The sequence below is a fragment of the Catharus ustulatus genome, chromosome 1, assembly GCF_009819885.2.
Source record: "Catharus ustulatus isolate bCatUst1 chromosome 1, bCatUst1.pri.v2, whole genome shotgun sequence".
In the NCBI taxonomy this organism is placed as follows: Eukaryota; Metazoa; Chordata; class Aves; order Passeriformes; family Turdidae; genus Catharus; species Catharus ustulatus.
In genome coordinates this window covers 73,219,920-73,501,191 of record NC_046221.1, presented here as the reverse complement: position 1 = coordinate 73,501,191, position 281,272 = coordinate 73,219,920, and the positions used below count along the sequence as shown (strand labels likewise).

At 44.2% G+C, this 281,272-nt stretch overlaps 17 protein-coding genes across 28 annotated transcripts in view; 14 read left to right on the top strand and 3 right to left on the bottom strand.

Moving 5' to 3' along the window:
- VPS4B (vacuolar protein sorting 4 homolog B) overlaps window positions 1-8,623 on the bottom strand; it is a 19,726-nt gene extending 11,103 nt beyond the window's left edge. The window contains exons 1-6 of one of the 2 annotated variants that reach the window (XM_033066495.1): window positions 8,498-8,623; window positions 5,674-5,785; window positions 4,142-4,292; window positions 2,800-2,867; window positions 1,052-1,171; window positions 672-828 (exon numbers count right to left, since the gene is read on the bottom strand). In XM_033066495.1, the coding sequence (XP_032922386.1) occupies window positions 672-828; window positions 1,052-1,171; window positions 2,800-2,867; window positions 4,142-4,292; window positions 5,674-5,785; window positions 8,498-8,524 (635 nt within the window). In that variant the 5' untranslated portion in view covers window positions 8,525-8,623. Of the gene's footprint in view, window positions 1-671; window positions 829-1,051; window positions 1,172-2,799; window positions 2,868-4,141; window positions 5,445-5,673; window positions 5,786-8,497 lie in introns of those variants that run through there. The other variant, XM_033066504.1, reaches the window with a different exon arrangement.
- An 88-nt stretch (window positions 8,624-8,711) lies between these two features.
- On the top strand, window positions 8,712-34,820 carry SERPINB5 (serpin family B member 5). Of its 2 annotated transcripts, none has more exons than XM_033065453.1 (7): window positions 8,712-8,938; window positions 25,210-25,384; window positions 28,042-28,179; window positions 29,175-29,292; window positions 30,465-30,607; window positions 31,976-32,143; window positions 33,378-34,820. In XM_033065453.1, the coding sequence occupies exons 1-7, from the start codon at window positions 8,931-8,933 to the stop codon at window positions 33,768-33,770; spliced, it is 1,143 nt and encodes a 380-aa protein (XP_032921344.1). In that variant the 5' UTR covers window positions 8,712-8,930; the 3' UTR covers window positions 33,771-34,820. The 2 variants fall into 2 exon arrangements, with proteins under 2 accessions (XP_032921344.1, XP_032921345.1); XM_033065454.1 differs by lacking the exon at window positions 8,712-8,938 and adding an exon at window positions 19,644-19,924.
- A 9,017-nt stretch (window positions 34,821-43,837) lies between these two features.
- LOC116998732 (serpin B12-like) lies at window positions 43,838-48,529 on the top strand. The gene is made up of 7 exons (XM_033064773.2): window positions 43,838-44,020; window positions 45,401-45,514; window positions 45,853-45,984; window positions 46,840-46,957; window positions 47,504-47,646; window positions 47,830-48,000; window positions 48,125-48,529. The coding sequence occupies exons 1-7, from the start codon at window positions 43,850-43,852 to the stop codon at window positions 48,527-48,529; spliced, it is 1,254 nt and encodes a 417-aa protein (XP_032920664.1). The 5' UTR covers window positions 43,838-43,849.
- A 15,274-nt stretch (window positions 48,530-63,803) lies between these two features.
- LOC116995008 (leukocyte elastase inhibitor A-like) lies at window positions 63,804-67,503 on the top strand. The gene is given in 7 exon segments (XM_033057207.1): window positions 63,804-63,863; window positions 63,865-63,972; window positions 65,126-65,254; window positions 65,462-65,579; window positions 65,899-66,041; window positions 66,783-66,950; window positions 67,099-67,503. Coding segments are annotated over 7 exon segments (1,131 nt in total).
- Window positions 67,504-74,094: 6,591 nt separating this feature from the next.
- On the top strand, window positions 74,095-79,635 carry LOC116995049 (ovalbumin-like). Its single transcript, XM_033057360.2, has 7 exons — window positions 74,095-74,262; window positions 74,814-74,861; window positions 76,133-76,261; window positions 77,027-77,144; window positions 77,925-78,067; window positions 78,351-78,506; window positions 79,234-79,635. Exons 1-7 carry the CDS (start codon window positions 74,095-74,097, stop codon window positions 79,633-79,635), a joined length of 1,164 nt encoding a protein of 387 aa, XP_032913251.1.
- An 8,884-nt stretch (window positions 79,636-88,519) lies between these two features.
- Window positions 88,520-94,843, top strand: LOC116995040 (ovalbumin-related protein Y-like). 2 transcript variants are annotated; one of them, XM_033057331.1, is made up of 8 exons: window positions 88,520-88,619; window positions 89,814-89,880; window positions 90,517-90,567; window positions 91,173-91,301; window positions 92,048-92,165; window positions 92,402-92,544; window positions 92,864-93,019; window positions 93,795-94,843. In XM_033057331.1, the coding sequence occupies exons 2-8, from the start codon at window positions 89,815-89,817 to the stop codon at window positions 94,194-94,196; spliced, it is 1,065 nt and encodes a 354-aa protein (XP_032913222.1). In that variant the 5' UTR covers window positions 88,520-88,619; window position 89,814; the 3' UTR covers window positions 94,197-94,843. The 2 variants fall into 2 exon arrangements, with proteins under 2 accessions (XP_032913222.1, XP_032913211.1); XM_033057320.1 differs by having other exon boundaries at window positions 89,696-89,880.
- Window positions 94,844-108,284: 13,441 nt separating this feature from the next.
- Window positions 108,285-113,129, top strand: LOC116995046 (ovalbumin-like). Its single transcript, XM_033057345.2, has 7 exons — window positions 108,285-108,452; window positions 109,092-109,142; window positions 109,658-109,786; window positions 110,446-110,563; window positions 111,233-111,375; window positions 111,545-111,700; window positions 112,734-113,129. Exons 1-7 carry the CDS (start codon window positions 108,285-108,287, stop codon window positions 113,127-113,129), a joined length of 1,161 nt encoding a protein of 386 aa, XP_032913236.1.
- A 9,967-nt stretch (window positions 113,130-123,096) lies between these two features.
- LOC117007453 (serpin B10-like) lies at window positions 123,097-130,388 on the top strand. The gene is made up of 8 exons (XM_033080661.2): window positions 123,097-123,357; window positions 124,451-124,628; window positions 125,607-125,720; window positions 127,271-127,405; window positions 127,781-127,898; window positions 128,264-128,406; window positions 128,990-129,145; window positions 129,981-130,388. The coding sequence occupies exons 2-8, from the start codon at window positions 124,461-124,463 to the stop codon at window positions 130,383-130,385; spliced, it is 1,239 nt and encodes a 412-aa protein (XP_032936552.1). The 5' UTR covers window positions 123,097-123,357; window positions 124,451-124,460; the 3' UTR covers window positions 130,386-130,388.
- Window positions 130,389-133,240: 2,852 nt separating this feature from the next.
- On the top strand, window positions 133,241-140,974 carry LOC117007461 (heterochromatin-associated protein MENT-like). Its single transcript, XM_033080673.1, has 8 exons — window positions 133,241-133,301; window positions 134,598-134,774; window positions 135,114-135,200; window positions 135,598-135,735; window positions 136,269-136,386; window positions 137,090-137,232; window positions 138,327-138,494; window positions 139,518-140,974. The coding sequence occupies exons 2-8, from the start codon at window positions 134,607-134,609 to the stop codon at window positions 139,929-139,931; spliced, it is 1,236 nt and encodes a 411-aa protein (XP_032936564.1). The 5' UTR covers window positions 133,241-133,301; window positions 134,598-134,606; the 3' UTR covers window positions 139,932-140,974.
- A 5,241-nt stretch (window positions 140,975-146,215) lies between these two features.
- Window positions 146,216-158,726, top strand: LOC116992149 (heterochromatin-associated protein MENT-like). The gene is made up of 8 exons (XM_033051436.1): window positions 146,216-146,264; window positions 147,653-147,875; window positions 148,916-148,987; window positions 150,419-150,556; window positions 153,700-153,817; window positions 154,563-154,705; window positions 156,739-156,906; window positions 157,755-158,726. The coding sequence occupies exons 2-8, from the start codon at window positions 147,708-147,710 to the stop codon at window positions 158,154-158,156; spliced, it is 1,209 nt and encodes a 402-aa protein (XP_032907327.1). The 5' UTR covers window positions 146,216-146,264; window positions 147,653-147,707; the 3' UTR covers window positions 158,157-158,726.
- A 307-nt stretch (window positions 158,727-159,033) lies between these two features.
- On the top strand, window positions 159,034-168,907 carry LOC116992165 (serpin B6-like). Of its 2 annotated transcripts, none has more exons than XM_033051481.2 (8): window positions 159,034-159,211; window positions 161,360-161,454; window positions 161,846-162,023; window positions 162,901-163,038; window positions 163,653-163,770; window positions 164,007-164,149; window positions 165,744-165,911; window positions 167,619-168,907. In XM_033051481.2, the coding sequence occupies exons 3-8, from the start codon at window positions 161,856-161,858 to the stop codon at window positions 168,021-168,023; spliced, it is 1,140 nt and encodes a 379-aa protein (XP_032907372.1). In that variant the 5' UTR covers window positions 159,034-159,211; window positions 161,360-161,454; window positions 161,846-161,855; the 3' UTR covers window positions 168,024-168,907. The 2 variants fall into 2 exon arrangements, with proteins under 2 accessions (XP_032907372.1, XP_032907363.1); XM_033051472.2 differs by having other exon boundaries at window positions 161,360-161,468.
- A 994-nt stretch (window positions 168,908-169,901) lies between these two features.
- LOC116992195 (serpin B6-like) lies at window positions 169,902-182,583 on the top strand. The gene is given in 8 exon segments (XM_033051553.2): window positions 169,902-169,983; window positions 170,379-170,556; window positions 172,660-172,797; window positions 173,420-173,537; window positions 173,785-173,894; window positions 173,896-173,928; window positions 175,892-176,059; window positions 176,734-182,583. Coding segments are annotated over 7 exon segments (1,140 nt in total). The 5' UTR covers window positions 169,902-169,983; window positions 170,379-170,388; the 3' UTR covers window positions 177,139-182,583.
- LOC116992155 (leukocyte elastase inhibitor-like) lies at window positions 169,904-260,247 on the top strand. 3 transcript variants are annotated; one of them, XM_033051460.2, is made up of 8 exons: window positions 253,001-253,147; window positions 253,808-253,917; window positions 254,298-254,475; window positions 255,510-255,647; window positions 256,267-256,384; window positions 256,624-256,766; window positions 258,263-258,430; window positions 259,106-260,246. In XM_033051460.2, exons 3-8 carry the CDS (start codon window positions 254,308-254,310, stop codon window positions 259,511-259,513), a joined length of 1,143 nt encoding a protein of 380 aa, XP_032907351.1. In that variant the 5' UTR covers window positions 253,001-253,147; window positions 253,808-253,917; window positions 254,298-254,307; the 3' UTR covers window positions 259,514-260,246. The 3 variants fall into 3 exon arrangements, with proteins under 3 accessions (XP_042634914.1, XP_032907342.1, XP_032907351.1); XM_042778980.1 differs by lacking the exons at window positions 253,001-253,147; window positions 253,808-253,917 and adding an exon at window positions 169,904-169,983 and having other exon boundaries at window positions 259,106-260,247; XM_033051451.2 differs by lacking the exons at window positions 253,001-253,147; window positions 253,808-253,917 and adding an exon at window positions 213,831-213,911 and having other exon boundaries at window positions 259,106-260,247.
- On the bottom strand, window positions 184,312-187,299 carry LOC116994967 (outer dense fiber protein 3-like). The gene is given in 9 exon segments (XM_033057070.1): window positions 184,312-184,578; window positions 184,685-184,822; window positions 185,204-185,325; window positions 185,676-185,777; window positions 185,991-186,191; window positions 186,316-186,378; window positions 186,381-186,486; window positions 187,141-187,174; window positions 187,283-187,299. Coding segments are annotated over 9 exon segments (879 nt in total). The 3' UTR covers window positions 184,312-184,482.
- Window positions 205,476-219,905, top strand: LOC116992182 (serpin B6-like). Its single transcript, XM_033051525.2, has 8 exons — window positions 205,476-205,628; window positions 206,289-206,398; window positions 206,757-206,935; window positions 207,972-208,109; window positions 216,247-216,364; window positions 216,604-216,746; window positions 218,262-218,429; window positions 219,106-219,905. The coding sequence occupies exons 3-8, from the start codon at window positions 206,768-206,770 to the stop codon at window positions 219,508-219,510; spliced, it is 1,140 nt and encodes a 379-aa protein (XP_032907416.1). The 5' UTR covers window positions 205,476-205,628; window positions 206,289-206,398; window positions 206,757-206,767; the 3' UTR covers window positions 219,511-219,905.
- Window positions 234,050-236,211, bottom strand: LOC116994918 (outer dense fiber protein 3-like). Its single transcript, XM_033056936.1, is given in 8 exon segments — window positions 234,050-234,307; window positions 234,414-234,551; window positions 234,933-235,054; window positions 235,403-235,504; window positions 235,718-235,901; window positions 235,903-235,919; window positions 236,044-236,106; window positions 236,109-236,211. Coding segments are annotated over 8 exon segments (825 nt in total). The 3' UTR covers window positions 234,050-234,211.
- Window positions 260,248-260,564: 317 nt separating the features above from the next.
- LOC116992187 (leukocyte elastase inhibitor-like) lies at window positions 260,565-277,164 on the top strand. 6 transcript variants are annotated; one of them, XM_033051538.2, is made up of 8 exons: window positions 260,565-260,712; window positions 261,373-261,482; window positions 261,865-262,042; window positions 263,079-263,216; window positions 263,837-263,954; window positions 264,194-264,336; window positions 265,823-265,990; window positions 266,667-267,130. In XM_033051538.2, exons 3-8 carry the CDS (start codon window positions 261,875-261,877, stop codon window positions 267,069-267,071), a joined length of 1,140 nt encoding a protein of 379 aa, XP_032907429.1. In that variant the 5' UTR covers window positions 260,565-260,712; window positions 261,373-261,482; window positions 261,865-261,874; the 3' UTR covers window positions 267,072-267,130. The 6 variants fall into 6 exon arrangements, with proteins under 6 accessions (XP_032907429.1, XP_032907287.1, XP_032907313.1 ...); XM_033051396.1 differs by lacking the exons at window positions 260,565-260,712; window positions 261,373-261,482; window positions 261,865-262,042; ... (2 more) ...; window positions 264,194-264,336; window positions 266,667-267,130 and adding exons at window positions 270,103-270,278; window positions 272,227-272,364; window positions 273,145-273,262; ... (1 more) ...; window positions 274,774-274,941; window positions 275,659-277,164 and having other exon boundaries at window positions 265,903-265,990; XM_033051422.2 differs by lacking the exons at window positions 260,565-260,712; window positions 261,373-261,482; window positions 261,865-262,042; ... (3 more) ...; window positions 265,823-265,990; window positions 266,667-267,130 and adding exons at window positions 268,615-268,791; window positions 270,103-270,278; window positions 272,227-272,364; ... (2 more) ...; window positions 274,774-274,941; window positions 275,659-277,164.
- Window positions 277,165-281,272: the final 4,108 nt, after the last annotated feature.

The window sequence follows — 281,272 nt, the reverse complement described above, 5'->3', positions numbered from 1 at the left end:
ACTTCAAGCTACTAAATCATAGTTGAGACAAGTATGCTTATCATTATATGAAAATCCTTTCCCTATAAACCCAGAGCTTTTTATTCATTCAGGAAATCTTTTTTGGAAGAATAGATGGACAAATTCCTGGACTTCTAGACTGTAGCCAACATGTCATTCCTGGTCTTCTGGCTTCCTGGTCTTCTTCATACATCACACATTAAGAAATGAAGAGTTAGCATATGGACCCACAAAACTTCCTTTCATGGCTGCTTCTCTCCTTCAACTTATCTTTGCAAGTCTCTTATTTCTTTCAGATTTTGTTCGAAATTAGGATGAACAAAAAGCCCACCTCCATATTGACAAAGAAATGCCACACAGTGGCCAGGACAGATGAATGGGGAGATGCCAAGAAGCAAAGTAACTCAGCACTTCAGACTGATACAGTGTACAATCACAGCTGAATTCAGAAGGGAAATGAGCTCTGTGGTGCTCCCAAATCCTTCTGAGCACTGAAGTGATTTGCTCAAAATGCAGCGCATAATGGTATCTTACATGGCAGTGCAGCATGAAGCACAGCAACACCTGTAGTTTGTTTTTAAAAAGACAAGACCATTCCCTCAAATTCTTTACAGCAACTTATCTCACTTTCTTGACAATGTTTTCCTGGACCTCTGGCAACTCCAACTTACTTTTCACTTTCACCTAACCATTTTGAGACAAGGTCAGATGAAGATACTGAGAAGAAGGTAGAGTTGTTTGCTTCCGTTGCCACAGCTTTTGCTAAATAAGACTTTCCTGTTCCTGGTGGTCCAAATAGGAGAATGCCTCTCCAGGGTGTTCTCTTGCCTGCAATAGAGAAACCAGCAGTTTTCAAAATACTGTTTTCTCATTATACTCTTCCAGGGTGCACAGAGGTTTTCCACATCTACCCATGAAACTTCTGGTAGATAGATCAAAACCTCTTTGTTAAGATATCAGCTTGAGTCTGTGATACATCAGCACAACATACTTCACAGGCCCCAGCGCCAGTTCTGACTGGCCAATGGTAAATAAATGCTGGAATCCTGACCTGTAAACAGGTGTGGAAATTTAATGGGAAGGATGACTGCTTCTTTAAGTGCCTCTTTGGCACCTTCAAGGCCAGCAACATCACTCCATTTGACATTTGGTCGCTCCATAACAATTGCTCCTGTATGAAAAGATTGTCTAAGTTAGTGATGTACATATCTTTTCACAATTACAATAAATTCCATTTGGCAAAAAAGAAATTCTATGCCCATGTCTATACTGAATAAAAACAAGGAATTTCTAAGATGATAGAAACAATTAATTCAATCAGTCAAATGGATGTTATTTTTACAGAAATCTGCCACACTTTTTTACCACAATAAACCATGGATAACCAGAATTTTTGTGAGTTAGTGGAAGTCCTGGCACTATCTCATCACTAAACTACCACTGTACTTCCCAAAACAATTGAAATTTCATTTTAAACAATGTAGCTACACTAGCCCAGAATTTTTTAATGAAGTAACTTGTTAGTATCTCCAGACATGCAGCAAACAAACTGACCACCTAATGGAAAACAGGTTTGAGAACTAGGGCTGAAACCATCAGAAAGGTTATATGGGTCCTGCTTAGTTGCAGACGTAATTTTTTTAGTCAAGGTACATTCAAAGTTTTGCACCAGGTCTCATCTTCCTCAATAAATGAGTTCAGCCAACTGAGCTGCAATTTAGTCTTCTCTTCAAACTGGTTAGTCTGATGCACTAAACATTTTGTCTCAACTACTTCTAGATGGGAAAACATGGAACTCAGGTAGGAATAGATTATTAGATCTATAATATTAGATCTTGTAATCCTAGCCACTACTTCTACTATCTGAGGTCAGATACATATGGAAAGAAACAAAGTTTGTACAGTGAGAGACAGGATAGGAATTCAGTGTTCATAAATTTTTCTGTCTCTTTAAAACAAACAGGAAATTGCCCTTGTAACTGTTCATAGGATTAAATAATGTGCAGACAAATAGAAAGAGCACAGCACAGTTTCCAGGGGTGATACAGCTCCTGAAATTACACAGGTACAAGATCTGGTAAATGCATTTGATTTTTGTTACAGTCAAAAACAGGAGAACAATGAGGTTTCTTCAGATCCATAAGCACCCTCTGGAAGGGAAGTTCTGAACAGTTCTTCATTATTAAAGGGAAATAAATATCAAAAAAGACTCCCTTTTACTGCACACCAAACTGCTGGTAGCTGCTATGTGTTGCTTCACTGTCTGTGTTCTGTATTTGAGTTCAAAAACCCAAAGTATGCTACTGAACTGGGACAGGACCATCGCTGCATGTAAGAAAATGCTGCCTTTTATTATAAGTGGGCAAGAATTCATTTTTCTTACTCTTACACATGAATACCAGTCTTAGTGTAAGCAGAACTGTTTTCACAACAAGTATTTGTATCATCATTTCCTTAGCCTCTAGGCAACATGCTAGGGCACTTAACAGTTAAAAACACTAAATCAGTTTACTCAATAGCTACCTGGGACTTTGCAACTTCTGTAAGAAATGCTAGCTTGATAGATGATGAAATTTTAATAAGGGTGCAGGAGACACACATTTCAATACAGTCACCGTATAAGTTCATGGCACACAGGTCCTTTTACTTCCACAAAGACTGCGCTTTTGGACATGAAGATTACATACTAGCTGAGCCACTTGAGACATTAAGTTAGTCCATAAAATTGAGATGGCAAAAATATAGGAACTTGCTTGACTGAAATGATCCCTATTTAAAGAAAAGGATGCTTCAAATTACCTTGAAGTTGATTCTGTAGCTTCTTTTTTTCAGGGTCCTCTGACTCCCCTTCCCCATCACTGTCATTCCTGATTTGGAAACAAAATGTTGAAATAAAATAAGAGAGACTGTTGCCTTAGGATAAAAATCAAAATGCAAAAAGCAGAAAACCTATGAGGTTGAGGAATGAAAGAAACATTGAGATGCTTTCAGACTTCTACCAGGTTTACATGATCGCAGGAAAGCAGAAGTACACTTTTTATGATTTCTTTCCAAGTCACCCTTCACCATTTCAACTTCCTCTTACAGGTCTGAGCCCTCTTAACATACTTCTACATGCTTTGAGCCAGCTTTTAGGAAACACAGCCCTTATATCCAGCAACACAGAGGTGCTGGAATGGTTTGTGTGTAGACATTGGCACTTCTCCTCCATCTGCACATGCAACAGGACTTGGCCAATTCCATCTAGTACTACAAAATTCTTGTCTTACCAGAGTGAAGGAAACTTGAAGTTTAAGAAGGAAAAGAGACTAGATAGTGAACAGTTGGAGTGAAGGTCACGAAAATACATGTAGCCTTTGTGGTATTAGCATTTCCTTCTATTATAAATAAGCAGAAGACAGTACAGCTCAAAAAATAAGGCTGATGACATGAGCAGACATTGAAAAAGACTGAAAATCAGGTGAAGTTTTAAGAGACAAGTGAGCAACTTTAGCTGTCTAGGACTCATAGAAAGGGCAGTTCCATCAGAAGGTATAATTCTGAATCCTTCCTTTCTCCATCCCCATAAAGGCAGTAGCAAATGCAAAAGAGGCTGGGCTTGTTTGGGTGGCTCTGCTTGTTCAACTCTCTGATATGTAAAGTGAGAAACAAATCTAAGGCAAGGGAAGCAGTGGAGAGACCAGGCAGCAGCAACACATTAGAGGGATTCAGTCCCCCTTACAGAACTTTACCCTACATAGAGCTTTTCGTCTCTTATCAAGTGTGAGACAGATCAAATTCAGTAACCCCAATAATCACCAGTCTGAAATTATTTTCTCGTTACTAAGTATTTAAATGCAGAAAACCTTTAAAGGTTATCAGGCTCCTTGCCATTAAATCCAAGAATCAGTGGATTCAGTTGTTAGTCCGAACCAGTTTTCATTCTTCAGTGAATTTCCTATGCAAATGTTCACATTTTAGTAAACAAGCACAGAAATGCTTGTGATGGTAATTCAAGTTATTTTTATTAGCCTACTGTATTTCAACATTAGAGTCATCTGAAGCATTTCAGAAACACAAGTAAAAATTATCTTTGAATAGTTGACGTTTAGAATAAGCTGAGTTCAGGAAGTATTTTGCTTTACCTTCTCCAAAAACATACCCTTTTCCTTCAGCAGGACCAGATTCTTTAACTGGTTTTGGTGCAGTTTTTTCTTTTTTTTTCAGATATTCTTTCAGCTTTTCTGCTCGGTCCAAGTATTCCGTACATTTTGCTCTAATGCTTTGTTTTGCTTTATCACCCTGTGCTTCATCTAAGAGTTTGAAGAGAAACAATTGTTTGTAAACAGCAAAGCACATATGCATCAATCAAAAAACAAGACTAAAAATCTGTCTTCCTTATCTCTTATCAATATGCCTCTCTCAGGGCTCACCACATAACCAAACATCTCAACTACTTATTTTTTCACTATACCTTGGAAAGAACTGACCAGAAAGATGTCATAATGTACCAGGAAATCAAATATTCACCTGAACATTGCCTTGGCTTAAAATTTGTCTCTAAAGGATTAAGGACAACAGCACTGGAAGTTTTTCTGTCAGCCTTTCAAGCTGCTAGACATTGCTTTAATAACTGCTTTTCTAAAATAGCTAATCAAGAAGTTGCTTGTGCTAGGCAATTTTAATTTAGAATCATAGTTGATTCTTCCACAGCCTGCTAATTTTAAAAGATAAAGAAACATTACATGAAACATCTGAAAGAACTAGGTGTATTTCAACAGCCACGCCATTCTCATAATCACTATTACAGTATTTCAAACCAACAATCAAAATTTAACATGTCAGGTTTACGAGCTAAGTTTCCAAAAATACATCAGTATTGTCAAAAGCCCAAAAAGTGATATTTTGAGAACATCTGCAAGATTTAAATGGATAGGAAGTGATGAACACAGATTATTCTAATAATAAAGGACTACAAAGTAAACTATTTTTTTCAAATCATGAAGATCTGTAAGTGACTTTTGTCAGGCAAGCAACCCTAGCCCACTTACATTAGGGCTGTACCCACATTAAGAAAGCCCACTCCTTGCATACAAACACTGAATATGGCACAAAAAGGTACACAGAAGTGTGAAAAGGCATAAAACAATGAGAATATGGAAATTGAAGAAAAACTGTTATGTACAAGTCCATCTCATACGTTTTCTCGGCCAAAAAAAGCAGCAAGACATTAAGGAGCAAAAAATGTCAGCAGAGAGGTTTTAGAAGGGCAAGCAGCATGAATTAAAGGAGCAAAAAACACTCTGCAGATACAGACTTCATGTGTAACATGGTTTTCAGCACAACAGAAATACAGGGATCCCTGTACTTATTGTCATATTTCCTCGTGCAGTGGCCAGCTTGAAACACTGCTACAAAAGTCCAGAGGAGAGACAGCAAACACCTGCCTCCTGTCTTAAAAAAACCTAAAACAAAACACAAGTAAAAGATAATCTGGTTTCTTACAAGAAGGGAGCAAGCACACAACACAGTAAAGGTAAAAGCTGCAAAATATATCACCTCAGTCAAACTACAATTAGCAAGTATCAACCGTTGATGAGAGCAAAAATTTAAATACTGATATCAACATAAGAGATTACTCTTGTGCAACCTGACGACTAAACTCTGTTTAATCATCCAACACATCACACTTACATTTAACAACATGGAGAAAATACTGCACAGCATGTTGGTACAAGCGGAAGGCTTCCTCATAGTTTCCTGCTTTATCTTCCTGTGCTGCCTTGCTAGCAAGGTCTATTGCTTTCTGTAACACAAACAAATAATTGCTGTACAAGAGCATTTTCCACGATCAGAGACCATTTAAGCTGTTACTGTTCTTAGGTGGCCAGTTGTTCTGCTCTTCGACATTTACCCCCTCACAGTTGGAGGCAATTGATTGTCTTAGGTATTTTGTACAAGACACAATATTTCCACCCTTTTAGGAACAGCAGGATTTACAAACTGCTGAAACTTACTAGCACACAAAAAAGTGAAAGTGGGAAGAACAAACTTCTCTGTACTAAGATGGAACTACTACTATTTTGTCTATGCAGTCTGTCTTACCAATCTCTTATATTTATTATGGAAAGATTTGGAAATCCATTATAAGGTTTGGGGTTTTTTTAATCACAGACCTAGGCACTTTGAACTATGATATAGATGTGCTGTTTAGGGCGTGGTTTAGGGGTGCACTTGACAGTGCTGGGTTAATGATTGGACTCAATCTTTTCCAACCTAAACAATTCTACAATTCCATGACTGATGACATCAGCAAATGCTGTAAACAGCACAGTCAAGACAGGAAGCACTTGATTACAATCACTGAAACTAGCAGCACTGCTCTTCAAACATTATGCTTGGAGACACTTTCAAAGACTAGTTGCTTGGCTTCTCTCAGAGGATTCAGATTCTTGATATCCTAGTGAGAAATTTTATTTATCACTCTGGTCGGAGAGGAGGAAAAAAACCCCAAAACAGAGAAAACATACCCAAATCTCGAGCATCACAGAGTTCTATGAGAAGCTATGAATGGATTTTCACTTTATGTGTTCAGCTAGTTTCAAACAAATCTGAGATCTAAGCCACTGTATTGCACACAGTGTCCTGTGGATTTATTGTATCACAACTATTCAGTTGGCCTTAAGTGCTTATTACTTTTTATTACACTTTCCTCCTTGGAATGCTGATACCACTTCAAGACAATTAAAACTGTCATTCTGACCACTGGTTCATGTAAGCTGAAAATAAGCAGTCAGCCAGAGTTAACCAACACCAACAAAATAGTCTATAGTCTATTTTTTCCCATGTGGTTCCCTTTCCTAAGCATAGCTAGTATGCTCGGGATGGTTATGTAATGTCAGGGAGTAAGGCTGAGAGTTTGAATTGCAGCAAGGAGTTTCCATTAGACATTCCAGTATAGATACTCCTGCCACTATCTACACTCCACTGTGTTTCAGGTAGAACAAAGCTAGTAAGCAACAGCCATGGAAGAAACAGCAAAATACTGCATTCTACTGCTTTGTTTTGCTGTCTTGGAAGCAAAGATCATCTCAACAGATCTACCTGAAATCAAAGGTATTTAAAAACAATGAACCAATTAAACAGACTCTACAGCTTTGTTGTGCTGGAGGACTGTAAGCATCTGTTTCTTTGGAACAGAACCAAAGTCTTTCCTTTTTGGAGAGGCCAGGAGTTGATGAGCAGTTTCCCAGGATGAATGAACAGCTGCCTCCTTGCTGCCCATTTTATGCTGACCCCCTTATGCACCTCTATGCACCACTCAAATCTAGCAACAGAACAAAAATTAACCCCCAAAAAAGTTATTTTCATATTAAAGTTCTTAAGTCCCATCAGTGACTCGCATTGGGATGTGTTATCCCAATAATTCCTGGATCCAGTACAACAAAGACAGTGATAAGTGTGATATTAATTCCAAACACTAAATGGCAAATTCATCTGCTAAACCAGAACTGTGAGAAAACGCGGCATGTCGCAGACCTGCTCCTCTGAAAAAGACAAAAGTCTGCATCAAGTATTGCCTGGCTTTTCTATACTCTCTTTTTGTAAAAAGTCAAAGACTATTACCTGGCTATAAGACTCTTAGCTCTAATATTTCATTACATTAGCTGCATCTTAGCCTGTTACTGTGAAGAACACCACTGCTATCAAACAAAAAATCATTATTAGAACGTTGTATGAACTAGGGCATAGATGACCAGCTCTAACAATCCCTGAGGCACAAACTATGTTTTATGAGGCCATGGGTTTATAGTTTGATGAACATCAACCGAGGAAAGAATGTCAGCTTAAAGAAGTGTCCTTCTTCTCCAGCTTAGTATATAGAGTCTATAACATCTCCTCTAGCTTTGCCAATGCAACAGTACACTGCCAGCGTAAACACCGTATACAAAAATGATCCCGGTTCAAACACCCTAAGACAAAAAAGGTTTGTTCTGAACGCCCTTATTTCACTTCGGGGGTCTGTTCTGCCAGCCAGCCGCTGAACCGATTACACCCCCAGCAGAGGGTTAACACAAGCGGAACAGCAGAGCAGGCAAAGGCTTCCCACAGCCGCCAGCAGCCTTACGGCAGCACCACGCGTCCAGACCACAAGAGGCAACAGCGCTTCCCGGGCGGGCACCAGGCCCCGCTGCCCGCGTCCCGCCGGGCTGGTGCCCCCAGGGACCCCCTCCCCTTCCCGGGACCCCCTCCCCAGGGTCTCACGGTCGGGGGCGATGAGGGCTGACCCCGAGCCCAAGCCGAGTGCCCCCACCCCACTCGGCTGCGGTGTCCGCGGCCCTCACGGCGGTGCTCCCGGCCCGCTAAGCACGGCGCGTTCGCGCTCCCCGTGCCCTGGCCCCGCCTGCAGCCCCGGCCCGGGACACCCCCGGCCCCGCTCCTTCCTGGCACCGCCCCCCGCCCGCCGCCGCTGCCGGGTCCGCCCCGCGCCGGGCAGGGCCGGCGCCGTTCGCTCTACCTGCAGGTTGCCGCCGTTGGCCGCCATGGCGCAGCGGCGAGGGGAGGGAGCGGCAGGAGACTGGAGCGGGGTGCGGGCCCGGTGCCGGTGGCGCAGCGCCCCTGCCCCGCCGCCCGCGGAACGCAAACCGCGGCTCCGCTGCCGCTTCCGCACCGAGCGCCGCTTCCGCCTCCGCTTCCGGGCACGCCCCGAGCGCCCGGCCCGCCCCCGGCCGGGGAGTGCCCGGTCCGCGCTCAGCGGCGGGGTCTGTGCGGCTGGAAGGGCGCTGGGGATTATCCAGTCCAGCCCCTGTGCTAAGGCAGAGTCATCTGGAGCAGGTGACGCAGGAACGCACCTAGGTGGGGTTTGGAATGTCTGCACAGGAGAGTCCACCACCTCCCTGGGCAGCCTGTCCCAGTGCTCTGCCGCTCTCAATGTGAAGAAGTTCCTCTACATGTTCAGGTGTGACTGCTTGTGTTCCAGTTTATGGCCACTGCTTCCCGTCCTGTCGCTGGGCACCACCGGAAAGAGCCTGGCACCATCCTCTTGGCATCTGCCTTGGAGATATTTATATGCATTAAATCAGATCCCCTCTCAGTCCAGGTGTCTCCGGATTAAGCAGGCCCAATCCTGTTTCATCAATCATGACAGAGTCATGGGCAAGTGTCACTCACCCGTGGGTTAGTAATGACGGTCAGGTGACGTGCAATGCTTGCCTAATGGGGAGGAGGGAAGTGATTCAACACACAACCAATTCCAAACCAGTTCTGGAAAGCCAGCTTGCTGTATGGATGTAGGAATGTCTGCTAAATAAGTGCCGTATCTTCCCTTCTGGTACATTAATTCCTTTAGGGCAAAATAAAATATTAACAAACTTAACTGTAATAAACCCCATTCTTCCAAGTACCTCCAAGTTATGACAGTACAGCTTTGACTTAATAATTCCAGTGCGACTTTTTTTATTTTATTTTGTAATAAAAGTCTGCTGAACCTTTTTGATATGCTCTATGGGCTATGTACTCTGGGCACAAGAGAAAAAGACACATCCACAGTTCCCCTGTACCAGGGAAGGTTGTGGTGAATCTCTGCATTAAATCATCTGGTTGACAGTTTATTTTGGTAAGTGTCCTCTCGAGTTGAGGATGCTTTGATTGATTTTTAGACATGGTCAATAACAGCTGTTCTCCTTTGGATTGACTGCAAATACGTAAAGACATGATGTAGGAAAGATTAAGTCAGGTAATCAGGCTTTGGGAAATGAGATGGTAAAGAGAACTGAAAGACACTGCCACTACAGAAAACTGAAATTGGCCAAAGTGAAAGGAGAGATGATTTCTAAAGGAACCTTATAGCTGTGTGGTCATCAGGATTCAAACATAGCATCAATGATGGGAGGGGCTCAAGAAAACTGGGTTAAATATTGTATATCCATTTCTTTCATATTCCATCTTCAAAGGATGAGGTAAAACCATCCCTTTCACTCTTTCATGGTTGATTATGCCATCATGAAGCCTTTGGGCTACTTTTAACCTCCATTTTATTTAAAACAGGCTGCTTCCATGGGGTATCATTTCCTTTTTGGCTTTGCCTTCTTGTTCTGATTAGTGTAACAGAGTATTCTCAGATATGTTCCTCTTCTGTGTCATCTGTACCTATGATTTTTAATTCTTTAATCTTATATTTAGCTTTTAGACCGAGGTCTAAAACATTAAGTACCTCACAAGAGTGCCTCTCCAGTCACACTAAACTGGCTTCTGAAACTCCAGGACAAACAACTGATTTCTGCAAATGTGATTAAAGAAAGTAAATCAGAAAAGACACCTCTGTCATTTACAGATAACAGGCTAAATCTTGCACTCCTTACTTAAGTCTTACTCATATAATATTCCTGCCATAATTTGACTTTGCAGCTAGTTTTGCCTGAGGAAAGACTAGATGAATGCTGAGTAATGACATCAAGATTATTTCTTGAGAAGCTAATGAAGTGTCATGTTAAGGGCATTACTTCAATTTGAGGGACAAGTACAGTCACATTGTCTAATCCATCCCAGTGCTGAAGTTCCTGTGTTACCATGTTGTAAGAATGATTGTGTACAACCAAGTGTAATGAAAATAAAACATATTAAAGATGTCAATATGGGTACCTACTGAGCATTATCACTCACATTGCTATGGCATTACGTGGCACAGGCATTGATGATCTTGTTTCCTAAGGCTGAGTAAGCTGTTGTGGGGAATGCTTCCTGCTGCCATGCCTGGGTTTGGAAGGAAGAGGCCCATACTATGTGTTGCCTGGACACCTTGGGTCCAGAGTAGGTGGGTCCTTCGATAAAACTAGTCATGGCTACAGCACAGCTAGGTGTGTCATATCTATGATTTTCCTCCCCTGTGGGAGCTGAGGGGTAGCTAGGAATGACTAATGTTACCATCAGTTTGAGACTGGCATCAGCTAAATGACATGAGGGCCTTGCAGGTAAGGGAAGTCACTGCCTTAGAGACCTTAACAGTGCAGACAGACAAGGCACAGAAGGCAGGAAAATAGAGCCTCTGTTTTCCTCTATTTTCCTAGCTGATGAAATTATGTTAAGTCTGATCAATCTAACCTAGGTAAAAAAGGCTGCCAGTAGCAAAACTAGCAAGTAAAATTCAGGTTGTCCAAATTCCATTACGGCACCTCAATCCAGTTTGGTGTACACACAACGAGCTTGTGCACTTGGGACAGGACCTGCAATGGACTCGTGGGACAGCTGTGTCCCTTCTCTGCTCCAGGAAACATGCTGGGCTGAAAAGCAGGAGCATTTCAAGCCACTAACTGTCTTTGGGAATCTTTCTGCCTGGTACATAGTACCTGTGGGAGTCCTGCTGCAGTGGTACTCCCAGGTGGATGGCTGCCATACATAACCACTTTCAATAGCACTGGAACCAAAGCAGCCTTATGGAGGAGAGCTGTGTCCTAAGAGCTCTTATTCCTAAAGCACTCGTGCTCTGGGTGCACAGAGAGTATTGTGTAGCTATGGAGCCCAGGAGGGAAAGAATTAAAGCTGAATTCAGGACCAGAAAGTCTGACAACAAAATAAAGCCATGTTTCATTTACGGCATTAGAGGCAAGAATGAGCTTTGGGGCAAGACTTGAAGCACTGGGTTTTGAGGAGTTCGTGGTCCTCAAACTCTACCCCATCTCTGAGGGTCTGAGGTGGATGGTGACAATATTTCCTGCCACAGTACAGTAATGGGTCTGATTGTGCATACCTGCAAAAGAAAACTTAGATTTGTCACTTTTGAGCTAAACCTTTCGTATTTCTTAGTTATGTTAATTTTCACTCTCCTTTTGGTTTCGTTTTTAAATATAGAAATTCAAAATATGTAAATGCTTGAAGACATGGTGATTTCAAATCAGGTGTGCATATGTACAAAATGTATTGTCTTCTATAGTTCTAAAGTTAGCATATTCTAGGGAATGGAATGACTTAGGATGTATATTCCTGTAGTTCATAGTGAGATTAATCTAGCACAACATGAAAACAGCCTAAGAAAATGATTGCACGTATAACTCAGGACACATTTTGAAACTGTTCATTTGACCTTTTGACAGAGCATAGAAATAAAAATACAGCTTATTTTCTTAAGCTATGAAATATGCAGTCCACTGCTACTACTATGTTTTTTGAATGACATTTAGCATAGTGAATTTCAGGACTTTTTTCCCTACTGTTACATGAGTACCAGCAGAAATTGAATAAAGATGAAATCTGAAAGAGTATTTTTTTAACTTTGCATGTGTTATTTTCAAAGGCAATATTTGCCCTCTACAAGCATAAGTCTGCAGATTTCTGAGACTTTTCTCATCCTGAACTCAGCAGACAGGGACACTCATGGGCATTCTGTATAGAGACCAAGGACAAACATTTCACCTAGGACTTTTCTGCGCAGCATTTCATCTGTTAGGTCTTGATAACTCATTGAGATTGAATGGAATAAAATCTCTTTAATTATGACTTTTTGTACAGTTGAGCAGATGGGGCCTCAGGGCTGTATTGGTTGACTCATTTTCATTTAAAATACACAATTTTGCCAGCTGGAAACTTCCAACCCTTTTACACATATATGAGTTCAGGGATTTGGGGCAATGCATTGTTGAATTTGGTGCAGCAGCATTTCTTTTTGAAACGTTTTCATAGTCACAAGACTTAACAGCCTTATATAGCCCTATTCACCTCAGAGTTTTTATGGTTAAAACTTTAAAAAGTGCTCCCCAGCCAATGTTTCTTTGAGTTTAGAAATGTTCAAGTTTGGACTGTGCACTTTAGATTGTTTCATACAGCCTTCATTTAAAATTTTGATGACCTTTAGAATCATTGGAACAACTCCTAAGGATATTGTGGATCCTCTCATCACCTGGGGGTCTGTTTTAATCATTGCCAGATTTTTCAAAAATATATGCTGTAACCCAAAGAGAAATCATGAACCTCATAAAATTGGTAGATCAGGTTCTACAACCTGTGTTATGAAAGAGTTCAAGCCAGCTGGTTATCACAGCATGTGTCTCACTGTCTTAAAAAAGATTCAAATCTGTGAGTTGACCCAGATTTTCTTTCCATGAATCTCCTGTGCAATAGAAAACCTGTAGTGTTTACTGTTGCCAGAGTACCAGAAATCTGAATTGTGTTAGGCAGTGAGAAGCATAAAAGTAGCTCTGCTCCAGTAGGTGCTTTTTAAAGTATTTCCAGACTTCTCTAAACAGATGACAGGGGAATAACTTTTGCCATTCCAATATACAGCAGAATAACTGAGTTTGGCTGTTGCAAAACAGAGATTTATCTGCATGAGTAAGTTTTAAAAGTGATGGTCTGCCTCTGATGCTTCCAGACTTTATAATAATGCTAAATTCAAAGTGGCTTTTTGCCTGTGTGACTGTAGAGAGCAGTGTTTCCATCATAACTGAATGGTTTGTGGTCTGAATGATTAAGGTGTTAAAGGGAAAGAGAGCTAGTCTGAGACTAGACTAGCTGTGAGCTACTGCAGTGTAGTCTGCACTAGATTTCTGGGGTAGAATTTCCCTACTGGATCCCTGTTTATTAATCCCTAAGCCTTTTAATTAGGCTTTGTATGGAAAGGAGCAAAAACTGAATTGAGGGGTTAGAGAGGTCATTTATCTTTCGCTTGATCCGAGCCACTCTTAGCAGAATAATTTTCATTTTAAGCAGGAAGCTCTTGGAACCAAGCTATTATTCTACCATAACCTGTCTGTAATGCTTCCACATGTACAATGCATTCTCCACACCTTTCAACACAATTGTCTCTAGGAAGTCTGTTGCCCTTTTTCATCCAAAACCCACTGAAGTCAGTAGCAACATTTGCAGTTGACTTTGAATGTTGGCCTTACATATACAAATAGGGAAGTGTTTGCATTACCACAAGTAATAACGTCTTACCTTATTACATTTTTGTATTATTAAATTTAATGCCCTACTCCTGTTCTATAAATGTTAATGTTATTGTGCTAGTAGGCTTATTAGCTTGTAATATACATGCAGTATCCTCTGAAGTTTTTCCATAGAGACGAATGGGACCATTAGATCTCAGAAGAACTGAGGAAAACTAGTTTTCAGTGGGCTACCTATTGCCTGTGTAAATGTAAGTGGGAAAGAAAGAAGGAAGAATTCTATTATGAAATCCTAGAATAACTTTCATAAAATATATAACTAAGTCCCACAATTTACAGCATTTTTATACTTTTCCTATCATGGGCTAATATAATATTCTTTTCTACATGTTTTGTGATGCAAGTGTTGCAGTCCTGTGTCAGTAGTCATAGGAGCTGAATCAACTAACTATGGGAATAGCTACCTCACTGTCATGGGCGCTAGGTTTGCATTTTATGTTAGCTGGAGTTTGCCCCTTTATTTGTTAATTTTAAAGCCAAGAGTCAAGATAGGTTTGCAGGTATAACTTCTATAATTTACTGATCACACAGACAATGTGCAGGGTGTGTTTCTCCAAGCCATGTGTAAGAATCCACACGGTGGTTTGGTTGCCTTTTGCATGGAGAAGAATTAACATGTTCACCCCTCACCTTAGCTGCACACAGGGATAAAAAAGACCTTCATCTTACCCTGAAAAGACACAGGAAGAGTAAATTCAACCTGTGCAATCACACCCATTTCTAGTGAAATATTCAGCAAATATTAATGCCAAGCTTTTATTTTCCTTTACTGTGCATAAATTCAGACTGTGAACCTGCACTAAGCAAGCCTGGGAAAACATTGTTTCTTCACCCAGATTAATCACACAGAGTTAACTACTTGGGTTACGGAGGAAAGTGACTCACCTCCAGATGATAATGGATTAAAAAAGGGGGGAAAAGTTCCCTAAGTTGTATTCCCCCTCCCTCTATACTGATAAGGAGGCACTTAAGGGAGTACTACAAAAAAAAGAGCGGGAAGAGAAACTGCGTGTCAGAGAGTCCAGGTCTGCTATGGTAAGCAATGAAGGTCATGTAATCCCTTCCAGAATCTGTTGAATCTTGAATTAAAATTAGTTTAGTGTCTGAGAGAAGGAGTTGCTTGTTAGTTTTATTTCTTTTGGGAAAGATATTTCTGCTAATTAGCCTTACGTCAATGTGATCTCCTCCCTCTTTAGAGTTTCCACATTAATAGCAATCTTATCCACATACGAATTTTATTTTGCTACTTGAAGGCAGATAATTCTAAAATTGCTCCTATGCTCAGTTTGGAATTTACAAATGGATTATTATGCTGCCAATAATTCACTGGTGAGGTCTTCCACAAATCTATAATCAAGCACAAGAAATGGTGGCTATGTAGGGAAAACTTTCCTAATAACAGCACTCCTGTGGTAAAGTGATTTTAACAAAACAATACTGGAGAGTGACACTTCAAACATTTGAAAATAAAATTGAAAAAAATACTAATACTAAATTGAAAAAATACTGAGAAAACATGAAAAATGTGAGTGTGTTTGCATTTTTTCAGGGATAAACATAGGGCAGGTGATTTTGAATCCTAGTTTCAGCCTGGCAAAGGAAGCTGATGCAGTAATAATGGGCACCAGTGACAAAGGAGAAAGACTATTATCTTTGTCCCCATGAGATGGCACCCTGAACAAGCAGTGCACACAGGGATGGATTCAAAGTTGGTTTTTTTTCATGTAAGAAATGGATCACAGGTATTTTAATGAGAAGTTGTTAGTCCAAAGCATTGTCTCTCTGCTTTTGTTTCACAGAAGTTGATCTTTGTACAGTTTCAGAGTAATGCATCAGAGTTTTTAGTCTGGTTTACATATATTAATTTTCCCTTGTATTTCAAATTCCTAGTTATATTGTGAGGATATTCCAAGTAGTCAAGTCAAATCTGTGTCTTTATTAAGTTGATTTACACTAAGCATTATGCCTGGTGCTAACAGGCATACACCTTTAGTGTATGTAGTAAAGTCTTCAACAACCTTATCTCAGCACATAGAATCATTCATTTCCAATTCACCAAATTAAAGACTTTGTTCTCACTGAAATCTGTCAGCTGTTTGGTTGCCTATTTCAATTTTTTCCTCAATGAAACATATATCTCAGTTCAGAAGAACCTCACCAAAAAAAACCCCAAAACAAACAAACCAAAATACCCAACACAAAAGCAAGGGCATTAAAGTATGAGAAACTGATTTCCTGTCTGTTATTAGAAGTAACCACTGGTGAGTAATACTTCTACGTCAGCAGAGATGTCTGAAAAAAACTATTTTGCTACCATACGTGTTGGTTCAGTGTGTTGCTATGTGAGATTATCCTTTCCGTATATTGGTGAAGATGCCTTGGGAGGGAAAGTAAAAATGGGCTGTTTGTTGCTGCTTAGTTTATGTCTCTCTCAATGGAAACATAGAGTAATGCTTTGTTATTGTAAGAGTAATTTTAATTTCAAATTAACTTGTGGTCGATGTGATCTTTTACTAGCATTTTTTATGAAATGAAAAATACTTTGGCTATGGCTTATTCCTGTTATTAAATAGTAATATGGACCCATGCTATGTGAAAACTGTGAAGAGCTCTGCTGTGTATACTTGTTTACAGACACTACAGTCTTTCTTACTCTCTGAATATTTCTAATTGTGTTAAAGCTGTAGGCCACTAAATCAAAACAAAAGTGTACAAATAACCTCTTACTGCTGGTCTCCTTGCAAGATCCAAAGCTTATTGTGAAAGCTGTAACTTGTTTAGAAGATCTTTCATGACTGAAGGCATAGAAAGAGTGCACCAGTTTTGTTCCATTCATTATTCAGTCTCACTTGTAGATGATTTCCTGTGTGGTCTTCTAAATATGCCAGCTTTGATTGCAATCAGACATGCACTAAGAGTTAGTGATTAGGGGAAAGGAAAAATAAGGACTACAGTGGATGCTTTGAGTCTCTGAAATAACTGAAATAGTTCTTCGTGCTGTATTGAGCAGCAAGAGTATTCCTTCTCCACAAATGAGCCTACTTGAAGAGTGGGGAGAAGGCAGCTGGTGATTTTTCCTTTCCAGCAGCATGTAGGAACAGCGTTCTAGGAGGGAGTGGCAGGGAGAGCCAGGGGAGTGAGGACTGAGGGCAGGCTGAGTAACAGGAGAGTCACCTAGTGGGTTGCATCCCTTCATGTGTCTGGCATGCCAGTTCAGAGATGCAGGCACAGAAATGTAACTGCTGAATCCTAGCATCCAGCAACATCTTTGGATTTTTCCTTGAGACCTGGAAGAATGAGAACAGTAGCTCATTTATTACTTTGCCGGTAGACTGTAACTTGTTTGTGTTCAAGTCTTCATATTTTAAAATTCAAAGTGTTCCATGTCACATCTCCATTGTTTCTACCCTATTCTTTTACCTTATTCTTTTTACCTACTTTTTGATAGGAGGTGTCTGATTCACAGGGGTCTTAAAAATAGTCTTTATTTTTTCATAAGGAAAAATCCCATTATTTGTTCTGTTTTTTTTTTTTTTTTTTTTTTTTGTAAATGAAGGACATGGGGATGCTGATACAAGAAGTTGTTATTCAATCAGACTGAGGAGGAGTGTTTGTGGGCACAGGGACAACTGTGTCGCTTCTTATCCTTTGCAAACTTCAACTACCTGAGATTCAGCATCTTCTTACTTTTCAAGTTAGCATCTTCTGCTTTTACACATCTTTCTTGTTGGGCTGTAAGTAACACTCAGTTATATACCAGCAATTCCCATAAATCTGAGTAAGTAGCTAGGAGGAAGTCACAGTTATTTTAACACTGCCTCCAAGAACAAGTGAGCCCAAACTGCCCGTTCTTAGGGGAAGCAAAACTGCCCCGTGAGTCACTCAGTTACCGGAGCCAGTGCACTTCTTCACTTGAAGCATAACAATTGCAGCAGTAATTACCAGTTTCATGGCACCTTGATCAGAATTAATTAATTTCTTAGCACTAACTAGGTCAGACTGAAGGATTCTGTACTCCTACATGGTGCCAGATCTCAACCATTGCAAGGGAGTTACCCAGTGAAGTGTAAGTGATGTTTGCACATATCCATCTTGGCAATGCACAGCCCTTTCCCTTTTCCACTGTCCAGTCCTTTGAGGCACATATGTATATCTGTATTTCCTGCCTATCAGTAAGAAGGAAATGGATCTGGTGAGTTGTGCTGTCTCTGTGAAGGCAGTCTGCTTGTTGTCCACTTCCCTGCAGCTTATCCAAAAGCTCCTGAGCCACTTCACAGTGACCGTACTTGTTAGACCTGGGTCTGAAAAAAGGTTTGCTTTGCAGAGGTGGCAACACTTGGCTTAGATGTAACTGCAGACATCTGAGAAGAGTCTGGCAGCCAAAATTATTGTGTATTTTCATAAACATTTATCTTACAGAAGGCTTAATTAGATACATAACAATGATGTCCCAGATGGCACAGTTTAGCCAGCTGGCCTGTATCTTATTTTAATTGCCTAAACATATCCACACCCTGTCTTTGTTATGAATTCAGTTATGGAAAAGGATATGAATTTTAAATTCGCTGTCTGGCAGTGATGGAAGGTGAACTCCATCTGCATCTGAGAAAAAAAAAAATAATTTGGGTAGTAAGAGCTTAGGAACCTTTTGGAAGGAAACATGGGTAGGACCCGATGGGGATGCTGTGGTGTGGCCTGATTTATGCTCAAAGCAACACAGAAACATGTAGTTCCAGAAGGAGATACCATCTCCCCAATTCCCACTGTCACCAAGGAAGTACCATGCTGGTGAAAATGCATCCTTTGGTGTCCTACCCCTTTCATTTGGGCAGCTGGGAACACCAGCACTTCAAACCTGAAAGCAAATTCAATTATCTTGCTTGTGCTTTTTGTAGTCTAAAAATAAGCAGGGTCACCTGGGGTTACAGAGGTGTGAACCTGTGCCTGTGGTGTGGGGCCATTTGCTCATGGGGGCTGAGGGGCAGCATGGCCTCCCAGGGGTACTTGCTGGTGTTGTCTGCAGTGGGCAACTCGGCTGTGCAGACAGGAGGTTGCGTGGAGCAGGGATACGACACCTCTTTCTTGGTAGGGACTGCATCTGTCTTTCAAATGATAAGAAATAGACCTGGTGGGCTGCACCGGCCTCTCTCCCTGTCCCTTTCTTTTCCCAGCCTGTCATGTTCATCAGTACTAACGTGGGCTGTATTTACATGAACCCCGTGGTGCCCATTCTGGAAGTGAAGGGGTGGGACTTTCTGTCCCCTACCACCTCTGGGGACAGCTGGCAGCAGGGAAGGCTGCTCCCCAGCAGAGGACCCGGCTGCTTATGGGAGGGAGCTTTGCTTTACAGCAACAGGATGTTTTCCTTTGAGCATTAACTCCAGTTTGACCTTGGGCTTTTTAGGCAGCCAAACACACTCATATGCCTCGTAGGCAGAGTTGAGATACTGTCTTTATGCATATACAGATGCAAAGTGCCCAGCCACACACTACTACGTGTTTTGGTTTTCTTCTGGGTCTCTTTTTCACAATTGCAATTTTTCTGCAAATAGTGGTAATCCCGATTGGAGTTTCTTGGAGTGCTGGTTTTGCTGAGAAGGTCTTTTAAATGCTCGTCAACTCCTGCATTCACTCCTTCCTTCGTTCATTCTTGTCTGGTGCCTTTTGTGCTGCGCTAGCTGAAGGCAACACGCAGGGCTGCTCTTTCCTGCCAGAGCTTGTTGTTGTCTTCAGTGGCTGGGCAGGCAAAGACAACTCTGGTGTGAATCATTTTGCTCCTCCAATGTAGGAGTTGCCATGAAGAATGATTAAGGGAGGGGAAAAAAAAAAAGCGAGAGTGAGAGGGAGTGTGTGTGTGCACAAATTGAGGTTGGGAAAGTGGGAGTGGTGTCAACTAGTAGGCAAGAAACAGAGTCTTCTGCTCAGCAAGGTTTCAGCACGGGCAGCTGGTTCTTCGTGCTGTGCTCACTTCATTGATTCGTTTACCAGGATTATAGCCTTGCAAAGTAAGTACAGCTTTTTTCTTTCTCTGATATATTTAATTTATGCCGAGCTAATAGGTAACAAATCTTGGCTGTGAAACATAATTGCACCGAGGGAGTGGAATAAGGAAATTTGTACAAAAAATGTACATGTGGAATTAAAAAAGGTTTTTTGCTTTCCCAAATGACAGTGTTTTGGTTTAATTCCAAAACTGCTGCAATTTCTATGCTAGATTTCATTTCTTTTTTTTCAAAAATTTTTCAGATTCTCTGGAGCAGTGAATAAGATCTGGCAGGTGAGATAGCAATTGTATTAGGAATTATTAAAATATGGTGGTTTATTGCAAATGGCTATTCCCATATCAGAAAAAGCAGGTTGTGTATGATGCCATGAAAACCCTCCATGTGCCAAAGTAGGATTTAGGTTGGTTTGTAAGCCTCTTTTAGAGAGGAATAGTCCTCTCGTTTTCTGCAGAGGTGTGTGTGCTCTGCTCTGTTTGCTCCGAGTTATTAACAGAGTGACTAATCCACACTTGTTTAAAGTGAAGGACAGGAGCTTAGGCCTAGCAATTACAAATTTATTTTCAGTGTGACCATTTTGTTTCAAAGAGTTCATTGGCTATTGAAGTGCAACAAAGCATATTGCAGCGACTTGTTTCCCTTTCTTTCCTGGAGTGACTTTCCCTTTTCCATTGCTGACAGTGCTTTTTCCTCAACCATATGAGATGTTCTGGTCCCACATCAGTCTGATGGCTTGCATTCCTCAATGTCTGTTGGGTGAAATTGTGTCCTTGGTTTTTTTATCCAGGAAGTTTTCCAGGTGGAGAGTTGTCATTTTTGTAGAAGAAGTAAAGGCTCACAGAAATCTTTTATTTCCTTTGTATACTGTATGCTGAGTAAGAGCTGAAGTGGGGTCATGTTAAACTCTTGATCTAGTTTCAATATTAATGCCTCACTTGTGAAATTTGCATACGTGTTGTTTTCTATAATTCATCCTCTTGGAATTGTGTTTGGACTGGAGAGACTACAGCACTGGCAGTCACACCTCCTGAGGTACAAAACCAATATACCCCCCAGGATGGCCAGCATTGTCTATGCTTTATCTGCCACACGTGTTTTCTCCTGGAAAGACTGCTTAACCCAGACAAGAATAAAATAAATACTTGGTTCTGCTTTATCAGACTATCCCTACTATACAACTAACTTGACTTGGCAGACATTGGCACACAGATATTGCTATTCTTATGATTATATTTTTAAATATAAGTTACATTTATATTTTCCCTTAGTGAGCATATAGTAAACAAAGCCTCCCTGCTGTTTTTGGTTTTTTTTTGTTTTTTTTTTGTTTGTTTGTTTTTTTGGGGGTTTTTTTGTTTTTTGGGGTTGTTTTTTGTTTTTTTTTTTTTGTGTTTTTTTTTTTTTGGCGGGGGGGGTTGGTATAGTTGTTGTTGAATCCAGGAGTGACGAAGCAAAAATGGTCTCTTACACCAATAAACAAGTTTAAATCAGGATTTTATGAACTGGTTCCATAGCCTTTCAGGTCCCTTCAGTATCTGAAAATGTTGCTTTCACTCTGTGACAGTCACAGTTTTAAATAAAGTTGGGTGCATTGCAAGCTCCAAGTTCTTAGAAGATGCCCGAGTGCTGCGGGCCTTTCTGAAAATGCTGACACTCTGCTTTCCTGGGAAAGGAGGGACTCAATAAGAATCCATGCAGCAGGCCTTTCTAAAATTTCATTTTCAGTTTTTTGACTCCTCCCTGTTTGAGGGTTCCCTGTGATTACTGACTCAGGAGCTACGTCTGATTTCTGAGACTGTTAATGGCCAGTTAATGGGCTTTCCTCTCACTGGGAGCCTCAACCCTTCTCACTTGTCTGGAACTAGCTTTACTGGACTTGCAAGGCTTGGGGTGCTCAAGGCATTAAAGAGATTTAAGATTTTTAAAATATTTAATACTGTAAATTCTTTTCAGTAATATGAATGCTGTAATATAATATAATTAATAGTCATTAATAAATGGAAAATAAATAAAAAAAACCTGACCAGTTGAAAAATATGGTGGAATAGAGATTATTCTTTGCTATCCAGCCAATAATTCAAGGTCAAGGGTGTGACTGAGCTTTTTTCCCGCAACAAAATGCCTTGCATGATCCTTATTTAAATAGTAGCATTAAAATGAAGAAATTAGAATGAAGAGCTTTGCCACTACCAGAAACAGTCTCACTCTCTTCCAAAGAATCTTTGAGAGGATCAGCAGTTACTGGATGAACAAAGGTACATAAACAGCTCGCTATGAAATACCTGCTGTTTTTTCTCACTGAAGAGAAACACTGAAACTCCATAAAAAATGATCCAACATGAATAGTATCAGAGTTACTCATGAGGTCAGAGGAGCTTTTAAGCCATTGTACAGCTTTTAACTGGCATAAGGAAGAAGAATTTAATTCAATTATGTAAAATTTCATCTTTTATTTTCTTACTCTGAATGTCTTGCAATCCAAGGTAGTGAAACACAGGTAGTGCATGAACATCTCAAAGTCAACATTAAGCCAGAAAGCAACAAGGGGTATTTTTAATTTGTTATGATTTCATATTGATCTTCAGCCTGTAAGAAAGATCCAGAGGCCTGAAGAGAATAATATCATGCCAGCTAATACTAAATATTGTACTCCATTAACAAATTAATTTTTTTCTGGGTGTACTGCATGACTCATGAGATTTTTTGTATTATTTGTCTTTTTGAGGGTGGTAGATGTTTACTGAATGACGCATTCTTGGTTCCCTGGGTAATTTTCCACCAGTTCCTCAGTAAGAAATACCTGTGTAGTTAGTACTTGTCCCAAATCTTCAGTTTTGGGGGGTGGTGTGGGGTGGGGCAGAGAGAGAGACAGATTGAGAAGCAGACACAGTATAAGAGTGTATTGTGTGTTCGTGTGGGAATGGTTGAGTTAATGGAAAAGATAAGGTAGGTAGCCGATGCAGAGGAATTTATTTAAGACATGCTCAGGCACAAAAGAGCACATCTGTGATGAGCAATTGCAGGGAGGCATTTTAAGGAATGATTCTATGTTTGCTTCTTTGCCCCGTTTTTCCAAGTTACTCCCTCATCAGCAGTCTCAGTCCTTCAAACTTGTTCTGTCTTTTGCCACTGTCCTGCCTAAAGCTCTCCTCCCTTAAGGTGTGTGCTGAGCCCATGGCTGCTGGCAAGCTCGGCCTTTCTGGTAATCAGCTGCTTTCATGCCTGAGAAATTGTGTCTACGTAAACAAGGCGAATGGTTGCAGTGCTAGGCTGGCACTTGGTGCTCTCTTTACACCCCTAAGATCCCTGAGATGTTTCCTGAACCTCCTCGTGACATCAGCTCCATGCTTGCTGATGCTGTAAAATGGAATCTCTCATGGAAAATTTCTCTTTACCAGCTGCCAGAGACTGCCAGAGTACTGGTGGAGAGACAAGTCCAGCCAGACCCGTTCTGAATTTGGAGTCTGACAAAACCTCTGGATGTTGCAAAGCATACTCCTCTGTATTTTCTTATGGGGATAAGTTTCTCCAGTGAAATATGTTAAGAGTTTGGACAAATTCTCTTCTTTTTTTCCATTTTTTTTTTCCTTTTTTTTTTTTCTTTTTTCCTTCTCGGTGGGAGGGGATTTGTTAGCAAACAGTTTGTTGCTAATGCCAACAGTCAGAACATTTTGCAAGGGTGCAGGGCTGGTTAGGTGTGCTTTTCAAATGCTGACTTAAAAAACCTTGGTTTAATGCCAGTATATCTTTTTTTTTTAACTTGATTTAATGCAGTGCGTTTCACTCACCTTTAATACTGCATCTTTTAGCCCAAAACAAACTAGTTGTCAAGTAAAACAATAGCCTTACCGAGTAGATCCAAGAACATGTATAAGTTAATTAAAATAAAAATAAAGCCATTTATTTTGTAAAAGGCCTTCTGTAGTCAGACAGGTCTTACAAGTAAATCAAAGTGTTTTCTCTGCAAAGTGTTGTAGGCAAATTATGTGCCCATTCTGTTACTCCCACAAAAAATAGTTATAAAAATTTATAACTATCACAAATTATTTGGAAGTCATTACTACTGTCAAGTACCACAGCTGCTCTAGAGTGTCTCTGTACAATGGTGTCAGATGTTCAGCTACATTTGGGCAGCATAATGCATGCAAAAATTTCCATTTCCTTTCTCTTTCTATCAATAGCTTTGATGGAGCTGTTTAGCACCAGTTTTAACAGTTTCCTTTTTTTTTACGGATACATGGTATTGGGGCCATAGTAAGTGTCAAATTCACTATTCCAAAGAGGTAATCTTCTGTGAGATTGCTGGTCTAAAGCCAGACTTGTGCTATTGACTGGAATTCTGGAGTTCACCCTTCTTGGCTTGAATCTACACAAATGTGCTTATACTAGAGTGCAGCTTTCGATATGTGAAAGCAGCATGGAAGATGGGAATAGTCTCTGGCTTTCCCAGAGCATGGACAGCAGCAACTGTGCCATGCCTTTCCTGACTGCACAGGTCATGTAACAGCCCTGTGACAACTGCAGTTACTGAGAGTGGCTAGGAAAACCTTTGACTTAAAACAGTGTAAGTGATGGGTGGGCACACAGAGGTGTTTTTTAGAATGCCTCCATTATGTTTCTAAAATAATCTCAATGTGTAGAACCAGACACCTTTCTGGAGACTTCTAGCAAGGCCAGGGATAATGGGGAATCAACCCTGAGAGCATGGACATGTACCAAAGCTAAAGGGCTAAAGGATGATTAGCAATGAAGCAAGAGATAGAGAAGTTCTGAGACCATTAAAGACGTGTCTGGGAACCAGGAGAGCCCGGAGCATCGGTGAATTACCTTCTGAGTTGGCACATTTCAAGAGTATCAATTAAAAACAGATTAAATTCATATGTGATCCAATTTGACTCAGTGTGTGCAGGCTATTACTGAACATCTCCTCTCCTCTCCTCTCCTCTCCTCTCCTCTCCTCTCCTCTCCTCTCCTCTCCTCTCCTCTCCTCTCCTCTCCTCTCCTCTCCTCTCCTCTCCTCTCCTCTCCTCTCCTCTCCTCTCCTCTCCTCTCCTCTCCTCTCCTCTCCTCTCCTCTCCTCTCCTCTCCTCTCCTCTCCTCTCCTCTCCTCTCCTCTCCTCTCCTCTCCTCTCCTCTCCTCTCCTCTCCTCTCCTCTCCTCTCCTCTCCTCTCCTCTCCTCTCCTCTCCTCTCCTCTCCCAGCCTCTTTCAGTGCTCTGACCCAGCCCCACCACAGCAGGAATTAGAATTACAATCTGAGTCATCTCTCTTCTCCTTTTTCCATTTCAGGATGACAATGGACGCTCTCCAACTAGCAAACACTGCCTTTGCAGTTGATATGTTCAAAAAGTTATGTGAGAAGGACAAAACAGCCAACATTATTTTTTCCCCACTGTGTACTTCAACGTCTCTGGCTCTGGCATATAAAGCTACGAAAGGTGATACTGCGGACCAGATGAAACAGGTAAGCTGTCAGCAACCTGTTCTGTGGCTGCAAAATTATATGGCTGTTGTAGGTGTCTTTCTTATTAACTCTTGTTAACGTTCTCCTGGATGTCTGGTTCCCTTGTAAGACAGCCTTCAAATCATCCATCCAAATTTCTTGAATGGTTCCACACTCCATTTTGTACAACAAAAGGCTGAAACTGTGTCTTAAAGAAAAACCTTTTTGGGCATGGCTAAGGTGGAAGTGGACATAGCAGAGTCCTTACAGATGCATTAAAGCCTTGTCTCCTTTTAGCGTAGTGTTTGTAGCTATGAGTCACTGTTCAGATCCCTGCATTATCTGGATAACTGTTTTTTCATTATTCAAGAATGCTTAAGCTTTATAGAGTTGAAAATGATTTTGCCATTGCTGTCAGCAGCAAGTATGTGTAGCAGCCCTGTCACTGACTTTTCCCCCTTTCTCCCACAATACTGTGAAGAGGAGGTGGATGCAGTAGAAGGGGCACAATTTTGTCCATGTTTCGTCTTACAAGCAGCTCATGATGTTCAAGGGGTTTCCAGCATCGCAGTCATGATTCAATCAGTTTATGGAGCTAACCCTGTGGTGCAGGGAGTCAGCCCTCCAGCCTTGTCTGCTGCCTCTGTGTAAGCAGAGATTGAGCTGGATCCTTTTTATCCCAGTGAGGGTCTCCATGGTTTCTGCAGTTTCCTAAAGGTGCATGAAATGCAAATTAAGTATGCATTTGTATGCTGATTATCACCTGGCTCTGAAAGACTCTCTACATATTTGAATGTATTTTCCCTCCTTTGGAAATTCCTCCATGTAGTTTCTCATTCACTGAAAGTACCCCCGAGCACAGCCTTCTGTGCCCCTTTTTATGCCACAGATTACAGGGAGTCTTGTGCTGTTAACAGGGCTGCACAGCAATAGGTTCATGAAAATCATAGAATCATAGAATGGTTTCTGTGGGAAAGGACCTTAAATCCCCTTGCCACACACTGGGATATCTTCCACTAGATCAGGTTGCTCCAGACCCTCCCTAGACTGGCCTTGAAGACTTTCAGGGATGGATCTTGTAAGCACTGCACATTTTTCCAAACAGTACTTAAAAAAAAAAAAAAAAATATATATATATATATATATATATATATATATATATATTTAAATGGTACCCTGAAGCTCCCTCACCATTTCAAAATTCAAGTGTTGTCTTTCTAAAGGGAAAGTTAAAAATGTTACCCTGCCTTTATTTTGTTTTCACTTGTGTCTGCAATTTGCTTTGAAGCATTCCATAATAACAAGTTAACCTGCACATCCACAAGTGGAGCTCTGTTACACAAGTGCACTTGTGTTTCATATTTCTCTAGGGGTATTTAAAAAGTGCTGACTACAGATGCTAAGGAGAGCTTGGTATGCTTTTAAGTGTAATATTTCCTATTTTCCATGTCTATTCTAGCTTCTGCCTGCTTCTGAGTTTGTGCTTGGCTTTTAAATACTAGATGCAAAAGGAGCCAGATTGGCATCTGTACTCTGCAACATCAGTCAACAAACTTGTGCCAAAACTTCTCCCAGGTAGAGAAGCTACAGTAGCTTTGTCCTCCAACCTAGTTCCCAGGCATAGAAGCTTCCTGCACTTAGCATGCAAAGAAATAAAACTGTTGGAGGAAAATGAAAAAAAGTTGAGATAGTTGTTTCTAAGGAAATGGACTTGGAGTTTGGCTATGACAGTTGTGCTGCTGCTGTGTTGGGAGTTTATTGCATTTTGCTCCCACTTACCTAGGATAGTGGAGGATGTGGAAGGGTGACTAAGGCAGAGCAGCAATTTTGTCTGTGAAGACATGATGTGTTCTGGCAGAAAGAGCAGTAGTGATGTACAAAAGGAAAAGAAGGTCACAAGTGCTTGCTATGCCTCATAAGGGAATTTGAGGCAGGTGAGGAGGGTTGGAGAGGCTTCCTGTAATGAAACAACCACCATCAAAGATCCTGTAATAAGTAAGCATTAAACGTTTAATTCATTTTTATAGGGTCCTTTTCAAACAAAGGCATCATTACCCCAGTATTTCCTAGAACCGGACTTGTCATTCCCAGGAGCTTGGAGGTGGCCATGTGTGGGTCAGCAGCCCTACCCACTGTTACACTGTCTACAAAACCTAACACAGTTATCTTTATCTGATCAGTTTTTTGCTGAAATGTCATGTGATGTCATGTATTAGTCACAGCAGTCAGAAAACTTGATGATCTGTCAAGCATTTTTAAAGGTGTAGCCCAGTTCTAGAAAGAAGATTATCTGGGACCCTCATGTATCTGTTTTAAAAGCTTCAGGATTTTGGGTGCAAATGTAAGTTTGGCAAAAACATTATGACTCCATCCTATGGTGTTTTTATTGGCTAAGTCACATCACCAGCATGAGCAGCTCTATTGGTTTCTTTGGATTGCTTATAGGAAAGAAATGTATTTAGTGAAAGTTCTGGTAGGATCAGGTTTTTAGATTTATGTGAGCATGTCAAATACATAAATGATTTTTGAGTACAACAGTGAGAGGCACTGACATTAGCTGAAATACAAAAAGCAACAGCTCTGGTCACGAATTAACATTATTTTTTGCTTAGCTGTTAGTAATGTTTAGATAATAATAATAAAAATATGCTCAATGTTTTATCATGTTCATTTAACAGGTTCTCCATTTACAAGACGTCAAAGATGTTTCTTTCGGGTTTCAAACAATAACTTCAGATGTTTCCAAACTCAGCTCTTTCTTTGCACTGAAAATGGTCAAACGGCTCTTTGTAGACAAGTCTCTCAATCCCACCACAGTAAGTAGTGCAGGAAAACCCTGGTGTTATGAATTGCCTGGCCGTCATTTTGATGGACTATGATGTCAGACTGCAATGTTACTTAAAATTAATTCTTGTAATTTTGGCTGTTGGTTGACTGGACACAAATGATAAACAGCATGTTTTCTGCTGGCATAAAGGTTTGTGGGAGGATGGATGAGTCTACTGCTTGACCCCAAGCTGTGCAACTCTTACAACACTTTTAATTCTTTCATTAATATGCTTTAGGTCAGTAGCAAGCTTGGTTTTGAATGCAACGTAACTCCTATGCCACATCAAAGTCTTTGCATTGCAAGTATGAGTGAAAATGAGTATAAAAAATTGGTGGTGCAAGTGTATGTCCAGTTCACACACCCAAGTAATTACTTCATAAGCTTCAGTTTTCTTAATCTGCCTGAGAAGGCAGAAGCTTGACTATTGAAACAACACACGTGAAGACAGTGGTGTTTGGCCTTTTAACTTTTGAACTTCGCAAGAAACTGTGAAGAATGCTGTGTCTGTTGGTTTTTTTCCCCCAAAGTTGTCTTTGACTAGAGTCCCAAGCAAGGATAACATCACCCTAAAAGAGGTGTTTCAGAAAACTCAACATGCTGCAGTGATGCTGTGATCAGATCATCTGCTGTTCAGCCTCTGCTTCAGCAAAGGCCAGGACTCAGAGCAAGAAGTGTCTTCCCTGGTAAGGGGAGATGTTGTGAGCAGACTGTGGCCCCTGTATCAGTCTTGCTTAGGCCTGGACTGAGGGTTGTTTTATCTTGTAAACTGGCAACATGGTCACTCCTGCAATATCAAAGTTAATTAACTGCTGATGTAACACCACTGGTCTGAAGATGATCTTGGGAGTGATGTGTTGGATGCAGGTGTACGTCCTTTTTATCTCCTGCAGACATTTAATAGCTTCCCTCAAATAATAATGAACTCCTCAACTATCCAATGGCACTTAACCAAGCATGACTTTGGTTACTTGTATCTTTCAGGACTTTGTCAACTCCACAAAGAGACCTTTTCCATCTGAACTGGAATTAGTGGAGTTCAAAGAGAAAACTGAGGAAACCCGAGAAAAGATCAACAAATCCCTCTCAGAGCTGACTGACGGTGGGTACAGCTTAACCTTGGGGATACTGTTTGCCTCTTTGGAGAAAGATCTTTATCCTTGTGACAACTCTTTAGAAGTAAATACATTGTGAAAAAAGACTAGGCCTACTATTTGGATTCATGAGGATTAGCAGCACTGACTTCACTGCTGCAGCACTTCCGAAGGTGGAAATGTGAGATTGACCTTGCATTAGCCTTGGGGAAAGCTGCTCACATTTGACTGCAGGATGGTATGGGAGAATGACAGGTCCTGGCTGTGGAGCATCACAACCTGTAAAACCAAAACATCAAACCCTCTAATTCCTTTAAAAGCTTCATTGTAATGGGAAGTACTTGTTGGGCTCTGAGTTTCAGGCTGTTAATTAATACCTCAGCTGCTTTTGCCAGCAAGGATGCCACAAAGCAGATGTGGTTCTCTCATTTGCCATCTTGTGGCAAATCTGGGGTTGGTTGCCACCTGTTGCCCTCGTGTGGTGCAGATATGGAAACACCATGCACGAGTCTGGTCCTTCCCAGGCTGGCACAGGTGCCCAAGGGCAAGCACCTCACCCTGCCTGTGCAGCTCCAAGACAGGACTTGCCTTCCCGGTGCTCTGAATTCAGGGTCATTTATGGCAGTGCTTGAATAGGGCTAAAACAGAGAGAGTGGCTCATGACATTTACACCCTCTTTTGAAGTCTGTAGTGGTATTTGGATACTAACTGTAATCAGAGAAGCATTTTTAGTTATCTTATTCTCGTTATCTCATTATTTTATTCTCATGTATCAGTTTAGAAAAGAATAGATGCTAATTTGAAACTTCTCTTCAAGTCTTGCTCTCCAAATGATAAACTGCTTTTTCACTTAAACCTATTGAATTTTACTGAAAACTCAGTACGTTCTTAAAGGTACTCAACAAAAGCAGGAGATGTACTTTTGATTATGTGTGATATAAACCAACAGAACTTGTCATTTGGAAGATCTGCCTGGATCCCAAACCCCACATCAAAAATTAAGCTGCAATTTTAAATAAGTGCTCCATTTTGAAATTTTCTTTTAGAAAGAAAATCTTTTATCTGTGAGATGCAGGACACAAATGTGTTTAGTTTATTGAAAAGTTACCATATTCACTTAAAGCAATTGATAGATTGCTAATGTACTGTTGCATTAACAACTATCTTAAACCTTTCACAGGAAAAATGGAAAATGTTTTGAATGAGGATAGTATAAGTGACAAGACTCAGATCCTTCTAGTTAATGCAGCTTATTTTGTCACAAACTGGATGAAGAAGTTCCCCGAGGCAGAGATCAAAGAATGTGCTTTTAAAGTCAACAAGGTATGTTCTGGGAAAAAAAAAAGGTACTGTTTCCTCTCATGAAAATGCAAACTTTGAGCTAAGCAAATCCCAAGAAGAGAAAATGAGAAATTTGAAATTTATTACCATGGCATTCTTAGAGCCTATCTAATCTTACACAGTGCAAGGGCCCCAGACTGTCCTGGGAGAATGTTTAGACAACATGAGCTGAGTACAAGTGGTCAGAAGCAGCCGTTTTCTGTAAGGAGACGCAAACTTTCATGGGTAGCTTTTTCCAGGAGATTGGAAGGTACCAGAGGCTGCATCCAAAAGGCAGCAGAGGTGAAGCACATATATTTCTAGAGCTGGTGAAATGTGTACAGTTGTGTCACCTCTTTGAGTACATCCCTTAGCTGCCTGGCCCTGTGTTTTCCTCTTCAGAGATGTCATCCCATCAGTCTCCCTCTTTCCAGTCAGGCTCAGGACTGCCACCCTCTGCATGCCAGTCCTGCTTAGCCATGAGGTCCAACTGGCAGCAGCACCTGTGGCTGGTGCATTCAGGAGTCTGTGACCAGTGATGAATATTGTAATCAGACAACTTACAGCTAAGATACAAAGCTGCACAAAATTTTTGAGATAAAGACATTATATTCCAAATATACACACACACATATCTAGAGATGCATAAGCAAAGTTGGAGTTTCACTGAAAATATTAATAAATTACCTCATTGTCCAAAAGTTCCAGCTAAAAAAGTTTAAAAATCACACTATCAACATTAAAATTTTTAAGCAAAACATCTCAAGATTATTTTCTCCCTAATGTAACATTTTTCTACTAAATTCGAATTTTGAATATTTTCATGTGGCTAGAACCGTTTTAAAGTCTTCCCTGTTAAATAAAGTGTTTTGTTTTGTTCTGTTCTGTTTAATTTCATTCAAAAACAAAGACTTAGAGATTTAGGTAAGCCTGAAATTTCTTCTGATTCTGTTTCAACTCCTGAACCAAAACACCAATTATTGGTATGAACAGCTTGACTTTCACTGTAGAGCTGTGCTCAGTGCTTGACACTTGCTAGCATTACAAAGCCCTGTAGACAGCATAGTTGGTAGCACCCAGTGAAAAGTCATGAAGGGCCAGCAATATTAGATAAATTGCTCTTTTAAGGCACATCCCCCATAACTTTCTATTGTATTAAGTAGAATTCTGTTCCACTTTTCTTTGGAAAGTTGCCTACTGTAAAAAGTCTGAACAGAGTCCCTCACTGCTGCTTTCATTACCTATGAAAGTAACAAATTCTCTGGTGGTAACCCAGCATATCCCTTCCATGCAAGTTTACAAATTTTCCTCTGTCACCATCTTATCTGTGAATTAAAAGGAATGATGGATTATTTCCTCTGTGTTTTGCAGACTGAAACTAAACCAGTTCAGATGATGAATCTGGAAGCTACATTTTGCCTGGGTTATGTGAAAGATTTAAATGTTGCCATCCTTGAGCTCCCATGCCTTAACAAACATATAAGCATGCTCATTCTCCTGCCCAAAGAGATTGAAGATGAGAGCACTGGCTTGGAGAAGGTGAGAGAATAAAAATAGAATTGCTATGATATTTCCCTTGGACACAGCCCGTATTATGCCATAGGTTTACAGAAGTATTTTGTTATTTAGAAGCAATGCATAAGGAAACAAAAAGTAACTTTCCCGTGAATTTACCATCTTATTCTGCTTTTCTGGTCCCCCTCTCATATTTGTGGCATTATTGTTTTCACTGTGTCCAGTATGAGGTTGTAATTGAGGCTTTTTTCTAGAGAGTGCACAGAAGACAGTGTAAAGTGCAGAACGTGCCCTTATTTCTGGTATCCTTATTTTTTTTTCAATTGACACATGTCCATGATTTATTTTACTAAGGTCTTACATTTCTCCAAGTTTTAATTTTGAGCAGAGGTGCCTGCAAATCAGCCATTTTTTATTATGATTACACATAAATTTGAAAATTAATCAGGCATTTCCTAAAGATCAGCAATTTCTTATGTACGTAATTTCTCTATAAAAATTTTATGACATATTTTCACCCCTCTTCAAGGTTTATTAAGGACTAAGTAATTAATAATATTAATTAATAGTAAAGTTATTTAAGGATTAAGAGACTAATGATCAGTCAAGTCTCCTTTGTAATTTGCTGCAACTGGCCACAAATTTTAAAGGCGGGAAGAATTTGTCTTTGCAGCTGTAAGATTACAGCTTTTATATGTTGGAGTAAATTACAGAACACACCTATCGTAAAATGCAAGTGAGGCCTTTCCTGATACCAATTTATTGTGGCTCCACATTCTGCCTCCTCCCTTTCTAGGTTTAAAAAATTGCTTGAACAACTGCATGTTTGATTGAGATCAGGCTCTGTGTTTGGATTTTGTGTCTCAAATACCAGCACTTTCATTATTCTGTAGGGTCAGGAATAAATACATTTGGATCTCTGCCAGTTGGCCAGGGTAACCTGAGTAGGGACTGCCTTCCTCAGGTTCCTTCATATGGCCGTTGAGGTGATTGCTTATCAAAAGCTTGCCAGAGCATGCACATGCAGAGGAGTTGCTCCAGAGGCCTGTCCTATGGATTAAATCATACTTGAATCAACATAACTGAGAGTATGTTAGGCCTGAATGCTATGGTTGTGAATTCAAAAACAAAAATTGCCTTTGGACTTTATTATTTAGGAGGCTTGATTAGGAGTGAGAAGTTCAGGAATGGTCTATTTTTGTTCCTTTCACTTTTCTTGGACTGCTCACTAATCTCCTTTGTTCGTTTATGTTTTCAGCTGGAAAAGGCACTGACCCCTGAGACATTATTACAGTGGACAAATCCCAGCATGATGGCCAACACCAAAGTGAATGTATTTCTTCCAAAGTTTAGTGTGGAAGGTGACTATGACCTGAAGCCACTTCTGGAAAGCCTGGGAATGACAAATATCTTCGATGAAAGTGCATCAGATTTCTCTGAGATGTGTGAGACAAAAGGTGTGGTTGTGTCAAAGATCATCCATAAAGTCTCCTTGGAAGTAAATGAGCAAGGTGGTGACTCCCGAGAGGTACCAGGATATCGGATTCTGCAACACAAAGATGAATTTAAAGCTGACCATCCATTTATCTTTTTGTTTAGACACAACAAAACTCGCAATGTGATTCTTTCAGGCCGATTCTGTTCTCCTTAAGCAGAGCATGTTCATTACAAAAAAGCACAATTACGTTTGTGGTGGTACACACTCCTGTCAAGCTTTTCTTCCTGACTAATCATCTTTGAAAGGAAATCTAAGAGGTTCATATATTGGCTGAGTAATACAATGTACTCTACATATGCAGCAGAACTAGTTTCTCTCCTTTTGTTTCTCCCCCTTTAGCGGAATAATTTCCACTGTGAAGAGCACACCGTATTTTATTGAGAAGTATCCCAGCTTCAGCAACAAGAACATTTTGTTCCTGTGTGACACTTTTTCCCCCAGATGAAGTGAACTGAGAGCCTGATTTAAGATAGCCCAGTAGCTGGAAGGGGCTCTAGGAGGAAGAGCTGCATTCCTGCTCACTAGTGAAACCTCTCTCCCTCGTGACTCACTCTCTGGATTCCTAGTGCCTGAAAGGGGAAATGTGGACATATGGTATGATAGCTCTCCCCCTGTACCTGGTCACACTCTGCTGGTCCAGGGTGCCCTACCAGACCCTGCCAGCACCCAGTGAAGCAGTGCACAAGTTCTGCAGCATAGCTACAACAGTTCAGGTTGGTATCAGAATTTGCATCTGTGAAACAGCAGCTGCACTGAGGCCTATGGACACCAGAGGCAAAAATCATGGGGATAGTGTGTCCCCAGAAGACTCTTCAGCATGAAGTTCCCAGACTGGGGAGATTGAACTCTGCTGTGTGGGCTTTTTTGACTCATTCCCTTCAGACATGGAAGATGGGACAAGTTCACTGCAGCTATGAGGAACCTTGTTGTATATATCCTAAGGAAAAGAGCATTATGCAAATCAAGGATAGGACACAGTTGGATTAATACTGGAAGTGCCACACTTTTCATGCACAGATTATCTGCCATTTCTAGCTCTAGATTTGGCATTAAGGAAACTACAATTACTTAATGTCTAAAGCATAAGAAAGAAATAAGGACTTCAACTTGAGTGAAATTAACATTATAATTACTAGTTTTCAAATTCCATATGAGATTATGGCAATCAGATTTCATTTCTATCTAAAGACTGCCTGCTGCATATGTTCAGTACTTGTTTACCTAATTACTGTTCAGAATAAAGCACTATAAAACCTGTGTCAAATGTACAATACCTCTAGTGTCAGTCTGTGTGTTCATTGGCAGCATCAGTGTTCACGCCCGACTTCCAATAAATTATAAGAATGGAAATAAGCAGATTCACTTAGGCCACAAAATCAAAATAAGGAAAAAAACCCAACAAAGTGCATGTCTGGATTGTCCTTCTGAGTTACATGATGACAGCTCCCAGTAAGGACTATGTTACTAGGTGGTCAGGATACATGCAGAATTCAATTATGTATCCTCAAAAGATGGCAGCGTTTCACTTGAGAAATCCTCTTGATGCCTCAGGTCTGAAAGAAACTGGAAAGAGACCTCTAAATGAGAACATGCAACAACCCCTAATATGCATACTTTCAACATCAGAGCACTGGTTATTGTGAACAGACGGGAGTTCTGTTTTGATTCTTAACAACCCATGAGAAGCCTTTAGTCACAATAATTCAGTAGTTCCTTGAAAGACCTTTAATGGTTTCCAATGCATTTTAATGCCAGAGGGTTAACTGGGGTCTTTGGCCCATATCTTTGAGGGTACTGGGGAGACTAACTTGGATCAAAAATAATGGGAGGCAAGACCCTGCAGATCTCTGGGGGTGCTTACTGATATGCACAGGATATTTTGACACAAGGATAGTGGCCAGAAAAATGAAAAATACACTAATTAATGTGAGGCCATCCTGTCTGAGAAGGACTTGGCTGCAAAGACCTTTACTGGCTCAATTTCAGTGATACCCGAATGAGTGGTAATGATTGATGCACCCCATCATTGTCTCATCTGCTCTGTAAGCTGGAGTCAGATGGAGCCAGGGCTGTTGTCACTGTGGCTTCTGCTGGTTCTCCTGTAGGAGATGGGTCAGGACATTGTGCATGGAGTTGGTGACAAAACAGCTTCAAAGGCAGTCCATGCATAAAGAGGGACTGGTTGCCTCTAGTCTGTGCAGTTTGTGTGTGAGCACTGACTCTTTGTCAGGTGGTTCCAGCTGTCCAGTGGGTCATTTCATGCTTACTGCTACAGTCTGCTAGACTGAGGAAAACCTTTGGCAGATTGTCCCAACCCTTTCTTCCTTCCTGAATGAAATTTCCTAAAGGAGAAAAGCTCAGACATTGCTTTCTCAACTTTTTCAGGTTCTGAAAGCATTCCAGTTCAAGAGCCAGTCTTCATTTAATGGAGGCTGTAGTCTGTTTAAATGCTGATCAGAGCATTTGGCATATCCCCACAAATTTATGACAGCATTTTTCTCCTCATGAGAGCTTGGCCAGGAGGGGTTATCCCATGAAAGCTGAGAGAAACACTGCTTCAGGGTGGAGCCTGTCTTTCTCCACCTCTGACTAATTCCAAGGTGACCTAGCCTGTGCAAGGCAAGCAGATGTTAGAGATACAGAGCTGTCTTGGCCCAGATAAAGCAAACCCACTTATTGGTCATTTATGAAGAGGGTGGCTTGCCCATAAAAACCTCAGGTTCATTTTGCACTTCTGCCTCTTCTCTGCCAGTCCCACTGTGAAGTTTTTCCACCCCGCAGCATGTGAAGGAGAAGTATCCACAAGGTTCCTGCTGCTGTGAGAAACCTTTTACAGTCTGCTATTTTCATTCTTCCCATTGCTGGCCTCTGGGCCTCAGGCAAGAGATTGCATGGGAGGACATGGGAAATTGTGTGTGGGAGTTTGTGTAGGAACTCTTATGTGCTGGAAGGAGTTGGTTACAATGGTGAGAGTGAGCATAGCTGAGGACTTGCTCAGAGTGACAAGGTGCTCCACCTCGCCTTTCAACAGGGCATTGCTATCCAGTGATGGATGATGCCCCTGATGGAAACCAGCAAGCTGTGGCTGGCTTTGGCAGGTAGCTTCAAGCTGCAGGGCTGTGTGCCTGCTCACCTCATCACTTGCTCACTTGCACCGTCACTGCCCGCGCCTTACTCCCAGCATTTGGTTGGGAAGGGACGCATCTTAATGTCTTGTGGCAGCAAAAGCAGTTTGTGGGGAAGTTCTGAAACTTGAAAAATGCAACTTAAAGCAAATTGGAAAAGTGGTACATTTTTCTGAATATACTGTCCCAAGGGCTTAGAAAAGACAGAATTTGCACCTACATTGACATTTCCTGAGGCAAACAAGTTAAGCAGATGTCAGGGAAGCTCTGAGAGAATGTATGACAGATCAAGCAACACAAATCAGTGGAAGAATTATGTCAATATAGGAAGAAGGTAAAAAGCACATAAATTGGAAGAAGGAAAGTCTTTCCTTATATACTTAGATTGTCACTGAAAAGAAGCTTGGACTAGGAAAGCATCAGAATATATATGGTAAGGCAACATTCACAAATAAATACATTTAAAAAATAGAGAAAGAAAGAAAGAAAGAAAGAAAGAAAGAAAGAAAGAAAGAAAGAAAGAAAGAAAGAAAGAAAGAAAGAAAGAAAGAAAGAGAAAGAAAGAAAGAAAGAAAGAAAGAAAGAAAGAAAGAAAGAAAGAAAGAGAAAGAAAGAAAGAAAGAAAGAAAGAAAGAAAGAAAGAAAGAAAGAAAGAAAGAAAGAAAGAAAGAAAGAAAGAAAAGAAAGAAAAGAAAGAAAGAAAGAAAGAAAGAAAGAAAGAAAGAAAGAAAGAAAGAAAGAAAGAAAGAAAGAAAGAAAGAAAGAAAGAAAGAAAGAAGAAAGAAAGAAAGAAAGAAAGAAAGAAAGAAAGAAAGAAAGAAAGAAAGAAAGAAAGAAAGAAAGAAAAAGAACTGAAGAAGACTAAGGAGTACTACAGGAACATGCAAGAAGAAACAACAGAAAAAGAAAGTGATTGGCAGATGGAAGCAAAAAAGCAAGGAAACGATCAGAGGTAATGAGAACAGTGATTTCATCCTTGTATCTTGCATTGCTTATGGATTCCTGTTTTCAGATGGGTACTAGAGCACTGGAGCTCAGCCAGCTGGGCTGAGACCTTGGCAGAGGAGTAGGAAAAAGCAAAGCTGGATGGTTCTGTGCCTAAAGAAGAGGATGATCCAGCTTCAGCACTAGAAGGAAAGCAAGGAAAGGGAAATATGGTGCAGGGGGGCCTTCTTCCTCTTTCCTGCTTACCACATTTGATCCCATAAGTATCCTATGAATCCAAAGCCATTTTTATGCTTTGTAGGAAGAAAGAAGAGAGAAAGAAAAGACATAAAACTTTTGCTGTTGCAAAGCCACATACAACCCCAGTTTAGTTCTGTTCTCTGAGTCCTACTGCCATGACCCAGTGTTGCTGCTGAGTTCAGTGGTACTGATTAGAGATCAAACACTGTGCTAGTGCAGCTCTGTGCTTCCCATCTTTTTACTTCCTTCTCACTTTATGCTGGAGACTTAACCTCAGTGATCAACCAGCATTCTTTTATTTTTAACTCCAGCAACTTAAAAGAATACCCCCTGGCTGGGGATTCCTGTTACAGTTCAAGGAAATATTTCTTCCCTTCTCTAATTAAGCTCCTTCCATGCACATAAAGCCAACTCCTTACCTGAGAGGGAGAGATGGCTGTAGGCAACATAATGCATTTCCCATTCATTTGCTCTATCTCTGCAAGCAAGCTCATCTCCAACCTTGGCATGAACCCTGCACACACCTTTGTCCAGGCCAGACCCCATCAAAACTTGAAAGGGACTATGCACTGCAGCGCAGTCATGGGTCTTCTTAGGGTTAATGATCAGTTTTCCAGCTGAGAGTGACTTGGCATTGCAATCAGGAGATGTTGCCAGCAGATATTGCTTGCCAGACTTGTTGGGCAGCTTGAGAGAAATGCTAATAGCATATTGCTAGATATAGGTTTCCCATTCTTCTATGGGGAAACTTCATGATGATGGCATTTGCATTAAACAGCAAGATGCTGCTATCAGCAATCATTGGTTAGAGACTGAACTTTGCCGCAAGAGAGTGGGAGATTATTCTGAATACAGTATTCACAGGAACGTGCTCCAGAACTCAGCTGTTGTCTTCTTCATTTAACCTCTTCAGGCAAGAAGGTAAAAATTCTATGTTGTTTTGTAGTTTTCTTTTTTTCCCCTAAAGTAACTGTGATTTTTTTTTCCCTGATCCAAAGTAGTCTACAGGCTGATAAAGTAAACATTATTTGTACATATGATGAGAGAGAGAGAGAGATACCTTTACAGGCTGCAGGCAGCAAAACACACTGCTAAAATTCAGGTGGCTCAAGAGCTCACACAAAGGATAGCTGGTTTCAGCAGGACATGAACGAAGATTTTAGGGACACATCTAAAGTTTCTTACCTAAATTTCACAGCCTTCTGAACCTGAAACTTCCCCAAAACCTCTTTGTCCACCCAGTAAAGTCTAATTGCCACAAGACTGATGAGCTCAGTGGCTTTTACAAGAAAATAGATGCTTTTGTGCCTGTACCTCCAGAAGGTCTGAAGGATACGCTCTTTCAGAGCACCTCTACTCACTTTGGTAGAAACAGGCTTCATATAAAGTGATGGTGCTGGTGACCTGGGCAACCTGACCCACAGGATGAGAGATACAGCTTGATTTTCCTTCTTTACTCACATTTCTATGGCACAAGAAAAGGCCTTGAAATGTTCACTAGATGAGAGAGCGGGTATGCAGTTCTTTGACTGGGTTCTAAGTCATTTCCCCTTTACACTGATCCCCACTACCAGGGAAGTTGTTTATGTTCTTAAACAATGATGCTATAAAAGAGAAAGGGTGGAGTGGTATTCAGATTTTGTTTTGTTAGTGGGGGTGTTAGTCTTTGCTATTAAAATATGAGCTCCTGGGTTTGGCAATGCTGTTTAGAAGCTTGCAGAGAAGCCTGTGTCATGGAAATCTGATGTGCACACAGGCACAGCAAACATCTTGCCACCATACAGCTTGTAACACATCCATGTCTGTTTATGCAGAAATAACTGGCCTAGAAAGAAGTATAGAAGAGACCAGAGGGGCTGATGAAAGCTAAAAAAACAGCCAGAGAAAAGCTTTCTGGCATAAAAGTAGCATCCTGAGAGGTTGTTTGTAAAATGAACTTGGCACCATTTCACTTGAAAAGCTGCTTTGTACTGAAATGCATTGGTTTTTAATTTAAGGCATGTGTTGCGCCACTCAAGGATGATCAGAATTACTGTGTTGTAGGAAATTTAATTTTTTAATGTGCTGTTTGTCCCTTTCACTCCAAATCAGCATAGAAACACTTGGAAATGTATCGTTTTATGAAAGGTAATGAAAAATAAGAAAGTAATTCTACCAATTTTCATGTGAGGACATGGCACTATCTGCCATGTTGACTTTTTCTAGGAGAGACTGTGTAATTTCTGCCAATTCTATTTTCCTCTATGTATTAGAAATGAAGGTGTATTAAGGCAACTTAATGGGATGCAGATTGAATAAGTAAAACATGCAGTGGGAATTATCATGTGGCATCAGGCAAAACAGGTTCCTTCTTACTTAACTTGTATGAAATATAGAATTACCTTTGCAGCAAGGCTACAGGTCTCTTACCTTCTCCACCCTATTTACTGCCTCCTCCTGTTGACTGAATAATATAATCTACTACAACCATTAATTATGACAGCTTTCAGCACAGGTTTCTTTATTCTTTGATAGTTTTTGTTTTGATTTCATCTAGCCTTAGCAAAAAACAAACTATAAAGAGAGAACAGATCATGAATATTTACAGAAAAGGAGTGTTTATCATTTCACACAGCCATGGAGGAAGTTTGTAATTTTTACAAGGTCTGTGGCATGCAGTGGTTTCTTCTGAAGGAAACTATTTTCCTGGGTAGCTTCTTGCTCACATAGTGCCAGTAATTTCAGACTATGTTAAAAGCTGCTGAACTATCATGCAAAGGATCTCCTGTCATCAGGGGCTCTGCACTACTAATAGTGCTCAGTGCAGGTGCTTTGGCTAGTGTAGAACAGCAGCTAGGAACTTCCTGGAACATTTCTTTTGATCCTATATCATCCCTCCTTACCACTCCAAGATTATTCAAAAGTGACATTACCATTTGCTTCCACCATGCAGATGTTCTCCAAAAGCTGTGGTCCTTGCAGTAGCTCCAAAAGCCTGAATTATTACACAGATTACACAGAAGGCTATGTGGTGTGGAATCATTCATACACTGGTTCCCACCCCATTTTAGATTAAGAAAGTTCATTAAATCCTTTCATTATGCAGCAAGAAAGTTTCTCTACCTGCCCTCCCTTCCTCTGGATTTCTAGAGCAGCTCTCTAAGTCGTTCCCACTCACAAAACCATGGAGCTGGCTGTAGTGCTTGCACCTGGATGTCTCCCTGGTGACAGCCTGCTGCTTTTGCTAAAGGAGCGGCCACATCAGTGCGCCAGACACTCGCTTTAAAACCTGTTCCCATATCCTGGGCTCTCCCTCCATTCTTGGCACTCAGTCCTTTCCCTGCAGGGTGGGGTGGAGCTGCCATCTTCCTACTGAGTAAGATTATTAGCTCCTTTTTTTCTCCTTGGCTGCTTCTGAAGCTGGGACACACCTACAAAGTGCCTCATGCCCTACATTCACTGTGTCTGATTTCACAGCTCCATTTCAGATCTTTCACGAGATGTGGAAGTATAGCTCTACAAACTTCAGCACTGATGATGCACTGAGTTTTGTTTTCAGAAGGTTGTTGATAGTTTCGTCTAAGAGTGGAAGAAAAGAGAAATTATTTAGAGCAATGGCTTGTGGTAAGATCACTGCATTATTAAAAGGAAAATTAAAACTGTATTGCATAAAAAGACACTAATAGCAGAGCTAGAACAGTTGTGTTCAGAATTAATGAGATAAAACTCATCTTTAATTTGTCTGTGTAAAGAACCCTTTGGATAGTTCTCATCTGTTTGCCCATTTGCATTATGTCTTTATGTGAAGTACTTCTGGACTTCAGGGTAAAACAAAAGTCTCAGTATGAAACATCTATGAATTTTTCTTTCAACATCACAGGTTCTTTCCACAGAGCATCACTCAGAAACAGGATGAAGCATTGATTGTTGCTGTACTTTTCAAGTTAGTCAAATGGCAAGAAGTGACTGCATTTGCAACATGTTGTACCTTCATATATTCAGTAACTTTACTTTTTCATCTCTTCCAAACCTCCGCAGCAGTTTTTGTTTTAGGCTCAGTCTGTTTTCCTGTGGGCTGAGTTAATTCCCATTGTCTGGCACTTGCTGAAGATGGTTTCACAGACAAATCCTGCACCTTGGTTGAGCCATACCAACTCCCAATGCCCTGGTAATTTCTGGCACCTGATTCCCAGCTTTCCAGGCAGAGTCATGCCTGGCTCATAGCTGAGCTGGAGATAGCGTGCATGCTGCATTTCGAGAACAGTGCAGGGCATTTTGAGTTGCTCTTTGCATAAAGAGAACTCTGTGAGGGTCACGCTGTCTGTGAAGGGAGGGAGCTGTGGCTGTGCTAGAGGAACTGGGGCCTCAGTGGGAGGCTGACAGGAGAGTTTTGGCTGGAATGGGTTGTTGCAGGTCCCCTGCAATGACCTGCAAGGCAATGCCTTCCCCAGAGGGCTCAAAACAAGTCTCAAAGGGGCTCCAACAGCACAGGACAAGCTGTACAAGTGCCCTGCTGATAAAAATCCTGAAGTTCAGCTTTGCACCAGCTGCTTCCCACCTTTAACCTCTGGTGACACAGACTGGAGCTCCTCAGGTAACCTCACCTTGCAAGCTGCAGCTTCAGGGCAGACAGGGCTGAGGAAGAGTGCCTGCTGGGCTGTGGCCATCTGTGGGCACTGGGGAGAACCACATGGCTGTGCATTCACTCATTTTTCCAAAAGAGAAGCTTTCAGAAAGCTGGCAGCTTTCTCTGGACCTGAGCCATGCTAGTCCCATTGAAGGCTGAAAGGTAGAGACATGAAGGATTTGTCTCCATACTGTGGCCGTGTATTTTTCCCTAAATAAATAATCCTTCTGGAACACAGACCAGTGCTATTTGTCAAAAATGTTTGTTTGATACTGAAAGTGATGTTGGGTTTGTTTTTTGTTTTTTTTTAATATATGAGGATTCCAGAAAATTTTGTATGACCCCACTGGTATCTACACAACACCTTTACAATTCTCCTAAGATTCAGGAAAGGTGTTTCTAATCACCCATTTTTCTAATTCTAGGAGTTATTTCTAATTCTAGGAGTTTCTAATCACCCGATGGCCTCCTCCTTACAAGGACCATGCTGATCTTGGTCCTAGCTTGTTCTTAGTGGAGTAGATTGAACTAAATGACCCATGGGAGAGGTATCAGACTGTAATGTTTCCAGTACAAAAGTAGAGAGTGACACATATCTTGTTATAGCACTGAGCAGGAACTTACAGACTCGAGGGCTCCTGGGCTATTTCTTTGTTTGGAATTTCTAATTGTGCATCCTTGCCTCTATCTCTGACTGCTGGAACTTATGAGAAGTTAAAAGTGTATTTCAGACTGGTAATGTTTCCATATGTAGTTCACTCTCCATAGCTGTTAATTACCCTTTTCCACATAATTCAAATATTTAATTAATAGTGATTTTATATTTAGAAACCTGTTGTTTGAAACCTCTTCAGCACAGCTCTGGTTACCACAGATGGTTATATGCAGGCTTAGTCTCTGTCACCAAGTCTCTGTCACTAATGTATATTGTTAAGAGGAAAGAGTTGTGCAAGTGTGTGCATCAAACCAGTTTGGAGAAGAAAAATGTTAATCCATATCTGTCTAATTTCAATTCCATTAGTTGAAACAAGAAACAGCATGGGATAAAGCAGAAAAAGGGTCCTTTATGAGGAATGTACATATGTTGTGAGCATGGGTCCCTTTTGCAGACCCTCTGTGGTTTTGCTCCTGCTGTGCACCATAGACTGATCTGTGCAAGGCTGATTGAAACTTCCAGGCTTCAGAAAACGTGTGTTATGTTCAACAATCAGCTGTGGGACTATCTCAGGGCAGACAGATGCTTCACAGTGTGGTCCAGCTAGGCCAGCTGCACTAAACTGCTTAATTCTTTTGTGCTCCCACTCAGCAGCTGCTTCATGATGGACTCCATTTCTAGACCAGTTACTGAGTTTTGCCTTGATCTCTACAAAAAGCTCAACAGAAGTGCAGAGGACACAAATATTGTCTTCTCTCCAATGAGCATCTCCGTTGCTCTGGCCTTGATCCATCTTGGTGCAAGAAACAACACTGCTGCTCAGATTGAAAAAGTGAGTATGGATGAACCTTGGTGAGGTGCTTCCACATTGCTTGCTGTTCACTTAATGGAAATGTTGGGCATCCCAGCACGGCACACATGCAAGTTTCTCACAGGAAACCTGCACAAGGGCAGGCACACGTGGTGCCTTCACAGTTGTGCTTGGAGCACTGTCATCCATGCCATCTGCTGGTGTGACTCTCATCATACCCTCTGCAAGAGCACAGAGCAAGGGCTGACTGAGGGGAGGTGACACAGCACAGTGAGGCACTCTAGCTTTCCCCAAACCTGCTGGCAGAATATCAGGCTTTATTTCAGAATTATGGGCAAGCGTTTCCTCCAGTGGTTGCTATGAGAATCCTGAGAGTGGGAGTCTGGGAGGGCATTGGGGAGAGCTGCAGACACCTGAAGGGGTTGCACCTGGCTGGAAGCTTGGCTCACTCGTCCCATACGATATTCGAGAGTCAAAATGTCAAAGAGACCCTGGTGGGCAAGAGGGAGGTGAAGAAGGCCACCCCTCCAGTCACTGTGACTTTACTTCCTGCAGTGCAAGTTCTGCTTTCTACAACCTTTCTTCTCTTTTCTTTTTTTCTTTCTTCTCCCTACCATGAATGGTAAAAGACCAATAACCCTGAGGCAGAAGTTCTCACCAGGGTGTGGTGGGTTGACCTTTGCTGTGGCTGCCAGGTACTGACCGAGACACTCTCTCAGAATCTGTTCTCTTTGCACAGAGATGACCCCTGCAGCCCCCTGGCTACCATAACCCTGCCACACCATTTCTTTAGACAGGGACTCCTGCTTATTTTAGGAAAGCAATGAGAATTGCTCAATATCAGTATCTTCTATAAAACAAGAGTAAGTCTATGCATGATGCAATGCTGTTATAATAGAAAAGCTGCTGAAAATTTTTCAGTGATTATTCGCACAGTAGAAAAAAGGACTGGTTTCCATTAAGAGAACTGTGGTTTTGATCTATTTCTTAAGCTGATGCTAATGTTAAGAATGACTGCAAGAAGTCAGTTTTGATGTTTTTAAAGAAAATTAGTTTTGTCTCTTGGCTTGGGGAAACTTTTTGTTTTGAAATTTAAGATAACTGTAGTGAATCAAATATAGCAACGAAAACACAAATCAAATATAAACATTTTGAGATAGTGAAGAGTAACATTTTGAGGGATTAAGTGCAAGCTCTTCTTGGTTTGTTACTGTAGAAATTGAGTCTGAACATGAATATATGAGCAAGTTCAAGTCTGTCATTTCAGCTGATGAGTGAAGCTGATAAAACATCTTTCATGAATCTACACCACTTATCCAATACAGCACAGCAAAGCTTTTAAACAAGGAATGTGGTTTTATCCCAGTTAAAATCGACATAATTTTACGTCTTCCCTTGCAGGTGCTCCATGTCAAGAAAGCTGTAGGAAGAATGAGTCTTGGATATGATCACGAGAGTGCAGCCCCAGAAATGGAGCCAGAAGGATGCCTGGAGAGTCAGCCTTCCTTCTCAGAGGTGCGTCCTTGGGTGGGGAGCCCTACCTTGACTGTGTTGTGTTAGTGCTGGTAGAACACTAGGGTTTGCCACTGGAGGGAGTCAAGATCACATGCTCAGAGTCTGCCTAATCCTCTAGGAAATTACTGTTAAAAGTTTTATTTTATTAAGGGCCAGTAAGTCAATAGCAAAGCCTTCACTGATCTCATCTGAAGGAGGATCAGCCTACAAAGCTTATACTAGCTGGATTTAAAAATCAGTACAGCAGGAGTTAGCCTTATAGTGTTATTTAATTAAGATGTAAATTAGCAACCAAAGCTGTACAGAGGAATCATCTTAATTATTGTGTTTACTCCCAGTGTAACAAGGAGGGAGCCCTTAACCATAAAGTGTTCCAGGAGCTGCTCTTACAACTACAAAACCTTGGTGAAAAATATGTTTTAACCTTGGCCAACAACCTCTTTATACAACAAGGATTTGAGCTCCAGCAGGTAAGTCATCTGGTGACTGCTGTGGCCGTTACCTCAAGCTTCCCTGTGACTGTGAGCCTCACTGTTGCCCCTCTTGTGTGTGCTTTGGAGCACATGATGTGCTATATGGAGCTCTTGAGGCTGGTGGGAAAGAAACAGGACTGTCAATTTTCCACGCTTTTATAAAAACAAAAAACAAACCACAAACAAACCACCCTGTGAATATCAAAGGCTACAGAGCAAAAATAAAGCAGGGATCTGTTAATTTTTGGCATATATGTGCACTCAGCCAGAGGAGAACCTACAACCAAAAATGGCCTATTCAAGCTGTCTGTAACTACCTACTTCAGGTCCTGCAAGTGGGACAGCTGGGGCAGCAGCAAGCTTGGAGAGGTTTATCTCCAGGAAGGTAGTACATGTTCATGCACAGGACTGCTCTGCTGAACTTCTTGCTCCTTTCCTACAGAATGACTAAGTGGTCTTGAGACTACTTGGTATGGCTAACTTGTTAGTCACATCTTTGCTTTTCTGTCAATTACTTAGATACTTAAGCATCAAACAACTCATCTTGCATTTTTTCTGTTTCTTTGATTTTTTTTTTAACTGAATTTCAGTTATGCAGTTCTCCATGACCCTTTCTTCTGGTTTTCTTTTCACTTATTTACATTTTTGACCTATGCTTTAGAATAATTATCTCTTCTTCAAAGATCCTTGGAATAAACTTCAGATATTGACAATTCCAGAATGAAATTTTGCCTTATGGACTCAACAGGTCCCTCACAATTTCTAAAATACTATTGAGAGATCGATTTCTTTCAAAAGGCAGTAAGTTCTTAATAGATTTGACCAATTTGTAATCTTTATTTTACTTTACAGCAATTTCTAATGTGTAGCAAGGAACTGTATGGAGCAATGCTGCAAACAGTGGACTTTCATGGTGCTGTCGAAGCTGCCAGAAGAAAAATTAATGCTTGGGTTGAAAGTGAGACACAAGGTAAAACAAAGCAAAATCATAACCATTCTATCACCGCCTTCCTACATGGATGCAACAAAATAAATTTCAGGATAGGAAAAGCAAAGACCTATTCACATTTTTATGTGCTCAATCTTATGCTGTTTAAGGGTAGTTTGTCTTCCCATCTGCTCTTGAAATATTAGAGCAAGTTACCAGCTAAATTATTTATGAGTTAAAGATATGTTTGCTGAAAAATATTTTTATTCCCACCCTTATGCCTGGCCTGATAATTTCAGTAATACCTATAAGTCTTGACAAGACAAACTGCTCCTACAAACAGCCATAAATTCAGATTCAGAACACCATGGGATAATTTGGTGACCCCCCAGTTTCCCCATCCTCCCTGGCTGGTAACAAGACAGAGGAAGCTACCATTTGTATACCTGTATTGTTTTTGTCCTTTGAATAAACTGAGAACTGTTTCTAAGTTTTCCCAAAACTAAATTCACAGACCAATAGTAAAGTCTCAGTCCAGAGTCTTAATGACAGCTAATAAATACTTCTGTGTTTCAAAATTGTCTTTAGGTAAAATCAAGGAACTCTTTGCACCTGGTGTGATTGATGGGCATGCATTGCTGGTGCTTGTGAATGTAATCTACTTCAAAGCATCCTGGGAACACAAGTTTGAGGAATCAAAAACAGTGCAGAGGGATTTTAAACTGAATCAGGTACATCTACATTCTGTAAACCTTTACATTATTCACCTTGGATACTGTGAGCATTGCAGCAAGCACATTGTCCAGGGCTGAGCTGCCTGTGAGTAAGGTGTGGGTGTGTTGGGAACTTAACTTGCCTCCCCTGTTGGGGAGAGCTGTGTTGCCTAACTGACTGGGTAATTTTCTTTTCAATAGAACAGAAAGAAACCTGTGCAGATGATGTATCAGAAAGGCAAATTTAAACTGGGCTACATTGAGGAGGTGGCTGCTCAGATCCTTGAACTCCCTTATGCTCAGAAGTCGCTGAGCATGATCATCCTGCTGCCAAGTGATGTGGCTGATGGATCTGTAGGCGGGCTGGAGCAGGTAAGGCAGTACGTGTCACGGACTTGGGCTGGGAACCAGTTGTCTGAATTAACACTGGGTAAAGATCTCAATTTTTCAAAGCTTCTCACCTATTTTAACCTCCTTTTCTCCCCCTGCCTTATAGATTGAAAGCACAATCACCTCTGAAAATTTAATGCTGTGGGCCTCCTCAGAGAACATGTATGAGACAACAGTGGAGGTCTACCTGCCCCGATTCAAGCTGGAAGGCACCTTTAACCTCAATGAGGTTTTACAAGAGATGGGGATGACTGACATCTTCACTGAGTCCAAAGTTGACCTTTCTGCAATGACATTTGCAAAATCTCTGGTGCTGTCAAACGTTGTCCACAAGGCGTATGTGGAAGTCAATGAGGAAGGCACCGTGGCAGCGGCTGGCACTGGAGCTTCCATTGTCAGGAGGTCTCTGCCTCTCACTGAGGTGTTCATGGCTAATCACCCTTTCTTATTTTTTATTAGACACAATCCTACCAATGCTATCGTTTTCTTTGGCAAACTCTGTTCACCTTAAAATTGGGACCATTTTCTAACACTGTGAGGAACAACTGGATGAAGAGCAGAAATTATATTTTTCTCCCTAATGCTTTCTTAATCCTTTGACAGATAGTTTGTACTTCAAAATCATCACTGCAGCCAATTTTGTTTAGAACCTAAGAACCAGATGCTCTGCCACTAGGCTCCTTGAATTGTAAATGTAGATCTGAATCCAGAATATGAGTAAATTGTACCTTAAGCTCACTGGATATGAATAACATTTTGTTTCCTTGATGTGCACATGTGCTCATGGTAATAATAGGGTTGAGGTGGGAAGGGATCTCTGGAGATCGTCTGATCCACTTCCCCTGCATGAGCTAGGCCAGCTACAGCTGGTTGCCCAAAACCTAGTCCAGATGCTTTCTGGATATCTCCAAAGATGGAGACTCCACCATTTGTCTGGAGAACATCTCCTAAGTCTGTGTTAAGTTCTCAAATAACTCCAAAGGGAATTTTGCATACATGGTGTCTTCAGGAACAGGATACAAAACCATGTATTCCTAAAGATAGTTAATTATTTACATAGTATAGAAGGCTGTCTTTTATACGGGGATAAATAATTTATCTCTAGGTTTCAAAGAATAGAAAGGAAATGGTGTAAAGCATCCTACTGAAGTTACCAATGTCAAACACTGTAGCAATGAACTTCCAAGAAATGTGGTTTCCTTTTCCCATGTTGCTGTGTGGTGAATTTAAAAGTTCTGAGATGTGAATCTGAGAGACAGAGCTCTCTCCATGGTTTGAAAAATCAAGAAAGATTTTTTAAAGTGCAGTATAAATAATGGAAATCACAGTTAAACACTACCTGGGAATGTTTGTGGGAAAAAATCAAACTGCTTTCCAGCTGATAGGGAGACATTGCTGATAATTTGCTGGTTTAACATAAGTGATGTCTTCCTCAGAGGGATGAGGTTTAACAAATTTACATTTGTAATGTGCTTTTTAATTATATATGTAATGGAGAATCAGTGAATAACATGTTCCATGCACAGAATTATATATGGCTTCAGAAAGGAGAAGACACACTAAAACAATGATGTGTCTCTCCTAAATAGAATATAGGCTGGTTTTATACTTGTACATCCAAAAAGCCATCTGAAAGCAAAATTCCTCATCCAAAATTTGTAGGCATATTGTTTTCTCCTTTTGTAAATTTTCTAGCAGTTAGCATTTTCCTTTGCTTGCTCTGAACTCTCTTGATGTGAGTAATTAGATCATGTTGAAATTCAGGAGCAAGGTAGGATGAGGTATAAATTCCTGAAGAACATCTAGTGAATGGATTCAAAGCAGACGTTGTGAAAGCTGTTCTAACAGGGCTTCTGAAAAAGGCCATTACAATGACTCCTTTGTTTTCTGTTTTTTTAAAATTGGAAATAGTACTTAATTTCTGCAGTGGAGAAATTCAGGTGGCTCAGGAGATGAAGGGCCTGTATCCCATATCCTTGCTGGAATTCAAGCCTTCAGCTCTCAAGAGAATGCACCAAGTGCTCTCAGGCACTAGAGGCTGCCCACCTTCCTCTGAAGCCCTTACATGAAGAAGTGCAGCTTAAAGGCACAAGAAGAGAGCTCCAGGACAGATAACCTTACAGTTCAATAACTGCATTATAGATGAGTTCTGGTTTCCAGGGTCTGGTGCCATTCCTGTTGTAGTCCAGTAACAGAGGAAAAAAATTACAGTAATTTCACGACCATAAGGCGCACCGGACTATAAGGCGCACCCCCCGGGAGCCGGCACATTTTGCAACTTTGTAGATCAGATAAGGCGCACCGGTCTATAAGGCGCACCGGGTTTTTTTTTTGCAGCGAGGCTCCGCCCCCAGCTCCTCCCGCGCGCTTGCTGGCCGAGGCCCCGCCTCAACCCAGCAGCCATTGGCTCCCGGGCCTGCCTGTACCCGGCAGGGCCGGGCTATGCCCACCGCCGCTCCGTGCAGCATCCCCAGGGCCCCGCTGTTCCGGGAGTTCCCTGGCGCTCCGGGTGACCCAATGCCGGCAGGCTTGCCCCGTGCCGCCGCTGCCCCGATTCCAGCTGCTTGCCCCCTCCCCGCGTGGCAGCTGCTCCGATTCCGGGGGCTTTCGCCCCGCCCGCGCGGCGGCCGCCGTGATTCCGGGGGCTTTCGCCCCGCCCGCGCGGCGGCCGCCGTGATTCCGGGGGCTTTCGCCCCGCCCGCGCGGCGGCCGCCGTGATTCCGGGGGCTTTCGCCCCGCCCGCGCGGCGGCCGCCGTGATTCCGGGGGCTTTCGCCCCGCCCGCGCGGCGGCCGCCGTGATTCCGGGGGTTTTCGCCCCGCCCGCGCGGCGGCCGCCGTGCTTCTGGGGGCTTTCGCCCCGCCCGCGCAGCAGCCGATCCGATCCCTGCGGCTTTCGCCCCCCCCGCGCAGCAGCCGATCCGATTCCTGCGGCTTTAACACCCCCCGCAAGGGAGCCGTCCCAATGTCGGCGGGACGGCCCTGCGCGGGGGAGGCCCCGATGCCGGTGGGGCGGCCCCGAAGCCGGCCTGTCCGCCCCGCGCGGGGGCGGCCCCGAAGCCGGCGGGTCCGCCCCGCGCGGGGGCGGCCCCGATGCCGGCGGGACGGCCCTGCGCGGGGGAGGCCCCGATGCCGGTGGGGCGGCCCCGAAGCCGGCCTGTCCGCCCCGCGCGGGGGCGGCCCCGAAGCCGGCGGGTCCGCCCCGCGCGGGGGCGGCCCCGATGCCGGCGGGACGGCCCTGCGCGGGGGAGGCCCCGATGCCGGTGGGGAGGCACCGAAGCCGGCGGGTCTGCCCCGCGCGGGGGAGGCCCCGATGCCGGTGGGGAGGCCCCGAAGCCGGCGGGTCCGCTCCGCGCGGGGGCGGCCCCAAAGCCGGCGGGGAGGCCCCGATGCCGGCGGGTCCGCCCCGCGCGGGGGAGGCCCCGAAGCCGGCGGGCTCTCACTTCCGGGGTGGCAAATGTCGCAACTTTGTAGATCAGATGAGGCGCACCGGACTATAAGGCGCACTTCCGGTTTTGGGGGGAGATTTTAGTCAAAAGGGTGCGCCTTATAGTCGTGAAATTACTGTACCTGTATGTGGGTGTCTATCCTAACTAGAATGCTATGGAAGAATTTTTGTCTATATTTTTCTGATAGCATGAATTTTCCTTTACTTTCTTAATGTCTGCCTAGAAAAGAACATAGTGAATGAAGTAGGTCAGCTGTGAGCTTCATCTCAGTACTTCAGAGTGCTGCTGTGCAGCTTTTTCATCTGAATCCTCATGCATGAAATTAGATATTCTTAGTTATGGGATGCGGGTCACAGCTTTTGTGTAAGAACACTGCCACCTACACATCTCCAAGATTATTTTGCAATCCTCCCTCACTTGAGCGCTACAGTTTGGAAACAGAGTCCAGCTTTTCCACACACTTCCTGACAGTTTTAAACATGCTGGAAAAGCACTCCCAAAGGACCTCTCTCACAAATCCTGATGGATGCTGTATTTTCTCATGCAATGCCTCACGAGGCAGGGAGCTTGTGGCACAGCCCTAGCTGCAGCCTGCAACCTCACAGCACCAGCTGCTGCTCTGCTTCCACTCATACGTGACAGCTCCTTTTCCAAGAGAACCCCCTGCAGCCCACTCTGCTGCCTCTCACTTCTCTCCCCTGCAATCTGTCAGCACAGAGTAGTCCCAAATGTGGACCAGCAATGACCAGTCCTGCCTTTTCCACAGCCGTCAGCTTGCTCAGTGAGGAGTCATCTTACTAAATTGTAGTGGGACGACCACTGTGGAGAAAGGCTTTCTCAAACTAGAGTTTCATCAGAGGAAAAGTCCTCTCAGACATATTTTCAGATTACAGTAAATTCACGAATACAAGCCGCACGGAGTATAAGCCGCATATCCGGTGTGTTGGCAACATTGATGTCTTTGTCAATAAATAGGCCGCACCCGGAATATTAGCCGCACTTTAGTTCGCCGCGAACTTTCACAAAGTCGTCATTTAGTAACACAATCGCGGGATCGCCGGGGCTTACTGGCTTACTGACGACCTCGGAAACATTGTTTCCAAGTGAAAAAAGACACACCCTTTATTTACAAGCCGAAAAAGACAGGAACAATAGTGTGGTCATTTTGCGAGCATTCCCAATGGATCCGCGTTGCCTTTAAACAGCCGCTCAGCCACACGGGCAGGCAGCTGAGCTCCGAGCGGAGCCACATCTCTGTGCTGGCACAGGAGCGGCCGCTCTGACCCTCACAGCCCCGCGGGGCGAGCGGCCGTTGTAGCCCTCGCAGCCCCCGGGGGGAGCGGCTGTTGTAGCCCTCTCCCTGCGAGCCGAGTGGCCGTTCTACCCCTCTCCCTGCGGGCTGAGCGGCTCCCCCAGCCCTCTCCCTGTGAGCCCAGCCAGCCCCGTAGCCGCACAAGACTGAAAACACTTTAAAAAGTACAGAGAAATATCACACACTTTTATTGAACTGCCGAGGTAACTCGCCGAGGTAACTCGCCCCGATAACAACCCCCACCCCTCAGTAACGCCGCCATCCACAGGCAGGCAATAAGCTGTTCTCTGATTGGTTCATCGTCGGAACAACGGGAAACCATGGATTTAAAACTGTTTCGGCTCGGGACTGGACTGGTATGATACTAGGTAAGGGCAGATATCACATTTTTGTTCATAGATTAGCCGCACCCAAATATTAGCCGCACTTCCGGGTTTCCACCAAAATTTTTGTCTAATTACTGCGGCTTGTATTCGTGAAATTACTGTATATTCATGCAATCATTGCTTGTTATCTGGTGGGGACTTAGCTGAATTTTTTGCAATGGGTTCAGATGCTCATCTTCTGTGAGAAATGTGACATTCTGCCCAGAGCAGTGCTGAGCATGGAGCCTGTTGGTCTAAAATATAGGCATTGCTCAGCCCACAGCCACCCTCCAGACACCAGGAGGAAACACTGTGAAAAAACTGCTGCTTGTGATGCAGAGCAGCCTCCAGGGCTGAAGGATGAGTGCTTTGGCAGCATGGAGCCATTTCCTTGCTCATGAATGGTGATGAATGTGAAGGATCCTGGAAGACAAGCCTGGGGGCCTTTGGTGTATCTCTCATACCCCAGACAGGAACAACTCCACCTCACTGCCTTATTTGCTTGTTACTGGGTGCAAACCTTCCAGAGGTGCAGGCTGACAAAGGCTGTGGAGTTCAACAAAAGCCTCAGAAGCCCCACCATACATTTCAAGCCATAACCATTGATGCCTCAAGCTCCCCACACTCTTCTGCTGAAACATGTGGGCTAGGCCTAGTGTACAGGAAATCAGATCCACAACTGGAATACAGCAGCAAATATCCAGAACTGACAACCTCAGCTATGCCCCCATACCAGTGTCTAACTTCCTGGGGTGTTGTGGGAAAAAAATCCACATCCAATATGATGTACTTCAGTGAACCACAATGTCTGAAGCTTGGTCAGTGCTCCTAAACCATGTAGCAGCTCTTGCAAAAATCCCAGGATGTTGACTATGTGGCATAGCTTTTAGAAAAAATATGGAGGAGATGAAAGTGACTGCCGAGCTAGCTGGAGCAGGGAAAGAGTTTTCTTTGTGGAAGTTAATGAAGAAGAAACTGAGGCAGTTGCTGCTACAGAGGTGACCAAAAGAATGCTTTTCCTCTGTAATTCCTTATGAATCCAGAGCTGACCGCTTGTTCCTCTTGTTGATCAAACACAATCCAAACAAGAACATTCTCTACTTTGGCCAATGTTCTCCTTGAGGGTAGAGCAGTTTCTGCTTCTTTCTGCACAAAGATATAGTAGAAAGGAGTAAGGCAGAAATAAGATGTTGCTATCAAGTGCCACTGACATTTCCTGATATCTATATTCTAGAACCCCAGAAAAAACACCACATTGCTTCAGCAAGACAACTGGAAAAATTATAATGGGCCTTTCCTGTTTAGAGCTTTTCTCAAACATGTGAACACACTTAATGAAGTTTATTTAATTCTTATTTCATTCTTATTTCACTCTTATCCAGGAAAACTCCCATTTCAGTGGGGTTGTCTAAAGAGTTGGATGATGTGCTGTGTAAATCAGACGTCCAGCAGGATGCCTTCCCTCCTCAGCCACATGACAAGGCTGATGGTGGGGCCACACTCCAGGAGGTGTTACAGGCCACCAGGTCCCAAGCCACAGACAGCTCAGTGCTGAACCCCCTACTTTCCTCCCACGTGTCTCCAGGAACCCCGACTCCAATGCCTAAATGCCACTGTGGGGGAAGGGTCTTGACTGCCTTGAAGGCAGTGAAACCCACAGGTTCATATCCTGAGCAAGTCTCCATACAGATGTTGGGCATGCAGATATGTAGAGATTTGTACCACTCTCTTCTCCTCAGATACTCTTTCCAGGCTCTCCCTTTGGAAGTAGTGAAGTGTGGCAGCAATAAAATTATTCAAAGCATTTAATTGCTATGGCTTTTTGAACTTTGATTTGAAGGTTGCCTTAGGCACTCAATGCTTTTGAACATCTGCCATGTCTTGTCTCTCGCCTGTTGTATTTAATCCATGAACTACAACCACAGCAAAGTGTAATTTACCACCACCAAGACCTTGAATGTCTTTCACCTTAATTTCTCTGACCTGTCATTATGAAAATAATAATGAATGAAAAAGGTAGGTTTTTTAGTATCTCTATGAATCTTTCTAAGAAAATTCTTCTCTAATGCTCTGGTGTTTGACATGTGCCTGAAAAACCATGATCCTTGGAGACCATTAGGTGTTTGGCCTTGGAGGAAGGTTGTTCTAAATCTATAATTTCTCATCCTGCCAGTTCTATGACTCTCTGCCTGATGAGTGGGAAATAATCTTACTGTTCAATACAGAGGTGACTGCTGAGGAAAAAGTATTTCTCAATCCAGAATTCCATAGTGGATGAAAGCCCTTCTAAAGTACCAAATTATTTTCAGAATATATTAATGCAATTGTACCATGCCTGCACTGGGGTGCACAGAGTGTGACTGAAATGGAGCTGTGTTCACAGGGTGGTGTTTTGGGATTTCTGCCTAAAACAGTGTTGATACATTTTGGCTGCTGTTGAACTGTGCTACAAAAGCAATTACGGTCTAATTCTGCCTACACTTTTTTTTTTTTTGCAGTTATATAAAATGTGTTTATAAACTACTAAACATCAGCAAACAGGTATTGGTGGAATTATGATAGATTTACACTCATGCCTGAGAACAAAATTCAGTCCCAGTTCTCTAGCTGAGCAGGAAGAAAAAAGGACCATCTTGAAGTCTCAATTTAGAAATGAACACACAGAGTTTTGTTTCTCCATGTAGAACAAATGCAGACGAGAGAATATATTTATGGGTACATCCCATTTTTAGTTTAAAAATACAGGAGGAAAAATTAACCCCGTTTTAAATATACAGTAAACTTCAGCTCTGCAAGTGAAGGTGTGGGAGGCTTGCCCAAATCTCGAAGGAGAAGGCTTGCTGGCAGGGTCAAAGCTTTGAAGTCACCCCACAGGCATTTGATGGTGTTCCAGATCCTGTTTACCTCCTGTGGCTTACTGGTAATGTTTACTTTGTACAAAAAAAAAAAAAGAGATTTAGGGAAAGGGCCAAATGGCACTTCCCCCCAGCAGTAACAGTGGCTGTGTGTGCTTCTGTACCAGGCAATCTTTGTTCCATTGGCACACAGAGAGTTGCAAGGGAAGTGTTGTGTCATGATTTCTCACACATTCTTAATGTCCCTTCATCAGCATGTTGTAGTTAGATACCTGCCTTCATCTGGAGCAATGTGAGGCTCTTCTGTGTATGAATTTCATTTGGGTGTTCCAGGCCAAATGCCAAAGCTATTGAGCATCTTGTTCTGTCAAGACATTCTTGTTTGCATCCAGTGGTTACTCAAGAACACAATAGCAGGGGCATGAAGTGTTCTGCATGAAGTAGTGGTTCTTGGAAGCATAATGTGTTTAAGTCAAGTTTTCTTGAATGTCTTGTTCTGTGCAGAAAAAGTACCTTGTTTTATGAGGGATGTTGGTAAGTGATGCTGGCTGGACTCAGATTCTCCATTAGATTATACACAAGTGTTTACAACCAGCCAGGATACAAGTATCTGGGATTCACAAGGTCATGTGTCTGGGTTACATGCAGGCCAGAAGAGAAAAGGGCTGTCAAATTTTATCCAGGATAATATGAAAGCAAAAACTTTATCAATGGTAAAAAATCAGTGCAACTGAGGGAAAGCAGAAATGTGAAGAGATATAGAGAACTTATTTTCAGGACAGTTCAGTAATCCTTGGTTACCCCAGGCACGTAGGAATTTGAATTGCAGAATGAAGAAATGATGTATTGTACAAATTCCATGGCAGTATGCAGAAAACATAACAGTAACACATCTGAATTATTCTGTGGCCTGAAGAAGAACCTTTTTCCCTGGGAACAGATTCTCTTTTCACACCTCAATTGGAGCTGAATCAGTTTACATTGGCTGAAAATTTGACCCTGTGTTTTCAAATTATCCACCTGCCTGTTCCTCACAGTGCTTGGCAGAGTACAAAAGGTATTTTCAAATCTCACTTTGTTTTCAAAACTCAGTCTCTAAAAATATGTGCACAATATTGGCAAACAAGCTCAATTTCCGGGCCTATGATACATCTGACTTCATTAGCTGTAAGGATTGGCAAGAATATCCACACTAACATTTATGCAAATAACACACAGGACTACTGAGCCACTGCATAATTTGACTAGCTATACAAATCATACCGCAAGGATTGTCACAAGAATGAGGAAGAACAATTATTTTTAACATCCAGACTGATGAACAAAAGCAATTCCTTTATCCTCAGAATGGTGAAAATTATAAAATGTGCTACAGGGCTGAACAGCCTTGAAGGGTTTTTCAGAGTTCCAAGTCCATAATTTGGTGAAGTAGCTTAGTAGCTAGCAATACCCATAGGTTTGGGTAGTGTGATTAGTGTAGTGTTAAGTTCTGGGTTATGAGTACAGCTACAATAATTACATTTTCTGACCAGGGAGACACTCCCAAATACTAGGTCTTGTAGAAAGGATAAATTGACTAGTAAGAGTTCGAACAACTCAGCCAGTAGCATATATCAATGTTAAAAGATAACTGAATGTAACTGTTTTAATATTTTAGTCAGGACAACTTCGGACAAAGATGAGTTAAAACTTCAGGAACAAGGAAGAAGAGAAATGTAACATAGGTTTGGAAATTCTTTGTCCAGAAGCTTCAAAAACAGGTTCAACAAACAGCTACCAATTGTAATCTAGATCTTTCATCCCACCTTAGGGCAGCAGATGCACCAGGAATCTCAAATCCTTCCAGCCACAGTAATGTCACTTCTAACCAAACTTAACAACAACAGCTCCGTTGCATGAAAATATTTGCTATCTTTGTCACTGGCTAAGCAGTATAGGAAAGCAGCCTATTCTTTTAAAATGCAAAGGAAATTTGCTACTTTCTGCTACATCCCACAGTGATGAATGACAAGAAAAAGTATACATGGAGGCAGAGCCAGGAGAGAAATACTTACGGACATTCTGTATAGCACAGCTTTAAAAAATGCTGCACTTGCTATTAAGGTAAGGAAACCTGGCTTATAAAATGACTTGAATTGCCACAAAGAAATGATATCCAGAAATACTATAAATGATATCACTCAGAAAGCCTGAATCACCTTATAAAACAGGGTCATCATGCAGAAATATTTATCTGGGTAGTAATACCACCTTACACTATGGAAGTCTGTTAAGAAGACACATGCAGACAGCCCTGCCTACAAATGTAATTTCCTGTTAGTCAAAGCTCATGAACAAGTGAGAAAAGGCGTGAGCAGAGAAGGTACAGGCAGAACTGGCTGTATTGCTAAAGCTATTTTTGGATGTTGATAAGTGAATTAAAGATGAAGACTATTTTGCTGTTATTTTGTGTCATGTCTAAATTTCCCTGGGTACTAAATAGGGTTTATTGTAAATGGGGTTTACTGCAATTGTGGAAAAGCTTCTGGTGCAGAAAAAAAGTTCATTTGGAAAAACAACAGTGCTGGGCTCACGTTTTCCCTGGCAAGTTGAATGACCAGCATGAGGTGCCTCAGGTCTCTGCAAAGTTCATACTCATCAATTCCTGCACCTTGTTGCCAGTAAATTCAGTATTGGAGAGTCAGCAGACAGCAGTGCTATTTATAAGCTGACACTTGGTTTTCAATACGTTCTTTACTCACACAACCTGAAGATCACAGAAATGAATATCAGAATCTGCTCATGTGTTGATTTCCAAATGAGTTGAGACCAACAGCAACATCTGAAGTATCTCCAGCTTCCTCAACTTCAAGAGGTATGTTTTGTGTCACACTAAACTTTCTGTGAATCACCATAGATAATTTATCACCCTAATTGCTCTGATATACAGTATAAGACTTGTTATTTGTTGTAGCAGATGTCTGACAAACAGGGGAGGGGGGCCTCTTGGCCAGGGAAAATCAAAGGAGTCCTTGTTTTATTCTTGCTATTCAGCAACTTCACTTATCTAATGGTGCCTTTACTCACAGGCAACCTCAGACAAATCAGGTACTCTGTAATTACCACCTGAGCAGGGTGGTACTAGAGCATGCATTTTGTAAGATGAAAGGGACAAGAAAAGCCTTTGTTGTCAAACTTGAGATCAGCCTCTGGTTCCTCGACAAGGATCTGCTTCCCTGCTATGTCCTGCAGACACTGACAGCAAGGGAAGCATATGGCTGCAAACAGTGAGAAAAAAAGCCAAGGGAGAACTGTAGACATCCAACTTTCTTGCATTCCCTTGAAGCAAAGAATAATCACAAGGAATATGCAGGTGATCTGTTCTGCTGCAGAGTGAGTCATTGCTTCTTGCTGTGAGGTTGTGTTCTGCTGATTGGCATCACCAACTGGATCTCTGTTCCTTGCTTTGGCCTTCCTATGCTTATTTCATCCATGTCATCAGAACTCTTTGTGGTTTAAAAATAATATTGAGAAATCTTCATTCCCTTGGTCCTGGCTCCAATAAACATTAAAAAACGTTGCTAAAAAGTGAAGTAAAATTTTGAGACTTTCAGGCAAAATAACTGCAAATAGATAAACAGTACTGGGCAAAACTTACCCCGAAGGATGTAGTGCTATTTACAGTCTTATCTAAATGTGTGGAATTTCAGGTGTAGAAAGCAGGTCAGTCTGCAATCCATTCCTCCGTGCCTTAAAGCAACTTTACTATGGCAAGCTGACCACCAATTAAAAGGGCTGTCTTTGAAATCTGCATGCTTGACAGAGTAACTATCTGAAACAAAATCTGAGAGTAACTATCTGAAACAAAACCTGTCACTGCTTTTGTACTTGCAGTGCTTTTACATCTTCATCTTCCTTTCCACACAGCAGCATCTCAACAACCACTTTTAGAAAAAGTGCTCCTGCTATTTATCCTTTCCTTTTAGCAAGGTTATCAATGGAAAGAAGTAAAGAGAGTCTCCTGATTCCGAGACTACTGTGACCATCTTCAATCCCCTTCATTTTTCTCTGGCCTGCAATGAACCTCTGCATTATTCAAAGCACAAGAAGGGAGTAATGGATCTGGAAAATGCAGTGCAGGTCCTAGTCCAAATCTCTGTTCAACAGCAGGATGAGCTGTAGCTTTGCCTTTCCCAGCAAGCATTTGCATAGTGAGTCTCCTCAAAACCTACAATCCAGGAGACCCTTCAATCTGCTTGAACAAGAATTCCTGGATTTCCCAGAATTGCCATTGAAAAACGATCTCTGTCTAAGCCACACTCTTACCTACACTAAACTAATCTAGAAGAGAACAAAATAGCAAAGCAGGAGACTAGAAGAACAGCAGAGAATGTTCCTTTCTGGGAATGAATGCCTATCTAGCTCCATTGTTTGTAATTTAACCACTGACAGAAAACTATTCACGTGAAACAAATATTCACCAAATGGAAAAATGGAGCAATAGTTAGTCTTTAGATTAACTCAAAATGAATTAAGAACAGAAGTATCTACAAAACCAGAGAAATAACAAACAATGATGAAGAAACATGGAGAAACCTGTTCACTTAAAACAGTTAAGACAAGAGCTCCAAAATATTAGAAAACAAAAGGGCTAACAGAGTAGTGTTTCACTCTGTGAGCATATTTGGTAACTTGAACTTTGCTTTAACAGATTCCTATACAGAAGAATGCATTTTAAGGTACTCGTGGCTTTTAGCACATACCCCCGTCCCCGAAGGCCATGAATTGTGCTTCAGGATTGCAATTTTCCATTTGCTGTGTTAATATGGATTGAAAATTGCCAGTATTCCTGAAAGACAAATACTTGGTTATGTCTTGCTGCTCAAAACTCACCTCCTTTCTATTCTGGGAGACACTGGATGCTACCCTGACTTACAACAGTTACATCTTGTAGTTCCTACCTGTATACTTCCCCCCTCTTATATTCCACAACATTTTTCCTCCAACTATGCTATGCCTAGTGCCCAAAATAAGAATGCAAGAAACCAGAAGGAAGGGAACACCCAGTTCTGCTCTGCAGTTCACTGTTGGTGACAATGTCAGTGTTGGGGAATCCATTCAGTAGCTCAAGGTGCAGCTGCAGGCTCAGCTCTGGGTGGGAGTCCCAGGCAAGGGGCTGTGAAATGCCCACCCAGTGCAGAAAAAAGAGCCCAGGGAGCTGTGGCCTGGCCAGGGGACCAGACACTCAGAGACACAGCAGAAGCCGAGGACCTTGGACTCTTAGGTTGTGAAGGTATAAAAGCCCAAGGTGTCCTTTCTTTGGGGTCCCTCCTTGGAGGCATCAGCTCAAGCTGGTATTTTGTTATTGCACCATGATTAAATTATTTTAAGGATTGAGATATCTGAGGCTCTGTGACGGTAAGGAAATCTAGTGTGACTGTGGGTGTGGGGGATGCAGCTGTGAAGTGGCTTTGATCCTGGTTTGGTTGGTGCAGATGTAACTGCTGGAGTGGCTCCTGGATGGTCAGACAGGGAAGTTTCCTCAGCACTGAGGAACAGGCTCAGCAGGTAGGTGTTTAGGTGACAGTGTGGAGAGCAGCCAGAAACCAGGAAAGTAAGTCAGATGCTTCTTTGGGAAATTTTCTTGCCCCTGTGTTGAGCAAGTTAAACCAGACTCCATGGCTTTTGTTGCTTCAGGCAAAATTTGTGCAGGTCTGACTCTTGTTCTCAGGGCTTGAACGAAAAACGTGCTTTTAATTTCTATCTCCTCCCAAGAAATAACTATGGGAAAATTCAAAACGAAAGAGAATTAAACCCATGACTACCTTATGACTGATAGGAAACTGACTTCAGAGTTTCCTAAATACCAGAGAAGCCTCGTATCTGTTTGGGTAGATTTGGGTAGATGTGTAAATATATCTTAGTAGTGATAACTAAGTACTTATTACAAAACAGTGTTGTTAGTGCTTGCATACACTCATGTGAATAGTTGCCCACCCACACACCTTATCAACCTGAATGTGAGGAAGGATAATTTCTCAGGAAAATAACATCAGAAATGTACTACTTCTTACAAGTAGCTTGCTCTGTCCCTGCTGCCTATGCTTTGCTGAAGCCATATAAGAACAATGATCAGGTGTCCTCAGAGACATTGACAAAAAGAGGAGTAATGAGAAGTTCTGGGCTAAACTCAGGCTATTTTAGCCCACTAAATCAGTGGGCTGGTTATAGCAGTATAATTATTTCTACTGAAAAAATTGTATGTTGCATTCATTGGTGCCACTTCTGATGTCAAAACACAACAAAATTCTTAGAATTTATTTCTTTACAGGTGAAAACCCCTCTGAAATCTCCTTTTTTTCTAGGAGTTTGGTTTTTTTAATAACTAAGATTTAAAAAAATATATATTATATGCATTTAAAATGGTGGCGTTTTTCTGAACTCTCCTAGGGATATGGAAAAATTCAAGATTCCACAACAGGTCCCCTAATTTTACTAACTGGTTGCAACAGACAGGAATGTGATTCATCATGAATGAAATTTACGCTACCACTGGGAGTGGCAATGGTTTTATATCCCATTGCTCCAGAAGCTCCATCAAGAAGCTTGACTGTCAAGTTGACACCGTCAGTCCCAAGGAGAAGGTAAATATCTCCATGATCTTTAATTCTAAATGACAGAACTAGGATCTAAGGATCAATATGTCCATTAGTAATATACATACCTCCTTTGTATATATATATGGCATGTGAATATTTTGAGGAAGTGACAATATTTCCAAGTTGCTGTGCAAAGTTTTGGATTACATTAAAATGTATGGGCTGTGTAATGAATCTGTGCTTAATTTGTACAATGGAACTTCTAAACTTCTACTTTCCAAGTGTGCTTCTAAAGAAGATTAAAACTATTTGCTACTTCTTCTGTATGACCCAGATTGGTAATTTATAAGAGCATAGTCTTTCTATAATGCACTTTAAAATGTTTATATGGATAATTTAATTATTCTTGTGTAATAGGGGAAATATCCTTACTAGATGTGTGGAGGAAATTATTCAGACTCAGTAAGAATCAAACCAAATGTGACTTAGAATAGTGGAACTTCAGAAATTCTGAACTTATGATCAGATGCTTCTACAACACTTTACTGCACGCAGACATTGGGAAAAGTCTTTCATGAGAAAAGAACTCTGTTCTAGATTTAAGATATTAACAGTTTTGCAGAATGTTCAAGATGATCTGTTTGCAATAATTGTGATTGTAACAGAAGTGTATTTGGGAAAAAGAGTTTAAGCTGCAGGAAAAAGAGTTTTAGTTTCAGATAAAAAAATATGTCTGGAATTTTCTAGTAATGCACAATGTGTTTCTGTTCAAAATCTTACTAAGTGAGCCTGTCTGTAGTTCCATTTTCTGTCAAACATTTGTTAAGCAACCAGCCTTAGAAGGACATAGTATATGAGGCAGAGCTGAGTAATACAAAGTTTTTAGAGAGAAACAAAGACTAAGATATAATCAAGGGTGTAATTAATAAGTGCTATGCCTGGAGGACTCAAGGCAGAAAGATCAGGATATGAACTGAGCTGGAAGTTTGGTTTGGACAAGGTTAAGTCTAAGTGGCAAAGCTATAGCTATTGTGTGAGACGGAGAAGCAGCTCAACTCAGAATATTGTTTCTGCAAATGTGTTTCTTCTGCTATTCAAGGTTTTCAGATTTACTTTGAAATCCCAAATGTAATGAACAGGGAATTTCCAGGCCATCTAAACATAGCAGGTGTAAGGATGAGGAGCCTAAATTATTTTTACCTTTGTTTCAGGTGATTGCAGCGCCACAATGTGCTCTCTCAGTGCAGCCAATGCCAGGTTCTGCCTTGACTTTTTCAAAGAGCTGAACAAAAGAAAAAAAAAATGAAAACATCTTCTTCTCCCCACTAAGTCTGTCAGCTGCCTTTGGAATGGTTGTCCTTGGAGCCAGGGGCAGCACACTCGAGCAGATTGAGAAGGTAGGTCTTTGCTCTGAAAAGGGAACAGTGGCAAGGTATGGGCCAAGAGGTTGATTGTACCATCTGACACAGTTCCTAAACATCCACAGGGCTGATGCACAGCAAGCCCTTTTAAAAATACCTTATGTTTCTAATACCAAACTTCTTCAGACTAAGCATTATTATTGAATTAACTGTTCACTGAATATATCATTGCTAAAGAAAGTGTTTTTCAGGTATCCCTGCACTCTCAGACCTCAGAAGAGTTCCTTACCTTTAATGTGTTTTTTTACCTTCTCTGGACACCCAAAGCCTCCTTTCTCATATAGAAAGATTTCATGCACTCACCATCTCCTGAAACTACTTATTCACTTGCAAGGATTTTATGGTAAAGAACAAAGGGGCCTTTCTGCAGGGTCTGTGTCTGACTGTTTTGGGATAGGCTTGTGAGAATGCTTCAGCTTTGAAGCACCTTCACTCAGCTGCACTCACCCAATCTTTACATTGCAGGTCTTTCATTTCAGAGAAGTTTTGAGCAGTACAAGACAGGAAAACAGATACCCTTCTGAGGAGGTAAGACACAATTGCACCTCTGAGCTGAAACAAGAGGAACCAGTTTGTCAGCCTTTTTCCTTGAAGACAATCACTTAATCAGAATGCACAGCAGGGCTGATCAACCTCTCCATCTAGATTTGCCGACCTGCTCATTACTTTATTAGTTATTTAAGGGGCCTTGTAAGATCATACATTTCAACAGCTGAGCCTTCTCATTATGGGTTTCCAACCAAAACAGCAATGCCAATCTAAAATGTGATAAGTGCTTCAAATACCACCTGCAAAGGTTTGACTACAGAGCATGCCAAAGGCACCTTAGAGTTTGCTTCTCTCAGTCTCTAAGGCATCAGCCTTTTGCTTAGTGTGCTCAGAGACATCACTGTAGGATACGGCATAGTTTGAAGGTGAATTGGTGCAGGCCTAAAAGGGAACTGTTTGGTCATTCTGCACGTGGCACAGGGAGAATAGCAGGTGATGTCCTGGTGCATTTATTCCAGTGCCTGTATTAGTTGGGTGGAGCAGGGCTTCTTATGCAGAGAGAGGCTGCAATTCACCCTCGGGTCCAACTTTGCATAGGAAAGCTCAAGCTACCACGAAACATCTGTTTTCCTGTTTGAAGTGTGAAGAAGACGAAGGAGTCCATTCGCAGTTCCAGGCTCTGTTGGCTGAAGTCAGTGAACCTGGACCAGGCTGTTGTCTCACCATTGCCAACAGGCTCTTTGGAGAAATTACTTATCCATTCTTCCAGGTAAGCAACCGTGGTCTCCCTTGTAACAGCTCCTAGGAGCGGGAGCTCAGAGGACTGTTTTCCATCATAAAGCACAAAGGGACATACGCCTTTTTCACTAATTTCTTTCTTGCTGATCAACTATAAGGAACCATCCTGAAGCCACGAATGTTCTATCTTATAAAAATCATCATGTTGCAATAAACTTCTGCAATTTGTACTTTCCAGCAATACTTGGATTCCACAAAGAAATTCTATCGAGCAGAGCTGGAACCAGTAAATTTTAAATACACTGAAGAAGAAGTCAGAGAGAAAATTAACTTCTGGGTTGAAAATGAGACAAAAGGTAAAGAAAAAAAAATGCAGGTTTTTTGGTTTGCAATTGAACCACTTAGGAATATCATGCTCTACTTTTTTTCCAAAGATAGCAAGATTTTTATGTATTCAACATCTGCACTAACTTTTTCTTTTTGATACAAAATACATGTAGTAAGGAGAACAAAAATACCTTGAGTTCCTTTGGTTCCAAAACTGTACATAAATATTTGTCATTTGTCTGACAGCATTATACTGCTTGTCAATTTAAAAGAAATAACTATTAATAGTCAAAATCAGTTGTTTACTGGAACAAAGTAATAATTCTTCTTAATTCATTATTTTTAAAGGTAAAATCAAAGACCTATTTGCTGCTGGTTTTATTGATCCCTCTACTGTACTTGTCCTGGTCAATGCTATATATTTTAAAGGAAAGTGGGCAGTAGAATTTAAGAAAGAAGACACTAAGGAAGCATATTTCCACCTGAACAAGGTACAGTATGGGCAGGAACTGAAGCAGCTGGGGGATGGAGGTCAGACATCTGTCTCCTGTAATAACAGATGGGGGCTTTTCCCCTCTCTGTTGTCCCAAGACAAAACAGTGGTCTTAAGTGAGAACAATAGAAGGCTGTATTTCTTTCCATTTTCCTAATCAAATATGTAAATGTTTGTACCAATTCACATCAGAAATGGCTCTTGAGCAGCTAAATCCTTGTTGGACCAAATCCACTGAGCACATGCAGTAACTTCGCTGTGGATTTTGCAACTAAGGGTGCTGTTTCAAAAATAGTCTGCTCTTGAGATTGAAACTGAGGATTCTGTTTCTCTGCTGCTATTTATGGACAGAACAGTAAGTGCTTACGGGAAAAAATGTACTAAAGAAAAATTATCTCAGGGGAATGCATACATTATTCATGAAGAATTTAATTTATGGTTACATAAGATGTATCCGTTTCCTCATCTGACACACCAGAAAAAATAAAGACGTAATGAGGAAGTTGTGGGTAAAATAATTTGACACCATTAGAAAGGGAAATGTAGTTTTTATGCTTGTAAAATGGATAACTTCACTGGGACTACAGTTGAGAGGAACATATCAATGCTACAAGTACATTAAACTCATGATCAGTTTAAAAAATGTTTTTGAGTTCAGCTATAACCTCAGTGCTGAAACCAATTAAAACCAGGGTGATAATGTCTGTATTTTCCATTTAATATGTTTCATATGCTCCAGAATGAGAGAAAGAAAGTGCAGATGATGTTTCAAGAAGGATATTTTAACATGACCATCATAGAGGAACTGAAAACAAAAGTCATAGAGCTCCAATACTACAATAATGAACTGAGCATGTTCATTCTTCTTCCTGAAGATGACTGTGAGGACTTTACTGGCCTAGAACAGGTAACACTTATTTTCTCTGTAGTAACAAACATAAAGAGCAATACTTTAGCATTGCTCCAGTGTGGTCAGAAGACAAGTGGGAAAAGCTGAACTTCCTTTCCTTGCATTCATTATGGTGCCAATCATTACTCCCAATACCACCTTACAGCTTGAATGTGCCCTCACCTATGAAAAACTCACAGAATGGACCGGCTTGGCTACAATGCAACCACTGAGAGTGAAGGTGTACCTGCCCCAGTTCAAGATGGAAGAAAGTTATGTTCTCAACAACACTCTCCAGGAGATGGGAGTAATGAATGTTTTTGCCGGGGGAAAAGCTGACTTGTCAGGAATCTCTATGAAAGATGGCTTGGTTGTGTCCAAGGCCATCCAGAAGACAATCGTGGAAGTCAATGAAGAAGGCACGGAAGCAGGTTGTTCCATGGGGCTTCTTGCAATGCCTCTGTGTTGCCCAGTAACTTATGAGTTCAAGGCTGACCATCCATTCCTCTTCTTCATCAGACACAACCAAACCAACACCATTCTCTTCTTTGGAAGATATTCCTCTCCTTAAGTGGAGGTTATATTGGAAATTAGATCTTTCTCCCCTCTAACATCCCAACTGGCAAACAATAAGGATAAAAGACAAAACAAAAGACATTTCTCTAGATTTTATCCTAAAGTCAAGTTTGCTGTAAACAAAAAGACTATCTGAGAAGACCCAAATTGAAGATAAAACTCTTAACCTCAAGAATTTTAGGCATAATTTACTTTTAGGAGGCCTCATGAGATTGACATCTACCTTAAAATACACTATGAGGTATTTGCCAAAAAGCTGTAGTCCTCTAGGAACATCTGCAAAGAAAATTTTACTTTGAGCCTTTCCTAATGCAGTACGGATCCAATAAACCCATGACTTCAGTGCCCCTAAGATAAGTGATACATTCTGTAACATGAAGTAGACAGGAGGACAGAGATCTGCATTAAAATCATAAGTTTAGGTACTTGGTCTCTTTTAGCCTTATCTACCTAAGGTCTGAAGGAAAATACCACTTTATAGGGGAGCAGAAAAACATTCACCTGGGACCTCCTATTAAATATTGCTTTGGGGCAGTGTTTCAAACTGGAGCTTTCAGAGTTTATTCTCAGAGAGCCGAGAAGACAGAAGATCTTCTGGTGTAATTTTGCTTGTTTTCAAGAAGGGCAGACCCATTGCTTATTGCTCTTTTCTGTGAAAAACCCTATGTGTGTGCGAGCAAGTTCTCCAACTTCCTCATAAACTTCCACATAACAAAAACAGGGTTTCAGAATAATGGAACAATTTTCTGACAAGGCCTGCTCTGTGATGGCGGGGAATGAGACATATAATTCCTGCATTAAACTTTGAGTAGGGATCAGCCATTCTCACTTCTAAGACTCAGTTTTTTTGGGCCTCAGGCATGAGTTTCTTGGTCCAGCTATTCTATTAATCATTAACATTAAAAAAAATTAAAAATCTATAGTGATGGTTTTTAGAATGGTAGTCTGTGCTTATTATTTTTTTATTATTATTACTATTTATAATTATAAACCCACTGCAAGCTAAATATTAAATGTTGTACTCTGCAGAATAAAGTGAACAGAGGAATAATCTAATATAGTATGTAAAGATAATGGTAATCCTCTCCAAAAATATAAATGACACTGAAGTCTACCTCCCACTTTTAAATATTTACCATGCTGAGTTTAGGCACTGGACAATTCAACATTAGGGTACATAAACTCTGAACCTGCTCCATCTTTTACATGACCACTATTAGTTGCCTGACTTGGGGACGAGCAGTTCTATGGGAAGCAAATCAAGAGGCAAATTTCTGGTAAAGCTAATTTTCTTGCTTATGATCTAGTTCCCTAAACCACCTCCTGGATGTTGTGGAGTAGGTGGTGGGAAGGAATAGCACGGGGTCACAAGAGGGGAGCAGCCCAGTCTGGCAGTAGGTAAAGTCCAAAATCCACAGACACATGAAGAATATTTGCTTTTATGGGAAAAATATTCCACTCTTGGATGACTCACTTCCGCTTTCCCTGTTACTCATTGATGGGAAGAAGGTAAATACTGTGAGCATACTGGTGCCATTGTAGAACAAGATTCAAAGGGCTCTTACAAATGCTGAGATATGCAGTAAAAATTACAGTAAATTACAGTACTCAACACAAACTGAACTGCTAAATAAAGAAGACCCATTATAGTCTGGAGATACTTCATATGGCTGCAATTGCAGTATGAAATCCAGCCTGAAACAGTAAAATTACCTGTAGAGACACAGTTTTCATACCAATTAGCTGGTAAGAGAACACAAAACACAGGCTGTTAGCTCTTTGATAAATAAAGTATGAAAAAAACAGCTGTACAAGTTTTTCAACAACTGCCATTAGAATTTTGTGCCTATCTGGTTTGTCTCCAATTAAAAATACTTAGGTGAAGAGTAAAATGAAAAATATTAGAATTTATTAGCTTGTACAATCAGGCCTATATATTTTCAGATAAAATGTAAAAGAAAGAGAATTAATGTGATAAAGACAAATGCTTTAACATATTATACCAAAAAGCACAAGTCTCATAACAGGAATTCTGTGTGTGAGCAAAGGAGAAGGTGTGGCTGAAACAAGGATGTCACTTAGTTTACTACAGCAGAAGTAATTTATACAGCATAAATTACAATTAAAAAGCCCTATCTTCTTATGCAATCTTTTTTCCTTATTGCCATTTTAATCTACCTCAAACAATGTGGTGAAAAACACCAGAAGCTGTAAAGTAGCTCCTGCTGCTAGTTGTTGTGGCAGCAGCTCCTACTGTGCAGGGCAGTGCTCCCACAAAATCAGGGATGCTTACTGAAAAATAGAAGGTAAGCCCTCCACTCTGGCAGCAAATGCTTCTCCTGTGGGAAACTGTAGTTTGTAAAAGTTCCATGCCAAGCAATAGAGCTTGCAGAGTAGAGCAAAGCTGGAAACTCCAAACGATGCCTGGAGCAGACATTTCTCTGAAGGGCATTTCACTGCCTCCTCCCCAGGGACAGGCAGGATGCCAAGTGTTGAACTATGCCTGCACACATGTCAGCTTACAAAAGTGTAGACTGGCAAAAAGCACAGCAAAAGATGTCAAATAGTATTTACATGAGGATCCATGGAAAGGTAACACAAATTTGTCCCACAATAGAAAGGTCTGTGTCTCTCCATAGGCTGATTACTGAGTAACTCTTTACATATTCACATTTACACTGAACTCCATTCTCTCTGATGGTTGCAGTTCTCCTCAGTTTCTTCTGAAACTATGCCTTCCTTTAAACAGTTTCTTAGTACGTATGTATAACCTAATTTTTAGTATATCTTCAAAAGCTTTGCAATGGATAGGCAAGAAGGGCAAATGAAGATTTTTGGATTGTCACTGAAAAAGCCAAAGAGGGCAGCTTTGAGTCACCACTCTCCCCACTTACAAAGAAGACTAATGTTTATTTCCCTCAAAATATAACTGGTAGAAGGTTTTCTAGTAGGAAGTCCTGGTTCCTTATGAACCTAATAAGAAAGGTACTCAGGCACAGTAAAGTGCACAATCTGTGTAATGCAGATGGACAGGCCATCCAAAGCACAAGCAAACATTACTCTCAAATACTGCATAGTAATTCCTGAGCAACCACAAGAAATTAAATGTGAAAATAAGAACAGAGAAATGTTGGAAAGAGCTGCTTTCCCAGCTCCTTGATCTCCTTGTTTATGCCAGCATCAGGGAAGAGGGAAACACCATGTGCTGGTGAAGGCACAAAGGGCAGCAGAATCTTTGATCACCTCTTTTCTGGGACAAACATGGATATGAAACATACTTTAATTTGTTTGTCTTGCTTTGTTCGCAGTACCTAGACTTGTACCGTTTGAATTCCAGAAGGGGGGTCTGTTTTCCCCAGGTCCCTAACGAGGCAAAGTTACAAAAGAGCAGGTGTCTGTTGGTCACTGCCCGTGCTGATCAAAATTTGCAGCTACTCCCAGTCTGATTCTGCAACCACTTTTTTTTTTTTTTATGTATTAAAACACCCCAAAATTGACCCAAGGGTTTGCAACTACCGACTAGTCTTTGGAGAAGTTGAACTGCCCCATCTGTGATTACTGTCAGAACCAAACTTTCTTCCATGATCTTCTCTACTTTGGATGTTTTAAACCATCTTGCCTATCTTGGCAAAGTAGTTTTTCATGTTAGGGTAGCTTACATAATATGGAAACTGAGTTCATAGTTTCAGATGTTCAATCACTGTACCCATGCATAGAAACTGTTGTGGTGAGTGTGTTGCATATGTAGACATACGAAATGTAGAATGTACAAAGAGGCAAATAGAGTGCAAGCGAGGAGAACCCAGAAATGCATGCCCTTTTCCAGAAGACTTGGTGTAACAAAATGTTTTTTGAGAAAATCTTGGACATTATGCAAAGAAATGGCCTTTTTAGCAGGGTTGGTTCTGTCCTTCCTGGACAGCTTCCACAGGGGTCTACACAAACAAATTGAATCATAACCTACAAAGGACTGTGGCTGCCTAGGAAAACTCTTCGTGGAAGCCCCAAAGAAGTGCTTGAGCAATTTCTGAGCAGTAGCTGGAACTCTAATGTGAATATGTGAAAATAGGAGAGTAAGAAAAGTCATATACATGATAGCTCTTTGCACACAAAACCTGTGTCCTCAGGCAGTAATGGTTTGATAAGCATGGATAAAGTAAAAGCTACAACATTCCAGCTCACAGAATAGGGAGCATAGAACAAGGTGAGAGGAAAGCTCCTTCTTATCTTCAGATTTTCTCATCCTCATTGCTATAATATCCTCATTCTGAATTGGGAATCTAAAAGCCACTCAAATTGTCAGGCTCTGCTCAGACATCCCTGCATTTCAGTAAGGCAAACAACACTGTTAAAGGTAAAGTAGCTCCCCTTCCTTTTCACAGAGGGTGCACTTACTGCTGTATGCTCTGTGACTTAATAGGTACAAATTTGGATTTCTATTATCCACCACTATGGCCTTTGCAGATGCCAGATTTGTTTCTTTACTGCTCATCAAGTGTATTATTTAATAGAGTAATAGCTTTTCACAATTGAATTATATTTTTATATTGTGCATTATGGTTGTCTAACAGACCATGAATGTTCCTGAAGACAGATTCTGTAGTTTATTCACCTGCCATAGTTACAAGGTATGGAAGATCTATGGGAATGGCCTGTACAAGAACCATGGGCCTTGTTGCCATGACCTGCACAGAATGAAAATTAAAAGCTGAGTCTTAGTCATTCTTTAAACACCACTGGCTGGTTTAAATAATTTCTGAATACCTGAATATTCTGGGTCAGCCCAGGAAATATGGAATTCCTGACCGTTCAAGTCTCTTCCAGACCCATCTTCAGGCCTCTCAGTCATCTCAACATTGTTGCTCTAAATGTTTTCATCAAAATGAGGTTTTAGGAAAATGTGTTTTCTCCTCAGAGCCCTTTTCCCCTCCTCCTGCATACCTGTGCTGCAGACTCTTGTAGTTTGGCCTCAGGTAAAATCTAGCCTCACCTAGGCAAAGAAATGGTTGTGGCTGTGCTTTCAACAAGTACAAGCCATACACCACACCAGTCTCTGCACTCCAGGAATATATCTCTGCATTTTGTCAAACCAAAACGCCTTTCAGTCTTGAAAACAGAAAGTTTTGAGTTTGTTCTAACATGGAAAAAATCCCTTTCAATAGAATGACCATCCTGTGGCTGGCTTTGCTTGGAATGACATTATTTTGGCAAGGTCAGATGGCCACCGCTCTTGAGGAACTTCCCTCTGTTCCACTGCACAGATGCTGCAGTGGGTTGCTGCATATCTACCAGACCTTCAGCAGCTAGCCCAGCATCCACCTTTCCCTTCATGGCTGGTGGGATCACTGTGTTAGAGTGCTTTCAGCACTGACAGTGCCTCAACACCAAGGGAGAAGAGAAGGCTACAGCAAAAGCTTAAATAATTTATTTCTAAATCAGGTTTTACTTCAATAAATAAAGGTTGACTTGCTGCAGATAGAATACCAGCTTAACATTGGTCTGCTCAATGTTTCAAGGTGCAATGAATCAAGAGGTTGTGACGAAAGGCACTGACTGAAAAGATGATTCCTTGAAGGCAACAGTGGGAGTGTCTCAAGTTGTACAATATATATCACCAACAGCTCAGGGAGCTGTTTAGCTTCAGCTGGCAAGCTGGATTATTACATGCTTCTCTGAAGTTTGTGGGGTAAGTATTTATCCAAGACAATGTAATTTCTAATTTGTATCCTTTAAGATGGGAAAAAAATATTTATGTTTTAGAACCTTAAGGTAAGTATAAGACAGGTATGTAAAAAGACAGCATATACAGTCATTTTGCCTTGCCTTCTCAATATATCTTATACTGTTTGACTGTCAAATAGATGTGCAAAATATGTGGCTTGTGCATCACAGCATTGAGTAGAAATAGTTCTTTTTAATTTAAAACCTGTTGTCACATTAAAACTATCCTTTTATAATTTTAATAATTGGGAAAAAAGGCATTTCTCTTTTCTCAATCTCACTGCCTGACAAAACCCTTATATATTTATATATATATATGTATAAGCTGTCCTAGAGAAAAAAACCTATTATTGCTATAAATGACAGAAAAGCAACCTCCAAATTTGTGGCTGGTTGTACTAAGCAACAGTAAGAAGTACACAAAGAGTGTAATGAGTTGATGATTTGATTTAAAGATTGAAAGCAGCCACAGAAGAAATGAAATACAAAGTTTGCATTGCCTCAAACACCATTCAGAGCCCTTTGGATGGCCATAGGAAAACTCATTCATTCAGTGTTACATTTATCATATCCAAGGGTGGATGAAACTTTCTATTCCCTAAAAGGCAAGTACAAGGTGCTGTCTTGCTGATAGTATCTTGTTGAAAGAAAACAAACACACGCTCGTATGTAAATGGATGAGGAGTTACAACATTTCTAATGATCACAGAATTGGTAGGCTTCACATCATTCATTGGTTCAGCATCACAAAACAAGCAATGAACTGGCAGTTTCTGGACTATTGGCAGCACTTTTTAAAACAAGCACTACATATTGTGACCATAAATTCATATTTCTGTTTGCTTTAGGTAACGCTAATTTCACAATGGGCTCCATCAGTGCAGCAAATGCAGAATTTTGTTTTGATGTGTTCAAAGAGGTGAAAATTCACCATCCCAATGACAACATCTTTTACTGCCCCCTGAGCATGATTGCAGCCTTGGCCATGGTCTATCTGGGAGCAAGAAATAACACTGAGTATCAAATGGAGAAGGTAAGTTACATAAATGAGTACAAACTCTCTTTGATCCCATTCAAAAAGGCAGCAGATTATCCATTTATATCTTCCAAACCTGCCTAGCAAAAGAATGGCTTTCCAAATTCTGGAGCCACTTTTCACTTACTGCTTTTTCCCATGAAAGGCAAGAACAGCCTTTGGTTTTCATTAAGAAAGAACAGTTTTGGAGGATGGTTAGGGCAGGTCTCTTGCTTCAGCTTATATTATCTCAGAGACCTGATTCCTTCCAGATGGAAAGGATAACTTGAAACACACAAAAGATGAAAAGTTCAGAAAACCTGAGTCATAGTTGTAGATACAATGTAAGGCTGTAGCTGATTTATGGATAATGCCATTAACTGGAAAAGAAGGAGTCTAAGATGAAGATATAATCACAAATTTTCAGTGTTGTGCCTGGTTCAAAGCTCACATGAAATTTCTCAGTTCATCTATGTGCTAATCAGACTTAGTGAAAACCTACAGTTTTATCAGAAACATCAATGACTGTCAGTGGACTTCACATAACTAATTTCTACTTTCAATTACAGGTTCTTCACTTTGACAAAATTGCAGGACTTGGAAGTATCCAGACCAAGGTACAGAAAGCTAAGGTATATTGATTTCTCTTTCACATCATTTTGCTGAGAACAGACTGTTCTGATTGTGCTTTTGGTAGTTTCAACACCTTGTCAAACCTTTGCTAATTCTCTTAATGTGAGAGATGCAAGTTTAAAAAAATACAAAAAAACCCAAAGCCCAAAGAACAACAGCGCAAAACAAATGCCAAGCAAACAACCACCAACAAAAACAAACAAACAAACAAAAAACCCACACCCCAAAACACCACAGAAGTCAGGCTGCACATATTGCAAGTGACAGGACAGGATAGGGTGCTTTGGGCACCAGGATACACTTTGGTGTAAATGAGCTCCACACCTGCAAGTACTGCTGGGGTACAGCCCTTGAAACGGTCTCAATACCTGAAGCCAGGGTACAGTAGGCAGACTTAGGACTGAGACTCCAAAGTAGGACAGGAAGATGCTTCAGTAGAAAAGAGCCCAGAATCGTCAAAGGATGGAAAGTAATCACACTGTTACAAAGCTACAGGGACTTTTCCAGCCTCCAATTCCCACTGCTACTCCAAGAGAACCATGAGGAGTCCAAGTACCTTTATGCCACCTGTATGCTTCTGTTCATGTTATTCTGCTGCCTCTGTAAAGATAACAAAAGCCATGGAGCCTGGTCTGTCCCCATTCACTTGAGATCCAAAACACATGTTGAGACTTAAAAAAAGATGAGACTTTTTTTTTTAAATAAGAGTAGTATCTAAAGTTAGAACATTCAGGGACTCATTAAGCATTTAGAAAGGAGTTGTTCAACAAATTTATTCTCAAAAAACAAAGTCCCGCCTGCTTTTTTTATCAGTGTTCAGTTTTCCTACATGCTTTTAGCCTGTGTCACCATTCTTGGGACTTGAGATGGGTGATCCATTTTTTTGCTGTATTACAACACACCTTCTGACTCCCTTGCCATCTAACTCTCTTCTTCCATCTGCAGCTTCTGCAAAAAAATGCCATGAAAATGCAAGCAGCACCTTGGAATTAGAGGCTTTGTATCTGTGACAAATCACCAATTTCAACAATTAACCGCTAGAATGAGTGGCATTATAGGCTGTGAATGAATTACACATCATTAGCTGCTCATACTGAACATCCCTCCCATGGAACTCTTAGACTGTATTACGTGTTCATTTGCAGATGTTCCAACACTGTGTATTTTCCCACATTATTTGTACCTTATAAGTAATCCTCTTTCCCATAAAACAACCTAACAGCTATAATTTTTTGTCTTCTCATCATCAACTCAGTGTGGCAAGTCTGTGAATATCCACCTACTGTTTAAAGAAATTCTCTCTGATATCACTGCACCAGAAGCCAATTATTCACTGCGCATTGCCAACAGACTCTATGCTGAAAAGACAAGTCAGATCCTACCGGTAAGCGATCTCCTGCTAAGCCCTGTAAAATTCTGTAATCCAGGAGGACTGGCCAGAGTAGGAGACCAGTTAATGCAATAGTCCCTACTGGTGTGGGTTTACGTGGCTTTTCCCTTTGCCATGGCAACAGTCTAAATGAAAAGTAAATTGAGGCAAAAATATGGCCCTATTAAAAAAATGAATGGAGTAATAAACAAAATTATCAGTAATGTAACTTCTCACTCCCCACTTGTTCCCCCAAAGCATTTCATTTTTATTGGTTGTTTGGGTTTTTTTTCAGAAAATAATTCAACTTTGGCATATTTCTTCACTTGAAAACTCACCTCAAAAACAAATTTTGAAAGTGTAAAAATCTTTCACATTTTCAAAATAAAAGATACAAATATTCTAAATCCAGGGAACTTCTTATCTTTAAAAATAAGGAAAAATGCTTTAAAAAATTGAAGTGGACTTAAAGATGATAAAACAGTGTAAAATAAACCTGAAAACAGGGGGTTTGGATCAGACTTTCTTCCAGAAATTCTTAAAGATTTTTAATACGTGCTTTTAACTGGTCATATAGTAAAGATGTCAGATCTGAAATTGTCATAAAACAGAATAATTTTTCTGGTCCAGTTTTAGCAATTTTTTTCAGGAAGTAAGTAATAAGAACACCTTAACCATGACATCACTATAAAAATCTTTTTAGCCATATTTTATTTCACTTTCGTGTTGTTTAAAAAAATTTTCTAGTTCGCTGGCTACAATTAATTGGTGTCTTTTAAGATCTACTTAAAATGTGTGAAGAAACTGTACAGATCTGGTCTAGAAACAGTCAACTTCAAAACAGCATCAAATCAAGCCAGACAGCGCATTAATTCCTGGGTGAAAAATCAGACAAATGGTAAGTCAGACAAGATTATGAAACATTCTTCTCTCTGACAACTGTATTCTAGAAATTTCTGAAAAGACTAAACATTAGAGGAGAAATTTCCTCCTCCTGTCCTCATTAGTGGGTATTTTCTGTGGAAAGGGATGACTCTATTGCACCTGTGTGGCAGTGACAGAGTGTTTTAAATACATCTGGCAAAGGCAGAGGTGCCATGACATGCACACTTAATATGCACATTTTATATGCACACTTTTTCTATCTGGAGAGATTAACTCATGCAAGGTTAGTCCCAGTTTCTCTAGAATATTGGCGTATTTTTACAAGGATGTGCTGGATAGGTAAGAAGTGGTCATTCAGGGAAGAAAGTAATTCACACTAAGCTGATGGTGGGAAATTAATGATTCAGAATCTTGTGTGTATTTATTGTGTTGAGGTGGGAGGAAAAACCTAGAGTGAATTGTGAGAAACAAACATATTGAGAAAGAGAAAATCTGTGTTGGTTCTTCCCTCTCCCCTTCTTTTCCATATAAATATTTCTTTTTTTCCAAGGACTGGTTAGAAATGTTCCTGGGAATCTGTAACACTCTTGAACCTACCTGTCTTCTTGCAGAAACACCTGGCCAGATGCCAGTCTTTCAGTGTATTAATAAATCATCCTTGTGAACCTTAATTCCATGTGCAGAAGTTTGGAGAAGGAAAAATCAAGTGAAAGAGCAGTATATTGATTGACTTGTAAAATGCAAGACTACTGCTGTGTAACTTACTGCTCTATGCCCTACTCCTTTCTTAAAGGACAGATCCGGGATTTCCTTGAACCAAGCTCTGTTAATCCTCAGACTGTGCTGGTCCTTGTGAACGCCATTTACTTCAAAGGCATATGGAAGACTGCATTTAAAGAGGAGCACACTCAGGAAGCACCCTTCAATGTGACAGAGGTGAGAGGCACAGACACAGTTTCTGGCCAGATGTGTATTTGTTTTATTTACAGTTCTGTTGTCATTGGCTGGGTGATTTAGCTGGGTGCCTCACTGTCAGATTTATGACAGCTGTGTTTAACAGGGCAAACCAGCAGATGAGATAAAAATGGAGACACAGCTCTTCTCCAAAGGCAGCATGATTGCAGATTGAGTCCTGTCTTTTCAAAGGCCTTGCACATATGTCTAACCAAAGAAAAAAATTGCTTCTGCATCACATCATCTCACATTTTTGTTTTTGCAGCAAGAGAGCAGACCCGTGCAAATGATGTATCAGAACAACACCTTCAAAGTGGGAAGAGTGGCTGAAGACAAAATTAAGATCCTAGAGCTTCCATATGCCAGTGGAGAGCTAAGTCTGTTGGTGCTGCTGCCTGATGACATCTCTGGCCTGGCACAGGTATGACCCTGGCAGGGCAAGCAGAAGAGTTATGACTTCAGTGGGGCTTGGCTGCTGTCAGACCTTTGGCTGTCCATTGACATTCCTGCTGCCTACCCCACAGACATGCTAGGCTGGCATGGAAGCACCAAATCTGCCCAGGTGCTCAAGCAGAGCCTCTCAGGAGAGTCCTGAGCTCAGTTTTATAAAATGTAAGTAAAGCAGTGTTTTTGCAGCCTGCAGAACATGTGTATATGGACAGTGTTACAAAATTACCCGTCTATACTCAAGAAAGGAAAAAAAATCAATGTAGTCCAAAATATATGAACAATTACTCCTATTTCAGTAATATTTTAAAATTATAAAGTACAGTTATTCCAGATGTAGAAGAGTTTGCATTTGTTAGGTGCTACCAACTGTAGGTAAATTTTCATGGCCTTGTTTTTTCAATCCTTCACAAGCTGACTCATTGGCTAGGCTGTGAAACTGTTGGGTAGCACCTCATGATACACAAAGTTACTTGGACTAAGGGGGATGGGTCAAGTTGGTAAAGAACTGAATAAAAGGAGAATGATTCCGGCAGTACTGCAGAGGCAATTAATAAAATACCAGAAGGATGCCAATAGCATGACCTTTAGGAACCATTCTGGTTGGGGGTTTTACTTTTATGATAGCCATGACAGAAATGAACGGTAGGAAGAAGTTAGATTTTCATCCCAGGCATTTCATTCTGTGCCTCTCTTTGCAGCTTGAGAGCAAAATCAGCTTTGAAAAACTTGCAGAGTGGACCAGTTTCAAGGTGATGGAGAGGAAGAGGGTGAAAGTGTACCTCCCACGCATGAAGATTGAGGAGAAATATAACCTCACATCTGTCTTGACATCCCTGGGTATGACCGACCTGTTCAGCCCCTCGGCCAATCTCTCTGGCATCTCTTCAGCAGAGAGCCTGAGGCTATCTGAGGCCATCCATGAGGCATACATGGAAGTCAATGAAGAGGGCACTGAAGAGTCTGGGTCAGCAGAAGACACAGAAGACATCCAACATTCCTCTGAGTTTGAAGAGTTCAGGGCTGACCACCCATTCCTTTTCTTGATTAAACACAATCCAAGCAACCTGATCCTCTTCTTTGGTAGATATTGTTCTCCCTAAGGAGAAAAAGGGTTGGAAATATTGCTTGCCTACCCCTAAGAAACAGACCCCCTTTACTCTAGTATTGTAGTAAAAACTCATTTCTTCAATATTTTCTGAAAGTGGAAAGGCTACTGTAAGTCATTCCCTTTCCTGAAGCTTCCAGAGCAAAGGCACCTGCAGGTGAGGAAACAGCAGCAAGTGTGTTTACTCATTCCCTTCTCAGACTGGTTTCAGTGCTGATTGAGCCAAGCAAAGACTAAGCCCACAGAAAATAGAGGCACTCACAGGCCAGGAAGGGGTCAAACGATTTTCACTCGAAGAAGTAGTTGCAGACAGGGCTCCAAGTCTTTGGTATTCCTTTATATGGAAAGCCATGGGCTATGCTCATCCCATTCCCTGCAACTATCCTGCTAACAAACCCATGCAGTTCCCGAAATACTGACTTTGAGATCCCCAGTCTGGAGAAGATATTACGGGCAACATTCTATGCAGGGTGTGTACGATGTGGTGCCCATGTAAATTTTCTTATTTTTTCACTTGGTGCACATATCCACCATGACCAGAGCAGTCCTCTCACCTTAAGTACCTCATTTAATACTGAAGTTCCTTCATAGGTTCTCCAAAGTCATGGAGAGTTTCCCTTCTGCTTCAGAATGTTCAAGGAGATCTAACTTTGTCTAAGTGAAGTTATATCTTGTCACAGAGTATAGATTCAAAGCCTGAAACATTGATATCTGGATGATCCAGGACCCAGAACTGCCAAGCAAAAGAGTTGCCTGTATTCTTGTTTAAAATATTGGAAGTCACTTCAAATTTGAGAACATTTTGATTTTTGTGAAAAATCCTGTGATATAAAAGAATTTGATTTCTCCATGGGAGTTTTGTGAAAAAACAGAGCTTTTAAAATAATTCCTCTTTTGATCTTGCTTAGTAACTAAATTTCAGTTTGTTCCTAGAAAGCTCTCAGTTGTTCAAAACCAAGAACATTATTATTCCATTATAGTAGCTGGGTTTCTTTGTTCCTATGGTAGTTCAAGACTACATCTCTTGTCTTCAAGAAATACATGAGAATCCCAATTTTCTCTGTCTTTTTTTTTCCTGTGTGTCCACTAGCATCTCCAAATATGGATCTACTGGCACAATATTGTGACCTGTTTTCATTATAATCATATATTACTGATTTTGATTCACATAATTGATTTTTTCTTTATTAACACAATAAAAGAAAGTCACAAATGCTCGTCATGAAATTATGTGAATTTTCTTAATTTTCTAGATTACTAACCCTTAACATATTATTACACTGGCAACTGTTGTGAGCAAAATGGGATTTAGTACAAAATCCTCCAGTTTTTAGAATGAATGAAGTATGTAGATATAAAGTTTTCTACCCATTTATGAAATAAATGAATGCACACCTCTACAGTTTGATTCCTCTCTGTAGTACTGATTACCAAGAAATAGCCCAGTGAAATATTAACTTGTTCTTTTGTATTTTTAAATACATTTCCAATGGGTATTAACAATGCACTATTAGTCAGATAAATATATCAAAGAAAAACTATTTCAGCAACTCTGCCATTTGAGATGATGAAATCATCTGAATAATCATATAACTTAAATGGCATAAGAAAGAATAAGTAGATGGACAACTCTTAGGCAAAGCACCTCCCCACTGAGAGTTTTGAGAGGAGGTACAGTAGTTTCACGAATACAAGCCGCACGGAGTATAAGCCGCACTTCCGGTGCCTCGACAATGTTGCTGTCTTTGTCAATAGATAAGCCGCACCCCGAATATTAGCCGCACTTTCGTTCGTAGCGAGAATCCGTGCGCAGCTTTCACAAATTGGCCATTAGTAACAGGATCGCGGCATAGCGGGGTTTACTGGCTCGGGGCGGGGCCAGGAAGGCTTGGCCTGCTCATGGTTGCCGACGGGGCCGGCCGGGTGGTGCTGCAGCCGCCGCCGCACTCACTGGCCCCCCTCTCCCGTCAGCACCGCCTCGCTGCCGCTTTGGCTCGTCCTGCCGGTAGGCCAGCTGCCGCCGCCGCTGTGAGGCACGCCGCCCGCCCCGCGCCATGTTTGCTCGCCCAGGCGGCAGGGCTGCCGCCGCTGCCGGGCTCTGCCGGCGGGGCGGCCGCCGCCAAGCTCGCCGGCCGCCCCCTCCCGTCTGCACCGCCGCCGCGTTTGCTCGCCCTGGCCGGCACTGCAGGCCCCCGCACCGCCGGGCTCCCCCACGCTGCTGGCCCCAATTCTGCTGGGCTTCCCCCGCTGCCAGGCAGCCCCACCCGGCCGGCCTTCCTGCTTCTGCCATGCTCCCCTGCACTGCTAGCCCCAGTTCTCCCGGGCTCCCCCGCCCTGCTGGCCCGGGCTCTGCCGCCCCCCCTGCCCCCGCCCTGCTGGCTCAGGCTCTGCCACCCACCCCCACACTGCAGGCCCTGCCTCTGCCAGGCTTTCCCACCTCAGCCGGGGCCGGCCGGGCTCCAGCTTGGCTTGGGGCTGCCGCGGGCTCTCACTTCCGTGTTGGCAGCTTTTAGAATATTGTTCATATATTAGCCGCCCTCGAATATTAGCCGCACTTCCGGGTTTCCACCAAACTTTTGGTCAAATTGGTGCGGCTTGTATTCGTGAAATTACTGTACTCTGTTGTTAATATCAGCTATTCCAATAATAAGGGACAGGGAAATCCTGATTGTACAGACAGACTGGGCAATAAGCTGCTGGAGAGCAGCCCCACAGAAAGGCACCTGGGGGTCCTGGTTGATGTCAAGTTGGACATGAGGCAGCAGTGCCCTGGCAGCCAGGAGAGCCAACCCTGTCCTGGGGGGCATCAGGCACAGCATGGCCAGCTGGGCAAGGGAGGGGATTGTCCTGCTCTGCTCTGAGCTGGGGCAGCCTCACCTCCAGTGCTGGGGACAGTTCTGGGAGCCACAGTATAAAAAAGACAATAACCTGTTGAGGAGCGTCCAAAGGAGGGCCACGAGGATGGTAAAGAGCCTTAGGAGGAAGCAATAGAAGAAGCAGCTGAGATCTTGGTTTGTTCAGCCTGGAGAAGAAGAGATTGAGGGGATACCTCATTGCAGTTCCAGCTTCCTAAGTTGGGGAAGCAGAGGACCAGAAACTTGTCTCCTCTCTGGTGACAGGCCTTGAAGGAGTATCAGGAACTTGTGTCAGGGTAGGCACACAAGGAAAAGGCTCTTCACCCAGAGGGTGTTTGGGTGCTGGAACAGGCTCACCAGGGAGGTGATCATAGCACCAGCCTGACACACTTCAAGAAGTGTTTGGACAACAGTTCTGGGTATGTGCTGTGATTCTTGGGGCTGTTGTGTGCAGGGCCAGAAGCTGGACTTCATGATCCTGGTGGGTCCCTTCCAACTCAGTACATCCTATTATTCTATTTCCACATTAACATATAGTGTGGCATGATAAAATCAGGAGAGGAAAGAAGGTGGTGCTACCTGCCTGACATCCACATTATTTGAATATCATCAGGATGTTTGTAATATAGACTCAGTTGTTTTTCAGTGGTAAACACAGCTATTTCACCAAGTACATTTAAATTATTTTTCCAGGAGATGCAAAATTTCAACATCTCAAGGCTTGCCATAAGCAGTTAAATCACTTTCTGCATCTCTTGTAGCCAGAAGCACTTGATCCAGTCTGTTAAATTTAAAAACCTGTACACTTAAACAATAAGAAGACTTCAAAAGGGTTACATTTGAAAAGATTCCCTCCTATGGTTATTAAACTGGAAAGTGGTTAAAGTACAGAGATATGCCTCAATGACCAATGCTGTTCCCTGAACAACAATAATGGTCAAAATGAAGGAATGGGAAAAAAGCAAAGAGGTCATGAGACTTAGAGGCAGGTACAAAGCTTCACCTTTCCAAAAAGAAAAGACAGGAGACAGTAAAAAGCAGAAATTCAGAAATACTGTACTAAACCTGTAACTTGCTTTAATATTTGCTTTTGACAATATTAAAATGCTCTAGAAGTTTTTAACGAAAAAGGCAAAAATAAATAAACCTTGAAAATGTCCTTATTGCCACTGGCATTTTTGTCACAGCCTTCCAAAGGGTTTTCTGAAGAGCTGAAGACCCTTTTTCTCTTACAGACTGCTGTGCAGTTCCAGAAATAAGGCTTAGCAGGTAACAAGACAAAATCTGAAACCTTCTGCATCTAGTGGTACAAATTGCACAAAGAGGCATCCAAGGTTCTGCCGCTGTGAGGCGACATTTCTCTCTGTACAGCATGGGAACAATACTTGTCTGTGAAACATGCCATACACTCCCATTCAAGTGCCTCATCCACACCACTGTACTTTCTTTGCACATTAATGTGCAATAACTCTCCTGTCTCCATCTTCCTCTAGATACAATATGCAAGCAGAGAACAGCTGAGACTAGAAGTGACCTCTGCTGATTTTCTATTTCAAGCTCCCCCTTTCAATCAGGGTCAGCTACAGTAGGTTGCTTAGGATCATGTCCTTCTGGTTTTGAATATTTCCAAGGATGGAGACTCCACAGCCTCTTTGGGTAACCTGGATTTACCTCCCTATACAAAAGAAAATGTATTTTCTTATGTTTAAATGTAATTTTTGCTATTTCAGGTTGTTTCCCTTCTCTCTTGCCTGTTCACAAGAGAAAGTCTAGTTCCTTTTACCCTCCCATTAAGAAGGTTATGCACATGGATAAGATCCCCCTGTGCTTTCTCCTCTCCAGGGTAACAAGTGCCATGTTCTCTGAGCCTCTCTTCTCAGGACAGGCACTTTAATCACTTAATCATCTTCTCTGGTCCTGCTCCAGTACATCCCCATGTAATGGAAAGCTCAGAGCCAGACAGAGCATTCCATCTATTGTCCCACCACTGTTGAGTAGAGGGGCAGGAAAGGCTCCCTTTACCTGCTGGCAGTGCTTTTTCTAAGGCATCCCCTTGTGCTGCTTTCTTTGCCACAAGGACACATTGCTGACTCACGGTCAACTTGGTGTCTGCCAGGCCTCCCAGTTCTTTTTTGTAAAGCCAACATGATTGCACGGACCCTTGTGTGGTGACATTTCTCCTTTTCTGCAGCAGTCTTTTCCTGAAGGAGACATGTCAGGAATACTGTCAAGAGTCTCAGTAGGCTGCTATTCAGAGGAGAGGAAGGCTTTGTGGTAGGATGTCTGTGTTGAAACAAACCAAGAGATTGATTTATGCTATTTTGTGCAAAAGAAAAATGCTATTTTTCCTGAGAGTAAAAAACACACTGGGCAGACTTGCAGTGAGTGATGGAGGTAACATAACAGGCATGGTGACATGGGCAGTGTTAGTCACAGGCTGCCACAAACAGGCATCTCTGTGGGGAGGGATGGTGGTAACTAAGCTCTCATCTTTCCTGCCCTGTGTCTATGCTGGTTGTAAGGCCCTTGTTACCCTGCTGCCTCTTTAGGAACCAGTGAATAAGGCCATACACGGCATCACCCTGGCTGCTGGCTGATTCCATGGACTTGAGGGATGAATAAGGGACTTCACGTGTGCTGTGCTGACTGATAAAGGGACAGCTGTGTGTGCTGGTCCAGAACCTGTCCAGCTGCAGACCCCGGATGTTGTGTGCACCGGTGAGTGACTTGTGACCAAATCCTTTATGGGATCCTTCTGAAGATGCCTTCTCTGGAGAAATTCACTTTACCAACACCGAGGTATGCACAGCTCTGTCACAGCCTGTGAGTGACCAAGGCAGCACTACAAGCAAAGGTGCCCAACATTTCAGGATGGCACAGGGCTGCCAATGAAAGATACCAGCTGGGCTAAGAGCTCCTGTCTGAAGGAGCTTGACCAGACACCTAAAGTTTCTTCAGACTGGGGGTAGAACATGGTCCTACAGGACAAATGAGAGGGAAACCATCACTGATTAGCTACAGCACCAAGAACTGCAGTGGCACCTAACCGAACAATCACTGGCACTCACTCTGAGCAAGACAAACATGAAGCAATCAAAATACTCCTTCCCATTGACAAAAGAACAGCAGCATGGATGCAAACTAAATCTTGAGCTCTGCGTGGGATGTTGGGATTGGATGAGAGGCTTTGGTCTGTGAGCTGACCTGGACTTCATATCCTTTTGTAAAGGTCCAAATGTCCAAGAGTCTGTTGGTTTAGGGACAGCTCCACAATGAAGTGCCTGGCAGAGGAAAGGGCAACTGAGCCTTAGCTGACCTTTTTCTTGGGACAAGCATTGTCAAACAAGGATATGTGGATAAACACATCCTTTTGTGTTTGTGCTGCATTACACAGCTGTGCTGGACAGAGCAATACATTATCTTTTCTCTGAGGAAGCATTCCAATGGCAGGAAGGTTTGCTTAACCTCACTGGACTCCATGACAGATCTAAAGTTGCCCAGTTTACTAGGCACTGCTTCTCAAATTCTTACAATTCTGTGCTGATAGCCGATCATAATCAAGATTGTTACTTATGGAACAGTGTAGTTGCTTCTGCAACTTGCTTTACATTTATCATTCATTTGACCAACAAAAAATAGAAATACTAACAAAACAGTAACATGGGCTGTGTATCAACATACTTTTCAAGCACAGACTGCCTCTTCTCTACTATGAATCAAACAATGCTTTTCATTAATTAATATATTCAACTTAGAAATATTTTGCTAACAACACTAATGCTGTGATTTGGTTGTTACAAAGCATTTGTACCAACTCACGGGACGTCTTTGTAGCTACCAAGTTACAGGCTGTCTATGATGATCCAAATGTGATTCCGGTAGATGGTGCACAAGTGCCAAGGTGGCTCACACATGGTGAAGTCGAAGCACACCACTAGACAATTCGATTGTCAAGGAAAAAGGCTCAAGGCACATTCAAACATTAGAAGTGACAGGGACAAACATACTGGCTAATCCTTTGTCTTCTGAGCTGTCAAGTGTATTGCAAGGGACCATGGCCACGAGTGTAAAAGGCAGTCAGAAACAAGGCAGTCTCAAGACAGAAAGGCAGAAAGAGCAGCAGCTGCAGGAACAGCTTGCAGTCTGGGAAGCACTGGGAAGCACTCCCAGCTGCGTGGTTAAAGGTTCACCCTACACAAGCACATGCACATGCACTCATTTGACCTGTTATCCTCCATCAAGGTGGGACCCTTTTAACCCAAATGGGACTCACAATAGTGACCAGTTAACACACTGCTCCTGTGAGAGAATACCTCATTCTCTTTGCAGTAGATCTGCAGTGATGAGCCACCCATGCACATCAAGGTCTAAAGATCTTTCCTCAAAAGCCCTGTTGCTGCCTAACAAGTGTTATAGTAGTCTGGCCTGGACCATACACTGTACCATATAAAGTACCAGTGTGATGTAAATGCACCAGTCCAGACCGAGCCCTTCGAGGCTTCTATTGCATGAGAAGCATCAGCTGAATGGGACTATGAAGAACTGTACTAGAGAGAAAGGCAGGGATGATTCCGAGGCTTTCCTCTTGCACAGACAACTAAAAGGGTTAAAAAGTCCACCTCTACTCTCTTGAAGTATAAATTGTTTTAGACAATTTTAGAGCCATTTTGTGTATTGACTTTGGATTTCTGTTTTTAAATTATGTGGCATTTAAGAGGTCAAAGCAGTTTCTTTTATTGTCTGTCCATTCTTTTATTTCAAAGGAATTATGCAACTGCTTTCTGCTTCCTATTGTATATTATGACTGTCTTGCAGACCATGAATGTTTCTTCAGCTGGTTTGTTCAGCTGATGTGCCATGAAGTTGCTTGTGGAAAAATGTAAGAATGGTCTTACAAGAATGGTCTCTGTATGTACAAAAGGCACATTTTGAACCCAGCATCTGGTGCTGTGACCTGTGGAAAAGAACAGCATACCTTAAACTGCCCTTCAAAATTATAGCAGTGACTTCAAATCCTTTTCTGGTAGCATCTGACTTGGATCTAAATATTCTGATGCCTGAATTTAAAAAGTTACAGAAACACTGTCTTTCTTATTTTCTCAGCTTCTCTTTCCCCAACACATTTATTTGTAATTCTTCCCTGTATAGATGCACTGAAATTGCTTTTGAAATTAACTTATATTCCCACGAGGTTTTGTTCCACTGATGTGCTGCACAGACTGTGACTATATCTGAGTTCCTTGAGCTAGATTGTTCTGGAATGAAAAAGTGTGCTCTGTAAAACACTATGTCTGTGGTCTTTTACAATGCAGCAAGGGACAACAGGCAAATACATATAACTTCTTGCAGAAAAATCTACTTCAATTTTGTTAAATTTGGCAATAAACATTGAAAGGATATGCTCTTTCTTGCATTCCTTGGTGGTAAATTTTCTCCATTCCTTAGGAAGAGCTATGGATTCTGGTGGGAAGAAAGACTGGTGATACTGGTAATCCAGCCAATAAGGGGAGAAAAGTTGCAATAAACATGTCCTTGCATATGCTTATCTTACCAAAATTTGTTCACAGAATGGTAACTCTGAGATGAACCTGGCCTGTCACTATCCAAGACAGAGGAACATTAAGAAAAATAAGACAAAATTCCTTACAGACATTCTGCAAGACTGAATTCCTCACCATTCTGTTTTGTTTTATTTTCACAAGTTATGTTACACTATTTGCTGCTATAACCAAATCATACTTACTATTCAAGTTCCAACTAATAGCTTTTATCATTATTTTTACTTCAGTCATATTAATATTCTCCTGTCTTTTCTGCAAGGTTTCATGTGTTATGAGGAATAAATTTTCCTTTTAGGAAAATTTATGTTAAAATCCTTTCATTCAGGTTTTTTTTTTCTTTCTTTCCCCCCCCCTTTTTTTTTTGTTTCAAAGAGTGGATTCAGTCCAAGTAAAAGTGCGTGTCTGACATAGAGCTCTATCCATCATTTTATTGGGTAAACACAGAAGAGACAGCATGGGGCGTGTCACAAAGCAGCACAAGATATATTCCAAGGGGTTTGTCAAGTCTGCCCCAAGTACAGCTGAGAAGCTGTGCTATACCTTTACCTGGTGAGTCTGATAAGGTAAGCATTTCTTTCAATTATCATTTAAGCTCTAATCTGCAGGATAAAACCAACTATCTTTTACAATACTTATAATTGTATTGATGGAACCTCATGTTTGTGGCCTTCAATATCAGCTGAAGAAGCTAATTATCACAGGATGCCTTCTGCAGAAACCTTATCTACCTGCAGATGTATCTTCTGTATTATTTTGCTGTTTCACAGTCTGCCATGCATAAAGTCAAAGTATTTGTATTTATGAACTATAGTTTTGTTTACTAACTCTTCCACATTGAAAATCTGGTGATAAGTTACAACAGACTTTCTTCCTTCTTCCCCTACTGCTTTAACTTTGCATTTAATATTAAAAGCAAAATTGAATTTGTTTAAATTCCAGGGGTTATGTAAGATATTCTCTGAATGAAATCAAGGAGTGCAGAATGTTCAAATGATGCCATCATTCTACAGCTCTGTGTTATCTTTTAATAGCTAAATTATCAAAGATAAATGACAACAAAAATCCCCCCAAGGATTTGCTTCATGAATCTGTTTCCTCACCAATAACATAAACAGAGCCTAAAATATAATAGTAAGCAGAATAGGTAAATAAGAAAAAATTCTACCTTGTATCACCTATACAGTCAGGGGAACAGTTAGATGCATTGTTGTTCAAATTTTCTCACATTAAGAGATGACTGTTCCATGAAGATGTTGATTCCATAGGGACTGTGACACATATGGCAGAGTGCCCTGGATTTTGTTCTCTAGCAACTGCACAGGGAAACAAATTGCGTGAAGAGCCTTGAGACCTTAAGTTATAAGTGACATAAACACTATACTGTTGCATTAGACTTCAAAGTACTGTATTTTCCAGTCTGTGTTTTCTTCTTTCACCAGCCTATGCACAGTTGGCAGATGTCAAGCAGTTGGATTGCTCATGAATCCAAAAGCATGTCTGCCTTTTAAATCCACACCACTGGATTCTGTTTGCTGGAAAAATATGGTGCACTAAGTTTGCGATTCATGTGCACTGAATTTTTTGCATTACAATTTATCTATTTCACCACAGTAAGTCAGACTCTTTCTGTTTCCTTCAGACAACAGGGATTTCACAATGGGCTCCATCAGTGCAGCAAACGCAGAATTTTGTTTTGATGTATTCAAAGAGGTGAAAATTCACCGCAGCAATGACAACGTGCTCTTTTCCTCCCTGAGCATGCTTTCAACCCTGGCCCTGGTGTATATGGGAGCCAGGGGTAGGACCCAATCCCAGATGGAGAAGGTAAGTTACCCATGTCCTCTGCTTGTGCTACTTGTTCCTTCTAAGGAGCATCACTGAAAAGTAGTATCCACTGACAAGGTTCTCACCTGTTTCACTGCAGAAGAACTAAGCCAAAGTCACCAAATGGGGAACTGAATCAATAATTATATATAAAAAATACTGATGAAAAAGGTGTATATTTTCAATATAACAGGGAGTTGACTTAAGCATAAAAAAATCTGAGGGACAATAGCAAAATAGATTACCAGTCAGGCAATTTTATGATTTTGAAATTCCAACAAGTTCCAAATAATGTAATCGGATTTCCTTTTCAAACATATATAAAAGATAAACCCCAGAAAGACAGGAAGACAGTATTTTTAGCAATACGTAATATGCAACTCAATTAATTTCTAGACACTCACTAGAAAAAAATATCATCTAAGCAAAGAGTAGTATTTACAGTTTCCAAGAGGGTCACAGAGGGCATAGATCAGTTGCAAGCTCACCTGTAAATTTTTAGTTAGTCTATTTCCTCAGCATCTCTTTTTTTCTGAGACAACAGGTTTTTTTACACAAGCAGCATATGTAAATCTTGAATTCACATTTTTTTGGGTCATACTTCTCATTTTCTATCACTGGTATTTTCTCTTGCAGGTTCTTCACTTTGACAATGCTACAGGAGACAAAGACATTTCTGACTTCCAGGTAGAGAAATAACTTAGTCTTCTTTTCTGTCTTATTTTCTCCTCAGAACAAAAGTCGAACTTTTCTGCCTCTCCTCCTGGCAGTTTCAGACCCTGACAAAAACTATATTGATGGCCTCAAACCAAGGGGATCTGTGGAGGGAGGGAAGGAGGGTGTGATTCACCTGGTTTTTAACAAACATAGAAAGACAGGAGGTTACCTATCTTGCACCAGAACAAGTAATGGTGTGGGGAGAATGCTTTGGGCACCAGGGTGTCTTCCAGGGAAGTGCTGCCGGGGGATGACTGAACAGGGCTCAGTACCTAGAGCCAGGGTACAGCAGCTTGATTTGCAGCTGGGCAGGAAGATGCTGAGCAGAGAAGAGCCCAGAAGTCTCAGTGACAGGAACACAGCTGCATCTTTCAAAAAGCACATTTCAGGGGACTTGTCTTGACAAGGATGGACTTGCCAGTTCAATGCACCACCACCACAGCACTGGTTGTCCCAAATGTGACAGTCTGTGGGGGAAGACTGCTCTATGGCACCACTCTAAACTGAAAGGGACAATACTTTAGGATGTTTTTTCCTTATGCAATCTGTCTTCTTTTTTCATGTCATCACCTCAGTGTGGCACTGCTGAGTACATCCACAAATCGTTCAAGGATCTTCTCTCAGACATCAGCAGGCAAAATGCTACTTACTCGCTCAGGATTGGTGACAGACTCTATATCGAAAAAACATACCCTATTCTTGAGGTGAGTTATATTGTGAACTGACTTCCACGAGATTTCCTCTAAGTCCCCTGTGACTCTGCCCTAGAGATGCACCACCAACAGTAGCCCACTCTCTGTTGATGAAGAGGTGCTTGTGAGCCATGAGGGGAACTGGTACAGAATGAGTTTGGACCTTTCTGTGCCTGTTAGATGAAGGCAAAAAGTACAATGGCACAAAATATGCTGATGTTACAAATCATAGGGAGTAATCAAGATTGCTGTTAATTTACTAGAAAAACGGCTTTAATGAAAAATGTAACTTTTAAGGGACATCAAATAAACTTTATTACTTGAAATAATGAAAACTGAAATTTTCAGTTTTCCTACTGAAAGGAAGCTTTGCTTTTGAAATCTAAGAATGTGAGAACACAATATTCAAGGTAAAGACTGAACACAAAGAGAAGGAGACAAACATTGTTTTAGAAATGTTTGTTAAACTGAAACTGTTTTGGTAAAACAAAGGAAACGTACCAAAATTTTAACTTAGAATCCTGACTCATCAAAAAATGCCAGACCTATATATGTGAAGCAGTCTTTCTTGTACAGCTTTAAGATTCAGTTACAGAAGACAGATGTGACTGATATGTTCAGGGCCTGACATGTTCAAATCCAGGAATAAACATCCACTGCTCCTTAAACCACTGTGCTTTATTTCACAGTCTTGCTTTACACATCCATATAATTCCAAGTTCTCATCAGTCTGACAACTGTAACCCTTCTGCTTACAGGAATACATAAAGTGTGTAAAGAAATTCTACAGAGCAGAGCTGGAAGAAGTTGACTTCAAAACAGCTGCAGAGGAAGCAAGACAGCTCATCAATTCTTGGGTGGAGAAAGAGACAGATGGTAAGGACTGAAAAATGGGTAACACCTATTTTCCCCCACCCACCATAAACTATATCCTTGTCCTCCCTCACAATCTCTAGAAAAGGTGGGATAAATAAGCTCATTGCTATGAAAATGAAACTCCACAAAGCAGGAACCCCCACCCTCACCCCCACCCTCAGCCCCACCCCAACATCACAGAGATTTGTGCACACCAGAGGAACTGTATCTTACTCTGCCCTGTCTCTTTCTTAAAGGACGGATCCAAGACCTTATTGTGTCAGACTCTGTCGATCTCAATACTGCGCTGGTCTTTGTGAATGTCATTTTCTTCAAAGGGATATGGAAAAGTGCATTTAAAGAAGAATACACTCGGGAAGAGCCTTTCAACGTGACTGAGGTAGGAGGGCATGAACATCCTTCTGGCCAGGGCAGCTGTTGGCTCACACACAACCAGAGGTCTGGGTATTACAAATACCTGCCATAGCTGAGTCCCTCATTGCCAGTGCCTAGACCTAAATCCAATTATTTTTTGCAAGATCTGTGTCTGACCGGGTTTCCAGGGCACACAAGCAGGCAAGAGTGGAAAATGGAGACACAGCTCTTCTCCAAAGGCAGTATGATTGAAGATCGAGTCCTGTCCTTTCAAAGGGCTTGCACGTTTGTCTGACCAAAGAAAAATTGCTTCTGCATCACATTTCACATTTTTGTTTTTGTAGGAAGAGAGCAAACCCGTGCAAATGATGCGTCAGAACAACACCTTCAAAGTGGGAAGAGTGGCTGAAGACAAAATTAAGATCCTGGAGCTTCCATATGCCAGTGGAGATGTGAGCCTGTTGGTGCTGCTGCCTGATGACATCTCTGGTCTGGCACAGGTATGACCCTGGCAGGGCAAGCAGAAGAGTTATGCCTTCAGTGGGGCTTGGCTGCTGTCAGACCTTTGGCTGTCCATTGACATTCCTGCTGCCTACCCCACAGACATGCTAGGCTGGCATGGAAGCACCAAATCTGCCCAGGTGCTCAAGCAGAGCCTCTCAGGAGAGTCCTGAGCTCAGTTTTATAAAATCTAAGTAAAGCAGTGTAGTGCTGCTGCAGCCCTGCAGATGAAGATGTTGCTATATGCACCAATCTCCATCAGGTATCAGAAGCAGGCAAGGTAGCAGGATTTTTATCACTGTGAATTATTTTAAATGTTTGCTAAAGAAAAAAAGTTTATCCTAGGGGAAATAAAATATGAAAGTGATGAAGAAAGCATTCCAGGATCTGATTAAAATGAAAATGAGAAAAGTAACATTAGAAAGGAATAAAGTTGCAGAAAGGGATCAATAAAATATCTTCCAAGAGGAACAGTTTTAGGGCCAACTTGATTTGTTGTTTTCAAAAACTGTATTTTTACAAAAAAAAAAAAAATTAAGCTGATGAAGAAATTTTCAGATGAAAAAGGTTTGAGGAACTTTCTCAAGACAGACAGATGATATAGGCTCCATAGCCAGGAGTAAGCATACAAGATAAACAAGCACAAGAAAAAGTATCAGTTCTATTGTGTGCATAAAGTAAATGGGGGAAAGCCAGTAACAGGTGGTAAAAACACAGCTTTTAAGGCCTTTGAACTTCTGTCTCAGACATTTCATTCCCTGCCTCTCTTTGCAGCTTGAGAACAAAATCAGCTATCAAAAACTCTTGGAGTGGACCAGTCCCAAGGTGATGGAGAGGAAGAGGGTGAAAGTGTACCTCCCACGCATGAAGATTGTGGAGAAATATAACCTCACATCTGTCTTGACATCCCTGGGTATGACCGACCTGTTCAGCCCCTTGGCCAACCTCTCTGGCATCTCTTCAGCAGAGAGCCTGAGGCTATCTGAGGCCATCCATGAGGCATACATGGAAGTCAATGAAGAGGGCACTGAGGCAGGTGGCTCAGAGGTTGTGACTGGAGACATCCAACATTCCTCTGAGTATGTAGAATTTAGGGCTGACCACCCATTCCTTTTCTTGATCAAACACAATCCAAGTGACATGATCCTCCTGTTTGGTAGATATTGTTCTCCCTAAGGAGAAAAAGGGCTGGAAATATTGCTTGCCTACCCCTAAGAAATAGACCCCCTTTACTCTAGCATTGTAGTAAAATCTTGTTTCTGCACTATCTCTAAGTGGAAAACCTTCAATATCTAGGGAGATATTCCAGAAGAAGTGTGTGACTTTTCAGATCTTTGGGCGCAGATATTTCTGCTTACACAAGTACTCAGGACTTATATCCCAGAATAAATGAGAACTTCAAGAGGTAGCTTAGAAGTATTTTCCATTTAAGATTCAGGACCAGTGTTTTGATTCTTGTGAGAAATTCTGACACTGATATTGAGACTCTGATTTTTCTATAGGAGTTCTCTGAAATAAAAACAGCTTTTAGAATAATTCTGTTTCTTTCTGTTGAACTCATTGGGCAACCATCCTTGAATTGATGCCTGGACAACTTGCAGACAAAATTTATTATTTCAACAAATAATTCTTCTTTGAGTAATGCATTTTTGCTTCCTTGTGCTGCATGTATTGCAAGGCTAAGGTCTCTTGTTCTGAGGGGGCACACAGAAAGTTTACCATGTCTTCTTAAATCATCATCTCCAAACACAACATCTTCCTGACTGATACAATTTTCCACCTTCATTCCTGTGACATGTCATTGATTTTGTTAATGTCAGTTGTTGGTCCTTCTATTTATTCTAATAAAAGCATTGCAAACTAAACCTGTCTCTACCTGGTCTGGGTTACTGCACCAAAATATATGATGTTGTGGGTCGTGGTTATTTACAGAATGCATTTAGACTAGGATTTAGATACTATTTTCAAAACCAGAATGCGTGCATATATGAAGTAATTAAAAAGTTTAAATTATTTTCTAAAATTCTGAGTTTAAGCAAGGTAAGCCCTATAGCTCCCTTTTTTACCTTGCACTCATCTCCACATGACATATCAAACAACTCAGCTTTTTAAATCTGCTTCTGTATTTCCAGATAGTTTAAAAAGATTTCCTCTAGTTACCCTCAATAAATACATTGAGGTGATGCCTAAGAGATGCAACTTCAAAAACATGAGAGAAGTATTTTTCTTAAAAGCTGGGCTGCTTCATCTGTCTAATATCCACAAGAACCATGCAAAGAAATCTTTGTTACTGCCTTTTGATAACATAATCTCCTAGAGTCATTATTTCCTATTTTGGAGCCTTTAGGGGGAAGGTTCTTCAGGTTACAGTTTATCCAATTGAAAGACTTATTAGTGTTAATCACTGACTGAAGCAATCTCCCTTCTGCTGGCATACACGTGCAGAGCCACAAATCACAGTACTTAAAAAATGCTTTAAAAAGGGAGACAATTGGCAGTATTTGGAGCTGTCTCAAACATTTCAGAGGTAAGTATTAAATATAACTTGAAATTATGATGCTGACTACAGGGAAATATATCTTGGCTGCTATGAAGCCTATGGAAGAACTGCAAATACTGGTCTTCCCAAGATAGTTTTAAGAGATTAGATATGGTTAACAGAAGTTTTCAGGTAAAAATGCATTCTTATCTACGCAATTTCAGTGTTTACTGTGCATAATATGTTCTGCTTCCCTTAAAACCTAAGGCAGTAAAGAGAGTTTTGCTACAACTAAAACAGAAAGAAAAAGGCAGGATTCATAAAATACTGTTCAAAGAAGCAGAGAGTGAAAGTTTATAAACAATCATAGATCTGTTATTAAACTGAAACAAACACATCTGTCATGCTACACTTTCTGGGTACAATGAAAATAAAATTAATATTTATTGAATTACGTAACATGAATGTAAAAAATACCTCTTGTTTAATTGTTCCTTTGCTTGATGATTATTTTATAGAAAATCAGTGCTAATGAAATGAAAATTAAAGAAATGGTAAATGGTTTCCTAAAACATATGAGAGAGATCCACCTAATGTCCTCACTGTGGAACAGAACTATTTGATTCATTTTACGTTGGACCATTAGGTGTCACTAGAGATACAAAATGATGCCTCAAGTCTTCTGACAGAGAGATACCTGCTGAAAACTAGGTCTGGGAGCTTAAAGAAGTTCCAGTTCTGGTTCTTAAATTTTGTGCAAACAGATGTTTATGATCAATATACTGAAAATATAAACCAGTGGCACTGGGCTTGAAACCCAGTAATTTTTGAAGAAAAGGCAGAAATATTATTTGGTGAAATATCACAGGCTTTTCAAGATGTCTGTGTCCTGGAAAAGATATCATGGTCAAACACTGTAGAATGGATAGAGCTGTTTTGTTTATGAAAGAGAAGCCATCCTCCAAAGAGGTTAAAATAAGAGGTTAAAGTGCAGATTTAGCAAGGTTGAATAAGATCCACACCTCTGTATCAATGGCTGGGCCCAGTACTGCACTCGTGCATTGCTGGCAGGACCTGCTGCAAAGTCACTGCCTTGGTCAGTGGGGCTGCTGCAGTTCACATGGGAAACAATTCTGAAAAGACAAGTGTGGAGGGTGTTACAAAGGGATGAGGAAAGAGCAGCCGTGAGGAGAGCAAACTCTGCCTGCTGCTTCCTGGCTCTGAAGTCTGGCAAGAGTTTAATAATAAGAATCTCAGCTCCCAAAAAGTCTGAGTATTGTTCTGCAGCCCTTGTTGCTCCCTGGTAGCATCACTGAAGCTGGTATGTCAATAAACTGCTATCTGTCCATTCACCACACTCCATTTTCACTATGTGTCATGTTTTGGATATACTGCACTGTCAGGGGTCTGCGGAACAAAACCAGATATACACATAGGGCAGCTTTTGAAATGCTGTGTGAGCTAAGTGTGCCTTTCCTTCTCATGCCATTTGGGGATGGGTTGGAGATGACATATCTTCCCTGCCCTTTGAGGAATATAAATTGCTGAGACCGTTCCACATCCCTCTGCATATATGCATTGTGAGAGAGGCCTATCCTCTCCTACGCAAACCAAATCCATGGCTGAAGGCACAATATTTTGCAGGTATTATGCTGTAATCAGTCACTAGAAGTGCAGAGAAGGCCCCTGGACTCCAGGGCAGAGCTGTCCTGGGCTCCCAAATGGTATTTGAGAAAGCACAGCATGCTGAATCGAATGGAAAGCTACAAGTCTGCTAGAAAGGCTTTGGCACAGAGCAGGGCTTTCTGTTTCTTGTGGCTAGTGAGCTAAGATTTATCAATAAGAAAAAGAGACAGCAGAGAAAGGACTGTCAAAAAAGCAGCAAGGATGGGCCTGCTGGGCAAGGAAAGGGGATCCAGTGCAGGAGGTGACAAAAGACCAGAAGGGCAGGAGCTTTCTCCATATGATATTAAATGCTGCAGTTTCCTACACTACCGCTGCAGTCCCGTGACTGCCAAATAAGCCTCTGGTGATGAGGTAGGTCAAATATCAAGTCTCCAGGTTAAATCCACAAATCAGGGTCTGTAGTGCTCCTAACCAAAACACCGTTGCACAGTGAGGAGTTAGTGACCGCATAAAAATGGATTGGATCAGGCTGATCAGTGTGTGAAGTTTTGAGCTAAGTTATGCTGCACTGCTTGGTGTCTGGGACTATACAGTGCTGAACTTATCATGTGGTTGTGGGCTAAATTTCATCTGCTAATCATAATGGAGAACCTCACAGATGGTCCCAAACTGGCACCCTGTGATGATGCTGCCAGCGTGTCCTTGTCTTTATTTTGAAGTGAAGCAGCATTTTTCTGTATACTTTTATTCATCAGTAGAAATTATAAACAGAATATACCTATAAAATATAAAGATCACACCACCAGTGAACCTCTGCATGCATGGGATATGCACACTGTGCATATCCATTCAATGATCCATTCAATGCTGCGCTGTTTCAGAATCCAACCACTGGAAGGGACATGAAATTGTCTATGGTCTCTCCTTTCCTCCTCTCATGTCATTTCCAATAAAAAACACTTTAATAATTTCCTTACTAGTGTCCAAAATGAACATTTGCAGTGTCCATCTTGCTGAGGTTCATGGCCAAGCAAAGGCATGAAAACTAGCAAGGGGCAGTCAAGACACTCCACTTAAATTCTCCCTAGTGAGTGGGGTGTAGAGCCCCATGGAGGCATCTCACAGCTCTGCCACAAACAATGCCCTGGTTCAAGGCTTGGAAGCTGCTTCCCATGTCCCTGAATCCACACAGTCAAACTCCTAGGAAAGGGATGATCTCAAGAGCAGAGGTTTCTGTAATCCTGAGTGTTGTGGAGGCAGTGACAGAGGCTGGCTATTCGGTACATCTTCTGACATAGGAGCTTAATGACATTAAAAGATATTAGTAGAAAGCAGTTAAAAAATCCCAACACATAGCTGACAACAAACAGCTGAATGATGTAATTAATGGTCAAAGAATGGAAAAGATGATAAAATTTAACATGATTTAAAGGGTATCTGGACAAAACCATGGAAGACAAATTGATTGAGAGGTAATAAATATATAGAAAATATTAGCAGCTATTTAAATTCCAGGACTGACAACAGCCAGTGTTATGACTCTGAGAGCACAAACAGCTTCAGCAGGAGATTTCCCCAATACTCTCTGCACATGGAGCCTTTATTGGGCACTGGCACCATTTGTGACAGGAAGACACAAACTGTCCTTGGCCAGTTGCAGCAGACCCTGCAGTGAATGAAAAGAACTTATTGTATGCCAAATCTCCGGTCAGAGGAGCATACAGCACCTCTGCTCAAGTGTAATTAAGAAAGAGTGGAGAGAGACATGTGAGAGGTGTGTTTGGAGAAATAAAAGAGACAAGACATGGGGATATTAATACGAAGGGGATATTACTAAGAGCACAGCTGAAGGCACACTCTTAGGAGTCACCTCTGGGACACTGGAGCCACAGGCAACTCATGCCAGGGCAGTGACACTCCAGAGGGACTGCAGCCTATGGTCGCTGATGCTAAGCAAGGACATCTCTGTGGAACTGCAGCTCCTGAAGCAGACTAGAGCACAGGATAAAAGTGACATCTGGCAACATCTGGCAGACATGAAGAGTTATGCACCAATCATAACCTCTGCCATTGCTTGCTGCTTCACCAAAGGGACTGGGGAGCACCAAATGTAACAAGGAAGCTGAAACTAGTAAGCATAAGAGGAGACTTTGTATTGAAGTGAAATGTGGAGAAGCAGGATAAAGGGTCTGTTTGTGTCATAATTCATTACATTGATTTCATCAACTCCCAAATAAACAACAAAAATTTAATGTTAATCAGCAAAAAATTAAGTGAAACTCCCCAGGTCAAAGTTGTTGCCCACAACAGAAGCCTGTTCCAGCCTAGACGTAGCACTGAAGTACACTGCAGATTCCAGTCTCCAGTTCTACCTCCTGACAGACCTCAGTAACCTTGCAGCCTTGTCTCCAGGCCCATCTCTGTTGCTCATAAGTGTATGACAGAGCTCTGAGTGCCCTAATGAATTTGCAATAGTCCTGCTCAGCCATACCTGGAGCCTCTCCCACATCTGTGACCCCAGGAGCTGTAAGGTATGTGCTGGACTTTCAGTTCCCGTCTGTATTACATCAGTGATGTGTCAGTCTGCAGTCCAAACACAGCTGTGCCCATTCCTGGCCAAGGACTCCTAATGTGACCTTGGCCCTGCCTTGTGATCACTGGACCTGGGCCTACCTCTGCTGTGTGAATTGACTTTGTGGTCAATATTGTCTTTGCACCTGCCTCAGAGCCATGACGTTGCCTTGTGATCTGGACTGCCCATGATCTCCAGGCCTGCTCTGCTCAGCTGCTGAGCCCTGGCTGGTAAGCTCCAGCTGTGGCATCCCCCTTGGCTCCTGGTTTGCTCCTCCTTGGGAAAAGCTGGCCCTTTCTGATCCCTGACAGTGAGCTCAGTCCTCCCTGAGCCCTCTGCCAAGCACTGAGGAGCCTGGGTCTCTGGTCACACGGTTCCTCATCTCCATAAAGCTCATTACTCAGAGCCAGGCTCCTGAGTGAACCCCCTCCACCCAGCCAGACCATCCTTCCTGGCTTGTTCCCAACCAGTTTCTGGGCCTGTTGGAGTGGCCTGACCATCCCACTCAGTTCCCAACCTCTCGTGCCATGTCCATTTCCTATCTACTGCCTCTGTCCTAGCTCTGCTCCTGAAACAGCCCCCTAACACCCCACAGCCACTGAGTCACTCTGAAGAGTGTCCCTCCCAAGCACAGGTCTCATAAGGAGCAAGGGTACACTGGCCTCCGAGGGGAGGCTGCTGGTCCAAGCCCTGAAGGCACCAGAAGCCCTCAGTGGCCTTGAATTTCCATAGGACCTCTCCCACCTGCCCAAAGCCCAGGATCCCATGCTACCCCCTGCCCTGGGCCATCAGTCCCTACCCCAGTGACCCCACATCAGCAGCTGTTCTCCTGTTCCCCTCAGTCCTGCCCTGCTTGGCCATGGGCCCTCTTGAGACCAACTTATGCACTCATCTCCTGGCTTGAACTTGAGCCTACTCTGTCACTATTGACCTGCCTGGTAGTCCATGGATCTGACTGCAGCCCTCACTTGTGCAGAGACTTCCCACTTGGTTTTGCTCATGCCCTGTCATTTATATTGCCTCATGTTCTGAAGGTTTGGTTGGACCTGTCACCCTTTCAGGGTCTGTCCTATTTCCCTTGCTCAGGTGCCCTGGTCAGTGAGCCTCCCATTCCACCGGCAGCAACCAGCTTTCATTGCTCCCTAACTCTAGGCTCTGGAATGGGACCATGGCTGTGGTTCTCCTCCTGCTGTGCCCATGGATGTCAATGGACCCTGTTACTGACATTGGGTTCTGCTTCCCTGTGGTCAGATATTGTGGTGTGGCACCCAATAGCGGGGGCACTGCTCTCCCTGGGGGCTGACTCTTAGCCCAGCTCACTGTCCTGGAGCAGCCCTGCTCCTGCTGCTTCTCTCAGTACAGACAACTTTCCACACAAAATATTGCCTGCTTACTCAGCTCTCCAGTGTGACTACAAGTGTATTGTGAGAGAACATCCTGAAAGCCTTACTAAAGCCAGGTGTACAATATCCTCTGCTCTCCTTTGCTTATACAACAAGATGTCACATCCTAGACACCAATGATGTTTGTCAGGAGAGATTTGTCCTTGGTAAATCTGTGCTGGTTTTCACCATCATGTTTTATTCCTTCACGCGTCTCAAAATGTTTCCAGGAGGCTTTGCTTGGAAGCCTTCTTCAGGGATTTGAGCTTGAATACAATTGTACAGCAGGGCGTTAGTGACCCACATAGTACTTGATAGGAGAAGGCACAGGCCTGAGCTTGCTGAGTGTGGAGGTTGGCTCCCCATCATGTGCTGGCCTGCACACTGCCCTGGGCTGCAGCATGAACTTTGTGTGCAAGTCAGAAGGGAGGAACCTGTAGGTAGCTCCCACCTGGCATGAGTGACTGCACCCTCTGCATCCATGCACTTATCATAAAGTGAAGCAGCAAGTTTTCATGTGAACATCCTTCTGTTTCTTAGAAGAAATTAATTTTCTTCTTTAAAAATTCCTGTATGAGTGCTAAAGACCAGTGTCAGTGAACACCTATCTCCATGGATGAGACTTGCACTGCATGCCATTCCTTGACTGGTAATCTTTTCAATGCTGCACAGCTTGGGGTTCCCTGCAGCTAAGGGAATATCACAGAATCACAGAATCAACTAGGTTGGAAAAGACCTTTGAGATGAGCAAGTCCAACCTATAACCTGAAGATCACCCTGTCAACTTCACCATGGCACTGAGTGCCATATCCAGTCTTTTCTCAAACACCTCCAGGGACAGTGGCTCCACCACCTCCCTGGGCAGCCCGTTCCAATGCCCAATTACCTTCTCTGTGAAGAATTGCTTCCTAATATCCAACTTTAATCTCCCCTGGTGAAGCTTAAGAGTATGTTCTCTTCTCCTACTGCTAGTTACCTGGGAGAAGAGGCCAACCCTCACCTCCTTCCATGTAGTTGTAGTGAGTGACAAGAAAAAATTATCTATATTATCCTCTTTTCACTTTCAATGTTAGCTGCAATAAATGGCATTTTAAGCACTATCTTATCTTGTCTTATAGACTGTGTCTTTCTTGACACAGATCAGGAGTACTAACCCTTAATGCCTTGCAGCATTGCACTACACCTTTTCAGTGACTGCAGAGATCTGTAGTCTCCTCAATTTTCCTCCTTTACCTTCCTGAAAATTACTCACTTTTCCAAATCATCAGGAACCTTCTCCAATCATCCTGATTTTTCTTTAGTCTTCATTTTGCTGTTGTACCTAAAAAATTTTTCTTACTGTCCTTCACATCTCTTGTCAGTTTTCCCTCCAGACTCCATCTCTGCATGCATGGTGAAAGCTTCTATACTCCTGCCTGGTGGTCTCTCCTTGCTTTCAACTCTTGTGCACTTGCTTTTTGCATTTGAGCTTGGACAGGATTAAGGTACCTCTATCATCAGAGACGTTGCTTCCACAGAAAGGTATGTATGTAGGCATGTATGGAAGCAAGGCAAAGGCTTTACATGCATGTGAAGCTAAAACTCATTCAACCACAGTGAGGATGTTTTTCAAGTTCTGAGTCAAAGACTCTCATCCAACCCGTTACTGGCTTGTGGGATGTGACCATTGAAAATTATGCCATGAAGGTCACATCAACTTATGTCAGGAGGAGCAGTAAGAAATCCATGGGGGAGCAGTAAAAAAATCATCATCTGTACAATGAAGTGTAAGCCCGTGTCAGGTTTAAATGAATAAAGGGATGTAAGATGTCATATGGGATATTGTAATGACAATTAGGAGCAATGACGAATGCTCTGTCACAGTCTGTCAGAGGTTAAGGTAGCACTGCAGGCAACAGAGCACATCTCCAATGGCACAGAACTGTAGCAGAAAGGTGCCAGGTGGGCTATGGGCACCTGTCTGAAGGAACATGACCAGATACTTCATTTGCTTTGTACTGGGGAAAAAACAGAACCGCAGAACAATGGAGAGGTAACATCATTGATAGCTGCAGCACCTAGGTCTGCAATTGGGAACAAGTTAGACAGTCAGCTGCAATCAGTAAATCTCTCTGTGACTGATTGCCTCTGTCCCTGATTGAAATCCAGCTTCTGGAGTCACAATGTGGAATGAAGACAAACACAAAACAATTAATATGCTCCTTTCTATTAGCAAAAGAGCAGGAACAAGGACAGAACACAATCCCAAGTTCTCAGTAGGATTTTGTGATTGGATGAGAGGCTTTGTTCTGTGAGCTGACCTGGACATCATATGCTTTTGGATGAGAAGTACCTTTTACACTGTCAGTTGTCCAAAGCTCAGGTACTCAAGAGTCTGTTGGTTTAGGGACAGCTGCACAATGGAACACCTGGCAGTGGAAAGGGCAACAGAGCCTTTAGCTGACCTCTTTCTTGGGACAAGCATTGTCAAACAAGGATGTGTGACTGAACTGTTTGCACTGCTTTGCACAGCTGTGCTGGGCAGGGCAATCCATTGTCTTCCAAGTGCAGGAAAATTTGCTTACTCTAGACATTGTGTCAGGCAGACTCTACAAGACCTTTTAGTGTTGATGCTGTGCTGATGGTCTGCTCTGATCCAGTTCTTCATTTGCTCATGGATATATTCTGTTGTTTAATACTGGCCTTGCATTAATTCCCAGTCTGAGCACGGAAAACCACGCCAGATCACTCATAAAGAACACAGCCTGCCTTTATCAAACATTATCACAGTAGAGCTTATTATCCTCCATGCATTTAATTATTGTGTTTGGAACCTGAAACTCCAATTCTTGGAGAGAAAATATTATTTTTATATAACTCATGGAACAAAGCTCTGCATCAAATGCATACAAAGCTGTTCTGAAGATCTGGAATCAGGACACTACACAGAAGTCAAAGTCACCAGATACAAAAAAAACACCGAGTAATTTTTATTCTATTCTTGCAGTGTGATGGTGTGGAAAAAAAAATCGCTAACAAAAGTTCAGCTGCTTTCTGGATATGTTTGTAGGTCCTAAAATTCAGGCCATACGTGATGGGCTGGACTTGTGATACGTGTCTGGACACTTCTGTAATGATCAATCACAATGTATAATCAATCAGACTAAGGGAATGGGAATCATGGTTGTTTAGCAGAGAGCCTTGAAGGACATTTGAAAGGCAGATTTTACTGAGTTAAACACACTGACCACCTCTTACATGCATCAGTGGAAGACCAGTGTGATGGAAGTAGAACTAAACACTTGTGGACATAAAGCGGCCCTGAACAAAAAAAGTTATAAAGAGTGAAAATAGTGGCATAAATCTGAGGTGCACAATAAACAATGTGAGAAAACAACTTAGTAAGAGAAGACACACTGGTTTGAAGAATGACAGAGTATCTCAAATTGGAAGGGAACTATGAGGATCATTGAGTTCAGCTCTGATACTTGCAAGACTACCTACAAATAAACCATATGATTAAGAGCATTGTTCAGACACTCACTGAACTCTGACACACTGGATTCTGTAACCACTTCCCTGGAGGGTCTGTTTGAGGGTGTGACTGACCACCCTCTGAATGAAGAACCTTTTCCCAGTGTCCAATCTGAGCTCCCCTTGATGCAGCTTCATTCCACTTCCTTGTGCCCCATCACAGGTCCCCAGAGAGAGAAGAGCAACAGCTCCCCTTCCACTGCACCCCACCCACTGAGGAAGTTGCAGGCTGAGATGAGGTCACCCCTCAGCCTTCTCTTCTTGTCCTTGAGGCCTTTCACCATCTTTGTCACTCTCCTCTGTAGAAACTCTTATAGTATGATGTCCTTCTTACACTGAGGTGATAAAGCTGCACATGGGACTCAAGGTGAGGCCATATCAGTGCAGATTAGAGTGGAAAAATCAGAGAATCATAGAATAGTTCAGGTTTCAAGGAACATTAGAGATGCCCCCCTGCCTCTGGCAAGGTCAATCACCTCCCTCAACCAGTTGGTGATGCTGAACCTGATGCACCCCAGTAGGCGGTTGGCCCTTTTGGCTACCAGGACACATAATTGACTCATATTCAACTTTTCATTGACCCAAACCCACAGATCTATTTATGCAGGGCTGTTTTTAACCTCTCATCTCCCAATCTGTACTTGCAATGAGCATCACCTCATCAGAGAGGGAGAATCTTGCACTTGCTCTTGTTAAATTTCATACATTTGGTGACTGCCAAGCTCTTCAGTCTATCCAGATCACATTTCTAAGACCTTTGAGGGAGTCCACAGCTCCTCCTAGTTCAGCATAGCTGGCATATGCCCACTTTGGCATGTTCACTTCAGCTTTTTCATCATCATCTTAGAATAATCATTCTTTTGTGGGCACAAAGCTTAAAAGGAAAGCAAGATGTGATACATGCCCTGTGACTTGGGGTCCAGGCACACTTCCCAGTACTTAATAATGTGGCAGATTTTCTTCTGGCTACTTGGCACCAGAAAGCACTTCTGCTTCTCCTGATGTCCGTGTTACCACCTCGCCTCACCTCCTGAGCTACACGCTGATAGACAGCTCATCAAGTAGATTTATATGGCACATTTATTTTCACAACAGAAAGTAGACTGAGGCAAAGAACACTGCGCTGCCTAAACTTCTGACAGCAGTAGAAGAGCCTACTCTTCTTAGCAGAGATTACAATATGTCCCATATGTTCCAAAGAATTATGTCATACAGACTTTGGGACACCCCTCTTGCTTTTCCCCACTTTCCCCCCCCCGCTTTTAGAAATCACACACTGCTTTGCAGAGGTCAGAATGGCTTCTTGACTGTTTGTCCATTCTATTATTTCAATACGGAACAATAGCTTTTATAAGTGAAATGCTTTTATAACTAAAATATATTTTCTATTGTATATTATGATTGCCCCACAGACCATGAATGCTCCTCTAGCTGGATTTCACAGTTTCTCCATCATCTGTCAGGCCATTAAGTTACTCATGGAAGATCTGAGAGATAGAAGGCAAGTATATGCACAAATACATCTGGAATTGACTGGTTTTTTATTTTGTCTAGAGTTATGTTTTACTGTTAACCCCTGAGAATAAAACACTTTGCTATAAAACCACACTCATAGAAAGTTCTTTTATAAATATTCCAGCTTCTCAAAGAAAATGTTCCTGTTTTTGACTTTCATCTCAATTAGTTTTGTCACACGCACCCTACTTTATTTCCCCTTTTTTTTAGAAGAATGAAAAGCTAAGTCTTGTCCTTTCTTTTCTTCTGTCTAGCATGGCTGCATTTTGTACATTCAGAAAGGACTAACTGAAAGAGAGTTCTGGTCTATTACTACAACCATAACAAATTGGCTAATTCTTGACGTATTGACTAGTAACAGCTAATTATGTGTGACATCACTGAGGTTTTCACATGTTTTGTTTTTACTGCCATCCCAGTATCTCGTTGCAAATGAGGCTTTATTTCCCAGCCTTTTCTCCAGCCCAATGGTCCTGATGTACCGGTACAAATCACTGTCATACAGAATAAAATACTAATATTTGCTCTCCCTTCAATAAAACCCAAACTCACTGAAACAAAAAATCTGACCTAATACCATTAATTTATTTTTATAGTGTCAAAAGTCAAACTTCTGAAGGACAGCAATGGGTGGGTCACAACTGAGACTGTATAAATTCTCAAGGGCTCAGCCAGTATACCCACATACAGCTGGAAAGCTGTATTGTCTTTGGTGCTGAAACCTGAAGGTAAGCATTTCTCTAGGAAAATTTACCTTCTCACTGCATTATTTCTTGTTTCTGACTAAACTTAGAAAGAGAGAAATTATTGTCTTGTGTTCAATATTTTTCAGGACAGAATATTTACATTATATTATCTACAAATCTTACTAGGGTATATACATTCTACACTATTTTTTATGTGCAAAATCTGAATATTTGTGGTTTTGGGGAGATTTCTAAAGTTATTCTCTGTGCTTAAAATATTAGTTTGTGCTCAAAACACGATTCATTTCAGAGCATTTATCTTCCAATTTAGTATCTTTTAAGATTGATTTTGACAGACAAGTAATGAGTATCTTTGCTTGACCTCTGGTTCAAAAGAGTGCATTCAGAGCAGAACTGTGGCATTCATTGAATTTGTTAAGTTTATTTTAGTGTGAAATTTCTTTAAGAGTTGCATTCCTGAAAAATACAGTTGGCGAACACAAGACAAAATTAAAAGGTACGTGAGTGGATGGATGCATAATTTTAAAATAACTTAGAACTGTGAACATCTATACAGAAAGGAAAGTGTGAGAAATATGTGTGTGTCTGTATGTGTATATCAAGAGGCCAGTCACAAAACACTTTGATAGAGTTTAACACTACAAAGAGAAACACGAGATCCTAGTATTTAGCTCCTACATAAGGGGTTGGATTTTGAAAAAAACAACAATTTAATTTCTCAAACAGGTTATAGTCTGAGAAAACATAGCATATTTAAGCAAAGCAAGCTATATCTGAAAGCATAATACAATTAAACATGAATTTTGTGCATCAGTCTTGCTTCTAGATTAGGTGACCTTAGACAAATTATATTGACTTGTACATTAGAATTGAATTATATTGTCCATGCTTCCATTACTTAAACAAGGGTAAGCTACAGGCTTTTGAAAATCTACTGTGCAACAAATAGATACTTTACTACACCTACTTATTTTTAGAAAATAAAAATAACCTCTGTTTTTACCTATGTCTGTCCAGACTTAGACCAAATGTAAATATAATTTGTGCTTGAATTTCCAGCTTTGCAAGTATACGAAAGAAATAATATTTTCTTGTTTTCATTAAGCTACTACAAAGTACTAAGGAACTGTAGCCTTCCATGAATGAAAGTAAGTACAGGCAATTATTGTTTGACTGCTCTGAAAAGATAAACAGAAATCACATATAGATTCCAGAGCTCTGAGGAACTGTTACAAAAAGGTAAATGTATAGAAATGCAGAAGGGATCAGATTTGTGGAAACAGTTTCTAACATGCATGAGAGATGAGCACAGCAATAGACATGTTAACATAGAATGATTTCCAAATTACTTGTTGATAATTTATAGCCAGAAAACTCCTATTAAAGTGCATGTGTTGTGTGTGTATGCTGTTCCCATCATTACTTTGTTCTTGTACTCCTGCTCTTTGCTCTAGGCAATACTGTTGCACAATGGCTTCCATCGGTCCAGTGAGCACGGAAGTTTGCTGTGACATATTCAGGGAGCTGAGAAGCCAGAGTGTCCAGGAGAATGTCTGCTACTCCCCTCTGCTCATCATTTCAACCCTCTCCATGGTCTACATAGGTGCAAAAGATAACACAAAGGCTCAGATAGAAAAGGTGAGACTACATTTAAGATTTAAACCCTCCTGCTGCTTAACATAGCCACAGCCCTTAATTATATGATAATACCCCTCAGAAGCTAAAAAATGTGGATCCAGAATTACCAAAAGGTAGATTCAGAGTTATCAAAAGCTGTGGCCACCTAAAACTCCCACAGGGTTAAAAAAATGCATCAGCCCGAAATCTTGAGACTGAATTTAAATTTTATCATAATTTAGCAGTAGAATTCTCAAAGACAAAAATACATTCTAGTGACCGATTTTTTTTTTTTTTGGAATAGGGAAAAGGGGACAAAATCCATAGGGAAAGAGGTAAAACATATCCCCAGACTGCAAAAGTGTTTTTCACGTGCTTCCTACAGCTCTCAATATCTTCATAGAGAGTGGCTGATTTGTTACCCATAAGAAAGTTGGTATTATTGGTAGCACACACTACAACTGAATCCTAGATGTTCAACAGAAAAAAGGATCATCTAAGCAAGCAACAGTAGGCATGGCTATTTAGAGATGGTAGAGATAGTTTGAGTCATTATTAGTTAGTCAGTAGGTTTGCTTCAAACATTATGTGTTAATCTCAGTTGCATAACCTTTTTCTTGTCATACCAGTTATTTCAACTACTGTTGTTCTTAATTACAGGCTATCCACTTTGATAAAATCCCAGGATTTGGAGAGAGTGCTGAATCTCAGGTACAGAAAAAATTTCATCCCTTCTCATGTTAGTTTCTCCTGGGAACAAAATCTATCAGATAAAGTAGTCTCCTAGCAGTTCCAACCCTACTCCAAAGTGCAGCTAGTGCTCCTCATCCAGCATAAGAATGAACAGAGAAGGCGGGTAACAGAGAATTCAGGGCAAGCATAAAATGAAACCTATCACCATAACATTGGGCCAGTAGGGGGAAATTACAGATATTTGTATGATTAGGCAAAGTAGTTGGGTGCTAGTTGTTAAACAGGATTGGTTGGAAACTGATTACTGTAGCAGGTAATAAAAAGCCCCCCCAAGAATGGAATAAGGAAATTACAGTAGAAAACCAGCACTGAATTGTCTATATTACAAAGTTACTACATCAGCATGGGATGAACAGATTTATAAGCAGAAGCATCTGAACTACTCTATGCTTTTCAAATAGTATGTAATACCTACTCATCATTAAAACTAGGACAGCATCATAAGTATTTTTATTTGTATTCATGTCAATCAGTGCGGCACATCTGTGAGCATCCACACTTCACTTAAGGATATCTTCACCCGAATCACCAAACCAAGCAGCAATTATTCGATCAGCATTGCCAGAAGACTTTATGCTGAAGAGAAATACCCAATTCTGCCGGTGAGTTGCTCTAAGATAGATCTGAATTTCAAAACTGCAGCTTTCTGTAATATAAAAAGCACTGTCAGAAGTCTAGGCTCTGCTAAAGAAATTTTGTTCCATATGGAAAGATTCTCTCTATCACAACCCTAACCCTTGAAAGTCTTGAGAAAAAATGTGACTAGCCAGAAAGATGTTTGTGCAAAGTGCAATAAAGATCCAATCAAGATATAATTAATAAAGATAATTTTTGTTGGCAAGAGATAACTCCAACCCTTTTCTCAACCTGCAAAACAAAACTGAAATATAACTTCAGGTTCTCAAAAATATTCTAAGGTTTTCCATTGAATGGAACATTTAATTTGAAATCCAAGGAGAATACCATGGCAAAAAAAAATTAAAAATGGGCAAAGAGAAAAAAAAAAACCACCATACATAACTGAAATTAATGTTGGGTTTAGATTAAATTTAGCTATGGAAAATATTTTTTAAAAATGTGGGCATATACTCTTGCTTGAAACAATGCATGTCAAATCTTAAGATGCTTTTGAACTAGCTCATGGTTTACTGATTAGCCTTAATAAGCAGATTGCTCATATCTGTTGATGTCATTCTTGCCTTTTACATCTGCAAAATGCTTTGACATTCAGATCTGAAAATGGCATACTCTTTCTTTGCAGGAATACATACAATGTGTAAAGGAATTGTATAAGGGAGGTTTGGAATCTATCAGCTTCCAAACAGCTGCAGAAAAATCCAGAGAGCTCATAAATTCCTGGGTTGAAAGTCAGACAAATGGTAAGAGGAAGCCAACTATGAGCAGAAGTATTTTCCCTTCTGCCACCATGTTTGAACAACATGTGAGAACACTTAAGTCAGGTGATGAAAAACCAAAACCTCTCTCTCTGCTCCTTCTCCTGGATAATAGATCAGTACCCAGACACAGAACTACCATTTAACAACTTTTTTTTTGTTCCTCAGACACACCCCTGTTAAAGGACTCTGTATCTATAGAGGTTTTGTGGATATTTAATACTTCCAGTCCTGATAAAAGAAACGGCACTAAAATAGCTTTGTACACATTGACAAATTGTTTGACGTCAATGTTTCGACTTTTGTTTGAAGCAAAAAGTATTAAAAGTTTGGTTGGGAGACCATCCTGGGATAAAAGGTTCCAATGTTTCTTCCTGTTGTCACAAAATATACTGATTTTGTGCCAAGTAAATCTCTAGGTCTCATATCTCTCACTATAGTTCTTTATAGGGAGAGAAACAGCCATTGCGAGCAGCAGTTAAAAAATCAACCTTGGAACTACAAGAAAACAGCTACAAAACCAAAATAATGTCCCTGCCCTACACCCTCCTTCCAACAAACTCTTTACCCTCCATTTAATGTTGCAATTGCCATGTAAGATGTGTTACACAGAGATGTGTTTTACATGTTCTCTCTTCCTATGCATTCTTGAAGGGACGATCAAAAATATCCTTCAACCAAGCTCTGTCAGTTCACAAACTGACATGATCCTGGTCAGTGCCATCTACTTCAAAGGACTGTGGGAGAAAGCATTCAAGGAAGAAGACACCCAGACTATTCCTTTCAAAATTAGTGAGGTATGTGGCCATACATCCCTTTAAAGGTGTCATCTTCTAGAATTTATGAAGGGAATAGACCAGTTGTTGTAAAATCTTCCTGAAAAGAGCAAGTCTCAGCTTTGACCAGGCATTTCTATCTCTAGGAATAATCTTAGTGATAACCATATTATTTCTTTTGTTTTTGCAGCAAGAAAGCAAACCTGTGCAGATGATGTCTCAGATTGGTACATTTAAAGTGGCAGAGATCCCTTCTGAGAAATGTAAGATTCTGGAGCTTCCATATGCCAGTGGGCGGCTGAGCTTGTGGGTGCTGTTGCCTGATGACATCTCTGGCCTGGAGCAGGTATGGCCCTGGCAGCTGGGTATCACAAAGTCATCTTCAAGCATTTCCCCAGCCCAGATCAGAATATTGGCAACATGGGATTGTTGCCTAGAGGCATGCAGTTGTCTCAGTGGTCTTGCAAAAGTTTAGGCTGAGGATGGATGGCTAAGCAACTGCTTTAGTGAGTTAAATTTTTGTCCCTGCAGAACAGATTCTTCCCAGACAAGCAGTTGTTACTCTAGCTGGAGCTTCAAAGCTTTTATAGCTCAGTTTCTGCATACTGAGGAACTTCATGTTCATGCATTAAGTAATTACTGAATGGCTTGACAGCCTTCAACATGCTTCCTCCATACCTTCAAAAATTAAAATATTCAATAATTGAATCTGAGTACTGGAATGGTTAAAGCAATTTCAGAAAGTAAAATGTACATAACACATTACTGTTGATATGAACAGAATACGGCCATTAGCAGGAATGCAGTTTGAATAGGAAAAGTTATGCAATAATTTCGAGTTCATTGAAATGATTGCACACTAACTCAAAGAATATTAATTATAAAAATAAAGAGCCATTTGAACACAGCTAAATTTCTTCAGTAATAACTGATAGCTCATTTATTACTGAAGAAATTTAGCTATGTTCAAATGCCTAATTACTAATTACCAATACTTCTGGTATTAGTAAAACCATTAAGACTTCCTTACTTAGAGATCTTAAATGTAGATAGAGCTTACAACTTAAAAGCACAGAATGAGTTTTGGATTATATTTCTGAAGAAAAGAAGCTAAATAGGCAAGAATTTTAGAAAATTTGCTGAGTAGTCATCTAATTAAGACTATTAATTGGCAGTGAGCCTATTAAAGAAATATGAAGCAGGACAGAGAAGAGAGAGTCAGGGTTTGCTTTTCTCTTCTAGACACATTAATCCATATATACCCAGAAAATACACCATAACAAGAGTAGTCAGTTTAAGAGAAAAAAACAGAAATGGTACTGCATTGCTACAAAAGTTGTGCTCTCTTCCCAGAGTCTAATTTGTTTGTTTCTTTGCAGCTTGAGACTGCAATCACCTTTGAAAATCTCAAGGAGTGGACCAGTTCTAGTAAGATGGAAGAGAGGAAAATTAAAGTTTATCTCCCCCGCATGAAGATTGAGGAGAAATATAACCTCACATCTGTCTTAAAATCCTTGGGTATCACCGACCTGTTCAGCTCATCAGCCAATCTCTCTGGGATCTCTTCAGCAGAGAGCCTGAAAGTGTCTGGAGCATTCCATGAGGCATTTGTGGAGATCTATGAAGCAGGCAGTAAGGAGTCAGGCTCATCAGAAGCTGGGGTAGATGACTCAAGTGTCTCTGAAGAGATTAGGGCTGATCACCCTTTCCTCTTCTTGATCAAGCACAACCCAAGTGACAGCATATTGTTCTTTGGCAGATGCTTTTCCCCTTAAAGAGAGGAAAGCTGAAAGAACTTCCATCCCTCACAGCAAGACCCAACGTGCTGCAGTATCAAGGGTAAAAAGAAACACAAACTTTCTGTTTTATCCATATTTTCTAAAACCAGAAGGCTTTATTTAAAAAAAAAAATAAAGTTAAGGCAGAGAAATTTTGCCAGGAAAGCAGAAGCCCCTTACCTTTCCTTTCTGCCAAGTGTTATTATTATTTACTCATAGATGAAGAGTTAAGGGAATGAAAATTTGACCCAAAGAAAGCATGAGCATTAGCAGAGATGTTCTCGATGCAATTTAACAACAATAGTGCTGAATCATCACACTGAAAAAACACATCACTTTTTTTTTGGAAAAAATGCAGTCTTCTAACTGAACCAGTTTCTCTATGGACAAATTTTGTGGTGATTCCTCTGGAATAAGTCACTCAAAATTTCCCAGATTAAACTTTAAACTGCTACCAACCATACCTACTCTGACAAAGCAATCGATTTTTATTTCTACCCCTGATACTGCAAGGCTCTTCCTCACTTTCTAAAGATGCATTATAGGAATCTTATAATTAATTTTTTTTTCTTAAGCCTTTTTGGATCAATCATCATGACCAAGCATGGCAGGTTGCTATTCAAATTTTCTCCATGTATCCTATCCCTGTATATAATGGGTCTTGTGGATGTATGCTTTTGTTCCTTCAATCATAATAAAAACTTATTTAAGCAAACGCTTTTCATTCAGAATTTTGTAAATGCACCTGGGACAGGGCAGTCCTGGTTATGTGTACAAATCTGGGGCTTTGTGTGGATGGCAAGTTGAACATTAGTCAGCAGTGCCCTGGCAGCCAGGAGGCCCAACCTGGGGTGTGCTGGGGGGATCAGGCACAGCATGGCCAGCTGGGCAAGGGAAGGGATTGTCCCACTCTGCTCTGCACTGGGGCAGCCTCACCTTGAGTCCTGGGGGCAGTTTTAGGCACCACAATATAAGAACATCACACTCTAAGAGTGTGTGCAGAGGAGGGGGACCAAAATAGTGAAAGCTTTCAAGGGCAAGACTTATAAGAAGTGTCTGAGGTCACTTGGCTTTTTCAGCTTGGAGAAGAGAAGGCTGAGGAGTGACCTCATCTCAGCCTACAGCTTCCTCACTGGGGGCAGGGGAGGTGCTGCTCTCCTCTGTCTGGTGACCAGCAAGGGCATGAGGAAATGGAATGAGGCTGTATCAGGATTGGACATTAGGAAAAGTTTCTTCATCCAGAGAGTTGGTCACTGGAACCAGCTTTTCCAGGGGAAGTGGCCATGGTGCCATTCATGCCTGTTAGAGTTCAAGGAGCATCAGGACAATGCTCTTAGTAATATGGTTTATTTACAGATCTCTGAGGAGCAGGGAAGATCCTTATGAGTCCCTTCCACCTCAAAATATTCTGTTTCTGGATTTTTCTGTCTGTGTCGGTTCATTGATTTCAGAGAGGTGAGAAAAAAGTCTCTCAAAACACTGGGCTAATTTTCTGCCAGGAAGGGACTTGTATGGTCCTTACTCCCTCATGAATGCCACTCAAACCAGTCAGACACAACAATTCCTGCACAAAACATGATTCATCCAGTTTCTCTGAAACAGCAGTTGATAAGCAGTCTGGAAGGCAGCTGGATATGTGCAGAATCTACATATCACCGTGACATAGCATTGCCTTAGAGAACACAGGGGAACGGGAAATGGGAAGGAGTTTTCTACTTATCTTTGTGGTGTGTTAACAAAGTTTTATGGGCTTTTATTCAGATGCTAAAGAGAATAATCATGCTAGGAGATGGGACGGGTATGGTGAGTTATAGTTTTTCTCTGGAATTAACTATTCATCTCTTTATCACTGAAGCAAGAAAAGAAACAGAACTGTGAGGGACTGTCACAAAGAAGCACCAGGAAAGTGAAACCAGAAGATTTTTTTGCGGGGTGCAGTTACTGCAAGAAGGCTGTGCACTTTCCCAATTCCAGTATGCACAGCACCATAGTGCTGGGAGGACTGTGCTGGAATGTTTTTTTCAGTTCCACCACACAATATTTGCTTGTTCTACTTATTTTGGCTTCCCTTGCTCCATCCTCCAAAATAAAACATACTTTGGCAGGACCTAAGGGACACAACTTGCTAGTAGTAAACATGTTCTTGCAAAAGAATAAAGATAACATGACACCACCTTCACTGGTATGTAAATAGCTCAGATATATTCCTTCACTTTCTTTTATCTTAGCTGATTGCTGATCAAGAGATAACAAATGGGGAAATTTATTGCAAGAGAGCTAACAGTGTGTTTACTATGGTCTTAGAGTTTCTGTTGATCTTGTCATGGAAATAGGGCACCTAAATTCCTACGGACACGTAAATTTCAGCAGATTTGTTCTAAAACAACAATATTTCCAGACTATTTTAGTTTTTATTAATTAAAGCATACTTCTTCACAAATAGAAAACACAAAAAAGTACATCTGCTCCTGTGTGTAGACAGATATTTTTCAACGCTACCTCCTGATTTCTGTTGACTTCAGCTGCCAGTACAGCAACAAGCAGTTATATTCTTGTCCTCAGTAGTCACTTCCTTAAAAGAAAAATAAACCCCATGTGTTCCAAGTTTGGTTTTCAGAAATCATTTTGGAATTTGGCAAATCATACCCCCATTAAGGAATGGATGCTGGAGTCCTCAGATCCCAGACAGAGAAATAATTGTTTGAATGCTAAAAGTTTCAATAGCCTTCCACATCTGAAGTACTGTAGATTTTGTAATAGCAAGTACCCAAAGTACAGGCCCCTAGAGGAACAAGCCTGCATCTAGCCCCAAGCTATGTGTCAGGTATCAGATGTCCACCACTCAGCATGGAACAAATTCTCTCCTTTGTACCAACAAACGAGGCTACAGCTTCTTTTCACCATCCTCAAAGAAGCAAAACAGCTAGCAGTATGTCTAGAGACTTCAGTTTTCTGCTGTGTCATGAAGGACAAGTGGATTACACTCTTGTTTGCCCACAGAATGTCTTTCAGGACAAGTATGGCAGAAGTCTCATACTCAGAGCTTTAGAATCTGTCATTAGAGGCTTTTATTGCTCTACCACCACACCCCACATATATTTGTAATTTCAAGCATACAAAGAGACAAAATTCGTTCAAAGGATTAATAAGTTGTGCTGATACAAGACCACACTTGCTTGCTTTCTTGTGGTCTTACAATGGGACGGTAATTCCATAGAGATGACAGAATTTGACCCTGAGGCCTTACTGTTTATTCCAGTACTAACTGTTCTAATACATAAAAATGCAAGTAATATTTATTGGTTGAACAAAGTCAGTTATTTGCAAAAATTGGTCTCCTGAAGTTCACAGAGCTAGAGAGTAACTTGTATTGGAATGGGCAGGTGACAGTCATCTAGTCTTAATTTCAGAAACACATCAGGGCCTTTCCCAGACAAATGTTGTTTATCTTTAAATTTGGAGAATCCACAGTGTTAGGACAAATTTAATTTTAAACATAAATCCAAACATTCCTAATGTAGAAGTAGCGTAGACTATCTGGCCAGCTTAGCTTTCTCTTACCAAATGAGAGTTGGTCACACGTGTGAGTGAGCCCCACCAGTTCTTTCATTTTGATTCTCCCATGTCCAGCCCACAAAGCTCTCACTGTTTTCCCTTACTTTCAAACCTCTTGGAACCAATGCAGAATACCTATGAAAATCCCAAGGAGTGTTTAGTTAACCCTGTGAACAGGAAATTCCTAGGATGGTTAAAAATGCTTAGGAACAAAAAAGAGATAATAGCTTCATGCTACACATTTTAGTCCAGAAGCATAATTTATACTTTTTACATTTTATTATATGGGAATATCACTGGGATATTATTTGCACTTGGTCTCTATTTCCTCACTGCTACAGTATTGAACATCACAATAAAAATAATTTAATACCATGTAGTCCAACTGTCTTGTGAAAGGAACAGTCTCAAATTGCATTCTACTCTCAGATCAAAAAAAAAAAATTCAAATTAATTTTGTGCTCTTATTTCTTTAACTCATTCATCTTTTCTACATTTTCTAAATGGTAGCAATAGCACCTCACAACAGGCAAACAGTGGCAGCTTCAGAGAACAAGAGGTTCCTAGAGGTGAACACATCCTTACAAGGAAGGCTGACTTCTTAGTCACACAGGTAAAATTCCAGTCTAGTGGCTCTGATAAGAAACCAATAAAAAGTGGGAGAATAGTGAGGTGCCAGATAAGTTTTTGTAAGGAATGTAATTACAGATCAAAGGGGGCAGAGGAGGAATCATTGAACTTCACAGGGCTGTGTGCAGGAGCAGTTCTTCTTTCCTCTTCCCTCTTTTCTCTTTCATTCTCATTTCCCTTGGATGTGGTGCATTATCTTTCCCCAAGGTGCTGACTGTCCCCACCCTTACCATGACCTCCTTTTTCCTCCTTGCCCTTCAGCAATCTCTACTTCTGTGGGCAGTGAGGGAAGAGGGCAGGGCTGGAGTCAAGGCTTGATTCTAAGAAATGTCAGGAAGAGGAAGAAAGTGGGAGGACAGTTTACCCCTCCTACTGCCTGGAGGGACCATCTGCTATGAAATTATGCTGTGTCAGCTACAGAGGCCAAGCTGCATCTCAGCTGCATCTGCAGGAGGTGAGGGGAGAGCCCTTGCCTCCAGCCACAAACAGAGAGCCGTTGCTCTGCCTTTCCTTACGTGTCTTCTGGTAACTTTCCTTAGCCTGATGTTGCCTCTGTTCCACTGAATTCAAATCAGTCTTGACCTTTGTGTTGGTCTGTCTATGTTCCCAGAAAAGGAATTACTAACCACAGAAGCAAGGAATATTAAAAAAGACAAAGGATATTAAGGAAGATAAAGCCAAAGGTCTAGAAAAGGAAGGGAGATACACCAAGAAGAAAGGTCTAAAGTGGTTGAAAGGGACTACTGCACTAGTTTTAAACTACACATGGAGAGTTCTGCTTTTTGCTTTCAAAGAGCAGAAACAGCCACAGATATCAGTACAAAAGATAACAGAGCCATGAAGATCTCCTTACAGCTGTATCAAAAGAATTTGGAAATGCTTTGGTAAAGAGCAGATGGTCATCAGGATAGTTTAAAAGAAGGTCCTCAGTGCAATACCGTGCAAGTTCACACTTTTGCCACTCACAAAAGTTTGAGGAACAAAATGAAAACCTTCCATCTTACTTTACCTGAGAGCAGAAATGAACATGATGAGAACATATTGTATTGCTTGTTGTGTATCAGGTCATTAATTTCTCCTGGGTTGTGAAAAGCTTGCTAACTTGAACCAAGCAAAGGATGTCAGGTCTCAAGAGATTTAGATCCTTTGTGCAACAAAAGATGCAATGGCAAAGCCATTGGTGAGACATGTTCAAGAAATGCTTATGACACCAATGCTTAGCCAAGGTCCTTTCCAATCCAAAGGGGAAATTCCACTCCAAGCCCTCATTGTTGGGGTTTCTCTCTTCCAGGACAAAGCATTACTGCTGCTGTATGTGCACTTAACCAGGTAGCTCAGATCAGTTTTAAGGTTAGCTTAAAAAGCATGAAATTATGATGGGACAGCAAGTGCCAAGCAGATCGGTGAATACCAAAGATTTTCTGTACACTTCCTAAAGTGAGAATTGGGAAAATTATCCTGATGAAACTCCTGAAAACACAACTGCCTTGGGAAACTCCTGGTCATTATACCAAGCAAGAATATGTGCAAACAAACCATATGAAAAACAGAGCAAATGTCTAAATAGTTTCTTAAAAGACAGCCTTTCCTCTATATTCTGCTCTGCACACAAGCCTCCTGTTTAGGCTGGGCACTTGTTTAGAAATGTGTGTTGAAGATACACTGACTTGATATTCACATTCGTTACTCCGTAATGTGGCACATCCTTCACTGTAGCACTGGAAGGGGAAGATGAGATCAGCTTTCTGATTCAGTAGTTGTGCAGCTGACGTATATTTCCACCCTTCGAGAGACTTCTTTGGAAAAATGACAAGTTTCAGTCAAAGTGATACAAGCCACACATATATCATTACTCATAATGCAGAACTGTGTATCACGGCTGAGAAATTCAGGCCACTCTTCGTATTTTTTATGTCATCCGTGACCTGTGATACTTTTAAAATGCTCACCACCTGAGTCATTCAAAGAAAAACTGCACCCTTGCACATGTGGAAACAGCACGCATATTCATTCACAGATAAACTGACCCCTTTTCAGATATACAGATCAGTCCTTTATCAGAAGTATTGCACTTCTTACCAGAGCAGATTTTCTCAGGGCAAACACTGTCTTCATTAATTACAGTGCCTAAGCTAAAGCATGTAGAAGTAATATGAAAGTAAGAGGAATTCTGCTGGGACTGTCTAACTTTACCACACCTTTGCCTCTGCAGGTGTGGAACAAAATGCCTCAATAATATTTATACAGGAACCTCACCACACCCTTTGGGAACTCATAAGGTTTTACATAGTGTTAGAGTATGTCAGCAAGGATTGCTTGGCAAGGGAAGATTTGCAAATTTAGTTGTAGGAGGTGCACAACAGATCACTATCTACTCTGTTTCAAAATAAAGACACGTGTATTATCAAGCAAAGCTTTAAAGGGAAAAAGGATACTCAAAGAATGAATATCTCTTTAACTTAAAAACTATTTGAGATTTCATGTTGATAAAGACTTATCATCTTACCTAAAATTTCTTTACAGCACAGCCCAAAATCTGTTATAATCAGTCTAGGTGATGCATATAGTTTTTTATTGTTGACAATGTTAGATATAGCTCATGCCATGCTCTCAGTTACACTATGAGAGAGTCATCACCCAGGAAAGAGCCCTCCTTAGTACAGAAAATGTTATGTTTCTAGTCATAAAATCATATGCTGAGGTAGAAGAGACCCATGAGCATCATTGAACCCAACAACTGGCCCTACACAGGACACCCGAAGAGCCACACAATGTGCCCTGCAAGTATAGTCCAAATGTTCTTTGAACTCAGACAGGTTTGGTGCAGTGCCCACTTCCCTGGGAATCCTGTTCCAGCGCCCAACCACCGTCTGAGTGAAAAACCTTTTCCTGATATGCAGCCTAAACCTCCCTTGACTCAGCTTCATGCTGATTCCTCAAATCCTGTCACTGGTCGTGAGAGTGAAGAGATCAGTACTTGCACCTCCACTTCCCCTTGTGAGGATGCTGAAGACCACAGTGAGGTCTCCCCTGAATCTCCTCCAGGCTGAACAGGTGACCTCAGTTGCTCCTCATATGGCTTCCTCTGTAGACCCCTCACCATCCTCATGGCCCTCCTTTGGACACTCTCTAACAGCTTAATATCTTTTTTATATTGTGGTGCCCAAAACTGCACACAGTATTCAAGGTGAGGCCACATGAATGCAGAGTAGAGTGCTTATTTTCTTATTTTCTGTGCCCCTATCCTCCTTATGGTTTTTAAATTTAAATCACACAGGAATTTAAAACAAAAAAATACATCGCACCTGCAAAGGGATTAAAATATTATCAGATTTCAAACTACTTCTCCTCCCCATCCTTCTTGTATCGCCTAAAGTCCTTTTAAAGATTTGGGGGTACTTAAAATCCTTTCATGTTTAAAATCTACTGGCCAACTCTGGCTGTGTCAAAAACTTGAATAGAGTGCTCTGCTGGGTGAATCAGAAATTCTTCCCTGTCAAGTAAATAAACCGTGTTTGTACTTGTGAAAAATACTTGAGGATGTCAGGGAATAAGAAGATCTTTCCTTCAAACTCCACTTTTTCTTTTGATCTACCTGAAATATAGAACACTTTAGTTGTGAATTAAATCAGATTTCCAAGAGTTATCCAGAGCTGATAGTAAAAATAAGTTACCAATGGGCATGAAAACCAGTCATGGAAAGTTGTATCCTAAAAATACTGTGTGAGAGCAGAAGTGCTACCAATTTTCTGTGACAGCAAGTCTTTTTCCAAGACCCTTACAGGGCACTTTATAATGTTCTGTTCAGACATCAAACATATCACCTACTCCTGAACCCAGGCACTAATGAACAGAGCCACACACTGTGTAGTCAACATGACGTGTGCAAAGTTACACTGAAACTGGAGGAAAACAAAATGCCTTTATATAGCTGGCCAAGGCACTGGTATCCTGCCAATATTTGCCCTAGCAAAATGAAAACATGAATGACTGCAGTGAAAGGGACCACCGGTTTACTTCCCACAGGAAGGACACTTTTAACACAAATATAAGTCTCCTAGTGTGCTGCTGTGTTGACTTAGAAAGGAGTGGGAGTACCACTGCTACTGAGTCAGCAGTAGCCCCATGCAGTGAGTTGTGTCCTCCAGTGATGCTAATTTAAAGCATATTAGAAAATATTATCAACCCATCACATTGATAAAGCATATTTTGTCTTCTGAGATGAGCATAATTTTAGTTACTCAGAATGTTTTTCTTATTTTTATTTCCTAACTACCAGCCATGCCATTCAAGAGGTGTTCTAAAAAGGTAGCTGTAAAAACTTTTGCAAAAGCACAAACCTCTCATTCAGCCTAACCCAGCATTCCTGCGTAAACAGAACACCTCAGTCACTTCTTGTAAGGCAGCAAGCAGTAGCACTAGTTAGCAAATTAGGCTCACCCCCGCTTTATAACCAGAAAATCCACACCAATTGCTCTAAGGGATGAAGTATTTTCAGAGTATCTATCACTCTTCAACAACAGGGCTAAGTTTGCAAAGATTACTCAAATCATTTATGCTTTGGAAACCATTTAAAGCCAATGTAAACAGATTACAACTTTCCCAGGCGCTACAGAAGCAATTAGTTCTGCAGTGAATACCTCTCCTACGCTATGCCTCTCTCTGGAAAACATAACAGATACATCTAATTACAAATCACACATGCCCCTTTTGCATAGATACCATTTCAAAATACCTGAGGGACAGGAGAACATTATCCAGTTGAAGTAATGTGGCTCCTCACAGGTAGGAAAGCAACTTTAGCAAAGCTTTCAATTCCAAAGTTATATTGACACAGAAGTTTCACTATTGTCAAGGGATCCTTTGCAGCTGTACCCTCCTATGCCCTGCACCAAATTTTGCTGGTATTTCCATAGTTCATTCCTCATTATGAGATCCTTCATGCAAACCTCTGCCCTACAGCATAAGTCCATGTTAAATATTTGCTCACAGACAGCAGGTCAGAAGAAAGCTCTCCAAAGGTAGTTTATGCTGAGGAAAGAGAGCTTGTGAATGAGTCCTGCTCAGTGTTGGGGAGGTACCCAATTCCTACTCAGGTTTTCAGGGCAGAGGTATTAACTGTGCAGAGAGAAAAAAATTAAATAAAAGGCAAGGTAGTATTTAAAAGGGTGTCTCAGTTAGGAGTCAGAGTGGGGACTGACAGGTACCGGGAGGACTACAGAAGAAGGGACAGTATGATTGCAAGGAATTTTAATAGCCCAGGAAAGAAGAAAAAGAGGATTTGACAGAATATTCATCTCTGGAATGGAAAAAAGGAATAGATCTCTGACGTGCTACATGGGTCAAACAGCTTGCAGACTGCGTGGGGAAATAGAAATGAAGTCTAATCTAAGACCCACACTAAGTTCAAGTGACGTTTCCCACTGCTAATACAAGCAAGGGCTGGTGCCTCTCTTAACTTTCCCTATCTCACAGTTACAGAGTTTCCCTGGCTGTACAGTCTTAGAATCCTTCAAGATTAACAAAACCCATTTGTCCAAAAGAGAAACCCACCAGGAATGACAAATACTTTGTCAGAAGGAAGCAGACAATAGAAAAACTCACACATAAGATGTCACTTTCTTTTTTTCTGTCTGTTTCTCAGAGATAAATTCTGTAAGACAAACCATAAAATAAGTAGTTCAGTGACTGCCTTTTTTTAAACTCTCCAGACCATAAAGGAAAGATTGTTCAAAGTAGTGTGGGTTCAAGTTGTTACTAGCCTGTTGCCACAAAAGTGTTTATAGAAATACTTAAGCAGTCACTTTTGTAAAATTCTTGTATGGTATCATTCTTACCATCACTTCACATCCTACTCTGAGGTGATTCAGTTGTTCCGCAGGGATGTGGCCTACAGGGCATATTACATTGCAGAGCCATGAGTCATAAGAACCTTTGCAGAACTGGCCAGGCACACTATAAATTCATCCTACCCTTCATGTGAACTGCAGAAACCTTGGAGACACCGAGAGCAGCAGCGTTTCTCCCTGCACAAAACAAGGTACTGTAATGATTTCTAGATACTGTTTATTTGACTTATTCTTGGCTGATGTTGCTTTGTTGACAAATGCATAGGAAAAAAGGAAGCAGGTATATGAACTGGAAATAATTAATGCTTGGGACAGTAATTAACTAAGATTACACAGGCATAGCATAGAAGATGAAAGTCTTAAAAGAGTACAGGAAGAGCAACTTATTGTTCAGAGTTCTATAATTTCTGGAGCTGACTGACTAGCACATATATCACAGCACACTAAGAACCATTGTCTTTGCCTAAGTCAGGAAATTTGTTCTTGTACTCTTTAGTGCTTAGAATGATCAGTTTAGCTCCTGGTTTGCAAGCTACTAGGGTCACAAACTATCTTTTATACTAAGGCCATCCTATACCAACCAAAATAGCTCTTAGTCCCTGAGTAGAACCCTCAGGTAAACCTGCAACGCAAATAACAAATAGCAGCCTTTGTGGTCTGCAGAATATAGAAAGCTTGTATTGCAGAAGAGCTGAGAAGCTAGGATCTGGGCTGGTGCTGTAAGACAGGGCTTCAGGACGCTTTTAAAAGTGAGAAAGGCAATTCAGGATGCTTAGCACGCAATATCTGGGGCAGTGCCTGCTCAAGTATTGGAAAGAGCATTTTGTCTTGACCTAAATGAATAGTTTGACTGCTCCTGTTACCAGAGTATTTGTTCACTACAGCAATGAGCATCAAAAGGCTCTTGAACAAATTGAAGCACAAAATTTGTCATAAGAGACAGTTTGTCGGTGGTCTCTACCCAGGCCTTGCTGAGTAATGCTATCAACTATCACTCCAAGATACTGTAAAGGGCAGTGCAAAAAATTTCCTGGTGAACAATATATGAAACACAGCTAGAGGCTGGTTCATCCCTAAAAATGATAGCTGTTTCCATCAGTGAAACAGGATGTGTTAAACTTTATGTAACTTCATAACAGTTAATGCTCCTCATTTTTTATACAGGCAATTTTAGAAAGCCTTTTAATCACAAAAAAAAGTTCAAGCAGTGAAGAGAAACTTCTAAGCAAATAGCTATCATAGTTAGTGGTTCATTAATAGCATCTTTTCTGTCTTTCTGTGCAGCTTCAGGACAATGGATACACTGAATGAAGCAAACACAAGCTTTGCTCTTGACTTTTTCAAACAGCAATGTCAGGAAGATGGTGACAAGAATATTTTGTTCTCTCCTTGGAGTATTTCATCTGCCCTGGCTACTGTTTATTTGGGAGCCAAAGGCAACACTGCAGATCAGATGGCAAAGGTGAGTCTGGACTTCTACAAGTCTGAAAGAGCTGATCTCTTTGAGTAATGTCCTCCATGCCAGAAATTTGCTGTGATGAAACAGAGGAAGGTCATATCATGTGCAGAGTTTCGAGGGCTCTCCCCTACAGTTATTTCAAGTTTTACTCTTTGCTAAACATAAATCCACATCTACAAGATTAGAGAAAAACCATGTTGAGACTACGACCCTTTCTTTGGGTTATGTCTTTCATAGGCAAAATTACTTACTGAAATTGCCAAGCTGCACTTGTTCAAAGTTCGTAGTGTCATCAGGGGCAGTGAGAACAGTCACAATGCATGGTTACCAAGCACTTAATGCAGGTACATAGCTCCTGTTGTAGGAGGGGAGGCCTGTGAGTTTGCATCTGCTAAGGCAGTTTTCCCACCTGCTAAGGAAGTATCTAACTCCTGATTTACAGGACAAAAGAGACCCAATAGGGTAAAAAGGAGTGACCTGTTAGGATGAAGGGCAAACAAAACTAAACAAAAGGCACAGCTCTTCTGAAAACTGTTCCAAGGTTGTTTGCACCCCTTTGTAGCCTGGGTAAGGTGCAAAAGTGCAGAGAAAGGGATTCAAGGCACGGAACTGCCCGCACAATTTTCAGACTTTTTGACACAGAGTGAGCTCCATTAAGACTTCTCCTTTGGTAGACTCCATCTGGGGGTAATTGGCTCTTTCCAGGTGTTAACTAAACATCCCAGGCAGAACTCAAAGCAGGCAGATTCAACAAAGGTCAGGTAAGAGTTTCACCCTGCAGCCCTCAGCTTAGTTTGCACAAGCCATTTAGTACACATGGGCATGGAGACCTAGACAAAGATTTCATATTCAGTAAGAACTGGACATCAGAATAAAATCTGAGCTTGACTGTCCTCATTACCAGTCCCCCTGATGTCACTAAAAAATTTTACTGAAACAGCAAATTTTCTATTGCATTTATTGTTTATTTTTCCATTACAGGTACTTCACTTTAATAAAGCTGAAGGAGCCAAAAATGTCACCACAACCATAAGAATGCATGTCTACTCCAGAACAGAAGAGAGTCTATCAAATCGACGTGCATGTTTCCAGAAGGTATCTCACCCAAGCTGGTGATCAAGCTATGGGCATGGCCACATCTTCTCCTGCTTGTACTTTCCTTCCACACTTACATTTGCTTATGTTTGCCTTCCTCAGACTTTGTGTACACAATTAATTGGTGCAGCATTGTGTGATACTTTCACCTAATGCAACACTTACTACATGCTTCCTCCTTTTACACAGAATTGCATAATCTAACTTAAAATTTGCAAAATTTAACATTTGATGATCAACAGATCTTTTGATCTTTTTCCTTTAGCTCTGAAGACAAATTTCTTTCTCAAACCATTACTATTCAAAAGCTAGCACAGTTCTTACCTCACAGAGCTAATCCCAAAAAAAGAAAATCAGAACATTAACATTTCCAGGCTATCTATTCTTGATATGTTTCAGAAATTAGTCTCCATCACAACTGAGAACTTAACAATATAAATTTATGTGTTGGGATTTTCTAAAGTAGACCAGTTGCTTGGAATAAATCTAAGAGAAATGGGAATAATTTTATTCCTGAGATAAGCCTTTGTCAGCTTTTATGTAATTTAACATAGCAGAACAATACAGAAGAGCAAATGAAATCCCTCTGAGTCCATAAAGACTTTTTCCTAGTTGACTGTTCAAAGATGGTGATATCAAACTCTTCTCCCTGATCTTTCCCATCATCTTTAGGGGAGGTGAGCTGTTTCCCTGCAGTCTGCCCACAAAACCCCAACTGCTGCTAGTTTTGATGAATGGATCTGTATCCCACAGCCAAATCACATGGTGGGAAGATTTATATTAGGGGTTATGTCAACATGTCATTTGCACTGCATGAACAGGAGAGAGATTGTTCCTCATGAGTAACACTTGCCCTAATTGTAAGAATTACAGAGCGCTATGGGTAGCACTATGGGTAGTGTTATGGGTTCTAACACTTTGGAGATTTAAGGATCTGTTCATGCCTCTGATTCTAATATAATGATGAGATAGATATAGCACAGGTGCAGATTTTTTTAACTTACTAATTCGCAGCTTCTTCCTTGAGCTCATTGGAAACTCTGAACCCACATTCATTTAATTCTGTAACTTCAATATAGAAAATTTACTGCAATTAGTGAAACATTAAAAAAACAAAAAAAAAAAACCCTACAAAATATTAAGAGAGAGCTTAAGAAATTTAGGAGCAAACCTTCCATGTAACACTATTTTCATAAATTAAGGGAGTGATAGAGCCAAATCTCATGCATTGTTTAAAAATTAATCTCTGAAACTTGTTTTCTGGATATCTAAAGTTTCACAATATCCACTTATAAACGCTTAAATATTTTACATAGCTCAGGCTCTGAACACTTGCATTCCAAGATATCCACAGTGTCTATGTCACATCTGCAACCTCTATACTTTAAAATTATTCTTTTAATAGCTGTCCAGTTTAGAGCACCTCTTCTGTTGTAATATAGGTAACAGATCACTTGAAGAGAAATACTTTACTTGGATCTGCATGAAGGAAAAAACAGGATTTTTGCACAACAGATGAATAATGTCCTTTTTATTTCTCTTTCTCCAAGACAGAGATTGGCAAATCAGATAATATCCATACTGGATTTAAAGCACTCAGCTTTGAAATCAACCAACCTGCTAAAAATTATCTACTTAAAAGTGTCAATCAGTTATATGGAGAAAAATCATTGCCTTTCAGTAAGGTAAGACTTTTATTCAGATTATGCAGTGTCATTTAATCTTAATGATCTACCTATGGCAACATAAGCCATACACTTCTAAATATTTTTGCAACATTTGCAAATTATGTTATTATCCTTAACATTAATATTTTCTGTGATACTTTTCCTTAGACTTTGGACACTAAAATGTAAGCTTTTTGGGATGCGTATCTAATCTCAGAGTGATTTGTAGATGTAGTTAGATGAGAATGTTTAAATTGAGTGTTTCCACTTAAAAATACTTCGTTCCTTTGAGAAAACACTATGCTGGTGTCCTTGTAATTTTTATTTCTGGCTGTAGTAGTACTCATATTGGCAGGCAGCAAACCTAAGTCAGGTATCTCTATTGCACTGCAGGAATACTTATTGTTAGCCAAGAGATATTACAATGCAGAGCCACAATCAGTCGACTTTGTGGGAGCAGCAGATGCAGTCAGGAGAGAGATCAATTCCAGTGTTGAACAACAGACTGAAGGTAAGTTCCAGCCTCTCCTCTCCAAATAAAAAAGGAGTAATTTTGGCTTTTCTGTGCCCAAGGGGCCCACAGCAGTTAAACAATTCACCTCAGAAAGGTAAATCAGACTTTTCTTACATTAATAATCTACTGACAAGTTCTTACTAAAACTAGTGTCATCCATCTCAGTGTGTGAGGAATATGGCTTATTCTTCTTTGTAAATCAAAATTACCCCAGTAACTACATATTTGTGAATAATCTCAAGCTAGATGACTGCTGCCAGCACTTACAATTTCCCTGGTTTATATCCCCAGAAATTGTGCCAGCACTTAGACCGAAACAGAAAAACTGCACAGATGCGTGAATGTCCCTCTGTTTTCTCTAGGTAAAATCCAAAATCTGCTGCCTGCTGGATCTGTAGATTCACTCACCAGACTAGTCCTGATAAATGCACTCTACTTCAAAGGAAACTGGGCAACAAAGTTTGAAGCTGAAGCTACCAGGCAAAGGCCTTTCAGAATAAACATGGTAAGGCAATATACTGCCCTATTTCCTACACTGCAGGTGGAAAATCCTGAAAAAGATAGGAGGAGAGGGGGGGAAGGGAGAAATCCTGTCACCCTTTAAATCCATGTGGTGGGATAGTTATTTCATTTAAAGCATTCAGTATATTCAGTATATTTATTTCACCACACCTTCAGCACTTAAAGTGCACACACATACCAGGCCCTGAGGCATAAGTAAATTGTCAGAACTGACTTCAAAAAAACTTCCATTCTCCAAAGGCAGAACAAAAAAGAGGTGAACAAAACAGTATGGGTTAGTTCTTTACATTTTCATTTTTAACCATTCAACAAATCATAGTGGCAGTTTCCTACATTTGGTGCCATCTGAGACAGCTCGGATAGCATGCTACGCCTCCCAGTGCCTTTTCAGTGCCTTACAGGCATCCTCTGGAGATCCTGTGTTCTGCGTCCTACCCGTAAAGGATGTCTCAGACACATCAGACAGCTTGTAGAGTAAATACAAGAAACATCCACTGTGTTACTTTAACCCAGTCCCTTTACCCTTCAGAGTACAAATGTAAAACATTCAATTTGATTTGTTGCAGCATACAACTAAACCAGTGCCCATGATGTACCTGAGGGATAAATTTAACTTAAACTACATAGAATCAGTTCAGGCTGATGTTCTTGAGCTTCCATACGTCAATAACGACCTCAGCATGTTTATCCTGCTCCCGAGTGACATCTCCGGCTTACAAAAGGTAAAAAACCTGAGAACACAAATAATGTGAAAAAGTGAGAGTGTCATTATTTATGTTATGCATGTGTGAGGTAAAAGACCAGGCTGCAGACATGTTTCTAGGAAGGAGGGTAGTGATCATGCTCAAGGTAAAGCAAATCCCAAATCTGATCTCATTTTGTGAGTTTGAAGCTCTTGAAGCTCAGACTAGACTTCTTAGTCTTGGAAGCCAGCACATCTGTGGTTGCTAAAGTTGATCAGTCCTGGAAATAGGTAACCCAAACCCCATAAGATTGCCCCTTTTCCAACCAAACAAAAATGAGGACACAAAAATGGCCCTGCTGAGATCCACTGTCCACATCAATTCAGACAGATATGATTTCATTCACAAAAAAAACCCACAAAAAATTGGGCAGCATCTGTTATGTTCCAGGATATCCAGAACTAACACGTATGGACACTGCCACCTTCTGTAAAAAGCCTGATTCTGCCTCTGGCAGAAATTTTCATGGTTAAGGTGTTGGTGGGTGGGGGGTGGGCAGTGGGGGGAAGCTCTTCACTGTATGTTCTAAAATGTGGGGAAGACAGCACTGGAAACAAAAATTCAACCAGACTATTGTAGCTCTGCTATATTCCCTGAAAAATATTGAGAACAGTTCAAATACTGCATTGATATACTACAGAAAAACATTCTCCTTTAGTTTAAAAATTCTCCAAACTGCTGTTTCTTTACTGTTTTTCTTGTGCTCTTACAATCTCTTGAAAAGTTCTGCATTTAAGAAAAGAGAAGAAATAACCCTTAGGGCAAAGGTTTTTGAACATTCCTTAATTTTCTAATTTTCTTTTACTAACTGCAGCTAGAAAGAGAATTGACCTTTGAAAACTTGTCTGCATGGACCAATCCAGAACTAATGGAGAAAATGAACATGGAAGTTTATCTGCCCAGGTTCACGTTAGAAGAGAAATATGACCTCAAATCTACTTTGAGCAGGATGGGGATACAAGATGCCTTCACAAAAGGTCAAGCTGATTTCACAGCAATGTCCAAGACTGGTGATCTGTTTTTGTCCCAAGTTTTTCACAAGTGTTACATGGAAGTCAATGAAGAAGGCACAGAGGCAGCAGCTGCCAGTTCGGCAACACTGGCATCACGAAGTCTTGGTGCTACTGTTATCTTTTTGGCAGATCACCCTTTCCTCTTCTTTATCAGGCACAACAAGACCAAGACTATTCTCTTCTTGGGAAGGTTTTCTTCCCCCTAGAAACTAGATTACTAAACAGGTTATTGCAGCAACAAAAATGAACTAAATACACACCACAAGGAACATCTCAATAACTTGTGCACTTCTTAATTTTCCTGTACTGTTGACAAATCTCTCAATGTTAGAAGAGAGTATTTGTGAAAAATAGCCTCAAATTTATGCCTCTGGCTCATTTTCCTGGCCAAAGGACCCCAAAATGCTACCTAAGTACCAAACTGTGCAAAGAAGAACATTACTTTGTCTTTTCAGCACTTTCTGAACCAGAATTTTCACAATTCAGCATAGACTGAGTTGAGCTCAACCAGTAATTTTAAAGTTTTGATACCTAAAAAGAAAAAAACCCTAGGAAAATCTTCTTGCAGAATGCTTCTGCATCTCCATTGGTTTCAGCTCATGCTGATCCCCAAGGCAGGCTACTCACCCACAATCTTGTCAGTTTTTTACCAACTTTGCAGCCAGGAAGAACTGGCTATGAAATAAACCAATAAGGCAAAATTGCCTTTATTCCTGATACTGGTGCTTCTTCTTTGCTCGAAAAGTGGCTAACACATGCACTTTCTAATCTCTGTCCCACAGCAATTGGAAAGTATTTAACAACACTATAGAACTAGGATAATAAAACACATGTGCCTCACAACCTTCTCTTTTGTAAACTTTCACCCTTCCAACACTATTTCCACCCTAGCACTGTACTGCTTTGCTCTCATTTTACTTTGTCACTTATTCATTGGTTTGAGACGATCAAATGGGAGAGTCAAGTCTGATGCTAAGTAATACTAATGGCCATAAGTACTTTCTGGAAGATGAATGTGAATCTCCCAGGTCATATTTACTCCTGTCACTTCTCTTTCTCCTAAGAGTGTCCTGATCAGTTATGCATGTTTGCAGAGAATGCTCCTGACTATCTGAATTCACAACAGAGAGCAAAGGACCAGGTTTCTTAATGGACTTGCACACCACTACCAGCATCTTACTATGCACACATCTTGTTGAAACAGCAGGACTCCCTTTTCCTGGCAGAGAAGAGACTGCAGACTGTCCCTGAGTCCTTTCTCTTTACTATCAAGTGGTCGGCTGCTCCCAGGGTCCCTTCTGGCCCTGCTTACCAAATGGGAAGGAACATAGGAAAAGTGTCATGAAGCATGTGCTTTACACTATTCCTATAGAGCCCCAAGAGAAAAACCTTCTGCCTGTCTCAGTCATGAAACATGACACTAGATCTCTGTGCATTCAGATCCAATTGTGCCATGCCCTCCTTCAACTCATGGAAGAGCAGCATGTCCCCATGCATAAGCCTCTTAAGCACTTCCTGATATGCCTTGGGAATAGAGACAAAAAAGCCACACCTGGAAGGCCAAGGAGAAACAGAACCATGACAACATGAACACAAACTCGCTCAGGCCTGTAAAGTCAATGGAAGTGTGAGTCACCTCTTCCGTCTCCTTATTTTAAGCATGGTTGAAAAGGTTACACAGTTCATGTCTTTTGGCAGTACCATATAATTACTGAGTGGCAATGGACACAGCACATGAAAAGTGAGTTGTACATTAGGGAACAACCTTTCCCCAGGGTGAAGAGCAGTGCTAGAAATGTTCTGGAATCTTCATCCTTGGAAGGGCTATGGCTACCTTATGTACACCTGGCTCTGCTCCAAGCAGAAGGCTGATCCCTGGATGCCCCTTTCAATTAATATCTGAAATTTTTCTTCTCTCTTGTCAAAAACCACTCTGCCTTGCCATCTCCCTTTCCCATCCTGCATGGCATCCTTGCATCTTGACAGCAAAGGGAACTACCTTGCTCACAGTATATATTTTTGGCACTTGGGAGTCTCCTGGCTTGGACTTCCTCACCACCTAACCATTCAGCTGGCATTTCCCCTATCCAGATTTCTGGAGGATTCACCATATTAAAACTAGCATTTGTTTAATTTCTGGCATTTCTTCACTGCCTTGCACAACACTGATTTTTGACATTTTTTGGAGTTCTTGACCCACTGCATTCCTGTAATCAGGCTTGCAGTAAAATGGTTAGCACACACTACAATTTCCTTCCTTTCCTGTACCTTCCCCTGCCCTCTAGAGTCTCAGAGTTGTTGCTACCACGTTCCTTTTCCATCACTGTCTCTCTTCTGGGACTTCAAAGTGACAGCTCTCGTGCCATGTTTACCTCTCTTGTTTCTCTCTGTCTTTGCTTGAGCCCTCCCAGTAGGGTTGTTTCAATTTTTACCCTCCTCCTCACTGTGCAGTAACTCAATGTTTTGCAGTGTTTGTATCAAATGAGTCCCAGCCATGACTGCAATGAGACTTCTTCATCAACACAACCAGTGGGATGTCTATCTCTTACCCTCTTTCACAGCTTTGTCTCTCTCTGTTCCTAATGATCTTCAGTCTGAAGCTGGACTCCCAGTGTCCAATTTAATCACTAAGCTTGGTGTTTTATGCTAAGGTACTGCATTTGAACCCCAGGAGACACAGAGAGGAGAATCAGACACTCAATTTCTGCTTAAATCCAGAAGTCAAAACCAAGTATTTTGTAACCTTTTAAAAAGTCACTTATTTTAAACAACAGAACAGTTATCTCCACAACACCAGAAAACTTTCAGAATCAGCAACTTGCTTTGCTATCCTGTCAGTAGGCGATTGTGGTGCAACAACAGACCTGAGATTTTAATTCAAGTTCTTTCGAAATGTCTTAACCTGAAAAGGGACCAGGTCAACAAAAAGCCCAAAATTTCATAAGATCTTTTGGGGATGTGGTAGAAAGGAACTTTGGGTAGGTGGAAGCAATCTGGATGTAAATGAAAAGGAAAGGGAGGGACAAGCAGTATTATGTTTTTTAATTTAAAAATTGCTTAACACACAATTGCAGAACCCGATTGAGGACAAGACCTAAGTCTTCTCTCTCACAGGACTGAAGGTAAATATTTAAATCAACTTAACCATATTTAACGATGTTTTTAAAAGCAATTTGTGCCATGTGAGACTGTATGGATAAATTATAATATACCTGTATTATAATGCATTATTCTTGCCTTGTGTTTTTCTAAATTTCAACCATTAGAGAAAATAATTCTGTAAGCCTAAGGAAAACTACTAATTTGGGGCAGAATTATTCACAACCAGGAAAGTTTTCTTAGGGCAGCGAGTAAACTGCCTTACAAGTAAAATCTTCATTTTCATAAAAGAATTCTCTATAAAAGAATTTCTCTATATTGCAGTGAAGGCACAGCACTGTACATTATCAGACCAGAGACTCAGAGGAGTATTCACTGCTGAAAACAGAAATTCCCATCCTTATGCTCTCTTGATTGTGTTCTCAAGGGAAAGAAAATCACTCTGTGGTACAGACTTGGTCTTGAGGGCATACTGACTGCCAGAAAGAATGTAGTTGTTTGGAAACCATACACTTGATAAATACCTGCGGATTTCAGAGACTGACCCACAATTTTTGTTGCTCCATTCCATAGATACAAATATTGATACCACCACCACCAATAATATAAGCATCTCTGGTCTCTTGAGTTGTAAATTACATGAGGCAGGTGTTACTGGGTAGCTATCCTAAAGCCTGGAGCTCTCATAACCTCAAGGTATCTGGCAGTTTCTGGGGAAAATAAAATTGCTGGAACATACAGAAGGGGTGGTAGTTACATACAATGAATAAACTGCATAAGTCTAAATGGAAACAAGAGCTTTGCTTTTCATAAAACTGCTCAGAATATGCTGCTGGCCAGGAAAAGCAAATGAGCCTAAACATTTTGCCTAAATTCTTTTTGCAGTATCAGCTGTCAATTCTATACAGATCCAAAATGTAGTAGTGGAAACTCAAATATGTTGTGAACCAAAAAAATGTGTACTAAAAATACATAAAAATACATATAAATTCCCCTGGGAGCGTTGCTTTGATAAATCATTAGTTAAGGAAAGAAAAGAAAAGAAATACAGAGGTTACAAATCTGCACATCTTTGAAAATCAAAGAAAGAATCACATAGTGAATTGCAGCCGTATAAAAGAGGGAAAAAACCTAAAAGAAATTGGTGCTCTTAACAGGTGGCAAACAGTATCTGTGTGGAAGATAAAAGTACAACTATGCTATTAGTTTTAGTGGTTTAATTGGATTGTCTTGCACATGCAGCATTTCTCACTAATTGGTACTGTGTACAAAAATTTATACATTCAAAGAGTACAATTCTGTCTCTTGCCTCTTTGCAGGCTGTAAAAATGGAAGAGGTCTCCATATCAGTTGGCAAGTTTACTGTTGATCTTTTCAACAAGCTGAACGAGACCAACAAGGGAAAAAACCTTTTCTTCTCCCCTTGGAGCATATCAGCTGCTCTGGCTCTGACATACCTGGGAGCAAAAGGAACTACAGCAACTGAGATGGCCGAGGTAGGTTGCTTGTGTGCATGGGAAGAGCCATTTGGATTTGCACAAACATATTCCTATTGTTGGGAGAAAGAGCTGTGGAAGGGAGTTCTGCCTTGCAGCATGCAGACAGGAGCACTGTGTTGGTGGTCTGGGAGGAGGATGGCACTACTCATTGTTATTCCATGGGATTTATTGTCACTATGGTTTCAGCATCTCTTCGATTAGTCACCTAAGCAGCAGATAGCACAGTGAGTTATCACAAGGAGAGAAACATGAGAACGATTTGACCCCCACTGGACTTTAAGCCTCACTTTAAGGTCCTTCATGCCTGTTTCTTATATTTGGAAACTCTGATTGCAGGTCCTTCATTTCACCCTGGGAGCAGGAGCTGAAGCTTCTTCTTCTGTGGCCAGACCTTCTCGGGGGAGACCAAAGAGAAGAAAATTGGTATCTATTAGAACTAAAATTCCATTATAAAGAACCTCCAGAAACAAAATGTCAAAATACAACTTTAGAAGTCTGCACAGACAACTTTATTGTCTGCACCCCTCTTTAACATACAAACTCCAACCACACTTCAGGATGAAGTTCAATTCCTTTCACTCACTCAGACTCTTAGAAACGTGAAAGGATGAGTCACTGGGATAGCCTGGAAGGTTTGTTACATGGCAATTCAGTTAACCCAGTCATGAACAGAGCCCTGAAAATTGCAGTGATGGTAAACTTGGTAAAATAAAAAGTAAGGAAGAGGAACCCAAATCCGTCTTCTATATACATTGCTTAGCATGTTTTGAAAGCTTCATGCAAAAATGAAATTATTGAATGTTTGGTTTCTTTTTCCAAGGATCCTGAAAACAAGCAAGCTGCAGATATCCATTCTGGCTTCAAGAAGCTCCTAACTGCCATCAACAAATCCAGAAGTACCTACTCCCTGAAAAGTGCCAACCGGATTTACGTGGAAAAAACCTTCCTATTATTGCCTGTAAGTTAAATCTCAGAGAAGAGTAAGAAGAGGTGCAAAAAATATTTCTCTTTTTAATTACTTGCCATTAATACAACAGGTTGGAAGTTGACCTTAAATACTGCAAATAGGAGATCTGGACTCCAGTGATAACCTTAACTGGAAAATACCAGTCAGTCTACTCACAGAATTTATGGATGCATTGCCTCTGACTGTATTGTAGGGATTCCTTTACATGCAATGTGCCTTTAATATTGGAACCCTCAATATATAAAATTTTAAATGAGAAATTAAAATAAGCACATCTATAGGATGCGCGCAGCCTTCCTCACTTCTCCAGATAAATCTTGGAACAAAAGATGTGAAATTTCTGTTCTCTGGTTATTTCTTAATTGTTAACCCACAGTCCAACAGAAAGCAACAAGCAAGATCCTGCAGTCCTCTAGGTCCAAGAATCTATCAAGTCTAACAGCTAACAACTTCCTTTTGGGACTAAAAAATAGTATATTTCTCTAGCATATAACTTTTTTGCTCACTATTTTGTTATTTTTCAGACATACATACAGCTCAGTAAGAACTACTACAAAGCAGAGCCACAGAAGCTTAACTTTAAGACAGCACCAGAAGAGTCAGGAAAGAAAATCAACACTTGGGTTGAAAAACAAACTGAGGGTAAGCTGGGCTCAGCCCCAACATCCTTGCTGTCCCACTAAGTCAATCTGCCATTTCCTTTGGGCAGGTGCCCTTGCTTCCCCAGGTGCTGCTGGAGCAGCCAGGTCATGCCTTCTGATGTGGAGGTGGGTAGTGATGTGGTGGGAGGACAGAGAAAGAGCAGCACACTTAAGCAGCTTCAAACACCTAATCTGGACCTCAGTGAGCCGCCTGAGGAGATTCCCATTGACTCCTAGAGCTGTGCTCTGCAGAAGCTGGTCGTCAGGCAGAGCCGTGCCCTGGTGCTGCACCCAGGCACCACTGTCAGAGCAGACAGAGGGGAGAGACACCTCTGCCTACCACCATGTTCCAGGGCAGCGGGGGTGCCTGCCTTGCTGTGCCACCCTGCACTGGGCAGAGGGGCTCCTCCTTCTACCTGGTGTAACCAGCCAGTAAGGCTTTCTGCTTCTAGCTGCTTGCCATGAAGCTGAGACTGAGCTTTTTGGAGGAAGGAGTAAATCCCTGTCAGTTAGCCAGGAGGACAGATCAGTAAACAGCTTTGGAGATTGTAAAAATTGCACTGATTTATGTCAGGGGAGCATTTTAGGGAGCAGGGCACTGACACATGGACTTTTTACTGAGAAGTTGAACTGAGAGAAAAACTGATCAAAATGTCCCCACTGTGCTATGCTCAAATGAAACCTGACTCTTGTGCTTTCAAAAGGCAAAATCAAGAATTTGCTGGGTCCACGAGATGTGACAAACTCCACCAAGCTGATCCTAGTAAATGCCATTTACTTCAACGCAGAATGGGAAGTGAAATTTAAGGCAGAAGATACAGAGCTGAAACCTTTCCGACTAAGCAAGGTAAGTTCCTCCTCCTCTTACTGTGAACAACCTGGTCACAACAGCTGTTGCTGAAATCTTTCCATTTAATAACTCTTTTAGCTAGCCCTATGGTAATTAGGCTTGGTGAAAAGCTGTTTGCAGAAAAATCTGTTAGTGCTCAGGTCACTGAAACATAAGGATGTGCTCAGGTAAATGTTAGTGAGCTCCAGGTAACAGCTGCTATTTCCAAAATCACTGCAGTAATTTGAAACCTTTCTGTTAAACAGTGCTAAAATGGACTAAATAGTAAAAACATGATTCTGAGAGTCCAAGGTTCATGGATGTCATGGATGCTACATGGCATGTCATGGATGAGTACAGTCCCAGACCTCTGCGCTGTGCAGCCAGGCCGGGCACAATCATTCCTGCTCCAACACAGCTGCAACAGGGTGCCCTGAAGTGGTGCATGGCTGCGTGAGGCCAGAAGCAATGGAATGGCATGTATCCAGAAGAGATGTTAATGAATTCACAGTTAAAGACAAGAACTCCATGCAACTTCCACAAAGCATACCTTCTACCTTCTGATTAGCACGTACATATATATGGTCTGCTTCCCTGAATGAAGGGTTATAGACTTTAATAGAAGTTACATTATCCTGACAACGTGACTGCTTCCCTGCAACTTCTCTCATCATGAGTCCTTTTGCTCTGACACTAGTGTTATCTTTTGTCAAGCAATCAGCTGGTCACTTTTTATTGCCAGAGAGAGGAGACCACTGATAAGCGGCACAGCACTGATCCTCTTAAATCTGTTTTTGTGCCAGAGTGTTGTAAGGCCAAATCCCATGCCTGCTCCATATCCCTAATCCTTGCAGATATTTCTAGCTCTCTTCCTCCTTCCTCCTTGGGCATGTTTTGGGGAGAAGAGAAAAATATCTCAGTTCAGCCCCCAACAAAAGCTTTGGGACAGACACCAAGATAAGCAATGTTGTCCAGTCATCAAAAACTTTGGAAAATGGATGGTAAATTACTGTTTTAAAAGCTTCTTATACAATTTCCTCTCCCTGCACTGCACTGAGACATCATCCCTCTTCCATTCAAGGAATGATTTCTTATTTATAAATACCTTCCAGAACAAGACCAAGCCTGTAAAGATGATGTACATGAGAAAAGCATTTCCAGTTCTCATCATGGAAACAATGAATTTCAAAATGATTGAGCTGCCATATGTGAAACGCGAACTCAGTATGTTCATCCTCCTTCCTGATGACATCAAAGACAACACTACGGGTCTTGAGCAGGTAAGAGAGCATGCTAAAACCATTCTGTATTACTGTTCAGTCATTAAAAAAAAAAGAAGGGCAGGCTGACAATAATATCTCCCTTTCTGAGGACATGCCATCATGCTGTTTGACCTCCTCCACTAGCTGAATTAATTTTAATACTTCTCTAATGGCAAGAAACTTCTTCCATGCTGCGCACCCTTAGTTTGGTAAGAACTGAAGACAGACAACACTGTGCATAATCAGATGCTCAGCTCTTCAACAGCCCCCTTGATTGACACCCAATTTTACATTATTTGCATGTTCAAGAGACACACCACCACACAAGAAGTCACAGGTTCTTCCTGAGATGACACCTTTTCTCCATGGCCTGGAAGTTTATTTCCATATTGTTCTCACTCTTTTCCCCCCTCTCCCCTCTGACCATTTGTCTGCTCTATGAAAAACTAGGATTTTGATGAGATTGTATTTGCTACAATAATGAGATCTGCTACTGTAGTTACTATAATTCCAAGATTGTTAAATTCTTGGAGTCTATACCATTCATTTCTTTCCTCCATTTGATCTGAACCCTGGTGGCATAGTGCCCAGGACACAGAGTGGCAGTGAAAGAGTTTGCTGGAAGCACCTTGTTTCAAAGCTGTCAAGAAAATACATGCAATAATATTAACACCTGCTTTTATAGAACTGGACCAAACCATGTGCCACACAGCAATTTTATTCACACCAGGACTGAATTAAAAGAGAGGAAAGAACTACCACGGGGGGTGGCAGGTGTTGAATGCCCTTCCCATCTCTCTTTTGAAATGAATTTGGAAAGGGCCCTGTTCAAAACTTTGCAGCATTAAGACTCAAATATTTGTTGTGCACCTTGTCTCTGATCATCAGTAAAACCAATTTCTATTTCATGCTTTCACCTAAATGTAAAATTTGCTATTTAAAATGTTTAATTCATTACACTGCCATAAAATTGATGAATTTATAGTTAATTAATTGCTTTTCCCTGCAAACACCAAATTCCTTCTCTTTCTTAAATGATAGCTGGAAAGAGAACTGACGTTTGAGAAGCTGTCTGAATGGACTGATTCCAAGAAGATGACTGAGGCCTTTGTGGATCTGTACCTACCTAAATTCAAAATGGAAGAGAGATATGACCTCAGGGATAATCTGATCGGGATGGGAATGCGCAGTGCCTTCAGCAGCAATGCTGATTTCAGTGGAATGAGTGAGAAGGATAAATTGATGATCTCCAAAGTTTTTCACAAGTCTTTTGTTGCAGTTGACGAGAAGGGCACTGAGGCAGCTGCTGCTACTGCTGTCATTGTAGAACTAACAAGTGCACATGTTAGCCGTGTTCTGGAATTTAAGGTTGACCACCCTTTCTTCTTCTTCATCAGACACAACAAGTCCAAGAGCATCCTCTTCTTTGGTAGATTCTGCTCTCCTCTAGAATGAATTATTATTTACTCTCAGATAGCAACCAAGGTTCACTCTTCAATGGAAAAAGTGAACTGCAGTGCTAAAATCTCAGCCTTAAGCAATGTAGCCACCTATACTGAAAATGCCTGTTCTTTTCTTTCTACCCAATCCCACTCAAAGCAGGCAGCATCCGGCATCCAGAAGCCATCCTGAACCACCAAAGAACACCCCTCTACTTCTCCTTTCTATCATCCTAACGAGACAATCCTAAACAGAAAAGAAAGTGCAAAATTTTGCTCCCTTTTATCAAATCTGCTCTTCTGGCTTTGTTGTTTAAAAATAAGGTGGAATGATAAAAGCTCTCTGCACAAATGCTATCATCTAGCCCTATGTCAAATGCTGACTTCAAGGGAAATGCAGTTCATTCTCTTGTCTCTCACAGAGAGAAAAAAGAACCCCGAAAAGAAAAAAAAAAACAACAAACTCGTAGAAATCTGTATGCTCTCTTTTGCTTTATTTTCCTCACTAGGAAACCTGCATTTGTGCTACAATGCTATTTCATAACCTTAATTTCTAATTTCAATGACTGTTGGAAATTAACAAAATTTAATACAAATTCAGAATAATTTCAGAATGCCCTTTACCATCCCGTCTCATCATATGTATATAGGCACATCACATTCATTCTCTCCTGCTCTTTCAGCTTGCTAAAAAAGTAAGACTGTGAGGGAAAATTGTCCAACCCTTAATATTGAACTGCTGACTTCTAATCACGTTGCATTTTTTCCTTATTTTTCTAAATTTTGTAGTTGAAGGTTGCTGAGATTTCTGACCAGCAAAAATTAGCAACATTCCTTCTTGCCATCTTTTGTTGATATGTAATCTAAACCTGTTGGAATTTAAATCTTCCTTTTTCAATTTTACTGATTTATACCTGTTTTCTGGTTAATACCTGCAAAGCTTCCTTGCCACCTGTAATATTGATCAATGTTTGATGTATACCTTATGAGTGCATCTCAGCAAAGATGTTTGTGGTATTGATAGTGAACTTTTGATTTTGATTGACACTTTACTTATTATTTTACCATGAGCTGCATCTAATAAAATAAATAAACTTGAAGTTGTGTTTGTATTATTCAAAACACTGACTTACTTGGTTCTCTTATAGCATCCTGCAATCTTCACAGCTGCAGCATGTTTGCATTTTTGTCATTCCAAATCAACTACCACTTGATCTAGCATCCCAATTGACAAAGCTGAGAAACTAACACACTGGTGTCTTATTATCACTAGGTTTCAAACAGGCCTCTAAACACTGTTATTCTGCATGCCATCCTAGGCATTTACAAACATACTTTTCACAACACACCAGAAATAAGAAGACTAACCAGAGGCTATGGCCCAGAACAGTACTTTCGAAATATCCCTTTTGACCATGTTCAAGATCGAACAAGCAATGGGAAAAAAATGAACCTTCCACACATCCCTCTTGCCCATGTACAATAACGAGCAGGCCATGCTGTACTGGCAGCATCAGTTCCCTCTGGTGGCTTGGGAGGGCAGCAGTTGTGCTATCCCTTTGGCCATAAGGAATAGCACAAAGTTTTGCAGCCATTGTGGTAGTCCAGCTATGTGTCAGAGAACATTGTACATAAGACAACAGGATCTGAATGCAGGAGGGAGGTACTGTTAAAAGCATTTACTCTCAACAAAATTCCACCTATAATTACAAATCGCTCCATCTCCCCAGAAAGTACTCTATTTGGAATTACATCTCCCTTCAACAAAATATATCCACACTTCTAAAATCAGTGTCCTCCCTGTAAGCCTGCAAGCCACAGCTCAGGATTTAGTTGTCTGTCCCTCAGGACCTAACCCAGTGCAGCCCAGATACGTGCTATTGACTCAGCTTTACTGAGAAGTTTGTTCTTTAGGTGTGGAAGAACACATAAGTGAAGGCTGTGAAAAACAAGAATAATGAAAACAGAACTTCTGAGGCTCTCTGAGGAACTACACCACAGTGACTGCCAGCTGGCGAGAAGTGCTAAGCCTCAAACAGGTTGGATTGGGCACCAAGCCACTCCCAGTCTTAGCTTTACTTGAAGAGTACATATTCCAGTGAAAGACTTGGAATACAAGTGAAAAGTGCTAAAGAGAAGAAAAGGCACTCATCCAGGGGGATGACCCTCTGCAGAGATCATCTACTGCAAGCAACACTGGAGCTGCTTCATTTGTGCTTCCCTGCATTATTGTCATGGTAACCAGCATCTGGCTCTCAGGTCAGGCTAATTCTACTAATTCAATTTTCTTCCAGAAACAGAGAATTGTCAGTGTAAAAGTGGCCATTTGAGATCATCTGGTCGCATCCACTATGCAAACAGGCTAAACTGATGTTGGTTGCATAGGGCAATATCCAGTTGGATTTTGAATACCCGTCTCCACCGACGGAGGATACACAAGCTCTCTTGGCAGCCCATGCCAGGGTTTGACCTTCCTCATAAGTGACCATCTTCATCCTCTTTTAGGTTCAGATTGAATTTCATGTTTTCAGCCTGTGCCCATTGCCTCTTGTCATCTGTCATGTTTTGACACTCGCCAAATGCCAAGCACCCACAAAAGTCTCTCACTCATCCTCCCCTGCCACAGCTGGGCAGAGGAGAGGAAAATAAAATGACAAAAGGCTCGTGAATTGAGATAAGAACCAGGAGAAAACACTCCAAGGAAAAAACAGGCGTGGCTTAGAGGTACAAAGTGAATTTATAACAAGCCAAATCAGACGAGGATAATAGGAAATAAAATAAGCCACTTTTTCTTCCCCCAACCCCTTCCTCCTTCCCACCAACAGTGCAGGAAGACAGTTCAGGAAGACAGGGCAGCAGGGCTTTGGTCACTTCACCACCTGGCGTGTTCTTCTGCTACTCAAGGAGAGGAGTCCTTCCCTTGCTCCACTGTGGGGTCCCTCCCACGGGAGACAGTTCTCAATTAACTTCTCCAGCATGGGTCCATTCTCACAAGCAGCAGTCTTCCCAAAACTGCTGTGCTCATTCTTTCATGGGGTGCAGTCCTCCAAGGACAGGCTGGGACCAGGGCCCCCTCTCTCCACTGGGTCTCCCACTGGATCACAGCCTCCTCCAGGTATCCACCTGCTCCAGCATGGGCACCTTCCCCACGGTCTGTGGGTGGATCTCTGCATTCCTGTGGATCCCTACAGGTTGTGTGTGGATCTCTGCATCCCCCATGGATCCCCATGGGCCGTGGGTGGGTGGATCTCTGCATCCCCTGTGGATCCCCAAGGGCTGTAGGGGCCCAGCTGCTTCACCATGGTCTCACCACAGCCTCCAGAGGAACCTCAGCTCCAGTGCCTGGAGCACTTCCTCCCCTCCTTCTGCACTGACCTTTGCCTCTCCATGTTATTTCCCTCACTTGTTCTCAGCTTCTCCTCTTCTCTGGTAAGAAAAAAATTGTGTTCACTTTGTTTTGATTTTCTTAAATATGTTATCAAAGAGGTGCTACCAACCTCTCTAATTGGCCCAGCCTTGGCCAGCAATATGTCCATCCTCAGAGCCATCAGGGACTGGCTCTGCTGGACATGGTGGAAGCTTCTGTCAGCTTCTCACAGAAGCCACCTCTGTGGCCTCCTCACAACCAAAACCAGGCCACACAAAACTCATGGGAACCACTGAGAAGAGCCTGGTTCCTTCTTTGTTGCATCCTATAAGGCATCAGCCAAGGAACAGGTAGGTGCAACGTGACTGCATTTCCAAATAACTGTTTTGTTTTCAAGAAGCCTTGGATTTGTTCTGTATCATCAAAATTTGAAACTTCAGGTCCATTAACTCCTCTTTGAAAAGTCACAATAACTTCATAAGCTAAAGAAAGAAATGCTTAATGGAAACTGATAAAGTAAGCCTCAATACAAACACATTGTGAACATGGACTGCTTGTCATTTAATGATTCCATGCTTGTCAAAATGCAGCATATTAACATGCTTTCAGTTTGTCCCACAATGAAAGATGAGGGTTTTGTGTTCCAGTACCAATGTCAGATTCATTAAATAATCCCTGGCACCTCTGTGGTAGATGGACTTCATGAAAAGCAGAAATTATAGACATAGTTTACACTACTAAGACCAAGAAAATTTACAGTGTTGGTGTACTGTTAGTACACAAAGACATATAAACCCCCACTGCTTTCTAATTGCAATGCAAACACATCCATATTTCAAAAGTTTTATTTTGCCACCAGAAACAGGCACAAGAATCCCCCTTTTCACGTGTTATTTATAGTCCTGTCTTTAGAGTTCTATTGCAACAGATGTGATACTTGGTCTCATTTTCTTCCTAGGGAGCATAGCTGAATAGGATTTTTTTCAGAGTAAAAATCCATAACTGGACTTAGTCTAACACTGATTTTAAATTCTGCTGCTTATAACTAGCAATAACTGCAAGAGAATTCATCTTCAACAAATGCCCAAAAGACGTACTCAGAGTGGATCACTTACAAAATAGAGTGATAGGAATATGGTAATCAGGCAGAAAGATACAACCTCCCTGCTGAGCCAGATGGAACGAAAGATGGCTTTAAAAAAGACCAAATTTCTTCATCACTGTGCCAGAGGAAAAGGACTGGTTTTATCAAAAAAACTTTTCTATGACCATTTGTCAAAGGTCAATCCACTTGAAGTCAATAGGTCAGTCAGTCATTGTGATGCAGTGAAACCTTGTTTTTATCATTTTATCTGCATCAATTCACTATCTTGTCTCACTGTTTACATCTGGCATTGCAAAACCAAGAGCACTTCTTTGGCTAATGCGGTCTCTTATGAAACAGGATCTTGCAGCAGCTGGTACATACCACAAAGAGTGTCTACACAGTTTGGGAACCCTTTCTTAATTTTCCTGTATTTTTGGCCAACCTTTGTACTTTGTAGTACCACTAAACTGCTTGGGGGCTTTTCTTCTATGAATTTATCTAAAATTCCAACAACAGCAGATTAAGATACACAGCAGAAATATTTCTTAGGCTCATAAGTAAATATAACAATGCCTAATACATTTCTGAAGCAAGGAAATAAGATGAACATTCAAGGCACAAAAATTGCACTTAAAAGGTATGAAGAAAGTGAGGCACACACGTCTCTCTTGAAACCTTGCATGCCATATGTAGAAGTCAGATTTGAAGCATACAGAAGCACTAAAATATAATCCTTGTTCCAAACACAAACTTCATACTGATGCTTTTTCCATATAGTTGAGAGCACACAGGTAATTTGTTGACATGTGCCATACTGGTGGGCAGGGGTCATTCTTTACTAAGGTTGAATGGAGCAGAGAAGACAGATAATGACCACAAATGAAATTTAGCAATACAGTTTAATCTGAATTACACAGATTAAGATCAGAATTACACTGGTTTAAAATAAAACATTTGTGTATGTCTTAGATTACACCTTTAATGATACCCAGTTTTATGCATTCTTCTGTTTCTGCTCCCTAATCTTATACAGCAGTTTCAGTAAAACAAATAATTACAAGGAGAGCTTCTGAGCAGCTTTGCAGTTTTTGGTGGATGATTCAAACTCCCTAAATCCATCAGAGAGGGATAATAAGCTCAGTACAATGCAGGGCCTGTAGGTATCTAAAGCACCTTCAGTGACTTTGCTAGGGGCAGAAGTCTTTCAAAACAACATCCACCATTTCAAATGAGCTCAGCATTCTTATTTCATCACTTATTTTAGGTGACTGTGTAAAATACCTTCTGAACTTTCTTTGTGATCTGTTTTCTGAAACAGAAGAACAAAAATGCAAAATATCCTTGTACAAAATAAGGGCTTTATGTGACCTGAGGTCAACAAGTATTCAGATGATTCCACTCTCAAATTTAACCACAAGGTGAATGAGATTAACAGTCTATTTCAATATTTCCTTTCAGCTATACTTTTGAGATCCGTTTCTATTAACTTCCCCAGTTGGCAGAGTATAAAGAAAAGGAGGCAGTAAAATGACATCAGCAATCAGTTGGCAATCCAGTGTGGTTGAATTATTTTCTGCAATTCCTGCATTTTTGTGGGCCAAACTCCAAGATTGTGGAGGACACCTGTAGGGAACTGGAATACTGGCCTTCATGTTCCAGGACATAGCCCAGTAACAGTGATCTTGAATTGAGGAGGTCTCTAAGTTCTGAAAACAAGTGATAGAGAGAAGAACTAGGAATAAATGAGGAAACATACACATTTAATACCAGAAGAGGATGTAGATAAGAAAAGGGAGGTGCAAACATTTCTACATTTCCAAATGTAGTCATTGCCCCACAGACGCCACAGACTCTGACTGAAGACAGATCTTAACTCTTTTCTCTCAGGATTTCAGGTAATTAGAATAACTAGCTTTTATTTGAAAGTTTTAAAAATTCATTCAAAATTCTTTGGAACTCAGTGGTTAAATGATGGCACAAAAGTCAGGTGATGGAAGATTTTTTTTATTACAAAATATAGCCCTTAGGAAAACCCTGTACCAAGGCACAGTAGACAGAATGCAGACTGAGGTTGGGCAAAACCTACAGAGCCTGGGAGGGCAGAAGGTTTCCTGGCCTGTAGGAAGGATGCCTTAATCACCAGGGAGTATCAGCATCTCCAGGAACAGCAGTAAGATATGTGATTTGAAGGATTTCTTAGGTAAGTAAGAACTAGGCTGCATGGCATTCACCTCTGAAACACTCCTGGGAATGCTTCAAAGCTGTTGCAGAGCTCTAGGTAGGTTTTAAAAACAGAACTTGAGGACCTCAGAGGCTCCAGGCATCCCTGACACTTCATGGGAGCTGCTTGCTTTACGGACTGCAGTTTTTAAGTTAACCTCATAAATTGTTGGTGAAGATGGATTTAAATGCCCAGTTGCTGTTGTTGATCTAATGCTTACATTTTATTTAATGCCATCTTACACTGACTTTACGAAATGTTTTATTAGCCTTTATGTTGATGAAGACAATGAAAATTTCTGAGTTTGTCCTAATATTTATCAAGGTATTAGGTGGACCAAAAAATACTTTGCTCTAGACCCATGTATGGAAAATCTGTTTAATCCTGGGGTTGTGGTTATTTGTTTTCTTTGGTTTTGTCCTGTAAAAGTATACTTAGGAAAAGAAGCAGAAGAAGGATAGAAAATATGCAGGTTAAACCAGCAGGAAACCAGAGAAAATTTGTTGTTGGTTAAAAGAGGAACTATTTGGGGTTGTATGAACTTTCTTGAAAAACAGAAATTAGCAAATCCAGCTACAGCTTCCAAATATGGGTTTACCTACACCAAGAATGTGTAACAATCTGTCTCTCTAGTAGCCTTCAGGATATATGCAGTGAATCACCTGAACTCAGCTTTTTTTACAGCAGAAAGTAATATCACAGGAAGTTTAAACAAATAGTAAAATCCCAAAGCAGCACAGTGAGAAATTATTCTGTTTCACTCTCTCAGAATTGAAGAATAACTCTATGAAAACTACAGAAAGACCAAATAAGTTTTTGAAACAAATCTGAACTCTGAAAACATTTCTAGCTAAAATTGTACTCAACTGATGAAAAACAAATAAACCTGGCAAGGTCAATGAAAGTGATGAGGAAGGAAATAATAATGCAGGTCTTAGAAAGAAACCTACTAGCTGACTGTATTTAGTCTGTGCAGTATTTTACCCAGGGATATCTTCAGACTGTTTTTGAGAGGTGCAGGCAATCTCCCCAAAGCAGGCAGCTTTTGTTTTTATTTTTAAGGAGTGAAGAGACAATCACCACCTCTCTCTGACACGAATTTGTCTCAAGTGTACCAATGGAAACTCCCTCAGTGTCAACCAACAGCTTCACTCTCGATCTTTACAAAAAGCTGAATGAAACTTCCAAAGGCCAAAACATTTTCTTTTCTCCTTGGAGTATTGCAACTGCTCTTGCCATGGTCCACCTGGGCGCAAAAGGTGACACTGCAACCCAGATGGCTGAGGTAAGCTCTGAAATAAGCCATGTACCACCTTACAGGGGGTTCCTCCCTAAATGGCACTGTTATTCTACCTATGGAGAACAGTAAGGAACAACATGGGAGGACAGTGGTCTGCAATGCCGACAGCATGGGTGGGGGTCTTTTCTGTACCAACATTATAGCAGATCACTTACACTTTATTTCCAAGATCTCTGCTCTTCACCAACCCTACATTTAGCTTACACTTACAGTTCACAGAGTATTGCAAGTGGTCTACCAAGGAGAAGTTATTGACATTAAAGGCTACTGTTGGTCTTGCTTGGAGTTCTCCATTCCATTTTAACTGCCCTCTGAACAGAATAATTAACCAAATATAGAGCTCAAAAAGTGATGGAGAGACACCTTTATTAAAAGAAAAAACGGCACTACAATATGCTAGAGAAAGGATATTTGGAGATAATCTCTTGAACAAGATATCACTGCTTCTAGACCTCAGCTGGTTCTGGCAGCAGAATATCTGCTTTCTCATACTGGATACAGATGTTAGCAAGCTCTCTGAACATGTGTTTGGCTGCACAGGAGAAGCAGGGATCTTTGTGATACAGTTAGTCCATAAAAATGATAATTCTTCCATGAATAATGGAGATATGTGAGTATTGAAAATATCAGAGAGTCATAGAATATACTGAGTTGTAAGGAACCCATTAAGGATTATTAAGTTCATTCCTGGCCCTGCGCAGGACACCACAAGAGTCACACCATGTGCCTGAGAGCGTAATCCAAACACTTCTTGAACTCTGTCAGGTTTGGTGCTGTGGCCACCTCCCTGGGGAACCTGTTCCAGTTACAATACTGATCTATTATTAAGCAGTCCATGTGGTCAAAGTCTATATAGTAATGATACAGTTACAGAGATTTAATCAAGAGTAGGGTCTTGTCCTCAATAACTTCATTGGGCATGACTGGTGAATTACTGTAGAAAACTAAGATACTTAGCACCCCTTGGGCATATTAATCTCAAACAAACAAGCTGTCTTTATGAACATTTATTATCATCATCACAGGTACTTCGTTTTAACCAGACTGCAAGAGAGACAACAAGGCCTTCTCCAGCAAGACCAAAGAAAAGAAAGATGGTATTTATTACAACAAAAGACTCTGAGATAAAAATCTCTGAGAATGGGATAGTCCAATGCAACCACTGCTTTAGGCTTTTAACATTCTACTTGTTTTCAGTCTGTTATCTACTGTCTCAGCTCAGTAAGAGCTATATACAGAAAAAGTGAATAAGCAGGTAATAAAACTGTAAAACTCATTAATTCAGTCTTTCAAAAGCAAAACTTAGAGACTATCAGTATTTTGATTGGCCATAATACTGTCTCACTTGGTTTTAGCTGGGCTGTGGAAATATCAAAAAATCATTGGTCCTAATATGCTTTGGACAATTCCATTTCTTACCACCTTCAGGTTGGTTGGGTTTTTTTTTCCCTGTAGAGATAAACAGGTACTGCATTCATACCTGACTCCCAGTAAAGTCCCTTCCTTCTTTTGTATGCACAGACACATCAGGCAGACAAAACTCCCCTTTAAGGTAATGTGTGTTGACTCACCCTTGCTCATCTGCTCCCCAGAGACTTGCCAGCAGGAAAAAGGGCCAAGACCTTTTTCATCAAATAACTCCCTAACCACTGAAAAGTATTAAACTCAAACAAGCCATGTTTTTTTTTCAGCATAGAATCTAAAAGACAGCTGGAAAGAAATTAAATTAGACTGACTTCTCTCCTTTGATGGGGTGAGATGGTTCTTCAAGATGAATCACTGCACTCACTGCATTCATTTTAGCAACTCACTGACTTCTTAAATTGTAGCGAAGTCTGTCTAATCTTTTCCTTCAGGAATTTCCCCCTGTTGCCTCTGTTCCTATCCCACTGAAAATCTTAGCCTCTGCTATCCTGTGTCCTGTGGCTACAAAATTTTTCCCTAGGTGTCCTTCCTGTCAGCCCATGTCTCAGCATGAGTAAGAAAAGATCATAGCAAGGAATGACAGACAACTCACCCTAAGTCAGTGGCAGAGATGCTTGGTGTCTCATGTGCAGGGCACAGTACATGACATGGGGGAGGACACTGCATACAGACAGCTGGCAGGTAGCAGCTCATTCTTCCATTTACAACGCAACAGCTGGCAACAGCTGGCAAGCAACCTCATCCTCCCTAAAACCATCAACACTGACACCCAGAACAAGCTCTCTCCAAAATCCAAACAGCAACAGAAAACACCCGTGTGAAACATGGAAAATTTGAATAACTGGTAAGTCCGTGCCCTGATATTTGTTTCTGTGAGGTTAGAACACCCCAAATGCCTACAAAGCACTAAATAAATCAATTATTGCCCAAGAGGTAGGAACCCATTTATTTAATTATACACAATGCTGCAAACATGCAACATATGCAAAAAACAGTTTCACTCCCTGAAACTTCTTTTTAATTAAAACAATATGAATGATTTAAATAAACATAGCAGGTGCAACAGAAAAAAAAAAAACTATTAATTGGTGTCTCTTTTCAAGGATCCTGAGCATGAGGGAGCAGAAAACATCCACTCTGGCTTCAAAAAGCTCCTGTCTGACATCAACAAACGCAGAACCACTTACTTGCTGAAGAGTGCCAACCGACTGTATGAGGAAAAGACCTACCCATTATTGCCTGTGAGTTGAACATCTTTACTTGGGAATATGTTGACATTAAGAGTAATTCTCAATAGAGAGGATTAAAAAAAATTCCAAATGATTGCACTGGGGTTTGAGTGAGAACATGAGGACAGCCATAGAAGGCTAGTCTTCGACAGGCAAGAGGTCCATCTGTTTTCAGTTAGGCAAGTGCATGAGAAAAATGTGTAGTGATTCTCCAGAATCTGCTGTGGCTGCCAACTGATCTGCAGCTCAGGGACTTCTTGAACCAGAAGGCATTCTACTTATGACTCTGATGAGCTATTGTTTCAGGACTTTGCACACTTGTCTTTTGAATCTACTTTAGCTCTCAGTACCAGGATTTTCACAGCTGAGATATAAACTGCAGGAAGCCCTTGTGCTTTTTGAGCTTGCTGCCTGTTGGCATCGCTGTTGGTTCATTTCTGCTCTGAAGGACATTTCTCCACATCTCTGGTCACCCTCATCCCCTGTGTCTGTATCTTTTATACTGCAGCATTTCTGAGACTGGGGAGGCCACAGCTGCATTGTGAACCCAGACAGTAGACACACTATAGTATTATAAAGTGCCATTATAAAAATTTCTTCTTTGTTGCCTACTTTTTTATTCATAGTTCTTATATTTTTATTTGCATTTTTTGCCATAATTAGGCAGATTTTTTTCCTGTACCTGTCCATTACAACTTCCATACTTCATTCCTAAACCATAACAGTCACTTTCTGTATCTTACACTTTACTGGATCACCTATAAATATGTTAATATATATCAATGTACACAACTAGGCTTTGGTTTTATAGAAAAAATACTGTAGCACAGATTGCCAGTACATATATCCCTGGGGTGCTCCAGCAGTAATAACCCTTCACTGTGAATTTTTTCCTCCTTTTCTTGGTTTCCAGTCTTTTAAACAAATGAGACCTATTTCTGTAGTCCCATGGATGCTCAGCTTTTGGTGACAAGTCCTAAAAAATGTGTTTCAGTAACCCAAAATTACTGTAATGGTTCAGCCCTTTTACCTATATGCTTACTAACACCTTCAGAAAACTCCAATAGATTTGTGATTTTGGATTTCCCATTACAAAATGTTGTTGGCACTCCTCCAGTAAGTCACTGTTAACCCATACACCCACTACACCCATTCTATTCATTTGCCCCACACTGACTCATGAGTTTGTAATTACAGTAGTTTCACGAATACAAGCCGCACGGATTATAAGCCGCACCCCCGGTGCCTCGACAATGTTGCTGTCTTTGTCAATAGATAAGCCGCACCCCGAATATTAGCCGCACTTTCGTTCGTCGCGAGAATCCGTGCGCAGCTTTCACAAATTGGCCAATTAGTAACAGGATCGCGGCATAGCGGGCTTTACTGGCTCGGGGCGGGGCCAGGAAGGCTCGGCCCGCTCATGGTTGCCGACGGGGCCGGGTGGCCCAGCTCAGCGCCACGGCTCGGCGGGGCTGGCCGGGTGGTGCTGCCGCCGCCGCCGGGCTCGCTGGCCCCCCTCTCCCGTCAGCACCGCCCCGCTGCCGCGTTCGCTCGCCCGGCTGGCAGGGCTGCCGCCGCCGGGCTCGCCGCCCGCCCCGCTGCCGCTTTCGCTCGCCCTGCGCCGCGCCTCGCGAGCGCCGCGCCCGCCCCGCCCCGCGGCGCTTTCGCTCGCCGAGCGGCGCTTTCGCGACGAGCGGCGACGCTTTCGCGGCGAGCGGCGGCGCTTTCGCGGCGACGCTTTCGCGGCAAGCGGCGGCGCTTTCGCGGCGAGCGGCGGCGCTTTTGCGAGCGGCGCTTTCGCGGCGAGCGGCGGCGCTTTCGCGGCGGCGCTTTCGCGGCGAGCGGCGCTTTCGCGAGCGCCGCTTTCGCTCGCCCCGCCGGCAGGGCTGCCGCCGCCGCCACCAGGCTCGCCGGCCGCCCCCTCCCGTCTGCACCGCCGCCGCGTTTCCTCGCCCTGGCCGGCACTGCAGGCCCCCACACTGCCGGGCTCCCCCACGCTGCTGGCCCCGATTCTGCTGGACTTCCCCCGCTGCCAGGCAGCCCCACCCGCCGGCCTTCCTGCTTCTGCCATGCTCCCCTGCACTGCTAGCCCCAGTTCTCCCGGGCTCCCCCGCCATGCTGGCTCAGGCTCTGCCGCCCTCCCTGCCCCGCCCTGCTGGCTCAGGCTCTGCCGCCCGCCCCCACACTGCTGGCCCCGCCTCTGCCAGGCTTTCCCACCTCTGCCGGGGCCGGCCGGGCTCCAGCTTGGCTTGGGGCTGCCGCGGGCTCTCACTTCCGTGTTGGCAGCTTTTAGAATTTTGTTAATAGATTAGCCGCCCCGGAATATTAGCCGCACTTCCGGGTTTCCACCAAAATTTTGGTCAAATTGGTGCGGCTTGTATTCGTGAAATTACTGTACCTGTATCTCTGAAATCTTTTTAAAACTGATGCTGCATTAATCATCTTCCAGGTCCTTGGAAGGGGGTTTTAAATGAGATTACTGTTCTCTTGATTTTGGAGTTTTTTTTCCTGAGTAATTAGCAATTTGTCCTTCTGAATGTGTATTGCTCATTTTCTCCATAATCTCATGTGCATTTGCTTTACAGAGAATCGAGGGAATTTCCTGTTGGGAATCTCCATGAATGATTTCACAGCAGACAGCAATGGAAACATTAATTCTGTTTTTCTGTCATGATTTTATTCTACCAGAATATTCCTTATTCTACCAGAACATTCCTTTTATTGTCCTCACAAATTTTTGGCAGGTTCCTCACCTCTGAAGGAAAAAGCCTGTGTTTGATTTTATATGAGCCTATTCTTCCATCTTGTACTGAACATTACTTCATCAAGCAGGGGAAAAAAGCATTTAAATTACACAAAAAAAGTCATTTTGAGAAATTAAAAAAATTGCAAAGGTTTCACGGATGTTTCAAAATCAAAAATTTCCACCTCTGATTTCAAACGCAAAAATTTGAAGTACCAGTTTTCTTGAGACTGAAGTTTGATCAGTCCTTAATATTTAGAATATAATGTATCAGACCTTATTATAAAGGTTACTGCATGTGTTTTTAATTATGTATTAGCAGACTGTATAATCTGTTAAACTGATTATTACTAACATTTTTATAGCTCAAATTTAACTAAGCAAGCACACTTTCTTTAATCCTATCTTTCAGGAGTTCTTACAACTCATTACACGCTATTACAATGCAAAGCCACAAGCTGTAAACTTCAAGAGAGCTGCAGAACAAGTCAGAGCACAAATCAATTCATGGGTAGAAAACAGAACTGAGAGTAAGTATCACTCTGATGGCTTTTTTCTTGTCTAACTTTCAATTATTTTGTATTTCCACATTTATTGCTCTTGCAGCCAAGATCCATAAAATGTGGAAACTCAGGGCAGGGAGTTGATGAGCAAAGTACAGCTAAATAGTCTGAAGAATGCCTCTTTCCATCCTAACTGCTGCTCCTTACAAGGTCCTTCCCTCAATTCTTTATGCTCTCTGAATCATTGCTGTTCAAAGGGATGCACAGGTAGATACTGTATGGCTACACAGTGATTAGTGAGGGTTTTACTTCTGCATTCTTCAGCTGCTTGCAACCAACTTCACAGAACATCCAAGCTATTCTGCTTTATCCACTTTCCAGTGCCATTTATTACCAAAACTCCAATAATATGATTTTTAAAAGAACAGAGAATTCATAGAATGGTTTAGGTTGGTAGGGACCTTAAGGATCATCTCATTCCAATCCCCCTGCCATGGACAGGGATATCTTCCACTAGACCAGGTTGCTCAAAGCCCCATCCAACCTGGCCTTGAACATTTGTAGGGATGGGGCATTCACAACTTCTCTGGACAAAGGATACAAAAATACTTCAAAGGTTATTTTTACCACATGTACAATGTAAAAATGTACAGTAAAAAACTTCCCAAATGCAAACATTTTTGAAGGAGAGGTAGGCACAGTCAAGGAACAATTAAAATTGGCAAGTTATGCAGTCACACTGGAATAACAGTCACTTTGTCTGATTTTGAAGGGAAAATACAGAGTCTGCTGCCTGCAGGATCTCTCCATTCTCGCACTGTGTTGGTCTTAGTAAATGCCATTTATTTCAAAGGAAAGTGGGAAAAGAAATTTTTGGAGAAAAATACTTCTGAGATGCCCTTCAGAATAAGCAAGGTAAAGTCCTTGTCAATATGCTTGTTGTATGTCAATATACTTCACCTGTATTTCATATGCCACTGCAACACTACTTATAGCTGAGAAAGTGGTATAAACTCAGGCAGAATACCAACTGTGAAAACAACTCAGCATTGTCTTATTTATGCATATCCATGTAAACTGGATTTTTAATTTATAACTCCTCAGTATCATAATACTTGGGAACAGTTAGAGTTAATTTTTAAAAAAAGTAAGCTAAGCAGGTTAAGGAAATTAGCTTAAGGACAAGAAGAAATTTCTCTAAGCACCAGTTTCAAACAGGACCAGGTTGCTTTTGAGAGCAATGTTTACACACCTAGAGCTTACTTCTGCTCTTGGGACACTGACATAATGGGATCTCATCCAACTGTTCTTCCCATACGCACCCTGGGTGTTGCATCAAACCTATCAGGGAATTTTCACAGGGTTTGTCATTTTAGTTGAGTTCATGAGGCTGATTTATTCAGATCATCTATTCATTGAGCTAACAGCATTTAAATGATCATGCACTAACAATTCCCAGTAGCTGACTGCACGCATATTTTTGGACTGTGTCAAAAGCAAGTAAAACCCATTGTCAATGGAAACAAACATTTTGTTTGACATAGATTAAGGGTGCTAATACCTTTTGTATGCCAGACAATGTGAAACAATTGATGTGACTGTGTACCCGAAACCTACTATGCTACGTGTGCAGTTTTAGGATCCATCACAGCAGTTGGTTGTGGTGGGTGACCTTGGTGGCCACTAGGTGCCCACCAAGACTCCCTATCACTGCCCCTTCTCAACAGGATAGGGAGAGAAAAATAGGATGAAAAGGTCAGGGGTCAGGGAAATAACAGGGAGAGCATTTACCAATTGCCATCATGGGAAGAACAGGCTCAACTTCAAGAAATTAATTTATTACCACTTCTCAGAGTAAGTTAGTGAGAAGTAAATGAAACATAAAGTACCTCTCCCTCACCCCTCCCTTCCTCCCAGGCTCAACTTCACTTGTGACTCATCTGTGCCCCAATGCAGTGCAGGGGACTGGGAATGGGCTGAGGTAGTCAGCTCATTGCATGTTGTCTCTACAGCTCCCTCCTCCTCCTCACACTTTTCCTCTGCTCAAGTGTAGAATCCTATCCATGGGACAAAGTCCTTCACATCCAATGTGGGTCCTTCCCACAGTCTGCAGTTTTCCAAGAACTCCTCCAGTGTGAGTCCACTGCAGGGTCACAGGTGATGCCAGAAAACCTGCTCCTGAGAGTGCTGCTTTCCACAGCATCACAGGTTCTGCCAGAAGCCTGCTCCAGTAGGGTTGCAGGGTGGATATTTGCACCACCTTTGTCTTCACCATGGGCTGCAGGGGAATCTCAGCTCCAAGGCCTGGAGCACCTTCTCCACCTCCTTCCTCACTGATCTAGGTGTCTTCAGAGCAGTTTGTCCACACCATCTCACTCGGCTCTCCCAGCTGCTTTTGTGCAGCAGTTTTTATACTTTGTTAAGTATGCAATCACAGAGGCACTACCAATGTCACTGACTGCCTCAGATTTGGACAGTAACAGGTCCATCTTGCAGCCAGCTGAAACCGGTTCTGCCTGACAGAGGCATCTTCTGATGTCTTCACAGAAGCCATCCCTGCAGTTTCCCCACCACCATTCAAACCAAATACACTGGTGCCAGTGAGGGTTTAATTCACAGGGTGAATAGGAAGGCCTGAAAAGAGAGTTTATCAACCTCTTCCTACAAAGGAGTTATCACAGCTAACTCCCTTATTTTAAATTTAGAAATACATTGCATGGGATTGAGTGAGTTGGTATTTAGCTTGTGTTTTTATGCTAATTTTTAATAAAGATCTCAAAGATGCTGAAAAGTCTTTGAGAAGTTTTTGATGTGATACTGTCTATCAAAAAGGGTTCTGGATATCCAGATACTGCAGAATCTTATACTTCTTTCCAGTTCAATGAAGCAAGTAAATTTCATCATCCTTTTAATGTGTAAGGTAATTTTTATGTCCAATTTTTTTCCAGACCAAGACTAAACCAGTACAGATGATGTTTTTGAAAGACACATTTTTCATACTCCATGAAACCACCATGAAATTCAGAATCATTGAGCTGCCATATGTGAAAAATGAACTCAGCATGTTCGTTCTCCTACCAGATGACATCAGTGATAACACTACTGGCCTGGAGCTGGTAAAGCTGACCTACTGTTGCATCACACACATTAGAGTAACAGAAACAGATGAAAAGAGTGAGGAAGAACAAGCTTCAAAATCACAGCAGAATAGCGCTAATGTGATCATACTTTGTTTCAGAAACTGTAACCCCATGATTTTCAGCCTAGGATTCAGGACATGTGGTAACATTGCAAACATAGCACATCTAAAACCTATGTCCACACAACTGTCTTTTTTTTGCCTATTGCCAAAAGCAAGGATCATCTCTGAATCACAATGCCCTAGAGGTATCTTCTCCGGAAGGCTGCATTTATTCATTTTTATGTCATCTTCAGCCTGGATTTCCAGCTGATAGTTTGTGGTGGGGTTTCTCAAACTAGGTGCTGACTACTGCCCTGACCCAGAAGGTGTCAACAGCAACTCCTGACTATGCCAGGATCAGTTTCAGATTCTACAGAGAGCAGGGCAAATATTTTTATTTGTACCTCAGTTCCCATGCATCCCATTTATTTATCACTACTTAGATGAAATTCATCCACATACACACACATCAAGCACCTATTATTATTGTTACAAGTGATACATTACAAAAAAAAAGCAATGTTTTTCACACCAGAGAAAAAAAATTATAAACCACTTTGAGGCTTCAGACCTACACCTTGCCACCTTTAAGAAAATTAAAAGGAGTATAAGTTACTCAGCACTTTGTAGGATCGTGCCCTGTAAATATGATGCACATTCTATCTGTAGTCTCTGCTGGTAGTTGGGTCATCTTGTATATATGTTCTTGATGAGCATTAAGACTGTGCATGTCTTGTCTCTGTCCTTCACATTCCAAATGTTTCCTTCCTCAACTCGTTGCAGGTGGAAAGAGAGCTGACGTATGAGAAATTGGCTGAATGGACCAAATCAGACAATATGATGAAAGCTGAAGTGGATCTGTACCTGCCCAAGCTGAAGGTGGAAGAGAATTATGACCTTAAATCCCCTCTGAGCAGCATGGGGATACAAAATGCTTTTGACCCAAGTCAGGCTGATTTCACAGGGATGTCAGTGAAGAAGGATCTTTTCATCTCACAAGTTATTCACAAAGCTTTTGTGGAAGTCAATGAAGAAGGTACTGAGGCAGCAGCTGCCACAGCTGTCTTGATGATGAGATCAAGAGTCCCAACAATGACTTTCAAAGCTGACCACCCTTTTCTCTTCTTCATCAGACACAATAAATCACAAACCATCCTCTTCTTCGGCAAGTTTTGCTCACCCTAGTCAGTAAATCCTTGCGCTGCAAAGCAAGAGACGCTTGTTAGCGCAGAGGCCAACCCCACACCTGAAGCTCTCTCTACCGGGGGAGTGGGAATTGAACCCCTTCTTCATCAGACCACACACCCTGGTGCCTGAGGCACAGCTCCTCCAATGCCTCCTTCCTAAGCTGAAGGGACAACCACGGCAGTGCCGCGGGGAGTGTGTGAAGCCTTGCGCCCACAGAGCAATCCTGGCTGTCGTTCGGATCAGGCCGTCATGGGTAGCTCTGTCCTCACCATGATAAGCTGCAGCATTTCTACCTCTCCCACTCACAGCGCTGTGCACAAATATATTTTACCAAAGGCTTTCTCCTCACCCTCTTAACGAGGGCTGCTTATCCTGATGTGGTCCTAGCATGTCATCCCAGCCTGCAGCAGTCAGGCCCAGCTCCTGTGTTTTAGCCCTAGACTAAGCCCTTGAGTTATTACTGTAGGCAGATCCTCCCAGTCTTCACCCTGTGGCCATCCCCTTGCTTTGCTTCCACATCTCAGCTGCAAGTCTTCATCAGCTCCCAATAAACCTCATGTTGCTCCACAGATTCCTTCTAATAAAATAAAAAAAAAAAAAATACACCTCTCTAAGGACTATTTGCCTCACTGAGACCCCCAGGAATGCGAGGAAGAGTTAAGCCCGTACGGTGTCTGGCTACAGCAACAGAGCGATTTGGCTCAAAGCAATCCTCGCTTCAGAAATAAGTAACAGTAACTTAAAAGAAGCCTAATGGACCGGGGTGTTTTCTGCCAGCTCGGCCACGAGAGGGAGGCAGAGGCGGAGAAACACGGGCCGCGGCCGGCGGAGCTGCAAGGGGAGGGGAGGGGAGGGGCGGGGCGGCTTCCAGGACTCCCTGAGGCGGGGGGGCCGCCATTTTGCCGGGAGGGGGACGCGCCTGCCCATTCCCGGCGGCCGAGGGTGAAGCGCCTGAGCCTCCGGCTAGATCCCGGGAGGGGCCGGGCTCCTGTCCCTTCTCTCTGCTCTGCTCTGCTCCGCTTCCGGGAGCAGGGAGCGCGGCGGCAGGCGGGGTGAGTGCGGCGGCACTTACTGTGCTGTGGCCGCTGTTGCGTTGTCCTGAAGGTGTTCTACGGGAAACCTGCGCCTGTGTTTTTAAGGGATTTCTTGTTTGGCGGTTTTTTTATTTTTGTTATTTTTAATTTTTTAAGAAGCAGAGCTGAATGGCGTTGCTTTTACTGTATTTTGTCTTGACGTTCTCTAAATACTGCTGCTTCCTGGCAGCCGGAGCCGCGGCGGTGCGGCTGGAGCGCTTCTTGTGGGAGCGCCAGGAGCACCGCGGGAATGCGCGGCCGGGACGTCTCCCGCCGGACCAAGGCCGGGGCGGGGGCGGAAGAGGAGCTCCTCGCTCCAGGCAGGGCCTAACCTCTGGGATTTTGTGCCTCAGCTTGCTGGGACAGTGTCAGACTCGTTCCTGCCCCTCCCCGCCCCTGCGGAGGCACAGGGGTCAGGAGCAGGGTCATGTTGTTCCCTCCGCCCCTAGGAGAGCTGCGATGCTGAGAGCCATCTCCAGGAGCTGTTCGCGGTCTCTCCCTGCAAGTGTTTTAACATTGCTCCCAACTCTCCAAATCCTAAATTAAGCGTTTTCCCTCAAGGAAGCCTGCTTTGATTCAGTGGGTGGGAAAAGGGGGTGTCGGTGTCACAGCCAGAGCTTTGTGGAGATTGACACGGCATGGTGCTCATTGCCCTGAGTTCCCTCGGGGCTGACTTTGAAGGACTCAACTTGAGACTCCTGTGATGTAGCTGACACAACATTGGGAATTATTCTTGTTTGCTGAACACTGAACCACGTTGTAGTTTTGGTGGGAAGAAAGTTTATCTCTCGGGCCATGGTCTGGAGGAGAGCTGCACCATGCTCTGGTTTCCCCATGGCAAGGCCCTGCAGTGGCTGTGTGCTGATACATCTACACACAGCCTTTCTGTCCACAAAGGCTGGCCTGAAGCATGGGTGTCCACTGCTGAGAATATATGCTTCGAATTCAAATGAGTGGTAGGAACACAAAACATCCGCAGATGTGTCTCACTGCTGGCCTGCCGAGCATGGGGAGAACTGAGTGAAGAATGAGTTGACTGACAAATATGTACTTGTATCATGAGGGTTTTTTGTTCCTTAAAGTGCGGTCATCGTGTACGGTCTCCAAAAGTGTGGATTCTACATTGTGAATTGTCTCTGATGAGAGGGGTGTGCATAGTTATGTTGCTACTCATAAGCTGCAGTGAAAGCGTAGTTGACTGTGGAGATGTAACTCCTAGCCTTGTGTCCTGGCTGTTGAATATTATTTGTGATTTGGTTAAATGCCCCTGATTTACAGGCAAGCAAATAGTGCCAATTGCATCCTTTTATCTGTAAATTCTTGCCTGTCATGGAAGCCCTACAGACACTTTCAAGAAAATAACTGCCTGCTGCTGTTGCTATTCCTGTATGGTTTTGACCCAGAGATCAAAAAAACCTTATTACTAGCAATCTGCAGATACTGGGACAGTAGGAAAATTCTTGGGCTTCATTGTTATCAATGTGAACCCTATGTGTCTCCTCTTCATGCTGTGCGGTGCATAAATTACTCATTGAGACACAATTGGAGAATTGTTTCCATGTAAGCATGCTTGTTCTTTGATTATATTTTTTTTAAGTTATCAAAAAAGAGAACTAGGATAAAATTGCCACTGTTTATAGTGGCAGTTAAAGCTGCTAACAAGAAATTTTCTTGGGTGGAAAAGCATGCATGTGGAAACTTGCTCGTTTGAATTCTCTGTCTAAGATAATGAATGAGTAGTATGAATTAGGTGGTGGTTTTGTATTTGGTAGCAACATGTCAACACTAGGCCCTGCCTAAAGGGAAGAACAAAACACAGAGATAGTAAAAATTATCAGCATTCATCTTACGATGACTTATGATACTTATCTGTGGTTAACTCAGTGTTCTAGTACTTATTGCTCACTTAATAGGTGTGGTGCTTAATCTCAGATTCACTCCCTATAGCAGATGTATATAGAGTATGACAGGCACTGAGTTTATGATTGTATGCGTTGCTGAGTTGCAGGCAATAAAATGGAACCAAAATGAACTTTGATTTTTCTCTTTGTTATACAACAGGAAATTGCAGTCACCTGTCATGCTGGCATCATAAATTTTTTTTCTTTCCTTTTTTTCTCTTATAAGCCAAGTTACTCTGCCGACTCCTTCCAGCCCAGCTGGCAGGTTCAAAACCCAGCGTGCACACGTAGAAGCAAGCTGCAGGTACCACTGAAGGTCTGGTGAGTTACAGAAGGTAAGAGTTGGAAATTCCATCATTCTGATGTCTGACTTTGGCTCTGGCTGCCGTACAAAGGCAAATCCTTTTCTGTGTGAAGTCAAGAGAAACTTGTTTCAGGAAGTCCTGAGCAAATTACTGTTGTGCCTGATCACCTCAAAAGGTGTCACACTGTGTAAGTGTGGGATTGAAATCCAGTAGCAGAGTCAAAATCACTGAAATAATTCAAATGTGTAGAATGGGATCTCAGGTGCTTATGGCACCAAATCAGCCTCAGGTGATCATTTTCCAACCTTTGCTGCCTAGTTTACCCTGGGAAGTGTAGAAGGTAGAAATAAAACTGTTTTGTATTCAAATGAATTTGATCCATTCTTGTTCTGTGTTTTATGTGCCAGGCTCAGAAACATGGAAAGCCTGTGTGCAGCAAACACCACTTTTGCACTGGAGCTGTTAAGAAAGCTGTGTGAGAAGAAAAGTGGACAGAATGTGTTCTTTTCACCATTTAGTATTTCTTCTGCTTTGTCTATGGTTTTGCTGGGTTCCAGAGGTAGCACTGAAGCCCAAATACAAAAGGTAGGTCAAAATTAAGTGAGTGGATGGCATTTGATATGAGCCAGAAATGTGTCTTACAGTCTATGATGGGCACTTGTGCTAATTACCACTGAAGTGTGGGAGAGCAGAGCTCTTCCTCTGGAGAATCAATTTTCCTTACTTTTGAAGGGGGAGATCTCTTCATTATGAAATGAAGAGGTTCATGTTTTTTTGTGTGTGTGGTTTTGTTTGGTTTTGGACTTTTTGGGTTTTTTTGTGGTTTTAAGACAGATCTTCTTTAATATTTAGTTGAAAGGTATGTGTTGTTTTGGTTTTTTCTTTTAGTTGGCTTGAGCAGTCTCTACTACGTAAAATAACATCTTCTCCTTCCTTGCTTGGGAGTAATAGCAGCCAATATATGTTATCAAAATGTGACCAGACACATAAAAAGAGTTCGACATTCATCAAACTCTTTGCATGGTTTACACTTCTTTGTTTTAAACTCGCTCAGGTACTAGATAGTGCTTGGCATGTGATTTAAATATGACGTGACAATATTAAGTGCAGAATCAGTCATCTAGGTTTGGATGTTTGGGTCTTTTGCAAAGTTGAAGAGGAGTAAGAACATTAAAAACGTTTGGTTTTTTTTAACATTTACTATTAATAAAAGTTTCTAAAAAATTATGTTGTTACTATAGTTGGAGATACTCAGAATCTCTCTGGAAACAATCTTGGACTACGGGTTGTACAAAGTTTGGGCCGAGCTTTGTAGCAGATTGTCCCCAGAGGTTCCTTCCCACCTGAGGCATTCTGTGATCCTGTAGCACTTGGCGTGAGGGAAGGAAAATCAGGACTGGAGACTCTGCTGCTCCTGAACTTATTATTTGTACAAGCACTGAGGATGTTGGTCTTTGTGCAGGTGCTTTCTCTGAACAATGCCCAGGATGCTCACAATGGCTATCAATCCCTTCTGTCTGAAATTAATGATCCAAACACCAAATACATCCTGAGAACTGCAAACCGACTCTATGGAGAAAAGACATTCGAATTTCTTGCAGTAAGTGGCCATTAAATTAGTGACATTTCTTAGGACAATGTACACGCTGCCTCTTTCCTCTGGAGGTGAATGTGAGGCTTTAGGGTTTGCCTTCCAACATTTCTGGACTGAAAGCCAGGAGTGCAATTGATTCATACAGAGCCTGGTGTGTGAATTTGGTGGACAGTCTCATTCAAATAACCTGTGATATGAATGTGGCAAAGCAGGATAAAATCCATCAGTCTTTACACTTGAGGGATCTGTTCCATTCATATATTTGGCTGTGGGACAAATGATTGATGCATCTCTTAGTAAAAGTCTGATAAACAAACATAAAAAATAACATATTATGTCCCTGAAGCATAAAATAAAAACAAGGAAAAAATAGCCATATAATTTTCAATGAATTTATGTAATGTTTTAGTACAGTGCATAAGCCATTTGACTTAATAACAATTCCTAGTTCAAAGAAGTGGTAAATATCCTAGTAGGAACTCTTCAGCCAGAACTTCAATGGCTCTGTATGAAGATGGGGGAGAAAAGCAGGCAGATTTCCTTGGGGATTGCAAGAATTGTCTGTGATGGAATGAGAGTAAAAGCTCTTGCTGAAAATGTGTTGTGAATGTCCCTGTCAGTCATTTGTAGAGTCAAGTCAGAAATCCTACCATGCTGGCCTAGAACAGATGGACTTCCTGCATGCTTGGGAGGATGCCAGGAAACAAATCAATGGCTGGGTAGAGGAAAGGACTGAAGGTGAGTGCTTTGCCAAGTGCCCAGTTGTGTTTAATGGCAGCCATGGTTTGGGTGAACACCTACTTGAGGATGTAGGATTGTGAATTCAAACCACTGAAACTTCAAGCTGTTGCTGTGTCTGGTACATAATTCTCTTCTCTATTGTGTATTAAATGCACAGTATGTAATATTTTGGATAATAATTAGATTCATGTCAGCCTATTAAATAATGTGGGTATTTTCTTTGTATCCTTAAGGTAAAATTCAGAACCTGTTGGCAGAGGGGATTCTGAATTCTCTGACCAGACTTGTGTTGGTGAATGCCATCTATTTCAAAGGCAACTGGGAAGAGCAGTTCAACAAAGAGAGCACCAGAGAAAGGCCATTCCAAATTAATAAGGTATGATGTGCTAAAATGCTGACAATACACTGTTAGGTGGACGTAGTCTGAAATGACCACCTTCAAGAAGGAACTAAACTTTTCCGTCAAGGTTACCTTGGATGGGCTGTATTAGATTCTTTATACTCCCTTCCTGTCCTAGGAACACTGCCTTTCTGGGTTCCTGTGAACTTTCACATAAATACTAGAACCTTTCATATAGCACAAAGACAGGTGTGAAAACTTGTGAATTTAGATCTTCTTCAGTCAGAGCTTCCTTGCTGCATTTCTGCCTGTGAGCCGCTCCAAAATAAATGGAAACAAATGTACTTTGAAGAGCTATGTTCTCTGCAGTCTTGTTTTTAGAAGTAGATCAGTGTTGTTGAGGAAGACTTGGCCCCTGGCAGCCATGGGCAGCCATGGCTGCTCCTCAGGATCTCTTGCAGCTCTGGGTTGGCCTCCAGAAGTTTTTAACAAGAATTGGTTATGTACCTTCCTTAACTCAGCTGCTTGGAAGCAACCATTGTGGAAAATTGAAACCCTCATGCCTGTCTGGAAACTGTCCCTCTCTGCAGTGGTGAAATAAATCCAAGACCACTTTTTAGTGCCACTAGCATTTTTAAGTAAGGGAGTCTTGCTGCTCATCCCATACTCTCTAAAATAGCACTTCAGAGACTTTTGGGCTGACTCAGTTCCTGACACCTTGTCCTCAGTGAGCAATTGGAAATCTGAGGTGTAAGCTGAAATCTTAAGCTTGTTATTTTACATTCTGTACAGTAACACAGAGTTACTTTGACATCCCAGGAAGATTTCCAACATCCTGTGAAATTATTTCTGTGACCCTTGCATTTCTTATGACTCACTGGATGACTTTCTACTGCTGTACTTTCTACTTTCTACTGTGGCTTCTGCTTATCGATCCTTTTTATGTGTCATTGCTGCTGCAAAATAATTTCTGCCATATTCTGTCTGGGCATTATTCCAATGTACATTACTTTAATAACAAAAAGCTACTTATGAGACAATCTCATGAATGGAAGTGAGAAAGCAATGAAACTAAGAAGAAGGAAAATAATGATGTAAACTATAGTAACTGATGCTCCATATGAATATGAAGGAGAATGAAAATGACAATAAAATCTCTCCCCTTCATTCAATCCTTGTGACTTTTAAGAATTCAAAGAATACTCTAACTTTCTTGATAATTTTAGTATATACATTTTAAAATATTTTAAGTCTTGGTTATAGCACTTGGAACCACTTGGACTAAAAATACATACATTGAAATTACGTAATCATTTATGTTGAAGAACAATGCCCCTGCTTGTTACTAGCTCACTTTAGTGTTTGTTACTAGTTCTTAAGTGAAAAAAAGGGCGAGGACACGTATTTGCTGTAAAGGAATCTTCACAGACATTTCTACATTAGTAATTAAAAATTAAATCTCAGAATTCTTAGCTATTTACAAAGGACAGTGTGATGTCTGTGCTCTGTGGTGTGTGATGAGTTCTCTTTGGTCAAATCCTAAAAGGCCCTGAGTAACTTGCTGCCTGCTTTGTAAGCTGAGAGCAGCAGAGTTGCTCTGAACTAACTGTTGGCATCTCTTGATTTCTAGAATGAAACCAGACCTGTGCAGATGATGTTCAAGGAGGCACATTTTAACATGACCTACATTGGAGACTTCCAGACCAAAATCCTTGAGCTGCCCTATGTGGGTAATGAACTGAGCATGATCATCCTGCTCCCTGATGCAATCCAGGATGGATCCACAGGCTTGGAAAGAGTAAGTTGTTGAGCTGAGTGCAAAGCCAGCCTGAATCCTTCCAGGGAAGAAAGTCTGATAGTGCAGAGAGACGTGCAGTTCAGTTCCAGAGCAATGGTGTCGCTGGTGCTCAGGGCCAGCAGAAATGTCCCTCTCCTCCCTGTCCCCAAAGTGACTGCCCCCCTATGTCAGTGCTGCTCAGGCTGCGTGCTGCTCCCTTAGGCAGAGGCTCTGGAGGAAGAGCTGGCCCTGCTCAGGAGCAGAGGTCAGCTGTGGTTGTGGTGAAGGCACAGTATGGTGATGATGGAATGTGGAGAGGGGGATTTTGGGAGGGCTCTTTGGAAGTCCTGTGGCTTGTTCTACAGATCTTGTGTGCTGAGCAGGTGGCAGGGAGTGTGTGGCTCACTGCCTGGAAAGAGGCTGACAGGAAAGGCAGGATCTCTTTTTGGTGAGGGTAACAAACAAGTTTGAGCTCTTTGGCACTCTGGACAAGGAGTTTATTGATGAAGTTTTCTAAGACTGACTGCAAAGGGCATTTCTGAGCACCCTGTTTTCATGATGCTACTGACTGATATAAAGGATGAACCTTTGGAAAAGAGTTTGAAAAACTGGGTTTGGTTTCTTTGTATTCTTGTTAGCTGTTCTTCTGTGTCTTTCTTTCCCTTAAAAAATGCTGAACAATTTAACATTGTTCTGTTGAAGTAAACTTTACATGGAGGGGATTACAGTAAATTCACGAATACAAGCCGCACTGAGTATAAGCCGCATCTCTGGGTGTTGGCAAACATTTCGGTTTTTGTCCATAGATAAGCCGCACCCGAATATAAGCCGCTCTGTCGTTCGCAGCGAGGACCCGCGTGCAATTAGTAACAGAACCGCGGGAGGGCGGGGTTTACTGGCTGAGCTAAGGCTGTGCAGGCTCGGCCCGCTAGGGGCCGCTGACGGGGCCAGGTGGCCCAGCCCGGTGCTGCCGCTCGGGGCCACCCCCCGCTGCCACTGGGCTCGGTCACCCCGGGTCGGCGCTGCCCCGCGGTGGCAGGCAGGGATGGAGCTTCCCCCGCTCCTGCGGCGGCGGGCGGGGACGGAGCTTTCCCGCGCCCGTGGTGCCGGCGGCGGGTGTGGACAAAGCACCCCGCCTCCTCCCCGGGCCGCGGCAATGGCTGCGCGGGGCTCCCGTCGGCTCCCGGAGCCGCGGCAATGGCGGCCCCCCCCCCCCTCCTCCCCTGGTCTGCGGCAGAGGAGGGAAGAAGAGAGCTCTCCCGCCTCTCTCCCCGCCCCCCGTGCTGCCTGCAGGGAGTCAGGGCAACACAGTAACACTGTAACAATTGCGAAATGCCGGCTTTTACTGGCAGGTGCTTGGCTCGGCACTCTGGCTGGCACGTCTGGGGTTGTAAATGTCAGAAAATTATTAACAGATTAGCCGCCCCCGACTATTAGCCGCACTTCCGGGTTTCCACCAAAATTTTTGTCAAATTGCTGCGGCTTGTATTTGTGAAATTACTGTAATCTCTAAGGTACCTACCAAAAAAAATTTGGTAATGATCTTAATGGGGGCAGTATTCTCAAGTGACAGCTATAACTTGCAGTTTTTGCCTGAGACACACTAAACAGGTTAAAAAAATATGTGTTTTATGCATTATGCAAAAAAAACATATAATCACTTCTTTTGCTTGTGCAACACAGACTCAATTCTCATTGTAATTAAGTAAATTTGGGATTTTTCTTCAGCTGGAAAGAGAACTCACATATGACAAGCTAATAGATTGGATCAATCCTGAAATGATGGACTCTACAAATGTGAGGGTGTCTTTACCAAGATTTAAATTGGAAGAAAGTTATGATCTGAAGCCCCTTCTGAGCAGCATGGGAATGCCTGATGCATTTGACTTAGGGAAGGCAGACTTCTCAGGAATCTCATCTGGCAACGAGCTGGTGCTCTCTGAAGTGGTTCACAAGTCCTTTGTTGAAGTCAATGAAGAGGGCACTGAAGCAGCTGCTGCCACAGCTGCAGTGATGATGATGCGCTGTGCACTGAGAGTTCCGGATTTCACTGCTGATCATCCTTTCCTCTTCTTCATCCGGCACAACAAAACTCGCAGCATTTTGTTCTGCGGCAGATTTTGCTGTCCCTAAGGAGCAGATACCTTGGCAGCATAGGTGCCATCACACAATAAATTTACATTTCCCTAGAACTAGGTGACTTCTTTTGCACTAATTTTCTCTTTCAGCTGTGCCTGAACCCTCTTGTGTAGTCTTGATCTTGGACTTGGCAGGAATAACAGAGCTGCTTAGGCACACAGAGCACCTGCCATGTCCAAGCCCTCCTGAACCTGGGTGCCGAGGTCTCCAGGTTCTGGCTGACACAGGAACCATCCCACTTGCTCTGTGAGTGCTGCTTCTGTGCTTGACTTCAGTTCTGGTGTCCAGCAGGCATGGTCAGGCAGTGAGAGCCCGTGGGAGAGGAGAAGTTACTTTTGCTTGTGACAGGGCTGGGACACATTTGTAGGTTCCCTCCCCTTTTATCTTGCAGTCTCATCCATTTAGTGCCTGGATACATTGCCTGAAGCTGAAAGGAGTTTATGGCAGCCTGTTCCAGGTATTGCTGAGCATCCTTTGTGCATTTGTATCTTCCACTAGTAACTGGAAAATCGCTTAGGGAAAAATCTGAATCAAAGTATGCTTTTGTACCAGATGTCCCTGTGAGGTATTTCTGGGGCAAGTGCCTTTGTTTCATCTTCCCAGGACTCCTGGGTTTATTCCCTGTCACCTGGTTCTGATCCTTTAACAGAGAATGTAACAGAAGTGCATGCATGGTACCTATGCAATATTTCAAAGACAAAGCCTTGATTTTTTTTTTTGTTTTGTAACTGTTATATGTTTACCCTATTAATATTTTCTTAGACACCATAGTTCACCTGTAAATTACCAAAGACTCAGCTGCAACAGCTTTTCTTACATTGGGATGTGTTTAATGGGTCCCGTTCCTGGAATAATAAAAGAAGTGCAATGGCTGCATGGGTCTGTTTGTCCTTCTTCAATCGTAAACGATACACGTACTGTTCAGTGTGTGGCAGGAGGAAAACAAAGCCTTGTGTCAGAGCCCCGCGGGTTCGGTGTCGCTGTCCCCGCGGTTGCCGCCGGCCGGGCAGGGGCGCGGCCAAGCCTCGGCTGCGCTGGGGCTGCGCGGGGCGGGAGGGGACCGGGGCAGCCTCCGCCCTGTCCCCGCCCTCGGGGCGTCCTTCGGCAATGGGGCGGCATCGGGAGGAAAGGCGGAAATGTTTCCTCGGCTGCCGAAATCGCAGCGCTTGTCGGGCAGCGTGAGGTGCGGGCTGTAAAGGGCTTTGGGTGCAGGGGCTGCACGGCTGGGGGAAGGAGGGGAAAGTGAAGGCGCGCTCGGGGCTGTTGGTTCAGATGCTGGGTCGGGAGGTGCTGGTGTTTTCTTTGGCACAGAGCTTGATACAAGAGCATTGGCAAGCTGCCGTGCCGATTGTGTGTCTGCCGGAGAGGGCTGACAGTGATATTTGGAATTTGTGTGGGAGGACCGTGCAGGAAATCCCCAAATTCTGGTGCAAACTCCTCCCGGTGTTTGTGTCTGAAAGGATGCAGCAAATCTGACAGTTCTGCTTTAGGACGTGTAGACATAGCTGCTGTGTGAGTGAAATGTGTGGGGGTGCAGGGTCTGTGAGTCTGAAGAACTTTAACGTGGATTTGCCAGCACAAATCCCTCCAATTTCTAGTTATAATGCAAGGCATTTTATATTTGTTTCTTTTAATATATAATGCCATTAAATTGGAGTGATATGTAAAATTATGTGTAATGTGGGGAAGAAATGTCGTATTTTAATGTAACTGATATTTGCTTGGTATGGCTGGGATTTTAGTTTGGGAAGTCTTGTTGAGGTTTTGTTTGTTTGTTTGTTTGTTTTTTGGTAAGTGCTTGTTGCTGTGACAATGACATTCTTGCTAGTTTGTTTGCTTTTAGACAAAGTCCTTCTTTGCTTTTAGACAAATACGACTCCTCCCAGCCCAGCTGACAGGTTCAAAACCCATTGTGCACACTTAGAAGCGAACTGCAGGTACCACTGAAGGTCTGGTGAGTTACAGAAGTAAGAATTGGAAATTCCACCATTCTGATGTCTGACTTTGGCTCTGGCTGCCCTAAAAAGGCAAATTCTTTTCTGTGTGAAGTCAAGAGAAACTTGTTTCTGGAAGTCCTGAACAAATTGCTGTTGTGCCTGATCACCTCAAAAGGTGTCACACTGTGTAGGTGTGGGATTGAAATCCAGTAGCAGACTTAAAATCCCTGAATTATCTCAGATGTGTAGAATGGGATCTCAGGTGCTTGTGGCACAAAATCAGTCTCCAGTGAGGTGATCATTTTCCAACTTTTGCTGCCTTGTTTACCCTGGGAAATGTAGAAGGTAGAAATAAAACTGTTTTGTATTCAAATGAATTTGATCCATTCTTGTTCTGTGTTTTATGTGCCAGGCTCAGAAACATGGAAAGCCTGTGTGCAGCAAACACTACTTTTGCACTGGAGCTGTTAAGAAAGCTGTGTGAAAAGAAAACGGGACAGAATGTGTTCTTTTCACCATTTAGTATTTCTTCTGCTTTGTCTATGGTTTTGCTGGGTTCCAGAGGTAACACTGAAGTCCAAATAAGAAAGGTAGGTCAAAATTAAGTGAGTGGATGGCCTTTGATTTGAGTATATGAGCAAGGGATGTGTCTTCGAGTCTGTGACGTGCACTTGTGGTAAACTGTGATTGTCATTGTGGTGTGAGAGAGAAGACCGCTTGCTCTGGTGTATATGTAATCAGAACCCATTCTCTGTGTTTTTGTAATGTGAGGTAAGTTCGTTATGAAATTAAGAAGTTCCTGGGATTAGTTTATGGTGGTTTTTTTGGTGACTTTTGAGACTCACCTTCTTTAATCCGCAATTAGGAGGTACCTCGAACTTTTTTATTGATGAATTGGCAGGTACATAACTAATTCTGTTTTTCCTACTTGCTTCGGCTTAAAATCATATGATACATGATCTGAAAATGAAGCAGGCACATAAAAATATTTTTTAAATCCCACTATCTACATTTTAAACTGGTAACTGCAGGTTGATTTACAGTAATTTCACGATTACAAGCCACACCTGATTATAAGCTGCACTGTCGTTCGCAGCGAGGACCTGCGTGCAACAAAGTTGGCAAGTAGTAACAGAATTGCGTGATGGCAGGGTTTACTGGCTCGGCTTGGGGCTGGGCAGGCTCGGCCCGCTTGGGGCTGCCAACAGGGCCAGGTGGCCCAGGCCAGCGCTGCCGTGCGGGGCCGGCTGCCGCTGCTACCACCTCTGGGCTCACTCGCCCTGACCCAGCGCTGCCCCACGGCAGCAGGCAGGCACGGAGCCCCCCGCCTACCCCCCGGGCCACAGGGCTGGCAGGAGGGAACCCCCGCCTCCCCCCTGCCGGCGCTGCTGGCACAGAGCCTGCCTCCAGCGCCGCGCAACAGAGTAACCAATTTGTAACAATCGTACAATCCCAGGTTTTACTGGCAGGTGCTCAGCTTCGCACCCTGGCTGGCACTTCCGGGTTTGGAAATTTCAGAAATTTTTTCATATATTAGCCGCTCCTGAGTGTAAGCCACATTTCCGGGGAGAGATCAAAATTTTAGTCAAAATGGTGTGGCTTATAATCGTGAAATTTCTGTACTCCTTTTCAAAAATTTGCTCATGTAGCAAATATCTCTTGGCATGTGTTTTATGTAGGAAGTGACAATATTAAGTGCAGAATCAGTCATTATGATTTGGATGTTTGCTTCCTTTGCAGAGTGGGAGAGGAGTATAAACTCTTATTTTATTTCTATGTACTTTACAAAAAGTTCTTCAAAAACATAGGTTGTTCCCATAGTTGGAGATATTAAAAATCCATCTGGACACAGTCTTAAGTAGGTGTCCCTGCTTGGGCAGGGCTTTGTAGAATCTCGTCCCCAATGGTCCCTTCCTATCTGAGACATTCTGTGATCCTGTTGCACTTGGGTTGAGGGAAGGAAGATGGGGACTGCTGATTCTGCTGCTCCCTAATTTATGACTTGTGCAACATCTCTCTGTGTCACATATGCCTTGCATGACAAACTCCAGATGAGAGGTGTAGTGCAAAAAATCTTTTGGCTTTAAGTCACAGTATTTAACTTAAAGTAATTTTTGCGCGAAAACAGTGATGCTGAAGCAAGTACAGTAATTTCATGACCATAAGGCGCACTGGACTATAAGGCGCACCCCCTGGGAGTCGGCAAAATTCACAACTTCGTAGATCATATAAGGCGCACCGGACTATAAGGTTCACTTTTTTTTTCAGTGAGGCTCTGGCCCCAGCTCCCCCTGCCCAGTTGCTGGCCGAGGCCCCGCCTCACCCCGGCAGCCATTGGCCCCCGGGCCTGCTTCCACCCGGCAGGGGCGGTGCCATGGGCCCCTGGGCCTGCCTTCACCTGGCAACCATGGGCCCCTGGGACTGCCTGGACCCAGGAGGGGCGGTTCTGCGGGCCCCTGGCCCGCCTTCACCCGGCTGCCGCAGACCTGCTGGTTCCCCCCACAACTCACAACTCTCACTTCTGGTTTGGCAAATTTCCCAAATTTGTACATCATATAAGGCGCACCGGACTATAAGGTGCACTTCCAGGATCGAGGGAAGATTTTAGTCAAAAGGGTGCGCCTTATAGTCGTGAAATTACTGTGTGTTTAGAGCAGTTATGGACACTGCTGTGCATGTTGGTCTTTGTGCAGGTGCTTTCTCTGAACAATGCCCAGGATGCTCACAATGGCTATCAATCCCTTCTGTCTGAAATTAATGATCCAAACACCAAATACATCCTGAGAACTGCAAACCGACTGTATGGAGAAAAGACATTTGAGTTTCTTGCAGTAAGTAGCCATTAAATTTATGACATTTCTTAGGATAATGTACATACTACATTTTTGCTCTGAGGGTGAACGGCAGGGTTTGGGGTTTGCCTTCCAAAGTTTCTGTGCTGACATCCAGTACTGCAATTCATTCTGACAGAGCCTGGTGTCTAAACTTGGTGGAGAACCTCATATAAGTAACTTGTGCTCTGAATGCAGATGTGGTGCTGAGCTGGGTAAAATCCATCAGTCTTTACACTTGAGGGTTCTGTACACCCATTGTATATTTGGCTGTGGGAAAAATGGTTGATGTTCTCTTAGCAAAAGTCTTACAAAAAACCTTAAAATATCATCTGTCATGTCCCTGAAACTCAAAATGAAAACATGAAAGAAAACCCCACATCATTGTCAAATGAAGTGTAGAGGTTTGTAGTGGAGTGCATAAGCCGTAATAATCGTATCAAGTCGTTGTTCAGCAAAGTGATATACATCCTATTAGGAACTCTTCAGCCAGAACTTCAGTGGTTCTGTATGAAGCATGGGAAGGTAAGCTGGCAGATTGCCTTGGGGAATGTAGGGATCATCTGAGTCTGAATGTGAGTAAAATCTCTTGCTGAAAACATGTTGTGAATGTCCCTGTTAGTCATTTATAGAGTCAAGTCAGAAATCCTACCATGCTGGCCTAGAACAGATGGACTTCCTGCATGCTTGGGAGGATGCCAGGAAACAAATCAATGGCTGGGTAGAGGAAAGGACTGAAGGTGAGTGCTTTGCCAAGTGCCCAGTTGTGTTTAATGGCAGCCATGGTTTCGGTAAACACACCTACTTGAGGATGTAGGATTGTGAATTCAAACCACTGAAATTTCAAGCTGTTGCTGTGTCTGGTACTTAATTGTCTTCTCTATTGTGTATTAAATGCATAGTAGATACTCCTTTGGATAGTATTAGATATAATTAGATCCATCCAAACATATTAAATAATGTGGGTATTTTCTTTGTATCCTTAAGGTAAAATTCAGAACGTGTTGGCAGAGGGGATTCTGAATTCTCTGACCAGACTTGTGTTGGTGAATGCCATCTATTTCAAAGGCAACTGGGAAAAACCATTCAGAAAACAAGAGTACCAGAGAAAGGCCATTCCAACTTAGTAAGGTATGATGTGCTAAAATGCTGACAGTACACTGTTAAGTGGATGTAGTGTTAAATGACCACCTTTAAGAAGAAATTACAGTAATTTCACGACTATAAGCCACACTATTTTGACTAAAATTTTGCTCCCAAAGCGGAAATGTGGCTTACATTCAGGAGCAGCCAATATATGAACAAATTTTGGAAATTTCCCAACCCGGGAGTTCGAGCCTGCAGCAACCCTGAACCGAGCCGGAGCCCACCCGGTCCCGGGCAGTGGGTCAGTGGCAGTGCTGCCTGGCCCCGGGCTTCCCGGCGGCACCGACCGGGCATGCCAGTCCCCTGCCTCTCGGTTGCACTGGCGAGTGGGGCTGGGGCCACTCTCCGGTGGCCATCTCGAACAGGGCCAAGCCCCGTGATCCCACGATTCTGTTACTAGTTGGCAACTTTGTGAAAGTTGCACGTGGATCCTCGCTGTGAACGAAAGTGCGGCTTACAATCCGGTGTGGCTTATGTATGGACAAAGACCTAAACGTTGCCGACACACGGAGCTGCAGCTTATAGTCAGGTGCGGCTTCTAATCGTGAAATTACTGTATATTTTTCCGGCAGGGTTACCTTGGATGGGCTGTATGAGACTCTTTATGTCCCCTCCCTGTCCTAGGAACACCCTCTTTGCAGAGCTTCTCTGAATTTTCACAAAAATACTAGAACCTTTCATATAGCACGGACAGGTGTGAAAACTTTTAAATTTAAGTCTTCTTGAGTCATTGCTTCCCCTCTGCATTTCTGCTGGGAGCCAATCCAAAATAAATGGAAAACAAATTTCCTTTGAAGAGCTGTGTTCTCTGCTGTTTTCTTTTTAGAAGTACATCAGTGCTCTTGAGGAAGACTTGGTCCCTGGCATGGGCAGCCATGGCTGCCCCTCAGGATCCCCTGCAGCTCTGGCTTGGCCTCCAGAAGTTTTTAATAGGAACTGGTAATGTGCCTTCCTTAACTCAGCTGCTTGAAGCAAACATTGTGGAAAACTGAAGCCCTCGTCCCATTCTGGAAACCGTCCCTCCCTGCAGTGGTGAAATAAATCCAAGAATGTTTGAAAGTGCTAATACAGCTTTTAAATAAGGGAATGTATCTACTTATTCCAGACTACCTCCAGCAGCATTCAGAGACTGCTGGACTGACATGGTTCCTGACACCTTGCTCTCTCCCTGTGGGAATGTGTTGAAAAATCTGGCAGGAATATGCAGAGGAACTGTTCCATTTTCTATTCCCTGCTTCCCTGCAGCTGTGGAGGCTTAGACCCAGGTTTCAAGATGCAGCACCAACAGGATATAGGGCTGATGAAAAATTTCCTTTTGTGTTGTGGCGGTATATTGTGTGTTGCTGCTGCTCATGGCCAGTTTAGACCTCCTGCTTTACAAAAGGCAGTTGTGGTGATGCCTTAATTTTTTGCTTTTATATTTTTCAGATCAGTACTATTAAGTATAAACAAACTAAAACCCCAATACCTGTCATCCACTGTTCTTTTTATTCTGACAAAACAAATTCTAAGACTGAAACCTAAGCACACCTCACTTTCTCTGGCCCCAGAAAATGTAAACAACAGTGAAGTAGGAGGGGCAAATTGACACAATGGGACTCCATTACCTGAAGGTGTCATTGGACAATTAACCTCTGATATGCAAAAAGACCAAAATTATATCTGTCTGAAAAGCCTTTGACAGTCGTTCATCCATCTTGAGTGTAATTTCTGTGAGACTGCTGCGCTGCCCAAGGTGTACCCTTTGAAGGCATACCTTTATCCTCTAACATTTTTGGCCTCTGTTCTAGGGTAGCCTCTCAAGGCATCATTGGGGCTGCACTCTGTGGTGTGGGATCAGTTCTCTTTGCTCAAATCCTAAAAAGCCCTGAGTAACTTGCTGACTGCTTTGTAGTCTGAGAGCAGCAGAGTAGCTCTGCACTAACTGTTGGCATCTCTTGATTTCTAGAACGAAACCAGACCTCTGCAGATGATGTTCAAGGAGGCAAATTTTAACATGACCTACATTGGGGACTTCCAGACCAAAATCCTTGAGCTGCCCTATGTGGGTAATGAACTGAGCATGATCATCCTGCTCCCTGATGCAATCCAGGATGGATCCACAGGCTTGGAAAGAGTAAGTTGTTGAGCTGAGTGCAAAGCCAGCCTGAATCCTTCCAGGGAAGAAAGTCTGATAGTGCAGAGAGACGTGCAGTTCAGTTCCAGAGCAATGGTGTCGCTGGTGCTCAGGGCCAGCAGAAATGTCCCTCTCCTCCCTGTCCCCAAAGTGACTGCCCCCCTATGTCAGTGCTGCTCAGGCTGCGTGCTGCTCCCTTAGGCAGAGGCTCTGGAGGAAGAGCTGGCCCTGCTCAGGAGCAGAGGTCAGCTGTGGTTGTGGTGAAGGCACAGTATGGTGATGATGGAATGTGGAGAGGGGGATTTTGGGAGGGCTCTTTGGAAGTCCTGTGGCTTGTTCTACAGATCTTGTGTGCTGAGCAGGTGGCAGGGAGTGTGTGGCTCACTGACTGGAAAGAAGCTGACAGGAAAGGGCAGAATCTTTTTTGTGGTGAGGGTAGCAAACAAGTTTGGGCACTTTGGCACTCTGGACAAGGAGTTTCTTACTAAGTTTTCTTGAGTCTTGAATTCCCCTATCAAAATTCAAAGAAAGCCTCCTGAGTATTGATGCTTAACTGGGAAAAAAAAAGATGCATGTTATGTCTATGTGAAGAAACACACAGAAATCACTACTTGGGCTATGTAATGCTGACTCAATTCTCATTGTAATTAAGTAAATTTGGAATTTTTCTTCAGCTGGAAAGAGAACTTACATATGAGAAGCTGATGGGTTGGATCAGGCCTGAAACAATGAAGTCTACAAATGTGAGGGTATCCTTACCCAGATTCAAATTGGAAGAAAATTATAATCTGAAGCCCCTTCTAAGCAGCATGGGAATGCCTGATGCATTTGATTCAGGGAGGGCAGACTTCTCAGGAATCTCATCTGGCAGCGAGCTGGTGCTGTCTGAAGTGATTCACAAGTCCTTTGTGGAAGTCGATGAAGAAGGCACTGAAGCAGCTGCTGCCACAGCTGCAGTGAAGAGGCCGCTCTGTGCACGGAGAGTTCCAGATTTCACTGCTGATCATCCTTTCCTTTTCTTCATCCAGCACAACAAAACTCGCAGCATTTTGTTCTGTGGCAGATTTTGCTGTCCCTAAGGAGCAGATACCTTGGCAGCGTAGGTGCCATGACACAATAAATTTACATATGGCAGAAAACAGAGAAGTGTTAGTCCAACATCTCTGTATCTGAGTAATAATGAAAAGGAAAAAAATACTCGAAGTCTGTACAATGGAAGTATTTAAAAAAACCCAAAACTGTTTAAATATGTGATGTTTTTGACATGAGTCTCTACTGCTTCCCGACCATATTCCTTAAGCTCACAGCTCAGAGGGAGCTACAATTCAATAACAAGTATGTAACTTGTGATATGCTTTGACAAATCTCATCTTAATGTAAAACATTATTGTCATTCTTATCCACAATAAACCTTTGTCACAGAGTTGATAGCAAGTCTGGTTTAACAGCATTTATATTAAATGAAATGTCTGTATTGCACAGAGACCAGTTGTTTTATACAACCAAAGAAAAAAGGCTGAAAAAAATTCTGCATGTTGTTACATGTGTACACATGCACTCACCATCAGACAAGAGTAAAAAAGGCATGACTTGAAGTTACTATAACTTAGAGTTAAGATATAGAACCTGAGATGTAAAATGGAGCCGTGTGCAGCTAAGGAGGAACAATGTGCTATCAGGACTGGTAAAATAAATGCTGTTGCATGAATTATGTATTACTAGTGGATTGTAAATAACACAGGTAAAATAGTTCCTGGATATATTTAGAGGAGAAAGAGAAGTTATCCATTAACAAATTGCTTTTTATAATTACGTATTCTTTAAAAGCATGGGTGTAGACTTCATGAATGGGAATTAATACATAAAGCAGTACTTTTCAGTGTGCCATCTATTTCCACAGACATTTCTATCACATGAATAAGATAATAGAGGGAACCTGCATTAAAAGTTATACAAACAAATATATTAATTAGTGGAACAGAATCTACTTGCTCAATGGCAGTAGATACAATTCTTTCCATTTCTTTCTATTTTCTCCATCTTGAAGTGCTTTATGTACCATTTGTGGAATCACTTCAGAATTTAGACCTCTGTTTGACTTGAAGCATTAGGTTGATAGTACTGCCTATCTCCAGTTTTTTAGCTTGAGGGGAGATAGAGTCATTGTCATCTCAGAGTAACAAACTAGGACACCTGACATGGATGATGTTGTTCAGTTTTGAATCATGAAAATAATTAAAATTGCAATGGAGATTTGGTTAAGTCATTCTTGACTAGAATTGGATTAGAAACAAAATCATAATTACACAGGTGAAATATGGGTACTTCTAAGGAGCCCCAGAAAGAAATAAAAAATATGCAGTGTTATCCAGTACATTAACTAGACCAAGAAAACATGTAACTGACATGAGGAAACTGTTTTAAATCCCATTTCTCTTTGGGCTTTAGGCATCTGACTCAGAGGTTCTCAAAGGTGTCACATTTGTCACAAGACTCACAACACAAAACGCCATCCTGGCCTTTGGCATTTCAATTTCTATTTCGCAACTACTTGTCTAGAGGAAACAGTGTTCAGTCCAGAAATGAGTTATTCAGATTAACTACTCTTTCAGGATGCAAGATGCCCCTATTTGAAATTCATATCTATGCACTCTTCCCCCTTTGTATTTAACTTTTCTGCAACCAGCCCACAAGCAGTGTTGAGTAGTAGATATCTGCGGTCTACCTTCTTAATAGCATCCCTTAAAATCAGTGCAAACATTGACTAGAACCACTCTAAAATATAGGCAGAGGAAACAGTAATGGCTGTCTACTTTGGGTTAGGATGCTTCTCTAAAAGTGAAAATTATTAACAGTCTTTGGATAAAATACAAACGCATTGCCAATTATTAGCATAGTCTTTCTGAGGCTGTCCTGATTTTATTTTTTTCTAGCAAAATATGAATTTATTTTCTGATATGAAATGCCTTAGCTTTTTTTGAATTCAGCTCGTTTGGTTTTTCAATCCCCTATCAGAAGGAAGGCAGATAATATTCTGTGGCATATCTCACAGAGGAGATGTTCAGTTGTCGGAAGCTCCTTGTGAGGACAAAAGGTTATTTTTATCAGTTGCTTCATCAAACAAATAGGGAACAATCTATGAAATTCAGCCTCAGCTGAACCTATGACTCTACAGTGGGAGATTCAGAGAGCAATCTGCACCTTCAGTTCCTGGTTTTTTTTAGAACAACTCCTATGCCACTTGTCAGTTCAGAAAAAACATGTTCACATGTAGAATGTGTCCATCATGCATTACCCATATTATAAGAAAGTACATAGTGCACCAAAATCTCATCTGTCATTTTCTGCGGCTCTAGGGAAGCTACAACAGCAAGTTTTGTATTCCCTGCAATACCTGGAAGCTTAGCAGTTATAAAAAGGTCAGTAGCAAACTCCTGAAAGGATTTTGTTTACTGCTGCCTAGATACCCCATGGGGATTTTATTTTGATAGGTCTGTAAGTAAATTAAATAGTCTATTTGCATACTGTTACAAAAGTGTAAACCTTTTATAGTGTTTAATAAGGATTTACATGATACCATAAACTTGATCTATACCCTCTGCTTGTATAATTGAGACATGCTAGACAAACTGCACTCATGGTAGCAATTTCTTTTGTTATTTATGATTTTGACTTAACACAATTAGTAACGAACATATGTTGTTGTAAAACATTTGGCAATATTCTCCCCTCCCTCACACTTCTAGTGTTAAATCTCATTGAAATTCACTTATTCTATCACTCATGACATTTGTTGAGGCAAACACAGGGAGAGGGGTATAATCACCTGAGAAACCTGTAACCTGAGGAAATGACCTGGTCTTCTATCACCTTTGTTAGGGTTTTATTATTTATCATGGCAGCAACATTGATTTCTGAAGAAGCAATTACAGTGACAAAATTCAATTACAGCAGGAGCTTTCAATTGTAGCTGCAAATTAGCTGTGTAAGTAGAAGTATGAAAACTGGGAGGAAGTGTAGTCTGTTGTTCACTTGATGTTCGATTAATTTAGGGTTTATATCTCAGTCCAGAAAAATTGCATCACAAACTTCCAGCAGCAGAAATTTCAGAACCAGATGATTATATGGCCATGCAAAGATTTATTATTTGTATCAGTGATAAACATAGTTCTCCTCTCGGAGAAGAGAGGAAAAAATCAGTGTAAATCCAGATAATATCAGAAGAGAAAGTGGTCCCAAAAATCAAAACAAAACAACAAAAAAAAATCAGAACTAGATAAAAACACTTTTGTAATACATCAATGGAAGTGACCAGGGAAAAAAAAAAATTGAGAGGAGAAAAAAAGCCCAATAACATTCAACAAACAAGAACTATTGAAAATTATGGGTAAGGCCACTACCTCCAACTATGAATGTAACTCTTACCAGTCTATATTAATAGTATAAGTGGGGTTAAATTATGAGTGCTGCATGGATGTAGACTTACAACAAAGCTTGATGTCTAGGTTTAAAGCAAAGGTGGCAGTCATTAAAAAAATTTGAGCAGTCTTTCAGCTGGTCATAATGTTTTTAGTCTTTGTGAACAGAGGGTCTCTTGATTTCCTTGTGCTTACTCTTTGAATCTCTGATATCGTGGTAATGAGATAATTTCTTATGATATTTCTTATTTGCTGAATGACACAATTTGTGGAGAGTACTCAGAGTGATTTGTGCTATAAAGGTGTCAAATACACCAAGACTATGATTCAGACTCAAAATTACAGATATAACTTTCCAAAATAGTACTAGATTTCTGTTGTTAAATAATTTTTTCACAAATGCCTGCTAAGCCTTTATTTTTACAGAACTGAAGAAAATTCTCCTACCTTCTGGTGATATATTTCTGTTATGTCTCGAAAAGTGCTTCATGCACCTAAGTGCAGCTGTGTGCACTGTAAAATGAATTAAAATGAGTTGCTTGTGTTTCCTGAGATATATAATGTTTGAGATTGAGTCCTCCTACATTTCTGAGTCAAAAGAAAACCTCATTTGGATTTTGTTTTTATAAGATCATTCTGAATACATCAACTGTTTGTTTTATACAAATCCAAAACTGTGGATTTATGCTACTTAAACAAAGTCTCTGATTAGAAACATAGAAAAAATTTAATCTCTTTGTATTTCTAAGCATTCAATTACTCTCATATCAAGGCTGCATCTGGGTGATAAGAGAATTAACTTTATATTTCACAAAGCATATAAAAGCTTAAAAAGTTTGAAGTTTTCTGAAATAAATTAATGTAAAATCCCACGTTAAAAAAGAAAAAGTGAAGAGATCAGTTTTGTTCATTTCCAAATTACCACTGTTACCTAACCACCCTGACTGTTGTTTCAATTACTTTGTATGTTATAGATGTCAAGGGAAAGCAAAAGGGACATGCATTTTTAAACACACACTCTCTCTCTCCTTACTAATGCAATTTTTTAATTCAGCATTTGAGAACATTCTTTGAGCTTATGAAATTCTCTAAAAAGACTGTTTATGAGCTTTCAAGTTTCATCTGCCTTCCTACCTACCTTTATAATCCTCCATAAATGCCATATCATCTATATGTGCAGAAGTGAGAAGTGACTTGAATTAATTAACTGTTAATATTTAGGTGGTCATTGACACCTGATGAAGGTAATATGACCCTCCCATATTTTATGGGAGTAAAAGTTTGTTAAATGCCTGACTGCTTTTCAGGAACTGAAGTGAAGTTGTTACTGGTTGGCACCCACATTTCATTCCTTGTTGAGCACGGAATAGGAAATTTTGAAGGACAAACTGCTTTCAGAATTAGAAGCCATAAAACCTAAAAGAAATGCAAAGTAGTATTGGTGGTGAATGATTCATAAGTGTTTGTTGGACACCATGCCTTCTTCTTCTTTTATTTCTCCTTTTCTCTTAATGTTTTATTACAAGCTTGCCTTTTCTTCCAGGAGTTTGGTTGGCACCCTTTCTTGCCCTTGCTGTGAATGAACACAGGAGATATGTTGAGATTGCTATGGCTAGTCTGAGACAGTGAACCTAAAGAAAAATAAAACATATAAAATATTGGGATTTTTTTTGATTCACAACAGGATTGTGATTAAAAAAAACCCTTCAGCTATTAACTTATCATATCATTGCTTTAAAAACTCATTAAATTCTATCTCAATTCTGCCTTTATCTCGATTGCTTTAGTCAGACAGGGAACTACCATAAACAGGAGTAAGGGAGGAATAAGTTTGAAACTTCAAATCCACAAATAATTTCTTTTTTAGTGGAAATGGTTTTGAAGATGATGTTAAATTTGGAATAATGTAACCTTTATGTTAAGAAACTATGTTCTTATTTTGGTATTGCAAGGTACAGCTGGCTAGAGTCCTGAAATGGCTGAAAAATCCAAGTTTCAGGTTTAACAAAAAATATGTCTTGTTTATAGTTATTACTTGTTTTAGCCTACCTATTACACAAAACAATATACTGAAAGATCAAATGAAAAATAAATTATCCAAAATGACTGGTTCAGCATGTTACTATTTACTCAGGAAATGCCTGCCTGTTGGTTTTTTTCCCCCTTTATTCCCCATTTCCAGAGCAACTGGCAGATTAGAAATATTTTTTCTTTATGTGAGCAAGTCTATAAACTCCTGAAACAATTCTCCAGATGGCAAACTCTTTCCATGTTCACAACACCTCAGTCAGCAAAATTATGATTGTCTGCCTGGTAGAAAAAGGCATTAAGATGTACCAGTGAATAAGGCGGCAGAAAATCATCATCTTACAAGGATCTGCACAGTTATAAATGCCAAAAAATTGATATTTTGATTTGAAAAATGCTTTAAAGATTAAGGAAATGTTTTTGAAACATCCTCCAATGAGTAATGTGAGGGGACTTAAAGCAGATGCTCTTTATGGTGAAATTGTCAGCCTTTGACATACAACTTCTTTATAAAGGGACTGGGGAGGGAGATGGCTGTCCTTTAAAAACAAAAATAAAAAGGGGAAAAAAATTATTAACTTTAGAGTCTCAATCTCTCTAGAATGTATTAGCCTAGAAGATTCACCTGAAATCATAGAAGGCTTACAGTAAAAGAGCTGTAAGACTACTACATACTTTTTCCTCCAAGGAATGTTTGCCTCATGATCACTCAAACCAGAAAGATCTGTGCCATTTCCTGTTTTTTAAGACCATAGCCAAAACAATTTGATGAAATCTGTATGTTTTACAATTATTTCTGAGAAGGTAAAGGGAATCCCATTTGTTCCAGTGTTTCTCCCTTTTTTCCTCTCATCTTTTACCGCCACAGACCTTGCTAGCTATCCATTGCTTCCTGACATACCAGCCTCAATGCCCAAGCCCAGCTCTGTCCATCTCAACACATTCTTGTCTCTCCCATCCTCATGGTTCTGTCTCTTCAAGCCAAAAAGCAGTTTCCTCTCTTAAGCATCTGCTGCCACAGTAGGTTACTCAGGGTGTAGAAGAAACTTCTTGCCTCCTGACAATTCTGACAGAATGAGACAGTGAAGGAGATCCAAGCCTCCTGCCTGCTGCCTTGGGATGAAGAATACAGAGTCCTGCTGACAAGTTGTCACACAGGAGCTGTGCAGGACTGGAGGGCACTTGGTCAGGTTGTCTCTGCACAGAATAATAATCTTCAAGACTGATGTGGTCTCACTGAGTGTTTGCTAACTTTACATTTACAGGTTACTTCCACTCATACAGTCTATACAGGAGAAAGTCCACCAGCGTTACATGTCTCTCAAGTGATAATTTGGACACTACTATCCATGGTAAACAAAGGAGTTTCCCAAAGACCTTAAAAGTATTTTCTCCCATGCAAATATAATTCTGCCTGTTCTGCCAGAGACATTTTCAGTCCTAAATGCAACAGTTCAAAAGAAAAATGGACTTAGATCGAATTCACAGGGGCTTTGGGCACCTTGCCAAGGCTTCTGCGCCCCCTGCCCAGTTTCCAGAGAAGCCAGGGGAATATCCTGGGTTCCCACAACAGACCTGCTTGTGTCCCCATGTGCACAGAGACCAAGAACAGCCCTTCCTAGTCCAGGGGTGCCTGAGCACAGGGCATTTGTCAAATGGGTTCTGTCTGACTGAAGTGCTGGCCAAGGAACTGAGAGAGGCTCCTGCCTTGGAGCAAGAGTGAGAGCTGCCTGGACAATTCTCACCCTGTTCCCTAGCTAAAACAGCCTCCCCAGGGGTGCAGTAGAGTCCCATCAATGGGCACAATCAAGTTTGAGTTTGGCTGGGTGCTCCCTAATCTCTTCCAGGCTGCCTTTCCCAAATGAGGGCTGGATGAGGCATAGACATGAGACAGTGAGAGCCACTGGTCTGCACCCAGGCACACCGAATCCCCCTGCCACAAAAGAGGAACAGAACATCTCTACAGGTTATCTGTCTTTAATCAAGTTGTGAATCATGTACCATAGAAGCTTCATACGCAGAATGTCGAATTCCAAAACTGAAAGCAGGATCCCAGGTCTTGGTCACTGACAACTGGAAGGGGAAAGTGGGAAGCAAAGAAGTGAAGAAGGCGCCTCATTCTCTAGAATTGTCACCATGTGACGACTGTTCAGCATAACAGGTTGGGGGGCTACTTTACCTTTCCAGGGTTGTATTCTGCTGGACCTGGAGCCATACCCGTGCCAACAGATTTGGTTTTAATTCCCATTGTGAACTTGGGAGCTTTGGGCTTGTAAACATCTAGGTCCACCTTGACAAATGCCGCAGGACCTGGAGTCTGCAAGAGAAGCAGTGAGGTTGGTGTCCATGAGTATGTGCTGCTTTAGGTGGCTGGCCAGAGGAGCGGTGTGGGAGGTCTGAAGCCTTGGGAAGGAGGGCTTCTTGGGAAGAGAGGTAGATTACCCAGAGGACAAAGGGGATTAGGGCCATTAGTACCAATGAGCTGTACCATGCCAAAGCTGCTGGTGTGGAAAAGTGAGGGACTGCAGGTGTTGGTGTTACTGGGAATAGCGGAGCCAGAGGCCCTGTGACTTCTTGGCCTTTGCCGCAGGGACACATGTATTACGTGGGGATATGGCAGGTACTGGGGCCCTTCTGCCCTGAGGAGAGCAGCTGAGCTTCTGCTGCTGCTGTGAGAGAACAGAGAAGCACAGCTCACCTTTGCCATGTCCTGAAAACAGCTCTGGTGTTGACTCTTCCATGTCATGGAGTAGCATGGTGCAGCAGGGGTGGATGCTGTGCGGGGTCCCATAACCCTGGGCAGGGTATAGGCAGCAGGACCTGGAAATGGAATAGGTAGAGAGCATAGGTCAGTCCTGTGGGAAAGGGTGCAATGCCTGGGTGGAAAGAGTCAGCCAGCCAAGCTGGCTGTGAGGAGCAGCAAGGGTATCCTGCTCCTCCTCCCAGTGCCTCTGGCTTCTTTTGCATGTGATGTGCATTGGCTGTTTGAAATCAGAGCTGCCAGTTCTTCTGTGAGATGGGAGAAGTTGGTGCTCTGGGAGAGCAGGAAGCTTGTTGAGCACAGACTGTGTCCTACTGCCTAGGCATTTTCTAGGCCTGTTGAAACAGCTGCAGATATGGCCTGGAGGACACACAGGCTGTAAGAGTGTCTGTTTCCCCAAGTTCCATACCTGGGGTTTGGGAACTTTTTGTGTCCTTCGTTCGGGAAAACATGCTATTTGCCGGTGCAGAATGGTAGATGTGTTTTTTAGCAGGTTCCATGGTGTAGTCACCTGGGACAGAGAAGGAGGGGAGAGAAGAAGTGAAGCTGGGGACCTAACTGCAAGCCAAAGAGGAGTCAGGAGGAGGTGTTCAGTCTTGCTTGTTTTCTGTCTGGAGCTGTCTGAAGCCCATTCAGGCCATGAGCAGAGGGCTTTCAGTGGCACAGGGCAGCAGTAAGGCGTGCTTGTCTGGCCTGGAAGAAGGGCTGCAGAAATGCTACTCACTGGGTCCTGGGGTGACCGCAATCTTGGTCTTTGAACGTGCTGTCACCAGTGCTGTCTGAGGCACATGCTTTCCAGTATTGCTGATGGATGAATCAATGTAGTATCGAGGACCTGGTGAGCAGGTCGCTGCACTAGGACATTCAGTCCCTCCAAATGAGTATTCAGGAGCTCTCTCCATGGTAGGATCATGACCTGGGTGACCTGGGAAGAAAAGCCTGGGATAGGACCAGTGCCTGCAACTGTCATGAAAGGAAGTTTCTAAGGGGAAGCCTGCCGTGTGTTGTGCCTCCTGCTGCCACTGCCTTTCCATGACATGGTGGCTAACCTGTTGTCCCCGGGAGCCCATACTTGGGACTTGGGGTGCTGAATTCTGCAAGGATTGGCCCCTTCGGGGATGAGGTCTCCAGGTGCCTCCCTCAGATTTCGAGGGACCCAGAATTGCCCTCCGGCAACTCCATAAATTTACATTCCTATGTGCAATAACTTCCAGCATCACCTGTGCCGGAGACAAGAACTCTAAAGCCTCTTTGTCTCTCTGGGTTGCTAAATGATATAAAGATCTATTAATCTGTTCCCAAAAACTTGGCTCAAATAATGAATTCGTCTCCGCACTTGGAAATTTAAGTCTGACCCATAAAAGTAAACTTTTAAGTTCTTTATCTGAGATGGTCATGGGATGAGTCAACACCCCTTCCTTTAAGGTTGCTAGGAGATTAATTTGTTCCTGGCTGAATCCACCCCCCATATTCTGAATTTTGACCTCTCTTACCAAAAGCAAGTCCTCTAAGTCGAGCCGGATGGTTTTTCCTGGTCTCTGGCCAGCAGATTGCAGGAGAGGAGTCCCGGGTTTCCTCCCTTCTGATTCTGGCTTGGAGCTGTCTTCCTCTCAGCAGAAGTCAAGATTTCTTCCCTGCAGCTTTCTCTAGTGAAGTGTCTCTCTCCAGCTGCTTTTTTCTCGGGCTGGATCGAGTGCTCACCTCTGGAACGTCTTCGGTCGAAGGTCGAAGGTGCTCACCTTTGTGAAGCCACCTCGAGCTCACAGTGTGCTCTGTGCTGGCCCCGCACTCGCCCACTGCTTGGCCGCTACGGCCCACCCAGGGACGCCACTTGTGGCTGGCGGTTGCCTCTTTTATGACTTGAGATCACTCACCGCACACGTTAAAGGTGGTCTGCGAATTCTTGCTCTGTGGGTTGAGCACGCAGGGTGTGAAAGGAGACTCAAACACAGGTTTTCTTCTGAGTTCCAAGGCTGTTTATATTATCTTATCTAAGGAATTTTCTCTCTAGCTTACAGCGCTCTGCTCTGCATGTCGTTCAAGGCTCTTCTTTCGCCCTCAGGGGCTGGAGTTATCTCTTATACCCTAAATTACATATACAGTAATTTCACGAATACAAGCCCCAGCAATTTGACAAAAATTTTGGTGGAAACCCGGAAGTGCGGCTAATAGTCGGGTGCGGCTAATATGTTAATAATTTTCTGACATTTACAACCCCAGACGTGCCAGCCAGAGTGCCGAGCCAAGCACCTGCCAGTAAAAGCCGGCATTTCGCAATTGTTACAGTGTTACCGTGTTGCCCTGGCTCCTTGCAGGCAGTACGGGGGGCAGGGAGAGAGGCAGGAGAGCTCTCTTCTTCCCTCCTCTGCCGCAGCCCAGGGGAGGAGGGGGGGGGGGGGGTGGGAGCGCCGCCATTGCTGCGGCTCTGGGAGCCGACGGGAGCCCTGCGCCGCCATTGCCGTGGCGCGGGGAGCCGACGGGGGGGGGCACCGCCATTGCCGCGGCCCGGGGAGGGGGCGGGAAGTGCGCACCGCCATTGCCGCGGCCCGGGGAGGGGGGGGGAAGTGCGCACCGCCATTGCCGCGGCCCGGGAAGGGGGGGGAAGTGCGCATCGCCATTGCCGCGTCTCGGGGAGCCGATGGGAGCCCCGTGCAGCCATTGCTGTGGCCCGGGGAAGCGGGTGGAAGTGCGCGCCGCCATTGCCGCAGCCCGGGGAGGAGGCGGGGTGCTTTGTCCGCGCCCGCCGCCGGCGCCACGGGTGCGGGAAAGCTCCGTCCCCGCCCGCCGCCGCTGCCGTAGGAGCGGGGGAAGCTCCGTCCCTGCCTGCCACCGCGGGGCAGCGCCGACCCGGGGTGACCGAGCCCAGTGGCAGCGGGGGGTGGCCCTGAGCGGCAGCACCGGGCTGGGCCACCTGGCCCCGTCAGCGGCCCCTAGCGGGCCGAGCCTGCACAGCCTTAGCTCAGCCAGTAAACCCCGCCCTCCCGCGGTTCTGTTACTAATTGCATGCGGGTCCTCGCTGCGAACGACAGAGCAGCTTATATTCGGGTGCGGCTTATCTATGGACAAAAACCGAAATATTTGCCAACACCCAGAGATGCGGCTTATACTCAGTGCGGCTTGTATTCGTGAATTTACTGTACTTTATTTACAACATATAAGGCACACCAGACTATAAGGCGCACCTTTTTTTTTGCAGTGAGGATCCGCGCTGAGCAACAAAGTAACGAATTAGTAACGAATCACGCAATTGCAGGGTTTAAGTGCAGGTGCTGAATTTGCAAACCGTTGCAAAGGAAAAAGGGTACAGAAAGATTCGCATGAACATGGGATTTACAGGCAGGTGCTGAATTTCCAAACCTTTGCAAAGGAAAACGCATACGGAAAGATTTGCGTGAACGCCGTGTCCTGGTATACGAGACAGTATTGCAAGGAAAGAGGCAGGAGCTTTTCCTACAATGGAGAGTGAAAATCCCCTCTCTCCCAGTTTACTACATTTTGGAAATTAAGGGACTCTCAGGCAAAAAGTATGCGTTTAGGAATAACAGTTCTTTACTGATACATCTATAAGACAAACAAGAACAACATCAGCTATGAAAAATCAGTGACAAAATAGAACGAAACTCAGTCTCAGTCCCTTTTCCAGTCACAGGCGCTCTTCTCTGCTCTGTTACAGATACTCGTGACAAATCGGAGGAGCCAGTCAAAATTATTCATAGAAAATTTACTAGTAAGCGAATTTAGCAAGTGATAACTGAGCAAAAGTAGCACTGGGCGGCCAGGGAGTCATTGCTCCACCAATGGCTCGCACCAAAAAGCAGTTTTAGTTTGTTTTTATACAATCTATTTTCCGGTTCTTGAGGTTGCTCGTTCTGATTTGCTGGTGTACTCTGCAATTTTAGCAAGCAGAGTGAGGAGCTTCTAGGGGGTTGCTTCCACCTCCTGATGGAAGTTGATAAGGGTCTGGTGTGGTCGTCTTTCTCAGCAAGTCCTCTGGTATTGTTCTGTCTCTGTAATCTCCTGGGGGCCCCTCTTTGTTTCCTCAACAGGAACAGGTGCTAACAAGTAACTCTTTGCACTCAGCGTCTGTAAGCACTTACTGAGCTGGATTTGATAACAAAGCACATTTCATTACAGGCACGGTCCTGGTGGAGAGCGGGGCGGGGTGGTCTCCTCAGGCGTAGCAGCCGCAGGAGCAGGGAAGTGAGGTGGCAGCAGCAGGGCTGTCCCAGGTGAGAGAAGGGTGAAGGATGGCTCTCCACACACCGTTTGCGTCCCAGTTCTCAGCGATGTTCTCAGAAGCAGGAGGCTTCACCAGTGCCGCAGTGCAGGGCAGATCCCTCCGCAGAGAAAAACCTCTCTCCTTCACATTCGGGCCAGCGAAAGATTCCCCCTGGAAAGACAAAGCAACCCACGACCATCCACCTCCCACCCCTCCCTTTTGTCTTGAGCAATTAAAAGGTAATGGAGTCGTCCGACCATGTTTCTTAGCATGATAATGTGAAAAAATTTCGCTACCAAGGGAAAGAGTAAAAAACTCTCCCAACCCCCAACACGTGGGTTTACAGGCAGGTGCTGAATTTCCAAACCTTTGGAACCTATCAGAGTAGCCCTGAAAAGCAGTCTAAAAGAATCAAGCACTAAAAAATACAGAGAAAAATCACTCACTCCTATGAAACTTTTAAACAGCTTTATTTTTAAACAGCTTTATTTTTCAGTTGGCTCTATTAATCTTCCATGAAACCTTTGAACTCTTCTGTATTGGAAATCATCAATTGGGCGATGGCGGCATCCAGTAAACCCAAACCCGTATCACCCGTATCTTCATCCTCAGAGTCATCAGCTTTGGCACTCTCAATGCCCTCGCTGGTCAGTCCAGGAATGATGTCGGCCCTCGCGAAGCCCTGGATGATAATTGTGGCGGTTACTTTACGCCAGGCATGCAGTATCCACAGGCACACAGTAGCATATCTTGCCCAGCGTTGCCTTCCGGTCGTTGTGAAGGAGTGTTCTCCTTCCACCATCCAGTTTTCCCACAGAAATGGCAGTTTCACCTTGAAGGAACGAATAACGCTTATGTCCAGTGGTTGCACTTCTTTGGTCAAACCACCGGTGCTACAGCAAGCTCCGAGTTCATATTTTTCACCATGGCTTTCACACTTTTGGCTTTGTGGGCACGCATGGAAGCGAAAATCAGCAGTCCCAGCAACGGATAAAAGAATCCATCCGGTCTACGAGCATAAACTTCCGTTAGCCAAGTTCTCATCACCTATTCATTCATCCAGCTTTTTGGATTCACTGCAACAAATATTCCATCTGGAAATTTGTTTTTAGGCAATGTTTTTCTTTTAAAAATTACCATTGGGGGTAATTTCTGCCCATTTGACGAAACACAGAGAACTACAGTAAATATCTTTTCGTTCCCTGTGGTGCAAACTGGTACCGTGGATGTTCCGGTTCTCTAGACACTTCAGATCAGCGGTGTATTGAAGGTGAGGGGGACTTCATCCATATTGATGATGTGTTTGGCTTGTGGATTTTTTTCAGCAATCTTGCTTTTGCAGTAACTCCAGAAGCTGGCTAACTTTTCCTTGTAATCCGCTGGCAGCTGCTGAGAAACCGTCGTTCTGGTACGGATAGAAAGCTGCTGTCGTTTCATGAAATGAAAGCACCAAGACGGTCTTGCTTTAAAATCATTTATACCCATTTCATTTGCAATCGCTTTGGCTTGTATCCGAACGGCGACAATTGAGAAGCTTCTGTCAGCTGCTCTTTGTTCGGAAATCCATCGGTCCAGTCTCTCATCTAGTTGCGACCACCTTGGTTTATTTCCACGGAAACTTTGTCTTCTTTGCAAGATGTAGGTCATCTTCTTGCTGCCTCCACTTGCGCACCACGGACTCATTAATGTTGAATTCTCTAGCTGCAGATGTATTTCCGTGTTCTTTTGCATAGTTGGTTGCTTTAAAATTAAAATTCGCCTCGTAAGCTGGTCTCCTCTGTGGAGCCATGTTGAAGTCACTCTCCCCGTTAACACCCACCCTCAGTAACACCTTCATCCAGGGATAGGCAAGAAGCTTTTCTCTGATTGCTTTATCGCAGTCAGAAATGCGGGAATTGTCTAAATCTCCATGCCCAAACAATCCCGTAGTCTAAACAATGCAAGCGATTCAACTTTTTCCTTGGGAAAGATGCAGCACAGTGTCAGTTAACAGTAACTTTCCAAATTTTGTCCATGTAGAAGGCACACTTGTTTTTTTGCAGCGAGGATCTGTGCACAACAAAGCAACCAATTAGTAATGGAATCCCGCGATCGCAGGGTTTACTGGCTGGTGCTCAATTTGCAAACATTTTTCACGGATCGACACAGCCTTTAAACACAGTCCCAGGCTCCCTTCCCGTGCTGCAGGCCCCGGCACTCCCACCCACCCCCAGCACCAGCTGGCGCAGCTGGCGGTTCGCAGTGGGGTGCTCACAGCTCATGGTTCGCGGCAGGGTGCTCAAGTGTTCTCCTCCGTGTCTCATCCCAGGGTGGAGACAGACAACTGCACAGTTGTTTCAGTTCTGAGGGCGACATTGAGCGGACTTTTTTGGTGGGAAAATTGGAAGGGATCTCTAGGGGAAACAGTTGTTTTTAGGGAAGAGTCTGAGGTAATTTGGGGAGACTGGGCAGAGAAAATTTTGTGATAAACCCTGAAGTAATTTTTAAGGGCCATAAGGAATATTGAAATCTCAGTTAATCTGAACGAGAATGAATGAAAGTAAAATCTAAAGTAATCGAGTAGTTTTTAACATTTTAGGAGCAAAATCTGTGTTAATCTGTAGGAAATACTTTGTAGGGAAAATCTGTGAAAGTGTGTGGGGCAAAGAACAAATATTTTTGAGATAAAATTTTAGGTTATGTACAGGACACAGTTAGAGGACGTTTTAGAGGCAAAATCAGGCGGTCTTTTGGGGGCCTCACTTTCTTGCTAGAAAATCTGAGGTAAAAAATAAAACAAATTAGTGCTCTTTTGACAGGTGAATTTGTAATTTGGAGAGGAAAAATGAGCACATTTGAAGGAGAATCAGTTGAAACACAGCAGTCAAAGGAAGCATCTTTGACAGAGAACTTGGGATAACTTAGAAGGGAAAGAGGTGATGTTTTTAGCTGAAAACCTAGGATACTTTAGAAGGGTAATGTTGTTCATGAGGTACGAAGACGACCCTCTTGCTTTCTAAACTACTCAGAGAAGCACCTGAGTGTGGTGCAATCAAAGCATAGCTCCAGAAGCTGCCAAGGGTTTAGGCCTAAAAGATTTTAAAAGGCCGACTGAATCTTTATAAAATTTTCTTTTTCAAGATAAAAAACTGCAAACTGCAGATATTTGCAAAAACTTTCTGGTTTCACTCAAGTAACAACTACACAAAAGTATATTAATCAGAATAATTTATGACACAATATAGCCATTATGAAAAGAATTCTATTATACTGAACCATTTAATACGAAGAGTGATTAAACTCAAACTAGTAAAAAAAAATATTAAATAAAAGCTAATGTAACATAACCCTAAAAAAATGGAGGCACATCTCTTTTGCCAGTCACTGACATTGAATTGAGGGTTGCCTACACATAGAGAGAGCGATCATTAGACACACAATTCCAAAAAGGAATACGTTACAAGAACTACAGCTAATATTTCGAACTGGATGATTTCAGGTTCAACATGTTGGGCTCTTGGGTCGCAGTTCCCTTCAGGCACAGAAGCTGGAGCTACTGAGACCTGAGTGTGTTGTCATCCATTGCCAGAAGCCATGGGACGACGAGGCAAGCGCTGATGCTTCGGACCCAGGACTGGAACGACGAGGCAAGAGCGAACTGGAGAGGTAGCGGCTTCGAGCTTAAGAGTGAAATGTCGAGGCAAGAGCGAGCTTGGAGCTGAAGAAGGAGCACAAGAGGCCCTATGGGTAAAAGGCCTTCACGGCATAACCAGGGCACCTTCAAGGTGTCGCGACTGACTTTGCACTGGGCGACATCGCTGTGTGCAGGGCTGGGTGTTTGCGATGGTTGGCCTTTTGCCGTTGTGCTCCTTTGCCTGCCGCCGGCCCGGCTGCCCTGAAAGCAGGGCAGGGCTTTTTCCCAACCGCCGGCAGCTTTCTGCCTGCTGCTGGTCCCTGCCCTTTAGCCGGGCAGCATCACAGTCTTAATCCGTTTGCCAGCCCTGAAGTGCCTCAGTGTGTAGAGGCCCCTGTGCCGTCCACGCAGTGCAGTGTGCTGACGGTCTGATGCTTTTATCTCCCACTGTGCAGTAGGGATGACTCCCTTCCACAGGTTGGCTGCACGGACTCTCTCTTCTGGGACTGTCTTCCCCTCTCTCCCCTGTCTTCCCCTTAGTTGGTGTGAGTAAGCAAGTGCGATTGTGCTATAGCCCCACCTTTAGACATAGAACAGCGTAGTTTCGACTTCCCAGGAGAGAAAGAGGAGTTCTGTGCAGCCACAAGCAGGTCCCCAAAAGGCTTGAGCTGGAGAAAGTGTCCAGCCTAGCCCCTGCTTTCTGAGGACGTCAAAAAGCCACTTGGCGGCAACGTGAGCAGCGTGACCCGCCTGTAGCCGGGGCCTGGGTCTGGGCCTAGGGTGCCCTTTCTGCTGGTGAACCGGCAGCGTGCGGGTCCTGTAATCGGGGCACGTGTCAGGACGTTGCCTCAGGAGGAACCCCTTGTCCCTTTGTCCCCAGGAGCAGCCCCAGGTCCCTGCAAGCAGGGCTGGGGATGCTGCTTTAGCCAGGTGACAGGAACGACTGCTCCCAGGCACCTGCCAGGGCGCAGGTTGAAGAAGTGTTGGTGCCACCTCCTTGGCAGCCTCATAGAGGAGGCTCGTGGGGTTCCTGCAGACGGCTGTGTTGCCGTGCCGCGCTGCGGCCGGGCTCCGGGCGGTTCCTAAGTGGGACGCAGGCAGGAGCCTGTGCTCCATGGTGCTTGTTGAGGGTGCCGGGTTGCGGGGGGCGGCCCAGTAAGTGGGGTTGTGTGCGTCCCCTGGCCTTGGCGGGCGGTTGGAGGGGCCCCCTGTAATCAGGCGGGAATTCCTGTCCCCGGCCTTTCAGAGGAGTGGGGCCAGGAGTGCTGGGCCGGGCCTGTGCCCTCCCTGTCCTCAGGGCTGGGCTCCCGGCCCCTCGGGCGCTTCTGCTTTAGGCCGAGATCCCGACTGCCCGGAGGTTGAGTCTGGTTCCTGTCGCTGTGGGGGAAGGCCGAGCTCCGTGGCTCCCTGGGTGTGGACCAGCCTCTAAGCAGGTTGCGGGTCTGTGAGCCCTTGTGCTCCCTTCAGCTGGCAGCCTGTGTTGGGTGCCCTCCCCGTTCATGGGGAGTGGCCTGGACTTGGAGAGATGGAGCCTCCGTAGGCCTTGGGGACTGGGGCCAAGCTGTAAGTCAGGGCCGGTGCTCTGGACTCCCCGGGCACTTTGCAGTCCAGGCAGCGGCTTGACCCCCTGTAAGCAGGGCTGCAGCCTCTTGTCCGCTGCTTTGCATGCCCAGCTTATTTTGCCCAGCAGGCGTGGCTCCCATCACGGCATGGGACTTTGGCGGACGTCAAAGTGGTGATTTAAGCTGAAGTTGGAGGCTTTTCGGCAGCTGTGGGGCTTCTGAGGGTGGTGGTGTGAGGATGTCACTGTGGAGCATTACGGTGGTGGTTCCCTTGAGGAGCTGGAGCTTCTGAGGGCTGAGTGTGTCATCCATCGGCGGAAGTCGTGGGACGAGGAGGCAAGCGCTGACACTTCAGGCTCAGGAGTGGAACGGCGAGGCAAGAGCGAGCTGGAGAGGCAGCGGCTTCGAGCTCAAGAGTGGAATGACGAGGCAAGAGCGAGCTTGGAGCTGAAGAAGGAGCACAAGAGGCCCTCTGGGTAAAAGACCTTCATGGCATAACCAGGGCACCTTCAAGGTCTCGTGGATGACTTTGCACTGGGCGACCTCCCTGTGTGCAGGGCTGGGTGTTTGCGGTGGTTGGCCTTTTGCCGTTGTTATAAATAATAACCAAATCAAGTCGAATTAAATAGCAAAACAGCAATTTTGATTTTTGTGACTGAAAATATGGTCCTGGGAAGCCACAAGCGAAAACACGACAGCGCCGAGCCCGGGGTCGGCACTGGGTGGACACACACGCTGATCTGACCTCTACCGCATCAGATCCCCCCCGGTGTTCACACCCTTCTATTTCGGAGAGTCCAACTTTATACAGTTTTTCCTGGCCTGAGGCGAGAGTTTCCTTTGTTTCTGCAGCAAATTCTCATCTTTAAATTAAATCCTTTTCTGGTGCTGCCCTGGAAAAATGTCCTTCATCATGCTGATGAAGGCTGTGTCTGCTCCATATTGATGTGGAATGAAGTGCTGTCTTCTCGCTTATGGAAGCCATCGGAGATGATTCGTATTTCGGCAGGTATTTTATCGATGATCTCTTCCCGTCTGATGATGATGACGATGACAACGACGATGATGATGATATCTTCCTGTCCATCATGGAGATCACCAGGCTAGGTCTGTTGATATGCTAATTACGGTCGTTGTCTATGGTCCCGGGTGCTTGGTGTTTAAGAGGTTCTTTTTATTTTATTTTATTTCATACAATCCTTTTATATAAACACGAATTATAACATATATCACACCGTTGTGCTCCTTTGGCTGCCCCCGGCCCGACTGCCCTGAAAGCAGGGCAGGGCTTTTCCCTAGCCCCTGGCAGCTTTCTGCCTGCTGCTGGTCCCTGGCCAGTGTGACCCCCTGTAGTCTGGCAGCATCACAGCCTTTGTCCCTGTGCCAGCCCTGAAGTGCCACAGCGCGTAGAGGCCCCTGTGCCGTCCACGCAGTGCAGTGTGGTGCCGGTCTGATGCTTTTATCTCCCACTGTGCAGTAGGGATGGCTCCCTTCCACAGGTTGGCTGCACGGACTCTCTCTTCTGGGACTGTCTTCCCCTCTCTCCCCTGTCTTCCCCTTAGTTGGTGTGAGTGAGCAAGTGCGATTGTGCTATAGCCCCCCCTTTAGACATAGAGCAGGGTAGTTTTGACTTCCCAGGAGAGAAAGAGGAGTTCTGTGCAGCCACAAGCAGGTCCCCAAAAGGCTTGAGCTGGAGAAAGTGTCCAGCCTAGCCCCTGCTTTCTGAGGACGTCAAAAAGCCACTTGGCGGCAACGTGAGCAGCGTGACCCGCCTGTAGCCAGGGCCTGGGTCTGGGCCTAGGGTGCCCTTTCTGCTGGTGAACCGGCAGCGTGCGGGCCCTGTAATCGGGGCACGTGTCAGGACGTTGCCTCAGGAGAAGCCCCTTGTCCCTTTGTCCCCAGGAGCAGCCCCAGGTTCGTGCAAGCAGGGCTGAGGATGCTGCTTTAGCCAGGTGACAGGAACGACTGCTCCCAGGCACTTGCCAGGGCGCAGGTTGAAGAAGTGCTGGTGCCACCTCCTTGGCAGCCTCATAGAGGAGGCTCGTGGGGTTCCTGCAGACGGCTGTGTTGCCGTACCGCGCTGCGGCCGGGCTCCGGGCGGTTCCTAAGTGGGACGCAGGCAGGAGCCTGTGCTCCGTGGTGCTTGTTGAGGGTGCCGGGTTGCGGGGGGTGGCCCAGTAAGTGGGGTTGTGTGCGTCCCCTGGCCTCGGCGGGCGGTCGGACGGGCCCCCTGTAATCAGGCGGGAATTCCTGTACCCGGCCTTTCAGAGGAGTGGGGCCAAGAGTGCTGGGCCGGGTCCGTGCCCTCCCTGTCCTCGGGGCTGGGTTCCCGGCCCCTCGGGCGCTTCTGCTTTAGGCCGAGATCCCGACTGCCCGGAGGTGGAGTCTGGTTCCTGTCGCTGTGGACGAAGGCCGAGCTCCGTGGCTCCCTGGGTGTGCACCAGCCTGTAAGCAGGCTGCGGGTCGGGGAGCCTTTGTGCTCCCTTCAGCTGGCAGCCTGTGTTGGGTGCCCTCCCCGTTCGTGGGGAGTGGCCCGGACTTGGAGAGAAGGAGCCTCCGTAGGCCTTGGGGACTGGGGCCAAGCTGTAAGTCAGGGTCGGTGCTCTGGAGTCCCCGGGCACTTTGCAGTCCATGCAGCGGCTTGACCCCCTCTAAGCAGGGCTGCAGCCTCTTGTCTGCTGCTTTGCATGCCCAGCTTATTTTGCCCAGCAGGCGCGGCTCCCATCACGGCATGGGACTTTGGCGGACGTCAAAGTGGTGATTTAAGCTGAAGTTGGAGGCTTTTTGGCAGCTGTGGGGCTTCTGAGGGTGGTGGCGTGAGGATGTCACTGTGGAGCATTACGGTGGTGGTTCCCTTGAGGAGCTGGAGCTTCTGAGGGCTGAGTGTGTCATCCATCGGCGGAAGTCATGGGACGAGGAGGCAAGCGCTGACACTTCAGGCTCAGGAGTGGAACGGCGAGGCAAGAGCGAGCTGGAGAGGCAGCGGCTTCGAGCTCTAGAATGGAATGACGAGGCAAGAGCGAGCTTGGAGCTGAAGAAGGAGCACAAGAGGCCCTCTGGGTAAAAGGCCTTCATGGCATAACCAGGGCACCTTCAAGGTCTTGTGGATGACTTTGCACTGGGCGACCTCCCTGTGTGCAGGGCTGGGTGTTTGCGGTGGTTGGCCTTTTGCCGTTGTTATAAATAATAACCAAATCAAGTCAAATTAAATAGCAAAACAGCAATTTTGATTTTTGTGACTGAAAATATGGTCCTGGGAAGCCACAAGCGAAAACACGACAGCGCCGAGCCCGGGGTCGGCACTGGGTGGACACACACGCTGATCTGACCTCTACCGCATCAGATCCCCCCCAGTGTTCACACCCTGCTATTTCGGAGAGTCCAACTTTATACAGTTTTTCCTGGCCTGAGGCGAGAGTTTCCTTTGTTTCTGCAGCAAATTCTCATCTTTAAATTAAATCCTTTTCTGGTGCTGCCCTGGAAAAATATCCTTCATCATGCTGATGAAGGCTGTGTCTGCTCCATATTGATGTGGAATGAAGTGCTGTCTTCTCGCTTATGGGAGCCATCGGAGATGATTCGTATTTTGGCAGGTATTTTATCGATGATCTCTTCCCGTCTGATGATGATGATGATGACGACGACGATGATGATGATATCTTCCCGTCCATCATGGAGATCACCAGGCTAGGTCTGTTGATATGCTAATTACGGTCGTTGTCTATGGTCCCGGGTGCTTGGTGTTTAAGAGGTTCTTTTTATTTTATTTTATTTCATACAATCCTTTTATATAAACACGAATTATAACATATATCACACCGTTGTGCTCCTTTGGCTGCCCCCGGCCCGGCTGCCCTGAAAGCAGGGCAGGGCTTTTCCCTAGCCCCTGGCAGCTTTCTGCCTGCTGCTGGTCCCTGGCCAGTGTGACCCCCTGTAGTCTGGCAGCTTCACAGCCTTCGTCCCTGTGCCAGCCCTGAAGTGCCACAGCGCGTAGAGGCCCCTGTGCCGTCCACACAGTGCAGTGTGGTGCCGGTCTGATGCTTTTATCTCCCACTGTGCTGTAGGGATGGCTCCCTTGCGCAGGTTGGTTGCACGGACTCTCTCTTCTGGGACTGTCTTCCCCTCTCTCCCCTGTCTTCCCCTTAGTTGGTGTGAGTGAGCAAGTGCGATTGTGCTATAGCCCCCCCTTTAGACATAGAGCAGGGTAGTTTTGACTTCCCAGGAGAGAAAGAGGAGTTCTGTGCAGCCACAAGCAGGTCCCCAAAAGGCTTGAGCTGGAGAAAGTGTCCAGCCTAGCCCCTGCTTTCTGAGGACGTCAAAAAGCCACTTGGCGGCAACGTGAGCAGCGTGACCCGCCTGTAGCCAGGGCCTGGGTCTGGGCCTAGGGTGCCCTTTCTGCTGGTGAACCGGCAGCGTGCGGGCCCTGTAATCGGGGCACGTGTCAGGACGTTGCCTCAGGAGGAGCCCCTTGTCCCTTTGTCCCCAGGAGCAGCCCCAGGTCCCTGCAAGCAGGGCTGGGGATGCTGCTTTAGCCAGGTGACAGGAACGACTGCTCCCAGGCACTTGCCAGGGCGCAGGTGGAAGAAGTGCTGGTGCCACCTCCTTGGCAGCCTCATAGAGGAGGCTCGTGGGGTTCCTGCAGACGGCTGTGTTGCCGTGCCGCGCTGCGGCCGGGCTCCGGGCGGTTCCTAAGTGGGACGCAGGCAGGAGCCTGTGCTCCGTGGTGCTTGTTGAGGGTGCCGGGTTGCGGGGGGTGGCCCAGTAAGTGGGGTTGTGTGCGTCCCCTGGCCTCGGCGGGCGGTCGGACGGGCCCCCTGTAATCAGGCGGGAATTCCTGTCCCCGGCCTTTCAGAAGAGTGGGGCCAAGAGTGCTGGGCCGGGTCCGTGCCCTCCCTGTCCTCGGGGCTGGGTTCCCGGCCCCTCGGGCGCTTCGCCTTTAGGCCGAGATCCCGACTGCCCGGAGGTGGAGTCTGGTTCCTGTCGCTGTGGAGGAAGGCCGAGCTCCGTGGCTCCCTGGGTGTGCACCAGCCTGTAAGCAGGCTGCGGGTCGGGGAGCCTTTGTGCTCCCTTCAGCTGGCAGCCTGTGTTGGGTGCCCTCCCCGTTCATGGGGAGTGGCCCGGACTTGGAGAGAAGGAGCCTCCGTAGGCCTTGGGGACTGGGGCCAAGCTGTAAGTCAGGGCCGGTGCTCTGGAGTCCCCGGGCACTTTGCAGTCCAGGCAGCGGCTTGACCCCCTGTAAGCAGGGCTGCAGCCTCTTGTCTGCTGCTTTGCATGCCCAGCTTATTTTGCCCAGCAGGCGCGGCTCCCATCACGGCATGGGACTTTGGCGGACGTCAAAGTGGTGATTTAAGCTGAAGTTGGAGGCTTTTTGGCAGCTGTGGGGCTTCTGAGGGTGGTGGCGTGAGGATGTCACTGTGGAGCATTACGGTGGTGGTTCCCTTGAGGAGCTGGAGCTTCTGAGGGCTGAGTGTGTCATCCATCGGCGGAAGTCGTGGGACGAGGAGGCAAGCGCTGACACTTCAGGCTCAGGAGTGGAACGGCGAGGCAAGAGCGAGCTGGAGAGGCAGCGGCTTCGAGCTCAAGAGTGGAATGACGAGGCAAGAGCGAGCTTGGAGCTGAAGAAGGAGCACAAGAGGCCCTCTGGGTAAAAGACCTTCATGGCATAACCAGGGCACCTTCAAGGTCTCGTGGATGACTTTGCACTGGGCGACCTCCCTGTGTGCAGGGCTGGGTGTTTGCGGTGGTTGGCCTTTTGCCGTTGTTATAAATAATAACCAAATCAAGTCGAATTAAATAGCAAAACAGCAATTTTGATTTTTGTGACTGAAAATATGGTCCTGGGAAGCCACAAGCGAAAACACGACAGCGCCGAGCCCGGGGTCGGCACTGGGTGGACACACACGCTGATCTGACCTCTACCGCATCAGATCCCCCCCGGTGTTCACACCCTTCTATTTCGGAGAGTCCAACTTTATACAGTTTTTCCTGGCCTGAGGCGAGAGTTTCCTTTGTTTCTGCAGCAAATTCTCATCTTTAAATTAAATCCTTTTCTGGTGCTGCCCTGGAAAAATGTCCTTCATCATGCTGATGAAGGCTGTGTCTGCTCCATATTGATGTGGAATGAAGTGCTGTCTTCTCGCTTATGGAAGCCATCGGAGATGATTCGTATTTCGGCAGGTATTTTATCGATGATCTCTTCCCGTCTGATGATGATGATGATGACAACGACGATGATGATGATATCTTCCCGTCCATCATGGAGATCACCAGGCTAGGTCTGTTGATATGCTAATTACGGTCGTTGTCTATGGTCCCGGGTGCTTGGTGTTTAAGAGGTTCTTTTTATTTTATTTTATTTCATACAATCCTTTTATATAAACACGAATTATAACATATATCACACCGTTGTGCTCCTTTGGCTGCCCCCGGCCCGACTGCCCTGAAAGCAGGGCAGGGCTTTTCCCTAGCCCCTGGCAGCTTTCTGCCTGCTGCTGGTCCCTGGCCAGTGTGACCCCCTGTAGTCTGGCAGCATCACAGCCTTTGTCCCTGTGCCAGCCCTGAAGTGCCTCAGTGCGTAGAGGCCCCTGTGCCGTCCACGCAGTGCAGTGTGGTGCCGGTCTGATGCTTTTATCTCCCACTGTGCAGTAGGGATGGCTCCCTTCCACAGGTTGGCTGCACGGACTCTCTCTTCTGGGACTGTCTTCCCCTCTCTCCCCTGTCTTCCCCTTAGTTGGTGTGAGTGAGCAAGTGCGATTGTGCTATAGCCCCCCCTTTAGACATAGAGCAGGGTAGTTTTGACTTCCCAGGAGAGAAAGAGGAGTTCTGTGCAGCCACAAGCAGGTCCCCAAAAGGCTTGAGCTGGAGAAAGTGTCCAGCCTAGCCCCTGCTTTCTGAGGACGTCAAAAAGCCACTTGGCGGCAACGTGAGCAGCGTGACCCGCCTGTAGCCAGGGCCTGGGTCTGGGCCTAGGGTGCCCTTTCTGCTGGTGAACCGGCAGCGTGCGGGCCCTGTAATCGGGGCACGTGTCAGGACGTTGCCTCAGGAGAAGCCCCTTGTCCCTTTGTCCCCAGGAGCAGCCCCAGGTTCGTGCAAGCAGGGCTGAGGATGCTGCTTTAGCCAGGTGACAGGAACGACTGCTCCCAGGCACTTGCCTGGGCGCAGGTTGAAGAAGTGCTGGTGCCACCTCCTTGGCAGCCTCATAGAGGAGGCTCGTGGGGTTCCTGCAGACGGCTGTGTTGCCGTACCGCGCTGCGGCCGGGCTCCGGGCGGTTCCTAAGTGGGACGCAGGCAGGAGCCTGTGCTCCGTGGTGCTTGTTGAGGGTGCCGGGTTGCGGGGGGTGGCCCAGTAAGTGGGGTTGTGTGCGTCCCCTGGCCTCGGCGGGCGGTCGGACGGGCCCCCTGTAATCAGGCGGGAATTCCTGTACCCGGCCTTTCAGAGGAGTGGGGCCAAGAGTGCTGGGCCGGGTCCGTGCCCTCCCTGTCCTCGGGGCTGTGTTCCCGGCCCCTCGGGCGCTTCGCCTTTAGGCCGAGATCCCGACTGCCCGGAGGTGGAGTCTGGTTCCTGTCGCTGTGGACGAAGGCCGAGCTCCGTGGCTCCCTGGGTGTGCACCAGCCTGTAAGCAGGCTGCGGGTCGGGGAGCCTTTGTGCTCCCTTCAGCTGGCAGCCTGTGTTGGGTGCCCTCCCCGTTCGTGGGGAGTGGCTCGGACTTGGAGAGAAGGAGCCTCCGTAGGCCTTGGGGACTGGGGCCAAGCTGTAAGTCAGGGTCGGTGCTCTGGAGTCCCCGGGCACTTTGCAGTCCAGGCAGCGGCTTGACCCCCTCTAAGCAGGGCTGCAGCCTCTTGTCTGCTGCTTTGCATGCCCAGCTTATTTTGCCCAGCAGGCGCGGCTCCCATCACGGCATGGGACTTTGGCGGACGTCAAAGTGGTGATTTAAGCTGAAGTTGGAGGCTTTTTGGCAGCTGTGGGGCTTCTGAGGGTGGTGGCGTGAGGATGTCACTGTGGAGCATTACGGTGGTGGTTCCCTTGAGGAGCTGGAGCTTCTGAGGGCTGAGTGTGTCATCCATCGGCGGAAGTCATGGGACGAGGAGGCAAGCGCTGACACTTCAGGCTCAGGAGTGGAACGGCGAGGCAAGAGCGAGCTGGAGAGGCAGCGGCTTCGAGCTCTAGAATGGAATGACGAGGCAAGAGCGAGCTTGGAGCTGAAGAAGGAGCACAAGAGGCCCTCTGGGTAAAAGGCCTTCATGGCATAACCAGGGCACCTTCAAGGTCTTGTGGATGACTTTGCACTGGGCGACCTCCCTGTGTGCAGGGCTGGGTGTTTGCGGTGGTTGGCCTTTTGCCGTTGTTATAAATAATAACCAAATCAAGTCAAATTAAATAGCAAAACAGCAATTTTGATTTTTGTGACTGAAAATATGGTCCTGGGAAGCCACAAGCGAAAACACGACAGCGCCGAGCCCGGGGTCGGCACTGGGTGGACACACACGCTGATCTGACCTCTACCGCATCAGATCCCCCCCAGTGTTCACACCCTGCTATTTCGGAGAGTCCAACTTTATACAGTTTTTCCTGGCCTGAGGCGAGAGTTTCCTTTGTTTCTGCAGCAAATTCTCATCTTTAAATTAAATCCTTTTCTGGTGCTGCCCTGGAAAAATATCCTTCATCATGCTGATGAAGGCTGTGTCTTCTCCATATTGATGTGGAATGAAGTGCTGTCTTCTCGCTTATGGGAGCCATCGGAGATGATTCGTATTTTGGCAGGTATTTTATCGATGATCTCTTCCCGTCTGATGATGATGATGATGACGACGACGATGATGATGATATCTTCCCGTCCATCATGGAGATCACCAGGCTAGGTCTGTTGATATGCTAATTACGGTCGTTGTCTATGGTCCCGGGTGCTTGGTGTTTAAGAGGTTCTTTTTATTTTATTTTATTTCATACAATCCTTTTATATAAACACGAATTATAACATATATCACACCGTTGTGCTCCTTTGGCTGCCCCCGGCCCGGCTGCCCTGAAAGCAGGGCAGGGCTTTTCCCTAGCCCCTGGCAGCTTTCTGCCTGCTGCTGGTCCCTGGCCAGTGTGACCCCCTGTAGTCTGGCAGCTTCACAGCCTTCGTCCCTGTGCCAGCCCTGAAGTGCCACAGCGCGTAGAGGCCCCTGTGCCGTCCACACAGTGCAGTGTGGTGCCGGTCTGATGCTTTTATCTCCCACTGTGCTGTAGGGATGGCTCCCTTGCGCAGGTTGGTTGCACGGACTCTCTCTTCTGGGACTGTCTTCCCCTCTCTCCCCTGTCTTCCCCTTAGTTTGTGTGAGTGAGCAAGTGCGATTGTGCTATAGCCCCCCCTTTAGACATAGAGCAGGGTAGTTTTGACTTCCCAGGAGAGAAAGAGGAGTTCTGTGCAGCCACAAGCAGGTCCCCAAAAGGCTTGAGCTGGAGAAAGTGTCCAGCCTAGCCCCTGCTTTCTGAGGACGTCAAAAAGCCACTTGGCGGCAACGTGAGCAGCGTGACCCGCCTGTAGCCAGGGCCTGGGTCTGGGCCTAGGGTGCCCTTTCTGCTGGTGAACCGGCAGCGTGCGGGCCCTGTAATCGGGGCACGTGTCAGGACGTTCCCTGAGGAGGAGCCCCTTGTCCCTTTGTCCCCAGGAGCAGCCCCAGGTCCCTGCAAGCAGGGCTGGGGATGCTGCTTTAGCCAGGTGACAGGAACGACTGCTCCCAGGCACTTGCCAGGGCGCAGGTGGAAGAAGTGCTGGTGCCACCTCCTTGGCAGCCTCATAGAGGAGGCTCGTGGGGTTCCTGCAGACGGCTGTGTTGCCGTGCCGCGCTGCGGCCGGGCTCCGGGCGGTTCCTAAGTGTGACGCAGGCAGGAGCCTGTGCTCCGTGGTGCTTGTTGAGGGTGCCGGGTTGCGGGGGGTGGCCCAGTAAGTGGGGTTGTGTGCGTCCCCTGGCCTCGGCGGGCGGTCGGACGGGCCCCCTGTAATCAGGCGGGAATTCCTGTACCCGGCCTTTCAGAGGAGTGGGGCCAAGAGTGCTGGGCCGGGTCCGTGCCCTCCCTGTCCTCGGGGCTGGGTTCCCGGCCCCTCGGGCGCTTCTGCTTTAGGCCGAGATCCCGACTGCCCGGAGGTGGAGTCTGGTTCCTGTCGCTGTGGACGAAGGCCGAGCTCCGTGGCTCCCTGGGTGTGCACCAGCCTGTAAGCAGGCTGCGGGTCGGGGAGCCTTTGTGCTCCCTTCAGCTGGCAGCCTGTGTTGGGTGCCCTCCCCGTTCATGGGGAGTGGCCCGGACTTGGAGAGAAGGAGCCTCCGTAGGCCTTAGGGACTGGGGCCAAGCTGTAAGTCAGGGCCGGTGCTCTGGAGTCCCCGGGCACTTTGCAGTCCAGGCAGCGGCTTGACCCCCTGTAAGCAGGGCTGCAGCCTCTTGTCCGCTGCTTTGCATGCCCAGCTTATTTTGCCCAGCAGGCCTGGCTCCCATCATGGCATGGGACTTTGGCGGACGTCAAAGTGGTGATTCAAGCTGAAGTTGGAGGCTTTTTGGCAGCTGTCGGGGGTTCTGAGGGTGGTGGCGTGAGGAATTCGCGATGGGGCCTTTTGGTGGCGGCTCCCTTGAGGAGCTGGAGTTTCTGAGGGCTGAGTGTGTCATCCATTGCCGGAAGCCGTGGGACGAGGAGGCAAGCGCTGACACTTTAGGGTCAGGAGTGGAACGGCGAGGCAAGAGCGAGCTGGAGAGGCCTTGTGTCAGAGCCCCGCGGGTTCGGTGTCGCTGTCCCCGCGGTTGCCGCCGGCCGGGCAGGGGCGCGGCCAAGCCTCGGCTGCGCTGGGGCTGCGCGGGGCGGGAGGGGACCGGGGCAGCCTCCGCCCTGTCCCCGCCCTCGGGGCGTCCTTCGGCAATGGGGCGGCATCGGGAGGAAAGGCGGAAATGTTTCCTCGGCTGCCGAAATCGCAGCGCTTGTCGGGCAGCGTGAGGTGCGGGCTGTAAAGGGCTTTGGGTGCAGGGGCTGCACGGCTGGGGGAAGGAAGGGAAAGTGAAGGCGCGCTCGGGGCTGTTGGTTCAGATGCTGGGTCGGGAGGTGCTGGTGTTTTCTTTGGCACAGAGCTTGATACAAGAACATTGGCAAGCTGCCGTGCCGATTGTGTGTCTGCCAGAGAGGGCTGGCAGTGATATTTGGAATTTGTGTGGGAGGACCGTGCAGGAAATCCCCAAATTCTGGTGCAAACTCCTCCCCGTGTTTGTGTCTGAAAGGAAGCAGCAAATCTGACAGTTCTGCTTTAGGACGTGTAGGGAAAGCTGCTGTGTGAGTGGAATGTGTGGGGGTGCAGGGTCTGTGAGTCTGAAGAACTTTAACGTGGATTTGCCAGCACAAATCCCTCCAATTTCCAGTTGTAATGCAAGGAATTTTATATTTGTTTCTTTTAATATTTAATGCCATTAAGATGGAGTGATAAATAAAGTTATGGGTAATGTGGGGATGAAATATTCTATTTTAATGTGACTGATGTTTGTTTGCTGGCTTTTCAGTTTGTATGGAAAGTCTTGTTTAGGGTTTTTTGATGTTTTTATTTTAGTTTTTTGGTTTGTGAGCATTGTTATGATATAGGCATTCTTGCTTGTTTGTTTGATTTTAGAGAAAGCCCTCCTGCTGATTCCTCCCAGCCCAGCTGGCAAGTTTAAAACTCACTGTGCACACGTAGAAGCAAGCTGCAGGTACCACTGAAGGTCTGGTGAGTTACAGAAGGTAAGAGTTGGAAATTCCACCATTCTGATGTCTGACTTTGGCTCTGCCTGCCCTACAAAGGCAAATTATTTTCTGTGTGAAGTCAAGAGAAACTTGTTTCTGGAAGTCCTGAACAAATTATTGTTGTGCCTGTGTAGGTGTGGGATTGAAATCCAGTAGCAGACTCAAAATCACTGAAATAACTCAGATGTGTGGGATGGGATCTCAGGTGCTTGTCGCACCAAATCAGCCTCCAGTGAGGTGATCATTTTCCATCCTTTGCTGCCTAGTTTACCCTGGGAAGTGTAGAAGGTAGAAATAAAACTGTTTTGTATTCAAATGAATTTGATCCATTCTTGTTCTATGTTTTATGTACCAGGTTCAGAAACAATGGAAAGGCTGTGTGCAGCAAACACCACTTTTGCACTGGAGCTGTTAAGAAAGCTGTGTGAGAAGAAAAGTGGACAGAATGTGTTCTTTTCACCATTTAGTATTTCTTCTGCTTTGTCTATGGTTTTGCTGGGTTCCAGAGGTGGCACTGAAGCCCAAATAAGAAAGGTAGGTCACAATTAAGTGAGGGGATGGCATTTGATTTGAATATATGAGCAAGAGATTTTTCTTACAGTCTGTGAGGTGCAGTTCTGCTAAAGTGTGATTGTCACTGGGGTATGAGAGAGAAGGTCTCTTGCTTGGGGTGTATGTGTGTAAACAGAACATGTTTTCTTTGGTTTTTTACTGTGAGCTTTGTTTTACATGAAATTAAGAAGTTCCTGGGATTAGTTTGTGGGGGTTTTTCTGTGGTTTTTGAGTCTCATCTTTAATCTGCAATTAGGAGGTACCTGGAACTTTTTTTACAATGAATTTGTAGGTACATAAGTTATTTTGTTTTCCTTCCTTTCTCCGGCCTAAAATCATATGATACATGATCAGAAAATGAAGTGAGGTACATAAAACTATTTTTTAAATCCCACTGTCTACATTTCAAACTGGTGTCTTTGACTTGATTTATTCCTTTTTAAAAGTTTCCTCAGGTAGCAAATATCTCTTGGCAGGTGTTTTATGTAGGAAGTGATGACAGTAATAAGTGTAGAATCAGTCATTATGGTTTGGATGTTTGCTGCCTTTGCAGAGTGCGAGAGGAGTATAAACTCATACCTTGTTTCTATGTACTTTATAAAAACTTCCTCATAAACTTATGTTGCTGCCATAGTTGGAGATATTCAAAATGCATCTGGACACAGTCCTGGGCTACCAGCTGTAGATGTCCCTGCTTGTCTAGGGTATTGTAGCAGATTGTTCCAAAGGTATCTTCCCACCTGACCCGTTCTGTGATCCTGTAGTGCTTGGGTTGAGGGAAGGAAAATGGGGACTGCTGATTGTGCTGCTCCCTAATTTGTGATTTGTGCAACATCTCCCTGGTTGTGTCACAAATGCCTTGCATGACAAGCTCCAGATGGGAGGTGTGGTGAAAAAATCTTTTGGCTTTAAGTCTCAGTATTACACATAAAGTAATTTTTGCGTGAAAACAGTGATGCTGAAGCAAGTATGTTTAGAGCAGTTATGGACACTGCTGTGCATGTTGGTCTTTGTGCAGGTGCTTTCCCTGAACAATGCCCAGGATGCTCACAATGGCTATCAATCCCTTCTGTCTGAAATTAATGATCCAAACACCAAATACATCCTGAGAACTGCAAACCGACTGTATGGAGAAAAGACATTTGAGTTTCTTGCAGTAAGTAGCCATTAAATTTGTGACATTTGTAAGGATAATGTACATGCTACATCTTTCCTCTGGAGGTGAATGGCAGGGTTTGGGGTTTGCCCAAACTTCCACAGTTTCTGGGCTGAGAGCCAGGAGTGCAATTAAGACAAAGCCTGCTGTCTGAACATGATGGAGAATCTCGTGTAAGTAATTTGTATCTGGGTGGACAAGTGGTGCCAATCAGGGTAAAATCCATCAGTCTTTACACTTGAGGGTTCTGTACTCCCTTCATATATTTGGCTGTGGGAAAAATGGTTGATGTGTCTCTTAGCAAAAGTCTTACAAAAAAACCTTAAAATATCATCTGTCATGTCCCTGAAGCTCAAAATGAAGACATGAAAGAAAATCCCACATCATTGTCAAATGAAGTGTAGAGGTTTGTAGTGGAGTGCATAAGCCGTAATAATCGTATCAAGTCGTTGTTCAGCAAAGTGATATACATCCTATTAGGAACTCTTCAGCCAGAACTTCAGTGGTTCTGTATGAAGATGGGGAAGGTAAACTGGCAGATTGCCTTGGGGAATGTAGGGATCATCTGAGTCTGAATGTGAGTAAAATCTCTTGCTGAAAACATGTTGTGAATGTCCCTGTTAGTCATTTATAGTTTCAAGTCAGAAATCCTACCATCCTGGCCTAGAACAGATGGACTTCCTGCATGCTTGGGAGGATGCCAGGAAACAAATCAATGGCTGGGTAGAGGAAAGGACTGAAGGTGAGTGCTTTGCCGAGTGCCCAGTTGTGTGTAATGGCAGCCATGGTTTGGATAGACACCTACTTGAGGATGTAGGATTGTGCATGCAAACCACTGAAATTTCAAACTGTTGCTGTGTCTATCTATAGTTCTCTATTGTGTATTAAATGCATAGTAGATACACTCGTGGATAGTATTAGATATAATTAGGTCCATGTCAACCTCTTAAATAATGTGGGTGTATTCTTTGTAACCTTAAGGTAAAATTCAGAACCTGCTGGCAGAAGGGATTCTGAATTCTCTGACCAGACTTGTGTTGGTGAATGCCATCTATTTCAAAGGCAACTGGGAAAAGCCTTTCAGGAAACAGAGCACCAGAGAAAGGCCATTCCAACTTAGTAAGGTATGATGTGCTAAAATGCTGACAATACACTGTTAGGTGGATGTTTTCTGAAATGACCATCTTTAAGAAAAAATTAAATTTTTCCAGCAGGGTTACCTTGGGTGGGCTCTATCAGATTGTTTATGCCTCCTTCCTATCCTAGGAACACTCTGTTGACAGTACTTCTCTGAACTTTCACATTAAGAATAGAACCTTTCATACAGAAGAAAGACAGGAGATAAAACTTGTGAATTTAAGTCTTCAATCATTGCTTTCTCACTGCATTTCTGCACCTGAGCCAATCCAAAATAAATGGATAAAAAATTCCTTTGAAGAGCTGTGTTCTCTGCAGTCTGCTTTTTAGAAGTACATCAGTGCTCTTGAGGAAGACTTGGTCCCTGGCATGGGCAGCCGTGGCTGCTCCTCAGGATCCCCTGCAGCTCTGGCTTGGCCTGCAGAAGTCTTTAATAGGAACTGGTAATGTGCCTTCCTTAACTCAGCTGCTTGAAGCAAGCATTGTGGAAAATTGAAGCGCTCATGCCATTCTGGAAACCGTCCCTCCCTGCAGTGGTGAAATATATCCAAGAATGTTTGAAAGTGCTAATACAGCTTTTAAATAAGGGAATGTATCTACTTATTCCAGACTACCTCCAGCAGCATTCAGAGACTGCTGGACTGACATGGTTCCTGACACCTTGCTCTCTCCCTGTGGGAATGTGTTGAAAAGTCTTGCAGGAGTATCCAGAGGCACTATTCCATTTTCTATTCCCTGCTTCCCTGCAGCTGTGGAGGCTTAGACCCAGGTTTCAAGATGCAACACCAACAGGATATAGGGCTGATGAAAAATTTCCTTTTGTGTTGTGCCGGTATATTGTGTGTTGCTGCTGCTCATGGCCCGTTTAGACCTCCTGCTTTACGAAAGGCATTTGTGGTGATGCCTTAATTTTTAGCTTTTTTGGTTTTCAGATCAGTACTGTTTAGTGTATAACTCTAAAACCCCAATACCTGTCAGCTACTGTTCTCCTTTTTTTTCAGAGAAAACAAATTCTAAGACTGAAACCTAAGCACACCTCACTTTCTCAGGCCCCAGAAAATGTAAACAACAGTGAAGTAGGAGGGGCAAATTGACACAATTGGATTCAATTACCTGAAGGTGTCATTGGACAATTAACCTCTGATATGCAAAAAGACCAAAATTATATCTGTCTGAAAAGCCTTTGACAGTCGTTCATCCATCTTGAGTGTAATTTCTGTGAGACTGCTGCGCTGCCCAAGGTGTACCCTTTGAAGGCATACCTTTATCCTCTAACATTTTTGGCCTCTGTTCTAGGGTAGCCTCTCGAGGCATCATTGGGGCTGCACTCTGTGGTGTGGGATCAGTTCTCTTTGGTCAAATCCTAAAAAGCCCTGAGTAAGTTGCTGCCTGCTTTGTAGTTTGAGAGCAGCAGAGTAGCTCTGCACTAACTGTTGGCATCTCTTGATTTCTAGAATGAAACCAGACCTGTGCAGATGATGTTTAAGGAGGCAAATTTTAACATGACCTACATTGGGGACTTCCAGACCAAAATCCTTGAGCTGCCCTATGTGGGTAATGAACTGAGCATGATCATCCTGCTCCCTGATGCAATCCAGGATGGATCCACAGGTTTGGAAAGAGTAAGTTGTTGAGCTGAGTGCAAAGCCTGCCTTTCTTCCAGGGAAGAAAGTCTGATAGTGCAGAGAGACGTGCAGTTCAGTTCCAGAGCAATGGTGTCGCTGGTGCTCAGGGCCAGCAGAAATGTCCCTCTCCTCCCTGTCCCCAAAGTGACTGCCCCCCTATGTCAGTGCTGCTCAGGCTGCGTGCTGCTCCCTTAGGCAGAGGCTCTGGAGGAAGAGCTGGCCCTGCTCAGGAGCAGAGGTCAGCTGTGGTTGTGGTGAAGGCACAGTATGGTGATGATGGAATGTGGAGAGGGGGATTTTGGGAGGGCTCTTTGGAAGTCCTGTGGCTTGTTCTACAGATCTTGTGTGCTGAGCAGGTGGCAGGGGGTGTGTGGCTCACTGCCTGGAAAGAGGCTGACAGGAAAGGGCAGGATCTTTTTTCTGCTGAGGGTAGCAAACAAGTTTGAGTTCTTTGGCACTCTGGAGAAGGAGTTTCTTACTAAGTTCTCTTGAGTCATCTATTCCCTTATTAAAATGAAAAGAAAATCCCCTGAGTCTTGATGCTTATCCCAGGGGGAAAAAACCCACGTGTTACGTGCTGTGTGATGAAACACACAGAAATCACTACTTGGGCTATGTAATGCTGTGCCAATTCTGATTGTAATTGAGTAAATTTGGAATTTTTCTTCAGCTGGAAAGAGAACTTACATATGAGAAGCTGATGGGTTGGATCAGACCTGAAAAGATGAAGTCTACATTGGTGAACGTGTCTTTACCCAGATTTAAAGTAGAAGAAGATTATGAACTTAAACCTGTTCTGAGCAGCATGGGAATGCCTGAAGCATTTGAGTCAGGGAAGGCAGACTTCTCAGGAATCTCATCTGGCCGCGAGCTGGTGCTGTCTGAAGTGATTCACAAGTCCCTTGTGGAAGTCGATGAAGAAGGCACTGAAGCAGCTGCTGCCACTGCTATGCACAGGTTTGGGTTTTCCAGTGTAATGGGCACAGCAGAATTCACTGCTGATCATCCTTTCCTCTTCTTCATCCGGCACAACAAAACTCGCAGCATTTTGTTCTGTGGCAGATTTTGCTGTCCCTAAGGAGCTGATACCTTGGCAGCATAGGTGCCATCACACAATAAATTTACATTTCCCTAGAACAAGGTGGCTTCTTTTGCACTAATTTTCTCTTTCAGCTGTGCCTGAACCCTCTTGTGTAGTCTTGATCTTGGGCTTGGCAGGAATAACAGAGCTGCTTAGGCACACAGAGCACCTGCCATGTCCAAGCCCTCCTGCACCTGGGTGCCGAGATCTCCAGGTTCTGGCTGACACAGGAACCATCCCACTTGCTCTGTGAGTGCTGCTTCTGTGCTTGACTTCAGTTCTGGTGTCCAGCAGGCAGGGTCAGGCAGTGAGAGCCCATGGGAGAGGACAAGTTACTTTTGCTTGTGACAGGGCTGGGACTCATTTGTAGGTGCCCTCCCCTTTTATCTTGCAGTCTCATCGTTTAGTGTCTGGATACATTGCCTGAAGCTGAAAAGAGTTTATGGCAACCTGTTCCTGGTGTTGCTGAGCATCCTTTGTGGATTTGTGTCTTTGGGTAGTAACTGGAGAGTCTCTTAGGGGAAAATGGGAAGGAAAGTATGCTTTTATAGCAGATCTCTCTTTTAGGTATTTCTGGGGTGAGTGCCTTTGTTTCATCAGCCCAGGACACCTGGGTTTATTCCCCGTCACGTACATTTGGTCCTTTAACAGGGAACATATCAGAAGGGCATGCGTGGTGCCTATGCAATATTTGAAAGACAAAGCCTTTATTTTCTTTTTTTTTTTTTTTGCAACTGTTATATGATTATCCTATTAATATTTTCTTAGACACCATAGTTCACCTGTAAATTAGCAAAGACTCAGCTGCAACAGCTTTCCTTACATTGGGATGTGTTTAGTGGGCCCCTTTCCTGGAATAATAAAAGAAGTGCAATGGCTGCGTGGGTCTGTTTGTCCTTCTTCAATCGTAAACGATACACGTACTGTTCAGTGTGTGGCAGGAGGAAAACAAAGCCTTGTGTCAGAGCCCCGCGGGTTCGGTGTCGCTGTCCCCGCGGTTGCCGCCGGCCGGGCAGGGGCGCGGCCAAGCCTCGGCTGCGCTGGGGCTGCGCGGGGCGGGAGGGGACCGGGGCAGCCTCCGCCCTGTCCCCGCCCTCGGGGCGTCCTTCGGCAATGGGGCGGCATCGGGAGGAAAGGCGGAAATGTTTCCTCGGCTGCCGAAATCGCAGCGCTTGTCGGGCAGCGTGAGGTGCGGGCTGTAAAGGGCTTTGGGTGCAGGGGCTGCACGGCTGGGGGAAGGAAGGGAAAGTGAAGGCGCGCTCGGGGCTGTTGGTTCAGATGCTGGGTCGGGAGGTGCTGGTGTTTTCTTTGGCACAGAGCTTGATACAAGAGCATTGGCAAGCTGCCGTGCCGATTGTGTGTCTGCCGGAGAGGGCTGGCAGTGATATTTGGAATTTGTGTGGGAGGACCGTGCAGGAAATCCCCAAATTCTGGTGCAAACTCCTCCCCGTGTTTGTGTCTGAAAGGAAGCAGCAAATCTGACAGTTCTGCTTTAGGACGTGTAGGGAAAGCTGCTGTGTGAGTGGAATATGTGGGGGTGCAGGGTCTGTGAGTCTGAAGAACTTTAACGTGGATTTGCCAGCACAAATCCTTCCAATTTCCAGTTATAATTCACGGCATTTTTTATTTGTTTCTTTTAATATATAATACCATTAAGATGGAATGATAAGTAAAGTTATGGGTAATGTGGGGAAGAAATATTCTATTTTAATGTGACTGATGTTTGTTTGCTGGCTTTTCAGTTTGTATGGGAAGTCTTGTTTAGGGTTTTTTGATGTTTTTATTTTAGTTTTTTGGTTAGTGAACGTTGTTATGATATAGGCATTCTTGCTTGTTTGTTTGATTTTAGAGAAAGCCCTCCTGCTGATTCCTCCCAGCCCAGCTGGCAAGTTTAAAACTCACTGTGCACACGTAGAAGCAAGCTGCAGGTACCACTGAAGGTCTGGTGAGTTACAGAAGGTAAGAGTTGGAAATTCCACCATTCTGATGTCTGACTTTGGCTCTGCCTGCCCTACAAAGGCAAATTATTTTCTGTGTGAAGTCAAGAGAAACTTGTTTCTGGAAGTCCTGAACAAATTATTGTTGTGCCTGTGTAGGTGTGGGATTGAAATCCAGTAGCAGACTCAAAATCACTGAAATAACTCAGATGTGTGGGATGGGATCTCAGGTGCTTGTCGCACCAAATCAGCCTCCAGTGAGGTGATCATTTTCCATCCTTTGCTGCCTAGTTTACCCTGGGAAGTGTAGAAGGTAGAAATAAAACTGTTTTGTATTCAAATGAATTTGATCCATTCTTGTTCTGTGTTTTATGTGCCAGGCTCAGAAACAATGGAAAGGCTGTGTGCAGCAAACACCACTTTTGCACTGGAGCTGTTAAGAAAGCTGTGTGAGAAGAAAAGTGGACAGAATGTGTTCTTTTCACCATTTAGTATTTCTTCTGCTTTGTCTATGGTTTTGCTGGGTTCCAGAGGTGGCACTGAAGCCCAAATAAGAAAGGTAGGTCACAATTAAGTGAGGGGATGGCATTTGATTTGAATATATGAGCAAGAGATTTTTCTTACAGTCTGTGAGGTGCAGTTCTGCTAAAGTGTGATTGTCACTGGGGTATGAGAGAGAAGGTCTCTTGCTTGGGGTGTGTGTGTGTAAACAGAACATGTTTTCTTTGGTTTTTTACTGTGAGCTTTGTTTTACATGAAATGAAGAGGTTCCTGGGATTAGTTTGTGGGGGTTTTTCTGTGGTTTTTGAGTCTCATCTTTAATCTGCAATTAGGAGGTACCTGGAAATTTTTTTATGATGAATTTGTAGGTACATAAATCATTTTGTTTTCCTTCCTTTCTCCGGCCTAAAATCATATGATACATGATCTGAAAATGAAGTGAGGTACATAAAAATATTTTTTAAATCCCACTGTCTACATTTCAAACTGGTGTCTTCGACTTGATTTATTCCTTTTTAAAAGTTTCCTCAGGTAGCAAATATCTCTTGGCATGTGTTTTATGTAGGAAGTGATGACAGTAGTAAGTGTAGAATCAGTCATTATGGTTTGGATGTTTGCTGCCTTTGCAGAGTGCGAGAGGAGTATAAACTCATACCTTGTTTCTATGTACTTTATAAAAACTTCCTCATAAACTTATGTTGCTGCCATAGTTGGAGATATTCAAAATGCATCTGGACACAGTCCTGGGCTACCAGCTCTAGATGTCCCTGCCTTGGCAGGACATTCTAAAAGTGTGTCCCCACTCATCCTTTCCCACCTGACCCATTCTGTGATCCTGTAGTGCTTGGGTTGAGGGAAGGAAGATGGGAATTGCTGATTGTGCTGCTCCCTAATTTGTGACTTGTGCAACATCTCCCTGGTTGTGTCACAAATGCCTTGCATGACAAGCTCCAGATGGGAGGTGTGGTGAAAAAATCTTTTGGCTTTAAGTCTCAGTATTACACATAAAGTAATTTTTGCGTGAAAACAGTGATGCTGAAGCAAGTATGTTTAGAGCAGTTATGGACACTGCTGTGCATGTTGGTCTTTGTGCAGGTGCTTTCCCTGAACAATGCCCAGGATGCTCACAATGGCTATCAATCCCTTCTGTCTGAAATTAATGATCCAAACACCAAATACATCCTGAGAACTGCAAACCGACTGTATGGAGAAAAGACATTTGAGTTTCTTGCACTAAGTAGCCATTAAATTTGTGACATTTGTAAGGATAATGTACATGCTGCATCTTTCCTCTGGAGGTGAATGGCAGGGTTTGGGGTTTGCCCAAACTTCCACAGTTTCTGGGCTGAGAGCCAGGAGTGCAATTAAGACAAAGCCTGCTGTCTGAACATGATGGAGAATGTCATCTAAGTAATTTGTATCTGGGTGGACAAGTGACGCCAAGCCGGGTAAAATCCATCAGTCTTTACACTTGAGGGTTCTGTACTCCCTTCATATATTTGGCTGTAGGAAAAATGGTTAATGTATCTCTTAGCAAAAGTCTTACAAAAAACCTTAAAATATCATCTGTCATGTCCCTGAAGCTCAAAATGAAAACAAGAAATAAAATCCCACATCATTGTCAAATGAAGTGTAGAGGTTTGTAGTGGAGTGCATAAGCCGTAACAATGGTATCAAGTCGTTGTTCAGCAAAGTGATATACATCCTATTAGGAACTCTTCAGCCAGAACTTCAATGGCTCTGTATGAAGATGGGGAAGGTAAACTGGCAGATTGCCTTGGGGAATATAGGAATCATCTGAGTCTGAATGTGAGTAAAATTTGTTGCTGAAAATGTGTTGTGAATGTCCCTGTTAGTCATTTATGGAGTCAAGTCAGAAATCCTACCATGCTGGCCTAGAACAGATGGACTTCCTGCATGCTTGGGAGGATGCCAGGAAACAAATCAATGGCTGGGTAGAGGAAAGGACTGAAGGTGAGTGCTTTGCTGAGTGCCCAGTTGTGTTCAATGGCAGCCATGGTTTGGGTGAACACCTGCTTGAGGATGTAGGATTGTGCATGCAAACCACTGAAACTTCAAGCTGTTGCTGTGTCTATATATAGTTCTTTATTGTGTATTAAATGCAGAGTAGATACACTCGTAGATAGTATTAGATATAATTAGGTCCATGTCAACCTCTTAAATAATGTGGGTGTATTCTTTGTAACCTTAAGGTAAAATTCAGAACCTGCTGGCAGAAGGGATTCTGAATTCTCTGACCAGACTTGTGTTGGTGAATGCCATCTATTTCAAAGGCAACTGGGAAAAGCCATTCAGGAAACAGAGCACCCAAGAAAGGCCATTCCAACTTAATAAGGTATGATGTGCTAAAATGCTGACAATACACTGTTAGGTGGATGTAGTCTGAAATGACCACCTTTGAGAAGAAATTAAATTTTTCCAGCAGGGTTACCTTGGGTGGACTCTATCAGAAAAAATTATATTTTTCCAGCAGGGTTACCTTGGGTGGGCTCTATCAGATTGTTTATGCCTCCTCCCTGTCCTAGGAACACTCTGTTGACCGAACTTCTCTGAACTTTCACATAAAGAATAGAACCTTTCTTACAGAAGAAAGACAGGAGATAAAACTTGTGAATTTAAGTCTTCAATCATTGCTTTCTCGCTGCATTTCTGACCCTGAGCCAATCCAAAATAAATGGAAAAAAAATTCCTTTGAAGAGCTGTGTTCTCTGCAGTCTGCTTTTTAAAAGTACATCAGTGCTCTTGAGGAAGACTTGGTCCCTGGCATGGGCAGCCATGGCTGCCCCTCAGGATCCCCTGCAGCTCTGGCTTGGCCTGCAGAAGTCTTTAATAGGAATTGGTAATGTACCTTCCTTAACTCAGCTGCTTGAAGCAAGCATTGTGGAAAATTGAAGCGCTCATGCCGTTCTGGAAACCGTCCCTCCCTGCAATGGTGAAATAAATCCAAGAATGTTTGAAAGTGCTAATACAGCTTTTAAATAAGGGAATGTATCTACTTATTCCAGACTACCTCCAGCAGCATTCAGAGACTGCTGGACTGACATGGTTCCTGACACCTTGCTCTCTCCCTGTGGGAATGTGTTGAAAAACCTGGCAAGAATATCCAGAGGAACTGTTCCATTTTCTATTCCCTGCTTCCCTGCAGCTGTGGAAGCTTAGACCTAGGTTTCAAGATGCTGCACCAACAGGATATAGGGCTGATGAAAAATTTCCTTTTGTGTTGTGCCGGTATATTGTGTGTTGCTGCTGCTCATGGCCCGTTTAGACCTCCTGCTTTACGAAAGGCAGTTGTGGTGATGCCTTAATTTTTAGCTTTTATATTTTTCAGATCAGTAGTGTTTAGTGTAAAAAACCAAAACCCCAATACCTGTCAGCTACTGTTCTCCTTTTTTTTCAGAGAAAACAAATTCTAAGACTGAAACGTAAGCACGCCTCACTTTCCCAGGCCCCAGAAAATGTAAACAACAGTGAAGTAGGAGAAGCAAAGTGGCACAATGCGACTCCATTACCTGAAGGTGTCATTGGACAATTAACCTCTGATATGCAAAAAGACCAAAATTATATCTGTCTGAAAAGCCTTTGACAGTCGTTCATCCATCTTGAGTGTAATTTCTGTGATACTGCTGCACTGCCCAAGGTGTACCCTTTGAAGGCATACCTTTATCCTCTAACATTTTTGGCCTCTGTTCTAGGGTAGCCTCTCAAGGCATCAGTGGGGCTGCACTCTGTGGTGTGGGATCAGTTCTCTTTGGTCAAATCCTAAAAAGCCCTGAGTAACTTGCTGCCTGCTTTGTAGTTTGAGAGCAGCAGAGTTGCTCTGCACTAACTGTTGGCATCTCTTGATTTCTAGAATGAAACCAGACCTGTGCAGATGATGTTCAAGGAGGCAGATTTTAACATGACCTACATTGGGGACTTCCAGACCAAAATCCTTGAGCTGCCCTATGTGGGTAATGAACTGAGCATGATCATCCTGCTCCCTGATGCAATCCAGGATGGATCCACAGGCTTGGAAAGAGTAAGTTGTTGAGCTGAGTGCAAAGCCAGCCTGAATCCTTCCAGGGAAGAAAGTCTGATAGTGCAGAGAGACGTGTAGTTCAGTTCCAGAGCAATGGTGTCGCTGGTGCTCAGGGCCAGCAGAAATGTCCCTCTCCTCCCTGTCCCCAAAGTGACTGCTCCCCTATGTCAGTGCTGCTCAGGCTGTGTGCTGCTCCCTTAGGCAGAGGCTCTGGAGGAAGAGCTGGCCCTGCTCAGGAGCAGAGGTCAGCTGTGGTTGTGGTGAAGGCACAGTATGGTGATGATGGAATGTGGCGAGGGGGATTTTGGGAGGGCTCTTTGGAAGTCCTGTGGTTTGTTCTAAAGATCTTGTGTGCTGATCAGGTGGCAGGGGGTGTGTGGCTCACTGCCTGGAAAGAGGCTGACAGGAAAGGGCAGAATCTTTTTTGTGGTGAGGGTAGTAAACAAGTTTGAGTTCTTTGGCACTCTGGACAAGGAGTTTCTTACTAAGTTTTCTTGAGTCATCTATTCCCTTATTAAAATGAAAAGAAAATCCCCTGAGTCTTGATGCTTATCCCAGGGGGAAAAAACCCACGTGTTACGTGCTGTGTGAAGAAACACACAGAAATCACTGCTTGGGCTGTGTAATGCTGACCCAATTCTGGTTGTAATTAAGTAAATTTGGAATTTTTCTTCAGCTGGAAAGAGAACTTACATATGAGAAGCTGATGGGTTGGATCAGGCCTGAAACAATGAAGTCTACAAATGTGAAGGTATCCTTACCCAGATTCAAATTGGAAGAAAATTATAATCTGAAGCCCCTTCTGAGCAGCATGGGAATGCCTGATGCATTTGAGTCAGGGAAGGCAGACTTCTCAGGAATCTCATCTGGCAACGAGCTGCTGCTGTCTGAAGTGATTCACAAGTCCTTTGTGGAAGTCAATGAAGAGGGCACTGAAGCAGCTGCTGCCACAGCTGTAGTGATGAAGCTGCTCTGTGCACGGAGAATTCCAGAATTCACTGCTGATCATCCCTTCCTCTTCTTCATCCGGCACAACAAAACTCGCAGCATTTTGTTCTGTGGCAGATTTTGCTGTCCCTAAGGAGCAGATAGCTTGGCAGCATAGGTGACATGACACAATAAATGGCAGAAAACAGAGAAGTGTTAGTCCCTGTATCTATGTATCTGAATAATAATGAAAAGGTTAAAAATACTCAAAGTCTGTACAATGGAAGTATTAAAAAAAACCCCAAAGCTGTTTAAATACGTGATGTTTTTGACATGAGTCTCTACTGCTTGCCGACCGTATTTCTTAAGCTCACAGCTCAGAGGGAGCTGCAATTCAATAACAAGTACATAACTTGTGATATGCTTTGACAAATCTCATCTTAATGTAAAACATTATTGTCATTCTTATCCCACAGTAAACCTTTGTCCCAGAGTTAATAGCAAGTCTGCTTTAACAGCATCTAAATGAAATAAAATGTCTGTATTGCACATAGACCAGTTGTTTTCTACAGCCAAAGAAAAAAGACTGAAAAAAATTCTGCATGTTGTTACATGTGTACACATGCACTCACCAACAGACAAGAGTAAAAAAGGCATGACTTGAAGTTACTATAACTTAGAGTTAAGATATAGAACCTGAGATGCAAAATGGAGCCGTGTGCAGCTAAGGAGGAACAATGTGCTATCAGGACTGGTAAAATAAATGCTGTTGCATGAATTATGTATTACTAGTGGATTGTAAATAACACAGGTTAAATAGTTCCTGGATATATTTAGAGGAGAAAGCGAAGTTATCCATTAACAAATTGCTTTTTATAATTACGTATTCTTTAAAAGCATGGGTGTAGACTTCATGAATGGGAATTAATACATAAAGCAGTACTTTTCAGTGTGCCATCTATTTCCACAGACATTTCTATCACATGAATAAGATAATAGAGGGAACCTGCATTAAAAGTTATACAAACAAATATATTAATTAGTGGAACAGAATCTACTTGCTCAATGGCAGTAGACACAATTCTTTCAGTTTCTTTCCATTTTCTCCATCTTGAAGTGCTTTATGTACCATTTGTGGAATCACTTCAGAATTTAGACCTCTGTTTGACTTGAAGCATTAGGTTGATAGTACTGCCTATCTCCAGTTTTTTAGCTTGAGGGGAGATAGAGTCACTGTCATCTCGAAGTAACAAACTAGGACACCTGACATGGATGATGTTGTTCAGTTTTGAATCATGAAAATAATTAAAATTGCAATGGAGATTTGGTTAAGTCATTCTTGACTAGAATTGGATTAGAAACAAAATAATAATAACACAGGTGAAATATGGGTACTTCTAAGGAGCCCCAGAAAGGAATAAAAAATACATAGTGGTGTCCAGTACATTAACTAGACCAAGAAAACATGTAACTGACATGAGGAAACTGTTTTAAATCCCATTTCTCTTTGGGCTTTAGGCATCTGACTCAGAGGTTCTCAAAGGTGTCACATTCGTCACAAGACTCACAACACAAAACGCCATCCTGGCCTTTGGCATTTCAATTTCTATTTCGCAACTACTTGTCTAGAGGAAACAGTGTTCAGTCCAGAAATGAGTTATTCAGATTAACTACTCTTTCAGGATGCAAGATGCCCCTATTTGAAATTCATATCTCTGCACTCTTCTCCCTTTGTATTTAACTTTTCTGCAACCAGCCCACAAGCAGTGTTGAGTAGTAGATATCTGCAGTCTACCTTCTTAATAGCATCCCTTAAAATCAGTGCAAACATTGACTAGAACCAGTCTAAAATATAGGCAGAGGAAACAGTAATGGCTGTGTACTTTGGGTTAGGATGCTTCTCTAAAAGTGAAAATTATTAACAGTCATTGGATAAAATACAAACGCATTGCCAATTATTAGCATAGTCTTTCTGAGGCTGTCCTGATTTTATTTTTTTCCAGCAAAATATGAATTTATTTTCTGATATGAAATGCCTTAGCTTTTTTTGAATTCAGCTCTTGTTTGGTTTTTCAATCCCCTATCAGAAGGAAGGCAGATAGTATTCTGTGGCATATCTCACAGAGTAGATGTTCAGTTTTCCATAGCTCCTTGTGAGGACAAAAAGTTATTTTTATCAGTTGATTCATCAAACAAATAGGGAACAATCTATGAAATTCAGCTTCAGCTGAACCTATGACTATTGTGGGAGATTTAGAGAGCAATCTGCACCTTCAGTTCCTCGTTTTTGCATATTGTTCCAAAAGTGTAAAGCTTTTATAGTGTTTAATAAAGATTTACATGATACCATAAACTTGATATATATCCTGTGCTTGTATAATTGAGACATGCTAGACAAACTGCACTCATGGTATCAATATTCATGATTTTGAGTTAACAGCATTAGTAACGAACATATGTTGTTGTAAAACATTTGGTAATATTCTCCCCACCCTCACACTTCTAGTGTTAAATCTCACTGAAATTCACTTACTCTATCACTCATGACATTTGTTGAGGCAAACACAGTGGGAGAGGTATAGTCACCTGAGAAACCTGTAACCTGAGGAAATGGCCTGGTCTTCTATCACCTTTGTTAGGGTTTTATTATTTATCATGGCAGCAACATTGATTTCTGAAGAAGCAATTGTGAAGAACAGTGACAAAATTACATTACAGTAGGAGCTTTCAGTTGTAGCTGCAAATTATCTGTGTATGTAGAAATATCAGAATTGGGAGGAAGTGTAGTCTGTTGTTCACTTGATGTTCGATTAATTTAGGGTTTATATCTCAATCCCGAAAAATTGCATCACAAACTTCCAGCAGCAGAAATTTCAGAACCAGATTATTACAGTAATTTCACGACTATAAGGCGCACCCTTTTGACTCAAATTTTCCCTCGAACCCGGAAGTGCACCTTATAGTCCGGTGTGCCTTATCTGATGGACAAAGTTGTGACATTTGCCACCCCGGAAGTGCGAGCTGCGAGCCGAGCTGGGACCCGCGGGAGGCACGGCCGCCACGCGGGGAGACAACCGGGACCCACGGGAGGCGGGGCCGCCACACGGGAGCCGAGACCCGCTGGGAACTGCAGCCGAGGCGGGGAGCCGGGACACAGCCGGGACCAGTAGCCACGGGGAGGGACCCAGACTGCCCGTGGTTCGGGATTGCCTTGTTTCAGGGCTGCTCGCTCTCAGCTGGGCATCTGGTGTGGTCGCCCTTCTCAGCATGTCCTCTGGTATTGGTCTCTGTAGTCTCCTGGGAACTGCTTTTCGTTTACTCAACAGAAGACGTGCTAACGAGTATTGCACTCAACATCTCTAAGCACCTAATTAGCAGGATTAGATAACAAAGGACATTTCATTACACGGACCCGGTTGTTCCCCCTCAGGCGTTGAAGCTGCTGGAGCAGCGAAGCCAGATAGCACCGCCAGGGCTGTCGTCCCAGGTTAGAAAGAGTGAAGGGAAAAAAACTTCCCTCAGCGCTTGTACCCCAGGTGTCAGTGTTGATCTCAGAACCAGGATGCTTCTTCGCCAGTGTCGCAGTGCAGGGCAGATCCCTCTGCGGAGAAGAAACCTCTCTCCTCCGCTTTCAGGTCGGTGAAAGAGTCCCCTGGAATGACAAAACAACCCACACCCATCCTCCCCCCACCACTTCCTTTTGTCTTGAGCAATTAAAAGGGTAATGAAGTCATCCGTCCAGGACAATGTGAAAAAAACCACAAAGGGAAAGAGTAAAAAAAAAATCCCCTAGCCCCCAACACGCAGGTTTACAGGAAAGGTGCTGATTTTGCAGACCATTGCAACATGTCGAAGTAGCCTTTAAACACAGCCTAAAAGAATCAAAGCACTAACAAGATACAGAGAAAAATCACTCACTTCTATGAAACTTTCCAACAGCTTTATTTTTAAACAAATTAATCTTTAAACAGGGTCCTCTTTAAACAGGGTCGTCTTTGAACAGGGTCGTCTTTAAACAGGGTCGTCTTTAAACAGGGTCACTTTTTAGTCGCCTCTATTCATCTTCAGCCAAACCTTCAAAACCTTTGAAGTCTTCATCCTCCGTATCAGAAACCATCAATTGGGCGGTGGTGGCATCCAGCAAACCCGAAGCTGTATCGCCTGTATCTTCATCTTCAGAGTCGTCAGGTTCGGCACCCTCGGTGCCGTCGCTGGTATTAAATTCTGGAATGATGTCAGCCCTCGCGAACCCTCGGATGATAGTAGCAGGTGTTACTTTACTCCAGGCATCCAGTATCCACTTGCACACAGTGGCATAACTTGCCCTGCACAGCCTGCCGGTGGTCGTGTAGGAATGCTCGCCTTCTACCATCCAGTTTTCCCACAGAACTCTCAGTTTAGCCTTAAAAGAACGAATAACGCTTATGTCCAGTGGTTGCACTTCTTTAGTTAAACCACCTGGTATTACAGCCAGCTCCGAGTTCATCTGTTCCACTAGGGCTTTCACGCTATCCGTTTTATGGGCACACATGGAATCGAGAACCAGCAATCCCGGCACTTTAAGATTAAAGAACCTCTGCGGTGCACGAACATAAACTTCCTTTAGCCAAGTGTTCATCACGTCTTCATGCATCCACCCTTTTGTGTTCACGGCAACAACTATTCCATTTGGAAATTTTTCTTTAGGGAACGTTTTTCTTTTAAAAATTACCATTGGGGATAATTTCTGCCCATCCGACGAAACTCCGAGAACTACAGTAAACGATGTCTTTTCGTTGCCTGTGGTGCGAACTGGTACCGTGGGTGTTCCGGTTTTCTCGACAGTTCGGGTGAGCGGCATATCAAAGGTGAGGGGGACTTCGTCCATATTGATGATGTGTTTGGCTTCTATATTGTTTTCAGTGATCTTGCTTTTGCAATAACTCCTGAAAGACGCTACCTTTTCCTCGTAATCCGCTGGCAGCCTCTGACAAACTGTCGTTCTGGTATGGATGGAAAGCTGCCATCTCTTCATGAAACAAAAGCACCAAGAAGGCCCTGCTTTAAAGTCCTCTATACCCATTTCGTTCGCAATCGCTTTTGCTTGTATCTGAACGGCAACAGTAGAGAAACTTCTGCCAACTGCTCTTTGTTCGGAAATCCATCGCTCCAGTCTGTCTTCTAGTCGCGGCCATCTTGCTTTATGCCCGCGAAAACTTTTCTTTGTCTTCTCTGCAAGTCGCAAGTCATCCTCTTGCTGTCGCCACTTGCGCACCATGGATTCATTGATGTTGAATTCCCTAGCTGCATCTCTATTTACATGCTGTTTTGCATGGTTGATTGCTTTTAATTTAAAATCTGCGTCGTAAGCTAGTCTCCTCTGTGGAGCCATGCTGAACTCACGCTCGCCGTTCATGCGCACCCTCAGTAACGCCTTCACCGCTGCGTAGGCAAGATTTTCTCTAATTGGTTTATTGTGGTCAGAAACGTGGGAATTCCCTAAATCTCCACGCCCAAACAATCTCGGGGGGAAGCCGGGACCCGCATTTCTGACCACAATAAACCAATCAGAGAAAAGCTTCTTGCCTACCCGTGGGTGAAGGCGTTACTGAGGGTGGTTGTTAACAGCGAGAGTGAGTTCGACGTGGACCACACCAGATCCCAGCCTCCAGCGAGCAGTCCCGCCCCACAGGCAGTCCCTCCCCACGGGCAGTCTGGCTCCCTCCCCCCGGCTAGAGCTCCCGGCTCTGTCCCGGCTGTGTCCCCACTGTCTGTGGGCGTCTGCCTCTGCTTTCTGTCTGCTCTGTCCCAGCTGTATCCCCGCTGTCTGCCTCTGCTTTCTGCCCACTCTGTCCTGGCTGTATCCCCGCTGTCTGCCTCTGCTTTCTGCCCGCTCTGTCCCGGCTGTGTCCCCGCTGTCTGCCTCTGCTTTCTGCCCGCTCTGTCCCGGCTGTGTCCCCGCTGTCTGCCGGCTGTCTGCCTCTGCTTTCTGCCCGCTCTTTCCTGGCTGTGTCCGCGCTGTCTGCCGGCTGCCTGCCTCTGCTTTCTGTCTGCTCTTTCCCGACTGTGTCCCCACTGTCTGCCGGCTGCCTGCCTCTGCTTTCTGCCCGCTCTGTCCCAGCTGTGTCCCCGCTGTCTGCCGGCTGCCTGCCTCTGCTTTCTGCCCGCTCTGTCCCGGCTGTGTCCCTGCTGTCTGCCTCTGCTTTCTGCCCACTCTGTCCCGGCTGTGTCCCTGCTGTCTGCCTCTGCTTTCTGTCCGCTCTGTCCCGGCTGTATCCCCGCTGTCTGCCGGCTGCCTGCCTCTGCTTTCTGTCCGCTCTTTCCTGGCTGTGTCCCCGCTCTCTGTCAGCTCTCTCCCAGCTCTTTCCCGGCTCCCGCCCGGCGGCCACGGGCAGTCCCCAGCTGCCCCGAACTGCGGGCAGTCCCGAGCCACGCCAGCCGGCGTCAGCGGCGTGCAAGAGTGCTGGGGCCTGCCCGCGCACGGGGAGGGAGCCTGGGGCTGCATTTAAAGGCTACACCAATCTGTTAAAATGTTTCCAATTTGAGCACATGCCAGTAAACCTGCGATGGCGCAAGTCTGTTACTAATTCGTTACTTTGTTGCGTGCCGCGCGGCTCCTCGCTGCAAAACAAAAGTGCGCCTTATAGTCCGGTGCGCCTTATCTGATCTACAAAGTTGCGAAATGTTCCAGCTCCCGGAGGGTGCGTCTTATAGTCCGGTGTGCCTTATGGTCGTGAAATTACTGTATATGCCCATGCAAAGATTTATTATTTGTATCAGTGATAAACATAGTTCTCCTTTGGGAGAAGAGAGGAAAAAATCACTGTAAATCCAGATAATATCAGAAGAGAAAGTGGTCCCAAAAATCAAAACAAAACAACAAAAAAATCAGAACTAGATAAAAATACTTTTGTAATACATTCATGGCAGTGACAAGGGGCAAAAAAGAAAAGGAGGGGGAAAAAAAAACCCAACAACATTCAACAAACAAGAATTATTTAAAATTATTGGTAAGGCCACTACCTCCAACTATGAATTTAGCTCTTACCAGTCTATATTGATAGTATAAGTGGGGTTAAAGTATGAGTGCTGCATGGATGTAGACTTACAACAAAGTTTGATGTCTAGGTTTAAAGCAAAGGTGGCAGTCATTAAAAAAATTCGAGCAGTCTTTCAGCTGGTCATAATGTTTTTAGTCTTTGTGAACAGAGGGGCTCTTGATTTCCTTGTGCTTAATCTTTGAATCTCTGATACCGTGGTAATGAGATAATTTCTTATGATATTTCTTATTTGCTGAATGACACAATTTATGGAGAGTACTCAGAGTGATTTGTGCTATAAAGGTGTCAAATACACCAAGACTATGATTCAGACTCAAAATTACAGATATAACTTTCCAAAATAGTACTAGATTTCTGTTGTTAAATAATTTTCTCACAAATGCCTGCTAAGCCTTTATTTTTACAGAACTGAAGAAAATTTTCCTACCTTCTGGTGATATATTTCTGTTATGTCTCGAAAAGGGCTTCATGCACCTAAGTGCAGCTCTGTGCACTGTAAATTAAAATGAGCTGCTTGTGTTTGCTGAGATATATAATGTTTGAGATTGAGTCCTTCTACATTTCTGAGTCAAAAGAAAACCTCATTTGGATTTTGTTTTTATAAGATCATTCTGAATACATCAACTGTTTGTTTTATACAAATCCAAAACTGTGGATCTAAGCTACTTAAACAAAGAGTCTCTGATTAGAAACATACTCAAAATTTAATCTCTTTGTATTTCTAAAGCTTTCAATTACTCTCATATCAAGGCTGCATCTGGGTGATAAGAGAATTAACTTTATATTTCACAAAGCATATGAAGGCCTAAAAAACTTTGAAGTTTTCTGAAATAAATTACAGTAATTTCACGACCATAAGGCGCACCCCCCAGGAGTTGGTAAATTTTGCAACTTTGCAGATCAGATAAGGCGCACCGGACTATAAGGCGCACTTTTTTTTTTTTGCAGCGAGGCTCTGCCCCCAGCTCCCCCCGCACGGTTGCTGGCCGAGGCCCCACGCCAACCCGGCAGCCATGGGCCCCTGGACCCACCTGTATCCGCCGCTCCGTGCGGCATCCCCGGGCCCAGGGCATGCCCGCCGCCGCTCCGTGTGGCATCCCCGGCATGGAAAATGCCCGCCGCCGCTCCATGCAGCGTCCCCGGGGCTGGGGAACGCCCGCCGCCGCTCCGTGTGGCGTCCTTGGGGCTGGAAAATGCCTGCTGCCGCTCTGTGCGGCGTCCCTGGGGCCCCGCTGCTCCGGGAGTTCCTTGGTGCTCTGGGTGCCCCGATGCCAGTGGGCTCGCCCCGCGCCGCCACTGCCCTGATTCCAGCGGCCTTCCCACCCCGCGCGGTGGCCGCCCTGATGCCGGCAGGTGCCTCCCCCACCGCGGAGCCCCTCTCCCCTCACATCCTGACGCTGCTGCGGGGCCACTCCCCACTCACAGCCAGGCACAGCCCCGCAGGGCTACTCTCCCCTCACAGCCAGGCACAGCCCCACAGGGCCACTCCCTACTCACAGCCAGGCACAGCCCCGCAGGACACCTCTCCCCTCACAGTCCCGTACAGCCCTGCAGGGCCACTCCCTCCTCACAGCCTGGCACAGCCCCGGGGGGCCACTCCCTCCTCACAGCCAGGCACAGCCCCGCGGGGGCTCTCCCCCTCGCAGCCCGGCACAGCCCTGCAGGGCCACTCCCTCCTCACAGCCCGGCACAGCCCCACCGGGACACTCCCCCTCACAGCCAGGCACAGTCCCGCGGGGGCACTCCCTCCTCACAGCCAGGCACGGCCCCGCGGGGCCACTCCCCCTCACAGCCAGGCACAGCCCCGCGGGACACCTCTCCCCTCACAGCCCAGCCCTGCTGTGGGGCCACTCCCCCTCGCAGTTCGCACTTCCAGGTTGGCAAATTTTGCAACTTTGTACATCAGATAAGGCGCACTGGACTATAAGGAGCACTTCTGGTTTCGGGGGAAAATTTTAGTCAAAAGGGTGCACCTTATAGTCGTGAAATTACTGTAATGTAAAATCCCACGTTAAAAAAGAAAAAGTGAAGAGGTCAGTTTTGTTCATTTCCAAATTACCACTGTTACCTAAACACCCTGACTGTCGTTTCAATTACTTTGTATGTTATAGATGTCAAGGGAAAGCAAAAGGGACATGCATTTTTAAACACTCTCTCTCTCCTTACTAATGCAATTTTTTAATTCAGCATTTGAGAACATTCATTGAGCTTATGAAATTCTCTAAAAAGACTGTTTATGAGCTTTCAAGTTTCATCTGCCTTCCTACCTACCTTTACAATCCTCTATAAATGCTATGTCATCTATATGTGCAGAAGTGAGAAGTGACTTGAATTAATTAACTGTTAATATTTAAGTGGTCATTGACACCTGATGAAGGTAATATGACCCTCCCATATTTTATGGGAGTAAAAGTTTGTTAAATGCCTGACTGCTTTTCAGGAACTGAAGTGAAGTTGTTACTGGTTGGCACCCACATCTCATTCTTTGTGGAGAATGGAATAAGAAATTTTGAAGGACAAACTGCTTTCAGAATTAGAAACCATAAAACCTAAAAGAAATGCAAAGTAGTATTGGTGGTGAATGAGTCATAAGTGTTTGTTGGACACCATGCCTTCTTCTTCTTTTATTTCTCCTTTTCGCTTAATGTTTTATTACAATCTTGCCTTTTCTCCCAGGAGTTTGGTTGGTACCCTTTCTTGCCCTTGCTGTGAATGAAGATATGTTGAGATTCCTATGGCTAGTCTGAGAAAGTGAACCTAAGGAAAAATAAAACATATAAAATATTGGGGTTTTTTTTTGATTCAAAACAGGATTGTGATTTAAAAAAACCCTTCAGGTATTAACTTATCATATCATTACTTTAAAAACTCATTAAATTCTATCTCAATTCTGCCTTTATCTTGATTGCTTTAGTCAGACAGGGAACTACCATAAACAGGGGAAAGGGAGGAATACAGTAATTTTACAACCATAAGGCGCACTGGACTATAAGGCACACCTCCGGGAGTCAGCAAATTTCGCAACTTTGTACATTATATAAGGTGCACAGGAGTATAAGGCGCACTTTTTTTTTGCAGTAATATCCGCGCCGCACTCAACAAAGTAACAAATTAGTAACAGAATCACGTCATTGCGGGTTTACTGGCATGTGCTCAAATTGGCAATATTTTTACAGATTGGTGTAGCCTTTAAACGCAGCCCCAGGTGCCCTCCCCGTGCGAGGACAGGCCCTGGCACTCCCTCCTGCCCCCGGCACCGGCTGGTACAGCTCGTGGCTCCCAGCTCCCACCACGCAGCCGCACCGCATCCTGGCGACCCCCGCCTGAGGGCTGCAGCGGGTCCAGGTTTCTACCCGTCTGGTGGCTGCGCAGCGTCCCCCTGGCCGGCGTCTGCACCCCATCCCGTCCCGTCCCATCCCGTCCTGTCCCTCCGGCTTCTCCCCGGCCGGCACCTGTGCAGCATCTCATCCCATCCCGTCCCCTCAGCTGCTTCCCCGTTGGCGCCTGCACAGCGTCCCGTCCATCCCGTCCCTCCGGCTTCTCCCCAGTCGGCACCTGCACAGCGTCCTATACCATCCCGTCCCTCCAGCTTCTCCCCGGTCGGCCCCTGCGCAGCATCCCATCCCGTCCTGTCCCTCCAGCTTCTCCCTGGTCGGCGCCTGCTCAGCGTCCCATCCCGTCCTGTCCCTCCAGCTTCTCTCTGGTAGGTGCCTGCACAACGTCCCATCCCGTGCCGTCCCTCCGGCTTCTCCCTGGCTGGCGCCTGTGCCACATCCCATCCCATCCCACCCCACCCCACCCCACCCCACCCCACCCCACCCCACCCCACCCCATCCCATCCCATCCCATCCCATCCCATCCCATCCCATCCCATCCCATCCCATCCCATCCCATCCCATCCCATCCCATCCCATCCCCCCGGCTTCTCCCTGGTCGGCACCTGCACCATGTCCCATCCCAGCATCCCCCCACCTCGCGGCCGCGGCTCCCACAGTTCCTGGCTCTCCCGGCTCAGCCGCAGCTCCCGCCAGTCCCGGCTCGGCTCGTAGCTCGCACTTCCGGGTTGGCAAATTTCCGAGCTGTGTCCATTATATAAGGCGCATTGGACTAAAAGGCGCACTTCTGGGTTCGGGTCAAAATTTTACTCAAAAGGGTGCGCTTTATAGTCGTGAAATTACTGTATATTTGAAACTTCCCATCCACAAATACAGTAATTTCATGACTATAAGGCGCACCCTTTTGACTAAAATTTTGGTCCAAACCCGGAAGTGTGACTTATAGTCTGGTGCGCCTTATATAATGTACAAAGCTGCAAAATTTGCAAACTCGGAAGTGCAAGCTGCGAGCCAAGGCGGGAACCACAGGAACCATGGCCGCCAGGAGGGGGGACGCCGGGACGTGGTGCGGCTGCCAGCCAGGGGCACACAGCGTGGCCGCTGGCAGGGGAGAAGCGGGAGAAAGCAGCGCAGCTGCCGGCCGCGGGGAAGTGGCGACAAGCGGCCCAACCGCTGGCCACGGGGAGGCAGCGACAAGCAGACTAGCCGCTGACCGTGGGGAAGCGGTGGGAAGTGGCGCAACCACTGGCCGCGGGGAAGAGGCAAGAAGTGGCGAGCAGCGGTGAGAAGCGGCGAGAAGTGCCACTGCCGCTGCAGGAAAGTGGCGAGAAGCGCCACCGCTGCTTCCACCGCTGTGGGAAAGCGGCAAGAAGCACCACCGCGGGGAAGCGGTGAGAAGCGGCGAGATGCACTGCCGATGCTGACGCCGCCATGGGAAAGTGGCGAAAAGCATCAAGAAGCGCCGCCGCCATGGGAAAGTAGCGAGAAGCGGTGAGAAGCGCCGCTGCCACCGCTGCCGCAGAAAAGCGGCGAGAAGCATCGCCACTGCAGGGAAGCAGTGACAGGCGGTGCAGCTGCTGGCCACGGGGAAGTGGTGACAAGAAGCACAGCCACCAGCTTCAGGGAAGCAGGGGGAAGTGGCTCAGCCGCCGGCAGTGGGGAAGTGGCGAGAAGCGGCAAGAAGCGGCGAGAAGCGTCACCGTGGGAAAGCGGCGAGAAGCGGCGAGATGCACTGCCGCCACCACGGGAAAGCGGCGAGAAGTGTTGAGAAGTGGTGAGAAGTGGCAAAAAGCACTGCCGCCGCCACTACCGTGGGAAAGCGACAAAAAGCATCGAGAAACGCCGCCACCATGGCAAATCGGCAAGAAGCGACGAGAAGCGCCACCACCGTTGCCGCAGGAAAGAGGCGAGATGTGCCACTGCCATGGCAAAGCGGTGAGAAACGCCGCCGCCACCAGCTGGGGGGAAGCCGGGACGCAGCGTGGCCGCGTGGTGGGAGCCGGGAGCCATGAACCGAGCCAGCCGGTGCCAGGGACGGGTGGGAGTGCTGGGGCCCGCAGCACAGGGAGGGCACCTGGGGCTGCGTTTAAAGGCTCCACCGATCTTTGAAAAATGTGTGCAAATTGAGCACCTGCCAGTAATTCGTTACTTTGTTGCACACCGCGCGGCTCCTCACTTCAAAAAAAAAGTGCGCCTTATAATCTGGTGTGCCTTATATGATCTACAAAGTTGTGAAATTTGCCAAATGCTGGGGGGTGCGCCTAATAGTCCGGTGCACCTAATGGTAGTGAAATTACTGTAATTTCTTTTTTAGTGGAAATCAATTTGAAGATGATTTTAAATTTGGAATAATGTAACCTTTATGTTAAGAAGCTATGTTCTTATTTTTGTATTGCAAAGTACAGCGGGCTAGAGTCCTGAAATGGCTGAAAAATCCAAGTTTCAGGTTTAACAAAAAATATGTCCTGTTTACAGTTATTACTTGTTTTAGCCTACCTATTACACAAAACAATATACTGAAAGATCAAATGAAAAATAAGTTGTCCAAAATGACTGGTTCAGCATGTTACTATTTACTCAGCAATGGCTGCCTGTTGGGGTTTTTTCCCCCTTTATTCCCCATTTCCAGAGCAATTGGCAGATTAGAAATATTTTTTCTTTATGTGAGCAAGTCTATAAACTCCTGAAACAATTCTCTAGATGGCAAACTCTTTCCATGTTCACAACACTTCAGTCAGGAAAATTATGATTGTCTGCCTGGTATAAAAGATCATTAAGATGTACCAGTGAATAAGGTGGCAGAAGATCATCATCTTACAAGGATCTGCACAGTTATAAATGCCAAAAAGTTGATGTTTTGATTTGAAAAGAGCTTTAAAGATTAAGTAACTGTGTTTGAAACATCCTCCAACGAGTAATGTGAGGGGACTTAAAGCAGATGCTCTTCACGGTGAAATTGTCAGCCTTTGACATACAACTTCTTTATGGTGAAATTGTCAGCCTTTGATATACAACATCTTTATAAAGGGAGGAGTTGGCTGTCCTTTATAAACAAAAATAAAAAAGGGGAAAAAATTATTAACTTTAGAGTCTCAATCTCTCTAGAATGTATTAGCCTAGAAGATTCACCTGAAATCATAAAAGGCTTACAGTAAAAGAGCTGTAAGACTACTACATACTTTTTCCTCCAAGGAATGTTTACCTCATGATCACTCAAACCAGAAAGATCTGTGCCATTTCCTGTTCTTTTAAGACCATAACCAAAACAATTTGATGAAATCTGTATGTTTTACAATTATTTCTGAGAAGGTGAAGGGAATCCCATTTGTTCCAGTGTTTCTCCCTTTTTTCCTCTCATCTTTTACCGCCACAGACCTTGCTAGCTATCCATTGCTTCCTGACATACCAGCCTCAGTGCCCAAGCCCAGCTCTGTCCATCTCAACACATTCTTGTCTCTCCCATCCTCATGGTTCTGTCTCTTAAAGCCAAAAAGCAGTTTCCTCTCTTAAGCATCTGCTGCCACAGTAGGTTACTCAGGGTGTAGAAGAAACTTCTTGCCCCCTGACAATTCTGACAGAATGAGACAGTGAAGGAGATCCAAGCCTCCTGCCTACTGCCTTGGGATGAAGAATACAGAGTCCTGCTGACAAATTGTCACACAGGAGCTGTGCAGGACTGAAGGGCACTTGGTTAGGTTGTCTCTGCACAGAATAATAAATTTCAAGACTGATGTGATCTCACTGAGTGTTTGCTAACTTTACATTTACAGGTTACTTCCACTCATACAGTCTATACAGGAGAAAGTCCACCAGTGTTGCATGTCTCTCAAATGATAATTTGGACATTACTATCCATGGTAAACAAAAGTTTCCCAAAGACCTTAAAAGAATTTTCTCCCATGCAAATATAATTCTGCCTGTTCTGCCAGAGACATTTTCAGTCCTAAATGAAACAGTTCAAAAGAAAAAGGGACTTAGATCGAATTCACAGGGGCTTTGGACACCTTGCCAAGGCTTCTGAGCTCCCTGCCCAGTTTCCAGAGAAGCCAGGGGAATATCCTGGGTTCCCACAACAGACCTGCTTGTGTCCCCATGTGCACAGAGACCAAGAACAGCCCTTCCTAGTCCAGGGGTGCCTGAGCACAGGGCATTTGTCAAATGGGTTCTGTCTGACTGAAGTGCTGGCCAAGGAGCTGAGAGAGGCTCCTGCCTCGGAGCAAGAGTGAGAGCTGCCTGGACAATTCTCACGCTGTTCCCTAGCTAAAACAGCCTCCCCAGGGATGCAGTAGAGTCCCATCAATGGGCACAATCAAGTTTGAGTTTGGCTGGGTGCTCCCTAATCTCTTCCAGGCTGCCTTTCCCAAATGAGGGCTGGATGAGGCATAGACATGAGACAGTGAGAGCCACTGGTCTGCACCCAGGCACACCGAATCCCCCTGCCACAAAAGAGGAACAGAACATCTCTACAGGTTATCTGTCTTTAATCAAGTTGTGAATCAGCTACTATAGAAGCTTCATACGCAGAATGTCGAATTCCAAAACTGAAAGCAGGATCCCGGGTCTTGGTCACTGACAACTGGAAGGGGAAAGTGGGAAGCAAAGAAGTGAAGAAGGCGCCTCATTCTCTAGAATTGTCACCATGTGACGACTGTTCAGCATAACAGGTTGGGGGGCTACTTTACCTTTCCAGGGTTGTATTCTGCTGGACCTGGAGCTGTACCCGTGCCAACAGATTTGGTTTTAATTCCCATTGTGAACTTGGGAGCTTTGGGCTTGTAAACATCTAGGTCCACCTTGACAAATGCCGCAGGACCTGGAGTCTGCAAGAGAAGCAGTGAGGTTGGTGTCCATGAGTATGTGCTGCTTTAGGTGGCTGGCCAGAGGAGCGGTGTGGGAGGTCTGAAGCCTTGGGAAGGAGGGCTTCTTGGGAAGAGAGGTAGATTACCCAGAGGACAAAGGGGATTAGGGCCATCAGTACCAATGAGCTGTACCATGCCAAAGCTGCTGGTGTGGAAAAGTGAGGGACTGCAGGTGTTGGTGTTACTGGGAATAGCAGAGCCAGAGGCCCTGTGACTTCTTGGCCTTTGCCGCAGGGACACATGTATTACGTGGGGATATGGCAGGTACTGGGGCCCTTCTGCCCTGAGGAGAGCAGCTGAGCTTCTGCTGCTGCTGTGAGAGAACAGAGAAGCACAGCTCACCTTTGCCATGTCCTGAAAACAGCTCTGGTGTTGACTCTTCCATGTCATGGAGTAGCATGGTGCAGCAGGAGTGGACTCTGTGCGGGGTCCCATAACCCTGGGCAGGGTATAGGCAGCAGGACCTGGAAATGGAATAGGCAGAGAGCATAGGTCAGTCCTGTGGGAAAGGGTGCAATGCCTGGGTGGAAAAGAGTCAGCCAACCAAGCTGGTGAGGAGCAGCAAGGGTATCCTGCCCCTCCTCCCAGTGCCTCTGGCTTCTGTTGCATGTGATGTGCATTGGCTGTCTGAAATCAGAGCTGCCAGTTCTTCTGTGAGATGGGAGAAGTTGGTGCTCTGGGAGAGCAGGAAGCTTGTTGAGCACAGACTGTGTCCTGCTGCCTAGGCATTTTCTAGGCCTGTTGAAGCAGCTGCAGATATGGCCTGGAGGACACACAGGCTGTAAGAGTGTCTGTTTCCCCAAGTTCCATACCTGGGGTTTGGGAACTTTTTGTGTCCTTCGTTCGGGAAAACATGCTATTTGCCGGTGCAGAATGGTAGATGTGTTTGTTAGCACGTTCCGTTGTGTTGTCACCTGGGACAGAGAAGGAGGGGAGAGAAGAAGTGAAGCTGGGGACCTAACTGCAAGCCAAAGAGGAGTCAGGAGGAGGTGTTCAGTCTTGCTTGTTTTCTGTCTGGAGCTGTCTGAAGCCCATTCAGGCCATGAGCAGAGGGCTTTCAGTGGCACAGGGCAGCAGTAAGGCGTGCTTGTCTGGCCTGGAAGAAGGGCTGCAGAAATGCTACTCACTGGGTCCTGGGGTGACCGCAATCTTGGTCTTCGGACGTGCTGTCACCAGTGCCGTCGGAGGCACATGCTTTCCAGTCTTGGTGATGGCTGAATCAATGTAGTATCGAGGACCTGGTGAGCAGGTCGCTGCACTAGGACATTCGGTCCCTCCAAATGAGTATTCAGGAGCTCTCTCCATGGTTGGGATCATGACCTGGGTGACCTGGGAAGAAAAGCCTGTGATAGGACCAGTGCCTGCAACTGTCATGAAAGGAAGTTTCTAAGGGGAAGCAAGCCGTGTGTTGTGCCTCCTGCTGCCACTGCCTTTCCATGACATGGTGGCTAACCTGTTGTCCCCGGGAGCCCATACTTGGGACTTGGGGTGCTGAATTCTGCAAGGATTGGCCCCTTCGGGGATGAGGTCTCCAGGTGCCTCCCTCAGATTTCGAGGGACCCAGAATTGCCCTCCGGCAACTCCATAAATTTACATTCCTATGTGCAATAACTTCCAGCATCACCCGTGCCGGAGACAAGAACTCTAAAGCCTCTTTGTCTCTCTGGGTTGCTAAATGATATAAAGATCTATTAATCTGTTCCCAAAAACTTGGCTCAAATAATGAATTCGTCTCCGCACTTGGAAATTTAAGTCTGACCCATAAAAGTAAACTTTTAAGTTCTTTATCTGAGATGGTCATGGGATGAGTCAACACCCCTTCCTTTAAGGTTGCTAGGAGATTAATTTGTTCCTGGCTGAATCCACCCCCCATATTCTGAATTTTGACCTCTCTTACCAAAAGCAAGTCCTCTAAGTCGAGCCGGATGGTTTTTCCTGGTCTCTGGCCAGCAGATTGCAGGAGAGGAGTCCCGGGTTTCCTCCCTTCCGATTCTGGCTTGGAGCTGTCTTCCTCTCAGCAGAAGTCAAGATTTCTTCCCTGCAGCTTTCTCTAGTGAAGTGTCTCTCTCCAGCTGCTTTTTTCTCGGGCTGGATCGAGTGCTCACCTCTGGAACATCTTCGGTCGAAGGTCGAAGGTGCTCACCTTTGTGAAGCCACCTCGAGCTCACAGTGTGCTCTGTGCTGGCCCCGCACTCGCCCACTGCTTGGCCGCTACGGCCCACCCAGGGACGCCACTTGTGGCTGGCGGTTGCCTCTTTTATGACTTGAGATCACTCACTGCACACGTTAAAGGTGGTCTGCGAATTCTTGCTCTGTGGGTTGAGCACGCAGGGTGTGAAAGGAGACTCAAACACAGGTTTTCTTCTGAGTTCCAAGGCTGTTTATATTATCTTATCTAAGGAATTTTCTCTCTAGCTTACAGCGCTCTGCTCTGCATGTCCGTTCAAGGCTCTTCTTTCGCCCTCAGGGGCTGGAGTTATCTCTTATACCCTAAATTACGTATACAGTAATTTCACGAATACAAGCCGCAGCAATTTGACAAAAATTTTGGTGGAAACCCGGAAGTGCGGCTAATAGTCGGGTGCGGCTAATATGTTAATAATTTTCTGACATTTACAACCCCAGACGTGCCAGCCAGAGTGCCGAGCCAAGCACCTGCCAGTAAAAGCCGGCATTTCGCAATTGTTACAGTGTTACCGTGTTGCCCTGGCTCCCTGCAGGCAGTACGGGGGGCAGGGAGAGAGGCAGGAGAGCTCTCTTCTTCCCTCCTCTGCCACAGCCCAGGGGAGGAGGGGGGGGGCGCCGCCATTGCCGCGGCTCCGGGACCCGACGGGAGCCCCGCGCAGCCATTGCCGCGGCCCGGGGAGGAGGCAGGGTGCTTTGTCCGCGCCCGCCGCCGGCGCCACGGGCGCGGGAAAGCTCCGTCCCCGCCCACCGCCGCTGCCGTAGGAGCGGGGGAAGTTCCGTCCCTGCCTGTTACCGCGGGGCAGCGCCGACCCGGGGTGACCGAGCCCAGTGGCAGCGGGGGGTGGCCCCGAGCGGCAGCACCGGGCTGGGCCACCTGGCCCCGTCAGTGACCCCTAGCGGGCCGAGCCTGCACAGCCTTAGCTCAGCCAGTAAACCCCGCCCTCCCGCGGTTCTGTTACTAATTGCACGCGGGTCCTCGCTGCGAACGACAGAGCGGCTTATATTCAGGTGCGGCTTATCTATGGACAAAAACCGAAATATTTGCCAACACCCAGAGATGCGGCTTATACTCAGTGCGGCTTGTATTCGTGAATTTACTGTACTTTATTTACAACATATAAGGCACACCAGACTATAAGGCGCACCTTTTTTTTTGCAGTGAGGATCCGCGCTGAGCAACAAAGTAACAAATTAGTAACGAATCACGCGATTGCAGGGTTTAAGTGCAGGTGCTGAATTTGCAAACCGTTGCAAAGGAAAAAGGGTACAGAAAGATTCGCACGAACATGGGATTTACAGGCAGGTGCTGAATTTCCAAACCTTTGCAAAGGAAAACGCATACGGAAAGATTTGCGTGAACGCCGTGTCCTGGTATACGAGACAGAATTGCAAGGAAAGAGGCAGGAGCTTTTCCTACAATGGAGAGTGAAAATCCCCTCTCTCCCAGTTTACTACATTTGGGAAATTAAGGGGCTCTCAGGCAAAAAGTAGGCGTTTAGGAATAACAGTTCTTTACGGATACATCTATAAGACAAACAAGAACAACATCAGCTATGAAAAATCAGTGACAAAATAGAACGAAACTCAGTCTCAGTCCCTTTTCCAGTCACAGGCGCTCTTCTCCGCTCTGTTACAGATACTCGTGACAAATCGGAGGAGCCAGTCAAAATTATTCATAGAAAAGTTATTAGTAAGCGAATTTAGCAAGTGATAACTGAGCAAAAGTAGCACTGGGCGGCCAGGGAGTCATTGCTCCACCAATGGCTCGCACCAAAAAGCAGTTTTAGTTTGTTTTTATACAGTCTATTTTCCGGTTCTTGAGATTGCTCGTTCTGATTTGCTGGTGTACTCTGCAATTTTAGCAAGCAGAGTGAGGAGCTTCTAGGGGGTTGCTTCCACCTCCTGATGGGAGTTGATAAGGGTCTGGTGTGGTCGTCTTTCTCAGCAAGTCCTCTGGTATTGTTCTGTCTCTGTAATCTCCTGGGGGCCCCTCTTTGTTTCCTCAACAGGAACAGGTGCTAACAAGTAACTCTTTGCACTCAGCGTCTGTAAGCACTTACTGAGCCGGATTTGATAACAAAGCACATTTCATTACAGGCACGGTCCTGGTGGAGAGCGGGGTGGGGTGGTCTGCTCAGGCGGAGCAGCTGCAGGAGCAGGGAAGTGAGGTGGCAGCAGCAGGGCTGTCTCAGGTGAGAGAAGGGTGAAGGATGGCTCTCCACACACCGTTTGCGTCCCAGTTCTCAGCGATGTTCTCAGAAGCAGGAGGCTTCACCAGTGCCGCAGTGCAGGGCAGATCCCTCCGCAGAGAAAAACCTCTCTCCTCCGCATTCGGGCCAGCGAAAGATTCCCCCTGGAAAGACAAAACAACCCACAACCATCCACCTCCCACCCCTCCCTTTTGTCTTGAGCAATTAAAAGGTAATGGAGTCGTCCGGCCATGTTTCTTAGCATGATAATGTGAAAAAATTTCTCTACCAAGGGAAAGAGTAAACAACTCTCCCAACCCCCAACACGTGGGTTTACAGGCAGGTGCTGAATTTCCAAACCTTTGGAACCTATCAGAGTAGCCCTGAAAAGCAGCCTAAAAGAATCAAGCACTAAAAAATACAGAGAAAAATCACTCACTTCTATGAAACTTTTAAACAGTTTTATTTTTAAACAGCTTTATTTTTCAGTTGGCTCTATTAATCTTCCATGAAACCTTTGAACTCTTCCGTATTGGAAATCATAAATTGGGCGATGGCGGCATCCAGTAAACCCAAACCCGTATCACCCGTATCTTCATCCTCAGAGTCATCAGCTTTGGCACTCTCAATGCCGTCGCTGGTCAGTCCAGGAATGATGTTGGCCCTCGCGAAGCCCTGGATGATAATTGTGGCGGTTACTTTACGCCAGGCATGCAGTATCCACAGGCACACAGTAGCATATCTTGCCCAGCGTTGCCTTCCAGTCTTTGTGAAGAAGTGCTCTCCTTCCACCATCCAGTATTCCCACAGAAATGGCAGTTTCACCTTGAAGGAACGAATAACGCTTATGTCCAGTGGTTGCACTTCTTTGGTCAAACCACCGGTATTACAGTAAGCTCCGAGTTCATCTTTTTCACCATGGCTTTCACACTTTTGGCTTTGTGGGCACGCATGGAAGCGAAAATCAGCAGTCCCAGCAACGGATAAAAGAATCCATCCGGTCTACGAGCATAAACTTCCGTTAGCCAAGTTCTCATCACCTATTCATTCATCCAGCTTTTTGGATTCACTGCAACAAATATTCCATCTGGAAATTTGTTTTTAGGCAATGTTTTTCATTTAAAAATTACCATTGGGGGTAATTTCTGCCCATTTGACGAAACACAGAGAACTACAGTAAGTATCTTTTCGTTCCCTGTGGTGCAAACTGGTACCGTGGATGTTCCGGTTCTCTAGACACTTCAGATCAGCGGTGTATTGAAGGTGAGGGGGACTTCATCCATACTGATGATGTGTTTGGCTTGTGGATTTTTTTCAGCAATCTTGCTTTTGCAGTAACTCCAGAAGCTGGCTAACTTTTCCTTGTAATCCGCTGGCAGCTGCTGAGAAACCGTCGTTCTGGTACGGATAGAAAGCTGGTGTCGTTTCATGAAATGAAAGCACCAAGACGGTCTTGCTTTAATATCATTTATACCCATTTCATTTGCAATCGCTTTGGCTTGTATCCGAACGGCGACAATTGAGAAGCTTCTGTCAGCTGCTCTTTGTTCGGAAATCCATCGGTCCAGTCTCTCATCTAGTTGTGGCCACCTTGGTTTATTTCCATGGAAACTTTGTCTTCTTTGCAAGATGTAGGTCATCTTCTTGCTGCCTCCACTTGCGCACCACGGACTCATTAATGTTGAATTCTCTAGCTGCAGATGTATTTCCGTGTTCTTTTGCATAGTTGATTACTTTAAAATTAAAATCCGCCTCGTAAGCTGGTCTCCTCTGTGGAGCCATGTTGAAGTCACTCTCCCCATTAACACCCACCCTCAGTAACACCTTCATCCAGGGATAGGCAGGAAGCTTTTCTCTGATTGCTTTATCGCGGTCAGAAATGCGGGAATTGTCTAAATCTCCATGCCCAAACAATCCCGTAGTCTAAACAATGCAAGCGATTCAACTTTTTCTTTGGGAAAGATGCAGCACAGTGTCAGTTAACAGTAACTTTCCAAATTTTGTCCATGTAGAAGGCACACTTGTTTTTTTGCAGCGAGGATCTGCGCACAACAAAGCAACCAATTAGTAATGGAATCCCCCGATCGCAGGGTTTACTGGCTGGTGCTCAATTTGCAAACATTTTTCACGGATCGACACAGCCTTTAAACACAGTCCCAGGCTCCCTTCCCGTGCTGCAGGCCCCGGCACTCCCACCCACCACCAGCACCAGCTGGCACAGCACGCGGTTCGCAGTGGGGTGCTCACAGCTCATGGTTCGCGGCGGGGTGCTCAAGTGTTGTCCTCCATGTCTCATCCCAGGGTGGAGACAGACAACTGCACAGTTGTTTCAGTTCTGAGGGCGACATTGAGCGGAATTTTTTGGTGGGAAAATTGGAAGGGATCTCTAGGGGAAACAGTTGTTTTTAGGGAAGAGTCTGAGGTAATTTGGGGAGACTGGGCAGAGAAAATTTTGTGATAAACCCTGAAGTAATTTTTAAGGGCCATAAGGAATATTGAAATCTCAGTTAATCTGAACGAGAATGAATGAAAGCAAAATCTAAAGTAATTGAGTGGTTTATAACATTTTCCCTAGCCCCTGGCAGTTTTCTGCCTACTGCTGGTGCCTGGTCAGCGTGACCTCCTGAAGTCTGGCAGCTTCACAGCCTTTGTCCCTGTGCCAGCCCTGAAGTGCCTCAGTGCGTAGAGGCCCCTGTGCCATCCACGCAGTGCAGTGCAGTGCCGGTCTGATGCTTTTATCTCCCACTGTGCAGTAGGGATGGCTCCCTTGCGCAGGTTGGTTGCACGGACTCTCTCTTCTGGGACTGTCTTCCCCTCTCTCCCCTGTCTTCCCCTTAGTTGGTGTGAGTGAGCAAGTGCGATTGTGCTATAGCCCCCCCTTTAGACATAGAGCAGGGTAGTTTCGACTTCCCAGGAGAGAAAGAGGAGTTCTGTGCAGCCACAAGCAGGTCCCCAAAAGGCTTGGGCTGGAGAAAGTGTCCAGCCTAGCCCCTGCTTTCTGAGGACGTCAAAAAGCCACTTGGCGGCAACGTGAGCAGCATGAACCGCCTGTAGTCGGGGCCTGGGTCTGGGTCTAGGGTGCCCTTTCTGCTGGTGAACCGGCAGCGTGCGGGCCCTGTAATCGGGGCACGTGTCAGGACGTTCCCTGAGGAGGAGTCCCTTGTCCCTTTGTCCCCAGGAGCAGCCCCAGGTCCCTGCAAGCAGGGCTGGGGATGCTGCTTTAGCCAGGTGACAGGAACGACTGCTCCCAGGCACCTGCCAGGGCGCAGGTTGAAGAAGTGCTGGTGCCACCTCCTTGGCAGCCTCATAGAGGAGGCTCGTGGGGTTCCTGCAGACGGCTGTGTTGCCGTGCCGCGCTGCGGCCGGGCTCTGGGCGGTTCCTAGCTGGGACGCAGGCAGGAGCCTGTGCTCCGTGGTGCTTGTTGAGGGTGCCGGGTTGCGGGGGGTGGCCCAGTAAGTGGGGTTGTGTGCGTCCCCTAGCCTCGGCGGGTGGTCGGACGGGCCCCCTGTAATCAGGCGGGAATTCCTGTCCCCGGCCTTTCAGAGGAGTGGGGCCAGGAGTGCTGGGCCGGGCCTGTGCCCTCCCTGTCCTCGGGGCTGGGCTCCCGGCCCCTCGGGCGCTTCTGCTTTAGGCCGAGATCCCGACTGCCCGGAGATTGAGTCTGGTTCCTGTCGCAGTGGAGGAAGGCTGACCTCCGTGGCTCCCTGGGTGTGCACCAGCTTGTAAGCAGGCTGCGGGTTGGGGAGCCTTTGTGCTCCCTTCAGCTGGCAGCCTGTGCTGGGTGCCCTCCCCGTTCGAGGGGTGTGGCCCGGACTTGGAGAGAAGGAGCCTCCGTAGGTCTTGGGGACTGGGGCCAAGCTGTAAGTCAGGGCCGGTGCTCTGGACTCCCCGGGCACTTTGCAGCCCAGGCAGCGGTTTGACCCCCTGTAAGCAGGGCTGCAGCCTCTTGTCCGCTGCTTTGCATGCCCAGCTTATTTTGCCCAGCAGGCGCGGCTCCCATCACGGCATGGGACTTCAGCGGACGTCAAAGTGGTGATTCAAGCTGAAGTTGGAGGCTTTTTGGAAGCTGTCAGGGGCCCTGAGGGTGGTGGCGTGAGGATGTCACTGTGGAGCATTACGCTAGTGGTTCCCTTGAGGAACTGGAGCTTCTGAGGGCTGAGTGTGTCATCCATCGGCGGAAGTCATGGGACGAGGAGGCAAGTGCTGACACTTCAGGCTCAGGAGTGGAACGGCGAGGCAAGAGCGAGCTGGAGAGGCAGCGGCTTCGAGCTCAAGAGTGGAATGACGAGGCAAGAGCAAGCTTGGAGCTGAAGAAGGAGCACAAGAGGCCCTCTGGGTAAAAGGCCTTCATGGCATAACCAGGGCACCTTCAAGGTCTCGTGGATGACTTTGCAATGGGCGACCTCCCTGTGTGCGGGGCTGGGTGTTTGCGGTGGTTGGCCTTTTGCCGTTGTCCTCCTTTGGCTGCCCCCGGCCCGGCTGCCCTGAAAGCAGGGCAGGGCTTTTCCCTAGTCCCTGGCAGCTTTCTGCCTGCTGCTGGTCCCTGGCCAGTGTGACCCCCTGTAGTCTGGCAGCATCACAGCCTTTATCCCTGCGCCAGCCCTGAAGTGCCTCAGTGCGTAGAGGCCCCTGTGCCGTCCACGCAGTGCAGTGCGGTGCCGGTCTGATGCTTTTATCTCCCACTGTGCAGTAGGGATGGCTCCCTTGCGCAGGTTGGCTGCACGGACTCTCTCTTCTGGGACTGTCTTCCCCTCTCTCCCCTGTCTTCCCCTTAGTTGGTGTGAGTGAGCAAGTGCGATTGTGCTATAGCCCCCCCTTTAGACACAGAGCAGGGTAGTTTCGACTTCCCAGGAGAGACAGAGGAGTTCTGTGCAGCCACAAGCAGGTCCCCAAAAGGCTTGGGCTGGAGAAAGTGTCCAGCCTAGTCCCTGCTTTCTGAGGACGTCAAAAAGCCACTTGGCGGCAACGTGGGCAGCGTGACCCGCCTGTAGCCGGGGCCTGGGTCTGGGTCTAGGGTGCCCTTTCTGCTGGTGAACCGGCAGCGTGCGGGCCCTGTAATCGGGGCACGTGTCAGGACGTTGCCTCAGGAGGAGTCCCTTGTCCCTTTGTCCCCAGGAGCAGCCCCAGGTGCCTGCAAGCAGGGCTGGGGATGCTGCTTTAGCCAGGTGACAGGAACGACTGCTCCCAGGCACCTGCCAGGGCGCAGGCTGAAGAAGTGCTGGTGCCACCTCCTTGGCAGCCTCATAGAGGAGGCTCGTGGGGTTCCTGCAGACGGCTGTGTTGCGATGCCGCGCTGCGGCCGGGCTCCGGGCGGTTCCTAAGTGGGACGCAGGCAGGAGCCTGTGCTCCGTGGTGCTTGTTGAGGGTGCCGGGTTGCGGGGGGTGGCCCAGTAAGTGGGGTTGTGTGCGACCCCTGGCCTCGGCGGGTGGTCGGACGGGCCCCCTGTAATCAGGCGGGAATTCCTGTCCCCGGCCTTTCAGAGGAGTGGGGCCAAGAGTGCTGGGCCGGGCCTGTGCCCTCCCTGTCCTTGGGGCTGGGCTCCCGGCCCCTCGGGCGCTTCTGCTTTAGGCCGAGATCCCGACTGCCCGGAGGTTGAGTCTGGTTCCTGTCGCAGTGGAGGAAGGCTGAGCTCCGTGGCTCCCTGGGTGTGCACCAGCTTGTAAGCAGGCTGCGGGTCTGGCAGCCTTTGTGCTCCCTTCAGCTGGCAGCCTGTGTTGGGTGCCCTCCCCGTTCATGGGGAGTGGCCCGGACTTGGAGAGAAGGAGCCTCCGTAGGCCTTAGGGACTGGGGCCATGCTGTAAGTCAGGGTTGGTGCTCTGGACTCCCCGGGCACTTTGCAGTCCAGGCAGCAGCTTGACCCCCTGTAAGCAGGGCTGCAGCCTCTTGTCCACTGCTTTGCATGCCCAGCTTATTTTGCCCAGCAGGCGCGGCTCCCATCACGGCATGGGACTTCAGCGGACGTCAAAGTGGTGATTCAAGCTGAAGTTGGAGGCTTTTTGGAAGCTGTCAGGGGCCCTGAGGGTGGTGGCGTGAGGATGTCACTGTGGAGCATTACGCTAGTGGTTCCCTTGAGGAACTGGATCTTCTGAGGGCTGAGTGTGTCATCCATCGGCGGAAGTTGTGGGACGAGGAGGCAAGTGCTGACACTTCAGGCTCAGGAGTGGAACGGCGAGGCAAGAGCGAGCTGGAGAGGCAGCGGCTTCGAGCTCAAGAGTGGAATGACGAGGCAAGAGCAAGCTTGGAGCTGAAGAAGGAGCACAAGAGGCCCTCTGGGTAAAAGGCCTTCATGGCATAACCAGGGCACCTTCAAGGTCTCGTGGATGACTTGGCACTGAGCGACCTCCCTGTGTGCAGGGCTGGGTGTTTGCGGTGGTTGGCCTTTTGCCGTTGTGCTCCTTTGGCTGCCCCCGGCCCGACTGCCCTGAAAGCAGGGCAGGGCTTTTCCCTAGTCCCTGGCAGCTTTCTGCCTGCTGCTGGTCCCTGGCCAGTGTGACCCCCTGTAGTCTGGCAGCATCACAGCCTTTATCCCTGTGCCAGTCCTGAAGTGCCTCAGTGCGTAGAGGCCCCTGTGCCGTCCACGCAGTGCAGTGCGGTGCCGGTCTGATGCTTTTATCTCCCACTGTGCAGTAGGGATGGCTCCCTTGCGCAGGTTGGCTGCACGGACTCTCTCTTCTGGGACTGTCTTCCCCTCTCTCCCCTGTCTTCCCCTTAGTTGGTGTGAGTGAGCAAGTGCGATTGTGCTATAGCCCCCCCTTTAGACATAGAGCAGGGTAGTTTCGACTTCCCAGGAGAGAAAGAGGAGTTCTGTGCAGCCACAAGCAGGTCCCCAAAATGCTTGGGCTGGAGAAAGTGTCCAGCCTAGCCCCTGCTTTCTGAGGACGTCAAAAAGCCACTTGGCGGCAACGTGGGCAGCGTGACCCGCCTGTAGCCGGGGCCTGGGTCTGGGTCTAGGGTGCCCTTTCTGCTGGTGAACCGGCAGCGTGCGGGCCCTGTAATCGGGGCACGTGTCAGGACGTTGCCTCAGGAGGAGTCCCTTGTCCCTTTGTCCCCAGGAGCAGCCCCAGGTGCCTGCAAGCAGGGCTGGGGATGCTGCTTTAGCCAGGTGACAGGAACGACTGCTCCCAGGCACCTGCCTGGGCGCAGGCTGAAGAAGTGCTGGTGCCACCTCCTTGGCAGCCTCATAGAGGAGGCTCGTGGGGTTCCTGCAGACGGCTGTGTTGCGATGCCGCGCTGCGGCCGGGCTCCGGGCGGTTCCTAAGTGTGACGCAGGCAGGAGCCTGTGCTCCGTGGTGCTTGTTGAGGGTGCCGGGTTGCGGGGGGTGGCCCAGTAAGTGGGGTTGTGTGCGTCCCCTGGCCTCGGCGGGCGGTCGGAGGGGCCCCCTGTAATCAGGCGGGAATTCCTGTCCCCAGCCTTTCAGAGGAGTGGGGCCAAGAGTGCTGGGCCAGGCCTGTGCCCTCCCTGTCCTTGGGGCTGGGCTCCCGGCCCCTCGGGCGCTTCTGCTTTAGGCCGAGATCCCGACTGCCCGGAGGTTGAGTCTGGTTCCTGTTGCAGTGGAGGAAGGCTGAGCTCCGTGGCTCCCTGGGTGTGCACCAGCCTGTAAGCAGGCTGCGGGTCTGGCAGCCTTTGTGCTCCCTTCAGCTGGCAGCCTGTGTTGGGTGCCCTCCCCGTTCATGGGGAGTGGCCCGGACTTGGAGAGAAGGAGCCTCCGTAGGCCTTAGGGACTGGGGCCATGCTGTAAGTCAGGGTTGGTGCTCTGGACTCCCCGGGCACTTTGCAGCCCAGGCAGCGGCTTGACCCCCTGTAAGCAGGGCTGCAGCCTCTTGTCCGCTGCTTTGCATGCCCAGCTTATTTTGCCCAGCAGGCGCGGCTCCCATCACGGCATGGGACTTCAGCGGACTTCAAAGTGGTGATTCAAGCTGAAGTTGGAGGCTTTTTGGCAGCTGTCGGGTATTCTGAGGGTGGTGGCATGAGGATGTCGCTGTGGAGCATTACGCTAGTGGTTCCCTTGAGGAACTGGAGCTTCTGAGGGCTGAGTGTGTCATCCATCGGCAGAAGTCATGGGACGAGGAGGCAAGCGCTGACACTTCAGGCTCAGGAGTGGAACGGCGAGGCAAGAGCGAGCTGGAGAGGCAGCGGCTTCAAGCTCAAGAGTGGAATGACGAGGCAAGAGCGAGCTTGGAGTTGAAGAAGGAGCACAAGAGGCCCTCTGGGTAAAAGGCCTTCATGGCATAACCAGGGCACCTTCAAGGTCTTGTGGATGACTTTGCAATGGGCGACCTCCCTGTGTGCGGGGCTGGGTGTTTGCGGTGGTTGGCCTTTTGCCATTGTGCTCCTTTGACTGCCCCCGGCCCGGCTGCCCTGAAAGCAGGGCAGGGCTTTTCCCTAGTCCCTGGCAGCTTTCTGCCTGCTGCTGGTCCCTGGCCAGCGTGACCCCCTGTAGTCTGGCAGCATCACAGCCTTTATCCCTGTGCCAGCCCTGAAGTGCCTCAGTGCGTAGAGGCCCCTGTGCCGTCCACGCAGTGCAGTGTGCTGACGGTCTGATGCTTTTATCTCCCACTGTGCAGTAGGGATGGCTCCCTTGCGCAGGTTGGTTGCACGGACTCTCTCTTCTGGGACTGTCTTCCCCTCTCTCCCCTGTCTTCCCCTTAGTTGGTGTGAGTGAGCAAGTGCGATTGTGCTATAGCCCCCCCTTTAGACATAGAGGAGGGTAGTTTCGACTTCCCAGGAGAGAAAGAGGAGTTCTGTGCAGCCACAAGCAGGTCCCCAAAATGCTTGGGCTGGAGAAAGTGTCCAGCCTAGCCCCTGCTTTCTGAGGACGTCAAAAAGCCACTTGGCGGCAACGTGGGCAGCGTGACCCGCCTGTAGCCGGGGCCTGGGTCTGGGCCTAGGGTGCCCTTTCTGCTGGTGAACCGGCAGCGTGCGGGCCCTGTAATCGGGGCACGTGTCAGGACGTTGCCTCAGGAGGAGTCCCTTGTCCCTTTGTCCCCAGGAGCAGCCCCAGGTGCCTGCAAGCAGGGCTGGGGATGCTGCTTTAGCCAGGTGACAGGAACGACTGCTCCCAGGCACCTGCCAGGGCGCAGGCTGAAGAAGTGCTGGTGCCACTTCCTTGGCAGCCTCATAGAGGAGGCTCGTGGGGTTCCTGCAGACGGCTGTGTTGCGATGCCGCGCTGCGGCCGGGCTCCGGGCGGTTCCTAAGTGTGACGCAGGCAGGAGCCTGTGCTCAGTGGTGCTTGTTGAGGGTGCCGGGTTGCGGGGGGTGGCCCAGTAAGTGGGGTTGTGTGCGACCCCTGGCCTCGGCGGGTGGTCGGACGGGCCCCCTGTAATCAGGCGGGAATTCCTGTCCCCGGCCTTTCAGAGGAGTGGGGCCAAGAGTGCTGGGCCGGGCCTGTGCCCTCCCTGTCCTTGGGGCTGGGCTCCCGGCCCCTCGGGCGCTTCTGCTTTAGGCCGAGATCCCGACTGCCCGGAGGTTGAGTCTGGTTCCTGTTGCAGTGGAGGAAGGCTGAGCTCCGTGGCTCCCTGGGTGTGCACCAGCCTGTAAGCAGGCTGCGGGTCGGGGAGCCTTTGTGCTCCCTTCAGCTGGCAGCCTGTGTTGGGTGCCCTCCCCGTTCATGGGGAGTGGCCCGGACTTGGAGAGAAGGAGCCTCCGTAGGCCTTAGGGACTGGGGCCATGCTGTAAGTCAGGGTTGGTGCTCTGGACTCCCCGGGCACTTTGCAGTCCAGGCAGCAGCTTGACCCCCTGTAAGCAGGGCTGCAGCCTCTTGTCCACTGCTTTGCATGCCCAGCTTATTTTGCCCAGCAGGCGCGGCTCCCATCACGGCATGGGACTTCAGCGGACATCAAAGTGGTGATTCAAGCTGAAGTTGGAGGCTTTTTGGAAGCTGTCAGGGGCCCTGAGGGTGGTGGCGTGAGGATGTCACTGTGGAGCATTACGCTAGTGGTTCCCTTGAGGAACTGGAGCTTCTGAGGGCTGAGTGTGTCATCCATCGGCGGAAGTTGTGGGACGAGGAGGCAAGTGCTGACACTTCAGGCTCAGGAGTGGAACGGCGAGGCAAGAGCGAGCTGGAGAGGCAGCGGCTTCGAGCTCAAGAGTGGAATGACGAGGCAAGAGCAAGCTTGGAGCTGAAGAAGGAGCACAAGAGGCCCTCTGGGTAAAAGGCCTTCATGGCATAACCAGGGCACCTTCATGGTCTCGTGGATGACTTGGCACTGGGCGACCTCCCTGTGTGCAGGGCTGGGTGTTTGCGGTGGTTGGCCTTTTGCCGTTGTGCTCCTTTGGCTGCCCCCGGCCCGGCTGCCCTGAAAGCAGGGCAGGGCTTTTCCCTAGTCCCTGGCAGCTTTCTGCCTGCTGCTGGTCCCTGGCCAGTGTGACCCCCTGTAGTCTGGCAGCATCACAGCCTTTATCCCTGTGCCAGCCCTGAAGTGCCTCAGTGCGTAGAGGCCCCTGTGCCGTCCACGCAGTGCAGTGCGGTGCCGGTCTGATGCTTTTATCTCCCACTGTGCAGTAGGGATGGCTCCCTTGCGCAGGTTGGCTGCACGGACTCTCTCTTCTGGGACTGTCTTCCCCTCTCTCCCCTGTCTTCCCCTTAGTTGGTGTGAGTGAGCAAGTGCGATTGTGCTATAGCCCCCCCTTTAGACATAGAGGAGGGTAGTTTCGACTTCCCAGGAGAGAAAGAGGAGTTCTGTGCAGCCACAAGCAGGTCCCCAAAATGCTTGGGCTGGAGAAAGTGTCCAGCCTAGCCCCTGCTTTCTGAGGACGTCAAAAAGCCACTTGGCGGCAACGTGAGCAGCGTGACCCGCCTGTAGTCGGGGCCTGGGTCTGGGCCTAGGGTGCCCTTTCTGCTGGTGAACCGGCAGCGTGCGGGCCCTGTAATCGGGGCACGTGTCAGGACGTTCCCTGAGGAGGAGTCCCTTGTCCCTTTGTCCCCAGGAGCAGCCCCAGGTGCCTGCAAGCAGGGCTGGGGATGCTGCTTTAGCCAGGTGACGGGAACGACTGCTCCCAGGCACCTGCCTGGGCGCAGGCTGAAGAAGTGCTGGTGCCACCTCCTTGGCAGCCTCATAGAGGAGGCTCGTGGGGTTCCTGCAGACGGCTGTGTTGCGATGCCGCGCTGCGGCCGGGCTCTGGGCGGTTCCTAAGTGGGACGCAGGCAGGAGCCTGTGCTCAGTGGTGCTTGTTGAGGGTGCCGGGTTGCGGGGGGTGGCCCAGTAAGTGGGGTTGTGTGCGACCCCTGGCCTCGGCGGGCGGTCGGAGGGGCCCCCTGTAATCAGGCGGGAATTCCTGTCCCCGGCCTTTCAGAGGAGTGGGGCCAAGAGTGCTGGGCCGGGCCTGTGCCCTCCCTGTCCTTGGGGCTGGGCTCCCGGCCCCTCGGGCGCTTCTGCTTTAGGCCGAGATCCCGACTGCCCGGAGGTTGAGTCTGGTTCCTGTTGCAGTGGAGGAAGGCTGAGCTCCGTGGCTCCCTGGGTGTGCACCAGCCTGTAAGCAGGCTGCGGGTCTGGCAGCCTTTGTGCTCCCTTCAGCTGGCAGCCTGTGTTGGGTGCCCTCCCCGTTCATGGGGAGTGGCCCGGACTTGGAGAGAAGGAGCCTCCGTAGGCTTTAGGGACTGGGGCCATGCTGTAAGTCAGGGTTGGTGCTCTGGACTCCCCGGGCACTTTGCAGCCCAGGCAGCGGCTTGACCCCCTGTAAGCAGGGCTGCAGCCTCTTGTCCGCTGCTTTGCATGCCCAGCTTATTTTGCCCAGCAGGCGCGGCTCCCATCACGGCATGGGACTTCAGCGGACGTCAAAGTGGTGATTCAAGCTGAAGTTGGAGGCTTTTTGGCAGCTGTCGGGTATTCTGAGGGTGGTGGCATGAGGATGTCGCTGTGGAGCATTACGCTAGTGGTTCCCTTGAGGAACTGGAGCTTCTGAGGGCTGAGTGTGTCATCCATCGGCAGAAGTCATGGGACGAGGAGGCAAGCGCTGACACTTCAGGCTCAGGAGTGGAACGGCGAGGCAAGAGCGAGCTGGAGAGGCAGCGGCTTCGAGCTCAAGAGTGGAATGACGAGGCAAGAGCGAGCTTGGAGTTGAAGAAGGAGCACAAGAGGCCCTCTGGGTAAAAGGCCTTCATGGCATAACCAGGGCACCTTCAAGGTCTTGTGGATGACTTTGCAATGGGCGACCTCCCTGTGTGCGGGGCTGGGTGTTTGCGGTGGTTGGCCTTTTGCCGTTGTGCTCCTTTGACTGCCCCTGGCCCGGCTGCCCTGAAAGCAGGGCAGGGCTTTTCCCTAGTCCCTGGCAGCTTTCTGCCTGCTGCTGGTCCCTGGCCAGCGTGACCTCCTGAAGTCTGGCAGCATCACAGCCTTTATCCCTGTGCCAGCCCTGAAGTGCCTCAGTGCGTAGAGGCCCCTGTGCCGTCCATGCAGTGCAGTGCGGTGCCGGTCTGATGCTTTTATCTCCCACTGTGCAGTAGGGATGGCTCCCTTGCGCAGGTTGGTTGCACGGACTCTCTCTTCTGGGACTGTCTTTCCCTCTCTCCCCTGTCTTCCCCTTAGTTGGTGTGAGTGAGCAAGTGCGATTGTGCTATAGCCCCCCCCTTAGACATAGAGCAGTTTAGTTTCGACTTCCCAGGAGAGAAAGAGGAGTTCTGTGCAGCCACAAGCAGGTCCCCAAAATGCTTGGGCTGGAGAAAGTGTCCAGCCTAGCCCCTGCTTTCTGAGGACGTCAAAAAGCCACTTGGCGGCAACGTGAGCAGCGTGACCCGCCTGTAGTCGGGGCCTGGGTCTGGGCCTAGGGTGCCCTTTCTGCTGGTGAACCGGCAGCGTGCGGGCCCTGTAATCGGGGCACGTGTCAGGACGTTCCCTGAGGAGGAGTCCCTTGTCCCTTTGTCCCCAGGAGCAGCCCCAGGTGCCTGCAAGCAGGGCTGGGGATGCTGCTTTAGCCAGGTGACGGGAACGACTGCTCCCAGGCACCTGCCTGGGCGCAGGCTGAAGAAGTGCTGGTGCCACCTCCTTGGCAGCCTCATAGAGGAGGCTCGTGGGGTTCCTGCAGACGGCTGTGTTGCGATGCCGCGCTGCGGCCGGGCTCTGGGCGGTTCCTAAGTGGGACGCAGGCAGGAGCCTGTGCTCAGTGGTGCTTGTTGAGGGTGCCGGGTTGCGGGGGGTGGCCCAGTAAGTGGGGTTGTGTGCGACCCCTGGCCTCGGCGGGCGGTCGGAGGGGCCCCCTGTAATCAGGCGGGAATTCCTGTCCCCGGCCTTTCAGAGGAGTGGGGCCAAGAGTGCTGGGCCGGGCCTGTGCCCTCCCTGTCCTTGGGGCTGGGCTCCCGGCCCCTCGGGCGCTTCTGCTTTAGGCCGAGATCCCGACTGCCCGGAGGTTGAGTCTGGTTCCTGTCGCAGTGGAGGAAGGCTGAGCTCCGTGGCTCCCTGGGTGTGCACCAGCCTGTAAGCAGGCTGCGGGTCTGGCAGCCTTTGTGCTCCCTTCAGCTGGCAGCCTGTGTTGGGTGCCCTCCCCGTTCATGGGGAGTGGCCCGGACTTGGAGAGAAGGAGCCTCCGTAGGCTTTAGGGACTGGGGCCATGCTGTAAGTCAGGGTTGGTGCTCTGGAGTCCCCGGGCACTTTGCAGTCCAGGCAGCGGCTTGACCCCCTGTAAGCAGGGCTGCAGCCTCTTGTCCGCTGCTTTGCATGCCCAGCTTATTTTGCCCAGCAGGCGCGGCTCCCATCATAGTCTGGGACTTCGGGGGACGTCGAGGTGGTTATTCAAGCTGAAGTTGGAGGCTTTTTGGCAGCTGTGGGACTTCTGAGGGTGGTGGCGTGAGGATTTCGCTATGGCGCGTTTTGGTGGAGGCTCCCTTGAGGAGCTGGAGTTTCTGAGGGCTGAGTGTGTCATCCATTGCCGGAAGCCGTGGGACGAGGAGGCAAGCGCTGACACTTTAGGGTCAGGAGTGGAACGGCGAGGCAAGAGCGAGCTGGAGAGGCCTTGTGTCAGAGCCCCGCGGGTTCGGTGTCGCTGTCCCCGCGGTTGCCGCCCGCCGGGCAGGGGCGCGGCCAAGCCTCGGCTGCGCTGGGGCTGCGCGGGGCGGGAGGGGACCGGGGCAGCCTCCGCCCTGTCCCCGCCCTCGGGGCGTCCTTCGGCAATGGGGCGGCATCGGGAGGAAAGGCGGAAATGTTTCCTCGGCTGCCGAAATCGCAGCGCTTGTCGGGCAGCGTGAGGTGCGGGCTGTAAAGGGCTTTGGTTGCAGGGGCTGCACGGCTGGGGGAAGGAAGGGAAAGTGAAGGCGCGCTCGGGGCTGTTGGTTCAGATGCTGGGTCGGGAGGTGCTGGTGTTTTCTTTGGCACAGAGCTTGATACAAGAGCATTGGCAAGCTGCCGTGCCGATTGTGTGTCTGCCAGAGAGGGCTGGCAGTGATATTTGGAATTTGTGTGGGAGGACCGTGCAGGAAATCCCCAAATTCTGGTGCAAACTCCTCCCCGTGTTTGTGTCTGAAAGGAAGCAGCAAATCTGACAGTTCTGCTTTAGGACGTGTAGGGAAAGCTGCTGTGTGAGTGAAATGTGTGGGGGTGCAGGGTCTGTGAGTCTGAAGAACTTTAACGTGGATTTGCCAGCACAAATCCCTCCAATTTCCAGTTGTAATGCAAGGAATTTTATATTTGTTTCTTTTAATATATAATGCCATTGAGATGGAGTGATAAATAAAGTTATGGGTAATGTGGGGAAGAAATATCCTATTTTAATGTGACTGATGTTTGTTTGCTGGCTTTTCAGTTTGTATGGGAAGTCTTGTTTAGGGTTTTTTGATGTTTTTATTTTAGTTTTTTGGTTAGTCAACGTTGTTATGATATAGGTATTCTTGCTTGTTTGTTTGATTTTAGAGAAAACCCCTCTGGCGGCTCACCCTAGCCGAGCTGGCAGGTTGAAATCCCAGCGTGCACACGTAGAAGCAAGCTGCAGGTACCACTGAAGGTGTGGTGAGTTACAGAAGGTAAGAGTTGGAAATTCCATCATTCTGATGTCTGACTTTGGCTCTGCCTGCCCTAAAAAGGCAAATTCTTTTCTGTGTGAAGTCAAGAGAAACTTGTTTCAGGAAGTCCTGAACAAATTAGTGTTGTGCCTGATCACCTCAAAAGGTGTCACACTGTGTAGGTGTGGGATTGAAATCCAGTAGCAGACTCAAAATCGCTGAAATAACTCAGATGGGTAGGATGGGATCTCAGGTGCTTGTGGCACCAAATCAGCCTCCAGTGAGGTGATCATTTTCCAGACTTTGCTGCCTAGTTTACCCTGGGAAGTGTAGAAGGTAGAAATAAAACAGTTTTGTATTCAAATGAATTATCAATTCTTGTTCTGTGTTTTATGTGCCAGGCTCAGAAACATGGAAAGTCTGTGTGCAGCAAACACCACTTTTGCACTGGAGCTGTTAACAAAGCTGTGTGAGAAGAAAAGTGGACAGAATGTGTTCTTTTCACCATTTAGTATTTCTTCTGCTTTGTCTATGGTTTTGCTGGGTTCCAGAGGTGGCACTGAAGCCCAAATAAGAAAGGTAGGTCAAAATTAAGTGAGTGGATGGCATTTGATTTGAGTATATGAGCAAGAGATTTTTCTTACAGTCTGTGAGGTGCAGTTCTGCTAAAGTGTGATTGTCACTGGGGTGTGAGAGAGAAGGTCTCTTGCTTGGTGTGTGTGTGTAAACAGAACATGTTTTCTTTGGTTTTTTACTGTGAGCTTTGTTTTACATGAAATGAATAGGTTCCTGGGATTAGTTTGTGGGGGTTTTTTTGTGGTTTTTGAGTCTCATCTTTAATCCACAATTAGGAGGTACCTGGAACTTTTTTTATGATGAATTTGTAGGTACATAAATTATTTTGTTTTCCTTCCTTTCTCCAGCCTAAAATCATATGATACATGATCTGAAAATGAAGTGAGGTACATAAAAATATTTTTTAAATCCCACTGTCTACATTTCAAACTGGTATCTTCGACTTGATTTATTCCTTTTTAAAAGTTTCCTCAGGTAGCAAATATCTCTTGGCATGTGTTTTATCTACGAAGTGATGATAGTAGTAAGTGTAGAATCAGTCATTATGGTTTGGATGTTTGCTGCCTTTGCAGAGTGCGAGAGGAGTATAAACTCATACCTTGTTTCTATGTACTTTATAAAAACTTCCTCATAAACTTATGTTGCTGCCATAGTTGGAGATATTCAAAATGCATCTGGACACAGTCCTGGGCTACCAGCTCTAGATGTCCCTGCTTGTCTAGGGCATTGTAGCAGATTGTTCCAAAGGTATCTTCCTATCTTAGCCGTTCTGTGATCCTGTAGTGCTTGCCTTGAGGGAAGGAAAATGGGGACTGCTGACTCTGCTGCTCCCTAATTTGTGACTTGTGCAACATCTTCCTGGTTGTGTCACAAATGCCTTTCATGACAAGCTCCAGACGGGAGGTGTGGTGAAAAAATCTTTTGGCTTTAAGTCACAGAATTTAACTTGAAGTAATTTTTGCGTGAAAACAGTGATGCTGAAGCAAGTATGTTTAGAGCAGTTATGGACACTGCTGTGCATGTTGGTCTTTGTGCAGGTGCTTTCTCTGAACAATGCCCAGGATGCTCACAATGGCTATCAATCCCTTCTGTCTGAAATTAATGATCCAAACACCAAATACATCCTGAGAACTGCAAACCGGCTCTATGGAGAAAAGACATTTGAGTTTCTTGCAGTAAGTAGCCATTAAATTTGTGACATTTCTTAGGATAATGTACATGCTACATCTTTCCTCTGGAGGTGAATGGCAGGGTTTGGGGTTTGCCTTCCAAAGTTTCTGGGCTGAGAGCCAGGAGTGCAATTAAGACAAAGCCTGCTGTCTGTACATGATGGAGAATCTCGTGTAAGCAATTTGTATTTTGGGTAGACAAGTGATGCCAAGCAGCGTAAAATCCATCAGTCTTTACACTTGAGGGTTCTGTAATCCCTTCACATATTTGGTGTGGGACAAATGGTTAATGTATCTCTTAGCAAAAGTCTTACAAAAAAACTTAAAATATCATCTGTCATGTCCCTGAAGCTCAAAATAAAAACAAGAAATAAAATCCCACATCATTGTCAAATGAAGTGTAGAGGTTTGTAGTGGAGTGCATAAGCCGTAACAATGGTATCAAGTCGTTGTTCAGCAAAGTGATATACATCCTATTAGGAACTCTTCAACCAGAACTTCAGTGGTTCTGTATGAAGCATGGGAAGGTAAACTGGCAGATTGCCTTGGGGAATGTAGGGATCATCTGAGTCTGAATGTGAGTAAAAAGCTCTTGCTGAAAATGTGTTGTGAATGTCCCTGTTAGTCATTTATAGAGTCAAGTCAGAAATCCTACCATGCTGGCCTAGAACAGATGGACTTCCTGCATGCTTGGGAGGATGCCAGGAAACAAATCAATGGCTGGGTAGAGGAAAGGACTGAAGGTGAGTGCTTTGCCAAGTGCCCAGTTGTGTTTAATGGCAGCCATTGTTTGGGTGAACACCTACTTGAGGATGTAGGATTGTGCATGCAAACCACTGAAACTTCAAGCTGTTGCTGTGTCTACATATAGTTCTCTATTGTGTATTAAATGCAGAGTAGATACACTCGTGGATAGTATTAGATATAATTAGGTCCATGTCAACCTCTTAAATAATGTGGGTGTATTCTTTGTAACCTTAAGGTAAAATTCAGAACCTGCTGGCAGAGGGCATTCTGAATTCTCTGACCAGACTTGTGTTGGTGAATGCCATCTATTTCAAAGGCAACTGGGAAAAGCCATTCAGGAAACAGAGCACCAGAGAAAGGCCATTCCAACTTAATAAGGTATGATGTGCTCAAATGCTGACAATACACTGTTAGGTGGATGTTTTCTGAAATGACCACCTTTAAGAAGAAATTAAATTTTTCCAGCAGGGTTACCTTGGGTGGACTCTATCAGGAAAAATTAAATTTTTCCAGCAGGGTTTCCTTGGGTGGGCTCTATCAGATTGTTTATGCCTCCTCCCTGTCCTAGGAACACTCTGTTGACAGAACTTCTCTGAACTTTCACATAAAGAGTAGAACCTTTCATACAGAAGAAAGACAGGAGATAAAACTTGTGAATTTATGTCTTCAGTCATTGCTTTCTCGCTGCATTTCTGCCCGAGCCAATCCAAAATAAATGGAAAAGAAATTTCCTTTGAAGAGCTGTGTTCTCTGCAGTCTGCTCTTTAAAAGTAGATCAGTGCTCTTGAGGAAGACTTGGTCCCTGGCATGGGACCGTGGCTGCTCCTCAGGATGCCCTGCAGCTCTGGCTTGGCCTCCAGAAGTCTTTAATAAAAACTGGTAATGTGCCTTCCTTAACTCAGCTGCTTGAAGCAACCATTGTGGAAAATTGAAGCGTTCATGCCATTCTGGAAACTGTCCCTCCCTGCAATGGTGAAATAAATCCAAGAATGTTTGAAAGTGCTAATACAGCTTTTAAATAATGGAATGTATCTACTTATTCCAGACTACCTCCAGCAGCATTCAGAGACTGCTGGACTGACATGGTTCCTGACACCTTGCTCTCTCCCTGTGGGAATGTGTTGAAAAATCTGGCAAGAATGTAATTTTCTATTCCCTGCTTCCCTGCAGCTGTGGAGGCTTAGACCCAGGTTTCAAGATGCTGCACCAACAGGATATAGGGCTGATGAAAAATTTCCTTTTGTGTTGTGCCGGTATATTGTGTGTTGCTGCTGCTCATGGCCCGTTTAGACCTCCTGCTTTACGAGAGGCAGTTGTGGTGATGCCTTAATTTTTTGCTTTTATATTTTTCAGATCAGTACTGTTTAGTGTATAACTCTAAAACCCCAATACCTGTCAGCTACTGTTCTCCTTTTTTTTCAGAGAAAACAAATTCTAAGACTGAAACCTAAGCACACCTCACTTTCTCAGGCCCCAGAAAATGTAAACAACAGTGAAGTAGGAGGGGCAAACTGGCACAATGGGACTCCATTATCTGAAGCTGTCATTGGACAATTAACCTCTGATATGCAAAAAGACCAAAATTATATCTGTCTGAAAAGCCTTTGACAGTCGTTCATCCATCTTGAGTGTAATTTCTGTGAGACTGCTGCGCTGCCCAAGGTGTACCCTTTGAAGGCATACCTTTATCCTCTAACATTTTTGGCCTCTGTTCTAGGGTAGCCTCTCAAGGCATCATTGGGGCTGCACTCTGTGGTGTGGGATCAGTTCTCTTTGGTAAATCCTAAAACGTCCTGAGTAACTTGCTGCCTGCTTTGTAGTCTGAGAGCAGCAGAGTAGCTCTGCACTAACTGTTGGCATCTCTTGATTTCTAGAATGAAACCAGACCTGTGCAGATGATGTTCAAGGAGGCAAATTTTAACATGACCTACATTGGGGACTTCCAGACCAAAATCCTTGAGCTGCCCTATGTGGGTAATGAACTGAGCATGATCATCCTGCTCCCTGATGCAATCCAGGATGGATCCACAGGTTTGGAAAGAGTAAGTTGTTGAGCTGAGCGCAAAGCCAGCCTGAATCCTTCCAGGGAAGAAAGTCTGATAGTGCAGAGAGATGTGCAGTTCAGTTCCAGAGCAATGGTGTCGCTGGTGCTCAGGGCCAGCAGAAATGTCCCTCTCCTCCCTGTCCCCAAAGTGACTGCCCCCCTGTGTCAGTGCTGCTCAGGCTGTGTGCTGCTCCCTTAGGCAGAGGCTCTGGAGGAAGAGCTGGCCCTGCTCAGGAGCAGAGGTCAGCTGTGGTTGTGGTGAAGGCACAGTATGGTGATGATGGAATGTGGAGAGGGGAATTTTGGGAGGGCTCTTTGGAAGTCCTGTGGCTTGTTCTACAGATCTTGTGTGCTGATCAGGTGGCAGGGGGTGTGTGGCTCACTGCCTGGAAAGAGGCTGACAGGAAAGGGCAGAATCTTTTTTGTGGTGCGGGTAGCAAACAAGTTTGAGTTCTTTGCACTCTGGACAAAGAGTTTCTTACTAAGTTTTCTTGAGTCATCTATTCCCTTATTAAAATGAAAAGAAAATCCCCTGAGTCTTGATGCTTATCCCAGGGGGAAAAAACCCACGTGTTACGTGCTGTGTGATGAAACACACAGAAATCACTACTTGGGCTATGTAATGCTGTGCCAATTCTGATTGTAATTGAGTAAATTTGGAATTTTTCTTCAGCTGGAAAGAGAACTTACATATGAGAAGCTGATGGGTTGGATCAGACCTAAAAACATGAAATTTACATTGGTGAACGTGTCTTTACCCAGATTTAAAGTAGAAGAAGATTACGAACTTAAACCTGTTCTGAGCAGCATGGGAATGCCTGAAGCATTTGAGTCAGGGAAGGCAGACTTCTCAGGAATCTCATCTGGCAGTGAGCTGGTGCTGTCTGAAGTGATTCACAAGTCCTTTGTGGAAGTCGATGAAGAAGGCACTGAAGCAGCTGCTGCCACTGCTATGCCCATGTGTGGGTGTTCCCGTGTAATGGGCACAGCAGAATTCACTGCTGATCATCCCTTCCTCTTCTTCATCCGGCACAACAAAACTTGCAGCATTTTGTTCTGTGGCAGATTTTGCTGTCCCTAAGGAGCAGATACCTTGGCAACATAGGTGCCATCACACAATAAATTTACATTTCCCTAGAACAAGGTGGCTTCTTTTGCACTAATTTTCTCTTTCAGCTGTGCCTGAACCCTCTTGTGTAGTCTTGATCTTGGGCTTGGCAGGAATAACAGAGCTGCTTAGACACACAGAGCACCTGCCATGTCCAAGCCCTCCTGAACCTGGGTGCCGAGATCTCCAGATTCTGGCTGACACAGGAACCATCCCACTTGCTCTGTGAGTGCTGCTTCTGTGCTTGACTTCAGTTCTGGTGTCCAGCAGGCAGGGTCAGGCAGTGAGAGCCCATGGGAGAGGACAAGTTACTTTTGCTTGTGACAGGGCTGGGACTCATTTGTAGGTGCCCTCCCCTTTTATCTTGCAGTCTCATCGTTTAGTGTCTGGATACATTGCCTGAAGCTGAAAGGAGTTTATGGCAGCCTGTTCCAGGTATTGCTGAGCATCCTTTGTGGATTTGTGTCTTTGGGTAGTAACTGGAGAGTCTCTTAGGGGAAAATGGGAAGGAAAGTATGCTTTTATAGCAGATCTGTCTTTGAGGTATTTCTGGGGTGAGTGCCTTTGTTTCATCAGCCCAGGACACCTGGGTTTATTCCCTGTCACCTACATTTGGTCCTTTAACAGGGAACATAACAGAAGGGCATGCATGGTGCCTATGCAATATTTGAAAGACAAAGCCTTTATTTTCTCTTTTTTTTTTTTTTTTTTTTTGCAACTGTTATATGATTGTCCTATTAATATTTTCTTAGACACCATAGTTCACCTGTAAATTACCAAATCTCATCTGCAACAGCTTTCCTTACATTGGGATGTGTTTAGTGGGCCCCTTTCCTGGAATAATAAAAGAAGTGCAATGGCTGCGTGGGTCTGTCTGTCCTTCTTCAATCGTAAACGATACACGTACTGTTCAGTGTGTGGCAGGAGGAAAACAAAGCCTTGTGTCAGAGCCCCGCGGGTTCGGTGTCGCTGTCCCCGCGGTTGCCGCCCGCCGGGCAGGGGCGCGGCCAAGCCTCGGCTGCGCTGGGGCTGCGCGGGGCGGGAGGGGACCGGGGCAGCCTCCGCCCTGTCCCCGCCCTCGGGGCGTCCTTCGGCAATGGGGCGGCATCGGGAGGAAAGGCGGAAATGTTTCCTCGGCTGCCGAAATCGCAGCGCTTGTCGGGCAGCGTGAGGTGCGGGCTGTAAAGGGCTTTGGGTGCAGGGGCTGCACGGCTGGGGGAAGGAGGGGAAAGTGAAGGCGCGCTCGGGGCTGTTGGTTCAGATGCTGGGTCGGGAGGTGCTGGTGTTTTCTTTGGCACAAAGCTTGATACAAGAGCATTGGCAAGCTGCCGTGCCGATTGTGTGTCTGCCAGAGAGGGCTGGCAGTGATATTTGGAATTTGTGTGGGAGGACCGTGCAGGAAATCCCCAAATTCTGGTGCAAACTCCTCCCCGTGTTTGTGTCTGAAAGGAAACAGCAAATCTGACAGTTCTGCTTTAGGACGTGTAGGGAAAGCTGCTGTGTGAGTGAAATGTGTGGGGGTGCAGGGTCTGTGAGTCTGAAGAACTTTAACGTGGATTTGCCAGCACAAATCCCTCCAATTTCCAGTTGTAATGCAAGGAATTTTATATTTGTTTCTTTTAATATATAATGCCATTGAGATGGAGTGATAAATAAAGTTATGGGTAATGTGGGGAAGAAATATCCTATTTTAATGTGACTGATGTTTGTTTGCTGGCTTTTCAGTTTGTATGGGAAGTCTTGTTTAGGGTTTTTTGATGTTTTTATTTTAGTTTTTTGGTTAGTCAACGTTGTTATGATATAGGTATTCTTGCTTGTTTGTTTGATTTTAGAGAAAACCCCTCTGGCGGCTCACCCTAGCCGAGCTGGCAGGTTGAAATCCCAGCGTGCACACGTAGAAGCAAGCTGCAGGTACCACTGAAGGTGTGGTGAGTTACAGAAGGTAAGAGTTGGAAATTCCATCATTCTGATGTCTGACTTTGGCTCTGCCTGCCCTAAAAAGGCAAATTCTTTTCTGTGTGAAGTCAAGAGAAACTTGTTTCAGGAAGTCCTGAACAAATTATTGTTGTGCCTGATCACCTCAAGAGGTGTCACACTGTGTAGGTGTGGGATTGAAATCCAGTAGCAGACTCAAAATCGCTGAAATAACTCAGATGGGTAGGATGGGATCTCAGGTGCTTGTGGCACCAGATCAGCCTCCAGTGAGGTGATCATTTTCCAACCTTTGTTGCCTAGTTTACCCTGGGAAGTGTAGAAGGTAGAAATAGAACTGTTTTGTATTCAAATGAATTTGATCCATTCTTGTTCTGTGTTTTATGTGCCAGGCTCAGAAACATGGAAAGTCTGTGTGCAGCAAACACCACTTTTGCACTGGAGCTGTTAACAAAGCTGTGTGAGAAGAAAAGTGGACAGAATGTGTTCTTTTCACCATTTAGTATTTCTTCTGCTTTGTCTATGGTTTTGCTGGGTTCCAGAGGTGGCACTGAAGCCCAAATAAGAAAGGTAGGTCAAAATTAAGTGAGTGGATGGCATTTGATTTGAGTATATGAGCAAGAGATTTTTCTTACAGTCTGTGAGGTGCAGTTCTGCTAAAGTGTGATTGTCACTGGGGTATGAGAGAGAAGGTCTCTTGCTTGGTGTGTGTGTGTGTAAACAGAACATGTTATCTTTGGTTTTTTTCTGTGAGCTTTGTTTTATATGAAATGAAGAGGTTCCTGGGATTAGTTTGTGGGGGTTTTTTTGTGGTTTTTGAGTCTCATCTTTAATCCACAATTAGGAGGTACCTGGAACTTTTTTTATGATGAATTTGTAGGTACATAAATTATTTTGTTTTCCTTCCTTTCTCCAGCCTAAAATCATATGATACATGATCTGAAAATGAAGTGAGGTACATAAAAATATTTTTTAAATCCCACTGTCTACATTTCAAACTGGTATCTTCGACTTGATTTATTCCTTTTTAAAAGTTTCCTCAGGTAGCAAATATCTCTTGGCATGTGTTTTATGTAGGAAGTGACGATAGTAGTAAGTGTAGAATCAGTCATTATGGTTTGGATGTTTGCTGCCTTTGCAGAGTGCGAGAGGAGTATAAACTCATACCTTGTTTCTATGTACTTTATAAAAACTTCCTCATAAACTTATGTTGTTGCCATAGTTGGAGATATTCAAAATGCATCTGGACACAGTCCTGGGCTACCAGCTCTAGATGTCCCTGCTTGTCTAGGGCATTGTAGCAGATTGTTCCAAAGGTATCTTCCCATCTTAGCCGTTCTGTGATCCTGTAGTGCTTGCCTTGAGGGAAGGAAAATGGGGACTGCTGACTCTGCTGCTCCCTAATTTGTGACTTGTGCAACATCTCCCTGGTTGTGTCACAAATGCCTTTCATGACAAGCTCCAGACGGGAGGTGTGGTGAAAAAATCTTTTGGCTTTAAGTCACAGAATTTAACTTGAAGTAATTTTTGCGTGAAAACAGTGATGCTGAAGCACGTATGTTTAGAATAGTTATGGACACTGCTGTGCATGTTGGTCTTTGTGCAGGTGCTTTCTCTGAACAATGCCCAGGATGCTCACAATGGCTATCAATCCCTTCTGTCTGAAATTAATGATCCAAACACCAAATACATCCTGAGAACTGCAAACCGGCTCTATGGAGAAAAGACATTTGAGTTTCTTGCAGTAAGTAGCCATTAAATTTGTGACATTTCTTAGGATAATGTACATGCTACATCTTTCCTCTGGAGGTGAATGGCAGGGTTTGGGGTTTGCCTTCCAAAGTTTCTGGGCTGAGAGCCAGGAGTGCAATTAAGACAAAGCCTGCTGTCTGTACATGATGGAGAATCTCGTGTAAGCAATTTGTATTTTGGGTAGACAAGTGATGCCAAGCAGCGTAAAATCCATCGGTCTTTACACTTGAGGGTTCTGTACTCCCTTCATATATTTGGCTGTAGGAAAAATGGTTGATGTTTCTCTTAGCAAAAGTCTTACAAAAACCCTTAAAAGATCCTATGTCATGTCCCTAACACTCAAAATAAAAACAGGAAGAAAAATCCCACATCATTGTCAAATGAAGTTTAGAGGTTTGTAGTGGAGTGCCTAAGCCGTAACAATGGTATCAATTCCTAGTTCAAAGAAGTGATATACATCCTAGTAGGAACTCTTCAGCCAGAACTTCAGTGGTTCTGTATGAAGCATGGGAAGGTAAACTGGCAGATAGCCTTGGGGAATGTAGGAATCATCTGAGTCTGAATGTGAGTAAAAAGCTCTTGCTGAAAATGTGTTGTGAATGTCCCTGTTAGTCATTTATAGAGTCAAGTCAGAAATCCTACCATGCTGGCCTAGAACAGATGGACTTCCTGCATGCTTGGGAGGATGCCAGGAAACAAATCAATGGCTGGGTAGAGGAAAGGACTGAAGGTGAGTGCTTTGCCAAGTGCCCAGTTGTGTTTAATGGCAGCCATTGTTTGGGTGAACACCTACTTGAGGATGTAGGATTGTGAATTCAAACCACTGAAATTTCAAGCTGTTGCTGTGTCTATATATAGTTCTCTATTGTGTATTAAATGCAGAGTAGATACACTCGTGGATAGTATTAGATATAATTAGGTCCATGTCAACCTCTTAAATAATGTGGGTGTATTCTTTGTAACCTTAAGGTAAAATTCAGAACCTGCTGGCAGAGGGCATTCTGAATTCTCTTACCAGACTTGTGTTGGTGAATGCCATCTATTTCAAAGGCAACTGGGAAAAGCCATTCAGGAAACAGAGCACCAGAGAAAGGCCATTCCAACTTAGTAAGGTATGATGTGCTAAAATGCTGACAATAGACTGTTAGGTGGATGTTTTCTGAAATGATGACCTTTAAGAAAAAATTAAATTTTTCCAGCAGGGTTACCTTGGGTGGGCTCTATCAGATTGTTTATGCCTCCTCCCTGTCCTAGGAACACTCTTTTGCAGAACTTCTCTGAAGTTTCACATAAAGAGTAGAACCTTTCATATAGAAGAAAGACAGGCGATAAAACTTGTGAATTTAAACCTTCTTCAGTCATGGCTTTCTCATTGCATTTCTGCCCCTGAGCCAATCCAAAATAAATGGAAAAGAAATTTCCTTTGAAGAGCTGTGTTCTCTGCAGTCTGCTTTTTAGAAGTACATCAGTGCTCTTGAGGAAGACTTGGTCCCTGGCATGGGCAGCCATGGCTGCCCCTCAGGATCCCCTGCAGCTCTGGCTTGGCCTGCAGAAGTCTTTAATAAAAACTGGTAATGTGCCTTCCTTAACTCAGCTGCTTGAAGCAACCATTGTGGAAAATTGAAGCGCTCATGCCATTCTGGAAACCGTCCCTCCCTGCAGTGGTGAAATAAAGCCAAGAATGTTTGAAAGTGCTAATACAGCTTTTAAATAATGGAATGTATCTACTTATTCCAGACTACCTCCAGCAGCATTCAGAGACTGCTGGACTGACATGGTTTCTGACACCTTGCTCTCTCCCTTGCTCTCTCCCTTGCTCTCTCAATGTGTTGAAAAGTCTTGCAGGAGTATCCAGAGGCACTGTTCCCTTTTCTATTCCCTGCTTCCCTGCAGCTGTGGAAGCTTAGACCCAGGTTTCAAGATGCTGCACCAACAGGATATAGGGCTGATGAAAAATTTCCTTTTGTGTTGTGGCGGTATATTGTGTGTTGCTGCTGCTCATGGCCCGTTTAGACCTCCTGCTTTACGAAAGGCATTTGTGGTGATGCCTTAATTTTTAGCTTTTTTGGTTTTCAGATCAGTACTGTTTAGTGTATAACTCTAAAACCCCAATACCTGTCAGCTACTGTTCTTCTTTTTATTCTGACAAAACAAATTCTAAGACTGAAACCTAAGCACACCTCACTTTCTCAGGCCCCAGAAAATGTAAACAACAGTGAAGTAGGAGGGGCAAATTGGCACAATGGGACTCCATTACCTGAAGGTGTCATTGGACAATTAACCTCTGATATGCAAAAAGACCAAAATTATATCTGTCTGAAAAGCCTTTGACAGTCGTTCATCCATCTTGAGTGTAATTTCTGTGAGACTGCTGCGCTGCCCAAGGTGTACCCTTTGAAGGCATACCTTTATCCTCTAACATTTTTGGCCTCTGTTCTAGGGTAGCCTCTCAAGGCATCAGTGGGGCTGCACTCTGTGGTGTGGGATCAGTTCTCTTTGGTCAAATCCTAAAACGTCCTGAGTAACTTGCTGCCTGCTTTGTAGTCTGAGAGCAGCAGAGTAGCTCTGCACTAACTGTTGGCATCTCTTGATTTCTAGAACGAAACCAGACCTGTGCAGATGATGTTCAAGGAGGCAAATTTTAACATGAACTACATTGGGGACTTCCAGACCAAAATCCTTGAGCTGCCCTATGTGGGTAATGAACTGAGCATGATCATCCTGCTCCCTGATGCAATCCAGGATGGATCCACAGGCTTGGAAAGAGTAAGTTGTTGAGCTGAGTGCAAAGCCAGCCTGAATCCTTCCAGGGAAGAAAGTCTGATAGTGCAGAGAGACGTGCAGTTCAGTTCCAGAGCAATGGTGTCGCTGGTGCTCAGGGCCAGCAGAAATGTCCCTCTCCTCCCTGTCCCCAAAGTGACTGCCCCCCTATGTCAGTGCTGCTCAGGCTGCGTGCTGCTCCCTTAGGCAGAGGCTCTGGAGGAAGAGCTGGCCCTGCTCAGGAGCAGAGGTCAGCTGTGGTTGTGGTGAAGGCACAGTATGGTGATGATGGAATGTGGAGAGGGGGATTTTGGGAGGGCTCTTTGGAAGTTCTGTGGCTTGTTCTACAGATCTTGTGTGCTGATCAGGTGGCAGGGGGTGTGTGGCTCACTGCCTGGAAAGAGGCTGATGGGAAAGTGCGTGATCTCTTTTGTGGTGAGGGTAGAAACAAGTTTGAGTTCTTTGGCGGTCTGGACAAGGAGTTTTTTTCTAAGGTTTCTTGAGTCTTCTATTCCCTTATTAAAATGAAAAGAAAACCCCCTGAGTATTGATGCTTATCCCAAGGGAAAAAAAAGATGCATGTTATGTGCTGTGTGAAGAAACACACAGAAATCACTACTTGGGCTATGTAATGCTGACTTAATTCTCATTGTAATTGAGTAAATTTGGAATTTTTCTTCAGCTGGAAAGAGAACTTACATATGAGAAGCTGATGGGTTGGATCAGACCTGAAACAATGAAGTCTACAAATGTGAGGGTATCCTTACCCAGATTCAAATTGGAAGAAAATTATGATCTGAAGCCCCTTCTAAGCAGCATGGGAATGCCTCATGCATTTGAGTCAGGGAAGGCAGACTTCTCAGGAATCTCATCTGGCAAGGAGCTGGTGCTGTCTGAAGTGATTCACAAGTCCTTTGTGGAAGTCGATGAAGAGGGCACTGAAGCAGCTGCTGCCACTGCGGTGGTTGCGAATTGCTGTGCAACTATGAGAGTTCCAGAATTCACTGCTGATCATCCTTTCCTCTTCTTCATCCGGTACAACAAAACTCGCAGCATTTTGTTCTGTGGCAGATTTTGCTGTCCCTAAGGAGCAGACACCTTGGCAGCATAGGTGCCATCACACAATAAATTTACATTTCCCTAGAACAAGGTGGCTTCTTTTGCACTAATTTTCTCTTTCAGCTGTGCCTGAACCTTCTTGTGTAGTCTTGATCTTGGGCTTGGCAGGAATAACAGAGCTGCTTAGGCACACAGAGCACCTGCCATGTCCAAGCCCTCCTGAACTGGGGTGCCGAGTTCTCCAGGTTCTGGCTGACACAAGAACCATCCCACTTGCTCTGTGAGTGCTGCTTCTGTGCTTGACTTCAGTTCTGGTGTCCAGCAGGCATGGTCAGGCAGTGAGAGCCCATGGGAGAGGAGAAGTTATTTTGCTTGTGACAGGGCTAGGACTCATTTGTAGGTGCCCTCCCCTTCTATCTTGCAGTCTCATCCGTTTAGTGTCTGGGTACATTGCCTGGAGCTGAAAGGAATTTATGGCAGCCTGTTCCAGGTATTGCTTAACATCCTATGCAGATGTGGGTTTTTGTCTAATAACTGTACCAGCACTTATTCAGGACAATTTTTGTGTTATTTCTCTTTAGTGGGTGTTTATGGGGTGAAAACCATCATCACACGAGATCTTGAGTTTATTATCTGTCACCTGGTTGTTGTGCTTTAACAATAAACGTAATCTAACTGTAGAATACCAAAGTCAAAGCTGAAACAGCTTTCCTGGCACTGGGATGTTTTTTGCACTTTCTGTTTTTGAAATACTAAAAGAACTGTAAGTGCTGTAGAGATCTGTATCTTTTTCTTACTATTAATAGTGCATTTTTAACAAGTTTTCTGAAAGTCCCAATTATTTCTTGTAATACCAGCTTCTGTGTAGCTTTCTTGCAATTCATCCCTAAACGTAAGATTTTTCTGGATAGTGAAACCCAAGGTGCTTACTTTGCCATGCAGTAGTGGTTGGTCTTTAAAGGATTTCAAGGTATTTCAGAGGATAGCAAGGGAATCCCCATATAGTTTTGGTTTTGTTTTTTTTTTTTCTGGGCAGGACTGCAACACTTCCTCTTGGTTTTTTCCACAGGTTCAAATCAAGGCTTTGTGTACATTATCCAAAAGGTGCTAGATGGGCCTGTCCTTTATTCAGTGCACAGTAATCCAGCTGTCTTAGGTAAAGGAAACAAAAGCACTTTTTGCAGGGGAAAGAGATGAGTCCCAATGCTTTTTTCACCAGGACGAATGCCATACACTCCAGTTAAAGGGCTGGTGCTCTGTACCTGAAACCAATATGGGCAGTATAGTTGGGGACATCCTGGAAGCCAAACCCAGGACTGATGGAGAACAAAGATCGTGATGAACCAAAGAAAACTCCCCATGCGGTTACTTTCTTTGAAATTAAAAATAAATAAATAAATAAATAAGTAAGCGCGGAATAACTATAAAAGATAAGTGTAAATAGAGACAAGGGATGGTAAAGCAAAGAGGAGCCTCCCCGGCAGCGCTTGCCCCTCGGGTCTAAAACACGGGATCTCTTACCGCTGGCGCAAAGTGGGGGTTCTTGGGTAATCTCACTCCCGAAGCTCTCTGTTTCTCCGCCGGGAAAGCGGGGACACCCGGACGGGAGTGGCCGCGGGTAACACCTGCCGCCCCGCCCCCGCCCCGCCCGGCGGGATCCCCGCGGCTGACAGCGCGGTGTCACTGCTCGGCTCGGCTCCTTCCCATCCATCCCATCCCAACGCGCTCCGCTCCGCGCTGCCCGGCAGGTAGGCGCCCAAGCGGCCCTTGGCTGTGCTGGGGCTCCGGGGGCTGCCTCCGCCTCTGCTCCCAGGGCATCCTGCGGGAAAGGGACGGTAACGACACGAGAAGGGAAATTTTCCCCTCTGCCTCAGCGGCGGGGTCTGCGCGGGGCGGGGTCGCGTTTTCGGCACCGGGGGTGGGCACTGTCGAGCGGCTGGTTTGGGTGGAAGGCTTGCGCAGTGAGCAAGTGTAGGTAAACGAAAGTGAAAGTACGCCTTGGGGCTTGGATGTTTTTAGTGGTGTTGGTGGCCTTTCTTTAACCTACAGCTCGGTAAGAACGTCGCAAAGCTGCCGGGCGTTTATCTGTGTGGCACGGAGGAAGGGCGATAGTGATACCTGGCGATCGCTGTAGAAAGACTGCGCAGGAAACACCCATATTTTGGTGTAAACTCCTCCACGCAGTGGAGAGTCCGGCTGCAAGCAAGCACAGGGCAGCCGCACTCCGAGCTGGGCGAGCAGGAGGCTTGCAGAACATCCAGCGGCGCTGGCACTGGCCCTGGGCTGGGGTTTTGTGTCTGACCCGGCCCTCGAGCCTTTCAGGCTGCCCGTGAGCATCTCCCCGAAATGCATCGCTGCTCAGTGCCAGCCCTGCTGCAGCTGTGCCTGGTCGGCGCTTGGCTTGTGTCCTCGCCGCTCGGTAGGTCTCCTGCAGCCGCGGAACCCCGGGCCCCCTGCCCGTGCCTTTGGGCCAGCCCAGCCCCGGCGCTCCTGGATGCGGCGGGCAGGCAGCTCCGCGCTCCAGGCAGGGCGGAGACAGCCGTGCTCTCTGCTGCTGGACGTCAGCGTGCCCCGAAGCCTTCGGCGGGGTTGACGCCGCTCAGGGATATGGCATGAAGATGGGCAGGTGTCTGAGAGGTGTCTGAATGTCCCTGAGCAGATTCTTTGAATGTCGTCTGTGCATTGTAGAGGAGCAGAGGGAATGCTGCAGGAGGGAGAGAGCCCTGGCGTGTGCTGGGTCTGTGAGGCTGAGGGACTTTCGCAATCCTGCCAGCACATATGCTTCCAATTTCTGCAGGAAAGGAACTTTTAAAAACAATGTCTATTAAGTTTGTATGATGAGGAAGGTTGGAATACACAATTCACATGGAAAAAATACCCTGCTTTTCCAATGTTGCTGATTTCTTTTTTGAGAGTAATGTGCACTGATGATATTCTTGCTGTTTCTGTAAGCGGGTGCATCCAGCTTAATCCAGTCTTTACTGTGTGAGTCACACAAGGTTAGACAAACTGTTTGAAGAACCTTTCCCAGGGTCCTTATCAACTGTTTTATTTTTCAGCTCTAACCATGGAGAACCTGTCTAATGCCAACAGCAGATTTGCACTTGATCTGCTCAGAAGGTTTAGTGAGGCCAACCCAACAGGAAATGTCTTCTTTTCTCCTGTCAGTATCTCTGCTGCTCTGGCCATGGTCCTTCTGGGGGCCAAAGGTAATACAGAAGCCCAGGTGTTGAAGGTTAGTAAAATAAAATGGTCATTAATTTTATGTTTTATTTACATTTAAAAGGGTTGTGTTTTAGAGGAGGGGAGATGAAATGAGGGTATTTTTATCTGTTCAGGACAAGATTTCTGTCATACACCCTGAGTCTTCCTCAGATTGTGCAGCTAGTTACCCTCTGCCTACCCTGCTCCAGAGCCCTCTGTCTATATTTCCTATGGCCCTTGTTGCCCATTTAATTTCAGTAGTTAATTCCTGATAGAGGAAACTAATTACATTTGTCAGCTCCTTTTAAATTGATTACTTCCAGCAGCAAGGTTTTGTGAGTTTTCGTGACACATTTTGACAAGCTATTACTTTATAACACAAGATCACCAGTGGTAAGTTCATTTTTAATAATTCTTTGTGGTTTTGCAAAAAACACAGTAGCATTCTATAGTTTTATATTTAAAGTGTAACAGCTATAATACATGGCAATGCTACCTAAGTATCAATCTCTCACTAACAGGCACTCAAAGGAGTTAAACCTGCATGGTTATCCTTACCATAGTTTTAGGGGAGGTAGGACAGTTTAAAAAACTCCTTGTAAATTGTAAAAAATTGTGCACAGAGTAGTGTGCCAATTTCCCCTGAAACCTCTGTTATGGAAGGGACTCAGTCACTGTTATTTTTGCACCCTTGTTAGGCTAACGCTTGTAAAAAGGTGTATGAGTCTCCTCATTGCAGTCATCACCATTCATTTGCCTATGAATAATTTCACCTTTGTATTCTGGACTTTAGGAGGAACTGTTTTATACTGTTGAGTGTTGCTGTGCTTACTCAATAAAATTACTTTCCTACCACACTTGTTCAAACAGACTTTGAACGTCTTTCATGTAATCAGACTGACAGCCCCACCTAGGATAAACCTACTGATAGCAGAAATAATGCAAAAGGAACTTGGGGGGAAATAAATGTCTTTCAACATAGTCATTCTCAACAGGGCATGTTCCTGTACTATAATATTTCACTTATGAACACAGTGCTAATTAAAGAGGCAGCGATTAGCAATTGTCAAGAGCTGTTTGCAAGGAGACAAAAAATTTGTTTGCGGGATCTTAATTCTATTGTAAGGTTGCCTCTGTGATGTTCTTGCTCAGCCATTCACAGCACAGCTTGCACTGAGGTGGTTGGCAAAACCTGAACACAAAACCCAGTAAGAGAAAGAGAAGGCTTTCCTTTGAATCCAATCACTGCTTCACAGCAGTCTTCCCTAGTGGCAAACAATGGTTTAAGGAGCAGGAGGTACTGATAAAGAGATATTGCAGTAATGCATTCAATCTTAAAGCTAATACATACTTTTATTTATATATTTATTTATATTTATATATTTATATATTTATATAAGAATATCTTTATATATTTATATATTTGTATATAAAAAGTATATTTGAAGTGCATATGTATTTATGGAGTTATATTTTCATAAAACTATAAAAGATAATTTCTCTAAGTTTTCTTAATACCTCACCTGTGATAGTGCTGATTGTATATTCTGAAAATATACAACCTCAGGTTCCCTTGGGCCAAAGGGGGAACCAAGAAAGCAAAAGAGTCTCCATGACATCATCTCTCTTTTTGATTTCTCACCTAGGAATGAGTTCTTGGGCCCAGTGGCCCACAGAGGAGAGGCTTACAGAAGTGCAAACAGGACTTGGGTTTGTGATCAAGAGCTTCAGCTGTGGCTGTGTATAAACCAGGATCACAGTGCAAAGTGGCCGACATGGGCAGTGTATCATTGAGGGACAATTTGATTCATTCTTTGGGGTTTACAGAAGTCTCCAAGCAGCTCCAGCCTTTTTTTCTCTTTCTTCAGCCTATCTACTGGATCCTACCGTGCTGCATCAAACCTGACATACAGATTCAGCATATGTTCTTAAATTTAAGACAGTATTAACAGCAGCTAGTTCACTTATTTTTGTTTCAGACGCTTCATCTTGACAAAGTTGAAGATGTTCATTCAAGATTCCAGGCTCTGACAACGGACATAAACAGAAGCAATGCTCCCTATCTCTTACGGCTGGCCAGCAGGCTCTTTGGAGAGAAGTCCTACAGCTTTCTGCCGGTACAGTGGTGCACATCAGGACGACATGTGGTGGGATCTGGGGGGGGAAGTGAAGCTGCTGGAGTATTTATGAAGTAGAACTATTTCCAAGCCTATTTCTAAATGCTTCTGGGAAGTTGACAAAAGTGTTTTGCGTATTACCATATGCATTTCCATAGCTGTGGGCATCTGTGCCTCTCACCTAATGGTGTAACTCAGCAAACCCTTTTCTCTTCTTGTTCACTTCTGCTGTTCCTGTCCTCAAGAGAACAGTCGCTCCTCTATGTTCTTAGTTTACAGTAACTATCATGACATCCCACTCAGTTGTAACCAGCTTTTTAGGTTGCAGCCAGTTCTCTTCCTGTTGCAATCAGCTTTTTAGGATTTTCATCAGAGTAGAACCATGTAACTTCAATATTTTTGAAAACACCATTTATTTGGGAGGAGATATCCAATATGTTTTAACATGCCTCTTCATCAGTGAATTACAACTTCGTGTGCAAATAAGTTGGTATTTTTGTCCCTCTTCAGCGGTTTTGTTTTATCCTAGCTGTGCTTGAGCCTGTTTCAGTAGAATGATAGGTAAATAGTGCAACACCTGCAGGAAGCACCCCATCAGCTCTAGAGATGGCTGGTGTACTATGAGGCTTACTCCAAGAATGCGGAAAAAACCTTGTAACTTCAGAACTCACCCAAGCAACCCCACCTCAGAGCTGGTACATCTGAGTACATCATATCTACCTGATAATTGTTTTCTTATCTGCATGCAGTGAAAGCTATCCTTATTGTTTCAAAATCTAGGATTTCCTGACTAATACACAGAAATTATATGGAGCTGATTTGGCTACAGTTGATTTTCTTCAGGCTTCTGATGAAGCCAGGAAAGAAATTAACCAGTGGGTTGAGGAAAAAACTGAAGGTAAATTACTTTTTTGTTAATAACTGGCAGTGTTTTATGTCTTGGGAGCAGGAATGGGCTTTATTCTTTGCTGTCTTTAGAACAGTTTAATTCTGCCCTGGGATACACATTTGACACATGGACAGAACCAGAACTTACCTAAGCAAAACATTTAAACAATTCCATAAGTCTGGGAGTTTTCCATTTTGTTTTTGTGTTCAGGCCATGAGTGCAGGAGAGATGCCTAAACATGGAGATGTACTCATGAGTTGGAGAATTAGTTTTAGTGTTTTATACAGACACATATGTGTATATATATACACACACGTATATATACACACACATATGTATACATACATATATATACGCATATATCTATTGTATATATATATTTTTAATTCAGTATTCCTTAATGTGGGTGTTTTGTAGCTCTTGTATGATGAGTAGATGAGTTGCATGTGACAGTGTATACTAAAAATACTACATTTTCATCAAATCACTGTATATCAAAAGTTATAGGAGCGTGTATTAAGAAGAGGTATGGTGAAGTAGAGAGACAGGTACTGAAATACATGTTATTACAGGAATAGATTTGTTTTATATTTGTAGTATTTCTGTGGCATCAGTTTATCGAGGTATATTTTACATGCCATCAACTTACTATGTGATTTTGTTATGACCCTGTTTTCTGCATCCTCTGAAGGCAAAATCCCCAATCTGCTGTCTGAAGGCTCAGTTGATAGCCTGACCAGGCTGGTTCTGGTGAATGCTATTTATTTCAAAGCGAACTGGGCAGAGAAATTTCAAGAAGCTGACACCACTGATGCACCATTTCGGTTAAACAAGGTGATACAGTTACATCCTGGTAGGACATATCTAATGAAAAGGTCTAATAATACAGGTGGTGATGTGAAGCTTTGCTTACAGATAAAATAATTAAGAAATACAAAATAATTTATTAATATTTTAATTTGGGGGGGGAATTTTAGTATTTTTCTTTATTTAACAAGCTATTTGTTTTGTCATTTCCTAGAATAGTATTAGAGACAATTCTCACCTATGTTTTAGAACCTAGTAGGGTTTCTGCCTGCAGCAGATCAGCAGCTATGAACTGTCTGTTTGTGATGCTAGGTAAGCCATCTTAAAATGACATGACATTTTGATTAAGCCCCATCTTCGTGTTATATATTCTGCTTATGTTAACAGCTTTACCAGTTACTGTATGCAGTCATCTGGTTTATGCTAAACAGAGTTGATCTTCGTTGGCTTAATATTTTCATATAGTAATTTGAAGAAACTGTTTTGGTTTCTGTAAGGACTGTAACATAGAAGCCAAAGGAGAAACAAATATAATACAAACTCATTATTTCTTCAGAAGAAATTACTAAACAGGCAGTCAGAAGTCTGAAAAAAGCAGTTTTATAATGGAGGACAAGTATTTACATAAATGCAATTTTAACTTACTTGTTTCCTGTCGTTTCTTTAAATGATTGTTTCCTTAACTTTACTTTTGATGCCTTTTATCCATCCAGAATGAAAGAAGGACAGTAAAAATGATGTATCAGAAAAATAAATTTAATTTTGGATACATCCCCGAAGAGAAGATCCGTGTTTTAGAGCTGCCTTATGATGGAAGAGAACTTAGTATGATCATCCTGTTACCTGATGACACTGAAGAGGACTCCACTGGACTGCAGAAGGTGATCCATCTAAGCTAATGCAGTTGTTCAATGTTTTTAAGTTCAGCCATTCAAAATTAAAGCCTTAGTGAATCCATGTTCTCAGGGTACCAGATCTATCTGGTGTATTTTTAAATAACTCTCTACCAGTACAGCAATAAAGAAAACATGGATGTACTGCATCAGGAAGAGAAGTTGTGTTCTGATTTTGTAGCTTGTGTTCATGTGTTCTCTGAACTGAACCATGACAGAGACTGAAAACAGAGTTAATTGTGAGAATTAATTTGCCTTGATTGTTTTTATGACAGCGTTCATCTTTCAGTATCTTTGAAAGTCTTTCTTAACCATAAAGTAGTGAGACTGTTTTCCATTAAATGACCAGCTTCTTTGAGCTCTCTGATTATGACTTTTGTTACTTGTTTTCAGTTAGGTAATTCCATTTAGTTAGATTAAACAGTAAGAAGATTGGGTTGTTATCAGTGCATGTTTTCCCCTTCTGTACATTGCAGCAAGAAGCAAATGTCTGCATTACTTTGTAAAGTAACAACTGCTCTTACTCAATTTAATTTTAATAGTATTTGTGTGATCTCTATTTAGCTATCAAAGCTACAAGTATGTTCATTTTTGCGTAGCTGCTTTTCCATCATATGATGTTCTACAAATAAAGCCTCATTTATGTTACTAAAAATGAAATACTACACTGGTGGTAAGTAATACTCTCTGTCCTTTCAATTCTAGATGGAAAAGCAGCTTACCTTAGAGAAGCTCCAGAAATGGACAGAGCATCTGTATTCCACTGATGTCCACGTGCGTTTGCCAAAGTTTAAGCTGGAAGAAAGCTATGACCTTACATCAGATTTAACTGCTATGGGCTTGCTGGATGTCTTTAACAGTGGCAAGGCTGACTTGTCGGGAATGTCAGGGGCACGTGACCTCTTCCTCTCTGCAGTTGTCCACAAGGCTTTTGTGGAAGTGAATGAGGAAGGCACGGAAGCTGCAGCTGCTACTGCTGGCATTGCTATGTTCTGCATGGTCATAGAGGAGGAGGATTTCAATGCTGACCATCCTTTCCTTTTCTTTATTCGCCACAACCCAACACAAAGCATACTTTTCTTGGGCAGATATGCTTCCCCATAAAAGAAAACTTAGCACTTGCAGCAGTTCCTGCTGTTGTTAATGAAAGCTTTGTTCCTGAATGAGTTAACCCTCCTGTCCTGATTTCCTAGTAATTTGACTGAGATTCTGCCTTTCCATTAAAACAACCCGAGAGAAAATGAGGAGTAATTAATTTTCTTTCCTGAGATTGACATCATCTTTAATTGAACAAGGAAAATCTTGGAGTAGAAATAAATTTTCTTGGAAGAAATGCATGTCTCTTAAAGCACAGTATCACCCTTTATGCATCTTTACATGGATTTGTCTGTGTTGACACCTCCTCATCGTGATAACCAGTCACTCCTTAATAATCCATGCACTCCTTATGCATAGATACTAGGTTGTTCTTGCAAAGCTATTCCTCCCCTAAAGTCCTACTTTACAAAAATACTGTAATAAAATTGTTCTAGGCACCAAAGGGCATGTCTCAAACAGCTGGGTTTGCCCAGTTCTGTCATGAAATAGAAGGTCAGATAACATTTGTTTAGAGACATCTATTAATAGAGAAAGGATTAAACTATTTAAACAAAAGTAACCCTTTGAAGCTAGTAGCCAGAAAAATTGTAACACAGCTTTTAAATGGGAAAAAATGAGTAAGAACTTTAGGTGACATGTTCAAAGAGGATTTTTAAAATTTTCATTAAATGTTACAAGAAAATGTTTCAGGGATTAAAAGTTTTAGGTGCCTTTTCGAAAGTTCAGAAGCTGCCAATATGACATTAGGTTCTGGCCATAGCTTATGTCATTCCCAAAAGATACTTTAGTTTACCAGAGGAGAATGAGCATAATCTGCAAGAAATATATGATGTATTTCTCTTCATGTACAAGGATTCTACATTGATTAAGCTGACTTCCACTACCTCTTTATGCACAAACCTCTGGTACTGTACCACAGCCTTATTCCTGGCAGCCAATGTAATTACATACTGTCATGTTCTGTGTTTATTTTGGAGGTTATTTGCTTGTATCTTGGGTACTGTAACATTTACCTGCACGACCTCAGCTCTAAACGGGGCACTATAATTTATATAATTGCAAACTGCATTTTAATATTGTCTTTAAGCAACAAATAAAAGTCTTTTACTTAAACTTTTGTTCAAAATAGCAATTTTTGCATGCAATTTACTATTTCAGAGTATCAAAATAACTGCCTGAAGAGTAGATCCAAAGAAAACCAATGGGCAGCAGGTGCAACCAGCTGTCTGAAGTAGTTCAGAGTAGGTGAAAATACTGAAAACCAAATTACTCCATAGAAGAGATGATTGCATGAGACAGCAGCTTTCCCTGGAAGTGTAAGCTGAGGTGCTCGCCCCCACAGGGAACAGGGGGAGAGCCATGGTTTTATGAAAGGGCACAAGCACTCGGTCTGCAATACTCGGTTGCAAAGGCTCTGGTAGGTTTGCAAAGGAGAGTGTGTATTGCAGCCTGCAGCTGTGAATGCAATCCTCTCTGCACCCAGTGCTTTGAAAACCCAGTGCCTTGCAAACAAAAAGTACTGGCACAAAACCCATGCAAAAATTTGGAACCCTTTGATGTTTTGTTTGTTCTGAGTTTCCGGGCCTTGTTTCAGCGTTTTAGCAAAAAAAAAAAGCTGCTGCTGCCATAGACAGCATTTGCCAAAGCAAGGGTCAAAAACTCCATTTTAATTACATTCTTATCTTTATTTGCACAAACTCGGTCAATGCGTACAAGATATTGAAGGCTTCTAGAGCAGCAATTACCAGGAAATCAGAAGAAACCTTGCATAATTGTACAAATCAGGGTAGCTTCAGGAGGAGGCTGGTGTCTGTCTGTATTTATTGTGTTGGCATCAGCATTCAGTAACTGAACTGTAACTCAATTACATTGAGACAAGTTTGGTTTTCTACAGACAGGGTGCACAAAACAAAATACCAGCAATAAGAATCTCAATAAAATCAGATTCACATTCAACCATTTTAAAAAACCCCAGCAATCCTACCTGCCAATATTCCCCTCCCATAATTTTTTGTCCCACAGTAAGATGGTTGTGCTTTTCCTTAATACCCCTTGCTTTTTTCCTGTGCTCTTGTTGGAACAAATGACTGACAAGGGCTGACTCCAAGAGAGAAAACTGGCATGCTATCTGTATTTCCATTTCTAAATAATAAGATGCTGCTTTAACTATCTCTTGAGAAGGATTTTGTTTGTAGAACTACTGAATGAATACAGGCCTCACAAAGTTCAAAGCAGGGTAATTTTATGTACAAGATGTTTTAACTGAGGGAAATGGTAGGAAATACAATTTTAATGAGTTAAAGAGATAGAAAATGAGAGACTGAAACATCAGAAGTCTCAATATAAAATCAGGAGCTTAGCCTTAATCCTAGCGAAGTAGCAGTCATAAATCCACACCCACTGCATAAAAAATACTGCTTGCAAAATCTTTGGTTTATATTAACCCATTAGGAATGCAGTATTAAAAATCAGCCTGACTGCAGTTAAACTTCCTAGGAATTGGTAAATTCTTGAGCACTTTGGGTACTTGAGTAACTTGTTCAAAACCAATTTGCAGCAGGCTGCTTGTTTGAATAGACAACATGTGAGTTTCTTCCAGTGGAATAGAGGATTACAGTAGCTGGATTTCCCCCTCCATTTTGGCCTCTTCTAAGCAGACCAGCCTTTATACAACAAGACAAAACTCCGAGAAATATTTGTTCACTGTGCTGTGATGAGTAATCCAGTCTGCTCCTAACAGACTTCCTAGGAAAGCCCTTTGGTTTTGCAATTTAAACAGAAAAACCACCACCACCCCCACCAATTGTCTACTTTTTGTCTGATTCATACAGCTGAAACTGCTCATCCTAGCAAGTACATACCATAGTGTGGATAAGGAAGACAGTTATCTCTGCATTTTACGTCACCTTGTACCAGAGATAAATTTACTAGAGATAAATCTGCACAGATGAGTTAACTCAGAGTATATGTAGTTATACTTTTGCTTTTAAACATTTGTATGTGTCTGCATATGATCAAAATTCTCATAAAGTACATAAACCTGATCAAATCTTGAAGATGGATATTTGTCTTGATTTACTGTGGTTTATTACAGAAATAAGACCAGTCCAATTCCCTTTCACCTACTGATATAAAAAGGTACAACTGAAATCAAAACCTTGCTTTTGGTTTGGGTTTCCTTTTACATTTTTTTGTTAGGTTTTTGTTGTTGATGTTGGTTTTGGTATTTGTTAAGTGTTGCTTTTTTTTTAACTGTAGTGAACCATTAGTTCTGTCATATTATCTCGTGGTACCATCTTAATGCATGTTGTTAACCATATTCATTAGGAGGCCTACGCAATCCCAGACTACTTAGTAACAATAAAAGATAAAAACCACAGCCAAAATCCTGGAGAGCGCAGCCTGTCTGGAAACATGCTGAACATGCAGGGTAGCTGCTGGCAATTCAGATAATGAACACATCACAGCAGCCAGAAAATGTATCTTCAGGATAGACCGCAATTCAAACAATCAGCTCATAAAAACACTTCCATTTTTAAGTTGTCCTAGTTTGGAGGACAGGTGTCTGCTGAGAAAGGCAGTAGCCTCTCTTTGAAATGGAGAATGTAAATCCCCTCCCTCCAAATTATTATAATTTTGAAATCAAAGGCCCTCAGGCAAAAATATGGGAATTAGGAATAACAGTTCTTTACTAGGGAAATTAAAATAGAAATACAGTACTACAAAGAAACAAACTCCAAACCCTGACAAAGTCAGAGTACAACCTGACACCCTGTCAGGCAGGGTGTTGGTAGCAGTCCCATTAAATGGTGGCTGCATCCTCCTGCAGTGACAGATGTGATTCAGTTGAAGCAGTGCTCCTGCAGAAGGTGCAGTTTCCTTCCGGAGGTCCAGTGGTAATGTGAGAAAATCCAGCTTCCCTCCGGAGTCCAGTGGAGAAAGGGGCTCCCTTAGTGTCCCCAAAACCTCTGTTTTTATCTTGGTAAGAAATGTTGGACTCTTCCCCCTGGCTGGAGCAACTTCCAATAGGATGAAGTAATTTTATCAGTCCCACAGTGGGACTCAATGGGCCATTAGCAGAAAATGACTCGCTGGAGGAAGGATGGGTTGTGAAAAGATAAAGAACAATGCCCTGCCTGGCTTCAATGGATGGCCCATTAGCAGAACATCTCCCACAGAGATAAGGACCACTGCCCCCACCCTCAACAGATGGTGATAGAATAGATACCTTTTATCACACTCTGTATTGTAATCCTTGACATAAGTGATTTCATGGAAAATGGTACGCACTCATTTTGGTCAAGTGCTTTTCTCTCAACATGAGAGAAAATACTCACAGAAGAGGGGAAAAATGAAGTCCAGAGGTTAAACTGAGGGTTTCAACTCTTTGTGCATGGAAAACAGGACAAGAAAAATAAAATTTCACATAAATATTTAGTATAAAAGCCCAGACAACTCCTTGCCAGCTGTATCATCCAAATTTTTATTTGTTAGAGTCAAACAAGCTAAATTATGGAAATAATATTCATTAGGTAATATTCATTTTCTTAAAAAATCCTGCAATGGAGGACATTATTTAACTGATATTTCTCTTGTGGCTATCCATATCTTTCACATGAGTGTGTTACTACTGGAAGAAACAACTTATATCAGTACAATTTGTTTCTCAAAGTATTGAATTCCCCAACATGGAATTGCTATGGTAATGCCTTTTTCATGATCTACATTATTTCTTAGAGGGACAGCTTATGTAAAAGAAAAAGAGACCAGGCATGGTGGATTTTGATGGTGTTCCTTACAGCAGAAGCAATTGTTACCTGATGGGATCCAAATTTTCTAATGACCGCAATATTTGGTATTTCCTTAAAGCTCTATGCTCTGAAGAGTAAATAAACACACTACACCAGCATGCAATTCATAACCATTTTTGCCCTTCAGAGAGCTTCTCAGGGTCAACCCCCGGTGGTCAAAGCCAGAAAACACAGAAATGTGCTCTGTGATTTTTTCATTTCATTCTTTCCTCTTGTGCTTTTGAAGCAGTTTCACAAGGACATTGGCTTGCTGCTTGCCAATCCTGTGTGGAGACTGCCTAAATTGTGCTGAGAGGAAATGGATGGTGTTGCCTTGGGTCTGTTTTGGAGGGTGGGAGATGGTACGGGGTGCAATGTTCACCTCTGAGTGCATCTGGTCCTGATGGACTTTTGAATGGAGTATGGAGTTC

Bases quoted from the DNA above. Each gene is read 5' to 3' on its own strand.
- LOC116995040 (XM_033057320.1), top strand. From the start codon at position 89,713: ATGGGCTCCATCAGTGCAGCAAACGCAGAATTTTGTTTTGATGTATTC. The intron at 89,881-90,516 runs GTAAGTTACCCA...TTTCTCTTGCAG, and splicing joins CCCAATCCCAGATGGAGAAG to GTTCTTCACTTTGACAATGC. The intron at 92,545-92,863 runs GTAGGAGGGCAT...TTGTTTTTGTAG, and splicing joins AGCCTTTCAACGTGACTGAG to GAAGAGAGCAAACCCGTGCA.
- LOC116992187 (XM_033051387.2), top strand. From the start codon at position 269,390: ATGCATCGCTGCTCAGTGCCAGCCCTGCTGCAGCTGTGCCTGGTCGGC. The intron at 272,365-273,144 runs GTACAGTGGTGC...TTCAAAATCTAG, and splicing joins AGTCCTACAGCTTTCTGCCG to GATTTCCTGACTAATACACA. The intron at 274,088-274,773 runs GTGATACAGTTA...TTATCCATCCAG, and splicing joins CACCATTTCGGTTAAACAAG to AATGAAAGAAGGACAGTAAA.
- LOC116992182 (XM_033051525.2), top strand. From the start codon at position 206,768: ATGGAAAGGCTGTGTGCAGCAAACACCACTTTTGCACTGGAGCTGTTA. The intron at 216,365-216,603 runs GTGAGTGCTTTG...TGTAACCTTAAG, and splicing joins GGTAGAGGAAAGGACTGAAG to GTAAAATTCAGAACCTGCTG. The intron at 218,430-219,105 runs GTAAGTTGTTGA...ATTTTTCTTCAG, and splicing joins GATCCACAGGCTTGGAAAGA to CTGGAAAGAGAACTTACATA.
- SERPINB5 (XM_033065453.1), top strand. The intron at 25,385-28,041 runs GTAAGCTGTCAG...TTCATTTAACAG, and splicing joins CTGCGGACCAGATGAAACAG to GTTCTCCATTTACAAGACGT. The intron at 28,180-29,174 runs GTAAGTAGTGCA...TGTATCTTTCAG, and splicing joins AGTCTCTCAATCCCACCACA to GACTTTGTCAACTCCACAAA.
- LOC116995046 (XM_033057345.2), top strand. From the start codon at position 108,285: ATGGCTTCCATCGGTCCAGTGAGCACGGAAGTTTGCTGTGACATATTC. The intron at 108,453-109,091 runs GTGAGACTACAT...TCTTAATTACAG, and splicing joins CAAAGGCTCAGATAGAAAAG to GCTATCCACTTTGATAAAAT. The intron at 109,787-110,445 runs GTGAGTTGCTCT...CTTTCTTTGCAG, and splicing joins AGAAATACCCAATTCTGCCG to GAATACATACAATGTGTAAA.
- LOC116998732 (XM_033064773.2), top strand. From the start codon at position 43,850: ATGATGGACTCCATTTCTAGACCAGTTACTGAGTTTTGCCTTGATCTC. The intron at 45,515-45,852 runs GTGCGTCCTTGG...GTTTACTCCCAG, and splicing joins GTCAGCCTTCCTTCTCAGAG to TGTAACAAGGAGGGAGCCCT. The intron at 45,985-46,839 runs GTAAGTCATCTG...TTTACTTTACAG, and splicing joins AAGGATTTGAGCTCCAGCAG to CAATTTCTAATGTGTAGCAA.
- LOC116992155 (XM_042778980.1), top strand. From the start codon at position 254,308: ATGGAAAGTCTGTGTGCAGCAAACACCACTTTTGCACTGGAGCTGTTA. The intron at 256,385-256,623 runs GTGAGTGCTTTG...TGTAACCTTAAG, and splicing joins GGTAGAGGAAAGGACTGAAG to GTAAAATTCAGAACCTGCTG. The intron at 256,767-258,262 runs GTATGATGTGCT...CTTGATTTCTAG, and splicing joins GGCCATTCCAACTTAATAAG to AATGAAACCAGACCTGTGCA.
- LOC116992165 (XM_033051481.2), top strand. From the start codon at position 161,856: ATGGAAAGCCTGTGTGCAGCAAACACCACTTTTGCACTGGAGCTGTTA. The intron at 163,771-164,006 runs GTGAGTGCTTTG...TGTATCCTTAAG, and splicing joins GGTAGAGGAAAGGACTGAAG to GTAAAATTCAGAACCTGTTG. The intron at 165,912-167,618 runs GTAAGTTGTTGA...ATTTTTCTTCAG, and splicing joins GATCCACAGGCTTGGAAAGA to CTGGAAAGAGAACTCACATA.
- LOC117007453 (XM_033080661.2), top strand. From the start codon at position 124,461: ATGGATACACTGAATGAAGCAAACACAAGCTTTGCTCTTGACTTTTTC. The intron at 125,721-127,270 runs GTATCTCACCCA...TCTTTCTCCAAG, and splicing joins GACGTGCATGTTTCCAGAAG to ACAGAGATTGGCAAATCAGA. The intron at 127,406-127,780 runs GTAAGACTTTTA...ATTGCACTGCAG, and splicing joins AATCATTGCCTTTCAGTAAG to GAATACTTATTGTTAGCCAA.
- LOC116995049 (XM_033057360.2), top strand. From the start codon at position 74,095: ATGGGCTCCATCAGTGCAGCAAATGCAGAATTTTGTTTTGATGTGTTC. The intron at 78,068-78,350 runs GTGAGAGGCACA...TTGTTTTTGCAG, and splicing joins CACCCTTCAATGTGACAGAG to CAAGAGAGCAGACCCGTGCA. The intron at 78,507-79,233 runs GTATGACCCTGG...CTCTCTTTGCAG, and splicing joins ACATCTCTGGCCTGGCACAG to CTTGAGAGCAAAATCAGCTT.
- LOC116992149 (XM_033051436.1), top strand. From the start codon at position 147,708: ATGGAAACTCCCTCAGTGTCAACCAACAGCTTCACTCTCGATCTTTAC. The intron at 147,876-148,915 runs GTAAGCTCTGAA...TCATCATCACAG, and splicing joins CTGCAACCCAGATGGCTGAG to GTACTTCGTTTTAACCAGAC. The intron at 150,557-153,699 runs GTGAGTTGAACA...CCTATCTTTCAG, and splicing joins AGACCTACCCATTATTGCCT to GAGTTCTTACAACTCATTAC.
- LOC117007461 (XM_033080673.1), top strand. From the start codon at position 134,607: ATGGAAGAGGTCTCCATATCAGTTGGCAAGTTTACTGTTGATCTTTTC. The intron at 134,775-135,113 runs GTAGGTTGCTTG...CTCTGATTGCAG, and splicing joins CAGCAACTGAGATGGCCGAG to GTCCTTCATTTCACCCTGGG. The intron at 137,233-138,326 runs GTAAGTTCCTCC...AATACCTTCCAG, and splicing joins AACCTTTCCGACTAAGCAAG to AACAAGACCAAGCCTGTAAA.